At 38.5% G+C, this 288,358-nt stretch overlaps 1 protein-coding gene across 4 annotated transcripts; it reads left to right on the forward strand.

Annotated features, from left to right (window-relative positions):
- The first annotated feature begins 28,460 nt into the window (after positions 1-28,460).
- CA10 (carbonic anhydrase 10) lies at positions 28,461-238,772 on the forward strand. Of its 4 annotated transcripts, none has more exons than XM_037406672.1 (11): positions 28,461-28,758; positions 29,427-29,567; positions 29,826-29,913; positions 67,359-67,433; positions 110,959-111,101; positions 189,494-189,679; positions 224,127-224,222; positions 226,498-226,570; positions 234,061-234,215; positions 236,554-236,728; positions 237,575-237,849. In XM_037406672.1, exons 3-11 carry the CDS (start codon positions 29,853-29,855, stop codon positions 237,595-237,597), a joined length of 987 nt encoding a protein of 328 aa, XP_037262569.1. In that variant the 5' UTR covers positions 28,461-28,758; positions 29,427-29,567; positions 29,826-29,852; the 3' UTR covers positions 237,598-237,849. The 4 variants fall into 4 exon arrangements, with proteins under 4 accessions (XP_037262569.1, XP_037262560.1, XP_037262581.1 ...); XM_037406684.1 differs by lacking the exon at positions 28,461-28,758 and adding an exon at positions 29,253-29,345; XM_037406663.1 differs by having other exon boundaries at positions 28,462-28,758; positions 29,427-29,913; positions 237,575-238,772.
- Positions 238,773-288,358: the final 49,586 nt, after the last annotated feature.

Consider the following 288,358-nt stretch of genomic DNA (forward strand, 5'->3'; position numbering starts at 1 on the left):
GTAGATCAGCAAGCTGTAATGGGCAAGATCAACATTGCATGTTCTTCTGAGCCAGCACCTCACACTGCAGTTGACAGCTTTAACTACATTATCCAAGGTGGAACAGCTCCACTTGGAAGCACATAGATATTTTATGAATGGCTCATTCGAAAGAGCAAAGTCCAAATTACTACTCCCAATCAGGCAGAAAAGGAATTTAAACTGGGGACCCGTAAGCCACTGAGTTATAGGGCAGTGAGGAAGAGCTTTGGAAAGATGCTTTGCCAAAGTGTTTTCCCACCTGGCTTTGAAAGATGAGAGACATCGCCCTAGGGCTCGTCCACATTCTTATGTCTTCTTTCCAAATGCCACCTTCCCCTCACAAAACCAAGAGACATCACTGCACAAGAGCTGAGATTTAATTAAGAAAATAAACAAGCTTTAAGAACTGAAATATATTGAACTTTGTCAAAGTTTTCTGCATGAATGGAACATCAGAATTTTTTAGACTTTCCTTGCAATAAATACAAACAGAAAAAAAAAAAACCCCAAAAAACCAAATTGAAGATGCACACACAGGGAATTACTGATCTGATGGATTTTGTTTTACATGAAAAGTTTGTGTTTTACCTGCAAAGTTTTCAAAGTCATTGCTGAGCATCTTAAAGAAAATTATTCAGAAATTTTTTGTAACCACATGCTTGCCCTCAATCTGCCTCATCTTAGTTTGTAATTCCTCGGGGAGAACAACACTTTTTTTCTTAAAAAAAAAAAAAAAACACAACAAAAAAAACCACAAAAAAGCAGAAAACAATGGCTTGGAATCTTGCCACTTTCTTATTAAAAATGAGTATCTACACCCAACTAGTTGTGTGCAGACAAAAATCTGTGAATACATAATTTGAAGCACAATAGCATGCAAATATATTCAACAATTCATCTTGCTTAAGAAGCCTAAGGAAAAAGGCACACTAAACAAAAAGTGTGTGAAGCATTCCAATTGCATCCTGCTATATTTACAGTGATCACTTAAAAAAGTATAAAGGATGACAATTAGATTACCCATTTTGTTATGACTTCGTAAAACAGTGATCCAAAGAGAATGAGACCACAGTTAGATGTTCACCACCAGTGCTGTTTACAAGAGCTCGAGCAGCAGCTACCCTACCCACCCACTGCTCCAAGGCCCTGTACGTTAATCCATACAGCCCCACCACGGAGGGTAGGAATGAACACCTAGGGGAAGGAAGAAAAATGCGGGAACTCTTTGGCCTAGCAAAAAATTCACATGTAACTATAGCCTAACAAGCTACAGATAAAATACTAAATTATTCAAATGTCATTTAGGGGTTTAAGTCATCCAGTTCTTCAAGTTAATTTACTTCCATATAAGTTTAACAAGATTAACTGGTAGATTTTCATCATCGCTTAATGAGTTTTAAAAAAACATCATGAAGTTTTATCTTCTTTGCTAAATCAAGTTTTTAGTCTATGTTTCAACAGACATATAGTGAAATATGTAGAATTATAAACTTTCCATGTTAAGCAACTAACAGTTTTACAAATTAGCCTTCTTTGTGCTAGAAGCACGCAGGCATAGCCCAGTGTCTTTAGTGTAACACACACTTATTCAGACAAAAACACCAAACACATACACATTTCCAAATTACTAGGTGCCAAGAACTAGTATGTATCCAAGCTCAATCAGAAAGCCAGGCTTTGGATCCAGCCTTAACAGAAGTTGTTTATATGCTGTTCAAGCTTTTTACTTGTTCTTAAGAATCCAAATGTTGCAAAACATTTACATACCTGTTACCAGGTAAGTCCTCAGAGTGCTGAACAGCAACATTCAAATGTGTGCCACATCTGTGCTCTGAAAACTGAGAAGGAAACCCAAAAGTGCCCAAACTAAAAAAAAAAAATTACCAACTCAGGTAACTCCTATCACTTTCTACTGTGGCTTATCATATGGTAATGAAATGTGCCCCAAACTCCACAGGAACTGTTCTTATTTAATCAAAATACATTACAGTTCCCAAGACTTGAGCATTCAGTGTAGGTTTTCAAGAAATCTTTCTCATTTAAGGCAGATGTTTCACATGTAACTTTTTCATTTGGATAAAGGTCACTAGCTACAGTTGGACAGGTCATTCTGTGCCATACAGCAAATTGTTTCTTTGACTCCACACAAGATTTAATATCCTGTGAATCAAAGCATTACATGCTTTTTGTTTGCTTACAAAGAGCTTTATCACAAGCACACGCCAGCAATTACTAGTAGAACAGACCGTAACCACAGTGAGACAGATAAACCTTTTTGTCCCAAGAGCTCCAGGCAGTGGGCAGCATCTACTAAGTAGTCATAGCGTAGGAAAGGAAAGGGATGACATTGACCGTAACAGTAGCATGTCCTTTCTCTGTTGCTCATAACATCACGTCTGCTTTTGGCTCTCCAGGTCTTTTTCCACTTCCCTGTCTCGGTAACCAGAAATGACAGTAGTACACGGAAGTACCCAACCGCCAGGGTACATGTTTTAACCAACATTTCCCCTTCCTTCACCATTCAATGGCTTTGTCCTAAAATCACCATTCACAATCTCAGTGGGGTTGGGATAGCTGGGTCTGTACATGACACAGGTGAGATAGCCAGGCATGACAGCTTTCTTGCTTGCTTTATGACCTTAATGTATGCGTTTAGTCAGGCCTATAAGCCATAGAAGCATAGTAAGTCAGGTCCATAAAATGTAAACAGATTTCACGTGTGCCTAGGTATTTTCCCATCTGAATTTAGGGTAAAAGATTTATTTAATGTTCCACAAGGAACTGTCTGCTCTGGCTTTTACTGTTGGGATTGCACTGGAAGAGTGGCTGTGAACAATGGAGAGTTTGAGCTGCTCTCCTACAATACCTCAACACTATCATCTGTTTCCATTTATCTTAACTTTTCTTATCTTTATTGGATGGTTACATGGAGGGTAAGACATTTCTCTCCCATATCCTCTACCTGACCAGTTTGAAATGTATTCACCTGAACAGCATCAAATGAATGACTAAAACCCACAGCAGTGGTATTTGTGGTGTCAGAGGAAGCACAGAGACATCAGAACTTGATCTAACATCTCCTGACAGTTGTGGCTGATTAAATGCTTCACTTTTTTTTTTTTTTTGCAGTTGATGCAAACTGAACTTGAGAACCTTTGCTGAAAAGGCAAAAGACACAGCTCATCCCCAAGTATTGCAGATCAAGTAAAAATATTTAAGATTCCATGATCATTTACTACCATTTTTATCCTGCCTCAGTCTCCCACGCCAACCAAGAAGCCCTGTGTTGCTAGCACACCTCGTGAAAATTCCAGGGAATATAGACCAATAGAGGAGGCTGAGTCTTTCCATGCAGAAAGGCCACAACCCTAGATACAGTCTGAGGTGTCATCAAGCCCCTTATTGAAATGCATTAGCATTTGGGTTAGATATTAGAAGGAAGTGAACTATAACTGCAAGAGAAGGCTTTCTAAAAATTGCCAGATAAATGCAACAGGACCTGTTTGTCAGCGGCTGCAAATCCCACACATAGCTGCATCTCCCACTGCACTTAATTTTAGAGCTCATAACAGTGAACGCCAAGTGCCTGTTGTGAAGTGGAAGGCAGAGGTCTTCACAAGCAGAAAGCTGAAAGACACCTCCTTGGACTACTACTAAGTGCAACAGAGCTGAAAACCACCCCAGTACACAAACAAGGAAATGGTTTATAGCAGGATGGCATGCAAAGTCTTAGTAGCTAATTGACCATAAATCATTTAATCACAGAAAATACCTGGACAGCAGAATAGAGCCTTAGTTTGGAACAGTTTTGCAAAAAGTAGTAATAGTAATCCTATTATTTAATTAGCAGTGTTCTTTAATGAACTTTGAATACAAGTTCAATGTCTTGCATTCACAAAGTATTCTAGAAGCCTCAGCTGCACTCAATCTTGAGACATTTCATCTCAGACATTTTACAAGCAATCACTGATCTAAATTCCACTTGAGTTATTCTTTACAGCATAACGTACTTAAAAGGTATCAAGGTATTAAATATAGTACAACAAACACTGCTATTTAATTCCATTATATAAAATATTTTCATCTCCATTCAAAAGATAATGCAGATAGCAATTATGATAATAGTGCAGATTATACACTACAGTACCCATAATTTACCTGCTACAGTTTTACCAAGGCAAGCATTCTATAAGTATCCATATTGCATGTCTACTTGTAAATTCATTGTTCGACCTGCTCTGTCTGATGCTAAGTGTATTCATACATATTTAAATGAAAACTGAGAAAAATACGTATATGACCATGACTGCCTATTAGAATGCATGTCTCTCAGCAAATACATTAACAGTGAGCTTTTGGTTATTAGTATTACCAGGGCACTATTGAAAAGAGGAATGTTGTTAGCCTCACTGTTCTGGACAGGTTCCAAGGCTGGTAATTGCTTTCTGCATACTAGAATCATCTCTGCATTTAGAGTCAAGACCTCAAGTTTCCAAACACCGTAAGCTAAAGAAGACTTTCCACCACCTCGCTGGAGGGACTATCATGTGTTAAATGACTTACAATAGAAAGCAGTGTCAGAAGCCACTGTAGGGTATATTGCAGAGATCAGAAGCCTCTAAGCATGATTTAAAGGTGGCAGACTGCAACAGAATTCTAAAAGAAAAAAAAAAAAAGGTGAAAAAAAAAAAGGTGCCTTCAGTTCTCACAAACAGCCATCCTTAAAATGTGTACTATTAAAACAAAAGTATACTCACAGAGAAAAGGGCTCGAGGAAAACATATTATCCTTAATGACTTGGTGGACATTCATCATATTCATCTTGTCGATTCATGCTCTTGATTAGTTTAGCTTCAGCATGGAGGAAGAAAACTCAAGGGCAAGAGAAAGACAAAGATTTCACACTCCTCTTTCAAGATCTCTTGTTAATCTCAGAGCTTCCCCCGCCCCCAGTTTTAAAAAAAAACTACCTAAGAACAAAGAAAATGTCCTTACTCCACATCATTGTGTAGGCACCAGATTCTGTCAAACTGATGTGCCTCTAGGATTTGTTACAGAGGTTGACACTTCAACAGGTCTTTAAATAAATTTTAAATAAAATAAGCTGGAAAAGGAAGAACGAGACTGCAAGGAACAGTCCTCAGATAGATGAATGAGGGCAGAAACACTGAAGATCCCAGAAGAAATAAGTTTCACTTGAGCTGAATATCCTACATATTATTTCTTTAAGGGAAGAAACATTCACTACTCAAAAGAAAAGATTTGTAAGACTATTTACAGCAGCTCAGCCAAGCCACCTCCATCTACTTGTCAATGCAGGATGGTTCAACGCAGTACATCTTGTCCAGGCTAATCCTAGAAGTCAGGACACCTCTTCTAGAAGGCAAAAGCAATGGTATAGCTTAATATACCTAATGCAATTATTAAGCCTCTCTTGGATTCCTGTGTATTTAAAAAAAACTTTTTCTTCCCTGGTATTTGTCAGGATATTGTTATTAATTATACTATCTCTTTGTAAAGCTTTTAGAATTCCTAAGTTCATTTGTGTTGACCCACCAGCTTCAAATATCAGACATCTCCTGCAGGTATACAGCATTAGTTCAGCAGAAAACCATGCTGACCTCTCGGTTTATCTTAGTCAGCCTCAGAAGCAGCAAATCAAAACATTAAGGGAACTCAAGTTCCCTTGTCCGTGGGAGAAAGGGAACGACACAGAAGGTTAACATTTTCTATGATTTTTTTTTCCTTCAGAAGGATCCTCTCCTGCTCCTTCCCATAGGATCTTGACTATAACCCAATTTATGTGTGAATCAGTCTAAGTCATGACCCTCACCTTTTAATGCCTAGCATTTCCAAAATGAACGTAGAGGTGTGCAAACCATGCCATTCCAAGTAGCACTACTTTTAGAAAAAGTAAAGCCTCTTTTAGATCAACTCTCCAAACATCTGCAGCCAGTTAAAAAAATGCAGCAGTAGCTATTTTGGGGAGCTCTAGCATAGCAAGGAAAAATAAACTGTTTTCTAGGCACACCTCTTAGCTACCTGGAACTACATCTCTGAGTAAGAATAGAAAGAATTTATGGAATATTTGGTCACGTATAAGATGATGACTCAGTACATGCATCAACAAGAACTATGCTACATACACATCCCTTCCATTATAGGGAGACTTATTGATTTTTCCCTGGTTTGTTTCATCTTCTTCCAGCTTTATCAAACAAAGTAAGCTATTATCCATCCCAGGCAGCTGCTGCTCAGAGAAGCAACAAGAAAAGAAGTATCTAATTTGGTACTAAGTATTCAGGATGATAACAATCACTGTACTTCCAGCACATCTCATAAAAAAAAAAAAAAAAGAAAAAAAAATGTGCGCGTTGTGGGAGAGGAGAAAATGCACGTACTCACTGACTGCCAAAATGTAACATTAGAGCAAGAACCCCTAATCACAAAAGCAAAAAACACATGTAAAGTAGCAGTGCAACTATTGTTAAGCTCTTCTTATCCTCATGAGACTGGAAGACACAACAGCCTTTTTATGTATGTGCATGTATATATGCACAGAAATATTAAAGCTTGCTTACTCTTTTACATGCATGTTTGCGGCCCTCATAATCTAACCTCTCTCCTGTCCCCTCCCAAAGATACGCTTTTTATTTCACTATTTCAATTATGACAAGCTCCCTATAGAACAAGCATATAGCATCACAGTGAATTGCACACTTAGCAAAGCCTCCACAAGAACCACCAAAGACTTTCCCACAGAACTGACCGTACGGCAGTACACAGTTGTACGCAAGGAAAACAGTTCTTTGACACGCTGAACCAGAATTAAGAGCTCTCCACCCAAACCATGCCCGCTCAGATTTTGCTTACCATTTTTAAAACGTAAAAATATACATTTACAGAGGAAACCGCGTTTAATGGACACTACAACTACTAAGACAGATTTCTTATAAAACAGCATATAAAAAACCCACTACACACCTGAATAGGAGTTTTTTGAAATATATGTAACAATTAACTGTTAAGAAGACTATGGATTAGATAGCACTGCTCCCCCCTGCCCCAGTGAAAACATTCTGCTTAACAGCTTGCATTCTTCAACCATTAATTCACTTATTATTTCTGGTTACTCACTGAGCAATTCAAAAGCAGAGCAGTAGAAATTCATGCCAGGACACTGAGAGACAGAAATTTCAAAAGAAATATCATATATGCAGCATAGAAAGTTTTTTTCAATAGTTTTAATAAAAGCCATACAGACCAAACAATCTCTCGGTTTCTACTTTCTGCTTTCCCCGCAGATCTAGTGTAGCACTCAGGACCCACCTGAGTCCAATCAAAGCTTTTAGGCAGCTACCCAATGCCTTTTCTTTGAGTACTCTCTGATGTGTTTGCACCTGGGGAAATACTGGCCCAGAAAATTAACTCTGTAACTGCCACGCTGCTTAGAAATGACTGTGGCACCAGCTTTTGTCAAAACCTTCTTTCTATTAAAAAGCGCTGCATTTCCCACAGTGCAGAAGGCCATGCAGGATTGACAGTTCCACCTCTTTGGCCTGTTTTGGAAGGAGTTTTACATTTCACAGGCTGTGACATTAGCCGTATTTTTTCCTTATGATGTTGCTGGGCAGAAAAAAATAGATCTCAGTGCAATTTAGACACTATTTTTTTTTCCAAATACAAAAGTAATTGTCAAACTATTGCCTTAAAATTTAAAATATCCAAAAAAATCTAAATTTCCTTCCTGCACATCCAAAGGAGGCACCTACTTATTTAATGAAGAATAAAGCAAAGATCTATCTATTCTTCTGAAATACAGAGATTGAGCTATTCTGACTCATTCTTGGAGTGTTTTTCACACTAGTAATGAGACAATGACAAACTGAATGGCCATGTCTCTGTCCTTATGCCTCATAAGATAGCCAAAAATTCAATTTTCCAAGACAAAACTTCAGCTGAGGGATATGCAGTGCGAAGAACGGTTACAGAGCTTACAATAGGTCTGTAACTTTGAAGTACACAGAAAAACAAATCTGAATTGATAGCTTTTGATTTGGGCCTCTTCTGTAAGACCTGTATATGCACCAATGAAGAGTTGAGCTGGCAGGACCTGTTTTAGACACACATCTAAAATGAAAGCTTCCAACAGCATATGCTAAGTCCCAGCCTAGCATCACCCAACTACTCCCTCTACCATGCCAGGGTTTCCAACTTTGTTACAGGCATCAGACCAGCTGCAATGGGGCAAATCCCATCCATGAGGAATAACTATTTCTAAATCTTTCCATGGAATCCAGGAGCTCTCCAACCTGCTCTGCATTCATAACACTGAAAGAATCTACATCTGAGGAGCCAGTTAAGGCATTCTCCTTTCATAGTAACTCAGTTCAGAAATTAAATAGGACTAATATGCAGAAAGTAATAAGGGCAGCATTTTAATAATTACTCACCCCTCACCCCAGAATTTCATATCACAAAACATTTCAAAAACCTTACATTTCTGGGAGGGCTATATTGTAAAATGGCTTTACAATGTTTAAAAAAAAAAATAAATTAAGCATTGCAAATAGTGAATAGCTAAGACTGCCAGAGAAAATTAGCCTCCTAAGGATGTAGGTGGGAATTCCCTTGGGATTGATGAAGCCACCCAAGCATGTTAGGAGCCTGACTCAACTGGGAGCAGATTCCCAGACTATTTATGCAAATTGCATAAGGTGCCTGTCTGCATCTTTTCATGTTTTATAAACACCTCTGTGATTTTAGCCTTGGGTACAGTACAGAAGAAAAGCCAACAAAGCCAATTAAAATGAGGCTTCCAAGTGGTATTTCAGTTTTCCTTCCTTTCACATAAAAATGGAAGATATAATGCTTTACCTTCCTCAAATGTATTCTAGAAGGGCAAAGCATTGTATCCTATACTTTTATTGGATTGGATCTCAGAACACTCTCCAACAATAATTAATGAACATTGCCTCACTGCTCTTCTTTAATCTAGATAAGCATCAGCAATATTTTACACAGCAGGGAATAGGGGAACACAGGTGTTAAGTGGCTTGCCCAAGGTCACGCAGCAAGGCTATACTGGAGTTAGGAATGAAATCAGTTCTCCTTCGCAAGACACCAATCCACAACTTTTAAAAATACTGCCAAAGGAATGCTGCTCCTCTTAAATTACTAAGCCATGTAAGTGCTTACTTGCAGTCTGTGAATGTCTTAAAAATCATTCTGAAGAGAAGACCCTCCATTTAAATGTCATGCTCCCCTGAGGTGGGGTGCAGAGCTAAGGAGAAGGGCTCGGGCTCAGCAGTTGTCCAACAGTGCTGTTACCATCCCTTTCTTGCACCTAACTAAGCATTTGCCCTGGCCCAGAAGCTATGCATGGAAAGAAGGGTGGGCCAGAGGAAAATGAGTGTGCTAAAATACAATATATCACACCACCAAGTAATCTTTTAAAAAATAAGAATTCTGAACTGTATTAATTTTCTATCACACCATTCTGCTAGTGAGACTTCTTTCTTAAATGTGATATTAACGGGCACAGAGCAGTGAAGGGTCACTGGAAGTTATGAGGAAATAGCAGACTTGGGAGCTTCATTCTTTTGTGTCTATTTCTTGGAAATGGGAGAACAACCTACACCAAAAGAAAAAAAAAAAACCACACCAACCCACCTGTCTGTTATATTTCCTCTCTGCTAGACAGCTTCATGATCTATAGTGTTAATATAATGACACAGCTTGTTCCATTCTTCAATTGCTTGTCACCTGAACTTGGCAGACTTCAGAAGGCCAAAACCAGAGAGAAGGCAGCCAGTAATTACCAGAACCAAACCCACAATCTTACTAGTAGGAGAGGTAGAAAACACAAATTATCAAATATCTACCTATCTATCTATCTATTTATCTATCTATCCATCTTTCTATATATTTAGTTAAAGAAAAGGGATACAGACTAATGACAATATGCTTCTGTTATTATGTCACATCAAAAGCTACCAGTTTTAATCAATATTTTTCAAACAACAATAAGGAATATGTGTACTCCTTATGATCTTCCAGTCACATTCTTTGATAACTGCACTGTCTGCTGTTATCCGCGTAGTGCTATATTGATGTTGGGTGTGCAGTGCAAACAGGATGAAAGCATTTTGTTGTACAAAGGTAAAGCAGGGAGGTTTTGTTTTATCTGCTTCCCAGCTACCAGGTAGTTTCTGATATCCAGGTTTATCCTCCTTTAACAGTTCCATGATATCTTTTCAAAGTTCCTTAACAAATAACAAAACTAATTAAGCATCACTTTGAAAATTCATAATCTGCTAGTGGAAGAAATGTTTCCAAATATCATGGAATTATTTAGTTTTCCACATCAGAAAACTAACAGTGTCTGACAGAGGGCTGTTTTCAGCTCATGAGAGGTGGTTTAGCTGGAGCAAGACTGTAGCTGTTGGCATTACTTACCATTGTTTACCACAAGCTAAAACTTTATTCACAAGAGTAGTTCTTCATACATACAAGTAGAGATGCCAAAAATTAGATTTAAGGCCCTATTGCCTGTAACTGAGCTCTTTATGAATAAGGATTACCCACAAGAGCAGAAGGTGCCCAAGGAGACCACTAAATCAAAACACAGACTCAAAACCAAAAAGGAATATTTTATGATAAGAAGAACAGGAGAAAAGTAAACAAGACAGACATTTGGAGCTGGAGAAGAGTGGTAACAGAGAGTAAACTGCACCTCCCACATTCTCAGCTGTCTGCAAGGAATCAGCTTTACCTGTTGCTGGTAAGAAAGTCAAATTATTGTTCTATTGGGACTATCCTATGCTTGCACACCTTGTCCCCTGCGGAAGTCCTCCAGGCGTAAGCTATCTCCTCACATGCATATTAGAAGTACGTGAAAGAGTGGGTGCAGCTACTTTCAACAGCTTTCTGATGTCAGAGATTTTCTCTTAAATAGAAGAATTCCCCAGTACACTTCTTAGATTTCTTTAAACAGACTTTGCACTGTGTGATTGCACTTGCATGACATAAACTTACCTACTAAATTTAAGAATTTGGTGTTGTATTATCAAAAGATGTGAATCATCAAAATGGAATGATATAGGTATATACGCTTTATAGGTATAGAATACAATAAGCTTGACAAATCAAACAGGTCCATAGGTGTTAGATTAGTCTATGTGACATGGCAAAATTCACAGAAAATAAGTCTTGCAGATGTTGGAAATGTGACCTCTAAGGAGATATTCTTTGGCAGTGGTAGGGGGATTAGAGTAAGAAAAATGAGGGTAGCATAGCTGCATTGCAACCCTTCATAGTTTTGTTGGAAGTAAAAGTCTGCAAACTGACCTTGTAGTTGGATTACTGGGACAGGTACTGAGTCAAAGATATAATTGATCACAAAATGTTTTTTACAGATTTGTACTTATTACCAAGCTCCCTTAAATTTGAGCATCAACTAGTTAAGAAACTACAGGAAAGCAAACTGAGAGATGACTATGTAGAGAAAGTGGCACGCTGTGCTGTAGGTCTGTCATCCTGGCTGATAATATGTCACATTCATACTCTAGGGACCATATCTTCATGATAGAAGAGGCACACTTCATGACAAGAGTCTTTCCATAGCCAAACTGGAAAACTTCTGAAAGAAGTCATGGCTCTTGCTCTATTTGTGTGTCTGGGTTTTCCCCCTATGAAAACAACATCATGGAGTGGAAAACAAATAAGAGAGTGTGGAAGCACACCTGGACCTTCAAGATATGAGATATTCCCAGGCCCTTCAGTTTAGGTGCAGCTAATGACAATGCATCACAGGTCACAAGCATTAAAAGAATGCATGTATAATTATGTCTGATAAAATATTTAATATGACGGTACTAGAAACCCTAATTATGTGTGGAGAGTTTAAAGTGAACCATCCAGATTGTACAGTGACAATTAAGCAGCTGTGACTAGGAACAAAGGGAAAATAGCCTGTACAAAGGAAGAAACAGCAATGGTATTTACATAATTTACATACATTCTGATTATTTGTAAATCAGGATTGGGAAACAGCAAAGCTATTAGCTCCCCATAGGGTCACTGGACTTTTGTGTTTATATCCAAAGCTTAATTTTGAAGCAATATGCATAGGCTTAGGTGGGAATGAAAGTCATCCAGAACTTAAGGAACAAGATAAATGTCATAAAAATAAAAGAAAGCAACCCTGTATTTACTACATTAAAAGTTACCCTTCAAGCTGTAACCACACTGACACAATTGTTTGTTTTGGTTATATTTGAAAAGATTGTATATTGATACTGAGCATTTCCTGAGAAGATTTTTAAACGAATGATGTCTCAGCCTCTTGATTACTTCTCATTGAGTTAATTCAGAGAATCGTGGTTAGTAAGGGTGTACCAAACTTTGTCTGAAAAGGTATACAGAGTGGAACCATTTACCCATTCTGTATAAAGAATGTTTCCTACCTCTCAGCAACTGTCCAATGTTTGATTTAGAGCAGAAATTTTTCCTCGATTTGACTTGCAAAATACAACTGGCAAGATCAAGAAAGACATTTTATTCCTTCTTATTCCTATGGAAAATTCCAGCCTTCGTACCACCTTCAAATACAGTATCATATTCCTTTTATGAATCCATAATTCAAGTAAGACACCCTTTCTTCTCTATAGGCTTACACTACGACATTACACATTAGTTAGAGATGTCAATGTATGTTTTATTACAAAAGTCAAACTAGGCTTTATCCATAATTTTCTAAATCTCATTAAAGGTTCTTTCATATTGCAGATAGGATAAAGTAGCACTTTAAACTTTATAAATCTATTTCCTCTAGCGCAGGGAATCTGTTGCCATCTGTAGTTACAGTATATGACAAAGGAATGCCTTGGGGGTGAGTCTGTTCAAATGCAGATAAGGTGGCCTGCAATGAATCAGTGTCCTCTGGAAGTGACTAGCTTGTTAATAAAAGTTCAGAGATCATAGCATCACTATTTCTCCTATTTCTCCAGCAGAAACAGAAGCAGTGACTGGATTTTCTTTATCACTTTATATTATTTTTTTTTTCTCCTTACTGAGGTACTCATACGTATCTGTTCTTGTTCCTACTGTCTCTGTTTTGCAGATGAGCACTGCCTTTTCAGATATCACAATTGCATAATAAATTTCTACCTAGGTAGGACTGCTATAGAATTGGACAGTACAGATTTCAGACTTTTTTGCAGGACGTGATTCATTTTCACTTGTTGTTAAGAACATACATTTCTCTGCAGCACAAACCCTCCTTTTAAAAAATTAGGCTAATACCAACAGATGTGCCTCGGAGGACATTTGTAATCAGGGATTATCCTCTAGGCCTGTCGATGATGGCAGGTTTATTTCTCTTGACTAATTCTACAGAATTTTCTGAATGAAAATATAATAATGAAAGTTTCTCTATATAACTTATCAATTTATATGTGGCAGTTGAGGTTACGTTTCCATTTAAAATTTGTCTAGCCTCAGGCTCCAATTCAGTAAAAACCTTAAGATCATGACTAAGTGCTTTGCAGAACCAGCATTTTAGTTGGTGCATCTTGGCTCAGCAGTCGTTTCACAAGCTAAAATTCCATAAACCCTAATCAGGGCTAGTTAACTCCTCTCATAATAGTCTGTATTTGGCCAGAAGTCTGGGGATACCCCAAATTCCCAGATATATTTTTATCATGATAATTTACCTATTGAAGTTTGCAGTTAAAGACTCCAGGGCAGCCATTCACATATTGAGACTGAAAATACATTAAGGCTATAAAAGCGAGCTCTAGCTAGCCATATTTCCCCATGACATAGTATATAATTGGTATAACCCTGTTTAAATTTATCAAATAGACTCTAGGGAGCCTGCTCCCAGAATAAAACAATCCAAAACAAATAGACAATCAGGTCCCACAGATATTCCTTATTATTGCATTTTACAGCTAGTCTTTTTCAAAGCGATCCAAAAGCAGTAGGGCTGCAGAAGTCAAGGTGATAAATGGAAAACCTTCCCTGAGAAATCTTGTTGACTGACAGATGGGAGTGAAGGGGAGATACAGCAGAGCTGGGATTCCAAATCGAGCACCTGGTCACTGCTTAATGGATTTTATCAAGAGTAGAGAATTAGATTTCATTAACCTATACAGACACAGTAGGTACAATTCACCTGAACAGAGCGGAACATTTTATACTGTAGCAGACTTAGGAGATTGTCAAAGTGTTGTATGGGTCTTATCCTGATATGAATTTCACTGAAGAAAGGGAAATAATAAAGGAGAATCTTGAAAGGCAGTTTCTCTCACCTGCTTTTCAATTTCCTTGTTACAAACTTATATTACATCCCCAGCTCCTCTGACCTCATCCTACCCCTAGAGAAATCTTATGATTTTAAAAGCATCTTTCTAGGCTGTCCGTCTATTTATTATGTAAGTAGAGAACATACTCCACACAGTATTTGATGCTTCTGATACCTAAGAATTGCTGCCACAGAAGGCCAGCCTTTCAGTCTAGAAAGGAATTGCAGAGAGAATCACTCATTAAAGTATCCTTCAGTCTCAGTACAACTGTTGGATGAATCAATTGGAATGGCAGCCATAGACCCTTTGCAAGACAAAAAGGGTTAACCCTGTTCTGGGGCTGTGTTTCTCCTTTCTTTGCTCAGTTTCTTCTCGCATCTTGGGACACTCCTCTGAATTGATCTACACCATGTAAGATATGAAAGTCTGAGTCTCTCTTGCAGTCATAGCTGAACAAATTTGGTGCAAAAATTTAACAGTACGATTTTGCAGCATTTTCACCACCTTTGCATAGATGACCATACTTGTATGAGAGGTAAAGATGTACAGTGAAGCCAATGAAATCCTCCTACACACAAAATGGTGACTCCGAAATATGCATATTTTTCAGAGGGAGAGATCCCTGCCATTTTTCTTTCTTAAAATTTTAAAATGCATTCAGAATTCAGAGAAACATGCAATTTACTCCACACTGAATTCAATTCTCATTTATACAATGCTCCATTTATATCAGTCTGTCAGGTTAAAGGACCTTTGGAGCAGGAGTAATTGCAGTTATGCACACTTCATGGCCCCATTATTCTGACAAAGTGGTATAAGTAAGCTCCGATGCAGAAGAAAATCAGGTCTACTTATTTTTTAATACAGTGACTTTAATATGGTTGTGGTTTAACTTCAGTTCTGTCTATATATCTCAGCCCTCTCCTATGCTTTGGTGTGTTATTTCTATTGCTTGATACTATACACAGTCTTCTTGGAGAATTGCATCTTCAATAAAATATGAGAATGTTAGGGGTGAAGAGTAAGCTTTTAATTCAGGTCACATACTGCGTGACAGGGGAATGAAAGCCTATCTGTTTTGAACTTAGGCCATTTTCATCCTTTCAGATGTGCTTGTGGATCTGCTGTCACTACAGGTCTCTTCTCAGAACTTTATTTATCAACAGCAACTCCATAGTCACTGCATGGTGGAGATGTTCTTAATTCAGGTCCTGTGACTTCTCATTGTTTCTAGCAATATTCCTTGCTTTTGTCCTCCCCAGTTTTAGTAACTAGTAAACTAAAGAAAAAAGTTAATTGCTCTCTTTTCATAATCTTTCTCCCATAAACTAGTTAACAGGGATCATCCTTGTACTTGATAGCAAATCTTCTGGACCTTTTTTTAGCATTCATTCCACCATATTGCATTTTGGAAAGTTCCCTAAGACTGAAAGACAAAATGCTGGTGTGCTGGGACACGCTGTAGGTAATCATACCAAGGGATCTAGATATCAAGGGACAGGTTCTAGGTAGCCATCTCAGTAGAGCTCTATGTCTCCTTGGGGTTTTAGGTAATATAACAGGGGTTCTAGGTAAAAATGACTGCCAAGTCTGTCATTTGCATCATTTCTGTCATGTCTAGTTCTTGCTAAGTATCAGTCTAAGTGCTGTGGAACTACTATGCTTCATAATTTATAAAAAACTATAGTAGTCTTGGGAATGCTGTGGCCAGAAAGAGACTTTTTTTTTTTTTTTTTTGAGGAAGATCTGTGCTGATGAAAGAAACCTGACTGTTGTGAATTCAAAGGTGAGGAAGAGCCCTACTTGATGAATCCGAGTTGGCAGCATAAACTATTTTAAAAAGAAAAACATGTGAGAGAAAAGCATCTTGGAGAAAGGATCAAGAGGGAGTCAGGAGAATCAGAAGTTTTGACTAGCCTTCACTTGTGGCAGTCCATGTCTCCATACAGGCTTTAAAGTTTCAAGAGGCTGACTGCTAATGAGTTGGCTCCTCTGCATGACATGGCCCAACGATTTATGTAATGACAAGGAGTATAACTCCCGATGTATGACAGAGGTCAATTTGAGGGTAAGCATCTCCACAAGGGAATAAATATCCCCTAACTGGGGGCCAGCAAACCTCTACCAGGTGGTAGACAGATAATTCATGACCTAGAGTGTGCCATTATCGCACCCTTCAGCATACACCAGTCTATCTCACACACCGTCCTGGAGGTCCATACGAACACAGCTGATCTCTGTTTTCATAGGAAAATTCCATGAGTAAGAGCTAATGCTGCTAGAAGACAGAACGTACACCAACTGTTTGTTAGTGAAATACAGGTCAGAGGAACAGAACTTCCAATTTCAGCAGTGGAAAGTATATTTCTTAAAGTAGTGTCAAGTGGCAGTGGGGCTCAACTGTCTTAGACTTTGTACATCAGAGCCTATCACCCAGAGAGACTTCGATGCAGGCAGAAAGAAAGCATAGGTGAAAGGACTGCCTCAAACAAGCAGAGCAAAAATGCCATGGCAGCAAAAGTCAGGTTGGTTCTGCAAAGCTGGATTATTTGATGAAAAAAATAAAGAGTTATTTTCCTTCCTATTTGCCATTCCTTTCTAAAGAATAAGACTCGGTGCTAGAAGCATATTAGTAGCAACTCTGATTTAAATATCTGTAGGAAACAGGATTCAGCTTGAAGAATGAAGGGCATGAATTTTACAAAACATATTTTTGTGATGCAAATATAATGCATGTGAAAGCTTTGTTCCCTGCAGCATCTAAGGGCTCATATCTGACAATTCTGCTAAGGAACAAGGTAATTAATTGTCATGCCAGAAAATATTTTAGTGCTGCTCCCCTTCTGCAGCTTCTGTATGCAGACAGTACCACACCAGTTGTTCCAGTTGTCCCTGTGCAATATTTGACTTTTTGAAAGTGGCCTAATATAAATGAATATTTCAGATTAAAATTAAAACCTGGATGGAAGTGTAATGTTGACAGGCCACTGTTATAAAAGATTTCAGGGTAAAATAGAGTATTAAGGTTAACCTCATACTGTATGAAGAGACAAAAATCTTCCTGTGTCCCAGTTCACTATGAGTTCTCTTTTCCAAAGCTTGCTAGCTTATTCTGGGAACAAATTTCCTCCACATGTGATAGTTGTTTTCTACGATGCAGCTGTCCACATAGCTAGAGTTAAGGGCACAATACTTTTAGAAGGAGATTTCTGATATGAGAGAGAGAGATATAAAATGAGTAAACAGTCAGACCTGGGCTCATGGAACATCACAGAAATGTTTTTCCTGTGTTGGCTGTTTCTTATTCTGATTGGCTTTAGGTCACACAGTACATTAAAGTATGCAAACGCTATATGACTTGATAGGTACACCTTTTAAGAGTATCCTTGAAAACATGTCTATGAAGTAATCTGGCAAGGAACTGGCAATCTAAGAAAAAAAAAAAAATCTGTTCATACTTACCTCCCTTAAAGCGAATATAACTTCTGCACAGAGTATATATATTTTACAGCTATATTTTAGATAGGTAGTAAAAAATACTTTCTTTTCCAGGTGCATAAGACTGCATTTGTATATGCAAAAAATAAAGGATCCATCTATGTACTTCTGCTATAACATTATTAGACCATCCAGTCTAAGGCAGGAAGATGGTACATTTGATTCAGATTTGTATTTCTGGAAATTGGGGGGTTGATGCTAAGGAAAATAATGTGTGCGAGCTTTAGTAGTAACAGTGAGCCAGCTTCATTACCCAGTAAGATTTAAGTGCCTAAATGTCTTCATGGATCTGGTTTGTGGTGTATCCTGAACACTGTTCTCACATCTAAGCTGTTTCTCAGTGCAGAAAAATCAGTAAGAATGGCCTTGATTGTAGACATTTCAACAGGAGTTTGAACTCCCAATCATTCCTTCTTAGGCTAACAGGAATTTTCTAAGGAATTAGCATGTTAATTCTAAATTTTCCTATTCCGTTTAAGAGATCTGTCATCTTGAATGACTTCTAAGCATCAAGGCTCTGGTTTTCCACTGTGCTATACTATTGTCGACATTTATCAGCTAGCAAAAGAGAGAAATTAGTTCAAAAGATTTGCTACACATTTCAACTCTTTAAAACAAATCTAGTAATAAAAATGTTCCCAATTCTCTTTCAGAAGGCCATCTACAAGGATGACTTTGCAGTTTGCTGAACCACACCATGCATGACACATTTAATATGTGGGACAAAAGACAGACTGGAGTGCTGAACAGGAACCAAGGGATGTGGATGCATGAATCACACTGAGAAGTGTTTCCATTATGGTTACTAAATCATCTATTGCCTTCCCCCCTGCCCCCCACCCCCACCCCCTGACTAAATATAGAAATGTTTCACTTACTGTGGCACTATTCATATGCACGGCTAGAATAACAAGCTACCTCCCTGCCTTGGTCTTCCAGTTGTCCCCTCCTTTACCAATTCTTGTCACTACAGCTCAGTTTAATTGTTACAGAGCTTTCCCTGTAATACTGTGATTTCAGAGTAATTCCTGACTACATCCATAAATTACCAACCGGTACACATACTCCCAGATCTCTGGGGGAAACTAACCAGCAAGTTTACGTAACAATCCTTTGCACATGGGAAAATGACTGAAACAAATAGATGCAACTTAAACTTGTTGGTCAATTCTTTTCTGTTTTATGTGTCTGAACTCTTCAGCTCAGATAGGATAGCAGCTGCAGGCAGAATTTTCAAGAACTCTCTGCTTGACATCTTACAGATATCCCCCTCCTAACCTCGATGTTTACTTTTGCATTGACATAGATATTGATAAAGGGACTCGTCTAGTGATCAAGGTTTTAAAATGGATTATTTCTGTAAAATATGCAAGTAATACAGATTATATTCTACGTGGTATTTCATATAGGAATATTGCCATATAAATATACCTGCTGGAGCAGCTTTCTTCATGGTGGCAAGTGGTGTTTCAGGAAGACAGAAAGAAATCCACACAATGACAAGATCATAAACCCAAGGAATTCCTAATGAGCATACAGTAAACAGAAGAAACAGATGAGTAAAACTGGGAAATAAATGGAAAGATAGGTTTACTGCAGTGCTAACAGATTGAATGAAATGTGGTGGAAAACACAGCAAATTGGGAGATAAATATTGAACTTCTCAGCTGCTCAGATAGATATGACTAATATTTATAAACTGGGAATATATGTAATTCAAGTTAATTAGCAGAAGATAAAATTCTAGAAAAGATAAGGCTTTTAGTAACCTCTTTACCAGTTAGCAGGTCACTCTGATCCCTGGAGTTTTTTACTTGATCTGCTAACTCATAGACTGCTTTGACTTAGGATTTTACTTCATTTTACAAATATTCCTTGTGACATTTACATTTTCATAGTGAAGAGGCAAAGTATGATAAGGTGACATCATAAACATTCAAGAAACAGAGTTTAATGTGCTTTCACTATACGAATATAGAAATTTTAATAAACTCATTTATAAATGATTGTCTGTAATGCTACTGTACAATGCATAAAGAAATCTAATTAACCATAGTGAGTCTAACAGCACTTCCACTGTCAGTCAACAGAGCTGCACTATATGATCAAATTATTATGTGTGCTATTTGCTCTATACACAAATTAATTGACATTTTGGATGGTTGTTACCATGATCCTTTTACAGCCTGCACTTGAAATAAAGTAAAACACACACCAAATGGAATTAAATCTAATTGAATAATGTAATACTAGCCTCAGTCCATTTCTCCCCAATCAAAGATGTAATAGGTTTTGTAATACTAATTATTAATGACTTGCAATTTGTAGAACAGATTTTTAACAGTTGAGTTAGGCTACCCACCAGCCTGTAATTTTCAAATTATCTTTTAATTTACTGGGATTACAAATTTTAATATACGATGAAGTTTCTTTCCAGTCACCTAATGCACTTAATAAATTTTGGCAATACATGTTTCCTGTATTCTGCACCTGCAGTTCTACAGAAAAGTTATTATTTTGATTCTGTGTAGTAGCAGGGCACTTAAATACTATAAACATGTCTAAACCCAAATAAAAGTTCAATGGTTGTGCCGAAAACGTGCAAATGTATCTGAGCAAACTACATAAGAACAGCACATTGGTGGCTCTTGGTTTTGGTAAGTGTAGAATAGATGACTGAGATGAAGAAGTGATAGCAAGGTCCATAAATAGTGCAGACAGATAACTTAAAAACAATTTCTTCCTATCCCATGCGACCTATGTAATCATATAGAAACATCAGTAGCATGTTCTCCATATCACACGGTGAGAGACTGCGTGTAGCAGGGATAGGTTGTACCAGAAGATGGCAATCCTCAAGCACTTAAACGTCCAAGACCTCCAGTTCCCCAAAAGGGCCTGACTCTGCAATCATGAATGTCGCTGTTAAAAGCAGCTTCCAGCCTGCTGGCAGACACAAGGAAATATGAGTGAATCACTGGATCAGGGCTTAAGAGGTCAAAATCTATCCTGATGCACCTGATGTTCTTAATGGTGTCATATGTTTGGTTGGGGTTTTTTTTCAGCAAAGTGCTCTACTGCATGCTGAGCTGAACCATGATGCTTACAGTCAAACACTTAATTTTAAGCATATGCGTAAATACTTTGCTGAATGAAGACTTCTACTGGGGCACGTTAGTCCTTACATCTCCAATACTTAGTTTTACTTATCACTTATTACCACTTCTATTATTTTAATGAAAAGGAAAGATTTCACACTATTGCTAATAAAGTGTTTTACAACATTACGCATGTATTTTCCAAACGCTTTCCAAGTATTTTCTTTTTCTTGATGCAGAATATAACTGAAATTCTAGCCTGTATATGTAATGTACTCATATTAAATGAGTTTTTTTGTTTTAGTGATACAAAGCACAAGTACAGAAAGCAAATTGTGGGACACAAAATAACTTGTTCGTGAAGGAGTTAAAGTATTCATCAACAGAAGCACTCTGAAAACACAGGAAATTCTGATCCATCACTTAGCTGTAGGCTTATGTGACATTTACAACAAGCTTGTATATTTTGAGATAGTTGACAATGACATCTTTATGTTTTTGTTATCAAAGCTTCCATCTTACAATCCCCTTTGGTCCTGAGTATTGTTAAAAATGTGCCAGGGTTATGGCTGTTCATACCTTTCCTCTTCTAAGTGGTACAATGATCAGAGAACAGCAAAGTTTTATGATCCCTTCAAGGTATTTGAAAATGACACTAAATGACGTTTATAAAGATTTCTAAAAGTCAGAAGAGCGTTATTTTCTTTTTGAGGGCTTGTTCTCATTCTTTTGAATTGTGGTCGATGCCAATTCTCCACTCTCTTTCTAGAAAAATACAAAGCCTAAGTTTCACAGGTCCCATAAATCTACTGATAGCACTTGCAGATCAGCCATCGTGGACTTTACTGGGCAACAGCTTTTCTTAGGACTTACATGGTATTTATCTTCAGGGCTTACTGCAAGCATTAACTGTTATATGTTTATATCTTCATGAGGAGTACCCCCATTTTACGGAGGAAAAGTGCAAGAGATGAAACCAATTTTGAACCAGGCATCAGTACAAGTAATTCGTCCAGGAACTTGAAGGATTTTAGACAAAAGTGTTGTGAGGGCTATTTTCTTCTGAACTGTTGCAGATGAACACAAACGTTCAGTTCACGCTGTAGGTGAGGAAGTGCCATTCAGACTGCAGCTATTCTAATCTGCTGACTATAAACTGTAGTTGTGCTGCATGAAACACTGTGCCTCTGGAAGCCTCCTATAAAAAAGCCTGAATGCATGGTCTGTTTTAAGCACATGAATAATGCCATTTGCTCAATTACTTTTGTGATGAAAGTTATCCAGCTGGTGAAATGTTGAACTGAGGCTTAATTCCAAAGGAAATGTTAAAAATCAAAGGGGGGAAACTCCCATTCACTTTAATGGGAAGAAGCTCAGGCCCATAATTGATGTTTTACGGATATTTGCAACATGTGAAAAGTTGCAGGGAACAACATCTAATTCTAAAATAAGCATCTTAATCTCTGGTTTCAGAATACTCATATTAATTGAACTTGCCTCAAAAAAAAAAACACCAAAAAACTAGAGAAGTGAAGTATTTTCTTGCAGAATAAAGATCTGTTTAAAGAAAACCTTGATTAGAAAATGTAAAAAAATTAGAGACAAAAATGATACTGCTTACTAAGTGTGCTTCCTCTTCCTCCTCAATTGCTATTCATAACTGCAGAAAAATTCAGCAATGTATTTCCCAGGCAACAATTTAAACAAGATTGTGTCTTATTGTCTATGTGTGCACAAACTTAAACCGTATCCACACATGAAGCAGCCAGGGAACTTGACTTTTTTCCTAGACATATATCCTTCAGCTTCAAGCACAAAGCTTGGGAGAGAACAACTTCTAATGAGTTCATGCACTTCACACTGGGCAGTCATGCAGGAGACAACATACGCTCAGGGTTTACTTCTTCCCTACCAAGTGCCTTGGGGGCAAATTTTAGCATAATGGGAGAAGTCCTCAGCCAGCAGACACCTATTACATCCTAGTGGGAACCTGAGTTCCCAACTCAATCTACTGTGATAGCAACATAGCCTGAAAATTTACAGCGTAGCTGCCTTGACTCACATATGCGTAATATTAATATGATATTGCAATCACCATTACTCTATGTGGCATAAGAAATTATCTTAAACAGACACCAGGTGACAACTAGCTGTCAAAATCTGTAATGAAGAACCAGTAAGATCCATATCAAACTAATTTTCAAGATGTGTGTTCTTTTCTTTTAGATTGAGATGACAAAGATTCCTCAGTATCAAAAAATATATATTGCTTTTGATCTCCTAATTAATTCAAACTTGCAAGAGAGAAGGATGGAGGCAGAAAACCAGAAAGCAGGAAGCTACATTTTCTGCTTTGTAGCTACTGCAGGTGGCTTTAGAAATAGCCAGAAACACAGGGTGGCATGCTGAGGTACATGACAGCAACTTTGTCTCCCTTGTACCGAGCAAAGTTGCCTTGAACGTGTCAGAATTGGTCTTGCATGGATTCTGAATCTGGGGCAAGGTCCAGTTGCAAGCAGTGTGCTATAACCAGCCCATGTGTGTTAGGCTAAAGTGGAAAGGAGACACAGAAGAGGTGTCGATACAGACCAAATACCCCTGTCTGCCAGCATGCAGGTTCCCTGCAGGAACCCCAGGAGTCTGGCACAACTTCATCAGTCCACAGTCTCTGAACTGAACCAAAAGCTGACTTTCAAGAATGTCCTTTCTCATCATCTTGGACTCTTGGACTACACTGCAGTCAGTTATTACAAAAACAATCCCCCTCCAAATCCTGTTCTTTTATCTTTTTAATAATTTTTAACAGGCACGTTCACTAATATACTCCCTGGTGGTGGAAAATAAGAACATTACAAGAACTGCAATCACTACACCACCTGAAGCAAATTTTATATGGTGACTTTGACACTAGGCAAAAAAAATCAGTTTTTCCACCCTATACAGGTACTAAAAAGAATCTAATTCTGTGAGTGCAAAGCAGAAAAGACTCCCAAAGAACCTGCTGAGGTTTATTGAGGAACTGCAAGATAGCATGATGTTTTAAACACTTTTGTGACTAATTTCTCACTTCCAGAAAAACTAAATCACTTCAGTTTACATATGTCTTTTTGAATTAGAAGAATGTTATTTCACAAATACTTGATGTCTTAACACTGTTTGCTGGAGTTCAGACATGAAAAAGGGATTTGAACTGAAAATAAGTCTTTATGATAATGAATAGACTGACTCATGGGAAAACCACATTGACTGACTTAACAGTTAACTGCCAGTCATTTTCCTTGTTCCTTTGTTAGGAGTGTTTTTAACTTCAAATAAATTGCATCATTATCTCTACCGGTAAAATGTAAATTCTAGCTCAGTTTTGATAAAAAACATCAATACAAGAAACGAATTACCTTAATGTCCATTGCACTGATGGATTCTTAGAAGCTGTATTTTTACAATGATATGTTAAATTTTTGATCAGTTTCCTTAGTGTGGTCAGCACTATTTATAAGCACTGAAGATATTCTCAGAAAATACAAGAAAGCATGGCACTAACAATATATGGAACAGGAGCGGTCGAAATGAAGTGGCAGTATTATTGCTCGATATTTATAGTTATATTTTCGGCAACTTGCCTGTTGCTAGTGGCTTTCTAATATTAACTTGCTTAAGCTCTGAACCAAGAGGGTACTTAAGCATCTTTGTAATTTGAGCGGGGCTTCCTGAAAGTTAAAAATGAGACACATGACTATGAGGACTGAATTCAGGCATAAACAAACATTCAATCTTCAAATCCCCATTTGGATTTGGAGACCCTTGAGCTTTCTTCCACCCGAGTGAACTGCAGCATTGGCCCTTTCTTTGAGTTTGATCTAACATTGATTTTGGTTCATGCTTACAACCTGGGCTGTTCCCAGTGGCAATTCAGAAGCTGACTCACAAGTCCTTCCATCATCCCTGCCATGGGGCCAGCAGCCCTTGGGACAGGGGAAAACAAGTAAGAGCAGGAACTGTTCCAGCTCTGCCAGCTTAATTGCTGGAAACATGCCAGAAGCTGCAGACAACTTCAATAGCAGGCCTTTGCTGATCTGACTTATTTTGACAGAAATGAGCTAGGGAGCACACAGGCAAGCTGCTGTACCAGATCAGTAGGAACCTTCAGCAGCACAGTAGTGATGAATGGCAGCAACCTCTTCCACCGACACAGGGTGATCCACAGTTCAACCCATTTTGCTCAGAAGTTGCCCATTCAGAACAGTTTTTACAACTGATCTTTACTGATCCAAGCTAATTTTGAGTCAAATGAGTCAAAATGCTGGCTCCACTGAGAAGGTACAAACCTTAATTCTGCTTTACTGAACTGGAATGTGTTATGTTGTTATAAAAAACTTTAAATGTGTGGATTTTCTAGGTACTTTTTGAACTCTGTTTGCATAGCTAAAACAAAAAGTCTTCCTGTATAAATCTGGCCTGAAGAACCTAGGTGTCCAGGTGCAATTAATATGATAGATACTCTTAAACCACTCTGCAGTCATTTTTACCTCTAGGCACATAAGTAGTCCAATGACTTCAGTACAGCTTAAAGGTTGGCAAGGTTAAATTGAAGAAGTTTAGCCAACTGTATAAATATGAATGGAACTCAAATAAATGCTGCAAATATCAACCTACTTCAATTTAGTGAGTTAAAGAAGGAGTTTTGAATAGAAACTCATATCATAAAAAATTGATGCTGCAGCCAGCATCTTTGTCTGTTTTGAATGTACCACCAATGTACCCAGGAGAGTTATGTTCTGCTTCTACCCCAAATACACCTTACTATATTAAACCATTTCCCTTGAGATCAAATATACTGTGCCAAATTCTACAGTGAAAGCCTGATCCAAAACTTGTCGAAGTCTGCAGAAATATTCCAATTGATTTCAGTGGGCTTTGGAACAAGCTCATATTGACATCCATTCAACTTTATTGAACTAAGCTTTCCTGTGGAGTTGCAGCAGCCAATATGGCCATAATGACTTCCAAACCAAGCTGTAAGGCTACTGCCAGTCAAATAACATCACAGCACATAAATAATAGCAGAATAAACTCATTACTATTTGTCTATTTTTTTAAAAAAATAAATAATGTGTGTTTCTGAGCTCACTACTGTATTTTCCAGGTAAAAAAACTTTCGGTTTGCCTTTGATCCTTCATAGATTTTTCAGTCTAGGTCACTGAAAGGAGTATAAGGTTTGCATGAGGACAATAAACATACCACACTAAAAAGATGCACAAAAATTGATATATTTGGGTGTCTTGGCTATCTGCTAGCAGCCAACACCAACTACCTATTTTTCTCCTGCCATTAAACTCATGCTGAAGTTACACTGACATAAATAGGAATTAAACATGAGCTTGCCGCTTGGGATTTGGCGTTCTCTCTTGTCACCAGTTCAATTCTTTGATGACTTAATGGACAACACACCCTTTTATGGCAGGTCATCTCACTTGCTTGAGACATTTATTTTCCCACATGTAATGACATAATTACAAGGAGACTTGTTTAGGAACAAGGATGCCTGTGTAAATATAAAAGATAAGGTCTCTTTCTGGTTTTTTTATGTTCCCAATTGAGATGTTGTTTTAAGAAATTAGTTGGGAAAGCCCAAAAGAGAGTTTACAGACAAACCTATTGAAAGTGTTCATCTATTTGAGGAGAGCAGTTTAGTAACTATCAATGGAAACATTTACTAAACATTTCCTAAAGCGTGCTTACACACATCTAGACTACAGGTAGAAGATGCCACTCATGCTTTCTATACTACCAGAGTAGGAGATATTAAGTTGGATTTTAAAAAAGGCGTAAAGAAGAGAATTGCATATGTTATTTTGCATGACACTGAAAACAGAACACTCAACAACCAAGGTCTCGGGTTCTTGTGGTAATCTGAGCCTTCATTTGATGACGTGATCTTAAAGGAATGACTCAGGACAACTCCCTGCAGTCCTTATTTCATTAACTTTTCAAGAATCAGATGCAAATCATATTTCAGCCTTGTTAAAAATCTGTACTAGCCTGGTGCTTCTGGACAATTCATTCAGTGACCAAAGGTGTATCTATATAATGTCGTACTTGATAAATGCCTACTCACCCACAGGCTGCCTTAGTTCCCTAAATCCTATGCATTTCATTTTGCCCAAGAGGGATAATTCTCAATTGCCTAAACTTAAGCATTCAAATGACGCTCAGCATTCCGCAATCCTATCAAGGAAAAAAATCCCTCTTGCTGCACAGCCCCACTGTTTAATGAAAATCCATTAAAAAATATGGGAATTAAGTCATTTGTCCCTAAAGCCTTGCACGACTGTGCCTCATCTCCAGCCTTGCTGTTCTCGCTGGGCAGATGATGGCAATTATCTGTTTGTTAAAATCCTGAGTCTATAACCCATGAGAAGAGATGGAGGAAACATCAGCAGAGACTGCTGCAGTGCAAAGAGCGCTTACAGTACCCGGAAAACTAGCAAAATGAATACAAGAATCACATTGACTACTAAGTGCCTGCAGTCCAGTTCTTCCTTTCAAATAGTGATGATTTTTGTCCCATCCAGTTGCTTTGAAGCACTCTAGAAATCTGATCTACCACAATTAAATACCATCAGGATGACTTGAAACCTATGACACCTACACATTTCTCAGAGCTGATGAAAATAACAACCTAGCCTGTGGTTTCTTCTCTTAAAGATCCTCTCCTTCCCCATTTAGAGATCCAGGCATCCTCATTTTGCTGGAATCTAGACAAAGGTGCATTTTACAAGTATGCCCTGGGCTGGAGAGCTGTTTATAAACCAAACTATGTTAGATCTATTATGCATGCATCCCCCGCTGGAGTATTTGTAATATGACCTCTGCATACTTGCCAAGAGCTGGGATACCAGTTTGAAACCCAGAGCATCTCTCTCCCTCCCCCTTCCCTCTGCCTTACAGTGATCAATGAAAGCATCCGCAGTCGAAGCAGTTGCAGGATCACCTTTTCACACCTGCCCTGAGCCAGGATTCTCGTTTGCAGCCCAAAACCCCAGCCCCCTCCCTTCTGTCATGACAGACCGAGCCACCTCGCAGGGCGCCACGGCCCGGGGCAACCCCTGCCCACCTCCCCGCGCCGCGCCGCTCCCCAGCCCGCAGCCCCTGCACTCTGCCAACGCTGCCTTCCTGCGCCCAGCTTCCCTTTCCGCAGAACGGGAAACCCAACCTCCCCCCGCGCCAGGTGCACCTCCTTTTTATTCTTTTGCGTTTGTTTTTTTTTCTTTTGGGGGGTGGTGGTGGTGGTGGTGGTGGCGGGGGGGCGGTTAAAATCGGACCCATATTTTAAACAAAGTGAGCAGCACCTTCTGGAATGTGCCTGAGAAGACAGAGAGCCGAGGCGGCCGCGCGGGAGGCAGGTTGTTGGGTTGTTTTTTTTAACGCTTTCCTCCTGCCCGCTGCCGGCGGCCCGGTCCCAGCCGCAGCCCCCTCTGCCGCGGTGCGGCCCCGCCGCCGCCCGCTCAGGCACCGCCTCCGCGGCGGAGCGCTCCCCCGCCGGCCCGCGCCGTGCGCGCCGCCGCGCCGAGTCCCCGCTGTGCCCGGCGCTGCCGCCCGCGGCCCGCGGCCCCCCGCAACACAGCCCCCGGCTCGGGGAAATGGCAAAATAGTGGGGCTTAGGGGAGGAGCGGGGGGAAGCCAGCGAGCTATGGTACCTCCTGGCAGCTGAGGTGGTGGTAGGTGGCTGCAGCAGGCGGCTGGGAGCTTGGCCTCGATTTGTTTTTGGGACTGCAGGCAGGAGTGGCAAATCCGATGAGCTGAAAAAAATAAAAAGCAGGAGGATTTGGGGGTAAGTAAGAGATTGCCCCAAAACTGATACTGGTTGCTTTTTTTTTTTTTTTAGTTGGGGTGGGGGGAATGTACGCAGAAGTATTGTGGATGGGGGGGTGCAATTAGACACACACTGCAGCGCAGGTACTTGGCTAACTCTTGGCTGTAGCCTCTCGTCCTTCCTACCATCAAACCCGCGAGAAGTTTGGGCTTGTTTGTCTTTTCTTTCTTGTTGAAATAAGTTTTAAAATGTTGGCATCTTCAGCGAAACCGGCTGGCGATGCACGCAATCCGCGGCTGCTTGCAGACTGTACTTGTGCAGTTCAGATGGGGAGGGGGTGGACGGACGGACGGACCCAGACCCCCAGTGTAACACTGACACACACGCATCCCTCGCCCAGGGCGTTTCCGCGCTGCGGGGCCGCCGGTGCGGAGGTGGCCGCGGGGGGCGGCGGCGCCGGGGCCATCCCGGCCGGGGAAGGGCAGCTCCGTGCGCGGGGCAAGAACGACCCCTGCAGTCGCCTGGCGGAAAGCCGCCGCGCCGGCCATTGCAGAACCCCGGCAGGGCTGGGGGGAGCCGGCTGCTACGTGCTCCGCGCCGGGGAGGTGCGGTAGCATGCGGGGGGGTGTGGGGGGGTGTGGGGATGCGTTGCAGCGGGTGTTAATCTCTTTCCGCTCATTTTGTAGCAGCAGGAGAGGAACCCCCCTCCCTCCGCCGCCTCCCTCCCCCCGGCATGCTGGCACTGCCCCGCTGAGACGTGCAGAGTTTGGGGGGAACTTGCATCTGGCTACCCTGGAATAGAGACTCTCCGGACCGGATCAGTTGGGGTTTGTTGTCTATGTCTTGTTGGGAAATCTGGTGGATTTTTTTCTCAGTCGTGGAGGAAGAGCCCGGTGCTGGCAGTTGTCTTCGTGGTGTTTTTTGGAGGGCGAAGGAAGGGAAGGGATCTCGCTTGAGCCGTGCAGAGAGAGAGCTCGGACATGTGTTGTCAGCACATCTGGGGAATACAGTCTGCAAGTCCGAAAGGAAATTTGCTGGGATCGTTCAAACTGCGATATTGATCTTTGTTATTTTTTTTCGCCGAGGGATGCACTTGGCATGAGAATCGGAGGATGGAAATTGTTTGGGAGGTGCTTTTTCTTCTGCAAGCGAATTTCATCGTCTGCATTTCAGGTACACAGCTAGCACAGAAAGGGGGGGGGGGGGGGGAGGGGTGTGTGAGAAATACCCTAGAGGGTTCCCAGGCTTCCCCTTAATAAGGGACAAGAAGTACTGTCAAACCCCAACCAAAACAGTAGTTGAAAAATATGTGAACGATGTATTGCGAGTGGGTCGTGACAGAAATAAAACATCATCCCCCCCCCCCTTCCGATACCTGTGTAGTAATTATGATTATTTGCAATAAATAACAACAGTGTACTGATTAAGGAGATGCTTATAATTCCTAATGTACCTGATTGTGATAATTAATTGCAAAATTGCAGTAATCCTGGAATTTCATAGCTCCTGAAGTTCTTAAACTTGGCTCATCTACAGATCTTAAAAGGTTTGCGGTTCATTGGCAGAGTTGTCATGTTCTGGTGCCATGGTTCAGGGTCTGCAAAGGGAGAAATAACAGTGAATAATGTGCCTCTGCTTTTAAAAGGACCTTTACTATGGCCGTGCTCTGAATTAAAAAAAAAAAATAATCGTTCCATTCAAAGAACTCCTTGGTGGCTGGGATTCCAGCCTTAGCCGCCTTATTTTAAGCTTGCAAAGATCTCTCTCCCCTCCAGTATGTTGAAGTCTGGTAATTTCAGTTGTCACCAGAGCTTGTCCAATTAATGAATAGGCACAGCCAGGTGTCTAGCATAAAGGATTGAAACAATTTATTCTTGGGGAAAACACTCCCTTCTACTGCAAAAGCCCTGTCTGCCTTGTTAATTTGTCATGTCAGTCATGCTGGAATAATTATGTTGCAGGAGGCAGGAGTGGGGAGGTGGCCAGTTTTCTAGTTTGGGACACTTCAGGGAGCCCCATGGGGATCCAGGCTGCCTGCATCTCCTGCTGTTCCACTTCTCTGCAGGCAGCTTCTGCCCTCAAGTCATTGCGTAAGTCCGGAAATGGGAACGCAAGCAGCACAGGCAAGGCATGGCACTGCTGGGGGGAGGCAGGGTGTCCTGGTGGGCATCTCAGTGTCCAGCCTGGAGGTGCTTAGGAAGAGGGAGCTCTAAAGCTCCCTTGGGACCATGCAGAGGTTGGCCTGGACTGTCTCCCAGCCACAGCCCCCAGCCAGCAGCACCTGCAGCATCTCACCCTGGCAGTGCCTGCCCCCACTGCGCCTTCTGCAGCGCTTCCCGACAGATCCACCCTTACAGCCCTCGGACTGGCGACACTTACCCTAACATTTGGGGTGGCAGCATCTATGTTAATTTCATTTGTCTGCACTTGCCCGCAGATTTTTTATTCCTGAAAAAATGGTGTTGCTGTCAGCCCATGGGGTACGTCAGTCCTTCTTTTATCCCCACAGACTGGCACCATCTGCTACCAGGCACCCGGGTGATACTGGCAGCTCCCCAGGCTGACCTTCCACTTGTGCCCATTGGTACCATCAGAATAATTCACTCTCTCAGTCTTTAGAACAGCAAAACCTGCTGTCTCTTGTCATTTAAATCTCACACTTATCAATTTAGCTCAGCGTGATATGCCACCTGTCCAGTTCTCTTCAAATTAGGCACTTCTTAAAGTACCACAGTGAGAATGGAAAAATGAAGCTCATCGCTTTCTTGGCCATTCTGACAGTAATATCCTGAGACAGAAAGAAGCTGTCCCATTCTGTGCAGGTCCTTATGCCACACATTTAGCTGCCAGTGTTTCCTTATCTTCCACCCCCGCCTTTCCTCATCTTCAGACATAGGAACCCAGGCTTTGGAAACCGATACTAGGATCAGTCCTGCAGGGGCTCTCCTCGCTCTCCATCTCCCTCTAGCACTAAGAACAGACTGATATCCGTCTCTGTTTTCTCTTTTTTGTGCCTTTTTGGGGGGGAATAAAGTGAATAAGTGAATGGTGGGATGCCTTTGCTGCATGGTTAAAGCTGTCGTTTCAAATAATTTTAACCACTTAGAGAATGTCTGCATTCTTTAGTCTTTCTTCTCTTTTTTTCTTCCAAGGGATTTTTATTTTTTTCAGGAAGCCTTAGTATTTGTCATCTTGGTAAAAAGGATTAAGATCTGTAGATATTTTACTGTCACTAATACTTTGTATCTTTCCTCTGTCAACCTTTTTACACTATGTTCTGTAGCATATTATCTAGCTGGGATGTCTGGATAAGTAAGAGAAGGTGTATTGAAGCCTGTTAAGTTTTGCCTCAACACTGGATTCCAGAAACTGTATTTTTAGCGCCAGCACTGGTCATTCATTCAACATGTTACTGGAAAACCCCATTAGCTGAGCACACTGCTGCAATTGACAGAATTGTGAATTAAGGAGTGTGGTAGTATTGTTTTGTTTTGGTTTGTTTTTTTTCCCCTTTCTTATTAAATCAGTTGTTTCAGCAACAAAGATACAAGATTGGTTTTCTGTGCATGGATCTTTCCTGAACATTAGCAAACACTCGATTCAGTGTCTTATTTAAACCTGTAATGGCCCTCCTACTAATTCCACTGGTTATTTGGATTAGGGCCTGTTAAGGGCTCCTATTCAAAGGGATGATGTCAGTCACTGAAATGAATAAACTATGAAGTTAGTTTATCATTATTAGTAAACTTATTAAACATAGGTTCAATATTATATGTCACATTTTCTTTTGCTATGTGTTTTTATGTAAATTATGACAAATACAGCACTTAGGCTGTGTTCTTATTTAAAATAAATAAAGTTATACAGTTGGCTTTTTAGTGTCTCTCATGCATGTATTTTTGTGAGACTTTTTATATGGAAAGTAATTTTATCTATTAGAAAGAGGTATATCTATTTTCAAAATATTTAATAGCTAGTATTTTTTATCAGTCAATTACCTGTATGTATGATCGATTGCTTGGTTTGGAAGAAATGATACTAAGATTTAGGAATAGATTTATTTTTTTTTTAATTACTGGCCCTTGTGTTTGGGAAATAATTTATCTGTGGAACTTCATAGTCTGAATATTTTTGTTTTCTTGGCATACTGAATTAAGGCTTTTTCTACTTGAAATTGCTTGTTTAAAGGGAGAATCTAGTTTCTTTGTGCAAATGGAAATGTGAAGTAAGAACAGATTGAAGGACCACAAAACAGTTTCTGTTCTTTAGAAAGAAATTAAAGGCCTCTCTTTCTTTCAAAGTCATGATGCATATTTATTCCTTTGAATTGTAGTCTCTGAGGAAAAACAGTTGTGATTTGTATTATGACTTTTGAGGGTTTGTTCTTTTTAATGATACTACAGCACTGAAGGAACACAGGGTAGTGGAAGTGAAGGTGTCCTGTAGATAGGATGCTGGAATAAGACCTCTCTGGTGGTTGTTACTTTAAAGACAGAGATAATCATGGTATGGGGATTATGCTGTTTATATAGAAAGAGTATAATAGTTGGTATGATGTCTAGAATTTCCTTCCTGGCTAATAATAATACCACCAAAGATTTAATTAGCATCAGTGTTCTCAGATAGGATGTTGTTGATCCCATAATGGCTGCCACCTTTGCTTGCATAGTCATTTGTATAAACCATGAGCAATTTTTTTGCGATTCTAGGTATTAACAATCAATTTCAAGAAAAAAAAACCAACCCAGGATGCTGTTTTCAAACCTTTGCAGGATACTTCATTTAAAGAAGAAAATGCTACTGTCATGGGCATCGATTAAGAAGGTTTCTATGTACATTTTCTGTTAATCCATCAACAAAATGATGTATAAAACCTGCATATTCAACATCTTTGTGGCTTCCTATGAATTGATATATTACCTCTTATTGTTTGGCTTGCAGGAATTAATATGGATGAAATTCATGCAATCCCTACAGCACTCTCATTATTTGGAAGTATTTTCATCCTTTGCTGTCATCCTCGAGTCACGTAGGGGCAGATCCCTTTTATGATGTAACTTCTTTGGCCTTTTTGGCAGCACTCAGGGATCATAAATCATGTATCATGAACAACTAAGATGGTATAAAAAAAATCCTTTCTATCAGGGAATTCCACTGTGTATTGAGCATCTAATGTAGCATCTCTTGGCATTGAGGACTAAGGGTGTATTTGGAGTGCAGTTGCACTTCATTTTCTGTCTTGCTGCTTCTGTGGTCTCTGAGCTCTTATTACTTGGCATAACACAGAGTTATCCTACAGGAACTCTAAATTATGCCAGGGCTTGAATTACCTGTTGAATGATGGTCTGTAAGGTCTGATAACTCTTCTTGTCTTAGCATTGTACAACCTGAGATAATTCAAGCTACAGTAGTTTTGCAGAAGAGAAGAGCATCTAGACTCTAATGTCCATTAGCAACTAACAACGAATAGTTCATTGCTATGTTTGGACAATAATGTTGAAACCAAGTTAATTATTCTAAAATAGTGTCACAGAAGTAGCTTTTTCTGGCACTTTTAAGTAAGAAATGTGATATCCTAGGGAAAGAAATTATTCATAGCACAGATAAATATATATGAGAGAAAGTAATCACTGGGCATATAAGAAGGTATGACATGCGGCCTAGTGCATCTGGTAGCTAAGAGCTTTTGGCATCCAATCCATTGTAGTATTCTTTCCTGCTTTGTCCCATCTCCACAGCTTCATGTGTGTGGGCCAACCTTCATGCCTGCACGGGGTTTGTTGATGTTACTGAAAATCCACGTGAATTCAATCCTCCTGTTCACATTCATACAAAGGATGGAGGCCATATGTTGGATCTAAAGACTCTCAGTTCCTTAGCACTTGAATGGTTTCTCACCTTGGAGATGTTGCTGCCTTTGCAAAAGGTGTGAAGATGTTTATGCTTTGAAATTCTATGGAAATAGCCTTGTAGTCTCCTATAAATGTCTGCTTTACTCTTTTTTTTTTTTTAATGTGTGTGTGTCCTGTATTTTTCATCATTCTATTTTTATTGTTAGTTTTACAGCTACAGCGTGACCAGTTATGCGCTAAAGTGCCAAAACAACACACATATTTTTAGTTTATGTAAAGGTAGTAGAAGGGAACGTTTATGAATAGTTTTGCACATATTGTGCCGAGCTATTTTCCATCCAATAAACTGATGGAAAGAAACCAGTAATTGCTGCTTTTTTTTTTCCAAATCTCGCTTATGAAGATACCCAGTTTTCAAAGGGACCTCTTCACCTTGTTGAGTTGCCTCATTGTTAATGCGATTGAACTAGATACCAAGGGTCCAAGAAGAAATTAAAAATAGGAATAAAACCCCAACTCAAATAATTGCTCTCAATTTAAGTCTAATTTAGGGTATTTAATGTATTCTTATTTAAGATAGGAATTTAAGGTATTCTGTAAATCTTTGAGATACAACTGATGTTATAGAGAGGTTTTGCCCTTGATATTCTCAGAAAGGTTTTAGTTCTTAAATCTGCAACAGCTAGATTTCAATCTACAACAGCTAGATTTTTAATTCAGCAAGGACTGAAATGGCTTTCATTTGCATTATGAATATTCCTTGTATACCAATGAACAAGGGATTCCTGCTTACGCTAAAAGGTTGTTTTGCTTATTAGTTGCTATTGGTCAAAGTATCACCTGCTTTCTTGGTTGAAAGGTTGTAATTTAGCTGAGGAGGGAACTGCTGTTTTCATCTTTCCTGATTGTTTATGGCTAAACTTAACATGGCAAAGACTGAAGTGGATGATTGGCCCATCTGGACTGTTAATAGAAGACTATATAAAACTGTTTTATCATTATCTCATTACCAGCTCAAGCAGCAGACAAAACTAGATGACAGTTAGTTATGGACAACACTGACATACTGAGATAAGTGTTATTTTGCTCCTATCTTCTTTTTATCTTTAGTAACATCATATAGGAAGGAACAGAAAATAGAAATGCCATCAGAAAGTGCAAAAATGCCTGCCCATACAGTGGGGAATATCAGTTAGCAAAAAATTCCTCTGTGATATATAAAATGAAACATTAAGGGTAAATAAATAGGAAATAAATTTTTGAAAAGGGTGATAATCTGGAATTTAGGAGAATTTGCAGCCTAACCTGTTTACAGTTGAATTCAAAGTAGTAGAATATTTTATTGCTGTTTAACCACTGATGGTTAAAAAGCTGTCAAGGGTCTTTTAATGGAATTTTTTGAAGATAAAATAGCAAGTTATTACTGTCATAAAAATTGAGGACTGAAACATTTTAGACCTATATTCTGTGTAGTATAGTAGCCTTCCTGGTGATGTAGACAAGTATTTGGGGGCCTTATAGGCACATGGGTGCTTATAAATGTAAATTTCTTATTTGTCAGTATGGGAAACATTTTCATGCAGTGCTTAGCAGTTGACAGTTGAGGTAAGAAGGCATAAGGAAAGCTATATTTACACCCACCTTAAAAGACCTTGGAGCTCTGAAAATGTTATAAATGGCTTTAGTGTTAATGAGATTTGGGCCTTAAAAATTGCAAAAACTTAAAGCTTGACAATGAGAACAGCTTTAGATGGCAGGTCTCTGTGCTCCTGTGGAGTGCTAGGTACAGCCTATCCAGGATTATAGCCCTAAAGTATTTAATTTTCTTTTCTTCATCTGGAGGAATGGAAGGTGATCAGTTCCCACGTACATAGTGTACTGAAAGCAATGGTCAGAACTAAAGAATATAAACACTTTTATTCCTTGATGTATTTTTCCACATGAAAACATTTCTGGTGTAAATTTATGTATCTGTAACATTTGAATTTCTGTAGTAAAATTAATATTAAACCTAAATGCCTGACAGTTTTATCTTTTGTAATATTATTGCCAGGAAAATATCACAGTACCTGTAATTCACAAATAACTAATTAGAATGTACTTTTTTAACAAGATACTAAGATAAGTATAGACATAATATCTCTCATTTTGACATTCTTTCTTTGTCCCTTTATCATTAGTGCTTAACTTCGTCAAGCTCAGAATACTGTATGTTTGTTATCTGGCTTTTAAGTATGAAACAGCTAAGAGTTGTGCACTGACTGGTCCAAAGTTGCTTCTAAGCACAGGCATGGAGGAGGAAGCTAAGCAACGTTATCCTTTTTTTCCCCTCTAAATGTGTTGACATCTCCAGCTTTTGGAAGTAGCATTTGAGTAGATGGATTTAGAGGGAAACATGGTTTTTGAAAAAACATCATCTTGTCAGTTTTGTGGGTTGTTTCCAATTTAAGTTCTTTCCTACTGTTAACTACTTTAATCCCTGTTCTGCTTCAAGAAGAGTCATCAGAATAGAGGTTTTCTGTTCTGCCATGGGTAGAAAGACTAGCACAGCAGGACTCTGACAGAATTTGCCTTATTAATGTTAAAAGAAAAAGATAACGAGTAACAGAGAAAGGTTTTTTCATATGTGACTACAGAAAATGGCACCATTTGAAGTGATGTTGGAATGACCATGTCCTCCCCCTGACTGATAGCTGTGCTCCTGGTACGATGGCAGTCGGATAGCTGAAGAAGCAGGTCAGGAAGGATTGCTACTGACACAGTTACATTTTATTTGGCAAGGTGACATACTTGGGCTTCTAGAAAGAGCATTAGTTTGCATTTGGCGTTGTGGCAGAGAAAAGAAACTCTTTAGGAAAAAAGTAGTGCTGAAGATTCATGCTTGCTGGCAGAAAAGGATAACAATAGTAGTGTTCCCTAAAAATGAAGTTGTATGGAGAATGAGCTATTTCTTCATGTATAGGTGGAATGTCATATAATTTGCAGCTGAGGTGCGTTATTTGCCATGTGGAAAGCTGCAGTTATGCAAGGGAAGGGCTGCTGCTGCTGTAGAGAAAACACGTTTGATCCTGTGCTGCTCCTAATCCTGCTGCTTGGGAGTGTGTGAACAGCTACTGACAGGAGATTTCTCTGAATGGGAATGTGCAGTCTAGATTTTTCTAAGAATGAATGGTTTGAATGAGAAGAGCTCTGCATTATATTGCAGTCAAAAAGAAGAAAAAACGAATGTTGGTGGCAGACCTTGGAATAGTTTGCAGGGATTATATAGTGTTGGCCACAGTTTCACAGAGAAACTGAGGTAAAATATGTGAAAGGTCACACAGCAGCAATTTAAGTAATTACAGTCCATTTTCACCCTCACTTCTGCCTTGCAACACTAGGATTATCCTTACACCTTGTTTCTGGTCAGGGTATGACACTGAATCACCTCGCGGACAGCAACTCACCAGCATGAGGGAGCGCGAGGCCTCCATGGCGCCAGGCTGAGGAGGGAAGGCAGTGATGGGCCCTGGGATGACCCCGCAGGCTCTGCAGCCTCATCCCCCACCTTGGGCTCCAGCTGCTTCAACCTTGTCAACGCGGGTCCTGCACAGCCACGTAGCTTAGGGTCAGGCTGTGGAGAGAACGGTGAGAAGCCATGTCAGCAGCTCTGAGGTGCCTTCGACCTCAACCCCTGTCAGCCGGCCTCAGCCCTGTGCCCTGCTGCTCCTCACTCGCTGACGGGACTAACCAGCGTGGCTGCAGAGCTGCCTCCTTGCCTTCCTCATGTTGGTGGGCAGAGAGGCTGTGCCCTGCAGGAAGGTGACCGTCCTTGCAAACTTCTAGAAATATCTGAGAATGGTTTCAGTGAGCTACATGCTACCGCTGCCTTTTGGTTTCTGACTGGAGAGGGGGCGGCTACAGCTGGGCATGCTCAGCAAATTCAGTGGATGATGGAACCTGGCAGCCAGGCCCCAAGAAACTTAAAAATGACCTTGTAAAAACTCTCAAACTTGAAGCCCAGATGAGCAGCGAGTGTGCGGTCATATCTGCCCCCTTGCCTCCTGACTTTGTGCGGATGGCTTCAGCTAGATTTATCCTCAGTGTTTAAACTTGCGCGGCTTCCCCAGAAGTGAAGGGTCTCCTGGTGGGGCCTGGTGTGTCTTCTCAGGGGCTGGCCCCCTCCTCTCACTGCCTGTGTATTATGAGGTATTTTTTCTCTTCATGGTAATAGCAGTGAAATTATCATGAGGTATAATTATGGTATATTTAAGAATTTTACCTGAAATTGGTTTCCAGGAGTTGGTGTTATACTAAGGTAAAATTCTGACCCACACAAGGTTCCTCCATAAACATGTGTTACGTAAATTCTGCTTAAATTATGAACACTCATTCACTTGGCCTCTTTATGGTTTTATTGTGACTAACAAATTTGTTTTTAACAAATAGGTTCCTCGAAGTGCAGCACTTTGCCTGCCTCATGTTTCTCATCCACTTGGTGCAGATGTAGGCAACAAGAGGAAATTAAGGGCACCAGAGGTTTTGGCCCTAAATTTTCTCTTTGAAATTTGCTCTCTCAACAGACCAACAGGTCCCTTTACATACTGATGCAGTTGGATATGCTGTGTACATATATGCAAATTTATTTGGGGGGTGAAATCCTCACCCCAGGACATTTTACCCATGATGTCTGTAGCTCCTACTTTTTATTTTCCAATATATTCACCTGGCTTCACCATTTGTGGTTTTATTTTCTTCGCATTCGTATTTATAAGCGATATCTTATTGTTACAGTATTTTTTTGTGCCTGTTGGAAAACAAAGTAATCTACAAGGACTCCACATCTCCTCTCGTTTGCCCAGATAATCCTGAGGGTACTATGTGGCAGTTAGTAATTGCAAGTGGGATTTAAAGTTATCTGCAGATGCATAATTTTTATCTTCAGTAGCCCCCCGGCACTCTCTGTAAGTTGTTAACAATTCATCTTTGCCAGTCTGTAGTTGTGCCTTTGCTCTAGAGTCACAGGTATTTAACTCACTATGGAACAGGATGCAAAACAGAGTAATAAATAACATGATTTATTTTTATTAGCTAGCATAAGTATGTTTTCATACTTGCAAGCTAAAAACAGTCATCCTCTTTAAGATTTTATTGTGATATATTAATACACAGATTCAGATAAATGCAAAACTTAAAAGGCATGCTTAAGTGTTCTTCTGTATCTGAGTCTTAATACGTAATTGTATAAAACAACTTAGATTAAGGATGTGCTGAAGTGCTTTGCTGAAGCAAGGAGTAGCAGTGGTATAATAGATGAATAATACAAAATCTTTGGAAAAGCCCAGCTAAGATGAGCAGAAATTTTCATAATCTCTGATGAAATTATACAGTTGTGTAGAAAACAGATTTTTATCCAGGTAAAATCATATCAGTTCTTTGTGTAGTAAAATGAAGATACAGACTTTTCTAGTATGACTAACATAGCAAGAGAAACTGTGCAATGAGACTTAAAATAACCTGGATTGTAATTTGTTAATTCTCACATTATGGATGCCCAGAATGAAATGGACACCATTTTTCACTATAGTAAACAGATTTGCCCTGGACAAACCTAAACAAACCCCAAAACCTAAAAAGTGAAATAGCAAGAGATAAGTGGTAATCACAATGATTTTCCCTTGTGAACATCTGTTCCATTTTTTTTTTTCAGCACAAATTTTAATTTTATTTTGATCAGACCTCAAACTGTGCTATAGAGAGGACATGCTGTATACAGACGGGCTGTGGGGCTGCATGGCATGGCTGGTGGAGGGACAGTGGCACAGCTGTGCTGTGTCATGAGGGAAGACCCACTCTGCCAGGCGGTGCTGGCACAGTCTAGATTGCATAAGCAGAGTTTATTCAGACTGATATAGGAAACGTCTTGTGGGGGGTATAAAAACACTTGAGCTTCTATCTGTCCCTCTGTCTGGGACCAAAATAAGCCAAACATGTCCTCCCTACTGCTGAGAGAAGGGGGTAGCATATTCAGTATGTATCAGTGGAAAAATTCCCCACATTTTAAATGAGGTAAGAGTTCATATATGATACTATGAATAAATTTCTACCATGAGCCAGAAAGTGTACATAAGTATTGCACTATTTATAAAAATGACCAGACAAAGCTCTACAATACATTTGCATTGTATTTACGTATTTGGGCTATATCTACCAAAGGCCACAGAGGCTGTAAACCTTCTTCCTTTCCTCCAGCCATTGTCCTGCTTTGACTCTGCTTGATGCTTCACAAAGAGGAGCAAGTAACTCTCATAATTCATGCTTATAGCTCTCCCATTTTTAGTTCCTTACTCTGTGTAATTGGGACTTTCTGTGTCTACCGTGGTTTTATTTTTTTAAATACTTAGCAGATCTCCCTTTCAATGTCTTCCTTACTGATAACCCGATTGCTGTTGTGAGGGACCAAATGATGAAGTGTGTCTGGATCACATAATATCATCACATTACTGGACACCTAAGAATTGATTCTAGTCACAGAATACTCCAGCTCTTAAAATCTTTGAAATAGAGCATTTTTTATATAGAAACAAAAGTATATGACATAATACTATTGCATTATTTTTAAAACTCTGAAATGTTTTGGATATAATTTTCACTGATATTATATAAACTGTACAGAAATAATCTCCTGGCATTTGCTTGGAATGACACTCATCAATTCCTACACATTTATTTAAAATAATGTAGAAACAAAAAAGTACTTGTTTTACACAACTTTGTTTTGGATGTTTTGCCAGGGAAAAAAGTAAGCTTTGCTAATACAGACTGAAATAAAGTCTAAAATAAAATCTTCACATCAGCTCTAGTTCACAGAGGTAGTGTGCAGTGGAATTACTCCGCCAAAAATGTTGGCATTGAGTGTAGTTAAGTATTTAAGCAGAGGTCTCTTGGTAAATAGAAACATTAGAAACATACTTTGACCTCTGCTGCTGGGATTCAGGTATGTGAGAGAACCGTGCTTAGGAGCTTTACTAGTCATGTGGTCAGAATGATTTTCAATCACTTTGGTTATTGCTGGATTAAAATTGAGGCTGCAGAGATTAATGGTCTGGTGTTACTAATCCACTAAACCCCTGTTCCTAGATCTTTTAAATTGACTGAACCTATAGATTGTTAAATTACTGAGAGATATGGATTTGTAATGGTTTTAACTACCTTTCTTGACATTTGGTGTTAGCAGTATCCTATTATTTATTGCTCTTTCAGACAGTGATCTTGGCTGTTCTTGAATGGAAGTGAACTTTATACTTTTTTATTTATACTATTCTATAGCACAGTAAAAGTGTGTATAATTTTAAATGACTGTGGATAAAGAAACCTTTACTATGTTTAGATATGTCCTGGCATTACTGGAAGATCAAATGCAAACAACGGAAGTTAAATCTTATTTTTATTTCATTGTTACAAATGGTGGCCACTGTCCCTAACTGTCACAACAGCCACGATCTCCTTTCATTCTGTCTGCCATTAACAGTGGTGGTTGTCCCCTTAGGTGGGTTTTACTGACATTTGAAGATGTGACCAAAAGCAAAATGGCTGCTCAAGCTTTTGAGAAATTTTATGTTCTAAACTAGTGCAGTATTTGGAGTATCAGGGCTCAGGACTCTTCCCAGAGATCTAGAAATTAGGCACAATTTCTGTACTTTATTTATGTACAAGTGTAAGAAGTTTTCCCCAGGTGAAAAACAAGGTACAAAAAAAAAAAAAAAAAAAAAAAAGAGGAAAGAAATGAGGAAACAGTTCCTCTCTGAGACATGAGGAAACTTTGGGCACAACAGTGTAGAGGTTTGGGTTTCAGTAGGGATCTGTAAACAAGGTGCATGAAGAGAATTGACAGGTTCCATCAATACAGTGTGGGAGAAGCAGGAGTTAGGGGAGAGGGCGTAGCATGTGGAAGAAATCAGACTGTAATTGTGGCTGGGACAGTTCTGGGGGTATTTAATCTGAGTGGATAGCTTTACATTAGACAAGGAGAGGGATGGAGCCTCTCACGTATGTGTTTTGGGCCCTGTTTACCATGCCTGTGCTTAAGGTTGCAAATTGGAATTGTTTTGGCTTTCAGGTGTTTGTAATTTTGTGTAATACTCCGTTCCAAAAGGTAATTTTAAAAAAGGACTTGATTTTTAATTCTAGAAGGATGTAAAATACAGTCTTTTAATTTTTTTTTCCTTTGATGAAAGGAGTCGAGCACCTGGTGCCTGCCAGATTGGTGTGGACATACGCAATGTCTACATGACATACAGAAGAAGTTTGTTTTGATTGAATAAATAATGACAACAGTTTAGCTGTAGACAGCTAGGTTTTGGTGTTTGTTGAAACTGCAGTGTGATTACCTTTTTAATAGGAAGCACGCTTGAATTATCATCTAATTATGTCTTGCTTTGGTTGTGGTTTTGATTCCTGTCATATCCTGAAAATAAGCAGAAATTTTTTGCTTTTGTTTTCACTGCAGAAGATGCAGAAGAGTCATTGGAAAGTACGCTTTTGCATTTTAACTGCACTTGCATTAATCTGCTTGGGAAAGGGGAGTAAGCTGTATTTGTAATTTTATAAATTAATAACCTACTAAAATCATTGAAAAATAATGCATTTCCAATTTAAAGGTTCAGTATGTCACAAAATGTTGTGATTACTATATTACTATAAATGTATTTGACATGTTTATACTAACGTACAGCAAGGTAACATAAGTCAATTATAAAGTCAGACTCTGCCAGGGAATTCTAGTGATCAAAATAAACCCTTTATTTCATGCAACCATCTCTTTTTCCTAACCCTGGTATCTTGGCTTATTCTTTTGCCTTCTGGTTTTCTCAGTAATAGTATGTCTTGATTAAGGTCTGCAAGGAGCTTTTACATCTGTTCTTGTTGCAAAGCTATGTAGGATAAAGTAGGCCAAAGATAACTCATGCAAACTATGGACCTCCACTTACTTCTTTCCCTCCAGATGTAATATTGTGTTCAAATAAAACTGGGACTGTGGAAGTTAACCCAAAGCATTTAAATGGATTTTTGGCAATTTCTAAAAGCTTTCTTGAAGAAGAAGAAACTATTAATGTAAACTGAAACATATATGTCTGGATGAAAAAGATGAAGTTACTGTGCTGCCAGCTATTAGGAAATACAGTCCTTATCTAAAAGATAGTTGGAGTTCACCATCTAAGTGAAAACAAGTCACCCTTACTAAGGTGAACAGATCAATGAGAATAGTTATTGTGAGACTGAAAGAAAAAGTGACCTCTTTCTTATTTAGAAAACTTGAGACCAGCTCAACACAAGTCCTGTCCTCAGGATATGTTCTATGGGAGACTAATTTGTGAGAAGTAGACACTAATTGAACTCACAACATAAGGGAGTAAATGTTTGCACCTTCATAGACGGGCTTTGAAGCTTCAACCACATTGCAAGTGATTTAGATCTGGGTCTAAATTATAGGCCCACGATAGGGTGGAAAACAGTACCCTGATCTTTAGCTAGCACTTAGGCCCACCATGGAGCATTTCTTCCTAACTGATTGGGCCCACGCTGCAAACAAATGAAGCATTTGTTGAGTGGAGAGACACCAGGTAGTTCCTCTGTATCCCTGTAATGCATTTGTGACTGCCTACTAAATGGCAATAGAGAGTTCAGTTGAATTGCCCTGGCTAGTAGCTGCAAATGTATTATGCTGGCAGGCTTAGGTTTCTCTGTTTAGGCACTTTTGGGACAAAGGGCTTGACTGTCCACTGTCTAGCATCCAAAGTAGTTATTTCTAACCCCACTGATGTAAGTGAGAAATACTACTCTATTAGAATGATAGCAGTTTTTATCCACTTGGCTTGAGTGTAAACTAATAAGCAGTCAGATCCTGTATTTATGTAAATCAGCGTAACTCAAAAGATCTGTTCTAGTTTGTTAGAGAAAGGAACTGACCCAGAGCATGGGTACTGCAGGATCAGGTCCTAGGATGCATCATTTCGGTGAGTTTGGCTTTTGATCAGAATATACCCACTGGCTCTGTTAACCTGTATGTTTATTGCATGGTTCTAATCCAGGTTTGAGAGAGACTTAAGTATTTTAACAGTTGCAAAAATAAACATGTGGTCTGCTTATTTGGGGGGATTTGTGTTTATGGCAGTCGTACACAGAGAACCCTATTATTGATGGTCCGTTTTTTTAAAGCTCCTGCCATCTCTTGCACTCTTGGTATTGCTGTTTTTTTCTCAGTTGCTCTTAAAGGCAATATTAACAGATGGTAGGCATTGCTCATTAAATCTGCATCTACACCTCTCCAAGGACTGCAAAGATGTTGGGAAACAGACCATGTTACTGCAGTAAGCGCTTAAAAGCTTGGAACTTACTGTGGTATTCATGAGCAGTTTTCACTATCAGTGTATTTTACGTGCTACAGTAGTGGAGTTACAAATACATTGGTGAAATATTTCTAATTTAGCCAAGTCCAGGTGTCTGTTTCTTTCATACTTGCCATATTTGTGCTTTGATAGTGTCATAGTCAACAGCTCTTTCCTTTTATATAAATGTCTTAATGCTGGACATTAAACCTATATATCTGTAACACTTAATTTCTCACCTCCGTTTACGTGTGTCACCTGAGGTGCCTTTGCTTTTCCTTAAGACCACTTTCTCTATAATACTTAGCTCTTCTTTTTGTCCTGTCTGCAGTGATGACACTTTTAAAATAGATTAGATGTATAGATGTTACTTTTAGGCTTTCACAACTTGAATGTATCTTTGTCTGAAGAGGCAGCGCTTCAATGTGTGAGTCAAAAGGGCGTTGTGCCAGTGTGGAATTCAATTTCCATATGTTTCAAAGTGGTGGTGAGAGATGCAGAAATCCAAGTAGCAGATAAGAATTCTCATTTCTGTCTCTTTATTGCTCTGATTTGGAACTGATGGGATCGGACTAGCAATCCCAAACACATCAATATAGCCAGAAATAGGGTGCTCCCATCTTGTTTCTCTTAAGCTTTTCTTTTCTTTAGTAAAATGCTGGATCAGAAAGGTTAAGTTGTTGATTCCATGGTTCGTGGAAGGTTAGAATTTAGTTCACATTTCTTTCACAGTTGGCCTGTGTTAGGGATAAGGAAGCTAAAAATGTGGATAGTACATTAAGTGGAAATGAGATCTACCCCTACCATTTTTACAGAAAGAAACACTTCAACTCTTCTGTGTTTGAGCTGGTCTAAATCAGCACTGTGAGGAGTGGAAATTCAGTAATCTCTCCTAGTATTTTGTATTTGTGATTCTGGTTTTCTCTTGGCTAGGGATATTTCAAGTTCTAAAGATGAAGTCTAAATAAAAAGTGATTTTAAATAAATTAGTTTCTACAGAAAGCTGTGTAGACACTCCCAAGAGAAAATCAACCTGATTTGTATTAATTTAGTTTGTTTATTTGGAAGAGGCTAAAGTGAACCTAGTAAACCCAGTTTAAATTTATCCGGTACAATTTCTGAGCATAGACAAGAAGACTGCCTACCTTACATGCACATCTTTTCCTTGTGATTTACAAGAGGCAAAGTTATACTCATGTCAATTTGCAGAAGGAAGGGGCCATTTAAAGTAGCATCAAGAAAATAAAGAGATTTTTTAAGTTCCCAACTTAAGAAAATGAAGAGTGGGACAGTCAAGAGTGGGACAAAATGCTCTTTCATGTACGATTATAAGAGTGGTGTCCCTAAGCATGAAAATTTGTCACTGTGATAATTATCAACATGCCAGCAATGCTACTATATTTGTCAGTAGCACAGTAGGGACTGATCCTGATCCATAACGACACAAGATATAGTACATTTATCTGTGCTCTGTAATTTAAAGAGGTACAAATGAGAACCGAGGCTGCTTCACTGAGTAACTGGAAGAGTTAAGCTGTGCTTAATTCTCCTACAAGTCTTGCTTCTGATCCCATTAAAACTGCTGAAGGTATCCCCACGAAGTTTCACTCTAGCAAAACCAGACTGCAGGGACAGCAAGTGACCCATCTAAGGTATTTCAAAGCTTAGGCAGTTTGAGGTCATTCATTCTTTTTCCTGAGGATAATTTTCTTCTTCTCTTTGCCCTCTGTCATTGCTTGCACACATTCCTTTAGTTTGGAGTTAGGAGAAAAAAAGGACAGGAGTAGACCAGTAAGGGGGATTAAGAGTATTTAGTTTTGAGGGATGGAGTAAAAGAAGAGTGGAGGAATAGGTAAAAGAATGAGGATACAGACTAACAGGGAAGGTGCTAGCAGAGGAAGACAGCACTGAGACTGGGTGTTTCATAGCACACTTTGCCAGAAACAAATGAGAAAGAGAACTGATGACAGTCCACTTTCTGAATTGTTTTTGGTTCTAGTCCTAAATAGATAGGAATTGGGTTAGTAGCATCCACAGGAATAATACAGTCTTCTTGTCTGAAGAATCACAGAATAGAAATAGAGAGAGCTTGACTTTCAGTCATCAAGTCTTGATATTATTTTTTTTAGGCCCTTAACAGAGCACAGAAACTGTCAGAATGCTTGAAGACAAAATTGTTAATAACTTAAATGCTGAAGTTCTTCACTACGTAGCTGTTGACCTTTGAGGACTCTGACTGCTTACTGAGATTATTTCATTAGTATTTGCACATTGACTTCCTGCCAAAAAGTCAATCTGCTTTTCCTGTGCATGGTTTTGTTATTTTGAAGGTCTTCAGCTATGGAATAAAATCCACTATGTAACAAAGAGCTGGCAGAGTTGGAAGCTTTCCAGTAAAAGCCTTCCCAGGTTAAACTCTGGTGATGCTGAAATATTGTAAGTCTTTCATGTGTCCTCCTTTCCCTTGTGCATTACCTAAACATAGCTGTTCCTGCAGAAGGGCAACAGTTAGTTTTAGTTCCCACTACTCCCAAAGGAATGCTATACTTGTTATTTACAGGATGGAATTTATACATCATTTGAACTTGGGACTTGGACTTTGCTTTTGTTCTTTTATCAGCCTCAAAACCTTTTTTTAAAGATGTTTATGATCAGCTTAATGATCCCTCTTAGAGAGTTGATTAGTTACAACATAAATGACAGTATGGATCTCGTATCATGTTTAGGTGCTTAGCATTTCTGCGTTGTTGAAGACGCTTATACAAGCTGTTTAGAATAACATGTAAATATCACAATGAAAAAAGCATAAGGAAAGGCTATATCAGAAAGGGCTGACTCAAGAGCAGATTAACTACCAGTGGCCACCAGCAAAATGTCAATTTCTTTCTGATGCAGGAGAAAAAGGAAGATGGAGATACACCATCTCTTCTTTTTTCTCCCCCTAATTTCCTCCCCAAAAGAAGAGGAAGGTCAAAATTTCACCTGAAAAAGCTGGATGGTTCTAGCAACTTTCTATAGGCAGTGAAAGATGTCTGAACTATGAATGTCCTATTTATTGAGCCTACAGGGCTGAGATCAGGTTTTTTTATGACAGACAGAAATTGATGAGCCTCTCAAATACTTAGAGCCTGGAGGATAGAGGTATGTTTTATACCTTATCATTAGACTTGGAGTTCTATACTTTGGTATATTGGCAAGGCCTGCATTTCACAAGGGATAGGCTAAAGTAATTCTCATGTTCCAGTTCAGCAGAGTAAACAAACAGCTACATTCTGCAGATGTTGCAGATTCAGGATCAGTTTCAAGGAGAGCCCAATTAGAACCATATGAAGGCAGTCTGGCCTGTCTCCCTGGGATAGGGCATGCATGACTGTAGGTATTTATCTAGTGCCTGTCAGGATGGAGCTGTCCTCCTAATTGGAGCTTTTGGATGCTGCTCCAACCTAGTGATGTTGTGCACAGTAAGTCAGCACAGCTCCACTGATCTTGCTAAATATACATCTGACTTGCACTAGCTGTAGGCTGTCTTCCTAGAGATGAGAACTGTGGGCCCTATTTTGCTCTGCAGGTAGTAAGGAAACTTGAAGCAAGTATGAGAAGGCTTTATTATTATTCTTATTCCCAGGCTAATACAGTGGAACCTCTGGCTCAGGAGATTCTTAAACCTCTAGCTGTAATGGCTGGAAGGTTTTAGATGAAGGATCTGTCTGTGCTGCCTGTTTTTGTATTCTTTTTTCCAACACTTTTGTTGCTGACTATTGCTGCAGATCAGTAGTTCACAGACTTGTTTCCCTCGCATCCAGGGTATGGGACAATGGGGAATGGAGCAGCTCTGAGAATCCTTGCTGGAGAAAGGTGAAGAGTGTGAAAGATCTGGAACAAGAAGTGTCTATGGGTGTGAGAAGCTCAGAGCTTAACCATTGCTTCACAGTCTTCCCCCACTGGAATTACTTTCTTTTGGGAACATTGCTAAAAAGTAGGGGCTCAGCTCAATACCTGCAGCCTTCGTTCTGTCCTTGCTGAGTGGAGTGCTTGCCCCTTTTCTCAAGTTTCTTTTTACTGCTGCAACTGCTGCTCCAGGTACTCACTTCCCCAGTTATATCCTCTAAACCTACTCCCAGAAGCTTTTCAGTAGCCTGCTTTTAAAGGAGGCACTGATGTTTCATCTACCAGGTTCTTCCCAGATTGTTTGATCTGATTTGCTGTTGTTCTTTCATACAAATTACATTCACATTTATTATGGTTGCAAATATTATGCACATTTGTACACAGATGTATACCACATCACACACATACATATATTTGCATATATAAGTGTGATAAAAATGGACTCAGCTTCTGAGAGAAACAGCTTCCCTTGATAAGCTTGAAATACGTTACAAAGCCTACATCTTTATCAAATGAAGTGCTTTGGGCTGGATTTTGGTATCTGCTATAACTGGAACTGGCTGGCTGGGTGAAGACAGCTGTGCTAGGTGCTGGGGTGGGAGGAAGAGCGGACAGTTGGTGCGGAGGAGATTGTGTCCAAATGAGGTGCTATGGAATGGTGGCGGCAGAGAAAGAAAAGAGAAAATAAGGTCTGAGAGCCAGTTAGGTATGGGGGAAAAAGGGGAGAAAAACCCTAACCTTGTTATCACTTTGGTAGGTACAAGAATGATGCCATTTGTCAGAATTTTTTTGTTTTATTAAAAAATAAAGAGTGTGGGAGAGGTAAGCGAGGAATTCATACACACTCACAATATAAAGTTATCTTAACACTTTAGAAATAACAGAAATTTGATTGCCTGTGCAAGGGTTGTGTGGGAAAAGACACTAATTTAGCACATTCTTATTTTATTACAGAGGTTATGGGACACAGTGAGTAAAGGAGGGAATTGCAGCAAGAGGAAAAGATAGTCACGAAGGAATTTAAGGCTTCTCTAGAGATCAGAATTTTATCACTGTCTCTGCCAGAATTTGTGTTGCTTGGCAACACATTTTAATCAAACTTTTCAAGGGTGGTCACTAATTGTATGTTTCTTCTTTCCCCCAAGGCCTGATTTGCAGAAGTGCTGAGCAGTTACAGCTAAAAACAGGTCAATGGGAGAAATGTTTTGTATGTATCAAATGCTTGGCAAGTTTAAGTGCTCTAAAAATTGTACACTGGGGCTAGAAACTGACAAATAAAAGGTAGAGAATATCTTTCTCTGACTCTGGCATTAATGTGCACATTTATAGAAGAGGGACACTGCCTCTTCAGGAACCAAACTTTTGGGGAGTTTGAATCATGTGCTAAAAATCTGTGATACTTTTACCTTCGAAGTGCTAGGAAGACTGGCTGAAGTGGTCATGGCGCTGTCTGGTTGTCTTAAATTAATGTCTGAGGGTTTTCTTCTGCACTGAGGGTCTAAGCAGCAGCCTGTTCTCTTTATCGCAGTCCTGAGTGTTAGGTTGAGGGGAAAAAAACCACTTAAATAGTCATCTTAAGGAAAGCATAAAGCAAAACCAGTCCCCTCCTTTTACTCCAGTTTCTACTGCCAAGTGTTGGCCTCACCTGAATTTCTATAGCTTATCTAACCTAAGAACCATTAGGATCTTACATAACTGTTAGGTGCAGCTCTGGGTTCCTTCCTAAAGTCCAGACAGATCTTTTGATATCTTTCTGAAGGGAAAGAGCAAGCATTAAAATTAATCTTACTTTGTTGTGTTACTACAGGATGATGCTAATGTGACTGTGGGCCATATGTAATGAGGTGGCTGGCTTCATCCAGCCCCTAAAGTGCTTCTTAATCTGTGTATTGATGATCATAGACCATCTAACTCTTCTAATGCATGGAAGACTATTAAAGAATTTCTATGTTAGCCTTTTATAAAAGCATACAAGCATGTGTAGGAGGTAAGTAAAATATGTCATGTTGTAATCCATTAGGAGTGACTGTGGTTCTTAATTCAAAGCCTAGAGAAATGTCATTTATTTAAACAGTACTTTCTATTTCTATAGTACTTTTTACTCAGCTATCTCAAAATGTTTTCCATTGTTAAACAGAAATAAAGAGATGCTGCCGCTCAGTGTGTAGAACCCTCTTTGGGTAGGTCAAAGACGGCTGACTCATAGCTCACTGCCAAATCAGAATATCAGGGCTTTGCACTGCATTTCACAGAGATAATTGCCCAGACAAACTATTAAGCAATGAAAAAGCTGCCTTGAGGGTCTTGAGGCTTCCAGGTCCAAATCTCGTCTTGTTTGTAATGCAGATTTATATGAAGCAGGGCAGCTTACAGCTAGTTGATACTCAAAGTTGAAATAGTGTAAATTATGCCAGTTTTTTATTGCATTACTTAAACCCAATGCAAATGTCTGCGTTAACATTTTAAGTGGATACTGACCTCACTTAAATTGATTTATGGCTGAAGTTGTTTACAGTTGTGACGGTAACCTGACTAGTACTGTACTAGTTTCTACTGACTGACTTCACATGAATTGATGGAGCCTCTAGGTTTGCAGACAGGACTCTGACTTCTTTAGGAAGCAGTGCCACGGAGAAGGGTAGAGGGTGTTAGATGATGAAGCATGAACTTTAATACAAAATGCCTGTTCAGGGTGATAATTGTCCTAAGGAAATAGGCCAGTGTATGACCCTCATGTCACTTAGTACTGTCAACTCCATTTCATCACAGCATCTGTGCACATGATGCCACACTAAATTCAAGAATGTGGCTGAATGCAGATGGAAGGAATGTGATGCTATTGTTTAAGCAGGCATTTGGAGTTTAGGGTTCAGTATTTTCCTTAGTCTGTCTTTAGCATTTCTTTGTAATTTTTTTGAAACTTGGAATGAAAGAAAAGTTGTTCAGGGGAGAAGAGAAAGACTGGCACTTGAGATCAGGGGTGACATGATTTCAGAATTGTGCTTCTTGAGACAGTTAAAATTTGCTAAGCTTCTGGATCACCTTGGCACTCAAATTACAAGTGTTATGTGTGGACTACCACTGTGTTTAATAGCAACAGAATGGTTAATGCCTAACATTTTAATGTGTACTTAGCCTCTGATCTGTGGCAAGTCTATAACTGTGTATTGAAAATTCTTTAAAGGTGTATGATGGAAAGTGATTAGTGAGCACTTTCAGATTATTTCCAAATTCCAAATTTCCAAAATGGAATGCCTTGCCTTTTGAGTTTTTGTATGTTTTAATATGTAGTAATGTAGCTTGGTGGCCCACAAAACCTTACATGATTTTTTTGTTTTACTCTTTGATGTAGAATAGCTGCAAAAAGAGTTAAAGGACAGAAAGTTTTGATGTCTTTATATGGTAAAGATAAAGTTTGCTAAATGCCAGTCATACCAAAGTGTCATTTTACTTACGCTAAATTCACAAAAAAGTTTTCCAATTGAATTAATTAAATACCACACAAAGGAGAGAAAATTTCTTCTTTTACTATCAGCTGTTTCTCTGGTGGGGGAGAGGGAATGGTGTAGAACTCCTTTCAACTCATATCTACTGTTATCCCTACAAAGACTGTTAGAATAAATGTTGTGCTACGACTGCTAGGATAAACATTGAGAATTATTGCATTGTCTTTGAAGAGAAGCATATAAGCATATTTTAAGAAAGTGTGAACCCAAAATTGATTATTTTTGCTTGAGTAGTCTTCTGGTTCTGGGGGAGTAAACAGACCTTTCTTACTTCTTTAATATTGGAAGTGGTTTTTTTGTTTAATGTCCTGGCATGTCCCACACACTCAGGCTGCTTTCTAATGGCAGAAAATGATGAGAACAAATGGCGAGTGTTTTTAAAGTAATTATTATCACCATTGGGTGAACCTGGTGGTGGCATAGCCCCATATTGAACCAGCTGAGCTGTGTAACAATAGTACAAGTCCAGTACCACATGCTTCATATCTGCCTTGGGTTGCAGTTGCGAAGATCACAGTTAAAGAAATTCTTACTCAAAAAGAAAGACTATGATACAGACGGGTCACAAAAGACTCGTGTTTGTTCTGGAACCATATTCAGTGTGTGTTTGAAATCATCGGAATAATTTCTGTCAGTTCAAATGTTTTAGAATGTGCCCAGTGTAAGCTGCTATGAGAGCATCATTTATCAAAATGTTGTGTTCTGCAGAATGCTGCATCAGTCTTGTTAAATCTTACTAATACTGTCTTGTACAAGAAAACTCCTGAGTTACATGAAATGCTTGCATTACTTAGAGTTAAAGACTCAAGCTCCTTATGTATGGTGGCATACCAGTAAGAAGACAATAAACATGCATGAATTAGAGAACCAGGAGGTGAATGCAGGACATGGTCAAACACAGCAAAAGAGAAACACATACAGAAAAGATTTGGCCTAAAGTCTGAAGATCAGTACAATAGTTTGAAGCAGGTGCAGCCATGGTTAAACTGTTTGTTCTCCAGCTAAATAATAGAGTCTCTCAAGTTCTTGAATAGAGATTATCATCTGTATTTTGTATTTTTTCTGGCATATGACCTCTACAACTTTTTGCTGCTGCAAAAAGTACAAAAAAAAAATAAACAAAGAGCAGTCTTACCAACATATTGCTGCACAAAGTTGTGTTGAGGAAAAAACAAGCAGATGCCACATACACAGTACCATAAGGATTTAAGAAAACACATGATTCCTTTTAGGTATGTGGCTGAATCAAGTCCAAGCATGTGTGGCAGGGTGGGGATCAGCCTGACTAACGTAAACTAAGTTGGCATTTTCTGGTACTGAGCTTAGTTCCCTGTGTAGCTGAGTGAGAACCTGGCATTGTAGCATGCCAGTCACAGAAAACCTGGCCTGGTGTGAAGTTGAAATCTGGATAGAGGACCGTGGTCTAAGATCCTTTCCATGCATCCAGTTTCCATCATCCAGTTTTGACCCTAAGCATCTAACGGGTTTCAAAATCAAGTTTACAGAGTCAGTAGGATTGCTTATTGCATAATTGGATGGTCACCAAGCCGGAGATAGTGGACTTTGATTTGTGTGCATTATTCATCAGACCTCACTGGGTTTCCCTGGTGGTTAGTGTAGACTTTCATGGAGAGCTAGGCAGGCATTTATGCGAAGGGGAGAACTAAAATATGCAGAATTCAATCAGTTTCTCCTGGCTACTACTGTGACAATTCTAGCATCTATGAGACTAATGTCCAACTTTCTTAATATTTTTTGGACACAAACAAAGGTTTGTTGGCTTTAGGTTAATTTCAGTATTCCCCATTTTAAAAAAAAACAAAATACTACTGAATCTCCTAACTAGTTTGTCTAGCACTCAGGCGGTTATTTCAAATGTAGAGTTTATGGAATAGCTGAGATGTTATGCATAAAATTCAGTGTGTTCCAGTGGGAAGATCAAAGGACTGGAAGTAACTGACTTCCTACAGAGCTGGACTCCTCCCATCAGTGTGGTCACTGACTTCTGCATGCCTTTCCACCCATTACTTACCTACTTGTGTTCCTCACCACCCAGACACAAACCAGGTCTGATCCTGCAGCCGTAGAGCCAAGTTAGTCTGGTGCTGTGTACTGTAGCTAGTATGGCTGAGGAGCAGATATATATCTGCTTGGATATATATGCCATGTATGGCAAACCATAGTAAAGGACATGACAAGTCAGTTGTCAGCAGGATGTGGCTGATAGTTTCCTTTCAGGGCTGCAGATGCTTTGAAGGGGGCAGTCTGGTTGGCCATGCCTTTTCCATCTGTACCTGCAATCCTTTCTGCATACATAAATCAAAGGCTTAAGTGGCAAAGGCTGAAATACAGAGGAGGAGGCAGGTACAGGAGAGGAGGATGTGATTTTTGTTAGATGCTGTATTTATGGAATAGATCTATAGGTCTGCATATCCCACTGTTCTCTGTTCCCATCTGCAGTGCTCAGCATGTGTGGGAGACTCAGCAGGCTTTTATTTGTGGATAATCAGGTATGGGATGTCTGTGTCTCCAGGGTGTGTAGTGTGTTCTTCAGACAGCTGCACAGCAATGAATTTGCCAGAGTTACCCTGAATTGTTCTTTGAAGCATTCACTGATCAAAATTGAATGCAATAAGAATCTTAACTGAAAGAAACAAAGCTTCCCAGAATTGGCCTGAATTCAAGGACATTTCCCTCTATTTCTGTTATTTTGAAAGCTAGCATACTGGGGCTCTTGGACTTACTGCTGCTGGAGTATGTTACTTTGTAGTATTGCACTGTGGTTCTGTTCTTAAGTTGAGTATCTATACATACCAAGAGATGGACAACAGTTTAGCCTTTTTATAAATTAAATGAGGTAGGCAATGAGTATTACTGATGGACAGGTTTGTCTGTACTGCTGTCCCGTTCAGGGGTTCACACGGCAGTGGCAGGCAGCTAGTCTTTATGGCTAAGCTGCTGGAGCGAGCCTGTCTGCAGCTTGTCTCCACAAGTTCTGCCCCATAGAGGGTGCAGGAGGCAGGCCTGTCACAGCTCCTACAATTTCTTTTAATTCTTCCAGTCAATGTCTTGGCCAAAGATGGAACATTGAACAATAAAAAGATTTAGAAGAGAAGTAGGCCTTTAGAAGACTTTAGAATAGAGGTAAATATGAATAAAATACGGAAGAAATGTGAGTAACAGGTGCAATGCTGTCTGGTTTTCAAACTATCAGATATCTCTGCTTTAGATAGGCCAGACTGATAAAGGGGAACATACACATTTAAAATCTACAACTTAGATTTCCAGTCCTGAGTTGGTTTTACCCTTACTAAAAAAAAAAAATAATATTCTTCCCTCTTGCTTCCAGCAAGAATAAAAGACTGTCTGAAACTTCTGTGGATTTTGACTTGGAAGAAACAGGACCACACAGATGAAAAGAAGGAAAGCTAGGAAATCCCTGATGAAATCTTTGCAATGGCATATTTCTCCATACGGTTTCCTTGAACTAAATACATTTTTTAAATTCTTACCTTTGGTGGTTTTTAAATTTTTCTTTTATCTGTGTCCAAAGTCTCATCTCTGAGAAGACAGGGGGAGCAAGCTATGAATAACAGATACCCAAGTGAAGGTGTTTTTTTATTTCTACCTGGGATTTCTGCATCAATAATTTAAAAAGTGATTAAAATTCTAGAACAGCAAAATGAAGCAAGTACATGCATCACAGCCAGTGTGAAATATCTTCCATCTTAACTTGAAAACTAAATGAGAGAGAGGAAAGAAGCATATCTATATCACTGCTTTTGACTAATGGCTACAGAAGTGGCTGAGGAGGACGGATAGGGGACACCTTTGCAAGGACCAAGAAGCCAAGAAATTTAGTAGGGTGCAGAAGGATAAACTGGTCTCTGCAGTCACCCAAGGAAGACAGAGCTGCATCAGTTCTAGCCAAGAATATTGTTGGTTGGGATAGGAATCACAGAATAGCAGCAGAGTGCCAGAACAGCACTGCTGTCTCAGGAATCAGTCCAAAGAGGGGGAAGGGTATGACTTCTTCCAGGATCAGTAGATAAACACAACTATGGACAGATGGATGATAGAAGTAATCTCTGAGGGATATTCCACAGAACTGCAGGGAAGCAGAAATGGTGGGGGGAGGTATGGAGAGTGATTTGTCTCTTGTCAACATTGGAAGCATGATAAAGGGAGGGTGTGCGGTGGGGTGGAGAAATTCTTCCCCATCTTCACCTGGCAAGTGGGATGAACAAAAAACGCTTCCGAACTAATAAAATTTTTAGGGATGTCTATTGAAAATAGTCCAGAAAAAATCAGTAGAAGGTCTATGTTCAGGTATTTACACACCTGTCATCACTGTAATATTTAAGCAGTAATTAATGAACTGGAACATCGATATCATACAACATGGCTGGCAACTGAGATGAATAAGTACATTCTTTTCTTATCTGACTTGTCTTACCCTGACAGCTGATCTGACTAGAATGATTTTTCTCTCTTGCTGTTCCTCAGTTCCTCCACTGCAGTTCAACTTTTCTACAATTATTTCCCATCTGTGATTTTAAAAGCCTGAAAAAAAAGCTGCTTTTCTTCACATTTCCCAGGTTTGGATAACCTTTCACCTTGACATTGATTGTTACTTAGGGTAAACAGGTAGTAGTGAAATATATGTACTCCATTTTTATCATAGGGATTGACTCTTCATCATTTGGGTTATGGGGACATAAATGGATTGAGGTGTCAATAAGACTGCTGTATTTTCTTTTCTACTTTCCTAATCTGCCTAATTTATTTTAATATAAATTTAATTAATATTTAATTTAATATAAATTTAATTAAATTTATGCAAATTAAGTTAATGCTGGTGATAAACAATGATCATGTTTAATAGTAATAGGATTCTGAGCTGTGCACTTCATTTTATTAAATTATTTGGGGCTCATTAATGACATAGTGGGTAAGTATAATGACAGTTTGCAACCTTAGATAGCTTCTTATGATGCAGGGCCAGAGTCTCTGCTTGGATATGGGGACTCTTAATCATTTTTTGTTGGGAGTTGCTCTAACTTGCCCCAACTATCTCAGAGGCAGATATCCTTCTTTAGTCCTTTTTCTTGCCTCCAGTAATACACTCTATTTTCCACAGTTTTCCCAACAATGTGAGTGAAGGAAAACCCCTGTACTGTTTATGGAATAGATCAAAGTCTGGGCTCTTTTGAAAATCCACATGATGTAGAAACATTATTTTGGGCAAGTCAAGATCTGATTTAGTCAGAAACAATGCTTTCTGTTGAAAAATACATCACAATCTTGTTAACATGACTGAAAATACTGCTACTTACTGGAAGAAAAGCTGTCACTTATCAGTTCAGAAAAATTAGCTACAAAGTTGGTTTTTCCCCCCCATTCTCTTAAGAAATGTCTAGTAACCAAGAAACAACTATTGCTAAGAAACTGATAAACTGCAGTGGCAATGGTAAAGAGCAATTGCAATAAAGCCACATTGTGATGGGTTCAATTTTCTGTCATGATGCCACTGCCTGGAATGGATCCATATCTTGGCTTATCCACTGACATTAGATTTCTTCTTGATGGTAGCAATGTTGTTATTATATGGCCAGAAAAACATTTTTTGTACTTTGTCATCTCAGAAAGCACCAGGACGTAAGGTTTAAGTGCCGAGGATTTAGGTAGTCCAGTGAGCTGTGACATGATCTGGATTAGTGCCCTGACTGCCAACCCCAGGAGACTAGAAATCTAGGTCTCTGAATCCAATTGAGTATAATTAAAATAATTTTGTCTTCTCTCTGCCATTAGCTTTTGAATGACTTCATGTTGCTTGTTGCAATTGTTTTTATTTATATGTAAGTATGTTAGGCAGGAGAAAATGACTCTTCCTACCTCAGGAACATGCATCATTTAGTGTTGGCTGAAGTTGGAGTAACATATGTACGAGACGTACAGATTGCTGTTGGTAGTTCTGCTGAGTTTTCAAGGGAGATTGAAGGCAGTCTTCTTCCCTCTTTTTCAGGTATGCCCCTTTATTAAGACCGTGGAAAGTGCTCATGATAGTATCACTTAAGCATTATGAATTCTCTGCATATGATGTAGCTCTTCAGAATATTTCCATATCACGTTGTGGACTGCAAGTTTTTGTCGGCTGTAGAACTCTGTGGGATTTGAGGCTGCTGTGTATTTTGTAGGATCAAGCACCTAATATTGATGCCATGCCATTAGTCTTGAGGTTAATTGGAAGACCTTTATTTTTTCCCCTTGAGTTTGCCTAAGCAGTGATGAATACTTAAATTCTGGGCACAGCTCCCTCATGGGAAGACTGCTGGAGAAATAATTTCTGTTTCCTGGAGCCAAAGATTTGGGAAAAGAAAAGAAAGGTCTGTCTGTGGCAGCTAACAGGACAGTCCCCAACTGTCTGTAGTATTACTGACTGTAACTTTCTGTTTAGAGAGTACAGAGAGCAGCCAGGGTCAGAAACCCGATGAGATGTCAATATCATATGTGCTTCTGAGGAAGGAACTTAGTGGTTTCCTTTTAAAGGAAGCCCTATTAATTTAACATTAATAATGTATTGAACTTTAAAGGCTCAAGGGTATTGAGGCCATTTCTTTGAGTTACTGAGTGTCCCCAAACCACATTGAAATTAATGGGAGTGGAGGGCATGCAGTGCGAGAGCTATTCTGAAGTTTATCACAAGATATCTTACTTCTTACTGCGTTATTTTATAAAACATTTCAGACTTTGTATCTAGACATGATTAAACAACTTGCTGGAGAGGAACTACCCCATCTAACACAACACAGAGTAGGCTCTTGTGTGTGCTGACACTGCTGTCAGAGACTCTGGAAAACATTGAGACAGCCAAATTGTGTTAACGTGGTTTAGGATACGTGAAACCCTAAGCATGCCATCAGTGACTGAGGTGAAAGGTTACCCTCTGAATTTCCCACACTGCTTGCAATCAGTGTTATGTTCTCATTGCTCCAATACAGCTATGTATTTTTCTCCTCCAGTAATTAATTGTTTTGATATTTTGCAGTACTTCAGCTTTGATGCAATTTTGACTCTTGTGCCAGAGGAGGAAAAGAACTGTACCACCTTCAAAAGTAATTTGAATCCCATAGATTTGTATGGGGTCTGGGGAAACAGAGGCTCACGTCCCTAGTTGATAGTAATTTGTAGGTAGAACCTTAAGCATTCTTTCATATCAAGGAAAGCTGCTCAGCTCCCTAGTTGATAGTAATTTGTAGGTAGAACCTTAAGCATTCTTTCATATCAAGGAAAGCTGCTCATCTTTCCCAGACAACACAGAGAGCTATATAGAGGTTCCCTGTCTCTCAGTTGTTTCAGAAATAAAATTTGCTGAAGAAAAATTACCAAAAAATATTACTTTAAAAATTGAAGCAAGTAACATTAAATGTAACACTGCCTTAGCATTCCAGCCACCTTAGGCAAAAAATACTTGGAGAGGGCAAACATGCTATGTGGTCTAACTCTTGTACATATGTGTTGGTCACATTAAAAGGACAGCCGCTTTACGGGGATGTTTGATATTCTACAAATTGAGTTAGGAACAGTATGCAGAGTTCCATGTTAAATTGAGTGCGATGACATAAAGTAATTAATCCTGCAGTGCAATCCATCATTTACATCGGCGTGCTTAGGTGCTCAGAGAAAAGTGAGTAAAAATGGTTTTAACTTTTTCTGACTAAAAGCTTTAGATACAACCTGTGGTTTTGTTCATTTATGTTAGAACTTAAATAATAGTTGCATGATCGGGCATATGTGCTTTAGGGAAAATAGCTTATTGCAAGTTCAGACACAGCACCCAAACCCTTGTATTTATACAGCTTCCTTTAACAGCATGACATAGCATGCCATTACCTAGCATGTTCATCTCACGTTCTTCATAAACACTATTGGGAATGGTTCCTGTGTACACATAAGCATATTTAAACTGTTTTGATAGTATTCAGAGGTCAGAAAGCAAGGAAGTTGTTAACAAATTATATTTCTACCCTTTCTTGAACAATGGGATGATAACTGGTATTACAAGCCTGTTTTTGCAGGTAGATAATGAAAGTGCCCAGTCAGCTGCAAGATTGACAGCAGAAGAAGAACTGATGTTCTGCAGTCCTTCCTGCCAGTTCTGTGTAGTGGTCTCTAGAATGGCTGTCCCTTGGCTTTTAAGATTTGAAATTCCTATTGAAAAGGTTCACAAATACGTGTGACTGAAAGGGATGAGAATAAAATCTGCAAAAGATCCTTCTCGCTGCTGAACAGAGCTGAGCCTTATACGCACTTTTTACTTCCTGCAAACTGAGCTATTGTTAGATACTCCTGAAGTCTTGCAGAGTTCTCGTGTGAGAGTGCTGTGAGCAGGCTGTGCATCCTAATATGGGCTTAAATACTGGTAAACGTTTTAGTTTATGGTTCTTCAAGCAGCATTTAGTGACTGTGGACACTTGGTGGCTCTCCTCAAAAGCCAGCTACACAGGGACAGTAGATGCAGTGGTTAGCTGTGTTGTAATGTTACGCTACATTGTTTGTCACTACTAGCTGCATACATATGCATCTGCTTGTATGAAATATCATCCTTTGGCCTAGGTTTTTAATTGGAATCTTACCAGAAGAAAAAATTACATTAAATAGAAAATACAGAGTAGTCAAGTGTCTGTGCTGTAGCAGAGTTCCCATGACAGTGCCTTACTTTTGCCCTCAGATGTGATAAAAACAGGTCACGTCAGTTTTGCTTCTGTTGAATACTGTTTGGAATTCACAGCAGCAGTGAGAGCTTTTACACATGGGGATGATGGAAGAAGGATTTATGGAATTGGAAAGTATCAACTTAATGAAAGAGCATTTGCATGTTTTCTGAGCAAAACATTATATAAAAAAAAATCTGGTATAGCCGATGAAAGCATTTATTGATCCCTTTATAATCCTTTGTTTTCTTTTTCCTCCCTCATTGTATGGTGACGTATATATACAATGTAGGCTGCAATATTCATAAGCAGACTAACCTTTGTTGTCCTGTAACTCTTCACTTAAAAATGACGCTTTATATAATGCCTGAAGTGTGTGGTGTTAGGTTATGCAGACTTTTTATATTAAAAGAAAACCATCTTAAATAATAGCTGCAATTATGTACAGACTTGTTTTAAGCAAACTGAGCATTAATTATAGAGGGCTGAATCTTTAGCTAATTGCATCTGCTTAGTTCCCGTGCTGTCAGATTTGCTTTATACATGTGTATTCCGTTTGCTTTGAGGCATTTGTTGGTGTGAGCCCAAAGCTGGTACTTGTATGACTGAAGATCTTGAAGCTGATTTTTTAGATTAAGTCAGTGTTCCCTCCAAAGTTCAGGCATCCTTGGGTTTAACAGTGTGCAAAATACCCATATAAAATGTAGTAATTAGGGATATTTAAAATAAATACAAAGTATGTACATTCCCTAAGATTCTGGAAATGGAGTTCAGCAAAAAAAGAATAAACTTTTTTTTACAGCTTTTTTTTTTTTAAAAAAAAAAAACAAACCACAACACCCTGCACTGTTCTCTGTAGGGCTAATTTTCTTCTGAAACACTACAAGAAGATTCCTCTAATTTTAATTTCTGCCATAAGGCACAGCCATCTTGGATTACTTGTCCATGACTGAAGAAGGTACCTTAAGAGTGATGAAGCTACTCAGAGTGAACTATGGAACTCTGAATGGAAAATCAAATAGTATTACATAGCTAAGCAATAGCTCATGCTAGCTGGGAGAGAACCAGGATAAGGCCTATAAAGACAACAGACTGTGGAACACAAAGGGTGGATGTAAGTGAAGATCACACCAGCATCTAATGCCTTATAAATATATCCTTTAATTTTCAGTGTTCACCATTGTAATAGCAGATCTGAGGATTTATTTCTCTTGTACTAGACACCATGCCATTTTTTTATGTGAGTTTCATATCAAAGTATTAGCAATGAATTAATGCCGTGCACTAAGTTTAGTATGAAACTAATGGCTCGTAGTTGCAGCTGGTTTTCTTTCTAATCTCGTAACTATGCAGAAGGGGTAACAGTGATAAAAACATTGTCATGTATTTAATGCCAAGGCAATACTAGCCAGGTTATCACAAGTAAGACTTAGAACATTAGTTAAATAGGGATAAGCATGCAGAGTGATTAATATAGCAATCAGAAGAGCTCAGATCAATAAAATTCAGATGAAAAAAGATTTTTTTCTTAACTTCTGTGAGCCTGATTGTCCATGCCTAGTATTTCTTATCTGTGTGAAATGGCAGTAAAGTGAATGGAGAATTCTGATCTGGCAGGGTTCTACTCTTGGCTTGTGCTTCGATGTGAATGACGTAAACCACGACATCAGATACAAGCCTTTATATCTTTTGTTTAAGTATAGAAAGTAAATAAGTAGTTGTAGAATGACTTGTCTATATCTTGCAAATAAGCCTATTCACTGAGGGGTATTTTGTATTAATTACAGTATTTTATATTATGTTAGCATTAGCATTCCAACAAGATGAAGACCTCTTTGTGCTGAAGATTGTATATAAATAAGTCAGCATCTGCATGGTGGTACCTGCTATCTGATACAGTGTTATCTAATGATTTTAAAATAGTTCTACTGACTGAGCAGCAGCTTCCCTTTGAAACATAAGGTTACTCGTTTTAACCTCTAAGCTAGATATAGTTAACTGCTGACTTTATGGGGCATTGGCACCTTTTGCTGTTTGCATTCGCTCTACATTTTAATGATCCTCTGCAGTGCTGTTTCTCTATACGTGAAGAGTCACTAGGAAACAAAAATGCGCAACTGTGCAGAACTTGGCCTGTAATTTTATGCTACACAATGAGACATACGTACAATAATCTGACAAAATGAAAGCAACACATGTCATATCAGCTCCAAATAAATATCCTGTCTCCTCTACAGCAGCTGCATTGAAAGAGATCTGACATAATGGTGTTATATCAGCAGAGCTACTAATCTCAGATACTAGTGATTTCAGTACCGAGGGGAAGAACCCTGTAGCAAATAGAGGTCATTCAATATCCTCTAGCACTTTGGACAAGTGTGGCATTTTGGACTGTCCCTACTAATGACAGAATACAGTGCTGATGCTAAAAATTGCTGTTGCAGAGCTAATTGTGCAGGTTACCTGCTCCTAACAGCAAAGTGTCTGTTCAGATGGGCCTGCTTTATTTTGATGCCTTGCAGAAGCAACAATGTTTCTTGGAAGAAAAAGGCATTACTCCTAGGTTGTTTTTAGCAGTGAAAGAGAAGGCTCTGAGGTATCAGAAATTATTTTTTACATATTTATTTTAAAGATATTTAACCCTCTTTAGGAATACAGAATTGCTTTCTAGACCTTTTGTCTCCTCAGTATCTTATGTGTCATGTCATGCCAAAAAAAGGAGCTGCAGTGTTCTGGTGGGAATATAGGAGTATCCAAATCCACACAGCAAGCACACATTTCTTTTTGTGATCCTCAAGCGGCAGAATTTCAATTAGAGGTACAGTAGTTTAACCGAAATAAGAAGGATGCTGAGAGAATTTTGCTATTTTCAGTGTGATGAGGTGGCACATATGAAGAGTCCTTTTCCTTGGCAACAATTCCTGGCCATAAGGTTGAACCTGTTTACCCAGGCACAGTGCCATTCTGTCAGATGGGCATTGATAAACCAATTGTAGAGACCCTGTGTTGCATGTGCATCAGGTGTAAGTGTCCCAGATAGGATTCCCAGCAAGGATTGTCCGTATGTCTGTTCTTTCTAATTTTATACTTCCTTCTTCCGTTACTAATCCAGGTACAGGTCTGATTATGGTTCAAAAATAGAGAAATCCTTTTTCTCCTTTAGTAAGACCTCTTGCCCACGTCATAACATAGATTGGAATAATAGTTCAGGAGAAGTTTTTGGAAGACAAATTTTCCTCCCTGGCCTTACCAGACCTCTTCCTTCTGCATTCATAGAAATGAGAGCTTTATAATTCTTTTTCCTTTCTAAGCAAAGTCCCTGTAGGATCCATCAGAGTAAATCTTTGGCACAAAGCTAGATTTCATATGTACAACAGAGTGGAAATCTGTGTTCAGTCACTCTGTGTGCACTATTTTGCAGGATGTTCTGCCTGTACTGGTAAAACCCACTAAGGTTTCAGGGTTCAAGAAAGAGTGTGGCACTGGGGCCTGTCTCCCTAGCTGCTCTCTCACAACAACCACCTGCCTTTCCTCTTCATTTCCTCAGTGGCCTCAGTTTTCTGTAAATCAGCAGTACTCCCAGAATTGCTCTTGCCCTATCTTAGATATTTTATATGGCCATAGTACATCTTATTTTGCTTATTGTATTCCTTTTTATGTGTTTCATTTTCATGTGTATTGAAGAGATAAGAATCTGATATCTGTGGAATGTGCAAAATAATGCCAGGTCATGCTCTTCTCTGACAGCTGAAGCAATTGCACAGGCATCCAATTATTAAGTACAAAGCTTTGATAATCTAATTTCTTGCTCATCTCATGCAGTCTGTTCCATACGAATGCAGCAGATTTGAAAAAATATGACAAAATCTTAGTTTTCCTGATATTCCTTTTGGAATTAGCTTTACTAAGTGTTGAGGCAACACACTGAAGCAGAGCTTGCAGAGCCAGCATATTTTGATTTTGGTTTAATTTAGACTCTGAATAATAGATTACATTTTTCTTCTGGACCTGGCATGTGTCATTTAGATTGGCCACAGAGTGGGCAAAAGCAAAACATGTTTTGATTGTATATGTTTCTATGAATGCTGACAGTAAGCAGTTGCATTTAATAATAGCCATACTCCCTGAAATCTTCTTAACTTGTCTCTATCTACATACAATATTTTTTCACCCACTTACAAAATGCAGCCTACCGCTGGTTGGCTGAACAACCTTTAGCTGTGTACGTTACTACAAGATGCACTTTAATGCAATGTAATTTTCTGGGAAATTTGAAGTAGAAGAATGATTGCTGTGCTTTTGGGGGATTCACTTACTGGTATCCTCTCCTATTGCTGAAGCATCCTGAAATCTTTAAGAACTTCTGTTGCAAAGCAGGGAGGCATAAAAGCAACCTGCGTAAACCAGTGCTGAGATCCAAAAAACTGCAGTTCAGACTTGATTTGAATATTTTGCTACTCAGATATTTTGATTGTGGGTTGGGATTTGCCATTTTCCAAATGTTTGTATAGTGCAGTCCAGCACAACAAAGCCATACACAGTTTGAGTGCTCTAGGCAATGATAAAAAAGCTAAACAAATGAAGATAATGTCATCTGCAAACTGTAAAGAGTGCACAGTGGACTAGTCCTTTCAGTTAAACCTGAAAATGAAGTCACCATTCAATTAATGGAATGAGCATCAATACTGCAAAGAGAAATCTGCATCCGCACATACACCGTTCCACTAGTGTGTCTGGATTTCTGGTAAAGCAGAGTGTTGGTCCTTCTGTCAGTCCATTTAATTAACTATAGCTTTACTTTTGTTTCTGAAATTTACAGTCAGTTAAATCATAAATATTGTTTTGCAGCTGATAGAACAGTATGTAATGGTCCTCATCTTGTATCTTTTTTAGTCTGAATGTCGCATCCTCTTTGTAATTTTTAATGACAACAATTTTTATTATATTGCTGGAACTTTTCCCAGGGTAATTGTGTCTTTTGTATATATGTGATCTAGCAATGAAACGGCAACAGAAAGCTGCTAAATCCAGCATCTTCTGTAGCTGCATATTTATGTTAAAATATTCTTGGACCTACTGGAAGAGACTGAAAGTATCTTAAAAAACAAAACCAACCCAGAATTTAAGTTAAATGATACACAAGGTAGCTGAGCCTTCTGTAGCTCAGTGAGAGTTGTTCTAAATATGAAAACATCAAGCAAAATACAAGTGAAGGCAGAACATATTTGCATATCAGCTATCTTATGGAGCACATTTGTCTTGCTGTGTGTCTGTATGCCCTTTGAAAGTATTTCAGATTAACAGAGATTTTACATTTTGACCACAAAATTTGCTCCAGTTCTGATTTCCTCCAAGACAAAGAAAAGTAACGACCCTATGAGTAGCAAACTGACTGATCAAGACCTTTCTGCTCTTGGCTTTTCAGGAATGTAAAGTCATTTAAGCAACATCACGGGCAAATCTCATCAGGGCCAAACCTTACCCAAAGCAAAGACTTATTGTTGCAGCCTTCAGAATACTGGCCAAAGAAACCTTGCATTGTTTAACTGCACTTTGGTATCAAATGCAACTCTATGGGAGCTGCATGTCACTTACGTGTAACAGAAGCAAGTATCTTGCCTGGCTACCAGGATGACTGTGGTGAGGCATAAGTAGTGAGTGCTACGCTGCAGACAGAGAAGATACCAGAAAAAAACTTATATTTCTGCCTTAGTATTCTAGCATAATAGAATATCTGTGAAGCTATGGGCTGTGCCTTTCTGTTATGGTTTTGGAACTCAGAGCATATGGGATGAGAGGAGAAGCAGTTAAAGACACAGCTATTGCCTGTGGATCACTCTGTCACTTCTTTCCATTGAAAATGAGAGATTATTGGAGAGCTTTGGAAGAGAAGGGGAGGAACTACTTTTCAGTCCACCAACTTGGACTCAGTTATTGGCTACTGTATATGAGCATGCTCTTTTTCTCCGCATTTTTATCCTGTACTGAATTTGTGGGTGGCACAGAAACCATCAGTAGTGCTGTAGATCCTCATTTTCCACCTGAATTTTTAAGTTCAGTGATCAGTTCTTCAGAAGGCAAACATGTTTAACTGTATGAGAAACAGGGACAACGTCCTCTAGGATAGATGTGTAGCATAATTCAATAAATTGAACAAACATTACTTGGGAACTTGAGGAATAGCTCTTCTGTAGGACTTGATACCCTGTTTAGAGTTTCCAAAGTTTATATAATTAAATATTTCCTGTGCCTTGCCTTAATTTTATGGTTTCTTTTATTATTTCTTTCTAGCTCAACAAAATTCACCAAAAATCCATGAAGGCTGGTGGGCTTATAAGGAGGTGGTCCAGGGAAGCTTTGTTCCAGGTAAGCGTAATTTTAAAAACTTAGTTTTATTAAATATTTTTTCACTGAAATTAAATCTAGTTGGGTTTGGGGGAGATTTTGGGGGTTTATGGTTTTTTATCCATTGCAAAGATTTGAAGTGCACAAGTACTCAACATCATATTCTAGTGAAGTGTATAAAGGTTTTTGTCAATACATCATCCAGAGACCATGGCTGTTTTCCAGGAAAGAAATCGCTTTGATGACATTCCTGGTTTCTGTCAGTAAAACTAATATGATGCTACTTTGTGAATATATGTTCTGTGTATAGGAAAGATAAAGGGAGGACTCAAAAGCAGGATTGTTAACTGGATTAATTTACTTCTCTGATGCAGCACTTCTAGATAATCCCATTTCTGCAAAGAGTATATTAGGAAAGGAACCTAATTGAAACGTGAACCTAACATGCCAGTTTCACTAATTTTTGTTTTAGAAACAAGAAATAGAGAGTGAAAAAAGATTAAATCCTAACTTGGCTTTAGTAAGATTTAGTAAATGGTAAATAATCAATAGGCAGCTAAAAGGATCTAAATAAGCAACACCAGCTGAATTTGATAGGCAAAAGTGAAATTCAGGCTAGCAGTAGCATGGCATTGGTCAGTATTGCAGAACTCCTCCAAAATATGTGTATTGGTTCCCCTAATGCTGTATAGTCCTTTAGTATCAAGTGCTCTGAGCAGGCCTTAGATTGTTTTTAGCTCTGGATCTCTCTTAACACATTTCAGGATTTAAGCTGCCTGACACGCTAGTAGTTCTTTGACTGACATTTTTGTATTTTGTTTTTGACTTACATTTGACACCTGATCTTTTGTGCTCCCTTTCTGTATATTATATTATTCTTTCTTTCAAACAAACTTACTTTCTGTCTGGAGCAGGGTCTTCGCTGCTCCATTTGACTAGGTGTTTCCACTTAGGAGTCAGGAAACTTCAGCAACCTCCATTTTCTGTTCAGTTGTAGAGCTGATTTGACAGTGCATTCTTCATTCAATATACACAGAAACATTCAGTGATAATTTTGTTCAGTATGTTTTCAGTGCAATTGAGATGAATATGCATTAATTTATGTATACTAGCTATATGTTATAAGCTAAAATAGTGCCTCAAGTTCTATCATGAATGCACCATGAAAATTGCTACATGATCTTTATTTCTTTGATGTACTAGAAAATACTGCTTGGCCATTGTACAAACTATTCCCACGAATCTTAAATTTGATCGATCATCAGATATTTTTCATTGTTGTGACAGCATTTACCATCTGACAGTTATTCGAAATATCCAAAATGCTGATTATCTTGATAGGAATACAAGCGCAAATGAGATTAAATATTTCAACCCACAAGTTTCTGGCACTAAAATTCTTGTGAAAAGCACATATGAAAATCAACATCTACAAGCCTAGAACTTAATTACATATTGATGTAGAATAAAGTAGCTTTTCAGATTTGCTTGAGATCGGTTTGGGCTGTTAAAGACAGTGCAGTGTATTGTTACGCATATTTAGTTCCTAATGTTGATAGTGGAGGAAAAAACTGGAGAACATAATCACCTGCTTTCAAGAAATTTCAGCCTTCCTGATCTGCATAACCCAGGTAGATGCCCAGTAGAAGGTATTTGTTTAACAGGCTTTCTGATTATTTCCGCATAAAGTTATTGAGAAAAATAATTTGTCAGCATGTAAAGAAACATATGTGATCAGGTAATGCTTGTGGTATTCTGGTTTTAATACAGTGAGAAATTTGCTTTGGGAACATCCTTAGAAGATTAAGGAGAAAACATTCATGACTCAGCTTTCAAGAAGGAAGGCTTTTAGCTTAGTGTGGAGGGACACCTCCTTTGTGAGAGAACCCTGAATTACTCATGCTTGTTGAATGTCCTGCTAACCTACCACAACATCCTCAAGAATTGGTCCAGAAGGACAGTTATGAACAGCTCACTGAAGCAGCCATGAAGAAAGCAAGGGTAATTTGGGGGCACCTTTCTTGCAGGTTGTCATGTTTCTTTCAGATTCAGCTCTGCAGCCTGTAAAACTTAGCAGAAGAGAGAAATCCCATGAATTTTTACAGAACAAACAACTAATTTTTTTTCATCAGCACCTAGATTTTGGAGTCTTTGAAAACCATATTTAAAGCATTTCAAGGATGCATTTTATGGTTATCATCTCAGGCTAACACATCACAAAGGATATATTAGTGCATAATAAGTTTATCCATAGTGTAAGCAGTCACATATCAGATCTTGCACGAGATGCTAATTAGCACCTTGGAGGCGATAGCTGTGAGGGCAGTCTGAGGAGCTATAGCTGAAGTTGCTGACTGAGGTGCACTGAAGCAAAGAGCTGTGGCCATCTGCCAAGATGTTTCCTTTCCACAGCTGTTTGTCCTGTCCCTGGGCTGGAAGTTACCACCCCCAAAGATATTAGAAAGGAATATTTGTCCAAGACTTTGTCACTGCAGTTCAAAACTGGCATCTAAGCTATATCACAGACATCAATACAGCTCATTAGCTGCTTGGGGGAGCAATGGCCAGCACAGAGGTGACTAATTGGGGGTAATAGCATTGTAAAACACTCCAGGATGAGTTGCTAGAGTTCATCTGTCACGGCTTTAACTGTGTGGATACTTTTAGCCTACTTCAACACAAAGTCATTGTCTTTCTTCGAACCATCACTTCTTTCATGTATAGTTGCTTAAGAATGCATTTGGGAGCAATCACAATATGCCTAGGTTAGAATATGTCATTCATAAGTTTTTCTGCTTAATACCCTGTTTTGGATGCGTTTAAGTCAAGTTCTAACAAATGCTCTGGATCCTGTGCAAATTTGTCTTTGAGCAGTTCTTAAAATCAAACCATACTTCACCACATTCCACAAATCCTAAACTCCCTATTCTCAGGGATAGATTTTAGAAGAATTATTTAAATCCCTTTCTAATATAATCTGGACAGGTTTTTTCCACTGTAAACCAGTGGCCTGCAATTGCTAATGTGTATCTCACAGGTAGGAGGGGATATAGGCAGAGATGAGGTGCAAGAACCATCACACTGTCTTCCCCACCTTCCTTTGCACTGTGCAACAGAGGAGAGAGCAGTGGTGACTGACAGGTTCTCAACCTACAGTAACTGTGGCTCAGGTCTGTCTTAATGCCAAGCCTTGCAAGCGAGGGTGCAGAGCTGTGAAGTGCAGGAAGGTTCATCATCAGTCGCTGGGTCTGTGTATGTACTGCTGATGCACAAAACACTCTCTCATCTCTCACCTTTTCTAAAAGCAAAGAATTGCTCTTACGATTTAAATCATGTAGGCAAACAAAGTAGAAAGTAAGTAGTGCTTTAAAATGTTAATTGAATGCAAATTAGGTTCCAAATTAAACTTCAGGGAATGTTCAAGGATGAAGAATGAATACTTTTCTTTATGCATAGTGATTTGCATAATAATCAAATAATCTATATTGTTACATACTTCACTACATAGACTTTTTTCTGGTATGCAATATCAAAGTAGTTCATGATGAGTTAAAATACATTTCAATAGCCTTTTTCATCTTTTGTTTGACTGAGTTGTGCTGTGACCGAATATGTTGTGTCATTAAAGTAGCGCAAGCATTTTTCAGGGTGGCAAAGGCAATAATGTTTCAAACTATTCTGTACCATTTCTTTTACTTCAAATAGATGTGTATAACCTTTGATACTCTTGTGTGTGTGATTGTATTGATTCTCTTCATAATGCTCCTGTTTTTTTCATAGCGTCATAAAGTGGGCTTTGGTAAGCATAAAATTTAAAGGTGGTTAAATCTAATTTGTGATCACAGAATTCACTTGTCAAAACTCCATGCTGTTACTGAAACTTTGGACTGCATATTAATACGATGGTGTAAGTATCTTGCCTGGGGGAGACACTGTCTTCATGACTCTAACAAGTCTAAAGTTACTTTACAAGGTGATAGTGCTAATCTTCACTAAGAGGAGGAAATCCATCTCTACCAAATAATGAGTGAACTTTGCTGAAGGAGCAGATAATGTTCTTCTCCTTCCTTATATAAAGGTTGTAAAATTTAATTCCAGATAAAGATCTACATCCACTATGATTCATTATTGGCCTACAGATTACCAAATCAAAGGCTCTGTTTCCCTGAGATTCTGAGATGAGAAATCCCCTGTTCATCATTCCTTTCACAACTCATTTTACTGTAAAAGGGAAAAGACTGCTAGAAATTGATAATGCTGCTCCTGCCTTTTGCAAGGATCATGCTGATAGGATTATGCCCTAACATAGACCAGCTGGCAAAGCTACACTGACAAAAGCAACATGAGCAGTGTCTGTGAAGCACTGAGAAACTTCCTCCAAGGAGGAAATGCATGAATTTGGTAATGGTTTGCAAGGAAAAAGAAACTTGATTGACGGTCTTGGTCACGAGTGCCAAAATCTGATTTTAAACTTCCTGCTGTCACCATGTGCTTTTCTTATGGCCCACACAGGCAGTTCAAGTGTCCCTATTTTCTCCTGTGTACACTTCAAGATTTCCTTTAAACTACACATTTCTTTATATTCATGTTCAAAAATGACCTCTGATGGGCAGGTTTCTGTAAGAACCGTGAATTTTTTGTCCATGGCCTGAAACTGAGAGATACGAAACTTCAAACCCAAACGCGTCTTACACTTTCCGCAAAGCTCTTGTATTATGCCATTCTCCAAGCACACAGGGGTCTATTTCATGCATTGAGACGGGTGATCACTTAGTTTGGCTGCCTGAATAATACAAACCATAAACCTGCTGATTACTTCTCCTGCCTTGCTTACTTTTGTACTAACTATAATATTTCTTCTAGTCTTATTTTGGGACTTCAGGAGGCTGCTGCATCACTCACTGTCTGGTGCATTTTTCTTGTCAGTGAAAACAGTGGTGCTGTCTGAGCTATAGCAGGGTTTTAAACAGTCTCCACACACTCTTCAAAATCATTCAGTCTGGTGAAGAATTAACCAGCCATATGTAATTATTTGTTGGAACAATAATAGCAGTTTTTCTTTTAGAAAGCAATATATCGGAACACTTCATTTCTTCAGGGTGATAGAGCATAGATTCTGGAAATCATTCACTTATTGATTTGACCTTAGATTAGAATTTATAATATTTCAGCTTTGGTTGTCAGTTAAAGATAGCTTGAAGGAAATATATTTTGTACCAGATCTTTTGTTGGTTTCTTACTTTCTTTGGCAATGCTGCAAAAAGTGACTGTTTACAAATCATGTAACTAAAAAGGCAACTAGATCTTTTCATATTTTTGCATGGGCATTAAATATAATTAAAATGTAAAATCATTGTCTCACTTTCAATAATAGTTGATATAATTCATTATTTTAAAATAGCAAGAAACAGATGAGTTGACTGGTGTTAATTTGGAAGAAAGGAACGCTATTAAGGGGAGACATTTGATTGCCTCAGTTCTAATACAAGTATGGCAACACTTGCTCATCTTTATCTGAATTGTAACCAAATTACCAAGTTTGAGACACTCTCACAGTAGTAGTAGTGCTGTACTTAATGAGACTATCGGAATGAGTCTGTAATTTTGAATCTTCCATAAAAATGTAGAGAGGCTGGTTAGAGGGTGAGTCACACCTCAAAGGTTGATTTGTCCCTGAATTTAAATATGAAAAAAAGTAGAATTTAGCATATGAGGATATTTTTGCGGTTCTACATAATATTGTACCTTCACAAGGAAGTACAGTTCCATGTGATACAATTTGGGTCTCCAGGTTTAGTCAACAATTGGTCTTATTAAAAGAGTTTTATGGGTACAATGAATGAAAGCTGAGTTTTCCAGATTAATGATTTCATGGATTATATTTTCCTCACAAAGCCTCTGATGTTCCTCTGATGTGGATTTCAGTGGGAGATGAATGTCCGTTGGGAAGTCAGTGATAAAACCAAACCACCATGCCATACTTATTCATAGCAAGTGTATTTAAAATCTCAGTCTGTGTCTCTGAAGTTCAGATCATGCAAATCTTTGAGCAAATTTAAACACTATTAGTTGTTTTATGAATTTATCTGATTTAAATACAAATGTGAATCTGCTCGCTTTCACAAATAGGTGGAAAAATAATGCAAGATAACTGTGTTTCAGTGCTGATCTGTAATGTTCTCTTTCAACAGCAATCATAGTGGGGGCAGAAGAATCAAAGTTGACATTGACTGTGAAGATCTCTGTGTGAGAATTGGGATTAATTTATTCATTTAAGAAAATGCTACAAGTGGGTACTGAATAAAAGTGTCAATTTAATGACACTAGGTTTCTAGGATGTACACTAGAGGCATCTTGCTTGTGTAATGGGCACATTCTTAGCAAGTTCAGGTGAGAATATACAAGGTGGTCATTCATCTGGCTGTGGTCCAGTGGTCTTTCATCTGTCCAGCAGCTCTTAGTAATTAAGCAGGTTTAAGGGCTTTGTCTTAAATGCTTTGGTAGCAGTCCTTCTCTGAGGTTGCCAATCAAGCTAAATCCTGAACTCTCATCTATCTATAAGTGCAAAATGAGCTTCAAAGGCGTAAACCAGTTCAACCGATAGGACAGCCCGGTTTGCTGTAATTTCAGTTGGGCCATTTCTTTTGCCAGTGACTAGCCTTTAGAAAAAGGTACGAACAAGGATGGCTGCGTTAACTAGCAATTTGCTGATTTTTTTTTTTATTTTTTTTTAAGCTACACCCCACTTCTGCAATGGATTCCCAATATGCACAGGAAAATTTCTTCTAATTGGTTCCTAGTTTCTACCTAGCTTTTAATTACTTGGAGATCTCCCTGGAAGCTTTCTGTGAGACTGTTTCCTGAATTACTAACTATGGTGAGTTGTCAAGCCAGGAAGAAAAACTGCCGCTACACCTTTCTGAATGGTGTCTTATCCAGAGATGCAAAGGTGATGGGCAGTGAGAGGTTTATCAAAACTCCCTTTCGAAAGGGAATAAAAGGGAGGAACAAAAAGGAGGAAGGGCAGTAAAACAGGAGTTCATGGGGTCAGCAGGTAGTTGCATTATCTTGTCCACATTGCATTGTAAAAGCTGTGATAGAGACTGTTAAGCCTAGTTGTATCAGTGTCCTTCCTCTGGTTATCACCTGTGTATCTTTAATGTTCCAGTGGTGAGTAATCTAAGCTCACACTTAACAGACAGTCAGGGAGAACCAACTGTCTGTAGATGCTCTATACTAGATAGCAATAGGTAGAATACGTCTTAACCAGAAGGAAATAGCTCCAGCTTTTTATCACTTTCTCCATTAGTTCTGTTTAGCAGTGAAAGAAGACTGTAACAAAACTTTGAGTCAGTGCAGAGGAAGGTGTACGGGACCATGGGACACTATGCAGTGTGGTTCTCCAGGCAGTCTGACCAGAGGAGGTGTCCTGGCAGAAGGCCTCCAGGGAATACACTCAGAAGCCAGCAGCTCTGCTTCCTGCCTGCAGTATGGACCTTGTCCCCTTCATAACACCTGGTAGCACTGTGATTTGGTTCCACAGCCCCCTTCTCACTTGACTAAGGAGCCCAGGACTGGGGATCATCCTTTACAGCTGCTTTGTCACCATTTGAGCATAGAACTCAAAAAGTTACCATCTAGTCCTTCCCACCCCTTCAAATACCTACCCATGCAGTCAGTTTTACAAGGGCCTTTCAAACAAAGTTACTGTGTTACATACGGCCTGTAGCTGCAACCATTTTGGAAAGAGATCTCAGAATACTTTTTTCTCCCTTAAGCTTCCTTCACTCCTTCAACAAAGCAGAACAATTTTAGAGGGCAAGCAAGGTGAGCTAACCACAGTAGAGAATTCTGAAAATCTGAAATTTTAAACCTTGCCAGACTTGTGGTTGGACCACAGTTCTTTGTTAAAGTGGTCTCAGATCCCTTTTCCCTTAACAGCCTAATTATCTTTCTTGGGTCTGTTTTTTCCTCCTAAGTTATGATTAATATCCACAGAAGACAAACTGCATGTAACAGATGTATCTTGGACTTTGCTTCGTTATACTGACAGGACCAAATGATTCAGGTTGTCTTCCTGTCTATTTCTAGCCCCAGTCAGGCACTGCAAAGGTCAAGCCTTCCGCCAGTAACAAATCCTGCATTGGATGGCACGTTGGATCTTGCTGTGTTACCAGCTGTCTAGTACCTCTCCTGCTGAACCCACAGGTTCCCCCTGCTAGGACACAAGCAGTATCCCTCCACTACTTTTGGAATGGGCTAATACAGAAGACCTTTAAGGCAGTAATCTTCAGATCCTTGTCCATTACTGTACCTCACACTTTGCTGTTAGGTTAGATGCCAATTTTAGGGATAGCAGTGGTCCAGTTTTTGATGAAGCTGAAAATCCTCTTTCCCACTGTCCTGAAGTGTTTGCTATGTACCTTGCAGTGATACTAGTATGGGTTATAAGAAGGAAGAACAATTAAATACCACTAATTCTTTGACACAGCTGTAGCTGGTAGGGCTACCACAACCTGCATGGTGATGGCTTCTGGCTGGGAGGAAGTTTAAGAGATGGTGGTTACTATTCGGGCATTTTTATCCTCGAACAGAACAGGAAGCAGTATTCAAAACATCTGCTGTCCTACACACTGTGGAGTCTACAATCATTACAGAATCTTGAAGACCTGGAGTTAACTGTTGGTTAAGTAACTGCTCTTTCTGAACATTTAATGCAATTTATTTTTTTAAAATATTTACCCAGCCCACTTTGAACTTGTTAAAAGTGAAAAACCAGCAAGCCCACCTCTGTGATCATTCAAGGGTTCATCATTCCATGATAAACACATCCTCTTAAGCTTTTGTTTAAAAAAAGAAGGATCAGTCCTGTGCAGGACCTTAGATGTATCAACAGAAATTTGGGGTTTGCAATAAAAACGTAAGGCTAGTATTAGGAAGCTTTCTTTTCTTATGATATCCACTGTGACCTAAAAGAAAAGGAATGAATTCCACATATAGGTACTGGTATATACAGGAAAGAGTTTATCACAGTCTTGACAAGCTAAGTATAAGAGCAGTTGAGTGGTCTGTGACTAAGTCATTAATAACTGAAAGCTTGTAAATCCTTATTTTGAAGGATTATTCAGAATAGTTCTACATGCCAGACAGCAAGGCTCCTGTGTATTGGTGCAGCTGAGTGTATGTAATGGTATATTTAGGAAGTTGTATCTTATCTTATGCCTTGACAGGCTAATCTTCATATAGTATCTTAGTAGTTCTTGTCACCCTTTGGCAGTAGACATTTTGATGGCATCCATATCTTAGAGGAGTAGAACTGAAGCACAAGGAAATCTGATAAAAGAATTAGTGGCTGCTCAGACACCCAAGGAACTTTTCTAAGCTAATAATCCAAACTGAAAGTGAGTAATGGCATCTGCCATGGTTGATTGTGTAAGGAGGGGACTTGGAGCTTTGGCTATTAATTACCATGTAGTAGTAGTAGTAGTACTTTGTGTGTATGCATGTGTTTTTGTACAAGAAGGATAGTAGCAGTTATCATTCCCTACGTTAAAAAAAACAAAATAACCCACCACCTTTCTTTATAGATTTTCATTGTATAGTGTAAAATAAGTGTCCTGTGGTGAAAGAAGTCACTGAGAATAACAAGGAATGGTATTTTTCTGTGCTAATAACGTTCTTCATTAGTGGCATGTAATTTGACTTTATCAGAGAAGGATTACAATGCTTTGGTCTATGTTTGCTTAGGTACTTTTCCCATAAATCTGTATGAGATGAGATAGAACTGCAAGGGATTGCAGTATAGCGTGGAAATTGAGATAATTGACACTAAAAGGTTGCCTCACCACTCCTCCTGTCATTATCCCACTTACGAAAAAATACTCTTGTAAAATGCTTTGATGAAGAGAATTGTATTTTAAGAGTACTACAATTACAGTTTGCAATTATCAGTTAGGAATCCACCTCTTATTTCACTGAGACTATTTACATCGGGATATTATAGTCACTTAAGGGAGATTATACCTGTTACATTGGTGATGAACCCAGCACCACAGAGGACTTTTTATAAATAAAGCATGCGGTTTTCAATTCGTACATCTCATTAGTACAATTTAGTGTCATTAGGGTAGAATTTGCCACTTCATGCAGAGGAGGATATGGTCACTGCAGCTACACCTTTATCTGTGGTTAAGATAAACTCCTGTGAAGTAAGATTACACCACTGTTCTGTGTATGGTTACACAGAGTAACTCTGCTTATTGTTTGTCAAGGAAATTTTAACTTACTCACAAGGAGCTTCCCTGTCAAATCCTGTGCCCTGCCTAATGGAGAAAAAAGTCAAAAAGAAAAGGAAAAAGGGCCGTTACCTAAAGGTAAACACATCATATAATATACAAGTACTTTCCTCATAGACTGCTATGATTTAAATTGTAAACACAAAATCGAAGGATTGTTTTATCATAGTATTTATTCAGTAGCCTGCAAGAACTTTATTTCTGAAAGTGCCATGTGTGTTTGTGTACAGGATTACTTAGGCTCTTCAGTTAGGGGATTGCTAGTGACTAGATAGTTTGAAACCGCTCATTTGTACTCAGTAAAAATTTCCTCCTCTTTTAACACCAATTTAACGTGGTTCAGTGAATTCACAACTGAACCTTTATCCATTGAACACACTCAGGAGCAAAATCCATGCTCATCTTATGCTGTGTCTGCCTGGCTACAAGTACATGGAATTATTGTTTGGAGAAGTTTTACTGGTGTTACATACACACATTAAAATACAACTATCATATCAACCCACCGTGGTATTTCAGGGCACATACTATTTGTGGTCACTGAAAGGTTTGCTATCTCTTACAAAGGAGCTCACCATAAAATACAGTCACCTGCTTAATGCATTTCCAGCTACCTGCTGACCCTGCTCAGAGCATTATAGTTAATGACTCCAGTCAAAGAAGGGAGCTTCCTGAATGTTATTGATTGTTTTTTTCTGCTACTGAAAATATTACTTAAAATTGTCACTTTTCCCTTTCTGAATAGAGTGGTTTTATATTAGGGCACTTTTTCATTTTGTATTTATAAAATATACAAAAATGCATTAGTGTTTCCAGACCAAGCAGTCACCAACTTTATAGTCAGGACATAAACCCTGAAAATAACAGCATAACATCATAATGGGAAACCTGACAGGTCGTTAACTACAGCTGTGCAAATGGCACTGCTATAATTCACAAGTGCATGTAGACAACATCACAGCCTACAGCCTTTCATTATCCGGTCAAAAGAGAAAAATACTGAAGTATGTGGCACAAAATAACCACGTTGCACTGGAAGTTGGTCACTTGATGCCAGAGCACACAGCATGATAGGTGTTCCACCCCCAAACAGAGGTGGTTCTCTAGGACCTTTTTATGACCTCCCCCTAACGTATTTTTTTTCTGTGTTGAATATCTAGGAGCTTCAGTTATGGAGGCTTAGGTGAGGAAGGTCTTTACACAGAGAGGGCATTCTAATAATATTAAATAAAATACAGGGCAAAGAAAGATGGATAAGGTGAGTTCAAGGCAACAGCAGAGAGGCTGGGAGAGAATTAAACAACCAGTTTAGACACCTGCGTCATCAAGCTGTCGTGCCTAGTGTCCCTATGCTGTTGATTAAAAAAGGAAAAAGATGTTCTGCAGATCCTTTGGAGAAACCCATGTCTTTTGGCAGACTAAAATGAAGTGGTACAGCTGCCCCAACAGAGAAGCAACAGTAGGCAACAGGATGGGCACTGTGCACTTGGCGTACCTGCTTCATGTGCATTACCAGATTTTCCATTTCAAAGGCTCATTTTAACAGAGCTGAAGCATGTTACATGATTATTTGTAGTAAAATTTTGGCATTATCTCATACTATGTTATAACTTCAGAAGTGGGAAGGAAGAAGGGTGGATATATGCCGGCCAAGTAATGGACAATTGCACAGCCACTGCGTGTCGGTTTAAAAAACAAACCCAAGGGCTGAGATGCTCTATCATTTAAGCACTGACATTTCAATCTGATTGTGAGGAGATGAAATTTTTCTTCCTTGCTTACAAGAAATACTTCGGTCACATCAGGTTTAGTAATGTCTCTGAAATCCAGGTGTTTCTTTGTTTCTACACTAGAATAATTAGAAAGCAAGTCTGGCTGAAGTAGTCCCTACAAAAGCCAGCCACTGCCAGTTTTGAAAATCCTAGGTTATTACTTTTGTCTGAAAATAGGTCCCACTGAAAACAGTGGGATTTGCTTGCTGAGACAAGTGCTACATCCCTTGAATAAGGGAATCAGAAACTGATTCTTTTTAAAAAAAGTAATCAATATTTACAAGACTGTATTCCTTTTACGATGGTTTTAACACCATCTCTTTCCAACTTCCTTAACTGGAGTGAAATTACTTATTTACACAGCTGTGCAGCGTAGCCTCCATCTCTTAGAGTGTTTACACTGCAATCGCATTAATAAGGTGCTTTTTGAGGATATCATGCTGTAATACTGTATCCTTTGTTTCTCATGGAGGCGAGGGGCTGAGTGGAAGGAGGGATAAACGTTGGTACCTGGGATTGTGCTAGTGTTACCACAGCACTAACAGGTATGGAATGCATACGATGTTCAGTTCTGAGAGGAGCTGCTGCTTCAAATCTCAGTCAGATGCAGTTCAAGCCACATCATGGGCCAGCTGCCCTTCTCCAACATGCCGATAGGAATGATAGCTAATTCCCAGCTTTAGTCCTCATTTAGAACTGCAGGTTTTATCTGTTCCATATCACTCAGGGAATACAGCACATGACATAGGAGAAAACGTCTCAGATAATGTAGTCAACCTTTCTGTATTTTCAAACTAGGCTACATAGACCATGGCTACAGAATACCCATTCACTAGTGCATGTCAGGCTATTTCCCAGGAGTTCTGATTCCATTTTGCTTTTGCTATCCAGCAGTTGGGCATCTTTAAATGGCTTTTCTTCCTAGGCTTACATTAGGCTTTCTTTAAATAAGGGAGAAATAAATGACTGAAGTCTAATAGGATATGGCTGAAACACTTACATTGCATCACCTTGGCAGGCCCTGTTATCCACATACTGACATCTTTAGAATTACCCTGTATTTTAATGTGCATTTAAAATTGGTTAACAGGAGTATAAATTAAAGTAATAGAGAAACTAGTCTCTCAAGATGTTATTGCTCATTGTAATTTCATGTTTATGGGCTTATTGCATTGTGGCAGGACTTGTGGCTTTTTAGTTCTAGATAGCATAGTAGTAAGAAGATGATGCCTCACTTGGAGCCTGGTGAAATCCATGGAAACCCTTCCACTTGACTTGAACGGGCTCTGTCTCAGGACTATAGTCACATTATTCTCACTATCGACTGCTTGGATTTAATTTCCTGTTTAAGAAGGCTGTCCAGTGCAAATTCATTTTAAGATAGAATTTTAAATACTGCATCCCAACTTATTTTACATTATTTTTCTCACAATTTCTATGCATAGTCTAAGTTAAAAAAAAAAATAAGAGGGAAAAAAGATGAAAAATTGCATATTTGTTGAGATGTGAAATGAGATAGAGTTGTGCGCAGAGATATGATTCTCTTCCTATACCTTTAACTCAGTGTAACCACAATGGAACTCTGGAAAAGACCAAAGGAAAAGTACTAATTAAAGTGGCAAAAGTACACAATCAAAAGATGTGAAGCTTCTGTATTAATGATGTTCAGGTTTCTGTCTGTCTTACCGGGGTTTCTCCTTTGTTGCCAATTCTGTAACTACTCTTTTCACAACCACAGTACACTTGGACAGGCACAAATACACACTTAAGGAAGGATGCAGAGCTGAAAGTAGTATTTGTAGAAGATAGCATAGAAATTCTCCCAGCTTGCTACATCAAGTCATGAGTATTTATTTGTATCTGTTATTTAAAACAAGCACTTTACATTTGCATTGTTTTTGCATCAAGACGCTACCTAAAACACCGCGAAGATTGTAAAGACAGAGACATGAAGGAGCTCCAGAATATGAATAGTATAAATACTGAATGAAAAAAAAAAAGTTACTCAGTTTCATAAACAATACTACTCTTTTTTCCTAACCATTTTCACTTTCAGAACTGGTTTAGCAGTCTAAGTCCCAGTGGCTTTTGAAGATTGATGGCCAGATCTACAAACTCTACTTAAGTGCTTTAAAATGCAAACGACTGGCCAAGGAAAAGGAGCTAAGTACATAATAAGATACACAGTTTCTTCCAAAAGGCTCTGGGAATTGGGCATCCAACTTGCTTAGGCAAGAAGATGAGAAGATCCCAAGAGGCACGTGCTGTATCACTTAGTGCCTGAAGACCATCATAACTCTGACTGTGAAGTTGCAAAGTATCTAAATCATCTTTAAATATGAACTTTAGTCCCTGCAAGAGTGTTCTCTGTCCTCTTAGGGGTTGAAAGCGGGATAAATAACTGATGTATTAGCTAACCCACCATCTCCCAAACCCTAGCACATATTGTACAGAAATCCAGAGAAAGTTAAAATGGCATTAGAGCAGTATAGGCAGAAGAAGCGGGTTCAAATAAAAGATGTGCTTGTATCTTGCTTGCTTCTGGGAAGATTTCTGGTAAACTGTTTCTAATGTGCCCTTCAGGAAGCTGTTACTGAGATACAAGCATTTAATTTTCAATTTCCTGCTTGACCTTGTTCTGCAACATGAGTTTGCATTGGTTTTCATGCATAATGTACATAAAAACACCTTCAACTGCTTAGTACATAATACTGTTGCTGGGCCATATATTTACAGTGAGAATTTTGTGGAGTGTGCTGTTCGTAATTGGAGAAGAGGGGATTCTTCATTGCAGGCTCTTAAATACAAAGCTGTTGGAATGATGATAGCTGGCTTTAATAAGAAAATATTTTCACAAGTGTTATAAAGATGTATTTTTGCTTACCAATCACACACCTACAGTCACATTCCCAAACTGTATTAAACTACAGAATATAATCATCTGTCTAACATCTGCTACTGTAGAGAAACAGTGCTCTAAATCTTGTAATGTGACTTGTCTGTAAACATTATGTTTCTGGGATTGGGCTGTAGAAGGGGGGTACTGGGTTCTTTGTATTCTATATGATTTTATATGCTTTTATAGGCAGAATGGTTGTCAAAAGCCCTGCCATTTACTATCCCTAGATAGAGAGAGTAAATGAACATTTTTGTCGTGCTTTTCTGTACTAAAGGCAAAAGGACTGGCACAAGAACTTCCATCTTGTTTTGAGTCAGTAAAGGAAAGCTCCACTTTGCCTCCAAACGGCCTGTGCTGTAGCTTGATATATTTGCTTTTATAGCCAGAATCTGCTGTCAGAAACAGTGCATTGGGCAGTCTAGCACCATACATATTTTTCTATAACTATGAGATAATGTTTTTACTGATGTGACTTTTAAAAATGTCTTACACTTCACAGGGGTCCTCAGCATTGCAGTGCTAAAAATACAGGGAAATTCATATTTTAGTGAAGTACTTTCCTTTTACAGCAGAAGCTTAACAAATAGAACCACATTCAAGTGTCCTTATTCAGAGAATCTCTAAATTTGATAGCTGTTTTCACTCCCTAACTTGCCTCTTCACCTAGCGATAGATAGTTTCAGTGACCCCAAGATGATACTGTGCCTCACCTCTGAATGGCTATGGGTAATGTTCTCACAGAACAAGTTTATTTTATATTCTCTCCCTGCCATACTTCGCATGAAAGTATGGTAAATATATAGATAATTTCATATTATGAATAGACTTAATCCCAAATATATTTACATCTCCTCATTGGCTGTCTGAGCTAATGCTCAAATTTGTTCTTTGTTGGAGTCTGAATTCACTATAAGCTTAACAGAAATGATGAAACTTTAGCCTTTTCATGAGCTTAGTTAGATTTCTCATGCTGGGAGTCCCACTGCTTCAGCAGAGGCATTCAGCCACCTGGTAGAGCTCCACAAACCTGCCTGGTCCAAAGAATAAGCAGAAATAGCTGGATCTTTAGGCATTGCACTAGTAAGTGATCAAATTCTGCTTCTTGTTCTTCCTCCCTCTAACACAACCAAAACCTCTAAATAGACCCAGCTCCTGTGTACTGCAAACCAAAATACCAAAGACCGGAGAAGAACATCACAATATTACATTTCACTAGCCTCTAACATTTTTCTATTCACGATGATACTAGGTTCCTGATTTTGGGTTGGGTGGTGTTTGATTGTTTGGTGTTTTGTTTTTTTTTTTTCAAGCAGGGTTTTCAGAACCATCTTCTTTATTATGCAGCACTCTATTTGGGGTGCAGACAGACACATGCATGTGTGTATCTACACCTATATCTATAGAGAGTTTTAACATTTTTAACATTTAACACTCAAATGTTTGATATACAAAATGTTTATCTACAGCTTTCCTTACGTGAGCTGTGTAACAATAGCAGGAAATAATACATCTATGGTAGAAATCAATCTAGCAGTTGAAGAACAGCGGATGAAAATTATACTACAAGACAAAGCATAATTCAGTGGGTTTTTATGGTGTGTGGAGATGGAGAAGGTGCTCCTTGAATGCTGAGATCTTTGCATGAAGATGCACAAATAATTTCAGGTTTGTTTTTGTTTGTTTTGGGGGTTTTTTTATGTATTGCTTTTAGGAATTGAGACAACCATTGGATCACACAACCTTTTTTTCTAGCACTGTCTTGTCAAGAGGCAGTCACTTTATGCGTTCTTTTATGGTTTTTAACATTTTACATTTTATGTGAATATTTTGCTGAAAGGATTTGGGCTTTGGAAAATTGTATTTCTAGAAATAAGCCACAGGAAATCAGGATCATAATATATAGTTTTACATTATTATCTGCCAACCAATATTGGAAAAAGCCTATTGTCTTATTTTTAGATGCAAAAAGATGGGTTGTATTGGAAACTGCTAACATCTCTTTGGCACTTTTACCCTGTTTCTCATTATTTCTAAAGAATTGTTACTCTGTTCCTTTTTGTAGTTTCATTGTGCTTGAATACCTGGCTGTAAGTGATGCACAGATCTAGTTATCTTCACGTACCTTCAGAATACTCATTATTATTTTAATAGCTTGTACATTGCCATTTGCAAATGATCTAGAGTATTGTATCCAAACCAGTGTTCTCAGTGATTTCAGTGATTCAGAAAATCAGTTTCAGCTGAACTGGGGATCTGAGCTGATTTTAAGTTTCAAACACAGCATGAATATGTGAACCCTCAAACAACAAACCAGCCAAATTCTACTTTCACCTACAAAAATACATCCCAACTACGAGAAATTTTGTATGCCTTTCTAGTATTGAATCTACTGCAAGTAATTAATTTGATAGAAGATCATAGGAGTTTGGTGGTTCGATTCTTTCATTTCTAACCTAACAAGCATTGCAGTGTTCCTGTGCAGTCACAATAGAGAGCTGCTAGGGCTAATCAGCAAAGGAAGAATAGGATGTTTTGGATAGAGGAACAGCATATCTGTGTCGTGCAAAGGGTGGCAATGGAAAGGAGGAGAGTTACCATTTTCAGTCTGATTTAGCAATGCGAGTTAGCATGCGCTTAATCCAACATCCTTTCCAGCTGCTCTATCTAAAGTTAGGAAGGTACTTGTAGGAGGACCAGCAACCCACAATGAAATGTAAGAATGTCAACAGCAGACTTAACTCTGATTGCTAGGTCCGTGAGCAATAGTTTCATGCAAAATTGGTTTTTGCTTTGACTGAAATAAATGGAAAATTTTATTTAGGAAAAACAGTAAGCTCAGAATTTTTTAACTTTCACAAAACTGGCAGCTAAATCCAAGAACATATGTCCAATTTACTGTGTGGGCAAGGCATTTCTACAGAACTCTAAAAATAAGTTGTTGTGTATGTTTTCTGAAGGTGGGAGTGACCTTCTGGAGATACTTGAGCTTTTAGGAATCATCTTCAACAGGAAATGAATCACCTACTGAGTTCACAGTGTTCTGTAGGTATTTCTCATTCTAAATTTAGGCTCTGTGGAACCGTCTCTTCTCACAATTATTACTTCAGATTTACCCTAGTATAAAGGGTGTGGGGAATAATCTGGGTGTGGGGAATTGCTTTTGGATTCTTCCACAACCAAAATGATAGTAATACGAGTTATAAAAATAAAACTGATCAGTAAAAATGACTACCCTTTTGTCTGTAGGTGCACATTATGTATAATTACATAACACTGGTATGTAGCTTCCATTTTAATCTCCATTATCAAGCTGATTAGAAATGTCTAAATGAAATGAAATAAAAATTCCTAGTTTTAAAAGCATCCCAAAGCATCTCTGTCCAAAACCAGTAACTAGCTTCCTGCATGTTTGAGGTTTTCAGATACCTTTTTCTTTCTCAGCTCTGCATGGCATTGCCATTCAGTGCACATAATAACGAGATACAGTATTGGAAGTACTTAAGGATTGTTGAGGTATTTAAGGAACCAGCAATGGAAGCCTGTATGTATTACATGTCACTGGAATCATATTCTCAGTAGTATTTTTGCGCTGTCATGGCCTCATCACAAGATACTACAGCTCCTCGTGTCTGGTTTCTTGCCACTTGGTTTTGTTGAAACTGATTTGTGGATGTTGCACCTAATCAACTAATTAAAGCCTAGCTGCCTACACCAGGGCCCTCTGCTGGTTTACATTAATAAGTCTTTTCCAGTAACTTTCTTCAAAGGAGAAAAAGGGGGGGGGGGGGGGCGGGGAATCACATTCAGCTGAGTTATGAGCTAGTTCATATCTGGTTAGTTCAGTGAGAATCAGCAGTACTAAATGTGACTAAAAGATTAAACAACAGATAGTGAGGCTCAAGGTTCAGGTCTCTCTTCAAGGAGGAAGAAAGAACTGGAGAAGCTCTTTCTCTACTGGAGAAGCATTCCTATTTGATTGAGAGAACAGAAGGGTAGCAGTTAACATGAGAAACCATCACCTGTCCTCACAATACTAAAGAAATTCTAGGATCTGGAAAATATAAATCTAGTAGATATTCTTCAGCCATAGTCTTTGGGATGGGTCATGTGGAAGTGTGCACGGAAGCAAGCCAAAAAAATGGAGAAAAGGCACCAAGCCCTAAGTAAAGACTTGTAGTACAACTGTCAGCAGCTCTCCTGAGACTCACCCTGCCATGCCTGAACACAACTAGTCAAGAGAAGCCCCAGAAGTCTGAGCTTTGGAAAGAAAATCTGCTGCTTATCAGCTTTCAGAGTGAAGAAATATCAAGTGGTACTTGTTTGGGGATATATGCTATGATGTCATGGGCAGGCTTCCCAGATTGTTTGATGGAACAGAGAAGCCTCAGCAGGCCAGCTGGCATCCTCAACAGCACTTCATGATCTTTGGAACCCATGAGAAACAGGCAAAGCTTCCTCCACAGGTGGCTATCATCCTCCTCCTCATCCATTCCTCAGTCTGTGACTCTGAAGTCAGTATTTTCATAGCCAGTTCAAAATTCCAGCTGGACCTTCTATGGACGTGCACTCTTCCAGCCTTTCTTGGTAACCATTTCTTCCATTTTCACATGGGCTTAGCCAATGGTTCTTGGTGTTGAAAGTCTTCATCCCCAAGCAACAGCAATTGGGCTTTCCAAGGTGAATTTATTGCATTATCCAGTCTCTTCTGTCTTCAGGGAACCCTGCTCTCCTCAAAATATCTACCAAAGCAAAAGAAATCAACTTTGCAATGGCAAAGTGACTCAGATTCTAACTTGAAAGACTAATAGTTTTCTAGCTCTAGTTTCTGTATATTTGCCTTTGGTCTTTGCTCTGGGTTCCTTGAACCCATCCTTCAAAATACAGAAAGAACCAGTGTTTTCAGAGTGGGACCTCCTATTGTCTGTTCACTAAGGAACTTTGTCTTTCACAGTGCTGTGAAAGATGAATTTTCATTTTAGGCTGGCTATGGCACCATCATATTTGAGTAGAAGAAAACTCAAGATTAATTTCGTCTTGTAACTAGCTAATATGATGGACACCCCTCCGGTTTTTTGAAAGACTTGCATCTGGACATTGTTATCTGCATTTCACTGTGAGTTAAGAGAAACATACCCCTAGCTCAGATCGGATTCAACTGGTTTTACCTGCCTCCCCTAAGTCTTTCCAGCAGTCCTAACACAAGGCTAAGTCTTATCCCCACATGAGAGAAGACTCTCTTCAAACTAATATATCAGTTCTGTGCAGGTATGATACAAATCATGCAAGACTTCTTAGGTAAATAAGATGGAATTAAAACTTTCTGGTTCTGGGAGTTCAGTGCTCCATCCACAAACCGTTTCCATTATTCATAACTGTACATGCAGATCACTGATATCATTATAGTTCTTTTGGAAAAGACATCTCAATATCAAAATGTAAACTTGTGTCATGAAACAGGATTCCAAACACAGTATTTGCATTCTTGAAATTGTTTTACAACATCATAATTAAAAGAATGCCAAGGGAAAAATCATGTCAAAGCAGTGAACGACCTTAACTGAAGGCCTTGCTGTACCCTCTGGATCCTAACTGATGGTATTCTTGCAGTTTGAATTAAGAAATATCTGATTCATTTTCATTAAACAGTGTTTTATAAACATTTCCTTCACTGTTTCCAGTTATAATATCACCTTAATTATAAGAAACTGACACACAAGTGCAAGTAATGGAAATAAAAGAAGTATCGTAATAGATCTGTACAAAGGTACTTGCTCTGGGCTTTCTGTTCTCTGAAGACACTGGAAAAAGACTGTTCCTCCATTGTCTTTATGAAACAAATGGATTGCAAAGCAATATGGAATAGTTAAAATGTTGCATTTCTGTGTTTTGATATGTATTAAAACTCATCCTTGATCTCTGCTACTGTTCAAATATATTTTCTGTGTTGTGTCAATGTCACTTGTGCACTACAGGGCTTCATTTCACCAAAAACTTTTTACATACGACCAGGAGCAGGAGCATCACTGGAAAGCTTATTCTTAGAATATTTCAAGGCTGGTCATGGAAGGGCTGTGTGTCCTCTGCACTGAAAATGAAACTGTAGTTCTTTGTCAGACCTCCAGCATTACATACTTTAAAAATATTTATTATTTGTAAATATAGAAGCTTGCAACTTGATACATTTTGCATACTGTATTCCATGTTAATATGTACGTTAGTACCAAACTTCAGTGAACATCATTTCAATATCTTTTGACAACTCATAGTGTTCTTTAGCAAAGCATGAAAGACTGCTGAGATCCGGCCTCACGACATCATGGTCCAGGAGTAACCTTTGTGTCTTGACAGTGTAGAGGCTGTTGGTGTTCTTGTTAAACCATTGCCACTATCCTAATTAGCTTTTGCCATGTTGCCTTTGAACAGCTAAATAACAGAGATCTCTTTCAGGTGTCTGAGATTAATTGTAAACACCTGCCAACTGGTGAGGACAGTAGTCCTTGTAGTTGTTCAGCAGAGTTCCTGAAAGGATAATAGTTTATTTTCTAAAGCCTGGCTTTACATTTTCTTTGTAACCTGAGATTCTGTGTCTGGATTTTTTTCCTTTCTCTCCTTCATTAACAGTGTGTCCCTGTTTTATGTACAATACTTAGAATAGCAGAAAAAAAGTAGGAAGTTGAAATCAGAAACAAAGTAAAATGAAAATAGTCAGTTAATGTTATATTTCATCTCAGGATGGCATCAGTCAAAAGTATGCTTTTGTGTAATCTGCAGAATCTTTTTCTATTGTCAATGAGAAAAATTGAGAAGTTTCATTGAAGCCTTTCTTATAAGGGAATAGAAGTTTTTCAGTATCACACCAACTTTTAGGAAAAGCAAAAGTATTTCTTTCAAAGGCCAGTACAAGTAGGAATAGATGGGTACATACATAAGCAACCTTAACAGATGGTTAAAAAAAAGTGGAAGTGGATGACTGAGAAAAGGTCCCTCTGACATTCAGTATTAGAGACAACGGTGACTGTTAATAAAGCAGAGTTAATTCTATAGCAAGGAGTGAAATATTTAATCAGCAGTACTTCATACATAATTCAATTAACTGCTTTCACTCATCTGTATTAACGAGAGCTGGAGCTTGGATTAATGTGCTTGAGCTTCATAACAGCACTCCCAGTCTACTTAAACGCTGCCAAAACTTAATAAAGCACTGCCAATCAAATTACAGTATCTGAGCCCAGTGCATCAATGTGCTGATATTACAAATCATCCTATGCTCGCATCATTATTTGCTAATTCCTTATTTTTGCTGATCTCTACACTAAACAGTTTAATTAGCATATCATGGTAGGACAAGTTAAGTTCCTTATCGCTTTCTTGATGACATCTTCAGGATCATTCAAGTTGTTGAGCAATAACAATAAATGGTATATCCATGTGCTTTCAAACACATGGTATTTTTTTTTAATATTCATTTTAAGCAGATGCATAGATTGCCACAGAGGAATTTCCATTAGTCAGAGAATAAGGATGCTAAATTAATTTCTGCTTTGGTTCTGAAGAACATTTCTATTGTGGTCTGTGCTTTTCTAGGTGTAACAAGGATCTTGCCCTCAGTTACAGTGAGCAACCCTGACTGTGCCATTTGCTGCTGCTGCTAGTACTCCAGGTGTTTTCTCTCACTCCAGGAAGAGAGAAGGGATAGTGATGGTTTCCAAAATACTTTTCTCTCTGCCTTTGAGGGATTTGATTCTCAGAAGCTGATGAGGCTGCCTCAGCAGAAGCTGAGAAAACGATGCTTTGGTATTATATCACATTCAGTGCAACCTGTGGCCAGCCTCATCTAAAAAACTTCAGAAGAGCTAAGCCCAACATTACAGAACTGCTGAAGGGGAAGGCAGCCTGATGCTGCTTATTCCGCCTTTAACTCTTCGGAAATAAATCTCTGCTGCTCCTCAAAACACTTGGCCATGTTTCAGCTGGGTGAATTGAGGCCAGACTGTGGCACCCAAAAAGAGATTGAACTGCTGAAAAGTTCTTTGAAACATAAGCTCTAGAAGCACTACAAGCTGTCAGAAGAATCAGAATAAATGACATGATAGAGAAAACATAAAGAGGATGCTTTTTTATGTATTTCTTTTTAATCTTAACAGAAAAAAAAGAAATGAAGATGTCAGAGGAATACAGTTTTTATATACAGCAAGGCCTGAGTTTCAGGAGCCCACAACATGAGTTTGAGGGAAATTTTGTTTAAAAGGAATTTAGAACTGTAGAACATTCTGAAGTATGTATTGGGGGACAGAAAGGCAGTAGGAAGTCATACTCGACTGGATTCTACCTGAATAGTTTCTACCCTTTACTTTGCCTTTTGGAAATTATTCCTGTCATCTGGAGTATGTGAAATCCAAGGAAATAAAAGATGTCTTAACCATTCAGTTTCTCGATTCATGAAGCGAAACCAGCAGAGGCTGAATTTGAAGTGGTGTCATTCTGTTGGGAGCGCTAGTACTGAATCTGGCATCAAGTCTCTTGAGGACAAGTGAGGATTATAAAGTGCAGCACAATACATAAAAACAAGAGACAGCAACCAGAATTTCTCAGAACAGTCTATTAAGTACTGTGTAAGGAGGAACAATATTTCTGCAATATGTTTGCCAAGTAGTGCCATTTGAGGATTTAGACAGTTCTGCAAAAAATATATTAGAATTTAAGGCTAAGTTGGATACATTTAAAAAACTTAAAATAGTGAAGAACCAAACCCTAACTTTTTTATCTTTTTTATAAAGTCACTGCCTCACCAGTTTGGAAACTTTTTCTTACAGTTAGTATTCCTCCTTTACCATGTTTTTGATAGGCATTTTAACAGCAGAAAATGGAATGCTGAGTTGATACTGCATCAGGAAATACTTGCTGTCATTATCAGAACCTCTGTAAGGTTGGCAGATTTTCAGGGGTTCAGCACTGTGCAAATACTTTGTAGGTGTACAAAGTTAATCTCTTGAAGGAGCATAAAATGAGCTATGTCCACATTGAAAAAAAATAGTTTGAATCTGCTGATAAAAGTTTAAATCATTCTTCATCCTTTTGCCTTCCATTTGAAATATAAAAAATAAAGATCTGAAGGAAAAAATACAGTGTCTGTACTTTGTTTTAGAGTAACAAAGAGGCACGCAGGCTTTCAGCCGTTTTAAGCACTAAAATCAACAGAGAAAGAACCAGTTTCTAATTCAAACTCTAAAGTTTCATACACTGTTGGTGACATTCAAAATAAAAGATGGGTCAGAAAAATTAGCAGACAATACATGATGTGAGAAGCAGTAGTACAAGTAGTACTTCAAAATGGAAACAAAAAGACTCAGTTATGAATGGACTGCACCAGGATGTTTTTCAGCAGTGGCTATGTTTGTCAACGATGTAAAAAGCTGCAGCAAATACTTCATTCTTGGCTTACGAATGATCTTGGTACACTTAGTGTGAAAAGGTAAGAGTAAGTAGCTCACGCATTTCACTGTAACAAAAGAAAATAGGGTGCTTGTAGTGAGGGGACATGTAGAAAACTATCTCATTTCCCCATCTGTACTCCTAACAGTAACATTGTCAATACCCCACCCCGGTGTGTCAGAAGTTTTAAGTTATAAAAAGAGGAATAGATCCTTCTGCCAATCTTTTCTACTTGTGAGTTTTATGCCCCGCACAGGGGGAGTTGACATAGACTCCATGCTGAATGTCACTGTCGGCCATAGCTCCAAAGTCAGCTGTAAATTCACAGATCTCGAGGCTAGAAGATTCTGCTAGATAATGGATATGGATTTTCTGGACATCATGACTGTGTGTCATCCACCTACCACCTGTTCTGAACCTAATAATTTGTCTGAATAAAGCAGTACTCCATAAACTTTACTGCTGAGCAAACAGCATGCTGTTGGCAACATCATACTTTTCTCTCCCTTTCAGTTCATCAGAAGATGACTCAATTACTGTTTAAAAGTTTATTCTGGCTATGAAGTCAAGGGCTGTAGAATTAGGAGTCAGATTGAATGTCTTTTGAAAAAAGTAAATGTATCTTTAATGTGAAGAACTGATAGTTTGCATGGAAGTGTTAAAGGACAAGGTGCAAGCCAGCATTGGTGGTTTTTAACTAGCATTATTTATACACTGAACAATGGGCAGGTGAAAATGACACATTCTGTCAACATTTCCCAAATTCAGATACACCCAGATTCAGAGATTCAAAGCAGAGGAATTTGAAATCACAATTTCTTTTCCTTCTGGAACAGTCCTGGCAAACTGTAAAACTGGTAATTCAAAACATGCTTGTGAAGGTTCGTATAATTAGCTTTCTTAAAAGCTGTGGCAGGTATTTGGCTCTAGGGTGCTTTTATCTTACAGCAATATTTCAGGGAAGCTGCCTTAATTTTATGTCTTGTTTTATATTAAGCCTAAGTCCAAAATGTTGACATCACCTGGTTCAGACTGAAAAGAAGCTTACTTAATTTTAAATCTATTCATTGTTCCCAGTTCCACCTGCTCCTGTACAGTGTCCTGAACAGTCATTGCCAAGTGCAGGATCTGTGGAATTTGTTTTCTAATGCACAATTTATTAGGATTTCTTTAAAATTTAGAGCTGGTAATGTAAAAGGGATAACGAGAACTAGGAAAAAAAGAATTTAAAAACTTTTGAGAAACTCTGGCATTTCAATTTAATTAAAATTAATTCAAGACAAAATACAGGGATGTGCATGCAGATTGAGAAGCTAAATGTATTTATGAGTTTCTACGCTTCCTTCTTGAGAATTTTCCCTGTGAGAGTGTTACTAAATGTTAGCCTCAGAGCATCCTGTCAGATACTGCTTAAATGTAAAGAATAACATTCAAATATCTTTTTAAGGGTATTTAGATAGCACAGCTGAGTTAGGAAACAGGTGAGTATGTAAGTATGAGAGCAGACAGAATTAGACAAGGTATCTGCATTCATCTATCCTCCAGGTAACACACCAAATCTTGCCTAACAGGCTGTTTGTTACAATCAAATTTTTATGAATCTTAAAGTACTACAAAAAGAATATTCAGCTTAAAAAATGAGTATCCTGCATATCTCAAGTTAAGTTGGATTTTTTTTATATACAGGCTAGCAAGTTGCAGGAATCATCCTAAATCTTGTATGTTACTTAAAAGCACATTGTGACACAAATCTAGTAGAAGTTCTTATCAGATCTCTGAAATGAAAATTATTTTCTCCTAGGTTTGGGTGTCCTCATTAGGTGATTTTCTCATTCGTTGAGTGTCCATTTGCTTTGCAATACCCAAGTGAATTTTCCCAGGGTCTAGGATTTAATGTCCAGCTGGTTTTGTGAGAGTGCAAATAAAATTTCTAGGAGCAGATTTGAGGAAAAGCACCTTCTACTCCATTATAGGGGGACCAACATGATTTTACCAGGAAGTGCAAATCATGAGTAGTTAGAAGTAGTAGATAGGTAATGCATGTGTTAAAGAGCCACCTCCAACAAACACATAATGAATAGTTCCCAGGAGGAAGATTGAGTCCATCAGAATGTGTTGGGTTTTTAATACTGTTGACACCTGTTTTAAATGTGAGCTTAGTGCATCTTCAGCCTATGGAGAGTAGCAGTTGCCTTAGAAGCAGTATGTTTGTTTTGACTGCAGAAAATGAGGTTCATCTGCTTAACAAATTAGAGAGTGTTTTCAGACTTCTAAGGAGTTACAAGAAGTGTTACCTGAGGGGAAACGATCTTAAAGAAACCTCACCAGGCTGCAAAAACTGTGCTTCCTACTTTTTCCAAGAAATTTATAGCACTGAAACCCTATAATCATTGGCAAGTTTGGAGATAGCCAGGCAGGTCCGTGATGACTGCTGTGGATTTGTACATTAGGTAGTCCATCTGAACTACTTCATCCAGACAACATTTCGTAAGAACTTTTGATTTAAAATTTATCACAAAAATCCTTCCACCAATGATGGCAGCAAGAACCGTCAGATGGTATCAGAGAAGAAATTCCCCAGAGGTTACAGTTTTTGGAGTTTTTTTGTCCTGCAAATTGTATATTTTTGATTGGTGTATTTTTTTTGAAGGAAAAGAAACTGAAAATAGGCACACAGCTGTATGAACAAAAATAGAGAGTCTTCCTCAGCCGCGTGTAAATATCCCCTCTTCCTAAAAGGATGTGTCCATTTCGATTTTAGATGCTACATAGCAAAAACAGGACATACATGAAACATGCCAACAAGTAGAAGTTAAAGGGGAAATTTCAGGGATTGTAAAAGACATCAATCATAAATCTGAAGACAGACATGGATTATTTAGTATCTTTTGGCAAGTGATGTGCATTCAGAATGTATCTGTAATTCATGGAAGCACTTAACTGTAAGCATGAATTGTACTTGAATAAAAATGTTTCAGCCAGAAAAGAAAATAACTTGATAACTATGACTTCTCTGAGGAAACGAAAGGTGAAAGGTACACACACACACAAACAGGAGGGAACCTCAAATAATCTAAACCTGGATATTTTCACACCCAAAAAAATTTAAAAGGCACCCATTTTGAATCACCAAGATTCAAACTGTTTTCTGCAAGACCAGATAATTTACTGTTGTTAGCTGCTACTTTCTTGTTAGGGAATATTCAGTGCTCAAATTGTTTCCTTTTGAAGCTGTTAAGATTTTCAAACTTAGGATGTGTTGCCACTGAAAACATCACACTGAGGTTTCAAAAGAGTGATTACTGCTAAAAATCACAATCATAGCAAATTGATGGAATAAAAAGAACACCAGGCATTGTTATGGTTCTGAAATACCTCATATGCAAAAATAGCATAACGTATTACTTCACATCCTAAAACTGAGTAGCAAATCACTGGGCCAGGTCCCAAGAAATGATGTATAGAGACCATTTTCTTATTAAATTGGCCACAGTTAATGGTACAGAAAATAAATTAATACTTCTCTTGTACATTAGGTAGTAGGCTGGTTATAAGTGGTCCAGGAATTGTCATTATATTGCTCTGCTGGTTTCCTTTGGCAGCATAATAGATATATCCGTTACCCTAGCTGACAACAGCTAATAGCGCAGAACAAAGAAAAAGCATCACTATTGATGGAGGTGAAGCTTCCAGTGACAATTGCCTAACTGGGAGACTCAGACTCTGCCCTGTTTCTCTTGCACCACTACTAAATAAGCAAGGTAATTCTGGGTAGTACAGTTAAGACTTTAGGACAGTGTTGCTAACACTAGCCATGAGAATTTTTTTTGTTGTTTTGCTAACGTCTTTTGATTCATGTTCAACTCTTTACTTAGAAAATATTTCTGAAATAAGCACTTTCCATTTTCCTTCAATATATTCAGTCTTTTCTGTTAAAGAAGAAAGGCACGCAGACTGTAGTAAGTTTAGCCACTGCATATAGCTTATAGTTGGTAAACCACTGTAGCTCTCCTGCTAAAAGAATTTTTATTTTAACATGTACCGCTACAGTTCAGCAAAATTTCTACAGCTGTTTTAAAAGCACAGTAGAATGATTTTTTGTTTATTCTTGAAATACTTTTATTAAAGCTCAGATAGAAAAATCATTACATTATTGCTGTGAGATCAAGACAGAAAGCTTTTCTTAAAAGAAAAAAAAGGAAGCAACAACTCTTATTTGTCCCATCAAGGCTCAAGAAATCACTCCATTTCCTGTCTCCCTAAGACAGTGCAGAAACCTGGTGATGCAAACCAGGAAAAAATACAGTTTTGAAGTTTTGATTATCAGCCTGGTGTTACTTTTCTTTATTTGGTCAGGTCATACTGGAAAAACGAGAGTAAACTTCATCCGTAGCAAGTGGGTATTTGTACAGGGCAGTTGTAATTTGGCTTATGATTACTGACTAACTTCGGTAGCTTTGCATTAAAGGAAGTTTAAACAGAAGCAAGAACACTAAAGATAGCTAATCTGTACTTACTAAGCCTTCTGGGTACTACTACTACTAGAAGTGGGTAAGTAATACTAAAGCACATTGCCATATACCTAAAACACATGAGGCCATTATAGGAAAATAAGCATGATGGTCATGAATAACACAGTTTGTGTTCACTTTTTCACTGAGAGTGCAAACTGAGATCATGTCAACTAACACTAAACTTATTCAGATCAGCTACTACAATTTGTGTTTAACAAGGAGTACTTTATTTTTTTGATGGTGTTAAGCACAGACTGGTGCACCGATGGAAGATACTGACCAATGTATGGAACCAGCCTGGTACAGTTCTAAATGACCTTTTGACAGGTACAGTTGCTATGTTGGGTCAGAGAGTATTTACTTTAGTATGTTCATTCAACTAATTAAATTAAAACTGAAAAATCAAGTGGGAACTTAAGTGAGAAGATTTTTTTTCTTTGTAAAACAATTAGCTAGGAAAGGTTAAGAGCTGGTAGTTCCAAAGCCTAAGGAATTACGATTAACTAGCTGAGTTAATCCTGTTTCCAGGATTGCTCTGTTAGTATTTTGATTTCTGAAAATACGAGGAAGCCTGTGACGCAGAGGTCAACTTAAACTACTATTTTCAGTGATTGTGAGACTACAGATTTTGCCTCTAGGCAATGTTTTTTTGGATTGCCTGGTGTATTTGATAATTATATTCGTAATAAATTTGAGAGTTGATTTAGAGCTTGGATCCATAGGAAGGTACCTTTTAGTCATCTTTGCAGCCTTTTCCATGTGCATGGCCGTAAATTTTCTACTCTGTCTGGATGTAACCATTCAACGCTTTTCTTCCTAAGCCTCTTTTTCTCAAGCAAGGTGTGATTTTATTCTGCTGCTGCTAGAAAGACCATCAAATGCCGTACCCACAGGCTGAAATTATTCAGAAAATAAGACTTATTCGGTTCTGTGTGAAGGTCACAAGTAATAAAGCCTCCAAGGCACTATCTTCCAGTGAATCTTTGCTGCCAAAAAGGCAACATACATTATCTTTTACACAACTCCCTTGGAAGCAATTGATGCTCATTCCTTCTGAGCTGTTACAATCTCTGGCAGAGAGAAACAGGCTGTCAGGGGTGTTCTAGAGCTATGGGCCCTCTGTTCTCCCCATGATACGCTGGGAAGTAGATGATGGTCTTTGTGCCTGTGCAAGGTTTTACAGTTCTGCGTTCTGTGCACTGCACCTCTGAGTAGTCCCTGCACTGCTTTTCTAAATGTATTGGGTGTTGCTATGATGCTCTTCAAGGTGTAACAGTTACTTTGCAGATTGGATGGCACTCATGCACTGCTGTATTTCTCCCATAGTGTGCTTGCTGCTGACATTTTTCACAAGCTGAATTAAGTCATTATGAGCCACAGAAAGAAAACGTCACATGGTTATTGCCTTACAGACTTATGCCACCTGTCAGCACTGGTCAGATAAGCAGCATTTTTTGTAGTGCCCTGTGATTGACATGAGCATGGGAGATGCATACGCACCCATACCATAAGAAAACAGCTAAGAAAGGGTTCTGGAAAGATTACTGCTATGCTAAACTGCTTTTCAGTCATTGCTTGTGGTTGCTAGTTGGAAAGAATAGAGGGTTCTCCTTGCACTGGCTATTTGATCTGACCATGAGCACACACCTGACATTCAGAACTCAGTTACTGCTGTTGGCTTTCTACGTCAAGGCACTGCTCTTCCATTTCCATGCACTGATGACAGCAGAGCAGCACATCTCCAAATCCTATCTTGCATCAAGAGGGAGCATCCGCTCCTTGCCCATTACTTGGGCCTATCCTTGTTGATGCATTCAGAGCAAATTTGATCCTACAATTCAATTGTTAGACTGAATTGAGTGTTTGCCTGCAGTCAGAAGCTTCCGGAGCAGTTTGGAGGGGGTTCTCTCTGTGTCTTTACATGTATGTGTTAACAGTGAGATCAGGCATGATCAGATTAGGAACAGCAACAGCAGTATATCAGTCACACAAGAGTATGACAGTGTCACCCTACAACACCGAGAGAAGACAGTTCCTTTCCCTGCCCTTTTCAGAGTATCCATACTGCTCTGGCACTTTGGCTTATGCTAACAGTCTCCTTGAGCTGTTTTCAAGTAATCACTGAACAGCCTGTCCTGCAGGTCTGCTTTCTGACCTGATGCTCAGTTCTGTAACTACTGGTCTCCTGACAGCACAGCCTCCATCCTCATCCCTCACCGGCTCCTTGTTTGTGTAATCCCAGGCCTGTTCTCCCCATCCATCCAAAGAGCCACTTACAAGGAGATCGAAGACACTGAGCTCAGGGGAGGCACTGATCAGGTACTGCCCGTTTCAGATCCCTGGCACCGCATGCCAACCCTTTAAGAACAAATGATCGGCCCTCTGGTGGCTAATTTGAAATGGAATAATTATGACAATACCTTGACAGGGTTTAACTTGCCACTCTACTAATATATTGTGGCACTTGACAAGGCCTTTTCTTAAATAAATTCAAGCATTAAGAAAACTCATGCATGTCTTGGTCTCCCATGCTTTGATTTCTTGGCTCCAAAGACCTAGTAGCTGTAATGTAACTAAATAAGAAACATACAGGTTTAGCTATTTTTTGCAGAGAGTAGATTTAAAATTTAGACAGTGAAAGGAAAGGAGTAGAGCTCACAATCTGTATTCTGTGTTAAGTTCAACATAAATTTCAGCCCCTACAGGCTGAATCTGTAGCTGCTGAACTTTGCAGGCTATCTTATTTCATAAAGTATGTAGAAGGGCAGTGGATCGATCAGTGTGCACCCTGCCTCTGCCCCACGCTGCCTCCACACTCCCTGCTGCCCCTCTCTGCCCTGCTTCGTCGAGTCCTCTCCATATGTATTCCCCAGCCCAGCATCCAGTCTCCTCCCTTTCTCCATTCCCAGGCAATGCCCAAGAATTTGCTTCCTTTATTCCCTCTCTTCTGTTTTTGGGGGGAATTGGAAGGGTTTGGGTTTTGTTTGTTTGTTTACGTAAAAACCAGCTTGAGAACCTTCCCAGCCAGCCTGTCTGTTGGGAGTGCTGCAGAGCATTTATCTGTATTTGACTGCAAATACAGATACCTCAGCAAATGAGAAAACACTTACCGGTACCATTAAATACACGTTTAGGTGAGTATTTAAGGACCTTCACAACCTTCTGAAAACCAACAGATTTGCAAAATGTTTCCTTACTGACAGCAGAACTCAACAGTTTCATGTGCTCTATCACTGTCCAAAAGCAGCCTCAGCCAGACCAGCAAGGTTGATTGGAAGTTCAGATTCACAGCAGAATTCAAAACTGAAAGCATTAATGGACTGAGAGGTTTGAAATAAGACCTTGCCATTAAAAAAATTGCAGCATATTTGAGCAACACATGGCAATTAAGCCAGTGGTAGAGGAGTTCCTAATAATGGCAGTTTCATAAAGGATATTAAAACATAAAACTTGGAGTAATAGGTATGCAAACACTTCAGGAAGCATGTAGTTTGCCTTGCATTTGCTACAAAAGCTCGTAGGACCATGGACAAAGCCACTTGAGAAGCTCTAACAAGCAGAAGCAGGTTGGAAAGGGATGAGGTGTATAACAAATGGCAGGAGAGCCATCTCCTGTTATGTTTTAGCCACTTGAAGAGGAATAATTTTGTTTCTTCTCTAGTTTGCTGGAGATTTACAGATAGTCTTGCACCAGTGCAGTTTGTTTCCTCTTTAACAAGCTATTCAGTATATGTTGTTTGTACAAGATTTTTCTGGACTAGACACCACACTGATAGAATTTTCAGATTTTAAGTGGCCCAGTTTTTCAAGAAAAAGTGAATCCTTTCTTCTCTTATTTTCACCCAGCTCCACAGAATTCAGAGAATGCATTCAGCATTTCTGAAAATTAGGCCAATAATGATCAGCCTTACACTGATTATACTAGTTACCACCTGACATTCAGCTGGTTGTTGATGCAGGAATTTGTTGGGTAGAAATCTGTTGTTCCTATGCAGTGTATTTGTTCCACAGTGTGCACACAGAATACAGAAATCTGATAATGTGGCATGAACTAAAAGAATACCCTCACACTCAGCTATCCCCTTACATCTCAGGCAGCAATTACTGTGTAAAGAGTTTGTCAAACATTGTAGAGGCCAGTGAGATAAACACTTATTTAGGAGAAAGGGAAAAGACAGCAAGTGAGACTCCACTAGAAGATCCTTCGTTATTGGGACTCTCACGCAACCAAGTTCATCCTGAGCCAGAGGGCCTGCTAAGCCTTTTCTGCTTCTGCCTGTTGCACACACAGGGTAGCAGAAACATCCCAGGAGTATTTCAAATCAATCATGCTGTACAAGAAAGCTAGATTCTCCCTAAACATGCAGGTTTTCCTACATAGTGAAGAAGCTGGCTTCTGTGCCCAGCTGCAGCCTATCTGCAGAGTCTGTGCCACGTGCCATGTGTACATCATGTTATCGCAGAAGCAGTTAGGATCTTCCTCAACAGAAATACCAGATATTCAGAGTGTAACTGCTGTTAGAAAAAGCAGTAGATCACTCCATGAAAGATCAGTCACTGGACAGCAATTAGCTGAATAGTTTGACGTAGCAGCTGAGGAGAGGCCATCGTTTCTTTCCATTCCAAAATGTTTTGTAGTAACGCATCAGTTCAGAGTTGTGGTTTGGCAGCACCGTGTTTGACTTCTGAGAGATCAGTATTGCCCAGACAGCTTTTCTTCTAGCCTGTAAGTGCATCTAGTCAGCTGTCCTAAGGACTTCTAGCCTTTCCAAGAACAATCAAACTTACAGGGGTTTGGTTATCTTTCTGTGGAAGCAGCATCCCTGGGCAAGGCCAGAGCCCTGTGGAATGGGGTCAGAGAAATCTGATTACTCTAGAAAATACCAGAGCACAGAACAGAAGTGTTTCTGTCTTGAACTGTCACTGCAGATATGAACTGCAGCACTCAGTAGTGAACTCCGCGCTTGCTCCTCACTTGTCTTTGCAAGTCAGCAGGGCCAGGACATTTCTGCATTACTTGCTGTCATTAGCTGTAAGAGTCTTGTGGGAAACCAAAGCAGTACATAGCTTCAAGTAATTCTCAAGAGGCACCTGTCACAGCAGACACAAATGTTTTGGAGAATGGGACTGGTTAACCCTTACTGGATACTCCTTACACATAGCCCTTATGCCTCAGTGCCTGCCTTCTCCAAACTGAATCCCTTAGTGCCCCGTACCTTCAGACTGTGATGTTCATTATATTCCACCTAATGAAGGAAGTGCTAACAGACAGAGACACCAAATTTGGCAAGAAATAGTTAGATTCCAACTTACTGCCTGAGGGTTATGTTTGGTTTAGTAACAGTATGCTGTGAGGCACTGGAATATCCAGAAAGAGCTCTTTTGGTAGAAAAAAATATGCTGTCTTCTGTAATTTTTTAATATTCCTTCTTTCATTTATGTTTCTCAGCAAAAGGATGACATTAAAATAAAGCTGAATCTAGAGAACAGACCTCAAGTTATCTTCTAGATAAGCAGTCTTTCCCCTTTCCCTAAACCAATACATTCCAAATTACTTTTCTCTGAACAACTTTCTCCTCTGTTCCAATTCCATCTGTGTGAAGCTTTCTTCGCTTTTCTTCTGGATCTTCTTTAAAACCGTAGATCTCACTCATCCTGCCTCAGAACAGTCCCTCATTTAAATAGTAACAGCCAAAGTCCCCAGTTTTACAGCGTGAACCACAGCACAAACAGAAAAAGGAAAGATTAAGAAACATGAAGAGGAAGGGTTACTTTTAGAGATCATACAATAGCTCAAAACCTGGGTTTCCTGCATTTCAGTGTGAAGCCCTATTTAAAGGGCAGAAAGACCATTGCAGCTTTTTTGCATTTAATCTTTTTCCCTTTCAGCCTACATTTAAATCCAGGGAAGTTCTCCCTTTTTTCCACCCCCCAAATTACAATGAGTGTCAAGCAAACTTGCTCAGCTGCGATTGCCACCTTGTTCTGTGCCTGCTTCAAGGAGAATCTGTTGAACCCTGGCAGTGATTGATGACTGAAGGACTGACCAGACTTGATTAGAAACTGCCAGCTGAGTGGCAAGTAATTGATGCAGCTAGTTAGTCATACAAGCATCCCAGGCACTGGCAGACATAATAAGGGAGCCCAATGCTTGACTGAACAGCAAACACTGGCACCGATCCAGTCCACATGTATGCTCAGTGCCTTGTGTTGAGAACAGAGGGAAAGGGTGTTGCCTTCCTCCCGTCTTTCATTTTTTGCTCTTTTACCAAGGATTCCTTTTACCCAAGACTGACATTCTAATGAGCAACTTGTGCCAACTCCGCTAAGCATCCTGGTTTCTTTTTAATCTTTAAACCAAACTGTCCTTGAATCCGTTTGCATTTCTATTTCTTGATGTAGTTATACTAAACCTTTCAGCAGCGGGAACTTCACTAACATTACACAGTTTTCCCCAAGACTGTACATCCTTTTGATTGGAGAGAAGGAGAAGTACGTTGTATTTTCAGAATAGTAGTAACAGTGGTCCTAGAAGTTTGTTACTGAGGTTGCTTAGTTTTGGTCCTGGATATACCTCTGCCTATAGATACACACCACTTACTACTCCCACCATATAAATAATGCAAAAAGAAGAGATAATACAAAAAGCATCTTTAAGTGCCTTTTAAGCAGCTGGTGTATATTTTTGGGAAACCTCAAAGTAGTATTTGATTGGATAGTTTTAACATATGTGTTGACTCACCATAGTGTGGCAGAGAAAACAATCTGGTCCCATAGTGTTGTAACTGCCCTTTACCATAAGATTCACATAATTTATAAAAGTGGATTAGTCTGGTTTAATCAATGTAATGAAAGAAGCGGTAGTGTTTTCTACACTGGTATCCCAAACATGCAGATGGAAATAAGTAAAAGCTTTGCAAGGTTAGAAGTCACTAATGGTGATTACTAAATACTTTTTTTGCAGGTAATACTCTTAATCGAAGAAAACATTTAGTTAGGCAGAAATAGGCAGCTATAATTTAAAAGGCAACTTGAAGAGGCTATTGCAGGATGTCTCTATTAAAAGCACAGCAGAAAATTAACCCCTTTTAAAAGCAAGTATCTTCCCAGAATCTTAAATCCTCATTTCCCCCTTCCAGTTTTCTGTTCTCTCTCATTTAGCCAGTGCGGTTGTTGAACCTTTCCTGTCATTGAGACTCCTTCATGCAGAGGTAAGAAGACATTTGAACAGACCGGCATGAAATATGATGCTGTTCGAGTGCTTCAAAATTTTCATTTTTTGGATATGTTTCAAGATTTATTGATGAAAAAATTTAATATTTTTTTACCATCTTTTGAATAATGGTAATGCTGTCTTACTCTTGAGGATATATTTCAGCTATCAACTTTCGGGTTCTTAAAAAGAAAACAGAATACTCTCAGTTCGCAAATTTGAAACCATTGTGGTACTGTCTAATGTTACTGCAGTCTGGAGATTTCTGTGACCAATTACTTACATGAATGCCATTCTATACTCTGTCATTTCTTTGGTGTCCCTGATTTATCTCTCAAAGCCTTTATGACTTTACGTTTGGCTTTTATGTAGAAGCAGAGCAGGTCATGTGGTTATCCAGAGGCATTAGTATGGTAATTTTCTTCGAGTAGGTGGAAATAATTAATGGACTGCTTTATTGATGTACATAGATAGCTGATTCTCTCTGTGGTTTCAATTCCCAGCTTCAATAAAGTAGCTTGAGATTTTATCTGAGGGACCAGTAATTACACAGGGCAAGAATAATTGCTGCACAAATACACTCTGTATTTTATGCTATTGCCAGGGCTGATGTTAAAGCTTAAATATATAAACAACGATCTGCTGCATAAATAAATTGACTCCTTTTATTTAAACTCATGAACTCTAACTTAAATTAAGAAAATCTGTGCTTTTGAAAGTTGAGCGAACTTCAAAGAGGAAGTTGCAGTCTTAGAGCAGTGCAACACAAATAACTTTACTTGGCTAGACTCCATCCCCTGTTACTGACAGTGACCAGCAGCAGATACCTTGGGAAAAATAAGCACCTATTAAAATAAGCACCATAAAAACTGGATCAGATTTGATACTGTTTTATCTCTCCGAGACTGATGCCGATTTTAAGTAAGGATTCTGGCAATTCAAGTCACTGTGTATTCATCCTAGAGTTCTGACTGACACCAATGAATTTTTTCATTTTATCAATTTATACTGAAAGTAATTTTTCTGATGCTTGCTTTTGAGACAGTTTCTCAGATTCATTCCCCAAAAGAAGCTCCTGTGTGGGAACATCCCTAGGCACCTTTGTAAGCAATAAGGAAAAGAACTTGCTGCTACATAATCTTTCATGTGCTCCTTTTACAACTTGATCATCAGCTGGCCCTACAGACTCAGGCAGGATCCTTGCCTCTCATACACTTGAAAGAAGTTATTAGTGGCTTTTATGCCTTCAGAAAATCGGTCTTCAGCATCTTCTTTTGGCTTGACTTAATTTTATATTTTACTTGTCAGAGTTTATAATCTTTTTCAGTTTTCTTATTTGGACAGCATTTTTTGAGGGATGCTCTCTTACTTATAGCCACCCCCTTTATTTTTCTGTTGAAGCTTGCTGGCTTCTTAGCCCTATTTAAGCAAAGGCTCAGAATAAACATGTAACACCTTAAACACTAAGTATTATAAACTTTGTTTATAATCTGGCAGTTCCAGTGTCCATTTCACCATTCAGGAGTTGAACAAAAATCAACTGTGAATGCTTTTCATATAAAAGATGCTTAACTCAGTGTAGCATGATACCCATTATACAAAGCGTTGCTTCCATAGTTACTCCTAAACCAGAGTCCCTGCATTGCTCAGACCTAAAACAGAGGTTGTTACCAGAGCGAAAGGTTTGTATAGCTAACACTATTTTAATGTCCTACTTACTCCGAGTGCCCAGTGTAAGCAGCATGATCATCAGATCAGCAAGACACAAGATAGACAGGAAGACAGTCTCCATTTGTACCTAGTTCTGAGGATGACAGCTTTTATAACATGCTTTTCTCCCAAACACCTTACTCTTTGATTTGCTGCTATACTATCTCATCTACTTACATGAGACAACACAAGGAACATAACAGAAATTCTGCTGTGATTTTCCCTGAACTTGGAAGCCATACTGAGAAATATGGGGATATTTCCTGGATATTACCAAACTTCCCAGTGACAGAAATCATTTGCCTACCATGCATGAAACCTGCCTGCCTTTTGCTTTTGTTCCCAAAGCAGTAATAAATCATGCGTGTTGCTAAGGTTAAACACTTCATAAAAGTTAGCTTAACAGAAGTAAGCTGTGAGTTGAGGATGAGAGAACCTAAGAAGGTATTGCAAAAGTATGAGCAGGAGGATAGAACAGGGAGAGGGGGAAACTTAGGATTCTTTGAAAACGTGAAAACCACCTAAGAATGTCTCCTGCAGTGATTCATCATTGCAAAAAGCAGAAATTGGAGCCTTAAATAAAGAGAAAAGCAGGGAGAGGGACAGGATTTTTTTTAAAATAAATTCTCATGTTTTATGGCTTAGAAAAAAATTATTTTGGTGTAGAAGCCTTGCAAAGCCACTCTGCAATTACAGGCACATTTCCAAGTGAATGCAAGTATCTTTAAGTCGTCCCTAGACTGGCAAGTTGATCACTAAGGGGGTTACCCTTCACCAGGTGGGGCACTGCCTTCTGGTCTTTCTCAGTCATTTTGGAATGGAGAACACAGCCCTGAACGTAGCAGCCAGGCACAGCCCAGGGCAGCTTTGCTACAGGACCAGCCCCAGGAGCGCTCTGCACGCAGAGCCAGATGTGCTGGGAAGCACAGAGCCACCCCACCCCACGTAATGCAGCTGTTCTCAAATAGACCAAACTGTTTCGGTCACTGCATCACAGGGACTCACAAGGATTCAGAAAATGCCTTGGAGAAATTCTAGCAACAAACTTTTTATGACTTTGCCAAGAACAAGACGCAGAAACAGAGCATGGGGTAGAACCCTGAGAACCATTTTTATAAATCAGCCCTTGACAACCAGACAGGTGATTAGGAGACACCGCTTAACTGTCCGCAACCCTTCCATGACCTAAACCTTTGAGTCCAGCATATTTTTTCTCCCTAAGATCAAGTAATGAAGATGTTATAACTTTATGTATATATTTATATATAGCCTAAGAAAAGCCCTAATTTTATCTAATTTTATAGAAAATAACTACTGCCTCCTCTCACAACATGGATGCAGACTGTTACACGTCCATCAACACCCACTGTAGACAGCACCATTATGCTTATCTGCGAGTTTGCTGTACCTACAGAAGGGCATCTTACGGGACAGTGTTCACTCATTGCTTTTCTCTGGAGAGGGGAGGCTTGTATTTTTTACACAAATCCTGGGTACTTATCGCTAGGACAATAGCATTCAATCCTTGCTTTATTGTTCTAGCTGCTATTATTTCACTGTTGTTATGCATAGGTTTGGTAAAAGCCATCAGAATCCCTCATTCTATTGTGTCATGCTGATACTAGAGCACCTTCATATACCTCAATATAAATTCTTCCCAGTAAATTGAAAGAAAGAACAGCTGCAATAAGATACAGGCTGAATAAGGATGTCAGAGGTGTTTGCGTAGGTATAAAATATAAGTAATCCCCCTCACCACATAACACAAATGCAAAAAAAAAATCTGTTGTCCATAGCATGCCAACATACAGAGGAAAAACTCTGAATTTATTCAATTGTATTTCTGAGAATGTTGAAGGCATAACACTGATGAGACAAAAACTTATCACCTTATGTCTATGTAACATATTTGCAAGAAATCAGCTCTCAGGTGGTATAAATTTAGGGAAATGAAGGCAGAGGTGACATGATCAGTATACAGAAACTTTTGGCAGAATAGCCAGTAGCTAGAGAACCTTGTTAAATGAGATTGTAAACTAGTATGTGGGCTGCATGCGAACTAGCTTGTAAGAGTAGCTCCTGTAGCGGGCAGGAGCCAGGCTGCCATCTAAAATGCTTCAGGGGTCCGCACACAGAGGTACAGCGTGTTCCCACTCATTCATGACTAGATTTTTATGGAAAGACAACATAATGGTGAAGGAGATACTGTTTCGTTAATGACTTAACCCCTAATAGAAGCTTGTCTGTTAGCTAAGCTGGAATAATAGAACAGTGAACATTTCCGTATGTTTTCCTAGACTCATACACTAATTTCTTTAGACTCAACAGTTAATTCAGTTTTTAATTTAAGCTTTGGTTTCCTACATGAAGCCTCCTTGGACTTTTTCCATTACAGTTCTGAATACTTCCGTATTACTTTGAGCACCTAAGCAGTACTAATTACTTTAATTAGATGTAATCAGACATTAATATTGCATAATAACCCCATCCACTAGTTAACTTAGGTGTGCAGTTTTAGGTCAGTCATCCTTAACCAACCTTCAGCTGAAGCATAAGCAAAGTAATTCTGATCACTGGGGTGAGTTTACAATTCCTGCAGTTTCTTTTTGCCGAATCCTACCTAACAGCTAGCAGCAAGCACTTATTAGAGATTCTCAAGCAGAAGCTTCCTAAGCGTTTAGAAAGGAAATGATTGCATCAGACTTACATGTTTGGGTGACAAGTGTAACCTTTGCAGCTCAGCATCACCATACTGGAGCTCCACCTTCCTGACTTTTCAGCGATAGGCTGGTGTGACGGGTATTGCATAGAATGGACTGTTTCCTTGTCAAAAACAGAAATAACATTATAAAACATTGTCTCATAGCAGTTCTTTTCCACTTCAGCTTTTCTGGAACAATCCCAGTTACAGCATAAATTCTTTAAGTAATGTGAAGTCAAAAATAATGGACTGACCTGTTTAGCTTGCCATTTTATTGCACTTACTGTGTCTAGTTTCTTTACTTATTTTTCTAAAAGCTTGCTGAGGAAGACCAAGAGTATTTCTGCCCAGAAGACTTTTTTAGTAATACTAGTAGCCATTCAAGCAACAGATTTCCCTTCTAATATTTTCCCTCTTGAACTTACAGCTCTACAGTTTCATCACTAATTTATTTTTTAAGAACAACAACACAGGGGGATTTATCAAGAGAACCAGGCTATCTCAATTAACTTAAACTATTTCAGGTCTCTGCATAAATAGGAATTCCCTTTCTGACAAAAACTGAAGTGAAATCCTGTGGTATTTCTCTTGTGGAAAGAGCACAAATAATTAAGTGTGCTCCATTTTATTTTGGATTGCAGTACATATGTTTTATTCAATTTCAAAGCATTAATGCTATCATTTAGCAGACTCTGGGAACTTCTGTAGTCTTGTTAGTCTCCAGTGGAAGCAGGAATTGACTGGTAGGGTAAACAGAGGAGCCAAATAAATTTTTAAGGCTACTGCCTACTCATTTTCTGATCACACAAAGCTTTGCTTATTTTAGAGGCTTTCCATCTGACCTTCTGTGGAGTGGTTGCACACAGGGTTTATTACACAAAGGAAAGCTTAATGACATAATTTGATGGGGGCGTCTGCAATTCTAGCTATTTTGGGTGCTGTTCCCTGGTCTTTGCTTTCCCAGAGCCATAGAGTAGAGCATTACACCATCATCCCTCCTTAAGTATTTCATGCAGGACATACTAAGAGCAGTTTTGGACTTTGCATGTGATCTGATTTGATTGTCTGTCAGGTGCTAAGAAAGATACGTCATTAGTGAAATTAAGGTATTAGTAATGCATGTTCACTTCAAAACTATATGCAAGGAAACTTTAAACTTTGCTAGCTGTAACATGCCAGCTATGGCTGAACCACTTGAATCCCTTCAGAGCTGTTTGAGTTCACCTGCACATGCACAGACAGGCTGGCACAAAGAAAGAAGCTTCAGCTGAAAACTGAGTTTTCAGATATTTTGTAATAAAGGTAACTTCTGTGGAGAATAGCTGAGGAATTACTGGAATAGACAGATATTCAACAACCGCAAATCATTTTCCATCACTTCTGTGTAGACACTCATACAGAAGTTTTGCTGTACAAGCAATAGCTTAAGAAAAGCCCTAGTTTTATACAAAAGTTACAGGAAGCTATATGTTAACTCAACCAAAGTTTTACACCTAAGCATACTCAAACTTTGAGGGCAAAAAGAACTGAGCTGTTCTGCAGAACATGATAGGAAAACACTTACCAAGACGAGCCATTTTCCTAAGACTGCCCTACTCAAAAGATACTTTCTGTCTGTCTGTCTCCCCTCCAAGGAATATCTTCCCAGCAGGTTAAGTCTACTACAAACATGAGGTTCAAACTCTGCCAAACCTCTGTGTAGCTCCCACTAGAGTAGCCAAAACAAAAAAAAAAAACCACCCAAAAAAACCAAACCAACAAACAGAAGTAAGCATGCAAAATCCTGCACACAACTAGCTAACAGCAACCAAAAAGCTTTTTATAAGCAGCTGGGGAGTTGTTTTAACTCCACCCTCTGGGCAAATCACCTGTGCTCCTGCCACAAGAGCTCAGCCACGTGTTCCTTCCCCCAGTCTGGCTGTGTGGAATTTGCTCCACACAGTTTGTAGTTTAGAAGAATGGTTTGAGGCTCCAAAGTTATGAAAACTTTTAACAACATGTAAAAAGAAAAAAAATAAAGCCAAAAAAGGCATCAATATTAGCATCTGTGAAATTTCCACCTGCTACGTAAAACTGCAGAATAATTCTGATAAAGTCAAAGTTGCCTTATGTACTTTAGACAGGGACAAAGTATGCACAAGAAATCTAAATGTGTCTTTCCCGTATCTTGTTAGTTGCTCTTTACTAATTTAGTCAGAAATTTTTTCAGCACCCACAGAGAAGTTCAGGTTGATCTTGTCTATAAATTGCAGATGGGATGCATTATGACCATCAGCCTGCAGTTATCTGATAAGGAGCAGTATATAGTCACCGCATTTTTTTTTCCAATTAGGGGTGCAGAAAGTAACTGAGCCTGTCAAAAATCAGGGGGTCCTCCATGTTCCAAGCCATTGCGTGTAGAGGGAAGGAATTATCCTTCTTCACCACCAGTATGGCTTTTCCAATGAGATTTATTTTTTAGATCAAAACATTGACTAAATAAAGGTTTGGGTGAATGTAACAGAAATTAGAAGAAACTGTCTAGAGAGCAGGCCTGTTCTCTGGGATGGTAATGTGTGAGCTTCTTTTATAATAATTCTGTGGGTTTTAATGAATTGTTCTAAATATGAAGACTTAAAAAAACTGAGTAGAATGGAATGGGTTTGGTCTGAGAACATATTGAATGGTTGCATAATTAGTGTAAGGGCTAATGAGTCACATTCTTAATGCTCAGTAAATATTCTATAATACTAACAGCAAAGGAACTATTTATAATTGCATCGGGGTACTTTAAAAAGAGAAAAAAACCACAACCTTCTTTCCTGATACAAAACTACATGAAACAATTAAGTTTTGGTCTCCGTACGTGAAGTTTTAAATTTCAAGTGCTGGTTGAATTTGCCTGATTTCAGTTTTGGCTTGTGTGTGCAGACAATACGACAAGTTTAATTATCTGGCTATCTGCCTTACATGTATTTCTTTATAGTCTTTCCAGACTTTTCTTAAACTTGCCCTTTTTTATATTTTGCAGTTCCCTCCTTTTGGGGTTTGGTGAACTCAGCTTGGAATCTTTGCTCTGTTGGGAAAAGACAGTCACCTGTCAATATTGAAACCAGCCATATGATTTTTGATCCCTTCTTAACTCCTCTTCGCATAAACACAGGGGGAAGAAAGGTATGTGTTCTATCATGTTCTCCTATTAAAAAAAAAAAAAAAAAAGATGTTATTAGACTTACAAACATTTGCTATAATTTATATTTCTAAAGCATTTACATTTTTATCTCCCTAAACTCTGAGGCTGAATAACAACCTAGTGCTTTGCGTATCACGCAATTCCATCACTGCTGGAGAGATAACAACTGTACATTTTTAGGTGTCTTCTAACTTGTATTTATATTTTCATATTAACTGTTACTTGAAACTCTGCTGTCTGGAAGATTAGCATCTCACTTGGAAACTCCACATTTATAATTAAATTAGGTGTTCATCCTGAGTGGCATTTTAAAGGTGCTATTTTGTTTAAGATTGGCCGAGACCTTCATTTAGTCATCTAAATCAGGATAACATTGCAGTGCCATCACATTAAGGGGTAGGAAGGGATGAATGAGCTTCTTTATGTTATGAAATAAAAGGAACTGTGAGATACATATCTAAGCATGGGAGAGGCAGACAGATGTGTTCAAAAAGTAATCTAGTTTCTGTGTTATCTAGAGCATATTGGCACTCATTGTAGGATTTTTCTTATTGGATATGTCCTCACATATATTAACTAGAAAATGGAATGGCAACATTTATTTTAGTAGATCATAAGTAAATCTCCAAGGATATTGTATCAGATGAAAATGAGAGGTTAGCAAAGACTATCTTACTCATCTAAAATCACCATAATTTCTTGTTGGAAAGTGACTGCCACAGCTGACTAGTTTATTAACAACCATTTCTGACCAACAATATTTTTTAAATTATGTATATAGAAAACTTTTCTTGTTTACTCAGATTTTGAAAGTATATCTTAATAAGACGAGGTATAAGTCATTCTGAGCTAGATAACCTCAGCTTCTAGGGTAGTCCGTGTAGATTAAAGGTGGAAGCAGGAAATAATCTTGACAAAATGGTGCTTTGCAAAGAGGTGGAGATTGTTCTCTAAAGTGTGTGTACATATAGAAATACTGCTGATAGGTGGTAATCAGTGATTATATTCTCACTTTTCTGTACTATATCTGAGTTAGGAGCTAAAATTTGGACAAGGATATTATTTTATTGTAGTAAAAACCTTGAGTTCAGTAATGTTCCTATGAGGTTTTGCATCTCAGATGCGGAAGCATTGTAAGTCAACATAATTCACAAGAAATAATTTATGACTATGGATTTGAAAAACACCCAAGTATGTGCATTTGTGCTTGCTGACCTAGCACTTAGAAGCAGAACTGAAAATGTTATGCATGTATACAGTGGAAAAATGTAGAAAGTTAACAAATACAAATAATGAAAGCAGATTTGGATCCCAAACATTTCACTTTTAATAATCTCATGCCCATATCATTAGATTAGTTAGGGACATTTTACATACCTGGTTCTTAAAAGTAGTTTCTGCATTGCCAAGGTTAGGTGCTAACTCGTTCTTCCCATTTATGTTTACTAAAATAATTATACTTACTAAAAATCAGGAGTTCCGACAAATTTTTGAGTGCAGCACCAAAAGAAATTTCAAATTTGAAATTTGAAAAGAAATTCAAAGAGAGATAGTAATTTCAAAGCTTTGCAAATACCAAACTGATGCTAATGATTAAGCTTTATGATTTTTCTTTCACTAAGGAATGTATTCACAGTATGGAAGCTTAAGGAAAATCCTCAGATAGCTAAGTTATCAGTTCAGTTTATCCTACTAAAGGGCTGATACTTTTCAGTTCTAAAATTATTTTATAAATATAGCACCTTGGACCTGTTGGCACTCTTGGAATTAGTCATTAGTTCATGATGGATTTGTGTTGCTTCCCTTATGTGAGGGTGCTTAAAAGGGTATTTTAAAGATTTTGTTGCTTATTCCATGCAGGCAGTTCTCTTTAGTTCAATCTGTAATGCAGAACAATGCAGATGAAAAGGCATTGTGATTTACAGTATCAGAACAAGCACAGACTCTTAACAAAAGATGATTCCAAAATGACTTACCTTCTCCGGTTGTCTTGACAAATGAGATTTCTGCTGGAAACAGCATGAGATGTTAGGAGTTTGCTCTGTACTTCCTGCTGAGGTTCTGGTGGTACATGTGCACATACATCAGAATCGATGTAAGCTTTATCACAGAAATGATAAAATGGTGATATTGTTACTGGAGGACAGTAATGCTTCCAACTATGGCCCAGATTTCAGGGTAATACATACATTTTGCTTTTTAAGCAGAAATGCATTGAGGTTTTTCATTATGATACAAAAAAGAAGGGGTTTGACTCTGCTATTTGTGTAAAGGCTGACATATTTCAGATTATTTATAAATTACAGTATGACGTGATACGAAAGTCAGGAATAAAATCACATGTAAGATGTCAGGGAGTCGAAGCCAGGAGTTTCAGAATATTTAACTTGTTTAGCAATTCTGAGAATTCAACTTTTTTTTTGAACCCACTCAGGGTGAAGCAAATGTATGATTATTAATAAAATATCGTAGGCACCGATACCGTGGGAGATGCTGTGTCAGTAATGAGTTGGTCTTACCACACTCACAAATATTATCCTGCTGCTGTCAAACAGCGATGGCTGCCTGTCATGTTGCAAGAACAGGATTTGTTCTAGTTGTGATACAGTCTGTTTTAAAGAGGTTTCTAAAATAGTTGAATCAAAATTCTCCTTTGAGGAAAAGATTGCAATTTTAATGCCTTAAAAAAAAAATAATCTTTGCTGGTAGTTATGGCTTCAGTGAGGATTTGAGTTGGCAGGTGGTATATTTGTGTTACTTTTTTGGTAATGTTATTTATATGTTAAAAATGGAGGTGTGTTTCATGTGGACCAAAGCACCTCCGTTTTCAGGGCAATGAACCAATTGATGTAACAGCCTGGGAATTTTTTAGGCAAGACTTAACCGTGATTATGCTGTACACAAAAGGATTTTATGCAACTGATCCTAAGAAAAATGATGAATAAATAAAAAAGGGATTTGATGTGGATTCAAATAAAAGTTATAATAAGCTAGCTTACATGCAGGTGAACAAGAGAGACAGCTAGTTGCACAGTCAAAATTACACACCTTTTGAAAAGGGAGCTGGGAGGAGAATCAAGGCTTAAGAGAGAGCTAGGTGAAAGGAAATGTTTAGTACAGTTAGCCTTGGAACAGTAACTTCAAATTTTTAATGAATTATTTTGCTATTAAAGTCAGTTTTATTTGCATTTGAAAACGCAAATATTTATTTTTAAAAAAAAAACATTTCTACTTTTTGTGCTTCGCTTTTGAAATTCACTTAAGAAGGAACAGAAGGGGTTCACCACAGGACCAGTATCCAAGACCAGTCTAGAGGAATGCACATAACGCATACCTGGGTGATATGATCACTGATTTAATATATGCTCTTAACTCTTTCATTCCCTACCAACTCGTTTCTCTTGGGCCTGCCTTTTTGGAGGTGGAGAGCATTGCTGAATTTCTGTAAACCAGTTACCTGTTTAGTTCTCAACATCCACCTCAGTAGACCAAAACTGTTCTAAACCACTCCATTACAGAATTTATGTCTAAAGAGTCCATCTTAAGTAGATACCTTTCTAGCCAATTCCATTAGAGAGAATGGTTTATTTCATTATTAGTAATGGCAGGCATTTTAGTAAACCAGATTGAGTCTTTCCTACAATTTTTAGACCACATGGGAATAACATAATAATTTTCTTGTTCCTGAAGAAAAGTAATGGTCTGAAGTGAGAGTATGAAGGACATCGCTGTCTTCCTACCCCACCTGCAAGGGGCAAGAAGTACAGTCTGTGGCTTGTTACATGGCAGGTGACTTAAGAGTTACTTCTGATCCGAGGTTGAGAAGAAAATTCTTCCCCTTCCATTCAGGAGCAAATGGGATGGCAATGCAATTTGCCAAATATTTATATCTCTCTGATCCAATTTTTCACAATAAAAGTTCCAGTGAGCAATAATATATCGCTTTATGTGCTGTCCAATGATTGCAGTGCAGCGTCGGTCATGAGATTTAAAATTCAAGCATCATCAGATGTTATTCTGAATCGTGCTGTGTTATTTGGTATGTGTGCCTCTCCGTTTCCTGAGAAAGTGGCTTTTCAGGTCCCGAAGACTGAATATCATTGAATCAGATAATTGGATTTCAAGATCCAGAATCTCAGCACAAAATACTTAATGAATTTACATGCAGATAAATTCCCCAGAAGAAATGCTGCTTTCGAGGAAACTCCCCAAGTTTCAGTTCTCTCTCAGGCCCAGCTTTGTCTCTTGATTATCCATCTTAGTGAATTTAACATGCAGCCCATTTCAGATAAACAGCCCTTTTTAATAAACAATACAAACCCTTATTAATATGCTAATCATGCCTCTCCACTCTGTCACAAACACCGCTTTACTTTCTCTGCTTTTTTTCTTTGGATTCACATAAGCACCCAGGCAATCAGCAACAGGACAACAGAATAATATTTTTCAACAACCCAGTGTAGTCTAGTGACGATTGGGCAGCAAGCACTATGGGTTTCAGTCTCCAAAGCAGGTTTTACAGACTGCCATGGAGCACAGCAGTGCAAGAACAAACCACCTCACTTCCCACGGAGCTAGTCCCCTGCTGGATTTCATCCTGCTTTCGCCAGTGCTGGCTGTCTCCTCCAAGAGCTCTTCCCTTTGGTCCCCCAGAATTTGTCCCCTGACTTACCTGTAGCCCATCTGCCTTTGATCTCCTGATTCTCTGTAGACTTAATTTCACAAGCCCTATTTCTGAGATTCTTTAAGACTGAATTACAGTTCTTGGCCATACTTAGTTGGGTTTTTTTCTCCTAGAAACATGTTAAGTAACAGCATGTTACTTAACAGTAGCAGTGGTTTAGACACTAAGTGCATCCCTGCCAATTAATTAAACTTTGTCACATAAGCAATGCTATGTCTTACTAATCATCTTAGGTCATGTTCAGGGACTTAAATTGTGGTTTAAAGTAGGTAAAGTTCTGTTTAAAATCACTTTATTTTGAAGACAAGGAAGGACATGGTGCCTGATGCTGACCTCTGGGGAAATAAATCGATCTGTGCCAGCCAGGACTGTTACAAACATTCCCTAGCTCAGTCTGCATAAAGGAAAGTTACTCAGTAAGATCCATAAGTCTGCCTTCTCATATGGGGCATTAATGAATGCGATCACATATTATTTAAATTAGTATCTTTATAAATAATTGGCTCACTCTGTGCATCATGAGATAATGGCAATATTTAGCAGTTTCTAAACTAAAATGGGATAGGAGAAAAGAGATTTATGAATTGAAATCAGTTAAATGGTTTCTCTGCCAGCTAGTTCTGATTCCATGCTGTTCAATCAATTCAGAGTATTACTAGCATTTTTCTCAAGAGTGCAATATATGACAACTGCCAAGCTTTGCTTTGGTGATTACTAAAAGGACAGATACTGGTGTGAACCATATTTCAGCACTGCAGGAATGTAAAAAATGAATTGTTAGAAATGGTCCAGGAGGAATAGATAGCAGTAAGACATCAATGTCATCTGTAAACTGACTTGAGATGAATTTTTAGAGGGCTTAATAATATGTTTTGATTTAGAGTGGCTTTAGAAAGTCAAAAGTCTGATGCAAATATCAAAAACTTTAATGAAGAAAAACTGAAATATAGTGCTGTTGCTTAAATAATTGTTCAGCATTTCTAACACTTCAACAGTATTGCATGTTCTCAGATGTGTTAGTAAATGAACATAAAATGAAACCAGCAGGTTAAGGTAACCTGTTTATTCATCCTTGTCATTGATTTCAGAACAGGAAAAATTGCTAAGTATTATTGCAGAGGTACTTGCAAACCTTGCTGTTAATGGGTGATATATGGGGAAAAACATACATTCGGGGTCTTGGTCTGTCTCTATACTGAGACATCTGTTTCCTTATCACTGCAATGATCCTTTCTTGAGACTGAACCACTTGGGAATATGTGGGGACTCAGATGTGCAACTTGTGGTTTGAATTTCTGATTATCTGTGATAGTAGAACACCCATGAAGTCATGAAGGAGTCCCGAGCAGGCACAGTAATGCGTTTCTACAGCTTCTGCATAGTATCAAGGGGGTTTTGCTCCAGTATAACTACTCTGCTTGACGTTTAACCTTGTCTAGTGTCATAAAACAAGCTCACTTGTCTGCCATGGGAAACTTCCTAGGAGATCCTAGATCTGGCAAGAAGTGATTCAGCGGGCTTACCACACAAGCTCTATTGTACCCTGGTTTAGAGTTCAGGATATGCTCTCATTTTGGCAGCAATACCTTTCTAATTCTATGTTAAACTATATCTCAGCTGCAGTTGTGTAGTAATTAAAAGCAACTCGTGGTATCCTTGCAAAGGCAGGTGTGCTAACCCTGGGAACGCATTCAAAGGGATGTGACTTGAAACATCCAGCGGATCTGCTGTTACAGACGTTGGGCAGCAGATCCGTTAGAATGTTAAAAGAGTCTGTGGTATCATTGAAGCTGGGCTAGCTGACCCTAGCCAAAGGTCTTGTCCATTGCTTGCTTTTTTCCTTACTCAGTTGCTTATTTCAATAGTGTTTTCCTCTTTTCGGTTCCTAATAATGTACATTTAAAAACAATTAGAGTAGCAGCTGGCCTCCAACTACTAAATAGTTTGATATATTCAAAGGAATTTTCAAAAATACCAACTTTGTTCTTAATGCACTTTTTCTATCTTCTAATATACATTGTTCATGGTTTTTGTAGTATCTTATTTGGGTTTATTTCATCCTGCACTTAGGTCTATTTATAAACCTAAATGTTTATTTCAAGCCTTGCAGAAGTAAAAGTAACATATATCTTGTCTTTGTACTTGATTCTGTACTTGAGGCTATAACCACTGATGTGAAAAGACTGAAGATACTCTGTCTTCTCTCGCACTCATCCTGCTGTCGTAGTAAAGGTGTGCAAGTCTTCTAACACCATATGCTTTAAATGGAATATAATTTTCTGTTTTAGCATTATTAAAACACATTTCCTGGTCTCAGATGATTCATTCTTTGGTTCTTTTTTTTTTTTTTTTTTTTTTTTTCTGGTGTGTGGTTTTTTGGTGTTTTTTGTGACAAAAATAAAATAAGTATGATATACTGAAACTTAGTAAAATACGATAACATTTTCTTGAAATGGGGTAATTTTGGCACAATATCAAAGAAACATTTTTAAGTGAGACCCTGCTTTGATGGATGGGGATGTTCCATGTTATTTTGTACATGGAAGTTGAATCATACTATCAAAGCCAAGCTATCTGGGGAAGAAGGTAGCACATATAATGCTATTGTTCAGCTGCCACCAGTTCATCTGGGGCAAAAGATTTGCCATGCTGACCAGAACTAATGAGAATTCACACTCTTCTCTTCCTGGTAAATCCTGGCCTCAACATTTTACAGTTGCGTGCTCTCAGTTCAATGGCAAAAGGCTGCAATTTGTAAAGCAGTTTTTATGATCGCTGGTTGTGCATATTGGAGACTTTTTTTCTTTTCAGAAAGCAGATGTTAGGTACCTGTTATGTTCAGTTACCAGTCCTTTAGGAAGGTGACATAGTCAGAACCCTAAATAGCTACGTAGCTATAGTAGCTAACATTACCTGTGTTTAAAAACAGCATTGCAACAGTTTCTTTCAGCATTTAAGAATAATTTACACAGCATCCAAGACATTTGCTTTTTTCTTTTTGTAATCAATATAAGTCCATCTTGAAATTATTTTGAAATGGTAAGTAAATAATTACTTATCAACAATTCAAAAAGTTCAGGTCTTTTTATTTCAATATTAGTTTATTCTCCTATGTGAGAGTAAACATTTGAGCTTTACAGCTTCCTAGCTGGCAGGTGTATCTTGCATAGTAAATAGGGCTTCTAACACTAACCGTGTGTCGGCTGTGGTTTGGTTCTTCATCAATTAAGTCGGTGGCAAGACTGTTAACCGATCAGCCTTTATGTCCTGCATCCATCAAGTATGTATTTATAGCCAAGATATTTTTCCTGAAGATGACTTAAAAATTGCTCTGGAATGCTGTAACATAGTGTAGAGTAGGAGACCAGTTTATACGTGAAGAGAGGAGATTTTATAATGTACACTAGGTGTCTGCTGCCCATCTAGGCAGGAGACGCATTTTGGCTGAAGATGTGTTAGTGGAAGAAAGGTAAGCTTTCTTCCAGAAAGTTCTCTGCGTAGTTGTACAGACGGCAGGCATCCGGATTGCACGTGGCCTGCTGGTGGCAGCTGTGAAGTTTGAGTGCTGAGACCCAGGGCCTGAGCAACAGGCACCTGATGCAGCCGTTCAGGAACCTGGGGAAAAGTTTCTCTTCATTTTTTTACGCAACTCTCAGTTTCGTCCAAAATGATTAAAGCTATGGCCTGGAGACTGATTTGTCATGGGGTTGCAGCAACCCCAAGTAAGTGAAAACATTCAGGAAATAAATGAAAATCCACCCTGACTTATCATCAGTTCATTCACATAACAATTAAGAAAGTTAAGGTTAAGTAAACCTGCCTTGTGGCTGGAGTGTTAAGCCCAAAGTAATTGGAAATCTGGTGCTTGTGAAACTTTTGTTTTGGCTTTGTGTCTCCAGCATGACAGATAACATTTCTCTTAATCACATGTCCCTGTATTGTTTTACACTGAATGTAATCAAGAAATCACAATATATTTGGCACAGATTTCTGCCTGTCTTGCTGCTGAAGTAGGTGCTTTATAATAGATAGACACATGTCAATCCTGCTGTAAGCTAGAAAAGATGAGGATAAACAACGCTGCTGCCAGGGTGAAATACAAATTGCTGTGGCAGTCAAATGTGCCATTCAGAATTCTGAGTAGCAGTATGGTGTTAGAGAGAAGTGCAAGTTCATTGTTTTCCCTCCTGGTCCTGTTAATCTCTGATTGTTGAAGATTGAAGCAGGCACGGCTTGCTTATAGACAGGAGAAATAATCTACGTCTTTTAGGATTAGATGCTAGAAAGGAGCTTACAGGAAAAAAACTGAAGCAGTGGTCAATGAACTGTATCTAATAATCAAAAACAAATCTGTGGATCAGCAGCTCCTCATCAAACTGGGATCTGGATGGTAAAGCAGCGGGGGTATTTAAGATGTGTATCACTCAACAGGCTGAGGAAAACCATCAGTAGGTGGTTCTGGAGCAGAGGAGGAAAATGTACATAAACTGGGGGTAAGAAACTGTTCTTAATGTAAGGGACGGCATATATTACATGGGATTGCAGGCCTTGCAAGGAAATTGGAAAGAGAAAATAATCCTTTTGCATGTACCCTTTTTTTATTTGGGATATGTTGTTCCTGTACACAAAGTGACAGAAAATCATAGGTCATAGTAGTATTGCTTGGCTGGGTGGTAGCCCTCTGTGTCACTTAGGTACCTGTTTGAACCTGTAACTATTGTTTGTTTTATGTAACTTTCCACCAAAAGCAATTACAACTGAACGGTTTTACCTCCAGCTTCTTTATTGAGTTATTGCTTGTGTCCCTGACAAGAAACAGACCCAAACTATCAATGTAGGTCTGACAATGGAAATTTTAGCTTTTAAACAGAAATAAGAGAGGGAAATTAAACCTGACTACCAAAAATACCAGTGTTTCCTCTTGTCCTGTAACTTGTAACTTGGGAGAAGAGACCAACACCTGCCTACACCTGCCTCACTGCTCATTTCAGGCAGTTGCAGAGAGCAATAAGGTCTCTCCTGAGCCTCCCTTTCTCTTGGCTAAACACCACCCGTTCTCTCAGCCGCTCCTTGTAAGACTTGCTCTCCAGACCCTTCACCAGCCCCGTTGCCCTTCTCTGGACACGCTCCAGCCTCTCTACATCCCTCTTGTAGCGAGGGTCCCAAAACTGCACACAGGGTTTGGGTTGCGGCCACACCAGTGTGCAGGGGACAATCACTGCCCTTGTGTGCCACGCTGTTTCGGATACAAGCCAGGATGCTGCTGGCCTTCTTGGCCACCTGGGCACACCGCTGGCTCATGTTCAGCCGTCAGTCAACACCCCCAGGTCCGTTCCTGCCAGGCAGCTTTCCAGGCTCTTCCCCGGGCCTGTGGCCTGTGTGGGGCTGTTGTGCCCCAAGGGCAGGACACGCACCGAGCCCCGTTGAACCCCAGTGGCCTCAGCCCATCGGTCCAGCCTGCCCAGCCCCCCCTGCAGATCAACATTCCCCCCGGCTTGGTGTCACCTGCAAACTGACTGCGGGTGCCCAATCCCCTCGTGAGTAACAGAAAGGCATTTGATTAAAGCATCAGTTTGAAGAAACAGCATCATTTGTAAGGAAAGTCAAACTGTTGATTTTTTGAATTTATGTTTTGTCTCTGTTGCATCAGCTCCAGCTCTGAATAATACTGTGAATAGGGAAAGGGGTGGCTTCTGTAAAGTTATCTTGAGCTTAAATCTGTATAACTTGCATCGTAACTTGAAACCATCTGAAGGAAGTGCCTACGGGTGCTGATACATCCTGAAGAGATTGTTTCACAAGGCAGTTGGAGCACCTGAAGTGAGTATTAAGAGATAATTCTGCTCAAGAAAGATGACTTTATTTCAGTGTTATGAATGCACAAAGTCTATCTCAAAGCCACTTCTGGATCAAGGTGAAAACTTACATCATATAAATACAAGTAGTGCTAATCTCTAACCTGTGACATACTGCTCAGAAAAAAAATGTACTGCATACTGCACTCCTATTTATTTTAACAACTCAGTGCCACCTGTCTCAGGGAAGCTGTACAGCAGAAGAGGGCGTTGCATTGAATACATAACTTGCATGGCATGTTGCCACATGGATATATTTGAGGTATATATCAAGGGGGAGTGGGAAGGGGAAGGAGTGGGCAAGGGTTAATAAGGACAAATTGTGTTTCTTTACTTCCCTTGGATGTGCAGTAAAAAGGAATGGGTATACCCCTTACTCCCATATCCTTTCTTCTGTGCCCTAGCCAGCAGCTGGAAGCAGCATATCAACATCATAATTTGCTACTGATAGTATTAAATCCCTGTACTCACATTCTGCAGTCCTCCATTCCCTGCCACACAACAGTGCAAAGGATATCACAGATATGACTTTAAATCACAGCATCTTCCAGGGCTATGCCAAGGGCAGCACAGCTGTGCTGAGGTGGCACTGAAAAGCTCCTTTGAAGATACTTTCCTTAACTAAGTATTTAAACTTAACTAAGTATTTAGTCTAGTCCTATTTCATCTAGGACTATTTAAGACCTCTACCGAAAATAGCATGCAAATGTACTCAGCAAAGAAGCCTTTGGAAAAAAAAAAGGATTAAAATGTGAATTATTTTCAATCACACAAATGTACTTTTAATTTCATCACAGCCTTTCCAAATAAATGTATTTTTGTGTTTAGTTTTGTAAAGCATATTATTTATATGATGGACGTTAATAGCTACTTTTGAGTGACTTAAGCTTTTGATGCAAAATATAAATTCATGATCTTTTCTTTCAGTGTGTTACTAAAAATGACATGCTGCCATGGTTTGAATAGCCTGAAGATGGGTTAGGATGTAAATCCCTGTTTGGCACATACAAGGCTATTTACTAGGTATTGCTCAGTTAGAAGCACAGACACACCGTGAAACAGGTCTCTGGGTTTGATGTTGCCCAAGGACAGATTTGAATGCTGGAGAGAGAAATTCTGCACCCAGAACCTCACTACCAAGATGGATTTGGCGTGGACAGAAGGCAGTGATACTGGAGAGATTCTTGGACTCATCAGCCACCCAACAGTAAATCCATGCCTCTAAATCTCAACTTTAGGCCTACAACTTTGGCACTTTATCTTGTCTATTTGAAATCTTCACGATGCAAGTAAGTTATTAGGTACCCAAGACTAGATGGATGGAGGCTTTTTATAGTGCTTACACCACATTCCTTTTATATAGATGTATATATATATATGTATATTTACAGAAGGATATTGTTTTGAAGCACAGGGATGTATGCCAGCATCTATGATCAGATTTCAGATGGAATGGTCCTCTATTATCATGCAAAGTTTTGTGCCGTCTACTTACCCATTTACCGTAACCCAAAGGTCCTCGGACTTTGGGGTGTCTACATATTGGTTATAAATTATTTTTGTATCTTGTTTGACCTTTTGGGAGGCCTCTTTGTGACAAGTCTTCTGTTAACATGAAGAAATAGTGCAGCCTGGTTTCCTGCAGAGTCTCATTTTAACTTCTGTACAGCCTCTGTCCCCCATTATCACTTCTCCACTGCTCCACAGAGCCCCTCCGTTAGAAGGCAAATGCAGAAAACGCTGTGGTTATTTCCAAGTTCCTTTGTGCCAGCTTGCCTGCAAATGCACCTCCTCATTGCCCAGTTGATTGATGATAACAACAGTCTATAATATCTGAGTTTTACCAGCCTGTTCCTCAGTACAAAATTGGTTTGGGCCTTTCTTCTACCCATTTTTCACAAAACACTGAGATTTCTTCTTCATCAAAGTTGGGTGAAACTGGCCAGCAGATACTGGAGTTAGTGCAGGGAAAGTAGGAAACAGGTCAACAACCAGTTTTTTACTATTATAATAAACTATTTGCAGTATCTTTTGTCATAGGCATCTTATTGCAAGCAGTGTGTGCCTGTGCAGCGAGGAGCTATCAAAGCTAAGTACTTATGTACCAAACAAGGAACTTCACAAGTAGATGTATATTAAAGAAAGAAACTGTATATCCTGTAGATTGCCACTTTTAGCATCACTGTGTTGCACATCAGTTTTTGGCTGCTGTTTTCTCCCGCAGAAATGTATCATTTTCAGTATCTTTCAGGGAGTACAGCGGTAAGAACTGAACATTATAAGCAAAACAATGTTAATAAATTAATGGGAATGTAACATCACTTGGATAAAAATCTTAACAATGTACCCAAAGGAGTGTCTCACCCAAGGAGTTTTCATTCTTTTAGAACTCTCTTTAGAAGATCCAGCAGCTTTTGAATAGAAATAGAATGCTGTTTTGTTCCTATCGTGATAAACTCCAGTTAGGGAGCTAAGCATCAGAAAGCGCTCTGGGAACCATTGCCAGCTGCAGTGCAAGGACACGTGTAAGGACTACGGTACCTGTACCGAGCAAGGTCACAGCTCACATCCTCCTACAGCTATGTGGCAAGTCTCACAGGCCAGAGGTGCGCTACAAGAGAATCTGCTCAAAAGTACCAAAGCCAGCTCAGAGAACAAGCAGAGGGGTTCAGCTTAAAGTATGAGCACAAGGTATCTGACTTGGTCCTGCACAGCTGGTTTGGAGCTCAGCCAGCCATGGTGGGCATCTCTGCACTCACCTCCAGGGTTGGGGGAAGCTTCTGCCTAAACAGCTCAGGATATTTGAGTGGACTGATATTCCAAATGTCATGTTCTTTAAATACTGTTTGAAGTTGAAGGTTTACTCAGTTCCCATTAGAGTATCACTGCAAATATCACCAAGATATTTATATGTGTCCAGCTGCTTTATCACCTCCTGTTCTACTCTCCCAAAACAGTTCAAGGGAAGGGGAGAAATTATTTAGCAGGAAGAAGTCTTAGACCAGTTTCATGCTGAATGCTCACCGCTGCAAGTGAAGGCATAATCTCCTCATGAAAGGCCAAATCCTTCATTCTCGATGACTCTCCTGTATGTGTTGATGCCTGGACTGATAACAATTGCCGCTCGTCCCCTGCAAACTAAGCAAAAAATATAAAATCAGAAACACAGTTGTGAATATAGTCTTCAGCAGGGACCCAAAAATATATTTGTTCATTGAAGGCCGTGCTAATGAAAACCTCTACAAGGCATTAGGTAAGAACCCAGAAAGCATCACAAGTCAGGGAGTATTTCACTTGCATCTCCATCATTCTTTGGATAAAAACCTCTTTCATTTTCAGACCTCTGATAATGCCGTTAACAATGAGGTATTCTCAATCCAGTCTCTTTCCTCAGTTCTGGGCTCTCTGATTATCTCATTGAAAGGATTAAGTATCATTTTGGCCAATGGATTTTGCTCATATCCTCTCTTTCACTTACGCTTCTCTTTTCCTGAAAGCCCTTTAGCTGTAAAACCACATATCCATTTCAACATCTAAAATCCTTTGTCTAGTACTGATGGTCCTTTTTTAGTGCACCGTTGTGCCCTGCATAACTAAGCATACGAGTAAAGGGCTGTGCAGTGAGCTATATGTTAAAGAGATTCCTAAAAAGAGGAACTACTGGGAGGAACAAAATGCACGCCAGCACTTTAACTTTTCTTCCTGCCTCTGCCAGATACCATCTGTTACCTTTAGAAGGTTTGGGACTGCCGTTTTCCTGTGAGCAGCATAGAGGTGATTACTGGGGAGAGCGAGCTGTGCTGTGGAGCTGTAAGCTGGTGCTGCACAGTGCAGAAGTATGCAGCAGCCTTTAACTGAACACTGCATGCATAAATTAGGCACAATATTAGAGCATCTGGTGTATGTAATGGGAGAATAAACCAGCTGTGCTAGATGAAATATTGAGTATGTCGAATTATTACAACAAACTTTATAAATATTACTGTTAGTCTGACCGCAATTGGTTTTTAATAGCATGAGATGACAGCAAGAGAGAGGAGTTCTGCGCATCACATGTTATGAAAAAGAATGATACTATTGCAGAGAGCACAGGGACCAGCACCCAACTAGAGCAGGCAGAAACTGCCTGCAGACAACAGGGAAACTGCAACAGCAATTCCGAAATGAGAAGGATAGTTCTCATCTCAAGATTTGCCATGGTAGCAAGAGTCCACAAAGCATTAAGGAGATATATTTTGCAATTTTTTGCAAAATGAAAGTTACATTTCATTAGCTTTTTATGGTATTTTGAGCCCAATCAATAAGCTTTACGACCTGCATCCTCTGTTGGCTCATTGAAGCTAACTGGGCTATCAGCTTTCTGTCTTGATACACTATAGATGGGCAATCACACTTTATTTAATGACTGAAATGGACACCTTTGGTGATACTGGATTCTTCAATGAGATATGTAATTGTTCCCAGCTTATGCAGCTTTTATTGAATTATTATTGAAAACATAATTTCATGCTTGGTTAAGTGGTAAATTTAATTCATTTGCTAGCAAGATACAGTAACAAATATGACGTTACCAGTATGACTTCTAAGAAAGGAGAGGAAGTTCAGTATAGCTAGCCAACAAGTATAAACTAGCTAAGCACTTGTTGGTTAGCTTTTCAAGATGTGCTGCTCATGGATTTTTTAAAAGCGCAGGAAAAAACTTTTCCATCTAAAGTAGGTCAGCTGTGACTGAAAGTTGACAGTTGTAATACGTAAGTTGAGTCTTGTGGGTACATTACAATCCCAGTTAGTTTTGCTCAAATGAACTGCCACTGGTCCTGCTTTTTGGTGACTTCAGGACAGGTGAGTCACTGAGGGCAAAGGACTTGTGGCTGCTTATGGAATTTCCTTAACAACAAAAATACAGCACCTTCCTTCATGTAGTTGTGTGTGCATCTACGCGTACTTTCACAAATGCATGCAGAGGGCATGGGAAAAAGGTTAAGAACCGTCCTTTGTTAAACTGAAGTTAGTGAGACATGTCTGAACACGGACTATGTGCGAGGTACACCCGCTTTTTCCTTTTCAACACAAAATCCATGAGAAAGACTCGAAGCCATGGCTTGCTTTATGCAGGACTGACAGTAGTGCTGTGTAGAGCAGGAGACTGGACTAGAAAACTCCAGAAAGCTGTCAACCAACATTGCGCTGAATCTATCTTTTGAACAGATTCTGGCTGCTTTAATCCTAACTTCTCTCTGCTTTAACAAAGGCACCTAAGAATAGCCTGAGGAAATGCCGGCTTTTTTGGGTAAGGAAAAAGTAGCTTTTAGATGCCTGCAGTTTAATGAAACAAATTTCCCCCCTTATTTCTTGAATATAAAGCAGTTCAGACTGTCTTTCGCACCTCAGAGGAAATGCATTGTAAATTAAAGGTAGCTAGATAAATTTTCAATGGATTTGATGAGATGAAAGGGTAAAGCATTTACTAGAAATTTTTTTTTCATAATAGATTGGAATTTATGGAAACCCTTACTGACTTTGCAGTTACATCAGTTATTTAGCATCTACAACACTACTTCCTTCAACGTTACCAGTTTTAGTTTACTAATTCAACTGATCATCTTCTAAGCGCAGTGAAATTGCATTGAATATACTCAAAATAATCTTTTTCTTAAAAAAACAGGATTATTTAACTATTTTTGCAACTTCACACAACATAAACATGAATTAAGGGTTCATGGCTTTGGCTGTTACTTGCTGAGCATCCCTAAAAGTTAAGAACACATTGAAATTATGTTTTTTATGACACGATTGTCCAAATAAAGTTTTCTCAAGGAGCCCTACCTACCTACAAAATGTTTCACCGTTTTTCTACAAAGAATCTGTGGTGATATTTTACTTGAAATAGCAAGATTTAGTCCTTTTGCTTTCTCTCTGCCTGAATTTCTGAAGCAGCACTGACTTTATAGAGGCCAGTAGGATTTTTATTCTGGCCTGTTCATGATTGCAAGCAAGTTTTAATTCAGAACGCATGAGGTCTCTTTTGTATGGGTTTGAGTTTCATCATGACCTTTTGAAGTTGAGGATCCAACAGAGCTCATTGGCCTAAGTGTTAATACTTTTTCATTAACCAAATTTTGCTTAATTTAACATAGAATCTCATTGCATTCAATGGAGTTGCTTTTGGCAATCAAAGGAAACTATTGGGAAGGGGGTAACAAGCAATATTTGGTGCTAGCTGAGGAATCGGTAGATATGTTAAGTAGTATAAATACTTCTAGGGTGTAGAAAACCTGATTTTGCTAAACACATTTGAGATTGAAGATAGCTTAATGCATAATAAAGAGTGCAACATAGTGAAGTTGTAGCCTTAACTGTTGAATATATGTTTCTACAGTAGAACTCATTGAGTGTGGGCTTGAAAAATCACTGTAAATTAAAAAATTATTACAGAAATGATTTTGGAGGGGGGGGGGAGGGAATAGAAATACACAAAATACAACAAAAGCCTCATTAAAAAAATAAGATAGAAGTTAAGGTTTTCCTGGCATTGAAAAGTCACTTAACAGCCAAAGTTCTAAACAAAAGGAAAATAAAATTTTTAAAAACCACACAAGGGAGTAGTAAATTCGTAATTTCTACTGAGTAAGAATTGGCAAACTGCTTGTCAATAGCTGTAAAATGCCTTCTGCTTGGAAATATTTCAGGACATTAAAGAGAAGAAAAGGTATTTGGCCCAAAGCTTTTGCCTCCAATGTACAATTTATGTCAGATTTATCTTTCCATTTTTTAATACACCAGGGCTTTTTCTGTCTTCTCTGTAAAAAATGGCCACAGAGGAGTCAGGAATTCTAGTGAGACGAGACTTTTTTTGAAATAGAGCCATGTGTCGCTGTCATTGCTTTGTTTGAGGTTATGCTGGCCACCATTTTCTATCTGTGTTACCAAACTCAGTAGCAACACAGTTGCTGCATGTCTTGCTATTATTATGTTCTTAACCAAAGCAAAAATACCTGCAAAAAAACCCTTTAAAGATCTCTGAATTTAATTTAACCGTCTTTCTATCTCTGCCTGTCGCAGGAGGAAAAAATACTCTTTTATATTAAAAAGCCTTTGATTAATTTTTCCTGGTCTTGATATCCTTTTAGAAAAGGTTCTTTACAAGTCTGCGTAGCCCTCCTCTATTGATAAAGGAAGTTCTCTATGTAATACCACATTTTCTCATTTAAATACTCTCTCAATGTTCTTTTTTTTAATTATGTTTGCAGCTGTTTTAAAGCACCTTAGCTGAAACCTTCAGAAGTAAAGTACACAAAAATGCCCTTTGTTAGCTTTTCTGGCTTTGTCTATCATGAGCCCTCATAGCTCTCTTTGAATGCATACATCTTTGTTTGATAGTTGCATATGAGATCACCAGCGTGGCTCTCAACAAACAAGGGTGCATTTTAAAGGATAAGCTGAGTGCCTGTGAAATCATTGCACTGCATTACTATAGCTTATCTTTCTACTTTCATGGTCTGTAGTCCTCATATGGATTTATTTCATCAGTGCTTGCACACAGCTTTTATAGCGCCTTGTACCCTTGCATCATTTGGCCTGCTTAGACTCACCATAAAGCCTTATACTTAAAGGATAATGTTCATGATGGGGGAAGTATACAAGGCAATAAACAGCTTTTGCAGGTGATTAAACACACTGAAGCAAAGCTGAAGTATTTGAAAACCCCAAAAGCTGTTTATTGTAAGCACAGTAACACGTCACAAAGAGAAGCTGTGCTCAACAAGCCACAACATTAAATAAAAGCTTTTCTTTGCCTTGTCTGGCAAGGACTGGGAAGTTTTGTAGCGCTGCCTTCATTTCACCAAATAGATCCTTCCTTCTCGTTTTTAATGGCGTGGGTGGCTTTCATTGTTCACATAGGGTGTAACGGGAGATAGTTCCAGTGTAATTGCTTGGGATAAAAGCAGCAAAATGTCCTTCTTCAAATCACTACGGAGGTTCTTGATGATAGTCCTTCCCTCCTCTGCCCACCCCACAAGAGGCCCCCTTCATTCCCAGCTGGTTTTTTTGTTCTTGCTGCTACTGCATTTGTCTATGTTTCGTGACTTTTTTGTGTGTGTGTGTTTTTTTTTTTTCTTTTCAACAATATCATCACCTCTACTTTCACCAGCACTTCAGAGTTTTCTTAACAAGCATGCTTGAGGCTGAAACGTTTAGCCACTTTACGGAGGTTAGAAGCGGAAGTATTATTAGTTACAACATTTTTAATGCTAGGGAATCTCTGTTACACAAATAGCACTGCTTTTCTAATGATGAGTTATCTAAAACTGAACAGCCTTTTTTAGCAATTATAATTTACTAAACCACATGATTGTCAAGAGTCTTTTCTTTAAAATGTGATGAGACTCTTTATTATTCCAACAGAGGGCTGTTTGATAAACTCTCGCAGATTTCTGTGGGGCTTCCTATCAAATGCAGTGTATAAAACTGCATTTGCAATTTTTCAGCCTCAGCTTACTGGCACACATAATAGTAGTTAGATAACACACCGTAGCTATTTGTGCAAGTTAGACACTTAAGTGATACTATAGTTAACTGCTGACACAAACTACATGACAGAAAAATAAGTCATAGGTCAATAACCCTCACGGAAGACTGTAATTTTCTATGAATATGGATGCAAGGAAACTTACAGTCTAAGGAAAGAATATTTAATATTTTGCAGTGGTTCACAAAGACAACATTTTTGCTGTTTATTGCTGAGAATTACAGCACAGACTTTTTCATTTATAAATGAGACCTTGAAGCTGTATCTTCTATGAAAAGAAAATATGAAAGGAATAATACAAGTTCGTAACTAGCTTAGATGGAAGCCATATGCTGTAAAAACAGAATTCATCAGATAAAGCAACAGTCAGGAAAAAATCTGGTTAGCAATTCCAAGTAGTAGTTGACTGAGGGTTGGGGGTTTTTTTCATGTTGTCCTTTAATAATTTCTAAAAGAACGATGTGTTTTAGGGAAACTAATATTTACTCATTTATGCATACAAAACCATTCCAATAGTGTTGTAAAAAAAATCCCTGTGTACATTACATTCTTGTCTCAGATAAATATAAATCCAGTATAAATCTGGATTTGCACCAGTATTACTGAAACACAAATCTATCCTTGAATATCTTTATCCATTGTGACCTGTTACATTTATCCAGGCCAAATCGCAAATCACTTGGCTAAACAGGGAGAGGTGACATTCCTTAGCCTCACTGAGAGCCAGCAGGAGCGTTCATGGCAGCCCCTGGAGAATCTGTAATACTGCATGCAGAGGAGTACAGTGTTTTCTGATGACTCCTTGAGAAGGCAAACTCAGAGCAGACAGTGGTATCATAAGGAAAGACACACATAGGAAAAATGTGTTTCATCTACAGTCGCTGGAATACATTCAAAGGTAACTGCTCATCCACAGATTGTGCTGTACCATTTGGGGAAAACATGCACATGTTGTGTCTGCGCAGGGCAGAAAAGATGAAGTGCAGAAAGAGACGTCAGTCCCTGAATGTGGAAAAATATAACTGACAGTATTTCTGTGGATTTCCTGGGAAGACAGGTGTCATTTGAAGATGTGCTGAGGATTTCGACTGTCACATTTGGAACAGGAATTAAGGCTAATGATAGTAAACATACTGACTTTCTTTTAGAACTCTCATCTCCTAAAAGGAATACGAGTTGTTTGTTCCCATTTCAAGTTAGGGAAGAAGCTCTCACAGACTGGTTTGGATTGTTTCTCACAAAGGTTAATCCTCATACTCCGTTCTCCATTTACTGCTGTCTTGTCAGTCTCCATAATGAATATGAAGTAAACATACTCAGGTAGCTTTTTGTGTTTATTGCATACTTCCAAATATACTCAGAATAATACGGAGAACTGGTTTGAGGGAAATAGAATAGGATACTTACATTTTGTAATTTGAAAATTGTTTTGAGTTTAATAAGACCATTTTGTAAATGGATTTTCTCCATTTTTGCCAAAGCTGTAACATTTTTCATGCACGAATTTGACTCGTAGATTACGTATAACTGAAAGAATGCTTTCCTGATGAGTAGTCAGAAAAGCCAGATGCTTTCAGTGGGAGTTTTTTGGTTGAAATAGATTTGGAAGGGCTTTTTCCCCCTATTGCACCTCCCATCAAAATGTTTGTTGCTCATTTTAATTAAAAAGATGAATTCTGTTATTTTCTGCACTATAGGGATGAATACCATGCTAAAGAATGTTTCAAGAGAAATAAAGCTATTCCATTAAAACTTTTTTTCTGAAACATAAAGCCATTTCCAGTACAGAATCTTCAGAGGAAACTTTGTAAGAGTTCTGGGACCATATTTTTAATGTAGTTACATACTTAATGAAGATTTACAGATGTTCTGACCCATTTTCATCAACAGAACTTAGTACCAGCATGAGTCTGTGTCTTTCAAACTCACTTCAAGTGTTTATTTGCATCTTAAGGACTGAATTAGTTTTAAAACGCTGAGCCCTAGACGTCTGTGAAGTGAATGATCACTTAAGGCAGTGTTGTCCTCCACTAGATTAAATAGACTTCTAATATTGTATCTTCATCTGAATATATTTTCACTTCAGCCACAGTTAATATGAAATATACTGCATTTTGTATTTGCTGCATGAAAGGAAGATTGATTTATTTCAGGTAGTTTATAGACTATTTTATTATTCACATCAAGATCCCATCTATTCCCTCTGCATTCATATTTTATAGCACTTTAACTGATTGATTTGACCCAGCACTTTGATGGCACCTTTGCCATGGAGGCTGCACACATATAACACAAATCATTTACTTGATTTATTTCAAAACTATTTACTTTACCCTTAGGTTATTTTGTGAACTTCTGGCCTTTTGGTTCTGACCAGATTAACCAGGCAAACGCAGGTAAAACACAAGTCCCTAGTCTCCAGGGATAAATGCCTTATTTACTAACTTACATCATCGTATTTACCATGCTGTACAATATGATTGTATTCATACTAATGCAGCAAAGAGTTCAGAGTTTAGGCCTGAATTTGTCTAATTCCCAAACCACCTCACGGTGCCTGTTCATCTCTGTCTGGACTGCTAGGAACAAATGAGGTCTGGCATAAATGGTTTCATCCCCACTGAAGTCAAATGAGCAATACTGGCTCTCGCCCGTGTCTGAATTTACCCATTTTGTGACACAGAAAGGCAAGATAAGGTTTTATTCCCACAAGCTCAGTGGTTTAGCTGCAATATCTGAGGTAACTGTGATGGTGAGGCAGGAGCAGAGCCTGGATCTCTGCTCCCACAAGCAGACGTTCCACATTACCCTTCCTCGATATGAAACAATTTAGAACTCTGTTCTACTTCAAGCATGCACCAATAGTTTAGAAGCCCTAAATAAATGACCAGAAATGGAGCCTAGGTATAAATTCTTAAAAAAAAAAAAAAAAAAGGCATTTAAATTATTTTTAGAAAAAAATAAGAAGTAAATTTTATTTGAAAATAAATTAAAATATTAAAAAATAATAAGCAAAGTATGTCTGGGTATGGTTTATGATTTCTTTCTCTTTATCTGTCTTTTCTTCTTTCTCCATGCTCCTGCATCTCACAAATGAAGAAAGTTTTGTCTTACCTGGGTGTTATCAGAGGATTTTATCTTATTGGAATTATGGCTCATTCAGAACGTTTGCAAACTAAATTTACACAAGAATAATCTGGCATTTGTGGTTGCTTTTATATGTACATTTTGTGTGTTCTATTTGCAATCCAGATGCAAACCTCTGTCTTAACTATATTACCTATTCCTACAGTAGGCTGTAGCACTGCAGTCCCTGCAGGGAAACTTGCTTAGTGGGGAAGCTGTGGTGAAATACACACATCAGACAGGCAAATTCATAAGCTTTCATTGTAGAGACCCAACACCTGTCCTGCACACATGCGTAAAATCCTCTTCACTTCGGTGAATCTGATTAATTGCACTGTAAAGCTAGTATATTATAAAAATAAGTACTAGAGGAATTCTTTAATAGAGCTTACTGCTATTCTCCAAGGTGTTATAAGCTTATAAAGAAATCACAATTAACCTTAATTTCAAGGTAAAATTCATCTCTCTATGTTACTACAACTTTCAAACTGTTAATTCATATACTTGGTTCTAGGTTTAGGTTGATTTAGTTAGTATTGATTAGGATTGCTACTCCAAACCATTACTTTATAATTCTCTTTGGAAATCAGGCCTTTTTTTTTTCTTTTGCCTTTTTTTTTTTTTTTTCCCTGTCCAGACTGTGCTGGAGTACATTCTTAAGCCAAAATCTTTACATCACAAGGAGGAAAAACTGGTATTGACTATGTGCTTTCTCGCTGTCGTCTTTCTTTACGAATCTTATTTTATGTTTAATCTCTGGCTTCACTTTAGTTTGCAAACATGCTGAAGGTATTTTAAATCTCAGAGAAAGGTAAAATAAAGTTTCCAAATAAGAGGTTATAATTTCTCAGCCTTTCCGTAGTAGATGTGCTGAAGGTGGATGACTTATTTCTCTTTGACTAAAATGCTTTCAGCATCTGGCTTTTGCAAACAACAAAGGCTGTTCTGAAATGATTGTGTTTGGGCTATGACCGAATCTATGCGGCTGTTATATTTACAGTACAGTAGATGTCAAATAACAGTCAAAGTAATTTGGGCAGCACGGGAAATAATAGGAGTGATTCTAGTGCTTTCTGTGAAAACCTTCAAATTCCCATTTCATTAAAAATTCCACTCTGCAGCTGGTAGCAGAGATTACTAGGTTTCACCATCTGTGCAGCTTAATGTTTCCTAAAGGAGAATGAATGCAACAGATGAGATGGCTGGCTTTTCAGATAAAACAAAAACCCAAAGTAGAATCTCTTCCCTGACTCTTGCATCTTACACCTGTTTCCTTTTCATCACATGACTGACTTGTTTAGGACAAACAATTCCAGCTTTCCTTAAAGCTGATTAATTTTAAGACTGCATATCACCAAGATGTTTGTGGGCTTTGTCACTGTGTAGAATTAGTGATGGGAAGAGATAGATTTTATTACAAATCGGTTGAACACCTTCTTTAGATGTTATTCGGATCATATCCATGTAAAATGTCTTCACCCAAACATGCACAGTGATTTAAAGGCTTCACAGTATGTGCTACAGGCTGGATTAGCAGTGACAAGCCAATGTGGGGAAGCTCAGTTGCTTCAAACCCACGCCCCTGCTGTTTCCAGTCTCATCTCTTTCTTTTCTACTGGCCATAACTAATCTTTCCAGCGGAGCAAGCATGTGATTCATTTAAATTGCGTTTTTAATCAATCCTGTGTCACTACATATCTTACAATGTTATAATTTTCAAATTACATTAGCTTCACCGCACACCAAACACTGAAATAAATTCTTGGCAGTGATCACTGTATTAGGATGAATCAGTAAAATTAATAGAGTTTCTAAGTTTGCCAGGAAATGGGATCGTTAATTTGATTATTTCTTGAGGGCAAAAAAAGGGAAGCACAATAGGCAGGTAGTGACCTTGAAACAGCCACCCTGCTTACCCAGCCAGGTATCGGTCCTGGCGTGGCTTTCCTGGTGTACAGGAATGCCTTCTCTCAAGTAAAGATGCTCTGCTTCCCTCCTACCTGTGCTGGCCAGTAGATGGATGGAGCTGGGACCTGAGACAAGGCAACTGACAGCCCGGTGGGGTGGGCAGCCCCCCACAGAGGCAGCGCGCAGCGGCGTGGCGAGGGGGCCGGTATTGCCAAAACCTCCCTCGGTGGCTGCGAAGTTCCATGTTTGTTCTGAAAAAAAAGACGCTCAGCCATGCATAAGGCACAACAGTAGCACAGGGCATTACCATTCATATGGATTAAACATTAAAAAAACACGGCACCCCAGAAAGCAATTACTAATACAAACATGAAAGTGGATAATTAAACTCACTGGCAACATTGGTCTTTGCTCTTGCTTGCATTTTCCTTTTATTGAAACCCAGCTGTTCTTTGGCTGTTGCCAGGGGTAACCAGCAGTGACATTCAAGGTCATCGATGAAAAGCAAGCCTTTTTCCCATGAATATTTTCTACTTTCTCAGAAACTTGCATCTTAGAATAAATTCCTTCAAAACAACATATTTTGGTCGGTATAGCACTTGGGGTTTGGGGTTTTTTCCCCGTTATTTCCATTCATTGCACTTTGGCCAGACCATTAACTGCTCTTCCATGTTAATTATAATGAGCGATATCCCCAGTAGCTCATTGTTCATCTCTCTCAGAAGTGTGTTAGTGTCACCAAAGCTGCTCTGCCCACCTTTCCAGCAGACTGGTGACACCGTAGGAACATACTTGTAAAGCTTCCCAGAGCCGTCTGAGGTGGCGCGGTACCAGCAACCCTTGTCCCATTTGTGTATGTGCTACTGGAGCAGCAAGTGTGTTCATTTTGTTATTTTGCATATGTTACGATATTCTTTTCCCTTTTCTATACCGTTGGTGATTCATTTTTATATAGTTTTCTGCCAAGCAAATAGTTTATAGAGTTCATTAAAGCACTTTCAGAGGAATAAAGTCAGTTTCATGGGAAGATAGGAAAAAAATCCATTCTTTTAAATGGGAATCTTGTGGTGATTCATCACACAGTTCTACTTTATATGATTTTGAAGTGGTTAGGAATATGCTGTATGGTTTAAATTGTTTTTTATTCTCTATTTTATTTAACCTGTATTTGTCCATTGCTCATTTTACACTTTTTATGTAAATAAGCTGCCTGATTGTGAACTAGAGAGAAATGAATATTTCCAAATATGTTTGATATTGACTGTGAGTTTCCCATGCATTTTTATTATTTTGTCAGCTTTCCAAACCAGTATTTTTCTCTGAAAAGATGCTGCTTAAGAGATTAATACCTGGGAATGGAGGGACCAAATTACGGGTTTGCTTAGGTGAACGTAACTTCTTTTGATGCAAGTGGGAGTTTCACTTGTTTTTGTGGTGTGTAATTTGGAAAAGTGCATTTTACATTTAGTTTGACCCAGATTTTCCTATACATGTTGGAGAACAGAGGGAGCAAGCACAGCAGACTGCATTCGGTACCTACCCTGACCCAAGAGCATAAATTTCAAAGCATTTTGCAGCCAGCAACTTAAAGGTGAAAAGAAACCTGTCTGCTTCCCTAGGAAGGAATTCTCTCTCCCAGACTCAGCACGGCTTTTTCAGAGCTGCTTAGTTGGCATCTAAAAGCACTGGAAGTGGTTTAGGCTGGATTATGGGAAGTGCAAATGACAGTACTTACCTATTTTACAAGCAGATTATGTTGATTAAGTATTAATTGCTTGCGGTGTAGGTAGATAGATTTTAAAACTCACCAAGGGCTTTACAGCTTTCTCGTGAAGCCTCCTCGACGGATAAATGTCAGAGCCCATCTTAGCGGAATTGTCACCGTCAAAATGTTGCCAAATGCTGGTGTGACAGCTGACATCGCAGGCAGCGTGCCTGGACCGGAGCTGGGGACTTGAACTAAAAGAGACGTAGCTGTAGGGTTATCAGCGTTGATGTGTCTCTGCACCGGGACGTGTCAGCAGAGGGATGAAACCTGCACCACAGATGGAGCAGGAGGTAAGAAGGGGCTTACGCACACAGCCCAGCATCCCACCGCAAGCCTTTCAGTGGATGGGATTGTCGTACTTTATACTGGCATTACTTCATTCGTTGTACGTGAGTCTTCATAGCGTTCTCTAGGTGCTAGGGACCGAAAGGTGCCTGTGAAACACACAGCCTGGCTTTTGAGAGGTGGCACAATTTTTTTTCTGAAGCCCAGAGCAGCTTGATGAATTGTTAGAGGAAATGCAGTGTATAGCTTAATTGGAGGAGCGTTTGTGCTTCACTGCAGGAGTCAAGGCTGTTCTTCTCCTTTGTTTTATCTTCCCTCCTTTCTTCACTTCACAGGCTAAGTGCAGTGGATTTTGAGTTAATTTGCATCCCGCAGAAGGTAAATGGCAGAAACTGTTTCTTACGTTACTGCATTAGAACCGACTTGGAACTTTTGCAAGGAAATCTTGTCACCCCTTATTCTATCAGGAGAAAGCCATATCCCTTTCAAATACAGGAATTGTGTGTTACCTTTTCTCTGATGGGCCTCATCTTCCACTCCCACCTGGATGAGGTGGATGTTTATACCTATCAAAATGTGCTTTTTTCATGCTATGAAAAATAATAAGTTGGGCAATAGAGAAGAGGCTTGTTGCTTCAGATTTGCAAGTGTGATAAATCATCCCACGAGCCTTTCTCCCTGCCTGAATGTTTCTAGGATTGGGCCCTGTGTTTGGAAAATGACTGATAAATACTCTTTTTAAACACCTACGATTTCAGAACAATGAAGGTCACTGAAACATAAGCAGTTCTCAAAACGGTAACTTGTTTACATGTCTAGGAAGTTAAAGAAGCTAGCAGTTGTTCATGGTCAGGGCAACAATTTCTGTGTGCTCTTGAAATTTCTGGAAAATGTATGGATTTTCTGTTTTGTTTTTCCTATGGTTCCCACACACACACTTGGCATCACTGGTAATATGTGTTAGGAGAACTACTCCTCTGAGTAGATTTTGAAAGGGTGGGTCCAACATTAATTTAAACTCAATTAACTCTAGCATATTTAGATTTGCAGAAGACATATATAAGGCCCAAACCACATTTTCTTCCTTATACAGATTATTGCATTCATTTCAATGAATTTTTCAAGTGAATAATGAAATACCAGGACATGACCCAAAACCATCTTATAGTTAGCTATGAATACAATTTAATCAGATGCTTTGCTCAGTATTGCAGATGTTCAGAAAAAATGAAATTTTCCTGCAGTATATCCACAGATAATTTGACACAAACTAAGCATCTTTGCTGACTTGTGAAACAACATGTTTCCACATATCATGCCTTTTGTGCCACTACCCTCTTTTTAACAGGATTAAGAAATCAATAGTTGTGCTGTCCAGAGAGCGTAAATATTTCAGAAGAAACAGTGGGATATTTCTGGCCGATGCTTCATTCCAAAATGAAAGTATGCTGACTGTACTTCAGGTTCATAATGAGTTGGAACCATTTCACATCTCTTAAATTCAGGGGAAAACTGTTTAAAATCCAAGCCTTACATGACTAATTAGAAAAAAAACCAACAAAACCCATAATATGAGTTAAGCCTATTTGAAATCCCTGAAGTATAGACATTTACTGATGTAAATCCAGGGATACATAACTACAGTTTGACACTGTAAGTTTACATTGTTCACTGAATTAATAAAATGCTAAAAAATTCCCAGTGCAGATATGTTGAGAAGTGCTCGGGCTAAACATGTCATATTGCCGAGCTGACAGACCTCAGCTTTGTTGAACACTCACAAACCAAACCTATATTCTCACAGCTGTCTTGAATGCCAGGAATCTATGGGTTTAGAGTATTCCCACAAGAACCTGTTCCACTTCTCTGTTCATCCTACCACCGTCTGGGTTGCTTTATGCTCGGCTTCTTTTTGGTAGGCAATTGACTGATTTGCTAATCAGAGGGATACTTACAGATGTGCCTTCGTGGAACTACAGGTGTTTCCAGAACAGCATAGTCTGTCCTTTTTATACTTTTCTCTAATATTCCAGTTTAAAATCAGTGAACCTGATGCACATTCCCACATATCCACTTTATCCCATTTAAAAATAGCTGTGTTGTTACTGTGATCTCATAACAAGACAGATTCAGAGTTTTCTGTATCAAATACGGTGAAAACTATGTCAATAATAAATATGTTGTTCAAGAAGAGACATGTTCCAGACTAGAGAACGTGGAACCATAAAAGAAAGAGAAGAATGGCGAGGAAGTGTTTACATTTCATACGAGAAGGTTATGAAGAAATACAGAGAACAGATACAGTGCAGGGAAACGCAGACAAACAGGGAAGACAGGATGGGTTTTCAGATAACTACAGAGAAAGCTATTGTAAGTGGCCACGCACGCCGACAAAAGAGCAAGGGCTTACTGGAAGTGGCTGCTGGCTGTATGGAGAGCTGCGCTGGCAGCTGTCGCCCAAGGCAGAAGCCTGACTAGCAGAGCAGCCCTTTATACAACTTTTATATACGTATCATGCTCCACCTGCACCTGCGTGGAGCCTTTGCAGAAAGTTGTCGTTATGCAATCCAAAAGCACTCCAGCACTTAAAAGTGTAGACCGTATGCCAGGTGCAGTGACATGCACTTTAAAAATTCACTGCAGGGGCTGTTTTTGCTGTCTTCACCTTGGGTCGAGGCTAAAGACACAAGACAAACCTGGAAAAGGCAAACTATTGCCTAATCAGCAATTCAGTTTTTAGAATCCTGGCCTTGAAAGCAGGAAAATGTGAAGGAGATTATATGAAAAATAGAGGGGAAATTACGGAAAAGCAGCAGTAGAAATAGATTTGGGAAAACAGGACTGTTACCCACCCCTTACATTCAGGCTGCATTGGGACCGCATCTTTCGCTGTGTGAAGAAACATTAGGTGAAGCTCAAGTGAAAACCCATCTGCAGGACAATTGTTCTTTTTTCCTTCATTTCATCTGTTTTCAGTGAAGCTTACAGACCCAGCACCAACACTTTACAAGAGACTGACCCTTGTCTCCGTTCCTTTTGAGAACTGGAAGACAGCTGCTGCTCTGTAATCATGTTCAGCCACCTCAGGGGACTGGAACTTCCTGCTGCCAGAGCAGACCAGCACAGGTACTGGTAAATAAGTTAGCGAGTATGACCCACTTGTAAACCTTACATCCAGTTCTCAGTCCGTGTCCACACAGGAAATTACCAGGTCTCACATCTGAGAATGTAACACAATACAAAAGAATCTAGTGCTAATAGTACATCTCCCACCTGAATAGATGGACATTCAAGGTACATTTCGTACTACCACCGTGTTCTGAAGCACTTCTTCAGACATCTTGCCATAGCAGCTGAGCCCATCGTAATCAGCTGTAAGAACTGTCCTGATGAAGGGATCCCTTTTTACCTGCATGAACAGCTCCTTATAATCCAACCAAGCCAATACTGTTTCTCATATTTATATAGGAAAAGGGAGGCACCACTGTAACAACTCAAAAGCCAGGGGCTGAGACAGTAGTGGCAAATCCCTGTCTTCTTGAGCAGTTTGTCATGACAGTCCTGTACAAAACCCGAGAAGTAAAACCATGACTTTGCACACTACGCAGCTACCACATTACAAGTGGTAATGGCAGAGGGGGGAACACAATGGACAACAAAAAAGAAAGGGGAGAAATCAAGATTACCGGGAACTTTTCAGAGCTAGTTGGAAAAATAAGAAATACCACTATATACGTTTGGCACCATAAAACTTGCCAGGTAGTTATGGAAAATCTTAGAATAATGAAACAGCAGCTGCCTTTGTCTGGAGGGGTACTGATGGGCTGAAGCCATGGGTGTGTCATCCTTGGGTTTGCCACGCACCTGACAGGCATCAGCTAAATATTCTTTCTTTTGTCAATTTTAAAAACAAGTATTTCCTCCATGAAGACCAGAATTAATTGGAATTCTGCACACAAAAATGTCAATGGTCTGATTCATCCGGTGGCCTACTATGCAAATAATTCTCAGTGGAGATGGATGTGTGTTGCCTATGTGAACTCTCATTCCCTTGTAGCCCTTCCAGTTTCATCTAAATTTGTATCAGACTTTTTGTGATATGTTCTTCAAATGTCCAAGCAGGTGTTTACAAAGAAAGCCTGCATTTCTAATAACTGGTTTGAAAAAGCTACTTACACTTACCTATCCGATCTGCCCATAGAATCATTTATATGTATTTTCTTTATCACTACTTCCTCAGAAAGCTAGCCCATTCTGGTATTTTTCAGTATATATTAGGATGCTCTCCTATGCATTTGTATAGGTGTAGCTTCTGTATATATTCACAGAGTACCTGAAATAATTAAAAAGAAGGGAACTTAATCATGATCTCAGTTTTTGCAGTGCTGTGAAGTCACGATACTCTCATCAGCAGTGTTGCTGATATCAGAATCTGGTCTGATGTGTTCAAGAAGGAAAGGGGAGTACAGCTGAGTACCAAAAGCACTAGAGAGTCCAATGTTACACACATTAGTGCATCCCGTAAAGGCAATAAGATTACTCCAGTTTTATACGGCTAGAAGTAAAAATACAATTTTCATTCCTGTGACCTTTGCCCGCTGTTCTTCGTGCTCATCTGTACGCTGCGAGCATTCCTTAAAGCAGTCTCAAGCATCACTTCAAGAAATGCATTTCCAGAGTGAGCTGAGATGGCAGACAGCTACAGGAAGGATTTTAACAGTTGTTTTAAAAAAAAACAGGATAATGGAAGCAGTCTCCTTGGGAAACAGCTTTGCATATTTCATAGCACCTGGCTCAGTAGTGGTGGTGCCCAATCTATGTTAGCAGTCCCTAGACAGACAGAAACACAAATAGTGAGCAGCTGCTTTGTGGAGACCACAAACACATCATCAAAAATTAAAAAAAAAAAAAAAAAAAAAAGGTTCAAGGATTGTATAATTAAGATTTACAGAAGTAATATTTGGGCAGTTTTTGCAAATACTCATGCAGTCAGGCTCCTTAGACATGCTGCTTCTTGTCCTAATTTGATTCCCATAACTTCTCTTAAGACAGAGTGTAAAACCAGAAGTTTCAGCTTGATATTTTGGGAGGGTTCTCACCAGGAAACAACCCGGACATATCTTGGTAAGGCTGAATAAAATCTAAGGGTCACATTGTCTCTTGGAGTCACGGCTAAAAAAGGGAAACACATGAGAAAAAGCCATCCAAAACTGTTTTCATGTGATTTTTCCCAATTCCCACTCACAAGTAACAAACACTGGGCCTGTCCTTCAGTTTCTTCTGAGCCTGAAACGTTATGAACAGTTGGGCTTTTTGATGGGAGGACCTTTTGAGATACTCATCTTGGATCCGTATCAGAAATTCCCAAACTAGGATAATCTACTTTCTTAGGAGGGTTAAAATAGAGTCAAATATTTCTCAGCTCTGCCTGCTCCTTCTGTTTCATCCTGCATCTCTGAAGCAAATTAGTTGAGATAACAAAACTAAAAGCCAGCAAGCGCTCTAACTTCCCGAGATAAAGCAGCATTGTTTCCAGGTTGCACCTGCTCCACCGAGTTGTAAAACGTAAGCATCAAAGCAGCAATACTGTTTATTGCCCTGACGAGCATTGATGCCTGATGCTGGTGCTTTTCTGTGGGGCGAACGGGAAAGGGAAGGAGATGCATTGGTAGGAGCATGCGCAGGCTGGGAGGGGAGCCCTGCTTGGGGCTCCGGCTCGATGGGCTGGCAGCCGCAAACCTGGCCATAAAGTTTTACAGTGGAGAATAACTGCAGTGTTGAGAAGATCCAGTAGGAAATAAACTGCTGATGAAGCACACAGGTTAGGAGCTTGGAAAACAGAGTGACAATATTTTGTCTGGATGAATGTGTAGATTTTTCTCTTTCAGGCTTCCATTGTGACTTAAAAATTGGCCCCAACCCAAATGGTCTGAATCAAACAGGCCAAAGTCTAAATGGGTTACAGTGCAGCTCTGTCTGGCTTTAATAAGCAAAAAGTATAGCTCATCTTCACTGACATTTTCCTTTGCTCTTAGTTTAACAAGAACTGGATTTTTATGGGACTTTTTTTTTAACTTAGCTGTCTTACTTGCTTTTTAGTATGCCTGAGTAAAGAATGCTTGAAACATGCACTGGAACCATATTAAACTTTAATGAATAAAGTGCTGGAGTACCACAGGTTTAGTGTTAGGCTAAAAACATTAGGTCTGAAAAGAGGAGACCAGATTTCCATTTTTATTTACTAATATAAATGCTAGCATTAATAATTAATTTAGGTTTCTATTAAGGAATACTTTGTTGTTCAAGGAAAGGATAAGGATGGGAGCGGCGCACAAAGGGTCAGTGAGACAGACGTGACATGGCGTAGGCTTGCTTAGTCCCCAGCAAAACCAGCTAGTGTAAGTGTATTCCTGATAATGCAGAACTTCAGGAAAACATACTGGTTTTGCAAAAGAATCTTTACAGCTCTGTTCATTTTTAATGCCTGACTTGTATACCTTGCCAGCAGAATGAATAATTACTACCATTCTGCTTTTGTTTGTATTTCCTTATAGTCCTACATATTCTACACCATCAAGATGAGATTGAAACACCAGTAATAAATTAAACTAGCTGCCATGGCACCTTTATTGTTTCTGTGGATTGCATCTGCTGGCACTAGATGGATAGTACAAGATAAAGAAAAATGCCCATGTTAAAAGCTGTGAGGGGGGATTTAAAACTTTCTGAGCACCCGAGTTTGATTCAAATGCTGATTCGGGTTTATGTCAAATTAAGTGTTACTTGTCTGCTCAGAGCCATCTCAGTGGCTCCAAGTACTGCTGATTAGTGGCTTGGTTTCTACAATGTTCACCCATGGCTCTGAAAAGGGGAACCAGAGCCCAATGTAGCCCTAGATGTGTATTACAACAAAAAAATCATGCTACCCATGGGCAGAGTTATAAAAGTGGGATGGCAGCTCCTGTGCCTGTCAGCGTACCCTTACTCAAAGGGTAATATCTAACAGGTTATTGCCTCGGGTAACAATCCCAAGGCACTGAAATGTCTTGTCTTTTCTGATAGGCAACTTGAGTATCTCCTTAGAGAATTTTGCAGGTTGCTAATTATAAGAAGTCAGTAAAATTATAAAAGGAAAGACTTTAAGACTGTCATCCTGGATTACACTGCTGAGCCATAAGTACCATATAACTAGAGTTACAGGCAGAAATCAATAGAAGATTGAAGTTGAGTATCAGGAAAATCTTTCCAATAGTGCAAGCTTCTAGACTATGAAGAAGTCCCCCATATGAAACAGGAGGTGCTCTTCTTAGTTGAGAGTCTCAAAACTGAGCTGGACAAAGCGTTCTATGAGGAACTATCCCAAAGAAGCCTCGCAAACCGATCTTTTTTCCTGGTGTACCCAGAGCACTCAGAGGGAATATGAAAGTCAATATAGCCTTGGCAGGAAGCCCCTGTTCCTTTGCTTTCTTATCAGTGATGCTCCTTAACTTTGTTATTACATGAGGTTAGAAATACTCAGTCAAAATAATTAGTTGCTGTCTCATTGTACCAATCAATGGTTGCTGCAAGCTGAGAAGTCTTTATAAACACACTGGTACACGCCAGTGTCCATTAGACACAACAGAATGCATTTAATTTTCCATTAGAAATTTCTCTCAACCCCACTTTATTCATTCTTCCTAGCAACATAGGTCTTGTAACGTTCATCTTGAACGTTTTAACCTAAAATGTTTAAGTGGGCTCTATAGCATTTTTCAGAGCAATTTTTGTTTTTATTAATGACATTTCAAAAGCAGTTCATAACCATCTATATGCATTTCTTTCAAGTCTGTTTTTTGCAGGTCTAGCCTACATAGCACGGGCTGTGACACTTTCTATCTGCTTTTATTTTTATTGCTGAATACAAATGTAGAGTTTGTCTGTGAATATTACTGCTGCCCTGCAGCTCTGGTGGTTTTTTATGCTCTGTCTTTTTAATGATTATGTGTAGTTTTTCTTCTAAATGCCTTTTCTGCTGTTTACTGGAGTTGTAAAGAATTCACTGTCTTCATGAGATGTGACCGATACATAAGGAGGAAAGGGGATTTGATTATTTAAATTGCATGGAAAAATATGCATATTGTCAAAACAAAGAAGACCGTAGGACTGTATTCTCACTTACACTTGTACAAATCAGGAGTAACTGCATTGAAACTAGTGGCCTGAGATCACTGCAAACGCATTTTAAATGTCGGTAAAATCAGGTCTACCAATTCAATAGACAAGAATACTGTGGGTTTAGAGATCACGTTTTAATGTGAAAATTGTTTACCTTTTTCTTACCTTGCTGTCAGCAAAGCTAAAAGTAATTAAAACTGGCATGGAATATTTTCCAAATCCTAGTTACTCTTTTTCGTTTAACAACACTTCTTACACCCAGTTTCCCTCATTTTATATGGATTTTTTTCACGGACATGATAGCAATTTACTGTTATTGCCTTTTTTATTCATTATTGTGAATATGAAACTGCACAAATTGGCAAGCACCTCAAGAAATGTTTTCAAATAAAAGCTGGTTTTAAACTTTTCTTATTAAGTTGTATATTTCAAGTTGATGGAAGCGTTCTAAGGTTTGAATTGGCGTGGGTCACACAGCATAAACTGAGCAATGCAGTTCAAAGTACTCTAGATTTATTCTAGTGCAACTGAGTAAATGATCTGATTCATCAAGTGGGATTAATCTCCTGTAACTGTAACCATCAAGTTTCACTTAGGCTACATCAATGCAGAGATGGGCATTTCCAGAATTACGATTCATCCTACTCTATCATCGTAAAAGATAGGTGAACAAATTATACTTCGTAGGCACCTGTCGCTGTCCTCCAAATACAGTGGTAGACCAGACTATTAGTCTAAAGCAAGATAATTTGGTATTAAATAGCAAAAATAAGGCAAGATGACTCTGAGCCCTAACATCTGAATAAACTGAAAAAACCAAACAAGTCAAACCCTCTTCTGAGAAAAACGATCTTTCAGCCTTCATCTGGCTGATACTTGTAGAAGTGCAGGAGCATGTAGGCTGCATGCAAGGTAATTGTTGCAGCCGGTTATCTTCGCTGTACCACCTTCCAGCCTTGGGGCCAGCTGCGTGCACACCAGTGCTGTGCGGCGCAGCAGCAATGCAGCCGGGGACGCTGCAGCCGAAATGGCTCCCTGGGTGGCACACGTGTACTGGTCGGTGCTGGTGTTACTGTACAGCTTGGTTTAAAGCCTAACATAGAAACAACTCTGAAATACTATGTAACTGGGAAAAAGGACTTATGTTGATTTAGTTTGTTGTTAAAAGTGATCCAGGTTTTGTTTATTAATAATTTTGTGTCACTGCTGATGTACAGTGCTGCTTATAAGAGGACAAACCACTTATGTTTTCTTACAGTTATCTCAAGCAAAGAAAAGATAGCACTGAGGCTCATCCGATTATATTATACTTCTGTAGTTTAAAAGATTTTCCAATTTTATCTATTTATAAAATTACTTGAAGCTAAGGATTAAAGAGAAAGGTTTAAAGCAGAAAAGCTGATTTAAGACTGAAGATCTTTCTTAGCAGCATCCATTTAAAGTTAATCTTTGATCATCTGTGAAGCTGATTACCTAACATATAAGACCTATAAAAATTATCCTCTCTTTTATTATGCAATACAAATATTGTATTCTTTCAAATTCAGTTGGTCATGAATAATATTCAGAAAATCTGTTAACAAAACAGTAGTCAGAAGTGTTACAGAGAGATACAAAGAGGCCACGATGATGGAAGGAGGCAGAAGGATAGTGGGAAGCTTTGTCATTGTCACTTGCAGCAGCAAAATAGAATCATAGAATCACAGGGAGGGCTTGTGCGGCAGAGATACAGTTCTCCCAAGATAGTGACGGGTTTAATATTTAAACATACTTGACAGAGAACATACAAGAGGTCCATGATATACTCTTACAATCTATCTATTGATTTCACATGCTCTTCTTCCTGGATATTAAATACTGTAGATACTCCTCCATGCATCATTGCCAAAGTGAAAATAAAAATGTATGTTCAGCTTGCCAGATTTTCTTGTTGGGTCTCCTGAATATTTTCTTCTTGTATTCACCTCAGTGACCCTGTCATGCCGGCTAACTCAGTTTCTCTAATCCAGCTATCAACACTAGTACCAACAGTACTGACATCCACCAAAGGCAAGGACCATCCATACAATCTCCTAATAGCAGAGTTCCAAAACTGCTATACTGCCGTGTCTGTGCTGACCGTGTCTGCCTCTTGGAAATTCACTTAATCTGAGGAGGCTTACACAGCAAGCAGGAGATCTCAGAAGTTTTCACATCCTCAGACATACTGTAAATGGAGGGATTTTCATATAATCTTTTACTTTATTCCCACAAACCAAGAGAGGAGTTGGAAAGAAGATGAGAACCAAGGACAACACTACTGATTATCAGAATCCAGGCAAAAATTAAGCAATTTAAGAGTAATTTCTCAGTTTATAAATCACTTCATATCCATCTCCGCACTTTTATTTTACACATATTTGGGTTTAAATGTTGCAAGAGCTTTAAGTCTTCTCTGCTCCCATCCCATTTGTATTCCAAAGGTTCAGTTAACAGCACACTGTGCCAAATACGTGTAAGTCCAGAACAGTTAGGAAAGCTGCTGGGGATCCTTTTTTCTGTACCTTCAGAGGGCTTATCCATTGTTTTCATCTACAAAATGAAAGTAAGTGCATAAAACCTAGGCTTATCATTGCTTTAGCTAGAAAACAAGATCTTGCTTGCCGCAGATCAAGATTTTGCATTATCTAGATACAAAAGCTTTCCATTTGATTTTTGTATTAAACTGTAGTAAGGTGTTTGTTATGCCCTCTATCACACAAACTCATCACACACGGGGTTTGTTTTTCATGTCTGTTATGTGACCCCTTGCTTGAGATTAAGGGCAGGCTTAGTTAGTTTTATATTTAGGCAAGTTCTGGATATCCATTTTGAAGGGGGAAAAAATATCTATTTTCAACATCTAATTCGAACAAAAAAGATTAAGTGTAGGGAATTTTGGGGGCAAAATGTGTCACTGGCAGATCAGTAATGTCCTTTTCAGAGTGTTTTCGTGTTGTCTGAAATTGCAGCTGTTGAGATGATTCTAGATAAAACCACTTTGCTCATTGAATGTGCCTTTGCTGGCATAAAAATCTGTCCTGTGGAGTGCATTTGCTGAACTCAGATAAAATTAAAGAGGTTGCACTGGTGCAAAGATCCAGCCAAGAGAATCTAACCAGAGGACTTGGTGGCAGTGTGCTGCTGACAGTTCTTAATCCACTGGAAACATAGAAGAGGGATGGCTCCCAGGCAGTACTTACCGTTGTAAGAACTTTATTTTTCATGAGTAGGTCACTTTCGCTGTTTGTTCATGCTGGATCTTTGTTTCTTTACCATTTTAGGAGGCTTGTTATTGATGAGCATTAAAATTCAATTTCATGGGGTTTGTAAGACCAATTTTCTCAGAAAAATGCTACTCAATGCATAAAGTGACTGGCACATCAAGAACAATGACGTACTTTTGTTGATATATCTGTTTTCTAAATGACTTGGACTATTGAAAGAGTTTGTGTTTTAAATAGCCCAAATAATACTGTTTGATTGCTTAGAGAAATGAAATCTAATTTATAGTAATTGAAGCACATTAACCTGATTAAAAATTATCTCCATCATCCTGTATTTAATACCTAGCAGCTTTGTTGCCGTGACTGTATTGGTTTACGCTGAGAAGGGATTGCTCTGTCAAACAGGCGTGTTCAGCAGCGAATGAAATAGGGGGAATTGGAGAAGTTGAAAGCGAAAAAGGAGTTGGTAATTTCAGAAGCAGTTATTTAATTTCCTGTGTGTTTGTCTGACTAGCACTAATAGTTTAATGGGAGGAAAGGAAGAATATCCTTTAGAAATTAATTGATCTGCTGGAGGGCTTTTCCTCTGAGATGACAACTCAAGGAAGATTCTTGAGCATGACACATAATTGGAACAAACTACTGGAGGCTCAGAAAGCTCTGTCTTGTCCTGGTACACGTGTTTTACAGTGACGTATAGGAGCAATGCATTTGGTTCCCACTGCCATGTCTACGCTGACACCCAATAAAAAATTAAAAAAAAATAGTGAACTAGAGTAGTGACAACATTTTCAGGGTGGGTTAACCTCTGAACTTCAAAAGAAATTTAAACACATTAAAATCTGTTATTGCTGGTTTAGCACATCTTATTTTTGGAAATGGAACAGACAAGCGGAAGATGTGAAATACAGCCCTAGAAGATAACTGATTTATATATGAACAGTACTAAAGTTTCCTTCTGGAAGAAAGTATATATAAACCCCTGTGTTATTTAGTAGGGCCTGTAGCAATAGGACAAGGGGTACTGGTTTTAAACTGGAGGAGGATAGGTTTAGATTAGATATTGGGAAGAAATCCTTCCCTGTGAGGGTGCTGAGGCGCTGGCACGGGCTGCCCAGAGCAGCTGTGGGTGCCCCATCCCTGGCAGGGCTCAAGGCCAGGCTGGACGGGGCTGGGGGCACCCTGGGCTGGTGGGAGGGGGCCCTGCCCGTGGTGGGGGGTGCAACTGGGTGATCTTTAAGGTCTCTTCCAACACAAACCATTCCATGATTCTATGATATGTTATGGCCTATTATTGTAAAAAGTTTTATGATCATTTTGGGAAGAGGAGTATTAATCTTTGTTCTTTCAGTAGGGGAAAAAGCCTTTTAACCTTTTACATTTACATTCTAACTTCCCATATTCCTTTAGGAATTTAGAAGTTAGGCATTTTTCTCCTGAACACCAAGAGAGTTGTTGGAGCAGAATCACTACTACACTGCACCGCAGTGTGGCATGCAACCCCGTAGTATTCTTTCCAGAGGACCAAATTCTTCAGATTACAGACTTGCAGTAACTTTACAAAATCAGAGGCATTGCAAATATCTGAATGGAATTCAATCTACCATCTGATTAAGTTGTTAACAAAATCTTTTTCGAGGAGAGACAGTTAATAAGTTGAAGATATTTTTACCATCTACAGCTATCTACTGACTGTAACTCATGGCTTTTGTTTCAAAGGAGTGTAAATTATGTGTTTGGAGTGAATTGGGAGTTCATTAGTTAAGAAACAACATGCTGTTTCCCAAAGTCATAGATCCTACGTAATATAGAATATATAAGGGAATACCTAACCTTACAGGTACCTACTTTTTCTAAATTTCAGTTTGCAGTGAGTAAAAAAGAAAGGGCAGTGTACCATTATACCTTATAAACTTGAAGTACATTAAATATAAATCATTCTCATGCATCATATGCTACTTTTTAAAGGAAAAATATGCATTAAAAAGATTTGTTCCATCTTAGGCCTGCCTTCTAGCATCAAAGATCAATGTGCAGTCTGATTAAGTTGTGCTCTATAGATTTCTGCAGTCAAGTTCATCAAAGAACCCATTTCTCTTCCTCTAATGATGCTTGAACCTATAGTTCTTCTCTGAAGTACTTTAATTTTCACTTGGTCATTACAAGAAGACAGTGACTTAATGAACTGCAAATGGGAGAAGAATGTAACATAAATCATTTTTGCATCCTTTTTTGTGATATTAGCATAACTCTTCTTTCATCAGTTTAATGCCTCCAGTGGTTTCTCCACATATGATGGTAAAAATTAAATTATACTGCATTTTTTGCAATCCAGTGTACCAATAAAAATATAAAATCATTAGAATAATCAAGATAAATTAATGTCAGCAAACTGTAATATTATTTTACATTGTGCCACAGTAACTGGTAGAGTGAATTTGCTGCTGAGATAAAAGTCACTAAACATTTATCATAAATAATCAGTAAAAAATTTGTAAATTATTCTTCTGTGAAGACCTTCTCCAAGACACTTATTTGAAAAATAGAAGCCACTGGTTCCTTGCCTTAGTGCTTCTGACTGAAGGTAATACTCAGGACTCAAAAGTGAGATAGTAATTTCAGATGTTTGCTTTCTGGCCTCATGTTTCTGGCTTGTCACTGTGCGTAGTTTTCTATAACCTTAAGAATCATGTTGCCATTATATTTTTCTAAAATAGAAGACTAAATCAGTCATGAAAAAGAATATACCTCAAGATGTAAAAACAAAATAGAAACATGAATCACATTAAAAGGTAGTAAAAAGCAGACTGAAAGGACAGACATAATTGCTGGTGTAATTTTTCTGAGTTTAGTGCAGCTATGCTGGTCTTGACTATGTTCCACTGTATGTGCAGTCTGGAGCCAGCAGAAGGTGAGGATGCGGGAGGATTTGCCTGACAACAGTCTGATGTGCTTTATCGAAGCGATACATAAGCGATAAAAAACACGAGCAGGTACTTGGCTGGTTTGGGTGAATCCATCAGCCCTAGCTGCATGTACCTCGCAGGTATTTTTGAGAATGAAGCTATGTTTCAAAGGCACTAAAACATTTCCAAAATTTTACACTCCAGTTTTTGGGTGAAAATCTGTAATAATGTCACTGGAGACAAAGAAATGGCCACGTGGTAGGAGAACACTGCAGAACTGTTAATACCGTTTCAAAATAATTATAAGGAGGGTAAAGCAACCGCTGTTCATGCAAAGGGAGATCTTCACTGTTCTACCTTGTTAATTACTGCTTCCAGAGAGAGGAGGAAGGTATCAAGAAGTGACAGAATTTTTGAATTTGCACCAGATCTGGACTTGTCCAGAATTACAAAGTTTGTTCAGCGAACCACTGAGCTGGGCAGCACTTCCGGTCCTCAGCTGTGCAGACAGCAGTCACGTAGGGAATGGATGGACCTTCTTGGCCCAGACAGAGAAGCTTCGGCTAACTCATACAGGTGAAAGCAGGACGGAGTTTGAATATACCAGCCACAGCACAGGCCATTTGAAGATCTAGTGCTGACTGGAGAGTTCACAATTGTTTGGCACGTATATCAAGAGTACAGCAAGGAATTGCTCCCAAGGTGCTCAACAATGACTGGAGCAAGCAGAGAGGAGCGCAGAGCAGTCCCGTCACACAGCCCAGGACTTTGTCTTCACTACAAGAAGTACTGCACATACTGAAGGAAGCTGCAACAAACCCCAAACATCTGAAAGGTGAAAAAGAGGCCCGAGTATACAAAACACACCAAGCAGCTGTTTACAGCAAGTAACGGGTACGGGGTGGCCATAGGCAGCGTGGAGCCGTCCACGGGTGGCTGGAATTGTGACTCAGGTCACCCTGCTTCCACTCTGTCCTTTTTCACCCTCTTCATCCCCTTTCTCTGTCCTTTTTACAGTAATTTTTAATTTTGCATCCATATTTTTGTTTCTACAATCTGTCTTTCTATTAATGAAAAAATACTTTAAAAAGATTAAATTATTAGTACATTCTCAGGACCACTTTTTTATTCTTGAGTGTTGATTATAGGTGATGAGGTCCTTACACTTGCCATGTTTTGGAAAGGCTCAGATATGTATGTAAAAAATCGAATTAATATTTATGGTCACTGGAGACCAGTAACCTTTTAAAAAACTGAAATTAAAAGCTTGAATTAATTGCAGATGAATGATTCAAAATTATCATTTACACTTTTGCAAAGTAATGGTTCGAAAACGGTAAATATTTTCAGCGTAAAAGCTCAGTGAAAATGGAAATCACTGGCTAAATAGGGATTATATGTACCTGTTGGAAAATAAGAGTTTTCTGAACTTGGCACTCCTGCACTTCAGTCTATCTGAACAGCATGTGCTTGCAACACTGAAATTCCTTGTAAAACCAGGATGGGGTAAAAATCACTGCGGTAGCTGTGCAAATAGGTCCCCCAGTGGCTTTAGGCGTTCGTTATTAAACACACAGTAACACTTAAGGTACTGAGCAACTTCAAAATGAAGGCATAAATCTTTAACTGCTTGGGCAATCAGCTATACAGGTAATACTCCAACAACGGAAACGGTTTAGCTTCATATGCTTTAATGGTTTTTATGCATTTTTTCTTCATTTATTTTAGAAAATGGTCTTTTTTCAATAGTAGCTCCAGTGGGAGCTATTGTGCAGCATTAGGCAACAGGAGCAGCTTAGTCCTAGTAACACACCTTTAAATATCATGTGGTATTTTTGAACAAACATAAAGCTACTAGAGCTTTCAGTTCAGCTTTATGAAACTCTGTAGTAAATACAAGATAAAGCAGTTCTTTATTAGACTTCACAGTTACAAAGTGCCAAATGCTGTTATTCTTGCTACCACCTGGGATTTTCTCTAACAGCTATCAGTGAAAGTGAAGATCTTTTTCCTTTTAATTACACGCAGTCCCAAATCACTGGTATTATCTACTGCATTTAAGACTGGAATTTAATCTTAAAATTTCCATCATTTAAAAGTTATCATAATTCTTTTGTGTATTTTGTGCAAGGGAAGATTTTGCTCCAGCTATAAAATGTCATGTTCCAAAATATACGCACATATCTGACTTTGTACGGCGATTGCCATTATTTTCTTCAGCGGTCATTGTTACCCTTAACACCAAAACTTTAAGAAATTGTAGTCCTCTGTGTCATTCTATCCTTATTATTAAGTGTTTCACCTCTAAAATGAAGTTTTAAGTGGTAAGGGTTTAGTCCTGATTTAAGTGTATCTTCCTGATTCTGTATTAACTTTAATTACAGCATCAATGATTTAGTTTTCCTGAACAGCACTTGTGGAGAGCTGGCCAAGCCTGTGTGCCCGTGACTGTCAGACCGGTGCCCCAACTTCTTCTCTGTCACGGTGCATAAACACTGCCATGGGCTGCGTGCACATGACTCCTCCGCCACCTTACACTGAGGAGGACTAATATTTTCTGACAGTAATTCAGAATATAATCTAAAGAATATAGGCTTGCTTATGTGTAATTGAAGACATAGCTTGTCTGGCCACATCCATAGCATTTGTAGTCAGATGAAAGAGGAAAAATTCATTTAGGGACCTGGATCCCATCCAATATTCTTGGCTCGTTCTTATTAAAATATTGTTTTGCTGATAAACTGAGATGACAGCAGTGAAATGCGAGACGGTAGAATCCCAAAATGTCTAATGCACTTACTGTGCTATGCTATCTGTGTTGTAAAAAAAACCCTAAAATAAATTAAATAATGTCAATTTTATGTCATATTTCAATACTGCAGTATACAGCCTTACTTTCAGACCCTCTTAAGTCATCCTGGGAAATACTGAAATTCCTCATTAGAAAATTCCTATCTAGGATCTACAAGGCAGGGAACCGATTTCTGCTCATTCTCTTATGTCTCTCTTGCACCCTCGTCAGGTAAGCGAACAGAACTTTTAAGCAGATGCAAGCCTCCCATACTTCCCATTCATCCTCCCTGAGAAAAAAAATCCCAACCTCTTCTTTCTGGGGAATAGAGCTTGCATTAATTGCTGCTTCAAACAGAATATACTTAAACATGGAAATTCAGTCTGAGATGAGACAGTAATGGAAATCTTGCCCCAAAAAAGACAACAACTTTTCTCATAAGGATTCCAGTGCAAAAGAAAAGAGACAGAGAAAATATGCTACAGGGCACATAAAGAATCAATTCCAACCAAAATGTGTTTCAGAGATTTCCCACAAGGCATCAGCAGCCTCTTAATGCAGTTCATTCACAAATTCCTTCAGGGAGCTCAGTAAATACAGGCAGCTGATTCTGCCTCTGCACAGGTCCACACGAAGGAGTACATTGAAATGTACTTGAGAACTCCGAGAGGTGCTTAGAGCTTTCCAGAGCAGCTGATGCGCAGTTGACCACTCATTGGCATTGGTCTGAACAATTTAGGCTGAGTTAGGGTCAAAAGTCCCTGGGGGAGCTGGGTACCATTTTCTAATTGAAATTCAATGGCAGCTGAGGAGCTTGCTCCTTTCAGTGTCCAAATCTTGAGTCAATGATGGCTAAATGAACAGAAACAATTCTCCTGGCACAGCACTCTATTTGTAGCTCCGCAGCCACCTATCACTGTAGTGTCTAAACTCATCTAAACTGTCTAAACTCAGTAATGGTTGCAGAAATCCTGATGGATTTCAAGGACTCTCCAGCAGCACCTCATGTATTTGGCAGCCAAAGCTAGGCTGTAAGCAGTAACTTCAGATTTTGACAAGGTGCTTTTCTGTTTCCTTTTCTTTATGCTTATTAATTCAGGTCTATACAGGTCTACAGAGAAATTGTAGGCAAAAGAGTGAATGAGAAGGGAAAGGGCCAGAGCAGCACTGAATCCAACTACATTAAACATTATATTCTTTCTACAATAAATGGTTATTTCTTTTGCAAAGTATGGAGTAGAAAATATGTGATTCGGCAAGGTCATCCACAATAACTTACCAAACAAAATGGATATAAAGAAAAAATTTATTTTGATAAACTTCCTAACATGAAAACTCAAGAGATCTTTCCAAATCCTGTTTTCTGAGAGTTTTCCAAAAAATACAAAACCTGTCCTAACTTAATTAAAGGAAAACACTTCGCAGTGTGAAAAAGCTTCTGAACTTGAGAGGTAGCAACAAAAAATCCATTGATTCAAAGCCCACAGTCATTCCAGACTCTTGCGTTGGTAGCTTGATCCCACACACACATTTTCTTACATCTCTTTTAAGGTTTTGGGCTACAGACTATTGGAACTATTTTTATTCCTCGTAGTATTCTATACAGGGAAATAACAGGGTGAACATTCTAGCAAATAGTATCTGTGCACGCATGAATAGCCTGAATGTACTTTTTGTTGCAGAACAATAGGACAGTGGTTTTAATGACCAGCAATGATGATAAAGGGAATTAAACTACTGAACGTCTGTAAAGTGATTGGAAAGGTTTAGTGTTAGTCACTGCACACAGGTCAGGGTGGGGTTTTTTCTCATGCGAAGAAGGATAAGATATCAGTACGAAAAAAAGGTTTGTGAATGAGATGTAAAGAAGTCCAAAAAGAGAAAATACTGCAGGAGAAACAATGTGTTGGAAATATTCCTTATAGTTTGTGGAACATCTACTGAAGTTATCGGATCTGTCCTGATGCTTCATAATTTTGTGCATCTAGGATATCATTATATTCTTAGGATAAAAGAGATGCCTCTATTTCACAAGACTTCCAAGTCACAAAAATTCATGTGTTTTAGCTAGATTTTTTTTTAAATTTGGATGCCAAATCCCTCCTGAAGTTCAATGATATCTAACTTCCTTGGGATCATGTGAAAAACTCAGTTTTAGTATCTGTAAAAATGGTTAATAGTTCCAACACCTTAAAGAACTAAAAGCAACAGAAGGCTTACTGACTTTTTTGGGTTAACACTAACCACTTCTCTTCCTGAAAAAGATAACAAAAAATCACTTGGTGATTGTAGAAATGTTCCACATAAACCCTGCGGTAATCTCCTACCATGTTCACAGAAAACATTCTTTCTTTTATGCCTGGGGTCAGTAAATAATAAGAGTTGTGAGCAGTTGTGTTTACCTTTACTATTATTTAAATAACAAAGCGGTGGTTCCTTAGAGGAGCTGTGCATCACACAGATGCTGTGTTCATCAACAGAACGAGCTGCCGCTGGACTGGGACTCCAGGCACAAACAGCCATAACTACAGATTGGTAAAGCACATGAACCTGGAAAGGTCCTCTTCTGGACGGGCAGTTTCTCCGTGCTGGCAGACTGCAGCCTGATTCTGTGTGATACCAGCTCTGCCGTGATGAAATTCACTGGCCAAAGTAGCAGGCAGACGCTGGGTATTCCAGTAGCATCCAACTGCCAAAAAACATTCTGTGGTGCTTCTAGACCTGGGCAACCAGCTGTGAGACATGGATTCAAATGACCTGGAAAGAAAATTTGGCTGCAATGACATCGATGGCAGAAGTCTCTTTTTTCTTCAGTGAAGCCAGGATTTCATTCCTGGTGGTTACAAAGCTTCTGTTTGTACTGAATTATTTTCCTACTGTCAAGTGTTAGATTCAGGGGGGGAGGAGGCTGTTTCTCCTGGAATTGTTTCTGTAGCCAAGCCAAGATCTAGAGAATGTATCTCAAGCAAACCACTTCTGCTTTTCATTTTCAAAGGAAACTTGCAAAGTTTTCTGGCCTAGTGCTGAGAAAATGAGACTCCTTTTTTAGCAGGAAACCTAAACATGGATACAAGTTTACATGTCAAAATAAGATGTTAGTAATGACGGCTTCAGAAGAGGGAGAGTTAATAAAGTTGTATAAAAATGTATAAAGAGCCATAGGTAGGCCCTATGGAAGGGGTTTGCATCCCAATCAAAGTTCATGGTCAGTTAGCTGATATTCTTACTAACCCAAATACTACTTACTGACCGAGTAATTGATGCAACATTGGAATTTGAGAGCTCATAGTGTGCAGCTTTACGTGCTGGTCATTAAATGGCTTCGCTGTTGCTGGAGGCCACGGTGTGCGTGGTATTTACACCTCCTGGTTTGTGCTCGGCTCAACTGCTGCCGTATACTGACATGCACTTTGGTGAGCGGCTTGGTTGCACAAATGAAATTCTGACTGTCTCTATCCCTCCTCCAGCCAATCTACGATGCAAAGCTAAGCAGACCTCAAACACGAAGAGTCAGGTAGGTATATTTTGCAGCTACATAGAAACCAGATAAATATTAAGAATAAAAACCTGTTTTCTGTGCTACTGAGAAGAGAAAGCAAAGGAGCCTCTTGTCCCCCCCAGTAGCAGATGGCAGTCTTGCACCTGGCTCCCCAGGCACTGGGAGCAGCTGCAGCTCCAACCACGTTGCAGCAGAGAGATTCCAAAGCCACAAGGAAGAATGACATTCCTAAGGACCCTTTGAAATTATTTGGCATCAATACCTCTTTTCCTGGCTGAAAAAGCCCATTTTACATGTTGAAGTGGAGTTGGCATGCCAACTCGGTGACCAAGAACTGCTTTTGTACCAGCAATGTTAACTAACACAGTTGGTAATCCAGCTGTAATAATCTTTCTTGTCCCTTGCTCAGTGGTATTAAGGGGTTCTCCATCATGACAGAATAGTTACGCAAGTTTAAACTCCAAGTGGTTTTCTGTAATTCCATTTTTTTATTGTTTCAGTTGAACACAGAATAATCTGTATTCTGTGCTATCAGAAGAGGTTAAAAGAATAATAAATATTTTGATACCTATTCTTGAATTCTTCACAATGATGTGGCATAAATTAATTCTGTCAAAGTAGCACCTGATGTACAGTAACGTCACAAAGGAATTTTGGTGTAAACCCTGTAGCACCGGGCACATGTTTGCACCAGCATGTTTTTGAAACACGTTCTTTATTTGGAAAAACATATTACAGTTGTTTTGGTACTATCAGTACAGCTAGTGCAATCTGTGAAGTCAAGTGATGAAACTAGAAGCAAGATTCTTTACCTGGACAATATACACAATCACTCCTACAGTTGAAAGAAAGATGAAAGCTCAACATATGTAAAGCAGAATTGCAAGGATTTCCCGCCCTAGAATGCCCAAAGCAGCCTCAATTTGCATGTCCATATTAAAAGTATTAAACTTATCTTTCAATAATAAATTACACCATTTCACAGAAGTTTGTCATATGTTTTATGCCTAAAATTTGGGCTGGACAATGTACATGAGATCTGAGTAGTAACCCAAACACAAGATCTTTGGAGGCATCAGAAGAACTGATCTTCCCAGACTAGTTTTCCTGTACTGATTTGGTCCTTGTATCTCAATGTTTAGTGACTGAAATTATTCACTATTAGAAAGCATTTTATCTGCTTAAGTCATAAGTAATATTTAATATCCCTGGGGACTAAGCCTGCATCCCTGTGCACTGGAAACTTTTAGATACACTGAGTGGCTGGAGGGTGCATGACAGGGAACCAAAGTTAATGTATGCTTTATGCCTGCTTAGTGAATATTAGGTTTTCTCCAGTGCTAAAGACTGAAGGTCATAATTCCAGAATGCAGCAGGCTAAAATGAAGTTTCCTGAACAATGAACAGATAATGCTTAAAAATTATTTCCTTTAATTTTGTAGACTGACATTTTATTGTATGTAGGCTTCTTTTCCACATTTGGAGTGCGTGAATGGTTATGAATATGAAGGTTATTTAAACAGACAGGAATTTTCCTTCTTTAGGTTCCTTGTTTGTCTTTCATAGGGCAGTTTCATGTTTGTATATAACAAGTCACAAGGACACTGCTACAAATACTCGTTATTCCAACAAATAGGGTATTTATTTCTGGATAGAGTTACACAGACCTAATAGACAATGTATCAGACCAAATCACTGGGGTTGACTTTGCTTTTATTAGTGTATTAACCTCTGAGCTTTCCATATACCGTGTCATTCTTGCTTACAATAAAAAGGGAGAGTTTCAGCCTTTACCTTTATTTAGTTGCACCTACAGTGTATTTTACAATAATGTATTTGCTACTGAATGCAGTAACAAATCTTCAAATTTATTGAACGACTTAGGGCAGCAACCGCTCTGTGAGGAAAATAACCCTCTATGGAAAAATGAAGCAGAAGTTTAGAACGCACGAGCAAACCAGTTGATTGCAGTGCTCTAAGTTGTCATTGGAATAGTAATTATAATTCTAACAGAAAGGACAGACCACTTTAGGGGCATTTGAAAATTATTGTAAAAGCCTTTAAAAATTATTAAACTGGTGGAGCATACCCTGCCAGTGACTTCTGTGGTCATATTGCTTTGACATACTATATGTGAGTGGAGTATAGCAGTGTTCACTTTGTTGGCCTTTATTTCCCTTACTCATGTGGGTATTTGCATAAGGGTTGCAAACTATCTGCAGTGCTGCTCATTTGGAACTGGAATTTATTGTTCACTTAGCTCCTAAAAAATAATCTAATTTTTCAGGCCAATAGAAAATTGTGTGAATTATTCACCTTGGTTCATTATTATAAGATATTTTATGGTGACACCGCAGAAGTCATTATTTATAACGTATGGGATCATCTTTTACCAAATGTTTTCTCCTTTATCTTCTTGTAAATGTCTTGAAACTATGAACTAAATCTTGAATCATCCAGTCAGAAGTGCCCAACAATGATAAATAGTCACATTAGGTGCACAGGATTGCAACTGTAATGTTTTTCCCAAAACTGCGTATTAGCTTTTACTTCTGAGAAACAAGACTTTTGATATGAATTTTTCCTTAAGTGCTTCACTTTATCATAACACTGAATATCTACCTTGCAGTTTAGATGCAGATGGAACAAAAATTAGGGTTACGGAGAATGCAGGCTTCTGGTTTTGAAGAGAGTGAACTAAAATTAAAACACAGATTTAGGTGTGAAGGAAGATCTATTACTTTCCAGAAATAAGCCAGCTGGAGTAGTGTGTGTGACAGAGAGAGAGAGACTCTGTGTGTTTGTGTGCATGTGTGAGATAAATTGTGGGAGTGAGTTTAACTGCAGCAGTTGGACTTTGGCAGATTAATGTAACAGAGAGAAGGTGACTTTTGAAATAACCAAACCAGAATTTTTCTTCTGGAATTACAGTTGCAGTACAACCAAGGATAGTATGACACCGAGTTGCAAAGCTCATTTTGTTTGAAGAGGAAATGCTCAACTGATGCGTTACTAGATGTGGTCAAACCAAAAGAAAGATGGTTAAAACTTGGTAAAATCTTCTCGTTCAATTGTATTTGTAATCCTGATTCAGAAAAGATCAGAAGTAACTTTCCTACTTTCTGCAAAATATATTTTTAATGAAATATCTGCTTTGAATCATCATTACATGATGTTTCAGAAACACCACATCCCTCACACTAGGGGCTTTGTCTGAAAACTGACCTGCTGGTCCAGTCAAGCCATCTCTTAACTTTTAAGCATCTGTCCCATTCTTCCATGGAGCCTAAACTACAACCTGTTTCTGGTTCAAGTCTTGAAAAAGATGCACTGGCCCAGACTAAGTCCTCTTTCATGTTGTGCTTTATCATTACATCTTTCTAGCTTTTAAATCCCAGAATGAAATCAATAGGGATTTTGTGTTTATTTTGAGACTAGGATTCCATTCTTTGAACTTTGTGCCTTTACACATGTCCTTAGACACGGGGAAAGCCAGAACACCGCTGTTCAAATCAATCTTGCTGCTCTGTTACCAGGAGCAGGCTCAGGTACAGCAACAATGTTCCTGTTGTATGTATATGAAACGTTCTGGAAACAAAACCAACAGGGCATAAACAAGAGCACATTTTAGATAATACCAGATAAGGTATTATTGTTACGGTAAATTATGAGGTGATGTCTTGCTGATTTCAGTTGCTGAGGAGCACCAAAATTGTAACGTTATGTACTATATTGACAGGTTCATGTAAAATTCAGTAGAGCCTGCTACCCCGTGGCAGCCGTTCCCTGCAAGAAAGGATGTGTCAGCACTCAGCGGCGGCGGCAGTGGCCAGCACAAGCCGTGCCTCAGTGCTCCTGGAATTTCCCCTCCGCCAGGCTGCTGTGCGGGTGCTGGAACATCCTTGTCAAACAGACAGGTGGCTGGTCGGGGTGGAAAGGCCTTCCCACCGGTACTAGCGCTGGCAGATGTTTTCAGTGTTCCTTGCAAAATAGTGACAGTTTAACTGAAAAGAAAAGACGGAGCGATGAAGAGCGAAACGCACTCCCGCATGCCTCCGTAGGTGACCTGGCAAGCCTGCAGAGCTCCCTTCGATCAGTGTAGCACTATAGTAGTGGGAAGGTGGGTGGGGGTGTAAAGTCAATATTCCTGATGGATCAGAAGGAAAAGTCCAAAGCACAGACCAGCCCATTTTTAGAGCTGTTAACTATTCCGACTTACTGATGAAACTCCACAGTATGAGTAGAGCATGCAGCAAAACAAGACATTTAAATGTTGTTTAGATTTTCTCTCTGAGCACTGAAAAAGCTTCACTTACAAACTATTTTTTTTTAAGATGGACTAAAAATACCTGCCTCTTTCAGTTACATTCCAGAAATCAATAGGCACGAAAGCAAATTAATGCTCCTTCTCTTACGTCTCTGCTATTATGGTCTCAGTGGAGTGAAATTACTTTACAGTTAATTAGATTTTTAGAAAATATGGGATGGCTTCTGTATAATTCCCTTGGGTGTTTCTGTACCTCCCCAGCTTTTTTAATCCATTTCCGGGAGATGAGGCATTGATTTCAAGGAGATTAATAACCCATTGGTAACGGTATAATCACCTGTAGCTGCCATGCTAGCATCGGCTAGACTTTCTAATACCTATAAGCAGCAGGTCAATACTTTCAGCAAAAAAAATATGTGTTTTCACAGCCCAGTCCTATAAAAATCAGCTGGAGTTTTTAAATGTACATCTACTTCAGAGTTTCAGTTTATTTCCAGAGTGTGCTTTCAAAGCAAGTCTTCTCCTCATCTCTATTTACTGAGATGTAGTTTGCATCTGGGGAACCACCCAACATGATAGCAGAAATTAAAAAATCTAACATTACTGCACGTGTGTAGGCAAAAGTAAGGATGAGGATATGTGCAGTTGTGCAGGGGGTTTCAGAGACATCTGAAAACACCTCTCACAGTAAGATCCTCCCTCCAGCAATCCAAAACTACTGATATTTGGGACAGCACGTCTTCTCACTCAAGGTCTTTCAGTTAGGAGAAGCTACTCTATAGCTAGACATATGTTTCAGACACATTCTGAGAAAGAGAGCAGAATAACTTCTGAAGTATTTCAATTTCTCATTCTTAGCCATCATAAATCTATTGCTGACATTTTATCTGGGTTGTGTAGATTGGTGCCTTGCCTTGGATTTTAACTTTATCCCATAGATAAAATATGAATTGAAACAACATTTAAAAATAACCTTCACATAGATAGTTCAGGAAGAAAACAACTACAGTTAAACTATGGAGTTCAATTAGTAATTACTATCCAAGGTTTATAAACATCATGCTGTCTTGGAAATGCATAGATACTTCATAGATACTTGCTGCTGTGGCTGGGCAGTTTTCACTACCCCCCCTCAGTGATGTCTGAGCACGATGCTACAGTTTGTAGTATAGATGTGCCCTCGGTTTCAAGCTCCTGTTATTTCAACCACTTTCCTTTTGAGCTTGATGTAAGCTCTCCAGCAGGCAGCGTGCAGCAGCACAAAGAAATGGTGTGCGGTTAGCACATCTATTGGAAACATTCCTCCAAATACTATTATTATACTTAGGTGTTGTGCAATTTGAAACAAATAGGTGGAAAACTATGACTTTCCTGGGCGAGAGACCACCCTGGGAAGTGCCTTCGAAATGCCTGCCATCTTGTGCAATTTGTGAAGTTTGTAGCAAAATATTTGTTCTTTAGAAATTCCTTTACATGTAGTAAAGAAAAGTCTTTAGCTGCTTAGCAGAGCAGCATCTGGAGCATCAGGAATTCCATCAGCACTGGGGAAATCATCCTGATTTTCTTTTTGTTTGCACTGACATTTTTATAGGGCTCTCCTCTTAGCACATCATTGATTAAGCTTGAAATAGCACAATCAACTCAGTGGGAATTACCAGTAATAGATTACAGCCAAATTCTACTTTCAGTTATGCCTGCCTGAGTCCATGTAATTTTGCTGCAGTTACTGTGTATTTACCTTAAGGTAACAGGGATCAGAATCCATGAATCTGCATTTCCAAGACAGCATGATGTTTATAAACCTTGGATAGTAATTACTAATTGAACTCCATTGTTTAACTGTAGTTGTTTTCTTCCTGAAGAGAGCCACCCATTACCATTAATTAACACAATTTAATCAAGATTCTACTTTCCTTCTGATCTCTTTAAGAGACATTCACATTTACACTGAATACATTCAAACCAAAATTTTGTTTCCTCACATTTGACTTTAAGTAGATGTTACAGTTTATGACTACTTTTTCCTCCAATCTTGATATTCCTTTCTTTTCTCATGTGTAGTTAATTTAGTTTTGCTGAGCTTGGTTCTTTACAGGGGAAAAGAGAGCTACGCTTGGGTTTAAATGTTTTTGCCTCACTTTACTGCTTATTGAAGTTGTGCTTTGAATGTTAGAGGTTATTAGTCACATCCTTGATCACATTTTTATTTTAAAGTTGTGTTCTATTTTATGGAGAAACTTTCCTAGTAATAGCTGGAGTACAGACTGGAATTTTGGGGGTTTTTTTGTTCCCTGCCTCAGTGCACGAGCCTGCTATAACAGGGCTTCCCAATTCCATGTAATTGCTGCACGTCCTGCAGTTTGGTCTGTATACAAAATGTAGCCTTCAGTATTTTAAGAGAAGTGCTTATTCTCAATAGATATATGGGAAAAAATGAAATATGATATGAAAACAGTAAAAGTCATATGTTAAAAGAAGCATCAATCCATGTATTTCTTAAACCACTCTCATTATTGTTTCTTGGGAGTTTTGAATACTTTAGAGTAGCCAAAAAATCAACAGAATAAGTGATAGCTGCTTAAATGTGTCTTATTTTTTCTTAGGTTAATATGTAGGTGAGCCCTTTGAATTTCCGAGTGTTATCTTTAGCAGTCTTACTGTAACAGATAATAACATGTATTTTGGGTGCATTGGTTTTTTGATTGGATTTTCAAAGTAGCTCCATTCCCAATTAACAAATACAGGAACCATCACACTTTTTGAACCCCCGGTAGCTTCTGTTGCTCTCAGTTTGAGTTCCTGCGTTCAAAACCCTTCTGAAAATGCAGCCCTCATTGGCTATCTCTCAAAACTGATCAGAGCACAGGTAATGTCCGCATACTGGAAAAGGCATAAACATTAACTGGGACCTGCCGTGCTGTCAGCGAGACAGGGAAGTGGACACTAAGGCTAAGTTACAGTTCCAGCATCTGAACTCTGTCACATGAAAGAGTTTGAGTGGTACACTCAAATCTGGTCACTTGTCCTGACTATTTTAATAGTTACAGGCTGCTACTGCTTGCAATAAATAACAAAGTGCATGCAAAAACTGACAGTGTCTGTCAGGCTTGCGACTAGAAGGATGTCTAGGTCTGAGCTTTTTGAGAAGCAGATGGAGCCCAGCAGGTAGATAAATGCAAACCTCACCTTCAATGAGCACTTGACAAAGAAAAGTCAGAAATGAGACTGTGCGAAAAGAAGTCACAAGTAACATGGAGCGTGTGCCTAATGAGGCTGGGGAGGAGGAAGCTGTCTTTTCTCCACAGAAACACTGTTTCCATATAATAATTTAGTTATCAACGTCTATTCAGTTTTTAAACCACTTTAATACTGACTGACATTTTCTTTAAATTGTAACTTGTGCAATTTAATGATAACCTTTAATTATCTTCTACCCTTATAATGTAATGGGAAGCAACAAAAATAATAAGAACTGCAGGCATTAAGAAATACTTTTTATCAGAAGAATGTAAAAAGTGCATTCATGCACTATAATGTGTGAGAATTTTAATGCATGATTGTCAACATTTTGTTTTCCTACAGTAACCACTCCAGTTTGTGTGTGATTAATATTTTTGTTATTGTATGGAGTAAGATCTCTTCTACTGTAGATTGATGACCTAGTTTTTAGAAACGTTAAGAATTTTTATGTCCCACTGACCGGTGGGAACTGAAGTTTCTGAGCTTTCTTTTAGAAGACCGAACTGTTTCTGAATAGCCCGTTTACTCATCTGCCTGTCCACATACAAAAAAGGTTCTCTGTGTAGTAGTTTTTTATGGCACAGAAAAGAAGCCATTTCAATCAATATGTTTGATCACCTGAGACTTTTGGGTCCCTTTGTTTAACAGTACAGTGCAGAAAATATTCTGTAGGATTGATCCAATATCTGCTTGAAATATTAGTATAAATAAGTGCTTTAGATTCCATTTTTATGAAATTGTTTGCACCTTGGAAAAACAAATAATTCTTAAATGGGGCCCCCGTACTTGCCATATCTTGCATTTTTTCCCCTTGGTCTGATTTTTATGTGTGGTTTGAGCATGACTGCTCTAAAAGCAGAGAGTCTCAGGAACCTTTGGCTTTGGAAATAAATTCAAGCACTGGCTTAGAGTAACTAAATATCGCTACTTTCCAAATCATGCTGCTGGTCCTGTCTCCCATTCTAAGTTACGTCTCATGAATAGCCTGCAGATAGGAAGGACCTGGCAGTCATGTGCAATTGCACTGCTGCATTACTGTGCACATTCAGTGAAGTTCACTGTGAGGAAGGTTTGGGATTTTAGGTCTAATGCTGCGTGTTGGCTGAACAAACTCGCTCTCTGTCGAAGGAGGTAATTTTTACCATGGGTGCATTGCCAAGGCTAATACCAGCCCATTCATGTATTTAAGCTTGGTTCATTTTGTGCAGTCAAATTGTACTCCAACTTTCTGAATTATAACTTACTGGAGAACTGTTCAGGAAGCATCAGAAAGCATTTTTGTAACTGGCAATGGAAGGACTATTATCCCTTACCATGAGTGAAATTCCACTGCACCGGATTTGGTAAAACGACATAGGAAGGTACAAAAGTGTGTAACTTTTTGATTTACTGTTACACAGACTAAGAGTCAGCCCAGGCTGAAATTTTAACAATTCAAATGCAAAATTCTTAAGACCTTTTTCACAGATGACGTTAGCTGCAGAGCTGTCCTGACCACTGTAAGTACAGTGATGCTGACATGCAGATTTAGGTCAGCTGATGTCTACCTGATTACGCCAATGTCACAGCATACCAAGCTCACATGTACCATTCTGTCCTTTTAGCTAAACTGCTGAATTATGAAGTCTGTATATATAAATAGCACTGTGGTTCGACTTTGTTCACAGAATCAATCAGTTAATGTAAGTTCGTCTTTCATTTCCAAGACTGTTTCTGACCACCTATGTACGTGGACACGAGTGCTTTTGTGGGTGACTTAGAGGTTAGAAAATAAGCCAGGGATACAAAGATACTTCATATGAGTTGATCTATATTTCTTCAGACCCAAATAGTTTTCCTTTATCGAGAACTTTAATGCCATCTGAACACCTACGTGGCCTTATATGAGTCTGCAGGATGCAACATGTTTAAGGGTCCAACATACTCAGGAGATTCTACCCCCTCATGACCCACCCCTCCTCCCATTTACTGGGCCATCAGCTCTGTGGAACTGAGACCCTTGGCTGTGGCTGTAGCAGTATGTGTGAGGGCTGCACTTCATAAAGATCGTGACTCTTCTCTTTGTGGTCTCAGTGGCATGTCTAATTGAAAAATGGGTAAATCAGTGGCCCAGAGTGAACTGACAGCAGAACCGGAGCCTCTGTTCATTCATCTATATTAAACAATAAAACAACTTCGACCTGAAACAAAGCAGGCGAGGTGCCCGCTTCCCAGCCTGCCTGCACCCACAGTCACGTGCGCCCCCGCTTCCCTCACCCACATCTCATGTGGATAAAACTATTGTGCAAACACACTTAGATACTTATAGCCTGCTGTAATGTTATTGCTTATTTTCTTGTGCACACAAGCCTAATTAACAGCTATCACTCAATTTATTCTTGATTTAAACATAATTAACAATATGCTTAAGTAATGATTTTGCTTATGTCTACTAACTGAAGCCAAACTTGTCAAACTATTGCTCCATTAATTTAATTCTTCCTCTTGATTTAGGGAAATTTGATTATTCTAATGCAGTTAGTTGTATAGTAAATGTTTTCAAGTTCTCTTCTGTTGCTTAGACACTTCCAGAGTATTTTCTAGATTATTATAAGTTGCTGCCTAGGGAGTGCATAAGCAAAAACCGGTATCTTTGTAAATTGTCAGATGTACCTGACTATTCTATACAAGTTCTGTAGCATAAAAGAAATTAGCCTCATTTCAATTTTAAATTAACTACCAAAGGTCTTTTCTTCTGCAGTGTCATTTTACTATTGGGGAAAAAATTGATCCAAATAATTGTTATGGTCGATGGTCCTATCTGTCACTGTCAGCCCAGCACACATTAGGAGGATATTCTACAGACACTGGAGATGGGCAGGAAGTGAAGCATTCCTCCAGAAACAGGAGAGGGACCACCTTCCAGTTTTTTTTCCCTGCTGGGATTGGGGGGGGGGGGGGGGGGGGGGGGAAGCTGGGCTGGACTTCAGCAGCTGAGACTCCAGTGGACAAGTGCCCCGAAAGCTACGTGTTGGTGCACAGGGTGATCTTAGAGGCTTCCCCTCTGCACCGTGCAAAACAGCAGTGTTTCCTTAAAATCCTTTAGTTCTGCCCCACACCACTGCTATTACATGCATTCCTACGTGGCTGTTTTAAGCATATATTTAAGTTTTTAGCCATATGAACCTTATTAAAATCATGACATTGCAACTGCTCAGATCATTAGTGAATTCTTCCCTCACATTAGCTGGAGGGGAGTCTTTCAAACACAGAGCATGTCACCTTAACTTATTAATATGCTTGAAGGTGCAATAGCTTGTTAGGTATTCTGGTTACTGACATCACACGAGTGTTTAGGAACAGAGGTAGTACCCTTAAGGTCTCTGAGAATGCATACCATGCTACACGGGGTGACTAAAGCCATTCACTGGGTAGTAAAATTCTGATTCTTTGACTGTTTTTTCCGCTATATTCCTCTATTCAGCTGCCTGGAACAAGGCAAGACAGAGATGCTGTTATGATGTCTCCCAGGACTTGAAAAGCTAGCCCAGTAGCACTGTCTCTATTGTTGGAGAGATAGCTGTCTTGTGAATATTGCTGGCAGTTCCAAATATACCCTGAATAAGAGAACGGGTAGGGAAGGACCATCTGGGAATCCAAACACAAATGTTCTGCCTTAGAGAGCAGCGTGTTGTGAGCTGCCAGCTTTTGAAAGGTTTGTGGTCATTTGGGGGGAATCTCCAGCCATCTATACTATGATGCTCCAGCTCAGTGAAGGCTCATTTTATTCAGTACAGCTGAGGACAAGGGCCTGCATTTTCTGAGTGATCAGGCCTCTTAAAATCTCCCTTGATAAATAAAATAAATTATATGTGCCTCTGCTGTCATCATTTGAGTGAAAAAGACCTGGCTTGAAACTTCCCCAGCTCCCACTGATGCTGGCAGAACTCCACATCTGAAGGTCCAGTCTATACTGCAGTTTGTACTGGTTTATTTAACAGTAAATCAGTTTTGTTACATAGAAATGGCCTCTCTTAACCCACAATCTATCTGCCTTGTATTTTGTTTCTCTATCAATTAAAAATAAATCCATGTAAACTACTACATAGTTTCCAGATAAAAACTCGTAGCAATTTAATTAAATTGTTTTAAAAATAACCAAGTCTTTCTCAGATACACACACACACATATATGTATGTTATATTTTAGGAATACAAAAATGGTGGGAGCCCACAAGAAACAAAATGGAAAGAGAAAAGTGTTTTTTAAGAGCTCTAAATTTGCCAGGGCACAGAAGGCAGAGGAGTATTAGGCAAAGGGAAATCAAACTGTGAACAAGATTGCCGTGCCAAGAGTTTTCATTAAATGATGCCTGGCTGAGTTGTTTCCCATGCATACCTTACCCCACCTGGTGCACCCTTCCCACTCGTTACAGATTTCTCCCCATATGAAGCTAACTTAACTGTATCGTGCTGTTCATACACATGGTTATGTAAAATTACACATCTTAAGCTATGAACAATAGCTGTGCTACATCTTCACTGACATATACATTTATTCGCATGTATAGCACTTTCTGAAACTCTAAATACAAAGGTCTAGCATTCAAATGTAACTCAGATCAGGACCCCGTCACCCAGGCAACAGATCAAGACTTGTCATCTCCTCGGCTCACAAAGGGGTACATTCAGGGCATTAAGTTGTGCATTTTGTGATGTCCTACAAAGAGCACTCTATCGGGAACTTTGCTGATGTTCCTGTTGCCCACAGACAGGGTACCTCCAGTCACTGCTAGCTGCTGGACGTGGCCTTTTGTTACTGAGATGGCATGATGGCATTTCAGCCTAACTGAAGAAGTCTTTCTGTCAAAACCAAATAAGAACTTAAGCCTTACTGAGAGCCAAAAAATTCACAAGAATTTGGGATAGGGTGGTGCCTCTTTCCCAGTAGAAATAGCCTAAATCGAGCTGATCTTGCTATGGTTTTGAGTCTAAAACCTGGAATTTTATTACAGGATAACCTGCATGTTACTTCGCTTGTTGCGAATTTGTAAACAGTGCATAGATCTGCAAAACTCTTCATTTGCCAATAATCCTGCAATCTGCTATACTGCTAGGAGACAGTTTGTCATTTCATCTAAAATTAAAAAAAAAAATTACCAAGGAATTTTGAATCTTAAAAGAAAAGCAAAACATTTGGATGCAATGAAATATTTTTTCACACAAAACTCTAGGTATGTGGACCAAATCACCAGGTGCCCTCCACAGTTTTTAGGCAAAAATTCATATCTTGTGTGCACATGTACTAAAAAGGAGTGAGTAGCCACTTGACTTGGACAAGTAAATATACCCACCATTTTTCAGCTATGTTAGTTAGGGCAAGTTGAAAATTTACCGTAAACCTGATTTAATAGCTCATAAGCCTGATTTATATGTACTCTGCTGTAAATGATCATTGACTGGATATTCAAAGCAGAAAACCAAGTGAACTATACATAAAGAATGACTACTTATCTTCGCAAGGCATCCTTCCCTGTGCATATCAAATATTTTATCTTTTCAATGGTCACTTACAAATTCTCAGCTATAAACTCTAGATCTGATTCTCTTCTCACAGCAGCGTAAATCAGGAGTAGCTATACTGAAGCCAGTAGATTTATACTACAATAAGTCCAACATGAGAGAAGAATCACTCAGTTTCCATTGACATCGATAAAAAGAACACCAGGCTCCATGTAAATAAATGGCAAGAAGCCTCCTTGAGTCCATTCCAGTTGGCAAAAGTTATTTGATAAATACATTTTAATGAGGCCCTTTTAAGCTGTGATATATTTCACCTGATGTTTATATGGTAATTCTTAGAATCTGGTTTACTGCATGAAATACAAGATAATTTGATGCAGTTATCTATATGTATATGTGAGAACAGGAGGCTGGGTGTGCCACGTATGGAGAAAACATACAGTTTAGAGTTCCCAAATGGCATCTTTATGTAATTGTTAGAAGACTTAGTGAGGCTGAATAGCTGTGGCGGTAAGAAAAAAGAAAGATAATCATAAAGCTAATGATAAATAAATATTTGCACACACATGCCACACAATTATTACTAATTTACTGTCAGAAGACAAAGAAGAACAGCTGCTAACTGTATTTTCCATAGTAAGAAGTTCACTGGAATTTCAATGTGATACCGATACCAGATTTGAGTCCCTTCCTGTATTTTTCAGGCACTGTTAGATATTCCCTGAAGTTACCCTTTCCCGTATATTTTTAGTAGCAAGCAAAGGTTTGTCTTTTTGGAAGTCTGTGGATTCTGTGAAATGACAGCTTTTGCTGAAAATAGGATTTTGCTTTAAAACAATAAAGAGGAAATTCACTAGTTATCAGTGCAGCATATTGCACAGATTGTGAATACCTCATATATTGGGGCGCTCAGCGAAAATAACGTAACTTGACAGTAGTTTGAAAACAGACCTCTTGCATGTCAGAGACGGTATGAATCCATGGCTGCACAGGTTTCAACAAAGACAGTTTTTAAACAGCTTTCTAGTATTAGCTCACTAGGGCCAATTAGCTGCCAGTGGGATCATATTGTTTCTGGCTGTAGGACTGCCTCTTGTCAGCAGCAGCTCCAGGTTCTGCAGCTGAGGACATAAGGCAGCGCAGACATCTCACCACTGATCGAATTTTGTTTCACTGCAACGCTGCAGTTTAAGTGGAAGCAGAGTAAGTCTGGGGCTGATAGCTTGTGAAAACCCAGCCTGAAGGCTTCAGTGTTGAGGTTCGGCTGGAGACGGTGGTCTGCACCTATTAGTCACAGTGAGTTAAGCAGAGGGAAGAGAGAATGAAGGGCTTGTGGGATCTGCTGAGAGTGTCAGTGTGGATGCAAAGAAGCGTCCTGCTTTATCCCCCAGACTCTGTGACAGAGAAGTTAGAACAGAAGAAATTCTCAGCTCTGTTAAACCAGCCCATAGCAATATGGAAATGTGGTAACCTGCAGCTGCAAATGGATATTGAAGCAACTCCTAAGATGTATGCAAGAGAGAATAGGCTCCTCCTGCTGTGAATTTGTGCTGGAAAAAAGGAATGTACTAAATACCGCAGAGCTGAGCATGACAGCTGTATGGAATTACTCATATATTAAAATTTTGTAACAAGAAATGAATGCTTTGATTTTGTCTCAATTCATGTTGAATCATGTCGCATCACATAATAATAACAGTAATTTTCAGATACCATTAACGTTTTTAGAAGCAACCATTTAATATTCAAGGCTTCATTTTTGTCTAATTTGACAATGTCATGAGTTTAGGGGGGCTTCAGGAGAGTGGTGTTTGTGCTAGAATACACACAATCGGTAAAAATCTTTCTGCTTGACAAGCCAGCTTTTCCATGCTCAATTCTAGAGTTTTAATTTGAAACCAAACTGTCTAATCTTTCTCTAAAAGTTGTTTACTGCTCTTTTATCGCCACTTGCTTTCATAAATGCTGTCAGTGCATATGATACTCTCTACGTCAGAACCTGCTTATAGCTGTATATTCACAAAAGAGATGAGGCTCCTGTTTATAGAATATCTCATACAGTCATGCCATATTAATTCCATTTGTGTGGAAATTAAGATGTGAATTCCAAACAAAATAATAATTGTTCTCCCTTGCTGGGGTGAAGGTTGAATTTTAGAGTATAATCAAGGTCCAGAAAATGGAAACACCCCATATCATAAGTGAGAAACGGTCTGCATAGTGAATACTGTAATTAATTTCAAAATGATTAATAGTAACTCGAATTAATTAGTATCAATCAGAATTAATTCTTCCCTGCTGCATACTCTTAATCTGTAAGTGGAGCACTTAGGTTTAAAACTTTCAGTGAGCACACTGCAAAGCTTGAATGCAACTTCCCAAGATGTAATGTTTTTCACGTTAGCATCTAACTTGTTGCTGTTGTATGGTGTATCTATGCCGTAGGCTGCCAAACCATCCCATCGCTGTCCTGCTGGCAAAGCTGAGCCCTGGATCAATTTTGCTTAACTCTGGGAAACGGAAGAGCTTGATCAGAGAGGAGCTGGTATCTCCCCATTGTTCCATTAGCCAGTTCACGGTTCTGATCCCTTTCCCACATCTGCCCGCCATCAAAGGGCGGCTTGCTCCTAGTAGTGAGCCCTGGAAGTTGAGCTTCTAGTCTGTGGTTCTCCCACTGATCCTTGCAATAGATCTGAAAGTGTGGAACTGGGAAATAAACCCCATGCCACCAAGCTACAGCTCTTCCTAAAGCGTAATGATAATCCTTTGTAGTGTTTGTGATTCGAACTATCGCTAACAACTGCATCAGTAGCAGAAACCCTGAAGATAGGCAGGTCACAGATCAGAAGGATATCAGGAAACATGAAGAAGCTCCTTAATTAATTTCTAATCCTTTTTCAGCCTTAATCTTCTTTTTCATAGGAAGATCTGGCATTACACATTTTCTGCACACATGCTTTCTAGATGATGTAGATTAAGCCTTAGGTCTCTGATTTGCTAGAAACAGCATGTTGGTAGGTTAGCTATTACTGCAGCCTTGTGCTGGGATACCACAGGATTATTCCGTCTGGGCTGATATATTCAGCTAAAATATTCATTAAAAGTATGTGAAGTTGGTCCAGTCATCCAGGATTTTAGTCCATGCTTTGTTCTGTGCTTTACAAGGGTTTGCTCAATCTCTTTGCCATAGCTGGTGCTGTTTTGTATGTGCATTTATCCCAGAGTTAGACTTTGCATATAGCATTGCTGGGGCAGGGGCAGAAGGACTTCCGAGTACCTGGTGACTAGGGTAGGGAGCACATTTTGGGAATAAGAACAAAAATACTGCAGGTAGATATTTTATATTTGTAACATATCGGTTATCCAATTATAATCAAAAGGTGGGGGTTTTTTCCTTACTAGTTAATGGCTTAGCGTCTTGTAATTGATGATGTGAGTACAGAAAATAAATGGATAGGCCTCTTCTACTAACATAAATACAGATGTAAGACAGTCAGTCAGCAGTGCATGCTGAATGGTGAAACTCTATATGCTTAATAAGACAAATATTAATCTTTTCTACTGACCTTTTTTAATGCCCTCCTTCATACAGATATCCTGTAGCAGAAACTGAGGTCTCTCAGTTTGGGACATTTGAAACAGTATGTTAGAGAATTCTGTCCCTATAAACTTCTGTAGCAAAACAGTTTCGGGATCCTATACAAGGACCATAATGTGCTTTTTTCAGTGCTTTCTAGAGAAGCTTCTAGATTTCCCTACGGGCAAATAGGAATTTTCCACAGAGATAGGGAGGTTTTTTAATAAGGAGTTAGTAAAATTTACAACTATCTGGACAACTATCACCTGATTTTGCTTCTGCTGATTCCTATAGGATAATAATCAGGCTGTAACAACAGTAGAGATGCAGAATGGTATGTTCATCCTTTCAGACTCAGAAGTGAAGGTAGGTCAGTGCTGACGATGTGTTTTGAATTGTTCCTGTGTCATATGCTCTTACAGCACTACCAGATGCACATTTAGATAAGAATTTCTAAACTGTCCCACAGCCTTGATCAGGAGAAAAATATGTTCCCTAGCTTGGATGAAGCACTGCACTGTGGAAATGAAAAGCTGAACATTTACTGAGCATTTTCAGTCGGGAAGAACACACGCATTCTTGTGCTACATGCTTTTTTCAGGATTTAGGTATCTTTCAGACAGCAAATTGCAGAAAGCGTTCAGAAGTTGTTCTGCAAACATCAGGAAGAATAGAGATGCAGAGCAGACAATGGTTTTACTCAGAAGAGCAGAAGCCCCTAGGAACCTTCCCACTTGTATTTAACTGCAGAGGTACACAGAAGCAGGTACTATAGGAAAAGCAGACTTACAACTATAACTGTGCTGACTGCCCATATATAGAGGACAGTAAAAAAGAGACCAAACTAATCAAATCACTGAAAGATGAAGGGAAAAAAATCAGTTTACACAATTGCACATGAAAACATTAGGATTAACATTTTCCTGATAGCCTAAGGGATGTATTTAGGAGTTAACTAGGATTATTAAAAGCAACCCTCTTCGTTGAAATGTAATGACTTACAGAATTCTGTTTATTCAGCACTTCTGAGAACGAGGTCATGTCTGCTAAGGTGCCTAGATGTGGAAAAAGTTGACCTAGATCAGTATTTCTCAGACTTTAAGCGTGTGTAGACCACTTCTGGTTCATCAGTCTTCGTGTGTCTGCAGGTCATTACAATGGACTCCACTGCCTCAAAGGGGCTCAGCTGCTGCCAGCTAGTGAAGGTCATTGGCAGTCTCACATCTAGGGGGAATTAAATTACTGGCATTTGTCACTTTGTGCCTCCTCATTTCAGTGGGATGGCATCAGGGCCCAGAGTTTGAGGAACACCAGCCTAGAGTGTAGAATTTTTATCTTGGCAGCTGTTGGTGTGATTTTGGTTTGCTTTTGTGTGACAAGACATACAAGGAATGAAAGACAGGGATTTAGGAGTATTAATTTTTTTTTTTTTTAGTATATAAATGAAAAAGACAACAAGCCACAGTATTTAAACTGGAAACCTAAAAACCCTTAAAGATGATTTGGCCATAATATTTTTATTCAGGTTTTTACTCAATATCTATTACTACTTTGTCAATTGTCAGCTTGTATATATCACATTTTGTTCAGTAATCCCTGGGTGGTTCTGTTATGCTTTATTCTCTAAATTTATGTTGCAAGTCTTTTTTTGTGCTAGGAAAGCATAAGTTGGTAGGAAAAGTGAAAAAAAAAGGAATGCTTTTGTATAAAGAGCTGGCATTGCAGCACATCACTAATAAGACATGCAAATAGGCATCTACGTATTTGGATAATTATGTACATGCTTTTAGTCCCAGAATGGATTTTCATATATACAAAAACACAATTTCAATACACAAGCTACAGTCACTGCTGAGGTGGAAGCTGGAATATCAAAAATAGTTTTTCAGTTTCAGATGGAAATATTTTAGGATATTTGCCCCTACATGTATTTTGTTAGTCTAATGTGTGCACAAATTGTGTGTTGTTTCCATTGTATTTGCGTGCTTTAGTACCAGACATGCTATCATCATATAAACCTTCTGCCCATTTAACCAAAGGGGAATCTAAGTAGTCATTCAGGTACATAAGCCTTTTTCAGTAGGTAGACTTTTGCAGTTACAGGCATCTTTTAAAATGTTACATACCCTAGCCACTGGGTTTCTGTCACCTTTCCTCTCTGAGTAATGTAATTAGCCGCAATGTTATCTGGAAGCATTGTGTGTACCGTATCTCCTTAGCAAAATGATTTAGACCAGAGGTAGGAACATCTCTGCCTGTTAAATGGTGAAGGCACTTAAGTTATTCTGCTATACGTGAAGAAACCAGTTGTTGGAAACGCTGCAATTAAGAAAAGTATCATCCTTCTTCCCTTGCCCTGGTGGGTCAACTCCGGCTTATGAAAGAAAGCATTGCCTTTCTGCAGCCTTGCTATCCTAGCTTGCCTCTAGAAACTCCTGCACATTCACTGCTGGTGCTCACCCAAGCTCCCATTAAACAGCTCCAGCCCTTCACTCAGCAACATGCCCGTACTTAGCGATGGAAGTTGTCATTAAGGCTGTATGCATAATTCAGTTTGGTGACTGAAATCACCTCTGAAAAGAGGAAATCTACCACAGAAAATTTTAGGAAGTCATGCCTGTCTGGTTTTTATATGCAGCAGATTTGGCCCAGTGTCCTTATTGCAAATGAATGTCAACAATAGAAGGATAACGGATTAAAGTTCTAGCAAAAACTTCCCTTATAAATTCAGCTATTTGCCAAGTCAGTTGATGCCCTACTTTCAAGACTGTCATAGCAAGCAATTCTGAACGGTCTCTGCTTATTAAAAATGGAGTACTAAAATCAATATAGCAATATCTTGTTGGAGAAAATTCAATTTATCAACAGGTTTGTCATTTTAAAGATGATTAAAGGACTTGTTTATTAGGCATCATCGAGACTTCAGAAGTAGTTGGTAGGAAAATAATAAGGCATAAGCCACAATAGACTTACAAATCTTTCAATTACATCAGGGAGTGGGTATTTTTCGGTAAGTGAAGGCCTGAAAGCATTTCCTATCTTTACTTTAGACTGTGTCAGCCACAAATAACATATTAAAAGCCGGTACTTCTCACAGATTTCAGTAGCTCAGGGGCAGAACCATTTTTCAGAATCTGTGCATTTAAAATTGTTAAAAATACTAAGCGTGCTGAAATTTTCATGAACGTCATGTAGGAAATACATATTCTGATCTGCAAGAGTTAATTTTTGAAAGCTCCTGTTCAACCTCTGCCTAAGTTCTATCTAGTTAGTAAGAACATAAGCACATTTAAAGTATTTTCCTCTACTGCAGGCAAGAGCAGCAAATCTGAGTGTGAGAATGAACGCTAAAACTCATCTTCCTCCAGGATAAAGAGCGCAAGGCTGTCTTTACACTGTAAATAAAATGCTCAGTACCTTTCAACTTCCCAGCTATAATTCATCACAAATGGGAATGTGAACACTCAAGTGCGTGTGCAAACACCTAGAGTTGGGAAAGGTACCACATCACAGGCATTTGGGAGCATTCAGCCTCCAGCTGGCATGCCACGGAGAAGGAAAAGGGTATAAAAAATAGGAGGAAAAGCAATTACTAATAAATGGGAGTGCTGATCCATAACCGAATATCAACTACTATTTTTAAAGATTCTTCCTGGGAAGATAATAAAGGTGGACTTGTCAACATTATTGTTTCAACAACTTAAACATCCTTGAAACTCTTTAGAATATATATGATAAAACACTTGTTAAAAATGAACTTGTCTTTTATGCCTGGAAAGCTAAGATCCTATCAAGTCTAAATTGTATCCCTATTGGAAAAGCACTTCGTCATATGCTGATCCTGAGCTAACTTTATCCCTTAACATCTTTCTCTTTTCCTTATGGACTTTTCTGCAAAGCCAGATACATCCATATTTTGGTAAGCACGGTGACCAAGCAAAACAGAAGGGAACTGGTGGTAAATTGGCATGATAGAAAATCAGTTTTTCTAATAGCCTTTTTCAGAATAGTTTCTCACCATTTCTTCCTGATTTGAGCTAGTGGAAAAGTGTCTTTTCACTCTGTATGGAATAAACATGCTTGGGAATGATGCAAGAGGAAAATAGTGCTTCTTGGTATTCAGAGCTTTGTGTCATTTTGATTACTTGTAAAAATTCTCATTTACACAACTCCAGTATACATGGAGCTGTACAGATTAGAATACCAAAAAAAGAAACAGCTCTTCCCACATAGCCATGCAATCTATAAACACAGCAGGTAGCATGGAGTGGGGGAAAAAAACAACCAACCAGCAAAAAACCCCAACAGAATACACACAACATCTCTTGACCAAGTTTTAGCAGAAGAGCGCTCATAAGTGAAGTTTTAGGAAGCTTTCTGGTTGAGAGGGTTCAGTGTGCACATCCACTGGACTGATGATGTGCACACTTAACAGCAAGTCTGGAAACATCAGGAGGGGCAAGGTCTGTCTTTATGCTGTCATTTAGCCTGGAGCTCAAGTTCATGCTGCAGCCCAAGTTTCCCAGTCTTCCATTCAACGTGCACATTGGCTCTCAGGCACATTTGAATTAGAGGCATATTGGGACACAGAGAAGATTCCTCTACTTAAGCTAGAACTGATGCTTTTAGAGAGCTTTTATTTAAAAAAAAAAAAAAAAAAAAAAAAAAAAAAAGTGGGTTTGTGGATTTTTAAAGTGTATTATCAGGGGAAAAAAAAGAGTTTTGGAAGAGAGTGAAATGTCAGGAAAAGCAAAGATAAGTTCAGGATAGGGCTTGTTTGTTTGTTTTTCTTTTATTTCTACCTCTACTGCAGTTCCACTGTTTTCTCAACATAAAAAGGTATACAAATCCTTTTGAGGCAGATAAAACGAAAAAAGTAAAACAATCCCCTGTTAAACAGGAGCAGGCATATTTGTAACTGGAAAGGCTAATTTATTCACCTTCTTTAAAGAACTAGAAAAAGCAGGCCAGGACACAACAGCTCTCTTCTGCTGCTCAAAAAAGCACCAGTGAAATATGCTACTAGGCAGAATAGCTCATGATTTTTGCATGCCACAAAGGATTTGCCTTGACACATAATGAATTTTATTGAGGTCAAATTTCAAGTTATCTAAATACTAGTTTACCTCCAGAGATACAGGGCTCAGGAAATTATTTTGCAATAACGATGCATTTTTTTCCTTGGCAGTGATTTGGGAAGCAGCTTGATATTGTGAAATATACTACTTTCAAAAACTTGTTACAGTTCTGCTAAAAAAGCTGATAAAACTTTTGTCCCTTTCATGGCTAAAAAGCTGAGCTTTATAGATTCTCCACATTTCCACTGACTTACTATTACCATGCTTCTCCAGCTACACCACAACGCAGACACTACAGTTTCCCTCGAGCAGTGTTCAGTACGTTGCTCCTTCTTGGAACTCCATGGCTAGAGTGGCCAGAGGATTTCAAAAAGCAGCAGTTCATTATTTTAGAGGGTTTATGAAAACTTAATAGGTGTAGAAATTTAGAACTTCCTGGAAGCAAAAGAACTAGAGAAATAAAGATCTACAACAAATGGGGTTTTCTGGCTCCTGTAAAATTGTATCGTTAACCTTAATAACAGTGTGTTTTATTGCTGTGCAAAACAGATGAACTTTGAACAGGCGTCCTTCACCCTGCTCAGAAAGCTGTATGCTCCTCTGTCCTTCAGGCAGCAACCTGATGTTCTGGATGCACAACAGCAAGAAGGTTTTGCTGACTTACTAATTTAGGCTTGTGTGTGAGGACATTTTCCTTCCAATTTCTATTCACAGCCGTTAGTAAAAAAGAAAAGATTTTATTTCTGTGTATGTATATATGTACGCACATATATAGATACATGTATATACATCTAAAGATATATAGATGGAGGTAAATAAAGTTGTGAGTATATTAATAATCTACACAACACCACACTGTTACTTGAGTACTTAGCTTGAAAGATACTTCCCAGTATCCCAGGAAGATACTGTATCTCATCTGTTCAGCAGGGAAGTTTCTTTTAAAAGCTGCATTGGGAACAAAAATATTGAAGAAAATGTACAAGCAAAATAAAGATATTAGAAAGTTTGAATACATCTATTAGTATGCAACTGATCATATGAGATATTGAGCAACTAATGCCTAAAGTCTCTCTTGCTATATGGAAAAACATAAGGAAAGTGAAACATGCTGATTTCAATATACGTCCTATAAATTCCATCTGATCTGGATTCCATTGTAAAAAACTCTGGCATTTCAACCAAAGAGCTCTCTGAAAGAAGAGCTCTGAAATCCAGGCAGCTACCAAAGGTCAGTGCATCTCAGTATCACTCACTAAAAAATGACTCAATTAGACCCTCAGGATTTTAATATATTCAATTTTACATTTTAAACCCACATAAAAAATTGAAAGAGTAATTTTTCATTTATCTGGATTTCTCACAAGTTTGTAGGCTTCTGTACCATTTACAACCTTTTGAAAATTTATGTAAGCCTTTAGATTTTAAAAAGGCAGCTCCTTTGACATGCCTTTATCAGAGACAAAAATTATCCCTAACACAGTTTTTAGTGCAGATTCTTCAAACTAAAATCTTGGTACAGATTGCTAGACTAAATTAGGGTAATGAGTTCTCCAAGCCTCAGTTATTCTCTCAATTACTTATTGACTTAGCCTAATTCTAAATAAGGTTAATAAACTAAAAGGAGCACGCAAATGTAAGTTTTCCCTCTTTCATACATTGCTTGCAACTGTGTCACAGCACAGTGCGAGACTTGCCATCAGTGGTAAAAGGTGGCTGTAGACACACAGGATTGCGAATTGCTGAGTCTAGTTCTGCAACTGGACGGTGCAAGTCTCGTGTAGAACACCCTGAAAGATCCTTTTTAAACACTAACACGGCACAGGCTCCTCACAATGAACTTGAGTTCTCTGCTAACAAACCAAAGTCACCCCAGAATCTACCACAGTGCAGACACATCCATGTCTGCTGTTTAAGCCTTAATACTATTTATTTAAAAAAAAACCAAAAGCTGACAATGATCTCAGTATGGAGTCTCTGCCCCATTCTACATACAATCACAAATAACTTAGAATGTCTCATAATCCCTTCACCATTTAACTGGGCTGAAGGTGACTGTGATTATTGTTGCCTTATCTGCTGGGTAACTGCGTGCTGCATGGTTCTTGCTGTATGGGAAGTCCCTTGAGGTCACATTGCCACATAACTTCTTTTCACACATTCCTTTTCCATACTTCAGTTTGCCTGCAAATATTTAGCCTGTAGGTTTCACGATACTACTACATAACAGAAGCGGTGAACATGGAGATCCAGGCTGCTTTCCCTTCTTCAGTTCTTCAGTATTTCTTTTTTCCAACCCAAACAGCACGTAATGGATCCCTCCATGCAGGAAGCTCTTGGCAGCAAGACATATCCCCCTCTTCAAATCCTTGTGGTCCCTCCAGCCTTCAGCCAGCATTGGTGCAAGCCGATCCCTTATCCAGTCGCAGAAGCCAATTTTTCTGCTTGTCTATTTCAATAATTTGATTTTAATTTAAAAAATCCAATGAAAGCTCTGGGATGAAGTTCACCTACTTTGTATGATTTACCTGTGGTTGAGCATGAATTTACTGTAAAGCTAGAGTCAGCGTGCCCAGCAATTATTAACGCTGTCAACACCATAAATTTGGCTGCATCTGCTTTAGGCTCCATAGTTACTAACAAGCAAAAATCACTGCATTAACAGAGTAGTGGAAATACAATAAAGCACTTTATTATCCCTTAAAAGGCAGCATGTGGTATATAGACTCTGTGGGCTATTACCGATGTCCTAGGAGCAGTTTCATTCGTTCACATCCTGTGGCATATAATTATCTCAGACTAACCATGACCCTGCGGGTCCTCTATTAAAATTATATTTTTGTTACAGAATGGTGTATACATTATTGAAGCACATTATTTTGATCACTGAAAATTGACATATTGTGCTCATTAGCCAGTAAGCCTGAATATTTAATTTATGAGGTTTGCTCCAAGTTTTTTACAGATCAGTCACTTAAAGGAAGTAAACAGGCAAAACTGCGCAGCAGTGAATGGGAAAGATGCTTACTGAAAATGGTGCTCTAAAAAGCAAAAAAAAGTGTGTCGTGCCATATGCTGATACATAACACATTACATTAGGCAGGTAAATGGGTTAATTGGACTCATTAACATCATATCCTTTTTAAAACTTTTCAACTAAGAAGATGAAAAGATTATTTTAGTCTTTACACTTCTCTCTTATATTTTACATTTTTCACGCAGGCCTTTTTTAATCAAATATTGATGATGATGCCTGTTGTTCTTCAAAAGCTCAGCAATTATATTGCAGTTCCCTCCCAGTGAGTGGCACTGTATCAAAACTCTGGTATTTCCTTATCTTTATTTCCCTCCCTTCCATTTTTTTTTTTAATAAACATAACATAAGATCTATTGGATTCTTGCCAGAAAGGCAGTCAGGATATTTTGCTTATCCGATGGCCTCCAAGCAACCTGCTGAGCCTGCATCCCGCCAGCACTCTGTCGTAGACAAGAAACCTGCTTATTGCAACAGAGCCCACAATTCTGAGAGTCCTACAGCTGACACCACCACTTCTGAAACTAAAGCCACGGATTACAGTCGTGTCACACAAAAAAGATTAGTTTTTATTTTCTTCCTGGCTGTGGAAGTCCCCATGGAATAAAGGTGGAAGCTGCCTGGAATGGGTCAGCAGTGCTCTCTGCTGGCAGCAAGGAAAGCTTGCAGGACGCACAGCTGGAATCTGCCTTAACATTGCCTTCAAAAATAAAACATGAAATATTTTGAATGTGTGTCTGTGCCTAAGGCCCCGAGACGCTTATAGGCAAATCTATAGAAGACCATAACTTACAAGGTTAAGAAGCATGCCATTTATTGGAAGCATGATTTTGAAAATTATGTTGTACTAGCAGCATTCCCATAATTTCTTTACATACTGTTGCATAAAATGATTAAGCATCAAGGTAAAGGCAAGCAAAAATTATTATGAAAACTAACTATGCAAATGTACAAGTATTCATCAAAAGCACTTAAATAAAACTGAATGATCTGCAGATAGCAGTTGTTTAAAAACAATTTAAAAAATTCTTAGGTCTGTGCATGCGTCTGTGTATATACACACAGAAAACTTCAGGACAAGGACAGAGCTCTCAAAAGTTTGGAAAATCTATAGAACAATTGTCTTCTATTTGATTATATCACTCTCCTCTTTAAGAGAAGACTTTAAAGAACAAGAATAACCTTTTTAAATAACTGTTGAGTAACTAAGAAGAAAACTAAAATCCTTCTATGTTCCAGCTTGGGTCCACTCTAACAGCAGCCAGAAAATCGAGCCAGCAGCATAAAAGTACTTGTAAAACTAACTGGATGCCATAAGCACAATATTAAGAAAATAAATGTTTTTCTATAGCCACTGCTTTGAATTAAGGGAATGTAATTCTGCTGTAGAAAGCAAAGCAGCGTGCCTTAGTAGGTTACATTTGAAATTCTAGTTTGGTGCAATGCTTTGTCACTGTCCCTAAAGTCAGATTTCAAATCACAGACTTGCCCTGAGGTCTGTGTAAACTCTGTGTTCAAACTGTGAAGTCGTTGCTTTGCACATGAGAGGTACAAGGTACTTACTACAGTACAATCCGTTTAAATCAATGAGAACGGTACTTCGTATCACATAATATGGTCTGGTCAAGATTCTATGAACAACTACCAAAAAGAACATTAAATGAAAGGAACTTGCTTGAAGGACTCAGAAAAACATGATTGAGTTTATCACTGCACTTAGGAACTCAGGTTCAGGTGACCTGAGCTACAGAGTGGAATTTTGCGTAGGACAAACCTGTCCCAAGTGTCAAGAAGAAAACAAAACCACCTGGTATTAATGTTGACTTACCCTAGTGAGACAAAAAACAATTGCAGACTTATTTTAGCATTTAAAAAAAAACTCTTGAGACCCACAGATGGCAGATGCTCAGTTTAGTATTAGTGTCCATGTTTTAGTGTTTCCACGGAGCACTAGGTGCTTCCATGAAGCTGCTAAGGAGAAGAGCTGAGCAGAAGCCCTGCGGCGCATTACAGGATCCGTGCTGTGCTCCCTAGGCCAGCCACTGCCTGCTGCTGCATTGATACTGAATGGCAGAAAGCAAAGGTAATGACAAAGTATGTGGCATGAGCAGTTCAGGCGCTGCTAACGGGGGAGGAAAGCCCACCGCTCGCTGAGCCAGCAGAGCTGCTTTCCTGCTCTGCTGCAACATCGGGCTCCAGGAGGGAAATACGGAAGCCAGGTGGCAGATAATCGAAACTTGGTTATTGCAGGACATAAAACTGGGGCACTACGACACCTTCAAAACACTTTTCAGCCCTTGGTGATTTGCTTCCCTACACAGTACTAGGCCTTCTTCCGACTGTATCTATTTTCATCCTAAAGAAAGGAACATCTAATATTGCAGATAAGATCCAAGGACACCACAGCAGGCAGCCATACACAATTGATTTTCTTGCTTCCTTACATTCAGTGCTGCTCTACTGGTAGAGACCGATACAAATTTAAAAATGATCTTGGAACTAATCTTCAGACCACTCTTACCTGAATAAATCCACAATGCACTATTTCATTACGTTGTGAAGGCCCTCAGAAAGCAGAGGGCCTGTGCTACCCTTTGAAGAAAGATGCAAGTGAACTGCTAACGTAAGCGTGGGATTGAAAGGCAAAGAAGCCACCTCAGCTCCCTCTCCTTTCCTTTTGCATCCCCTGCGCACATTTCTAGCATGGCTTTGCCCTGAAACAGGCTTCTTTTTCCGTCACTTCTCCTGCTTAGGGTTTTGAAGGCTATTTTAACACACACTGTAATGTGAAGATGTAGGCCACAAAGTTCTGAAAAATATTTAGTTCAGGACTAGTTGTGGAAGAAAAGATGAAGGGAACAATACGTACAGTTAACTAGGACACAACAAAAATACTTCCACAGCTGCAGGGTTAAAGAACATCATTAGGCAAAAAAATGTGTTGGGATTCTTTTTCCTAATGGTCATGAAAGTCTGCAGAGTTTCAAGATAAACATGCATCAAAGAGTTTGTGTTTATTAGGGATGCATTTGTATTGACATTGCTTGTGTTCCACCTTTCAAAGCGCAGAATTGGGGCTTTTTTGTGATCACAGGGCCAGCAAGTTATACACGGATACCACATGAGTATTCAGATCTTACTTAGAAACGTAGTATAGAATATATTAGCAGCGTGCGCCTGTGTGGCTGTCTTGCATCAAGATAAAGAGAGAATAATGCTGCTGGGGAATTATGTGCACAAAGCTCTGTGAAGCAAGAATTAGAAGTAGTGAGATTAAATAGAAAATAACTACATCAGGAATATGTTAATAATTTAATTAAAGTCTACCAAAGTTGAACTGTTCTGCAATTAAGGTTGAAGCCCATCAGCATGCTCTGTTCTATGTGGGGATTTTGCCACAGGTAAAATAACCTGTTTGGAAATGTTTCTTAGTGCATGAGGAAAACGGGATCAACTGAGAGTGTGATATGATCATTAACTTTGACAATGTTGGTCTTCGCTGTTTTCTCAGACAGGGTCTTACTGACATTACATATATATATATATATACATATACATATATGTACATATACATATATATATATTTTCTTTACTGCAGTCTCATTTCTAGTGCATAAGATAAATGTGAATATTGATCCTTCTGAAAAATAGGATCTAGTGCTCTTTTTTCCCCAAGTTTGTTTGCTGTGTTTACATCTTTATATAACTTACAGAACCAAAGGGTTACTAGATAGCAGAGCAAGAAGCAACACAAAGGCCATCACTATGAAGGACTTAGCACCAAAGATTAGTCTGACATATTAGGAAAATAGTTATATAGATATTAACAGATCTTTTCTATTATCCTTTTAAACTACCCTATAACATTTTATCCAGTCCACAGAATGCTATAAAAAATAAATGCAATGCTTTCTGGAGTAGTAGATATTGCTGACAGTACCAGGCAGAGTCAATGTCTTTCCCAGACGGTACCCCAGTCTTCATACTGCTGTAGGAGAACGTACAAAATACAGGAAATACCTCCTTGTTCACTTCTGTGCCTGCAGCCTTTTACAAGACCACATGCAACTGCTTTCAACAAAACTGACTCAGTTTGATCTTCTAAAATGAGGGTGCACCATTACTTTAAAGGCTCAGTACCGTAAAATATGGAAAATCTTTCTTTTATCGGTAGGTTCACATAGTGAATAAGATTGGAACCTTCTTTTTCTCCAGTAGCAGTTGAAACTGCATAGTGAAAAGACAATGTGTTGTTTTCTGCTGAAAACAATGGAAGACAAACTTCTTTTTTTCTTGCATTGTTTTTTGCATGACACTTTCCTACTGAATATAATGCATTTGTGCACTTTGAGCTCACAAAGAGAAAGGAATTGTGTTTATGTGACTGTGTCCTAACAACTGTAAATGGTTATATTTGAAATGCACGCTTTTAAAGGTGATAAAATTTGGGGGTTGTATATAAAACAGACAGTATCCTGAACTGCAATAAACAATTTTACATAGCATTATGGTGGTACTTCCCACAATTAAGCACAGCCTACCATACAAGTCAGAAAGTCTCCAGAAATATATTTTTAAAAAATGTTCCTAAATATTTTGATTTTTCATTCAGATATAATCTGAGTACCTGGCAAATATAAGACACTTCTGTTCTTCTTGTAGTAAGCAAATGCCCATGAAAGAAGTGCCCATTAAAAGCTGCCAGTAATGGTGGTGTCTGTTGACACTCGAGAAAAGAAATGGGCTTGGGCATGTTCTGAGGGTGCAGTTTGGTCCTGCATCTGGACTAGTATATGCAGCTACTCTTCCCCTGGGCACACACTGACAACAAGAATAGTAGTGCTTCATTTAAACCTAAGAAGGCAGATGAAAGGGCAAGGTCTTGCATTTTTTATATGGAAATTCTTGGATTTTGTCCTACATGGTGACAAGTCTGTGTGTCCATGGAGGAGATTTTTAGAGTCTCCCTTGAAGTGTTCCTCCCTCCCTGCAGGTCAGAAATGAGGCATGTCAGATCCTTCCTTGCACTACTTGTATTCTTCGTCTGCAGTTATGTGGGGAAATTCTGTTTTAGAACAGTCGATGCAGCCTCATTACAAGCACTGCATTTTTATGAGGGGAGAAATGAGAAAGACAAATGTTACTCCTGTTCATAAATTTGCCTCTTATAATTTCCCCTCTCTGCTCTGCAGAGAGTTATTTGATTCATATTAGGGGTTATTTGGGTCACTTTTACCTTGAGAGAGAAAATAATGGTAACCTAATTTGAGATTTGTACCAATTTAAGTCAGAAAATGGATTCTGAATATTTTGCATAGTTGCTAAATTTAACTGTGTTCAGTGAAGCATGAGTTTCCAAATGTAAGAGGCATTAAACCATTTTCCCCTATTTGTTTTTAATCTACATTTGTTACTTATGATTAGCAATTTTATGTCATTCACATGCAGTGTACTGAAACCGAATTCAATAAACTGACCTTCCACCTATTAAACTGAACTTGGTATTTAATTATGATGCATGCAAAGTCAAGCAGAAAAACTAAGCAGCATTTATAAATAAGATCATTGTGTTTTATTTGCAATGAATAAGATTATTTGTGTTTATTACTTTTCATAAGAAATTTATTACTGCTTATTTTGAATTGGAATAAACACAAAAAATGGAACATCTGTATCAAAGTTTTTTTAAAAAGCAACAATCAAAGGCTGTTTAATCTCATCCATTTAGTTCTATTGCACAGTCTGTTCAGTGTAACTTTTTACAACATACTGTGCAAGAAAACAGGTCATTTAAACTCAGTAATTAGTATTACAGATAAAATGACACTGCAGCAATGTTAATTACTATAGCACTGATGTAGTATAGGATATAATACATAATAGTCATGTCTTTAATTTTAAATTGAAGTGCAACAAAGCATATTATTGCTACGCTTCCTCTTCTTAAAGGAAATGAATATTATTCAAGTGTACCATTTGTATCCATGCAGAATGTTTTTAAATAAATCACAGTTCTGCTTTAATTCAAACTGGCATATTTCACTTTCTAATGGCATAAATTAGGGAATCTCTTGCTCTTGGAACTTTTCCTGTGACAGTGGAAATCATGACAGAATTATATTCCATATGAAAAATTTCCACAATTATTTTCTTTTTCCTTACAGCAGCTGTAAATCAGTTTGCAAATGAAGCACAACATCCAGTCTTTTTAAAAATAAAGATGAATCTTTAAGAGCATTATAGCTATGTGAGGTGTAGTAGGAACTAGAGAGATATACATGATCGAATTGTAATTAATTCTGTACTACTATGGCTAAAATATCCGGCAGTTGTAAACATAAAATATTCATAAGAAAACAAAGAGACTTCCAGAGGACAACAATGAATTTCTTTACCTGCGGCTCCAGTAGGAGTAGGGCTCCCTATTTATGAATAATTATATCTCTGCTTTTTGCAGCACCTTTAGTTTTGGATAACTTTGTTGTAAATATTAAAAGAAGGAAAAAAGACTTAAATTTCAGATTTGTTCAAGTGTATTTAAATAATTTATGTCAGCTGAAATGTTCCCATTTTCAGTGCAGAAATTGTGTAATGAAGCCATTATTCAGACCTTGCATAAAAAAATATTTAAAAGCCTGCTTAGAAGTGTAATATTACTATTCACTGTATTAACCATGTGCCCCTGGCTAAAATATGTACATATGGATTTAGCAAAATATTTGAATATAGTGTAAAAGATTCAAAGCAGAAGTTGAAGCATAACCTCAGGTTGTGTATATCATCTCACAACAATAAGATGTCTTGCTACATTTAAATGAAGATGTGTAAAGAGCAAAATCTTGAAGTATGTATAACTACTTTCCAGGATTTACAGATTATTTTGAAAAAAATGCTTTTTTCCCCCCCCCCCCATTTTGTTTAGGTCAGTGGGACAATGTATAATACAGGGAGACATGTATCTCTACGATTAGACAAAGAGCATTTGGTCAACATCTCTGGAGGACCGATGACGTATAGTCACCGCTTAGAGGAAATCCGGTTACATTTTGGAAGTGAAGACAGCCAGGGATCAGAGCACCTACTCAATGGACAGGCTTTCTCTGGGGAGGTATGTCAACATACTTGGAGTTACAAATGAACCAGTATGAATTACTTGCTTTCCGTTCCTGCCTGAGTACTTTTTTAGTATTACAAATTACAAACTAATTTGCACTCATAAAAATTGTTTCCCTTTATCGATTCTGAAAATTGGGGACTTGCTTTTTTTTTTTTTTTTTTTCCCTTATGCACTGAAAATTGTGTGACATATCTAAAAATGAAACTGTTGTATTTATTGTATGCATATGCAAGCCTATATTCTCATATGCGCTACTTACAAAGTAATGGAGTATCTTTTGATAGGTCTTTTATATCTCTAGTAAATGCAAATACAAGATTAACCACAAAGTAATACTGAAAGTGCTTCAAATTCTTGTGAAAGTGCTACTTTTGCTACTTACTGGTGTGTAACACTTTACATTGAGTATCATTCTGTCTTTGAATCATGTGAAAATAAGGTGATACTTAATTTTAGAGATGGTTCTACAGAAGTCTGTTGGTCTCCTCAAGAAATAAAGTTAAATCCACAAGTGAACCATGGCAGAATTGGTACTCGCTTTGTATTTTAAATACATGTCTGTAATAGTCCCAGGAAAGACCATCATTTCATGATCCTGCTAGCTATTGCAGGATGGCCCATTACTCTTGCTGCATAAATATTTTAGTCTTGTATATGGAGTAGTTTTTCAAGATGTATAGTAAATTTTTCAGACTTTCTAGTAGACAAAGCAGAGCCTTTCCATTTTTCATACGTAGGAACTTTTTTACATAGAAAAGATGCGTGGGTTCTGTAGACTTTCTTCAGCTTTGTGACATGTCTGTGAACTATCTAGCACGCAACTCTACTCCACAAACCTTAACAAATGAAATAATGCTTCAGAATAACTGTATATTCCTGTAGGGATTATTTTTAAAGACACTCTAGTTATCCCTGTCATCATTCTTTCAGAAGACCTAAATGAATAGGTTTTCATAATAAAGCATTTATTTTCTTGGAGATGAATAATCAAATTACCATCTGTACTATCTATCACAGACTCTGGTGATGAGTCAGTTAATGCATGGCATTTTCTTTGGCACTGTGCAACAGCAGTTATTTAAGAGTAGGAAATTAATTGCAGAGTTGTCAAATGATGGTATTATAATTGATGGTAATAATTTGCTTTGTTTTATAAGATACATAGATGTATAATAATGCCAGCTTTTTTATGAAATTATTCATGTCTTACACATTTGACTGCTGGTTGCCTTCGTTAAATTCTGTGATAAGTGAACATATGATGTATTACTCCTTTACAAGCTGAAAGTTAAGAATGCTGTAGTAAATAAGGTCCTTGCTTTGCTATTCCAATTTACAGAAGAGCAATATTCAAACAAAAGCAAGTTGACTGAAGAACAAAGCAAAAATCTGGTTGAAGCATACCGTTGCACTTGATATGATGTATCAGCATCATTTTTAAGAGGTTTTAAGCTATAAATTCATCAGTCATAGACTGCAACAAAAGGTAAAAACATAGAGCATTGTTCTGCAATACTAACTAACTAAGCTCCCTGGTTTTGAAAGTGGTATTGAAGTACTGGTAATGTCTGGTATTTGCTAACAGAGACCTTCAGTTTTTCCTCAATAAAAGCAGCAAACCTAGCTAAGTGGAAACTGCTGTCAGTCAGTCATGCACATATGCAGGATTCATCTAGTTATCTGAATGCCTCCTACAGTGAATAGAAAGAGATTAGCATCTTCAGAGGATGATCATTCCTGAGGGCCAGAGATGCATCTTGTAGGACAGGACAAATCACTCTGTGGAGATGCATCTCCCTTGACGACAGAGCAGAGACAAACAACAGGCCAAATACCTTAGACTAGACCCCTCCTTTTCAGGTGGTGGGATGAATTCTGGCCTTTGAGAATGTGTTTTTCAAAGTTTCAGATAGTTGTTTTGGACAGGTAAGTTCCAATAAGATCAAGTATTAATTACTAATCTGAACCTGCATCTGCACCATTAAGTCTTATTTACAGAACACATACTGTTTCCAAATTACAAGCACAGATTCAAATCAATCGTGCTGAATAGCATGGCTGCACATTTTCAGTGAAGGATGGCAGCTGACGGTGTTCTTGGAATATATATCCACCTGTACAAGTGCTGTCTGTATAAGTAAGTGATTCTCGATAAGCTCTCAGCTCTGGAAAATGTAATGTCTACAGCTCCCAGCAACTATAGTAAGAAAACTGTAAACAAGCTAGCTGACTTTATGATAGAGTGCATGTCTTTATAATGTAACGTATGCTTTCAAGACTGTTGCTGCTAATTACTGTTCACTTCTGCTTTGGCTAATGCTGTCAGAGGAGATGGGATAAAGAAAAATAACTGTATAAGTGCATTAGTTTAATTTAGCTAGTGCAGGTAAGAATAGCAACGAATATTTGCTGGCTTAGGCTTTAGCCATTGTAGGCAACTAGAGAAAAATCATTGCAGGATTACACTGTTTGACTGCTAATTGCACACTAACTCCCATGACACTGCCTTGTTACTGCTGTTCTTATTTGTGTCGGACAAAATCACTACAGGTTTTACATTGAAACCTCTTTTTTCCTATGGAAACAATACCCAAGGATGAAGTCACCCAAGAAGTGCAAACTATTCCAGTAGATCACAATTGGATAATTCCTGCTCCTTCTTCCCTCCACTCCCACCCAGATCTGACCCTTCATTTTCACTGAGGTCTCCAAGGCATGTTCAAGTCAGCACATTGCAGAGGGACAAGGAGAACCTGGGGAGGAGTCAGGGGAAGGAGCAATGCCTCTCCCTCACAGCACTGGGAAACTATCAGATTGGCTCAAACAAATCTAAATTAAATCCAAGTGCGGACAAGGCAGAAGCTTTTAAACAGCCCCAATGTATCTTGAATCAGCTGCAATGTTCTTTACGCATCTGGAAATCCCACCTAACAGCCTTACTAAGCAAGCAGTTTGTTCTTAGCGACTTATTTTTGCCTAGTGAAGATGTTATGCAAGTGGGCAGGCACACAGAGCAGGCTAGACAGCATGGGAGTGGCACCATGGCATGAAAACCAATCTAGAAACAGCAAATTATTTCAAAATATACTGTGGTCTGAATGATACTAAGAGGCTTGTAATTTACAGACTTTAACATTTAACTAGGTGTTAAAGGCTGTCAAGAGAGATCTCTACAATAATCTGGTTACCTTTCAGCCCCTAATTATCACTTTAGTAGGCAGAATAACTGAACTCATGCTTAAGTAGTTTGAGTGTAAGGGCTTTAAAACTGTGTATCAGATTATCATCAATATGTTTGGCACTGCTAACATAGCAAGAAAGGCAGGCATTGGAATACTTAAATAAATACATCAAGCATTTACTTGTCCCTCCGATACATACTTAAGTGTGTTTAATTCCCTGCTCTTTGCATAAGCATCCTACTGTATTACAATGATTAAAAGAAAATCTTGGGTCAAGCAAAGTCCCCAACTAAGACACCAATCAATTGTGTCTGCTGCCTAATGTCACTATGCAAAACAGGTTTTAATGCTTCAGAGTCCATATAATTTAATAAGAAAGACGATCTTCCTTTCAGACAGCAGCAGTACAAACTACAGCAGAATTTACCAGAGTGCTGCTGTTCTAGCTCTGTCTACCTTGTTAAAATAAAAAGGTAACAACTTCCAAAAAGTCCATGGTGGAAATGGGACCTGTTAACTTTACCATGTGACAAAGTCATAAAAACCCATACCTTTTTTTTTTTTTTTTTCCCCCCAAGCAGAATAATGAAAAATGTGCTGCCAAGACCTCCAACGACTTTATGGCTGTGCACTATAGTAGCCTTATCAATGTAAAGGCAGAAAGTCAAGGAGCTTAATTATTTGGGGTTATGCACTTTTCACAAACTCAGCAACTGGAGACTTTCAAACAACAGACCATAGCCCACAACACATAAAAAACCATGTTTCTTCTTCTGACAGAGATTATAAACACACAATTACTTCATCCACTACATAAGAAGTAAAATAAAAGGCAGAAGAGTATCTAGATAAATGAATACATATTGCAAGCTATACACATAGCTTGGAACTGACATTTATTTTTGCTGCTGCTAAAAGCCACTAAGAAAACCAAATAAAATTCAAGAAAATGGGAATCAAAGGGGGAAGATGGAAATTCTGAAACATCAGCCTTCTCCTACTACTGCAATTTCTCTTAACTGCAGTCATATTCAATGTGAGTGGGTAACTTCTGGTGATAGTAAAGGATTACTTATCACAGGGATCAGTGTTGCAAATCCAACTTCTGATATTTTTAGAAGCAGGACTGTCGGACAGACAGCCTATGAGAAGCATCCAGCCAGCTGGAATAATTTAATCCAGCCTGCTGCAGAATTAGTCTGAATTGTTAAATCAGAAATGCAGCTCTGTCACTGAGACCTTCTGTGCACCTTTGACTTACCTGTGTGGTTCCAAACAGCCTCCCCAAAAACCCTAATGTTGGTATTCTCTATATAAAAAAAAACAAAACCAAAAAAAACCAAACAAACCAAAACCGCAACAACTCAAAAAACAAACAACCAAAAAAACCCAAAGCAAACAAACAAACAACAACAAAAAAAACCCAAAAAAACCCAAACAAAAAAACCCTTTATTGGAATAAAGTATTGTAGTACGGTATATGTGCTATGACTTCAGTTACGTTGGCAAAGCAGAACAAGTCGTGGCCAATTAACATGTCACAACAAACAGCAAGTACAGGCCAACACTATATCGCATTGCTTGTTACAAGCCATTTACATCTCCTTTTATTTGATAAGGCCCCTGTCTTCTTCCACGGAATTTCATCCCCTAGAAGGTGACCATTCAGTTGCGCCTCCCACGTGCCATTTGGCTCGAGGCTTTGCCTACCTTTCTAACCTATGGGTCAGTTCTGCACAAACCCTCCTGTTTTCTCCACACAGTTCCCTACACTTACCCAATATTTAGATTCCTCTCCCAGGTCTGATTTCTGGTTTGTTCTCTATAGGAAGCCTCATTGCTGTGAGGATTTGTGAGTCCAGCATGGCTTCACATCAGATTTTGCTAGCACATAGTCCTTCCTGAGGAAGGGAGCATTAAATCAGCTAGTGATGCCACTGAGCAGGGAGGACAGGACACTCGTGCTCCTTCGTAACCGCGTCCTTACAGGTGGTTGCAACACCAAAGCAGACCTAGCTCTAAGCAGCCCCTACTATGCCTCAGAACACTGGCACTCCTGCCAACGGCTTGCAGAAGGAAGTTTGAAATTCAGATCTGTCAGTTGCCACAGGCCATCTGTATTACATTTTGGAGACTTTATTGGAAATGATGCCGGTCATTTTTAAGTATTTCAGCCAGAAGATAAGTTTACTGTACTCCGGTGCTTATTAATGTTGAAAAATAAGCCTCTGAGGAAAGTACCAGATGAGAGAACACATGTCTAATGGAAGGGTGGTTTAGTAAAATCTCTATAACCTTCAGATTAATGTTCAGCTTCAGAGGAGAAAGTCAATGGGATAATGAATTAAATTGCTATAGGAACAGAATATAAATCAGGAAGAGGTGGTGGTATTGTCATCACTACAGGATAAGGAGACTGTTCACATGAGTAATTCAAAATCAGTGGGAAATGAACATGTGCATTAGTTACAAGAATGCACCTCTGTCCATCCTAAAGATTACAAGTGGTGTCACCCGAAATTTTGTAAAATATTCATATCCACAAAAAGCAGAGTTAGAATCCAAAAGACACTTACTCATCATCACACGCTTATTGTGTTTTTCTAAACCAAAATCAATTTTATATTTACAGTTAAATGGGGTTTTATTGCTGGTTAATATAACACAAAATAGGATTGAACAATATATTAACGCAGATTGAGGGATACTCACACCTGACTGTCCTCTGCTAATTTAAGAGCTCTGAATCATCCAATGGAAATTCCTTTCCACTCTCTAGTGACTTTATAAAGAAATTAGGCTCTTCAGCAGAGATGTGTTTTAGTAGCAGGCTGTCTGGTCTGTCTCCCCTGTAAAACTTTGTGGATATGAAATGGGTGTCCCTCCGGTCAGCAGAGCCCTTTGGATTTAAAAGCATGGTCCATAGGAAAAAAAGAAAAAGTATGATCCGAGGAAGAACACTGCAGAGGTAATCTAGACAGCAAAGCTTGCAGGGAGGCATGCTTGGAAACCCATGCTATTTTTTAAAGCGAAACTTATCAAAAACATTTGTAAATATTCCCAAAATACTTCCCAAAGAAAAATGAAATTATAAGTGCAGATTCTAAGCAAAAGTTTTATTGACTAAAGAGTCATTAAGGTGCTAAGGCTAATACAACACTTACTGTACCTGAAACCAGCAATAAAACAGAGGTAACAATAAGACACTATAAATGGAGTGGGAAAATAAAAGGTAATGCTTGAATTTATGGTATATTTTTCTGTCAGGTATGGATCATACTGTTCCAGAACCACTGCATGAAGTAATACACAATAATTAACCATAGTCTGTGCAAACGTATAATTTAGATTACGCAGCCTGTTAAACTGCCGGACTGTGGCCTCCCTTCCAGGACTGTAGCTGAGAGCAGGCAGAAGCTAGAGGGGGAGATCAAAATGCTCTGAGTCTCCCGAGCAAAGCAGAAAACCTGAACATCCCTCATGCTCCCCGTCAAAGTGCAACATTTAAACAAGCCTTTGACACATGTACCGGTACATCATCTGTGGCTGCTCTCTGCTCTCAGAGGAAGAGGCACACGATGCCTCTCAGCTCTGTGGAGTGCAAGTACCTTGCAATGCAGTTACGTTCCTGCACTTCTGCAAGCCAGCTCAGCACCAGCTTTCCACCTGAACCTGAATAGTTTCAATGGGAATAAGGACAGAAAAGTTTGGGGCACATAGCAACTGAAGAAATAAACTTATCCCCCAGCTGCTACACAGGACTATATAAAGGAACAAGCTACAAAATATAAAAAATTCTGCAGGTTTCATGAGCTACTGCAAATAATTTTTCAAAATCTAATACTGAAAAACTGAATGCTACGTTTTAATTCCCAGATGTCTCATGTTATTTTGTTCTGACCCTTCTGTACTTACATTTCTTAAAGAATTCAAAGCATCTGAGCTATACATATTTAACTGTTACTTTGTCGATGGATAAGAAACAAGGTCTGAAGATAATATGCAAACTAATTGCTGTGCCAAATTCCATTTACTTGCTTTCATGTTCCATTAGATTTTTGTAGGGGGTTTTTGGTGTGAGATTTTCAGCATTATGTACACTTATATGAATTACAGACAGGAGATGACAACGAGTGATTCCTTGAAAGCAAAAGCTGAAAATGGGTGGAAAGCCAGGCAGGAATGGAACCGTCTAAACATCCCTGGCTACAACAGCAGTAATAACAATTTTAAAGTACCAGTCAGAATAACATGTTGGCATCCAGGTATTTTGAAAGCAGCAAATGGGCAATATTTAAAATGCAGTCAGTGTTTTGTAGCAAGGAAGTCTCTCCTTTTGAACTACTCAACTGGAAACCACACGAAAGATGGCTTTCCAGGAATATGGAACAGAAATTTTAGTGGTGTATTTTACATCAAAATGCAGTAAACTTCCTACATTAGCTATGTGCTAAAAATGTATCTTAATCCTTAGTAACCTTCAAGAGAAGTTTCATCTTTAACACTTTTGAAGTGGAATAGTTGACGTTTAACTTATGTTCCTTCCTGTGTTTTTTTGCTAGACAGTCATCTTGAAGTCATGGGCAATACATGCTTGTTAAACAACAAAACCCAAAATTCAATAGCCAGGAGAAGTTATAGAATCAAGTGAAGGTGTAGCAGCTATAAATCACTGATCATAAATATATAAATAGAAAAAATACACAGCAAGTAAAATTCATTTTTCTATGAATGGCTGCATTGCTAGGCAGTGCCAGTGTACTCTTGCAGTCATAGTCTTACATTTAGTGCTGTTGTAGTCATACTGCCATTTTTAAAGGAAAATTGCATTCTAGAAATAGCCTGTTTTATCCTTCCCCTAGGAAAAAACGTTAATTACACAAATCAAGTTATATAATGTCTGAACTTTGTATCAGCAATAAAGAATTTTACTTCATGTATAATCAGCTTCTCATATCATAAATATCATTCATGTTATTTTTTCACCTTTCTAAAACCTGATTACCAGTGGAAATACAAATGAGGTTTTTTACTTGTTTTTTTGCAAGGGGAAGAATTTACACTTCACACTGTAGACCTAAGTGTGCGTTTTATGATAGCAGAGATAAAACTGCACAAGTTTAATGGTTTTATTTGAAGCAAACAGTAATAGGATGTTTCTCTTGGTGTATAAACAACAGAGGTTTAGTTATTGCACCAACAGGGAGTCAGGATTGGACCTGGATACAGCTATGGCTCTTCGTAGAATACAAACTAAGAAAAAGATATGGGGGGAAAATTACATATTTACTTTTAGCAGAAAGACTAACAATAACATATAATTGAAAGGAACAGTCATCTAATTTTATAATCCCAAACATTCATTAGATACCATCTGGAGTTTGAATGATGCTTTAGAACAAGTGTTTAACCACTTACAAAACTTGAGACTAAATTTCAGGTACCCAAGCAGGATTTTGATCTTTGTTTTAGGCTTGCAGTTTGTCACTTTATCAGATTACTGAGTTTTTTTTGTAGTCATTGCAGGTGAAAAATTACAGTTCACTGTCACATCAGATAAATGAAGGACCTTTACAGAAATATTTTAGTATGCCATCATTTTGATTATTTTGACATGGTAAAATTGTCTGAAACAAATCACATTAAGTCTTTCTGGAATAATTAAATACATTAACATTTCAGACAACGAACTATACAGAAATCACCTGATTTCTGTAGATTCTTAATTGGTTTCTAGAAAGCATTATTAAAAATTTAAGTATTTGAAAATTTTATATATAAGGTTTAAGGGAGTCATTCTTAAAGCAATGAGTGAAAGGCTGTTAAGTTAGGTACCAGCTGCTACATGGCACTGACGTTTTCTTCATTATTTCCACTGATGTGCAATAGGACTTCTACTCTCAAGTCAGTTATAGCAAGAATCAAAAATGTTTTTGCAAATATTTGCTTATCTATCACCTAAGTCTGAAAGCATCCAGATTCCCTAGATTTCTCAATGCTTTACCAAAGCACATTATTCTTCCTGGATTCTGTATAGGAAATTCTGGATGCTTGATACAAGGAGTTCCATTTCTGGGGCCCAGGGTTTTTTGCTTCTATGTATTACCTCCTGGAGATTTTGTGACACAAGCTCCATAGATACTGTCTGCTATATACTGAAATTTAAGAAACTGTACAGGCAAATATTTCAAGGCAAATATTCAAAAATACTGGGTTTTTTTCCCCTCTTCCTTTTCATTATCTATATACGTGGGTGTTCCTTATCAGAAAACTTTCCTTCTTTGGAAACTACTTTGCTCAATCTTATAAACGATCCATCCATTAGCAGAATTGTAGGACCTGTCCAAACAAATCGCAACCTTATATTAATGCAGCATGTGACACGGCAAAATATCTACTGCGTGAAATAATAAATACTGAATTTCTTTGAAACTGAGTGAAACAGATCCCTTTAATAATAAATACATTTTTGCACGTGTTTATTTTTCAGTTACCAACTGTTCTCTTTTTGGGGGGGAGGGAGAAGTGGAAAAGAGTGTCAATGTACTGAGAGCACAGTCTGTCACTGACTATAATCTAAATCCCTTTGGTGCCTCAATTTTAAAATCCAGCATCATAAAGCAATAAGGTGGAGTTTTTCTGCTTAGAGTAGCAGCTGTAGGATTTGCTCTTTTAAACCACTGGGACATTAAAACATTCAGCACTCTAAACCTCCAGTGTCACTTTGGAAGTATTCGCTCTGCCTCATTCCAAATTATTATCATTTGCTTGGGTTGCCTTTACTTGCTACGGGATGATTCTTCCTTAATTAAAGAGTAATTTACCTCTGCAGATGAAAAACTATGGTCACTTTGAATTATTTTTTTTCACTTGGTAGTGATTTTTCCATTACACTTCTTGAGAATTTTAACTTTTCCCAAAAATGTATTTAATGTAACATTACAGAGAAAGGAGGACTCAGACTAACTTCTTATATAAAAGCTTTTGCAGCCATTATGGACAACCACAAAAGAAAAGAAAAAGCAAGCATATGTGAATTTTTATTATCTGTGCAATTTACCAAAACAATAAAAAAACAGTGAATAATTACTGCAGACATCACCCTGGAAAAAAACTCTCATGAAGGCAATGGACTTTAGTCTGAGGTAAAATTGTATGATTTGGTATTTATCAATATCTGATCAATATCTGATGCACAGACATCAGAGTGCAAAAAACCATAGTAACCTTTTAGCCCAGTCTCTCTTCAGTGATGCTGCCTGTGCACTGGAGGATGAGTGCTGGCAATCAATCATAAACGGGAGAATCCAGAGTTAATAACAGGTGAGATGCTACACTTTCAAAATACTGATCAGTCACCAGCGAACACAGCGAAGTTCCTCAGGCACTTTCGTGTTTGGTGCTGAGCATTCACACAGCCACGCGTGTCTTGACTGCAGCAATCTGTTTAAAGCCTAAATGGAGTCAAAGCCAACTAAGTTCTGAGAGCAAGCATGGCCCTTGTAGCCCAGAGAGTGAGGATTCACTTTGGAAGCTATCATCCACGTACAAACGGAAGAGCTTCAGACAGCAAATGTGACCCTGATTTTGAACAGTCTATACTTGTTGGTAGATCTCTCTTGCAAGAGGCAGGAGTGCCTGGCTTGTACCCGTGTCCAAATCAGGCAAAGGAGGCAGCCAAGACAGCGTAAAAGCTCTTCCATGTCCTACATGGATGCCCTGGTGGCTGGGACCTGGGACCTGAACGGTGGGAGGGACCACATCCTCCTAGGACTGAATTAGCCCAGGAGGAGCTCCAGCTCAGAAGTCTCCCTCCTCCCTGATAATAATTACCTTTTCTAATACATGGTGACAGCTGTGAGCCCTTACTGTTAGCTGTCTAACCTTCAGTTTATTTCTGTAGCTTCAGCTACTCCTTTGGTTGGTCTTTGTCCCTTACCTTATGTCTAATAGTTGCTTATGAGACATTTTAGCATCTTAGTAAAAAGCCAACTAAATCATGTCAATTCTAGCTGCCTTTTTATTACATTTTCAGGGAACACTGTGGGGTTGCAGAGTTACAGTTTTCATTTAGCATACTGACTTGACCTTCCACCATCACTGTAGACCTTTCCTTAATTAAAAGGACACAGGCACACACTGCCTCCCAGAAGTCAAAACAAAATACCTCCAATTTAAAGTATTTTAACCATCTAGGTAATTGATATTTTCAATAGAGACTGAGAAGAAAATACTTCTAAATCTTGTTCACGGTAGACAAAACTGTGATAGATAATAGATGAGGATATTTTAGAAACAATAAAGGGAGGCAAACAAGTTTTTGTTATCATGTCATAAGCATATATTTCTAAAATTATTACAATTAGATCAGTTTCTTAGGCTTACCTAGCTTTAAAATAGCATGTGAGTGACAGCTGGCATAACAGCGTCAGTGTTAACACTGCGGAGAATCAGAATCAACAAGGTTAAACCACATTCCTTCGAAGTCCACTTCCTTTCCATTTATCTTTTAATATCTCACCACCACTATCTGTCTGCACTCTTATCTCTGTATAAACTAACTGGACATTACTGCACACACCTGCCAAGATTTGCTGATTTAAAACTCAGTAGAAATTAATTCAACGTGTTCAGTTACTTTTCAGTAGGTAGGTTGGGTTTTTTTAATCTAACAGCCATGAAAACATTTTCTAACTGGCTATTTGCCATAGGCACACTAGAAAAGGACCATATACAAGTTATTACTCTGAAAGTTCTATCAAAAGCAAAGAGAGTTCTGGATTTTAGCTAGAAGGGGCAAGTCCATTACTGCCCATCTCTTTCCACCATCTCAAATTTTATTTACTCTTTCTTATCAAAATATGAACATGCTACTGCCATCTAGTCTCTGGAAATTCTGCTAATAACAGAACCAGTTGGCAACATAGTCTTAATCTGCTTAACCTTGAGTATAGAACTGGTCAGAAACAGCTGTCACAGTGTCTCAGTTGCATAATTCCTATCAATAAAAAAGTGGGGGTTTTTATTCTTCAAGGCATATTCAATGTGAACAGTATACATTTGGCATATTTTTTTATGTGAATTTTTGCTTTTTTCACCTTTAGCAATATCTTTCCCATTTCTTCCAGCAATCTAAGCACAAAGCGATCAAAGACTGAGCTATCAATCCTACACAGTATCCCCAGTCCAGCCTGATACTTTGAGGTCTGTGTCCAAAGCACAGCATGTAGGTATGGTCCCAAGAGGCCCATCATTTTTTGTGTTTATACAGGACTTAATCTTACAACATCCATGGCTACAGGAGCTCAGCCACCCAATTCTCATTGCCTGCTGCTTTTTTGCTTCATACCACGTAAGTCTGAAATACCCTGGCGAGGTTGTTCATTTGCAATACCCTGTCTGAGGCAGACAGAAGTTTCTTCCAGCTGCTCCAATCCAACAAACTATCAATGCAGTATGTTGCACTGCACTAAAATTCATTTATATAAAGCAGTAGCGAAGCATGGCTTTCAAATTGTGGGTTCTGCTAAAATTCTCCAGAAGCAGCAAGAAAGAAACCTTTACTCTTTTTTTAATTTTTTGAGAGACCAAAAAACTTTTGGTAACATGCATAAATGATGAATTAGCATACTCATCTGAAATAAGGAATTCTGATTCAGAAAAGGTTAAAAGACTTCACAGTACTAAATGTAGTACAGTCAAGTGCTTTGAGAGAAGACAGGTAGTATTCATTACTTTATTCATTACTTGCTTTCTTCACATAAAAACAACAAGGAAGGGTCAATAAAATATCATAAAAATATGCTACCAATAAAAGCCTAATTAAAAATACATAAAGTATTTGCAGAAAAATCCATCATGGGTGAAACCTAAAGCCCTGTTTACCACACATTCCTTTAGCAGGACATGCCTATACTTCAAAGACAGAAACTAATAATCAAAGAGTCAGAGCTCTGGTCCCAATTCTGCAGGTTGTGAAATTACTTTGTGGCTTTGGGGTTTGTGGATTGTTTCTAAAGAGTATTGTGGCATTGACCTGTGGAGCCAGTTTTACGCAAAATAGAAATTACTACACCAAGATTGCTCCAGCTAAGGTAGATTTGGGCATATTTTGTTCCATTTTTACTTTCAGAACGGCGGTCACTGAGCTATTTTCAGTGAGGTGGCTAATGGACAAGCTTGGGAGAATGGTACTGCTGTGGTTTTAAGCAGAATGGTCCAGTCCTGACCATTCCTGCTTTAGGCATGATTAGTGCCATAAGAGAGGTATCAGACAGGAATACTTCCACGCACATCCAAGGCTGCAAATTAAAGCCTAACTCTAGGAGTTGTGGTTTCAGGCATAGTTCTCTATGGAAGTTTTAAAGTTCCCGTGCTCTAGATTGTCCCTTTGACCATCTGCCTGTACCCACAAACAAAACTTTATACACACTTACAGCCCTGCTGAGGGCAGGGACATCACAGGAAAACCCACAAATTACTGTAAGATAAACTAGAGTGATGAAGACATCAGGTCTCCAGGCTCTTGGCTAAATCACAAGACAAACTGGAAGGAAATCAGGCAGATTTCTGATAGCCTCTGCTTGTATTTCAGCAAAATTTCTTTGAAATCAATTTCCCTCCATGAGGTACTTTGGTTTTGACATGTAAGCATTTTCCAGCAAAACCCTGTTTCAGCAAAAAAAAATCCCAACTAGTTCTGCTTATGATTAGTGCAAGGCCTGATTCTGTGTGAAGCCCAAGGGTGTGTTGAGTTAAGAGGATTTTCACTGTTTGATTTGTAGCTTAAAACCTCCCCGTCTACTGTTTCTAAGTCACAAAAGGCACAATAGCGGGACTGTTCTTCCTCCTAACTGGTAGAGCTATTCCTTGAGGCAGTTAATTGGGGGGGGGGGGGGGGGCAATAAAAAAATTACCTTTATTTTTCCAGATTCTAATATTCTAATGAACGTCTGTCTGTTCCATTCTCATAGGATTTTCTTTTAGAAACCCAGGAAAATGCTGAAAGAAAAAATGACAGGGTAAAAAAAAAATAAAATAAAATCAGTATCAGAAGCTCCAAAAGCCTTTTTTCCTGTGGCCTATTTGAAAATACATACATTCTTTTTAGATAGACTCAGTACTGGAAATAAATACTTCAAAGAAAGTTGGAAATCTTTTGTTAGAATTCTGAGCTTTCAGGCAGCACGTTCAGGCCTGTCCCCACAAATCTTTGTATACATTAACGGCCCCATTGAAATAAATGAAACCATGGGCCTGCCAATAAATGTAAAGTAAGGTAGGATGTGTGTTTACATTGCAGTTGTTTCTGTCGGGAGCACAATACATTGGGCCACAATACAAGGAGAGCAGGATGCAATGTCTAGGATGTAAAGTATTTAAATCCATCCACATTTAAAATGTTTTGGCTCCACTGTGATCTCATATATGAACTTCACATTCATTTTTTCTTATTTGATGTACCAAATAATAAAGTATCTAGAAATGGCTAATACTGCAGAAATCACCAAGTGATTAGAATGAAAACAGAATTTTTAAAAAGACACAGACTTCTTTACCAGCACAGAACACATCAGTTTTGTGATGCCATCCATCTTTCGAATGATCTTGTAAACTCATCAATATTTTGGTTGTGATCATCAAACAACCTTTGGGCAGCTTGAAGTAGATCGATTTTACCTGTGTACTGCGAGATGGTATTCCTTATTTTGTGCTCCGAAAGTGGCAGCTTATAACTCAAAGTGAATGACCATTATTAAATCTAAAGATGTACATGGTTTAAAATAAAATTTAAAAAATGGGGAATTCTAGAAAGCCATCAGAATTACTTAGCTGTAGCATCTTATATCAGCTGAAAATCTGTCCTTTAATGTTTGTGAAGAGGAAAATAAAAGTGCAATGAAGAGCTGGAAGAGACCATCTGTCTCCTTTTAGTTTGTTGTTTTGCTTAGGGCTGGGCCTGAACCAAAACCCTAATTCAGACATGTCCAGCGTTTGAAAGCAGTCACATCGCGGCCCCCTTGGATATTCAGAACTGCTGATAGCTGCTCACAACAGACACTAATGATACCCCTTGTAATGCTTTTTGTGAAATGCTTTACGGTCATTAACACATTTGCCATTAACTATCAATTACCTTGCAGTGTAATTATTTTGCCAGTTTTACAAAAGGGTAGACCGAGACAGCGACTGAGTCAACTGCAGTCATGACAACAGACCATGGCATAGTGAGGACCAGAACGTGAGATTTCATGGTGTTTTCAAAGTCCCAGAAATTCTGCCTGCCTGATTTCTCAAAAATCACTCATAGTGATAGATGGATATCTTAAATAGGCAAGTCTTGTCATTGTTACCTCTACAGCGAAAGTTAATCACCCTGCACTGTGCAGAGTACAACTTCCAGCTGTATTAAAGGACCATCATGAATTTTCCATTGTATATGCACAATATTCTGCCACCCAGAAAATCTTTTATCATCAATACCTGAACCTCTTTCTTTACCAGCTACTTTTTAAACTTCCAAATTTGTAATGTAAATATAGCAAAAGAGGCTGTAGAGGATTTGCATGACAAGGTTTTGGAGGGGGGGGGGCGGGGAGGGCTACAGGGGGGGCTTCTATGAGAAGATGCCAAAAGCCTCCCCCATGTCTGACAGAGCCAATGCCGCCCAGCTCCAAGATGGACCCACCGCTGGCCCAGGCTGAGCCCATCAGTGACTGTGGTAGCACCTCTGGGAGAGCATATTAAGAATGGAAATAAAAATATCTGTGCCAGCAGAAGAGAGGAGTGAGACTATGTGAGAGCAGCAGCTCCGCAGACACCTGGTCAGTGCAGGAGGGGGCAGGGGGGCTCCAGGCACCAGGGCAGAGTCCCCTGCAGCCTGTGTGAAGCCCATGGCAAGGCAGGCCATCTCCCTTGGCCCTTGGAGGTCCATGGTGAAGCAAATATCCATCTGCAGCCCATGGAGGACTCCACACCAGAGCAGGGGGTGACCAAAGGGGGCTGTGACCCGTGGGAAGCCCATGGTGGAGCAGCTTTGCTGGCAGGACTTGTGGACCCATGGGGGGACCCACAGTGGAGCATTCTGTTCCTGAAGGACAGCACCCCATGGGAGGGACCCACGCTGGAGCAGTGTGTGAAGAACTGCAGCCCATGGGAAGGACTCATGTTGGAGAAGTTCATGGAGAACTGTCTCCTGTGGGAGGGACCCCACGTTGGAGCAGGGGATGAGTGTGAGAAGGAAGGAGCAGTAGAAACAACATATGATGAACGTGTAACCCCCATTCCCCATCTCCCTGCACCACTTGGGGGGAGGAGGTAGAGAAATTAGGAATTAAGTTAAGCCTGGGAAGAAGGGAGGGGTGGGGGGAAGGAATTTTTCTGATTGGAATGGTAATAAATGGAACTAATTTCCCCAAGTTGAGTCTGTTTTGCCCATGACAGTAACTGCTGAGTGATCTCCCCATCCTTATCTCAACCCACGAGCCTTTCATGATATTTTCTCTCCCCTGTGTGGTTAGAAGGGGAGTGATAGAGTGGCTTTGTTGGGCACCTGGTGTCCAGCCGTGGTCAAACCACCACAGAGGCAGATAAAAAACAATGCCAAAAACAGAAGGCTGTTGTACAATAAATATGCCAAGCTAAGTAGGTCTCAAAATACTTTCTCCTGAGTTGCAGTAGGGCTGTAAGCATTGACAATATTAAAAGTCAATGAAGCAGTGAAAATAATTTACAAGATATATCCTCAAAGTTCACAGAATGCTAGTACGGTAAGTATCTTTCAAAATGTCTCTAAATATATTTAGTATTTTTTCTTTGGATATATAGTCTCAAATTTGTTGAACCATTTAATTATTTTGACATCTTCAAACTTTGAGATGTTGATTGATTCTAATCAGTAGATCTGTAACTGAATAACTGCTTATCAAATTGCTGTTAATGAAGCAAATAGAGCAATTTATCCTTAACATGCACACATTTCATTTGTATACGTTACTTACACCATTCATCTGTGTGGAAAGTCGAGCCTTACTAGTTTCTACAAAACAAACTGCACTGTGGTAACAACAGCAAAACGACAGGCTTCCCTTTTAATTTTAATTCATATTGGAAATCTAATTTACAGCACTGCTGCTATGTGTAAAAGTAAAAAAGCCATGTATGGCTGTGTGAACAACTCCAGCTGCAAGAAAGTAAAACTATTGCCAATAACGTGAGAAAGAACAGCATAGCCTTTGTAATCAGAAGTCTGTGACATGCTGTGATGCGTCAGCTTTCAAGTTTTTGGTCTGAGTAGTCAGCCCAGCAAGAGCTACAGACTAACTACATGCATACAGATATGTATATATATATATATGAGATCAAACGAGCAGCAATTGAATGCTGAGCTGTTTTGTATGAACAATCTGCTATAAATAGTTGGCCAGGTGAAAATATTTTCCTTCGTTGCTTGAGAAGCTGTCTTCGGTGTTTTGATTCATGGAAAATTTTCCTCCTCCTCCTATTCTGAAGCAATGTGAACAGCTTCTCTTTAGGTAGATTGTACTGTGGAATTGCTAGTCTTTTATTGCTGCTAGTAGTTTTACCCTTCTCCCCGTTCAATATTAACCATGGAGGAACCAGAAGGAAACGAGTGTGTCTGAGGAGCTGACAGAACCCTAGCTGCTGGTTGCCCCCGTCTTCGATCCGTTTGGCTCATTGACTGCAGATGAGTTTGTCGTGGCAGCAGCAGCCTCATTCATTCTTTGCTTTGCTCTCAAGTTTTGTCTGCATTGACATTAGAGCTTGGGTTTGTAATGCGGATGGATCTGTATGGTCAAAGGTACTTCACTGAAATGCAGTTTCTGGGAAATACAGGCAGATGACTGCAGAAGTCAGTGGCAGTGGAGCTATTCAATAGCATCACTCACGTGACATTGTCTCATCTACTCTGCAACAGTGACCTGTAACTGAACCTCAGCCAAAGGGACCAGAGTGTTTTATCTGGGTATTTTTAAGTAGTAGGAATTACATTGTCAAAGTAGATCAATTCTCATCCATTGTGAAACTGTTTATTCACCAGACTCAGTTGGCTGAGAACAGCATATGTATGGTGGGGGAATAAAGCTGCACAGGAATGGGACCAGCTACTGCTGGTCTTGTAGGCCTGCATAATAACTTGTCCCTGTTCCACCCATGAAATTGCCCTTGATATCAGGAGAATTTGTGATGGTTGCCAGATGCTAAGCCCCAACTCCAAGGTGTTCCTCTACTTCTGAGTGTTAAATACTTCACTTGTAAAGTACAGCAGAGGCATGAAAGATGCTAAAAAATAAGTTCTGTTCTATTGTTCCTTGCTAAAAACTTAGAAGTTCTATCAAAGATAGTAAGGACATCAGATCATTAATCTGAAGTATAAATACTTTAACATCACAACTCAGAGTATGAGCAGATTAGCCTATAGCAGTTCATCCAGCTATGTTCTAAGTTAAAGGCAGTTCTTGTGTCATCTTTTTTTTTCTTTATTCAAACAGCATAGGTACTTTGTAGTGCTTCAGATAACACAGAATAAACTTAACTAAAAAATTACAGAATGTAAAAGTTTAGGGCTCCAAAATTGGGAAATGAGAACAGAAAAGCTGGTTTTGCTTGCATTAGTTTGCTTGTCCATGCAGTCTTTTTTTTGCCTCCCTCTTCACTATCTCATTTGATCTGCCACAACGAAAGATCAAACAGGGTGAATCAAACAAGTCAAAACAACTCATAACATTGGGGATTTTTCAGCCACAGCCATCGATTCTTCTGAATTGCAGCATCACTCTGTACATTTAGGTCGTACTTAACGTTGCCCTCCTCATATGATAACAAGCTGTAGTACAATATTTTTAAAACACAGTTAAGTTAATGAAACATTTGAGATCTTTTGAATTTTTGAAATTTAGTGATTCTAATTATGGAACATCAAAGCTAAAACACGGAATGCAGACACAGTTTGACAGTACAAAGAAAAGGTGCAATACTCTAACCCACCAGAGCATCTGAACTTATTTTTCTGTGCTTTCAGAAACACTTGCAAGAGCAACCTGTGACATCCTTGGAATGATGTAGACAGCAGAGCAGCAGTGCTGCCCTTTCCCACAGTGATGGCCCCTTGAAAAAGCAGCAGTCTGATTTCAAACATATATTCACTAACCTCTGAACACCACTGTGAAAGGAAACTAGGGTATATTTAAGGACCATTTTGCTTCTCTAGGAAATGCATAGTGAGGAATGGCACGGCTGGATAGCAGTGCTAACATTAGAAGAATGACAGATTGTGACAGGAAGAAACAGGACAGAGAAGGGCAGGGGAGAGGTTTTCATAAAAGAAGTGGAATATATGGGTCTGAATATGGGCAAGGAAAACGTCATAGATATGGCACAGGCATCATTATAGAAAAGCATAATAATGAGCATGGCTCGAAAGGAATCCAGTCTGTGCTGGGCACATTTATCCACTAGCATGTTTTTGATTTCATCTCTTCATCTGCTGGCAGTAACCAAAGTTGACAGGGGCTATTGCAGCAAAATTCAAGTCTATTAAATGAAGGTGGGCATCCTCAGTTCTGCACAAAATATAGACTGACTTGATAAAACAGCTGAGTGTTATTGAAATTACAGGGGGAAAGTAGACAAATTGAAATTTGGACTGGAGCACAAGAGCCAACAGCAACTTTATATTATGTGTTTGAGAGATGTAATGCCCTGAAGTACTAACAAATGCATTTTTACATCTCATCCTGAGAATCTTACAGATTTTTTTCTGGAAATGTCCTAAAAATCTCAACCTTGATGTTCAAACTCACAATTATTTTGAGCAAACCTATTTCCCTGGTGAGTTGCCCTCTTTTCTTCTGCAGCAAATTTCTTCTACTTGACTCCCAGTTCTGCACAAAGTGATTTATTAGAGAGATCGCATTTTTTTTTCCCCTTCTGGAAAGTGTCATTTTCTGAACAAGATCAAATAATCTCCTGCGCTTCAGTATTGACTAATTTTAATTATTAAAGCTTTTCTCCTAGGAAAACCTCTTCATGCTGTTTGCTGAGAAACCAGCAATTTTTAATAGAATTCAGAAACTTCTTTTCTTGAGATCAGGGAACACTGGGGACTGAATTCTGACTTTAAACTGAGCTCACAGTTCAATGATTTTTTTTTTTATTATTAAGTAGGAAGAACTAGCTTTTTCCTTAACTTTTTTCTATCTGTCTGTCTCAATTTAAACTTGTAGTAATGGGCTTTACAAAGGCTAGAGTAATAGTAGCACATAATTTTCAGTAAAACATAATCATGTATATTTAAACGAATTATAAAGCTAAACACATACTTTGTGTATATACTAGTTACTAAAAATCAGAAATCAATCTTTTATTAGATATCATTTTAGATATGCAGTCCCCATTACCATAATTTTATATGGGATCCATTCCTCACAACAGCCTAGCAAACTGATATTGTTAAAATGTCAACGAAAAAAAGAATAGCTACATTTCTATTATAATTTCTCAATTTAAGTTCTCAGGTTTTCACATCATTGACAAATAATTAGATGTTTTAGCAAGGTAGCAGGATAATTACACTATTGCTCCATAAAGACGGCACTATCTGCATTTAAAGTTTAATGCAGCTTTACCTACAGACATTACAAACCAGCATATCTGACTACAACAACTGTTTACTGCAGTATAATGAAATCAAATACATGTTTAATGATGTAAGGTTGACAAAGTAATAAAGTAGTATTTAGAGTCAACATCTTCAATTAGGTGTCTACTTTGGTTGAAGAGTTCTTAACATTACAGTTCAAAGAGCTGGATTTTTATCCACTGTAATTTTCAGCTCCATTTCATCTGTGCACTAGGAGAAGGTTTCTCTTTTGCTGTACAAGAGCCATACCACAGGGTAACGTACATAACAAAGAAATTAAACAAAGGAAGAAGTGGCAGGCACAACGTTAGGACTAACAAGAAACTACAGCTGGTCAAATTTGTGAATAGTAATTTCATGGGGGAAAAACAAGACAAAACCCACAGGAGACATTGCTTGTATTACAAGAACTTTTCTTGCACATCTAACAAAGCAATACCATTCCAGTCACTGTGCACCAACACTGGTAAATATTGGCATGATTTTACGAGACTAGCATGAATTCATAGCTAACCACAGTATTTGCCACAGCCCAGCTTTACAGCCACGCTGTGAGCACACAGCTCCCTAACTGTGTGGGGATAGCAGCACCCACAATTCGCTCTTTAAAGCAACCATCCTCCCAAGGGTGTTTCGGCAGGTGGAGGTGGCCGCTGTCAGGGATGGGAGGGCAGGCACCATCACTGTTCTCTGCCTCCCCTCCTCCCTGATGATCAGCAATGCCACTCAAGGAAATAGTGCTGTGATGAGGCAAGTTGAAAGCAGGTTGTTGCAAGGCTGCAGCTGTACCTTTCACAATCCCTCACTTCATTCAGACATTAATTCCCCATGGAAGTGCCACTGCAGACCCCCATTCAGTTACTATTTTTAGGGATCTACAGCTCTTCCAGTGGGAACTGGGAGCAGCAAGAAATAAATAGTGTGTAGAATCTGCGTGGCAGTCAGAAACATTCTGAAGCCCAGGCCCTTTGCCAGCAAGAATAAGGAGCTGCTTTCACAGGCTGACTGAGGCCAGGCTTTCTGCCAACAAAAAATAGTTTAGTATGTGGACAAAAGTAATTTCAAAGACTTTTAATTAGATCAGCACCCAAATTCACCTCTTCTAATTGCAGAAAGTCTGATTGACTAAAGATTTCTTCGGGAGTTCAGCATTTTGGAGCATGGCATGTTCCCTGGCTTGCTTTCATTAAGGGAAAATATCTGTTTGGCATTTCAGGTGTTTCCATGCCAGTATTTTCACCATTTCAGCTACATAAATTAACATGCAAATGAATACAGACTGCATTTTATAATGGAAAAAAAAGCTTTAACTTCTGTTGTCTGATGCAGATAGCCTGCTGATACAAATTGCAAGTGTGACTGTACTACTGCCCCTTTCACCACCATCATGTCCAAGAGGTATAATTTCAGTACTAAAAGGACTCTGGACTCATCTATGTTTTAAAACACTTGCGGTATTGATCTGAAGTGCCGTTGCCGCACTCACCACCCCATCCAGTGAAGAGCTGAATTACCAGTTAAAAGATTCCAGATTCATAACGAGCCGGATTACATTTTGAACCCTGACATACAGGATCCCCAAAGCACTCTGTGCTCAGGAACCTCCCTTCCACAAACCTCAAATCACATTAGGCAGATCTACTTTTAAGGGTAGAGATGGTGACCATGGCTTCACCCTCTGTTCATTCTTCCCTCCGTCTAATTCCTAACTGAAGCACTATTCGCTTTTTTTACAATTGTGCTGTCTGCGTAACTCATTTTCTTTGCCCTTTTGTCTATTTAATATTTACATCTCTCTGCTCAGACAGCCCACAGAGACATGGCAGGTACCATATTTCTCTTGGAGATGCAATTGGTTTTCATTATTTTTCAATGACCTTAACTTACAAACTTTAAAAACTTGTGAATAAAAGTGTAATTCTGAGGTGTATTCACAAAGGTAACTCTCGGCTTTACTTCCTAATGTTCAGATGGGATTTTCAGAGGGTTTCTTGTTTCTAAGCATTCGTGTTCTATAGACAAGACAAACTGAAACAGAGGTCGTTGGTGCTTAGCTAGTCTGGGCAACAGTCACCAATAAGTTAGAAAAAGGTTGCTACTGTGCTGAAATATGTAATGAGAAAGTTTCTGAAGCAAATGGAAAAGGACAGGTTCCTTTCCTGTCTACATGAAGCCAAGACATTTATTTGTTGTGGGTGTAATGAAGCAGCCTTGAGGGATGATACAGAACAGGAAATTGCAAAAAATACCCTTAAGAAAGAAAACCACTGTTAGGTCTGTGAACTTCAACCAACTGCATTATAATTAAGGCTACTGGAAAGGCTTCTGTGATTATCATCATCATCTTCTCCTGCTTGTTTGTAAATGGCACTGATCTGCAGGTGTGTGGCTCTACTGAACTGCTCTTACCACGTGGCAATTTCCAGTGCCCTTTGCAAGGTACCCAGAAGAATGTGTTCTTATGATAAACAAATGCTGCTGTGTGCAATTTCGTGCCCTTTTAATTTATGCTGTACTGCACTTGTTCAGTAGTGTTTGCCAATATCCTACTTGCTTTCACCAAATCTGCAGATAGAGCTAAAAGGCTTACTTTAGATAACCGGCTTAGTTATTTCTAAGTGTTAGTTATCTTTCCTATTGAGTGTAATGCCAGTCAACTCATTTAGAAACAAGATAATTTAATAGTTGTCTGCCTTAAGCTGTACTATGTCATACTCTTAGATAATTCATGTCGCCTTGTTTCGTCTGTGCTCATTATTTCTCAGCTTCAAACTTACCTTTTAAACTACAAATGTGAAACTCTTATGCAATTTACATAAACAACTAAAGGCAGTTGTACTTCCCTTAGCTTTAAAAAAAGCTTCCAGTATATTCTTAAACAAACAAAAAAAAACCCCACCCTTATTTTCTGCCTACAGGGTAGATCTGTTCCTTCTTTCCTCTCAGTCTTTGACTCTGCACCTTAAATAGGAAATCCTGGTGTGAATTCTTCAAATGATTTCTAAAAATTTGACTCTGTATTATATCATCTCACCTACTGCAGCATTAATATCCTAAAGGATCTTCAATAATTCAATAAAACATTCATTCCAGAAATGCTTTTAGCTATTTTGAGTCAAGCTGGGCTTCCTCAAACTTTTCTCTGTTTGAGCCATCAACTTACATTCAAAGATTTAATGCTACAATCACTAGCAATTACATTTATTTCAGGTTCTTCTCCTCTTTTATCACGCTTTAAATGTTTTCCTGTTATCACTCTTTAAGGTGCTGGAAACCAGTGTCCCACAGTCTCCTGCCAAAACTATTCTGAGCTTCTTTTTGTGCTTTTAATGGGTGATGTGTCACTGATTGTCATGGATCAATAACATAAATTGAACTTCATAACATGACATACATTATCTAGATGCTTTCTCCAACACTGTTAATGTTAGATCTGAGCATCTCACAGCATTGTGAATGGAGAATTGCAGCTATTCCCATATCAGAGATGGCAAGCTGGGTAGAAAGGGTAGGAAGATTTGCTTAAGGGCAGAGAAGGAGCTGAACATAATTTTCTTAAGTCATAGATGAGCAACCCAATCACTAAAGGGGAAGGACACTCCTGAAAGAAAAGCATGTGTCAAGGAATCATAGAATTGTTTCATTTGGAAAAGACCTTTAAGATCATCAAGTCCAACTGTTAACCCAGCACTGCCAAGTCCAACACTAAACCATGTCCCTAAGCATCACATCTACACAACTTTTAAATACCTCCAGGGATGGTAGCTCCACCACTTCCCTGATCAGCCTGTCCCAATGCTTGACCATCCTTTCCGTGAAGTTTTCCTAATTTCCAACCTAAATATTCCCAGCATGCTGCTGGCTCATGTTCAGCCGGCTGTCAACCAGCACCTCCAGGTCCTTTTCCACCGAGCAGCTTTCCAGGCACTTTCCCCTCAGCCTGCAGCGTTGTGTGGGGTTGTTGTGACCTAAGTCCAGGACCCAGCACTCAGCCTTGTTGAACCACCTCGGCCCATCAGTCCAGCCTGTCCAGACCCCCCTGCAGAGCCTCCTGCCCTCCAGCACGTGAACATTCTCCCCCAGCTTGATGTCACCTGCAAACTTCCTGAGGGTGCACTCGATCCCCTCCTCCAGATCACTGATAATGACATTGCACAGGGCTGGCCCCAGCACTGGGCCCTGGGGAACACCACTTGTGACTGGCCACCAGCTGAGTGTGACTCCATCCACCACCACTCCTCAGGCTCGGCCGCCCAGCCACTTTTTTATCCAGTGAAGAGCACAACCATCCAAGCCATGAGCAGCCAGTTTCTCCAGGAGAATGCTGTGGCAAATGGTGTCAGCAGCTTTACTAAAGTCTAGGTAGACACCATCCACAGTCTTTCTCTCAGCCACTAAGCAGGTCACGTTGTCATAGGAGGAGATCAGGTTAGTCAGCCAGGACCTGCCTTTCATAAACCCACACTGGCTGGGCCTGATCCCCCGGTTATTCTGCAGTTGCCATGGATATACTACTAATATTTTACAATTCCACTGGTTTAAAACAGAAAGTCTCATCTCACCAAGTGCCTATGGCCATCCTCCATATTCACACACCGCTTTCCCTTCCCAAAGGGCAAGCAGACCACCTCCCTTTTCCCCGCCTCCCTCAATAGCAGCCAATTTCCATACATCGGGTGCCAAGTTCTTCTCCCACGCTACACCTGCCAGCAGGGAGCAGGGAAGGAGAGGTCACCAGGCCATGCGCTGTGGCAGGAGCGGTAATGACAGACTGGATGCCTGTACTAGGCTGAGATCAGGCAACAAAAGAGAGCCTTCGGGTAGCTAGGCAGGAGTTGCTGCCCAAATGGGATGGACAAGGACTTCCACAAACCTCAGATGGGCCACACCAAGAGCTTCTTGAAATACACCCTCAATGATACTCTGTGCTTTCCTCGTATATACACCTTATTGTGCTTTTAAGAACCTAAAATCCCATGCTTCATTTTTACCACAAAAAAATTATATTCTTAAGAGTACACTTCCATATCCAAGAGAGCAGGTAAAACTGATAATTGCCTTATTTCTGCTTCTGGTTTGTAATCCTAACACTAACCTTTTCTTTGCTTGTTAGTTAATATCAAGTATATTAAGCTTGACAATTCCTTTTCCTACTAGATTGTCAAATGAGGACAAAAGGGATAAGGGCTACATCAACAACTAGATTTTCACTAGCTCGAATTCTATTCACTTTTTTTGCTTGTTCTTTTATTCATCAGTCTGTGATATTTCACTGTCTGCTGTTGCCCATCATGCCCACCCTTTGAACAGAGATGTAGCTACAGATGGTACTTTGGCAAGGTAGACTGAGAGCTGTAGTGGCATCACATGTTGTTAGAGAAGGCTCGAAATGTTAATGCATCTCTGTCGCACCGTTCAGTGACCTTGCACGTGTGTCCTTTTGACTCGATGTCTCAGGGTAACACAGTGAACAACCAAAATAGCATCAATCGTCTACTTCATCACATTTCTGACTTGCAGGAACCATTTTCTGCTGTTTTCTGGACTGATTGCTAAAGAAATACAGAATTCCCCCAGAAATTCAGAGCACCGTTATATAACTGAATCTCACAAATGGAGCGTTTATACTGAATTCATCATCATGGTGCCTGAGCATCTGTTGTATTTAAAATGAGAAAACAATTTAAATGTAGTGTTTAGTCAGAAAATCCTGCACGAATCCAGAAATGATGATAGGCTCATCTAATAGCCTTTTTTCCTACATTACCCCTATTCTCTCTAAGATGTAACTTTTGTAGATGATGGATTGGGTCGGTGCCAAATTACAGCTTGCAATGAAATTTTGCATTAGCCAAGACATAATCAACATTAAACATTTGAGTCTAAGACTTCATTTTGATCCTCACACAAAGTGAATTGCAGAAGAGTGTCATTTATTTATGTTTATCCAGCTCTTGCTCATCTGCTAACAATGAATGACAAGAGTGGTTGACTAGCAGGTCAGCCAAAAACACCCCATGTTTAGAGTGATCGGTGGTGGAAGGCTTCAGCAAACGACTGCCTTGTCAAAAATTTTCCTAAGTCACACAGCAACCAGCATCACACACATCTCTGTACCTCTGGGGCTCAATTTGGATTTTTCCTTCATTGTGTTTTCTACTATCTGGAAGACAGTACAAATGATTGTGACACTTGCAACACTTGCAGCAGCATTTGGATGGCAGGAGTCCATCACCTTTCACATCTACTTCTTCAGCCTATCATTTACTTAATTTTTTGGTGTTAGCAGAAAGGTGAAAAATCCTAATAGCAAATTCCAAGACCTGCACATGCAATCTGATCTCATAAGCTGGTAATTTGTACTTTTTACTGTAGTCCTGTGGATTTTTAAAAGAAACATTAAGTTTTAAATATTGTCTAAAATACCGTTTTTTCACATGCAAGTGAATTAAAGACTTACAAAAGAAATAAGAACATAATAATATTAAAGAGAAGTACCTTGAAATCATTTACACTTTATTCATGTCGTATTTTTCATATTTTCTAGCTGCTATGGTTGCATATAAACAAGTAATAAGTATGTTTTGCTCTGTTATTAGCCTTATCAGTGTAAGATACCAAGTGAGCAGCCAAAATGACTGTCCTGCTTCATATCGGATTCTCACCAATCTCTTTTCAAATTGCTACTAAACAGCCAGTGAGAGTACCTTAGAACAGATGCCCCAGAAAGCTTGACTCTCACTCGCCTTTCATTTGTACGCCTGCATCTAGAGATAACAACTATAAACCTCAGGCAGATTATGCTACTTTTTTTTTTTTTTTTTAAGAGTCATAATATATGGAAAATAAAACACAGTGTTAACTGCTTACCATGCTAAGTAATGCTTAACTGGATAAAGCTTGCCATTGAACACCATTTGTTGAACAGAAGTATTGCAAGTTATTTCTTGTTACCAACTGGTCTAATGAAGAGTTAGACACCACTTGCAGTTTAAATGCTAATTCCTAGCGTACCATTATTTCTGGTAAAGTAGATTTGGAAGCCAAGTATAGTTAACTCCTGACTGCATTTCCACTATACAGCATGATGCATTATTGCATTTCTCTGTTGCTTTTATACAGCTGTCTGCTCAGAAGCAGGAGAAAACACAAGTTCTTTCCTTGCATTCTTTTAAGTAAAAAAGAATTATAATCTCTTTTATTTTTCAGGGGTACAATTACTGGCATATTGCTATAAATGTGGATGATGAGCCTTTCTATTAAACCAGCATTTTATAGGCATTTCTTTAAAATCACAAAATAACTGTCAAAAGCATTAAAAAAAAACCAAAAACACAAACCACATATGTCAGCAACAGCCTAAAGGACCTCAGTTTAATAGAGAGAACGTCAAAGAGAGTCAGAGATTTAAAATTATTTCAAAGAAACATTTTTTGCATTTCTCCTTTGTTATATTAAACTAAGTTAATCCTTATAGCTGATCTTCTTAAAACCACAATAGGTTGCTAAAATATTAAGTAAACTGCTGGAAATACAGGTGGCCATGTGAAATTTATTTTACCAATTTACCGACAACGTAAGAGTACCTCACTGCTGTGGTAGCGCTGCTGAGGTAGATCTATGGATTAATTAATAAGTATGAGGGTAATACTACCTTGGCAGATCCTAACATTTCGTCGTAGAGTGCCCTGTGCATGAGAAAACTAATAACTTGTGCCTTGAGCAGCTCAGGAGTATCCACCAAGATACTTACAATCTTCTCCTTGAGCATGTGTGTTGACAAAGTTTGGTCAGTATAAGAACTCAGGAAAAGACAAGCAACTGAAAAAAAATAAGTCTGGGGTTTTTTCTTCCTTGAATACCCCATGTGGTATTTAGGCCTATTATTAAGCAACACATCATAAAAAGTCATTCATCGCTTGCCAAAGACAGGAAAATTTCCACTGCATCACTGCCGGATATTGGTCCAGTTGGGACCACGGGTTCTAAGGAGCCTGGTGCATGTTTGCACAGATGGTGCTATACCTCTCCATGAAGCAAGAGGTTCATTTAATTTAATTTAAGAGAAATCGGACAAATTTGTCAGCCATACAAATTACACATCCTAGAACCAGGTGACATTTAACAAAACAGCGAACATCTCAATTCTCATACTTATTCAGATACACAAAATTAATACCATAAAGAACTCTCAGGTGATATGACATTACTGCTCTTTCCAAAGGGTTTTACAAAACCTGTAAGAGCAACTATATTTTAACACTGGAATATCAAGTGTTGATATCAGTAGGTTTTAACTCATTAAAATTATTTTCCTGCCAAGCAGAAATTACATTTCTGTTGCTGTTTTTATTAAACTTTGGATCAACAAAAAAGTGCAATTTTTTTCCTTAAAAAAATCTTAGTCACTTTTTACAAGGACTTTGAAGCAAAACAAACCTTTAACTTGTCTTCTTCGGCTATTTCATTTACTTTTATTCCCTGCTGTGCTAGAAACATGCTTTCTGCTTGCTGTCAGTCAGGTATCCCAACGGTTTATCAAGTAGCACCCCATAATATAAATATTATAGTTGCAGATTAGCTGTTCCTAGCTGCCATTCACTTCATGGTTTAGATCCTCTGTCAAATCAAAATGTTTATTCACTCAATTAAAACAGTTAGAAATAAGAATAAAGGGTATTCCATCATTCCCAAGAGGACTCTGTAAACATGTGTATGTAAAGTACTGTGATACTCTAAATTCCCTGTTTCATATTTCTCCATGTCTCACCATGGTAGAACATCTCACAGTGATGTGACATTTGTAAAAGCGTTATGCATGCACATTAGCTCTTTGTCTAAGTTAAAAAATTGCTAAAAAATTGCTGAAAGGAGTCCCTGGAATTTTTGGCACCCACAACCATCAACACAGCAAACTGCGTCCTTTTGCTTAGCCAAAGAACCTTGGTCAAATGCCACACAGAAAATATCTTGCTACTAGCTCTGCCCGAAGACGCACATTTCACCTGGGTGAAGGAGCAAGAAAAACAGCCAAACCCATTGCAGAGGAAAAACAGCACAAGCAATATGAGTACTATGAGTAGAGGGCTGAACTTTAACAAACTACAGGCAACGAACAGGTTATTACCGTTATAAACATACATGCATATGTGTTGGGAAAGGGAATCAGGTGTTCTCCCTGCAGTGGCCTGAACACGAGCCATCATATCAGCCTATCTATATTATTTTGCCCCAAGGACACAGCCTACCAGTCTGAGGAGATTACTCCTAACTTACTGGTGTCAGCTCTTGCTGACATTCCCACCAACAACCACCTCAGGCATCTAAAAAGTGCTGTGTCTGCTCCTGGTCCAAGGCACATACTTGGGTGATGGAACAAGGGCACATTCTGTTTTTTCATCAGCTAAAAGAGAGTAATTAATCTTAATTCTCTTCTTCTTCCTGAAAAATACAACTTTCATAGCTTGAGGAAAACAAAGAGCTATCAGTTGTTCGGTGGCAAATTAATCTTAAAGGGGGAAATCTTCCAAAGAAAATCAATAGCTTATAACAAGATTCTGGATAGTGTTTGAGCCCTGAAACCCTAACTAGAATCAGAGGGTACTTTCAGCACCACAAGTTTGCTCTTGTTGTGCTTTGGTTTTAATGCCATGTCATCATTTGGAAAACTGAGATTTTCACATACGAGCAATTTTAGTTATGTGTGGCTTTACCTTCATGGGAGACTCTAGTAATATTAATACAGACTATAAGATTACAGGTATCTCAAGCAACTTTAAAGAAATTATTCTCAAAAGAAGGAATTTAATAGGGTATTACATTTTTTTATCCTGCATGTAATATTCTACATCTAAGACATCTTTATTCATTTGTAGCTTTCTAAATTAGTCTGTTCCATGTGAGAAACTCTGAAAATGATGTCTTCTTACATTAAAAAAAAAAAAAAAAGAAAAACCTAATGAGTTTGACCATGGTGCCATGGAAACAGCTTTAAAATTAATTTGGGTGCAGGGAAGAAGGATACAACTCTAACACAGAGAAACTGACAGGTTTTAAAAGAAAAAAGGTCTGTCTTCATTCGGCTCTGGGATCTTTGAGAAACAATAATGCAGAAGGCAAGGAGATCTTTTCAAACTATATCAAAGGAAAATCTCTCAAGCACACTCTCCAAGATGGTTCGTTACCAAACAGAGATGGGTTAAGGAGAGGAGGAATGGGGCAGAGACATACAAACCTGCAGGAATGGGAAACTTGAAGCCAAACCCACTTGAAAGCACAGTAAAGAATGCCAGTTCCCAGACAAGTACTTTTATTGTTAAGATTGTGCAATACAGTGTGGAGAGATCATTTCTATATCACCAAAGGAAATAACTGTTCTAATTTCTAATCAGTTCAAGTCTGTTAACTCATTCCCACGAATACCTATTGACTGCCTGCAGTCTGGGTGTGAGTTTTGCGCAGAGTGAATTGTGTTTCTCTCTGACATGAAGAGAGGTCTCCAATAAAGACAGCATTACGTGCTGAGGCCCATATCTCTTATTGCAGTACAGTGCGTTATGCAAGACTAGAGCTGCACTGAACAGTGGGCTCCTTCCAGAGAGGCTGGGACAAATATCCTATATATGGTCATATATACTTTCCTATATGTGGTCATATATACTTTAGGAGGTTTATTTCCGTAAGTCCCATCAGTGAAAATGAGTTTGACACTGACTCAGGGCTTCTATGTGTGCAAGAACTTGGTCTTTACTTTTACCCATTCCTGTAGTAGACATTTTGGTTTATTAGATAAACTAAGTTAATCTAAGTGTCTTGGTTTCAGCTGGAATAATTTTCTTCTCAGTAGCTGATACAGTGCTGTGTTTTGGAGTCAGTACGAGAATAACATTGATAGCAACAACTAAAACATCAGTGTGTTAAGTAATGCTTACTCTAAATCAAGGACTTTTCAAGCTTCCCATGTTCTGCCAGTTAGCAAGTGCACAAGAAGCTGGGAGGGAAGCAGAGCCGGGACAGCTGACCCAAACTAGCCAAGGGGATATTCCATGCCACAGAAAGTCATGGTCAGGATATAAACTGGGGGGAGCTGGCCAGGGACTCCGATCGCTGCTTGGGGACTGGCTGGGCATCTGTCAGCAGGTGGAGAACAATTGTATCGAGCATCACTTGCTTGGGGTTGGAGGTTTTTTCCATTTGGGTTTTATTCCTCTCTTTCTCTCCTCTTTTCATTACAAATATTATTGTAATTATTATTATACTTTATTTCAATTATTAAAATGTTCTTATATCAACCCATGAGTTTTACCATTTTCCCCAATACTTTTCCCCATCCTGCTGGGTGTAGAGGGGAGTGAGTGAGTGGCTGCGTGGTACTTAGTCGCCAGCTGGGGTTAAACCATGATACCAAGTCATTGTTATTCTGGGACTTTGTACAGAGGGAATTTTAGTCTAAAGCACATTTCATCACTTATTTTCTTGATAATTCACAAGTTAGTTTGTCTGCCAGACTGAATTGTTGTACATAAAAAGAAAAATACGTTACTAAGCCTAAAAATTTCAGTGAGAGCACAGTACCCAGAACCATGATGTTATCAAAGTTCAGTAGTACCACAAAGTGATGACTAATGAGCCTATAACCTCTGTGTGCTGTGGAGTAAATGCTCTCATTAATTCTTTACAAGACCTTTAGGAAACATACTGCATTCATCCTCTTCCTAGCTGTCAGAATTTAGTAGATGACTTTGCCTACTTTGACATTTTTACTTTTTCGTTCCAGTTTGGTTTGTTTGCTTGCCTTAAAAAATGCTTACTGTGTGAACTGCAAAAAGGACAACCAATAGTTCCCAATCCAGACAGGACAAAACTAACTGAAATTAACACATAGCAGTAATTTTGACCCGTACCGTATTCTTTGGTCTGTGAACTGTTAGGTGTAAATAGTAAAGCTATGTGCCAAAGATCTTTTAACCTTATCAATGCAAATATTCTCTTTCTTTTCAGAATTTCCACTACTGCTTTTTACACCAATGTCTAAGCACTAAAACAGCACCACTAAGGGATTTTGGGGGTGAAGAGGGACAGTGCTTGGTGGATTTTTGTATTAGGAAAGCTCATAAGATCTGATTCTGAGTAATTTACTTATAGGAAGGATAAATTATGCAGTCAGAGCAGAGTGTAGGAAATAGAACTGTCTGAACACTCCCAGAGTTCAGGTGCATCACTTATTTCTCACTTATCATAGATTGAGATAATAATGGTGTATAGGTTACACATGAATTGGGGTGCTGTTATAATTCAGATCACTACTGGTACACGTGTTGGTGGACATACATATTTGGATGGCAAAGCAAGGCTTTGTCTTTGTCACTTGATTGTGTACTGCAGATCATATAAGGAGGTCACTCTTGCAAAAAATCTTTGCAGTTTTATTTCACTACTGAAGCGCCAGACTTTGCATTCATCCAAAAGACAAAGTCACCAATGCTGGCACTAAACCCCATCTCAGTGGTTTTTTTGGGGTGGGTTTTTTTTCCTAATAATAAACATGGAACACACACTATGATGAAATTTCTTTACTGGAAGTATTAGTCCTTGGCTATTTGTACAGTCAAAAAGACTACCAGACATAGATCAAGTTAATACTGATGTTGTTCATAGTATGTAAGTCCAGAAATTTCAGTGGACAGCCTTTAGATTTATGCCAGCACATGGAAAACACACCTAATTTTTAAATACAAATATCAAGCTGCTATAATTCTGAAAATGCCAGAACAACCACCTTATTTTTCTAATTGACATCTGAAAACTAAAAGAGAGATCTTTAGTCTTTCAAATTCTTAGAAGTACTTAACTGCCTCACAAGTTCATTGAAGTCATTCATCTTTTAAATAAATTGAGGCTACAAATCGCAATGCAAATAGTAACAGTGTCCAGTGATCCCAGACAAATCAAATACCATTGCTTTGGGTAAGACATGTATATATGCAGGGAGAAAGGTGAACTGTTTCTTCATAATTTAAAAGTTCCAGCAAATCATAAAACTAAAAAGCAGAAGGAAAGCTGTAGGAGCTAAGGAGAACCTGGTTAACAATAATACAGTAAGTGCCTAACTGTAGGAGCTTTTGTAACCGAGTTTGTAAAATCTGAATATTAATATTTTGAATTCTGTGAGTGCTGGTTTAAACAGCTTCAAACCCATAGCCCATATGTTTCTTCAAATATTTCAACCCTTGACTCCTCTGTGTTTGGCTTGAGGCTGAAAAGTACAGATTACTTGATGCCCATGGCAAGTGCTGTTGCAACAGGGAAATTATGTCAACCCCTGCAGTGCAATTCATAACTTGATGTGGGTAAATTCACTTACTGGCAATTTAGAAGAAAACATGCTGGTGCTGTGCCAGTTGGAGCCAGATGGTGACTGAAATTATTAAAATCATGCATGTTGCAAACCTCTGAAAAATTGCACTGTTACAAAATATCCTAAGCATAGATGGGATCCTAATACAAACCAATTAGTGTATAAACAGTATTTGCAAACAGTGTACGGTATGAGTTGCTACTGTTTAATTGTAATCTTTCCCTTCTTGTTTTCTAGGTTCAACTAATCCACTATAACCACGAGCTGTACACAAATGTCACAGAAGCTGCAAAAAGTCCTAATGGGCTGGTGGTAGTTTCCATATTTATGAAAGTAAGTATTCAGTATCATCAACACAACATATAGACAATGGACTTTTCCCATGAACTGTAAATCTAGGAATTACACTCCTCATTATACTATAGCAATGCCTAGAGGCTCTGATCTGAAATCCAGAGGCAGCATCATCCTAGGAACTGAACACACAATCTCTACTCCAAAGCTTTTACAGTTTAACGTAAGGAAAATGGAAAGCAGGGGAGAAATCCTTACATCATAAACATCACTCGTAACACTTTAGTAGCTATGACAAAAGCTACTAATTTTGCAGATTTGGTGTTTCTTCATGAAATGTTATTCATTCAATTAAAAGTGAATCTCTCCTAATAGGTTGAGGCCCTGGGAAAGAGGGCACATTTGCTCTTTGTAGACATGCTGATGTTTCAAAGGCAGCAACATAAGTCTTTCTCACAATGTTATTTAAAACATCTTCAACTATCAGAACTGAAAGAACATTAAAAGCATGACACTTAATATCTTCCAGACATGTGAATATTTTGTCATATTGAAGGCCCCGTTCTGTTGCATTCAAGATGCATAGTTAGGTTCATGAATTACAGTAATCTAGCATTGAACTCGAGACTTAATAGTTTACTCAAACCTTCCTGCTTACGTTGGAGAGACCTTTGCTCTCATTTTATATGAAGAATGCATTTCCTCCCAAAATGTTGTTCATATTCTGCCATTATGTGATCTCTGTGTCATCAGTCTAAACAAGCATATATTTCTGAGTAAGTGCTTTATGCTGGAATAAATCGCTTTAATCATCAGACTTTATGTATTGGATATGTATCGGTTCCCTTTAGTACTCTCTAATCCCATTTCATAAATTTCCTGATAAAGTGTTAACCTTAGAATTAAAACATGCATTTCACATAGCCTATTGACTAATTTTATGTAAAAGGGCAATTTTCATACAGGTCTAATACTTAAGAAAGATATTTAGGTTACTTTTTTCATCCAAAATGTATTCTATTATAAGCAAATGATCTGACTTGAATTGGTGCAAAAGGATAAAATTGAAACAAGCCTTCAAAATGCCCAGCATGCCAATTTTGTCTAAATAGTGCATCGCTCATGGACTTGCTGAGTGAGTTGCTCAACTCTTGTAACAAGCAATAAAATTTAGTATCTGCCTCACCATATATTTCTCTAGGCCTCTCTCACTGGCATGAAAAGATGCATTCTACTTTAAATGTCCAAAGTAGTTAGAAAATTTTCTGAGTGGAGATATAACTATCTGATCTTCCACAAAAAAGAACCTGAACTGAACTTTCTTGAAGGCTACCTGCCAAACAAAGCTGGATTACAGTTTGACTAATAGTCCATTTATTTTCCTAAATCTTAATTAAACTTTTTATGACGTTTTCCATTTTCAAAATACCTTGATTTCATTCTGGATCAATGCTAGATGTGTAACAGCAGCATCCAGTGTCTGATAAAAAAAAAAGTGTCACAGAATAATTGGAAGTTAAGTAAGATATTAGAAGGCTAGCTACAAAGTTACTAAAATATCTCCATTAAAAGTGACTCTAATTATGTTGCTAACCAATAATAATTTTGCCATTTGCAGCGCAATAAAATCTCTCATTAAATTATCATTGGTAATAAACAATTATGTTGCTGATAAAGTACATCCACTGCCCTACCCTCCCACCCCCAGAAAAACCCAACACAACAACAACGCCTCCAAGCCCACAATTAAATCTCTTTCAGGTATGCTTATGTTAATGTAGACTGAACATTTTATGTGTATGTATACATGTATGCATACATATTTTTGAGTGCATGTGGGTGAAATTTTGGCATTTCATACCTGTATATAAAACAAAGGGAAGACAGATTTTATTTGCAATCTAAATAGTCTGCTGCAAGGAAACTGTATTTCCCAATAAACAGAAAAATAATAGACTACTATATGAAAATCCTCCCTAATTACATGAACCACCTGCAAATTGCATCAGAGCTGTGGGCGAAGAAACCTGTACTCACACTTGCATTCAGGCATTCATTTCTGTTCATCATATTCTGCCATCCTTGGTTTTTTAGATTTATTTTTAGATACCAACTTTTAACAAGTTTTGTTAGAAAAATATCTCAACAATTATGTCGTCTTCCCGCAACACTGAAAAAAAGGCAGAAACAGTTTGGAGAGGTGGCAGGAGAGAGAGAATGAGTATGCATGTGCATGCACACACAGAACAGCTACACTTCCAGAAAGGAAATGTTTTTGAGAAGATTTTGACATTGTACATTTTCTCTTTCGTAGGTATCTGAATCATCAAATCCATTTCTAAATCGTATGCTTAACAGAGACACCATAACAAGAATAACGTATAAAAGTAAGTTTCTTTTAATTTACTATGGCTAACATCTGTATGCTTTTAGCATCAGATAATGTGTTTAGCAATCACAGAATGATAGAATGGTTTGGGTTTGAAGGGACCTTAAAGATCATCTAGTTCTGACCACCTTGTCATGAACAGGGCCCCCTCCCACCAGCCCAGGGTGCCCCCAGCCCCGTCCAGCCTGACCTTGAGCCCTGCCAGGGATGGGGCACCCACAGCTGCTCCGGGCACTGAAGCAAGAGGCACTTATGGACAAAAATTATAGTTTGTATTGCCAGCCACTCTGCATGATAAACTTTGGCAACCCGAAAAAAATCTAGTAAGGTCATCAGTTCATCAAACGAATTTTGAACTTCAAAGTCTATTTTATGTTTGAACAAGCAATAAATTAATGAAATTATGTTTGATAAATATATATACTGTATTCACACAGAATACTCAGGAGAAACTGCCTACTGTTAGCAATAAAAGTAACATGTGGAGCAGCCTGGATTATACCAAATCAAGTTATGTCAAGATGCTGCATCATTAACTGTAGATTTAGTATTCACTAATGCTTTTTTTCTGTACAGAAAAGTTATGACATTTCTATTCAACTATTGCTGCATTTAGTGGATATTTATAGAGGTCATTAACATAGCATGTATATTTGTTGTATTCACATTTGGAAAGCCTTTAACTGATAATTCCATGCTAGTATATTGAACTTGTGGAAAACTGGAGCTTAAGTGTCAGTGAAAATTAGGCTAATTTAGAGAAAGTCATAAAAAATACATGCATCTCAATGGAACAAATTAAACCTCTTCTCCTGGAAACCTTATTCACTTTGTCAAATACTCACTGAATTCCAAGCAGCCATTAAGTTAATAAAGTAAGTTAAACAATAACAGAACTTAAACTTGCAGAAAGTATACAGCAAACAGAAAAAATAAGTATTGTAAAACTCAGCCTTCGTTTGTTACTCTGTAGACAATGACTTGACATTTTTTATAAGCTTCATTAATCTTGCTTTTGTTTACAGAAGCTGGGAGAGAATGGTTCATGATAACTGAAATGAGACTGGTTGTCAGGACCCCAGGATTTGGTTCACAATTCTGCTAGGGTTTGCCTCAGTTTACCTCTCTGTAAATTAAGTATATTGTACTATATATTCTACAACAATTTTGGAAAACTTTGCATCTGAAACTCCAGAGATCTGAAATATCCATTTAAATTCAACAAAAAGTCACTGAACTTCAGGTTTATGATGGAAAAGTTTGGAGACATTTCTAACATGTCCCTAAATTATACGGTCTTATTTCTTTCCAAAGATTCCATCTTTTCCCCATCCCTGCAAAGCCAGGATTGTAAAAACAAAGAGTGTAGATTTGAGGCTAATGTGAAGTGAAAGCACTGAATTTTACCCACTAATTCCTGAACAAGGGAACATTAGAAAGATTTTGAGCCTTGCAGACTTTGAATAACGGAGCCAATCCAACCCCATTCTGAAGTAGATGGTTCCTTGTCCTCTCCTATAGCACACACCTTTCTTCCCCCTGATGTTTCTCTAATTTGACCTTACAGATAACAAATCTTGTTACATCTTTGATCCAAATAAGAGGCTTCTATTACGATAAAACTCTGTTCTCCACAATACCTATAGAAAGGAAGGTGACAGAGTGTTCCCTTCAGAATATTTTTTTCCAGATCGTCCTGTCAGTATGAAATGTCGTATTCTCTGCAAGGAAGAAGCAGGAGATTAACCCAGTTTTTAAACTGCTTGTCTTGATTTCTTGCAAAAACACAGCAATGCTGTTCTGTAAGAGCTTCTTGCCTACCAGTGTTGCTGGAGCGTCCTGGGAACGGGAAATTATCATTACGGCTGTATGTGCTTTTTCAGGCTCCCAGATTACATATTCCTGGCTTCTGTCTGGGGACCAGCCAGGAGATCTCTGTACCACTGAAAAGCGGCTTTTCACCACATACACACAATGAGCCCTGTTGGGTCTCACACACTGAGCAAGTAAAGACCCCTGCCTCATTTTTCCCATCACAGCAGCTTTATCTCATGCATTTCCATGAGTGTCACAGCCTTTTTTGTAGTCCTTGGCCCCACATGCTACAATGGCTGGCCAGCAGGGTCAAAGATCGGGCATCTTTGGTGGCTCTGAGAAGAGGAGAGGCCATGATTAGGGATATACAGCTCCACAGGGTGGGAAGGCACCAGCAGCATCTCTCCCTTGGTGCGTGAGTAAGCATGCAACTGCCACCCACACCAGCAAGCAAGCATAGCCTCCCAATACAAAATATTTCATTTGTGTGCTGTGTTTACAAGCGGGCACTCCTCCTGTCTGGAGCTGACAGCATCCTACAACCTTTCATTGGTTGTTTTGCCTCTTTAGAAGGAAAATGCAATTACAATCACACCTAATTTGGGTTTATTAAATGAACTTTCACATGAAGATGAGCCCATAACATAAGCTGCAAAATCAATGATTAACGGAACTCTTTTAATTTTTAGCCATTGTTTATCACTAACAAGTTTATTTGTTAAAATGAAATCTTTGGTAGCTACGATGCACACAATATTCTGCAGGGCATTGGGTTACTTACTGTAGTAACAAGTATTGACTGGGAATTTTTCGTGTAAATTGGGAATGTGAACGTGTTATTGAAAGTAATTTTGCAGTTGTCTTACGTGATGGATTATAGCATCATTGCTGAAAACTAATTTTACCTCTTAGATTGTGAGGATTTCTATTCTGCCTTCAGCAGCTGGAGTTTTTTAGCTTGTGCTTTAGGGGTCCACTCCTGAAGTCAATACTCAGCAGGCTACCAACAAAATGACCAGTCCCAGTGTGCTCAAAAGGAGTGTGGAGCGAATGATTAAGCTGAGGTTCAGGGTCAGGACAGTTAGTAACATAACTAAAGTACTTTTTTTTGCAGAACAGCAACAAAATTCAGAGCTAACTGCTGCTGCATGAAATTTCCATGGGCAAAATGCATTAAAAGGGGAATTTCTACTCTTCGATATTAATGGCTACAGTGTAGTGAAGTGGACCCCAAGGAATTTTTAAGCAGATTTTAAAGGCTTACTTTATTCTGTTATCACAGCACAAAAATCTACTGTGAACTATTGAAACAAGTGTTTTTTCAAACAGGCTTTAGTCAGAGGCCATGTGAATATCTCTAAAGAAAAACTGCCTTAATATTCCTCTGAGTATGACATTTGAGTGGATAAGTTAGCTTTCTTTCAGAACAGGTACGCTACATTAGCTTTCACCCAGTATTTGCATAACATTGGAAAGAAGTAACATTTTAGATTCCCAAAATTCCATATGAAAATTTGGGCTCGCCATTCTCCACCAAAATACTGCCACATGTTCAGCTAGGCAGAAAAGCTGTAAAATTCTGAATTTCCTCAAATTCAGTCTTTAGCTATGTTATACATAACACACAAGTGAATAAAACTATTCTGATTTTAAGAGATCATCTCGAAAAAGCTGAAGATTCAGAATTCTGGAAATAAGACTATTAATTTCTCAAGGTTCATGTTTCAGTGCATTCTCTGAAGGACTGAGCTCTTGCACCTTCTGTCATAAGCAGTAAAAGCTCAGCAGTCTCAAACAGGCCCCAAGGGATAACCCTGGTATTCAAAATGAGTCTCTTGTCAGCCTGGGTCTAAGTGACTTGTGAAGGCTGGGAAATGGAGAAACTGTTTTAGGATTAAAAAGCTGAGAATCTCTACATTCCTTACCCTGTAAATCTAGTTAAAGATGTACTTTCCCTTTTTGGATTATCACTGTATGAACTTCAAAACCAAATGGACATTCCTTCATTCAGTAAATAGTATCTTCCCTACAAATACTATTGTTTTAAAGAGAATGTACATAGAATTTGCTGTGAAAGCAGACTCCACATGCCTGTTACAAATCTAGGGATAAAATAAGAGTATTTCCATCATTTGCTAAGAAAATCGTCAGTCAAGGCCTTTCTATAAATATATATGAAATCTAATGAAATCTGATTTCTATAGATACGAGTTCATGAGTTCAGAAATCACCCTAAGGCACAAGCAGTCAAGACAACCAGAATGTGGGCTGTAGATAGGAATGATGCTGAGAATCTAGTAAAGACTGAATGGGTTTATTAAAGGAAGTTTATTACTGGCAAGAGATCACACATGGTGATTTTGACCATTTTGAACTACATACTTGCAAAAAACATAAGACAAGACATTAAAGTGTTGCAGTCGAGTATTAGTGCAAACCCACCAGTTCTGTTTCAGTTCCAGAATGAGAAACTTTATCAAGATGTGGGGAAAGGAAAACAGCAGAGCTGTTCGTGAGAAAAATATGCTTATAACTAAATGCTTATTCTGTAGTCTTTTCTCAGGGAGTCATGTGACTTCCCGTGGGAGTATATTTCATATACAAGCAAGAATAAATACTGCTTTTACTTGACCAAACTCTTGTATTTCATTCTTTCATTCACCCCTGTCTTCCCCTTTTCCTGAAGTGATATTTTCCTTCAGTTTCCCATTAATGACCCCTGATGAATTTTGACACTTGGCATAATGCGCTGTCTCTCCTTAAACATATTCCAAGGGAAGAGGCAAAGAACCAGGTTTGGAGCCACTTCACTGCTGGGTGCTGGTGGGGGAGATGGCCACACATTTTTTAGGTCTTCAGTATGCAAACAAGGTAACCTAAGAGTTAATTTGAAGATCAGTAGGGCTAAGAAGAGCATCTCTCCTGATCTTGAGAGCACAGGCATACATCAGGCTTGCCTGAATGAGTAGGAGGACTGTGCCCCACACTGCTCCCACACAGTTACATGCCATATTCCATCCCTGGAGTGTTACTATGTTCTGAGAATAACTAAACACTGCAAATCCACAGATAAAAGTTAGAAATCCATGTCAAAATAGTGAATTGCATTCTCTATTAAAGCAATGTGAGGCAACTCCCAAACCCCCATGACTACCTGCACTAATGCCGGCCGTAAATATGTTTCTGTATCTTCTTTTTGATAAGTAGTCCTATAGTTAATAATCTGTGCACTGTTCTAAATACAAATTAGTCAACTAGAATGTGGCATGCACACAATATATATCATCAAGATCCCTTATCTGTATTAATCTTTAGTTAGCTTTCCATCTCCTAGTAAACATTTCAGGGCAAATCCTACCTTGCTTAAATCATTTTAGCCCAACCAAAGTCAGCATGGAAGCGAGAAAGCAGGTTTGGTCCTTAGAGTTTGAAAGTATCTATTCTGACTGACTCTGTGCCATTTGGAGCTAACACACCACTCTCCATGGTTCATAAATAATGAACAGGATGTTCATGTGGGAAAGGGAAAAATGTGTGATGACTCATTGAAAAGAGGCACTGGCTTGAAAAAATGCATTCATTCTCTTCTCACGTAATTCTAGCAAAATTACCACTGCACTGCAAATAATGTTTTTAATGAATAGGACACAGGTGTATTCAGTCATCTCTAGCTGTTAAAATTTAGCAGCATTTTGACTCTAATACTATAGCAATGGTTTCGCACTTTTGTCTGGAAAATTTTAGGTTTAGAAAGAATCTGTGTCCCAGGCCATAGGCCAATGAAGGCTGAGCATGTTAAAAAAAGGTGACAGTCAGCCACCTACAAGACACTAATAGTACTTTCCCCCCTACTTGAGAATCCAGCTGTATGCCATGGCAGTTACCCAGGCTCGATGTGCAAAAATATGGCAGATGGCTGTATTTCTGACAAACTTGAAAGGACATGCCAAGATTATATTTTTTAAAATAACACACACACTTAAAATGTGAAATAATTGTAAGACACTGGTCAATGTGGTACAAATGTTACACTCTGACTTGACATACACCTGATGCTATAGCCACTAATATTGCTACCCCAGAAGCCTGTAGCGTGTTGACTGTACTATGTCAAAATTTAAAAAAAGTCACATTTATTTTGCCTGTATTCTTTGATTTTCTGTTACCCAAGACAGTAGTCTGCAGTCCTTTTCTTTTTCCATTAGGTAGTATGAGACAAGCATTTTGCTCATCTAAGTTTTGTCCTTCAGCTATATGTTAAATTCAAGTTAAATTACTCTTTTCTTTTTTTAGTCCTCATACACTTCCTTGATCGTTCATATTTCTTTCCTTCGTTCCATTTACAATCTTTTCCTGATGGCTAAGAAACCATTTATCAGCTTAAAAAAAACAAAAACAAAAACAAAAGCCACCACCACACAAAACCAAAAACTGTTTAAACTTAGAGTGAATGGTACATGAAAAACTTCAGAGAATCCAACAGAAATGCCTAAATTATTTATATTGATTTAAAAGATGCACTTCAACATTCGTCTTTAGTCTGAGCACTATCTTCTTGTTTATTTTTTCTATCTTCCTTGCCTTCCATTAAAATCAGTGCTAGTTCATCTTGTGTATTGAAAGGGGAAACATGCCTAAATACACAGCTTTCCTCACCTGCATTTTAGTGCTTGCTCTGCAAACAAACAGTATTGAACACACTACATGCAAGTGAAAGCACACAAAAAGATTTCACAATCTTACAGCTCATAACCAGCCCAGCTTTCTCTGAAATACACGATAGCAGTTTCATGTAAGAAGTAGAGTGTCTATGTCCCTGAGTATTTCCTGTTAAGGAACTCCACAACCTAAGATTTGTCAGGAATATCTGAGCTCACGTTTTGACAGCACTTCCAAAAATATTGTAGGGCCAGCATTACCCAAGGGAAATAGTGCACACAGTATAGGAAAGGCTGAGGAATGTTGATGAATTTTGAGATATAACCATATCTCATTATACTTTGATACATGTCCACAGAGTGAATTCTGTTGCAGAGGGATACCTCATTAATTCCCCGGGAGACTTATGATAAAAGCAGGGACCCCTAGTAAGCTGCTTACTGGCATGCTTTTCGACCCAGATTTTAGCATTCTGAGTGAGCTTGCACTGCATCCACCCCCACTGTGTACATGAAAGGCCAGCAGGCTTCATTGAGCAGCTTTATTATCATGCATTAACCTTAACTTCCTCCTGTGGTAGAAGGGCAATTAAAGTTTTAACAATCTTGGCCTTCCCAAAGTTTTGTTGAGCAAAAATAGTTAATCACTCAAAAATATGGTAAGTTGACATTCTCCAAAGACTTCTGCATCTAAAGCAATAACTGCAACTTCAAGAAGCTTTGAACTCCAGTTCTTAAACATGATTCAGTTTCACTGTGAATGCTTGTGCTAAACTCACAGAAGGTACTCACGGGCATCTAAGAGTAGAACTCAACCCAAGCAGGGTTAGTGAACTCATGTTACTTGTTCTTGTCCAAACCACTGGACCATTCAGAAAAGTGAAGTCATTACACTTCGTATTTCTGTGAAACTGATTATGATGTTCTGGAATAAGAATTATATATTAAAAAAGTGGGATATTTTTTTTGTGAAGCTACTGTTTTGTATCAGTTGTTTTCCTTCTTTATTCTCCAGATGACGCATACTTACTACAGGGGCTAAATATTGAGGAACTTTATCCAGAGACATCTAGTTTCATTACCTATGATGGGTCAATGACAATTCCACCCTGCTATGAAACAGCAAGCTGGATAATAATGAACAAACCTGTCTACATAACAAGGATGCAGGTAAGAATAATAAAAGAATTACTTGATCTAGTATAGGTACAAAAGAATATTTTAAACATACGCATTTGTAGTTTTACATACAAAATTAGATTCAATGTTTTGCTGTAGGGATCTCTGCCTGCAATTTATACAGTTTGAAAAAGCATTGAAGAGTTTTTTGCTAAAATAAAAATATTAACTATTTAGAGCTCCCAACGTATCTATACACACATGTATGTACTTTGAGGTGAGCCCTACTTTCAGTGAGGGTTTGAACCAAACAGTTTCCAGTAGCCTTTTCCAAACTAAATTATTCTATGATTCTGTGAATAGACCCATATAGCAGTGTTGTACAAAAATAACTGAGGTTATTATGTATAACAGAGATGATTCTCAGATCGGAAAGAAATAGAGAATTTGTGAGTGGCACTTGTGGCCATTTAAATACATGTAGGCAGCCCATTAATGTGACAGAGATCCAATACACAGGGCCTTGGAAGAAAAATAATCAGCTAGTGCTTTCTGGCACAGAATTAAGATGACAGGATAGACACTGCAAATATCTTCAGAAAAATCAGATTGACAAATTGAAGCCCCTGTTAGAAAGGGGCAGGATAAATTATCCAAAAGCAAACACAATTAATTTCATAGTCAAAATTATGCTGTTGGGGAAACACACCAGCGGAAAAATCATAAAGACTACATTCTATACAGCTTGCTTACAATCCAAGGCCTAACATCAGAAAACAAAAAATTTAACACCAACTGCAGTCTTCTCCAGAGCTTCTGTCAGCTCTACAGAGCTGCGAGCTGAGCTAAAACTATTCTCTTGTGTACTAGAATCCCAAAGGAATACTTGAACCACCATCTGCCCATCCCAAGCATACAGCAGAAGCAATCTGGCCTGAAAAATTAAATGAGGAACCATAAAACAACTCTAAATATTATTTTGGGATTTAAAATCATATTAACATTGTAAATAAGATGACTTTAAAAAGCCTGAGAGATGTTTTATCTTTGTGATATTCCTTCTGTCCAATTTTGTCTAGATGCAGAGAGAGCACTTTGTTTCTTTTCTAAAATGGGTAATTTGGGAGAATGACACAGCTGAACACAGGCAAACATGCTGTACATTCTGAACTTTTCAAGGAGGGGACCTGAACGTTTTCCTACAAGCAAAATTTTTAGTTGCAACATTAATGTATAAAACAAGGAATGAAATACTTCTGGAGTCTGTGGGTCATAACCTCACGATACTTACTCCCTGTCATGCTTTACCGGTTAGTTACATCCTCCATTATTAGTGCTGCAAATTGATTTCATGGAATACTTACTAATTACATTGTGTACTCAGACAGAAAAAGTAATGCACAGCTCAAATTTTCCCTGGAAGCTATTAAAGATTTTCAGTACACAAACCCCAGCTACTGGATTTCCCCATTTAAGCATTAAATACCACAACCAAACCTCTTAAATTGTACACCGCCATGGAAAATACCATCTTTTAAAATTTATAAGCCAAAATATTTTGAGTGCTTCTGATTTACAAGTGGCAGATATTTTTTTTCCCTCTGTCTCTCCAGTTTCCTGTACAAAGTTTGAAAGGTTTTGGTTGACTTGAACCAATTAACATGCTTTTAGCACAGTTGTATAGTCATCATAAGAACAATTGCTGCCTGCTTGTAGTTTGCATCCAACCACTTCTGGGTACACTGAAAATCCTGGATGATTCAGTAATTCCCTCTCTGCTGATCTGTAAAATCACCTCAAAAGAAGGCCAGAGTCTACCATAAGACCACTATAGACGGCACAGACAGTATCAAGACAGACCTGTCAATGGAAAGAGACTTTCACTTTTTAACATCATTAATTTCATGACTTCAGCAGCATGACTGTCAGTTATCCTTTGCATCCTGACTGGCTGTACCTGATTCTTGAGTACAGTCATCCAAAACTGTGTCTTTTCAACTGGAAGCTACACTAACAGCTACAAAACTTAGGAAATAAGCTCCTGTTATTCATCAAGTTCATTTTCTCTGCACCAGCTGCTGCCACCCAGTACTGTGGATTCCATTTGTTTCCTGATCGGCCAAGGACACCTCATACCATTTTCATTTACTCCGCACAAAACTAATTACTTTTGTTTAAAATGGGGCTCAGAAACAGAGGACCACAGAAGGAACAGTTTTATCTCAAGTTACCTCTGACTACAACTTTCAACTCACCTCTGACTACAAATCACTGAAATTCTGTTTTACTTTCATTTATTAAGTAGTATATTTAATAGTGTTGTATGCTGTTTACTTACAGGAACGACCAGCACTGAAAATCTTTGTTTCGTGTTTTGTATTTTCTATAGATGCATTCTTTACGACTGCTAAGCCAGAATCAGCCATCACAGATATTTCTGAGCATGAGCGACAATTTCAGACCAGTCCAGCCTCTCAACAATCGATGTATCCGAACTAATATCAACTTTAGTTTACAGGGAAAAGATTGTCCAAACAATAGAGCACAGAAACTACAGTATAGAGGTACGTTCTACCTCCAGGATAATCCTTTCTATGCTTACACCGAGCTCTTTTCTTTGAGAAACCCAAGTGCATGGCAAAGCATACAAACAAAAGCAGATGAAACTCCAGATCTGGGGGTCTAATGGTAAGAGTCAATTTTTGAAATGGGTGAGGAAACTTGCCCAGAAACATGTAGGAAAGGCATGACAAAAAAAACCAGTCTGGGACATCTGGTATTTTCCTAAAAGCAGATAGGAGAGGCCTTCAGTTTTCTAGCCTCATTTTAAAGTCTTCTCACCTTACGAAGTGCATTTTGCTCTGTTTTACCCACCTCAGAAAGAAAAAGGGGGATGAGTGAGTCTTGATTTCAAACAAAAGAATAAATTTCACTTTGGCAGTGCACCACCATAACACCCAGATTGGAAAGGGTTGTATTACACAATGGATGTTAAACAAAGGAACCAACCCAGTCACCAGCTGTTACACCAGAGCGTTACACTGCCACAGCGGGGGGCTTGCAACTGAGCTGTAGTGTGTCTTATGTGTCTTTTAGCCTATGCACATACAGCTATATTACCTGAAATAATGGTGTAAAAGTGCCTTCTTACCAATAATATGGTTATGAAGGACTACAAACGAAGGGTGGAAAAGAAAGCACATTTTCAGCAACAAGACTGATGCCTGGGTTGCAATATTTCAAAGAAACAGTCAGTCAGAGTTAATTCTTTTCCAGAAAGAGGAGGAAACTGAACCTCCTGGTTTTTTCAAGACATTTTAAATGCCTAATACAGTGTTAAATCCAGACAGTTTCGTATTTGGAGTTTATTAAAGCATAACTGTTTTTGTTCTGTTTCTCTTTCCTTTCAGTAAATGAATGGCTCCTCAAGTAAGACAGAGCAGGCAGAACCCATAACCTCGGTGGAATGCTACTACTGTGAGTTGACATAATCTAGAATGCACCCAACCTCACTTTCTTTGGGTTCACGACAGCACATGCAAACGTGCTGTAGGAAAAGAGCTGCCATGTTGGAGACTCAACTAAAAATTCATTCATATGATCGGTGGTAATTAAAAAAAAAGTAAAAAGACAATATTACAGTAAATGTGATTACAATTTTCCTGAACTAATTTAGCTTCACAAAGAAAGACTTTTCAGCCTTTGTACATATGAAATTCTTCCTCTTTCCCCCCCTCCCTCAAATTAAAAAAAAATAAAAAAAATAAAAAAAAAAAAGGAACGAAAAAAGGTGGCTCGGTTCAGCATCAAAGTGGAGTTGTGTTCTGTGTGCCAAGTAATCCTTGGAAAGCTCTCATTATTTCACTATCATTAATGGATACTGACAAGACAGAACAAGACGACTGTAGAGGAAACTTATTTCTAGGTTATGATCTTTCTGTTAATTTAATTTAAAAAGGGACAGACTTTGAGAGATAAGTATTGTAAATATATCACTGCAGAATATAAAGGAAATTGAAATATTTCCCTCTGTCACATATCTGTAGTAGGATTTGCCAAAATCAGAATTGATCCATTTTCTGTTTCTTGTTTTACAACAGGTCATACGTTGTGTTGGTTACTATTAACAGCTCAATAAATGTGTTTAACAAATTAATTTAGTAAATTTGCTTTGATTTACTTTTTCCTTTCTGAAATAATAAGCCTCTACTACTTGTGGCTGCATTATTTGTGGTTTTCTTTTTTTATTTTTATTTTTTTTATTTCATTTATTTGTTTACAGCCTATTTGAGTCAATGGCAATTGGGAATGTACTTAAAGCTAGTATAACTTAACTCCACTTATGGTCTATCATTAATAGGAGCTGGGCTCAAAAGCAAAAAGCAGTTGAACCTTATCTCAGTTTAAAATTGCCATTTTCCCTGCTGAATCCATTATTGAGACAAACAGATTCAATCCCGTAAATTGGTGGTGGAAAGGGATATCTTTTCTTTACAGGTAAAGCAGGAGCTGACCAAGTAAAAGCGAATGCCTTTTTTCTTGTTTATAATGGTCATTCACTGTGTTTGGTTACTGTCAAGAACTCAATAAATGTGTTTAACAAGTTCACATAGTGCATGTTTGACCTTCTTGCACATTAAGGGGTTATTGTTCTTTGTTTTTACATGGTGAGGGGGAAGATCTATGCTATTCTGTTCCTAACCCTCACTTTCTAACACATAACATGTTGAGGTTCACAGAAAATAAGACAAAGCTGAAAAGTACCATGCTTGACTAATGAATTGTTTATACCAAGCAAAAATAGGCACTACAAGAAGTGTGAGGGAACTGAACCACTGTAAAGAAGTTACAGATGTTCAAGCCAATTAGCTTTAACATGACAAACGCGTTGTTTTGGCTTTGGCTGAAAAGAACAATGCAGGCAGCATCAGACAGGAAATTCTTGAGTCTATGTTGCTGTCAGGGGTTTGGATAGATCATAACTTCTGTGACACAAAAGGGAAATTTATCAGGAAAGTGATAACATGCATGAGCTGGCATTCATGGACTCTCAAAGTAGGTACATGAATGTAAATGGAAACCTTAAGGAACCCAAATTTGTCAAGAAATCGCTCAGGGAAAGGTGCAGAGAAACCACTGGTGAAAGAGTGGAGGTTGGCCTAGATGGGTTGTGGTACAGCAATGCCGTATTTGAAGCAGGATTCTGCACTGATGACCCTGGCTCAGGATCCTATTAGCACATATATAGTCCCTGATCCTTGAGTTATTTCATTTTGAGCATTTCAAATGACTTCCATATAACAGCTTAACACTGTGCAGTGATCTGAAAAATCCTCAACACAACCAAAGAAATGTTACACAGTATTGCACGGTAGATTAATATTGTCAAATTCTGCAGCTGAAATAAAGCAAAATTATCACCTTTAGTTTTACCTAGCTAATAAAAAAACAACACAAGTCACACACATTTAGTATTTTTTGTGTTGCCATAGGTGATCTACAACTTAAACTTGTGCCATTGGGATTTTTTTCCACTACTTGTTTGGGTGGTTTGGGTTTTTTGAAGCTTCTCCTAGGATTGTTAAGGTTGTAAAGTTACTGATAGCACAAAGTCCACAATGCTTCAATCTATATTTTTGGACGAATAGCTGACAGTTGTTGATCCAAGTTTGTCAGTGACAGAAGGTAGGGAAGATAAGCCAGGCCTCCATTATAAAACTTTTAATAAGTAATAAAACCCATTTTCTATTTTACTGAAGGCTGATTGAAGGGATTTAAGAGAAGGAAGAGATACGATAGAAGGGACTAGTCTTGGGAAGGAGTCATGCTGTGCTTTGGATTAGGTGAGGCTGCAATATAGAAGCCCTGCAAATAGGGAAATGGAACAATCATACCGGGACACCACAAATGTACTTGTCCACATTTCCAACTCTATCTTCTGAGCTAATGAACTCCATCCTGCCATGACTTGTGGAGTTTTTTGTTTTAATAATAGATTGCAATAGAAATAGATCAAACTAAACCTTAGTATCAAATACCTTGCACATCCCTCACATTTCAGTAGTGCTCAAATCTATACATCTAGTTCCAGTTTTTCAGATCAGACGCGTATCTCTGTGTCAAGAGATGCTGAGCATCCAAAGAAAGCCACACTTTATCACAAAGCCTTTAAGCAAAAAGATAATGTTTCAGTATCAAACAGCTGGCACAGACAATCTTCCAGTGTTCAGAGTCTACGCTGCACAGTAACGTGTGCACATAGTAATCCCTCCAACTTCAGTGCTTTCTGTCCACAATACTCACCAGAAGCCTGGCTGCACATGGAGCTTGGTACTCAGGACTTTGTAGTAAAGAGTTGAATTTGTGGCCTCAATACCATCCCTGCCGGAGCCATTCAGATTATGAGATTCTTTGCTTGTGATAAGGCTCAGTACAGGCATGAGTTACCTGGCAGGGAATATAAACCCGGCAACAGTCCTCAATGAACAATCAACACCACAGGCAGGAGCAGGTTGCCATACCATGATGATAATTGACATTAAGAACCTAATAGTGGGAGGAAATGCTCAGATATGATCTTCTGCTAGCATGGTTAAGAATATCAAACTAGGTATCAAACTTATCAAGCTCAGTTGATGATCAAAAGCATGAGAAACATCAAATTTACAGTACTGCAAAAGCATCTATTTCAAGTAGTATTCAAGAAAGTGTAATAGCCAAGCTTTATAAGCTCAGTTTTTCCTTTAATCAAAGGGAAAAATTATTTCTATACAGAAAATAAGAACTAAATAGGATCTGTGGGATGAAAGCAGAAAGCAAAGACCTTCAGCATAATTGTACCTATAGATACCACACATTTCTGTCCTTCCACCATTCTACTCTAGCCTTGAAAGCTGAACCAGCAAACAAACATCTCAAGGATCTGCCAAGAGGCTTGGATATTTTATTATAAATGAAACTCCTATCAATCAAAAAACTTCCTTTCTCACCATTTAAAACCTCTCACTTTTCTGTAAGGTATATACTCTGAAAGAAGAGGGGGCAAGGGAAAAGGTGCTGAGAAACTGATGCTGGAGGTCAAGGCACTGGCAACCTCCAGCAAGGCTGGGGAAAGTTACGCCTTAAGGTGTGTAAGGCTACGCTCCCCTATACTGATCCAGAAACTCCAACTCAGACAAGCATCTCAATCAAAAAGGTAAGTTGGCCAGCAAAGGTCAGAAGAGCTTGAAAATCATCCAAATCGAATGAATAGCACTGCTTGCTCTGAGCATCCCTAAACTGTTCCACATCTTGGCCCTAAGAAATGTCAACAATAACTGCTGTTGATATAACATTAGTGTGTCAGGCACCTGAGGCACTGGGGGCTTGGTGGAAGTGGGCTGCCAACAGCCAACATCATTTGCATCCAATGGTGTTTCAATCCATAGGACCTTTCAAAAAATTTGTTATAAAACAAAGGATAATTAGGATAATACTTCAGATTGCTTCCTGCTTCAGACAGACCCTGCCTTTACTCCCCTCATTATGGTTTTCTGGGGGTTTCACACCTTGCTACTTACAGCACTAGCCTTCACTTTCAAAATTATAAGTAGCTCTGAGCAATGCAGTAAGAGCCTACCTCACAGAAGCACAATACTGCCATAAAAATACAAGAGTGGGTAAGTCTCTTGACATTAACTGTTGCTGGAATCAAAATATTTCAGCTGCCATTAAAAAAAAAAACTGAAATAATAATATAAAGAGAGCTGCTACATCTATTAGTTGGTGAAGACAACCTGGAATGCAGGATACAATTGCACCCAAATGGCCAAGACCAAAAAGCAAATAAACCCCCTCCAACATTTAAGGTATTCCTCATAATCTTTAATATTAAGGAGGAGGGGTGTTTAATTTTTTTATTTTTTTTAAAGTGCTCAGGACTAGCAATATTAAAATTCCATCACAATTTGAAAATAAAGCTAAAACTTTCCTTAGCCACTGATTTCAGGAGCTGAACCTTCCCCAGAAGTCAAGAACCAAAAGGAAAACTGTAACTGGTCAGTATGTTTTTATTGTAAATACCAGAAATGCAGCTAAAAGGCAGATGTCTTGCATATTCTACTGTACATCTCAAAGCTTTAGTGCTGTACATTACCCAAAAAATCCCAGATGTTTGGTTCCTATACTCAAAACAGTATAAATTTTTCAGGGAGATCAGCCATAACTGCTCCATGTTTGATGGTGTGAGGGTTTTTTTATTATTATTAGATTTTATTCCCTAGATGTAGTGGCTGACAAAGCATAGAGAGTTTGCTGTAAGAAATACTGATTTACTAGCAAATGGCTTACCGCAGTTCTCAACAGCATACCATAAAATTATTCAAGGAGCCTGTTTGCATGGTAAAGAACAAGAACCATTTATAATGTGAAACGTAAAGCAGGCAAACATTTTCTGTTTCCCTGCAGTGTCAGGCTTCTATTCTAATAACTGAAGATGTGTCAAACACATACTCAGAACAGAAAATGAAAAACAGGATAATAAATCTTCTAAGGATGGGAAAATAACCCTTAGTATTTAAATAGAGCAAAAAATCCTTGGAAGTACTAGAAAAAATAGAAAGAAAAATAAAACAAACACAGTTTATTAATTTAGGCAGATGTACCCACCCTGTAAGTGAAGAGAGAGCTAGAGTCAAAAGTAAATCCAAGTGTAACAAAGTTACAGCTGCAAAATGCTATAGCTGCCCAAGAACAAAGGTTAGGGCTATGAACTTCAGGCTTGGGTGGCTATTCCCAGCACAAGACAACAACCAACAGCCAGCAAAGGGATCTCAATTTTCTGAGACATTCTGATGTTTGCATCCATGGCATATCAGATGCGCAGCCGTAGTGGTTTTGCCTGATCAAGGGAAAGCAATGCTGAGTCACATTCAGAATGTCCTTCCTGATTCCTTGACTACCATTATGGACATGCCTTCTCAATGCTGTATCGAGGGATTTTGTGAACCTGTCTCTAGGGCTTTGCAAAGAAATCACAGTCTGCCAGAAATACCTCAGTGCTTTGCTTCGCTTGCTGTCCTGCTGCACACCTACACTTTAGTTGAGACTACCTGGAACCTAATCTATGCAAAGCTGGTGTCTGAAAGGCAAAGCAGACCTCATTTCAGTTACAATGATGTAGGATTAGCTGAAGAAAAGAGAGGGCAATCAAAATATGAATCATGAAGAAGAACCTAATTACAAGCCACTGCAAATATGATTGTTGCACCCTGACTCACCTGCATTGCAGTTACGTCTTACAAGGGCACATAGAATGGGTTGCTGACAGCGCCTCACCTCCAAACTTCTCCCAAGTGCCAGCATTCAGAGCACTCCACATTTGCAGATGGTTCAAGGTTTATTCCTGCTATTTTTCTTCCACCTTAGTGGTGTTTCTCCAGGGAAAATAAAAATGTAAAGATTCCCTGAGAAATGCAGCTCTGTATGCAAGTTTGAGGCAAACATAAAGGTTTGTTTAAACACCCCGCTTTGGCTGAGGGTCCTTTGGCTGCAGTCACACAGTTGAACAAAATTTTAACACTAAAATCTGTTGGCATGCTAAAAACTATGAAACAGTGGAAAAAGAAGGAAAAGGAAATGACAGGAAGGACTATCAAAAAGTCACAGGAAATTTGTGACACCTGGTTGTGCAATGATTGAGTCCCTGGGAAGACACACAAAAAAAATAGTACTGGGAAAACTATAAAAAAAGCCGTTGGATTTTTTCCCCCCCAAAGTGTAAATAATGAAAAGGAACAATAGGTAGGATGAAGTTCTACCAACAGCACTAGTAAATTCATCATGAGCAAGTTGATGAAAAGACCAAAAGTAAAAGATTAAGGCAGTACCATTTATACATCTATGCAAGATAGTTCTCAATTACTTTTTTTTAAGTAGTTGACCATTTGATGGGGAAAGCTAATTCCTCTTTAACACTAGCGCATCAGACTTATAGCCTAAAACGCTCTTGGATAACAGCCAGATTTAACTTGCAAGATGAGTGAGTGATTGTAAACCACACGTGATCGTAAAGAGGTGGGAATATGTCAACATGATGAGGAAACACCATATTAATATTCAAATATGTGATTAAAATCTTATGAAGGTACGTTAAGACAACACACAAAGTCATAAGCGTAACAGCAGAAAACAGAATTCAGGAGAATCACAAGTGGAAAAGATCAATCTTTCCCCTCTGTCCTGAATTTTTCCCTTAATGATGCAGCAATACAGCAGCAAGCTGATTTCAACTTTTTGCCTTCTTTCAGGCATAATTTAAAATTTGACAGCAATACAAATAATAGTGACATTTTCAGACATTCATGCCAAAGTTTTGCCATACTGGAGGCCTCATTCATTAAACATTTATTTATAGCTGTGTTCTATGAGCTGCAGAAAAATTTACAGAAATGGGTCTCCTTTGACAAACATTTCACCCGAATGCTGTCTGCATTCCTCCAACACAGATGGCCAGCTGAAATGCTTGTGTTAGAAACTCAATCACTGAAACTCTGCCATACCATAAGCAGTTACAAGATGGATTGTCCCACGTGGTGTCTCCTTAAAGCTTGTGAACTAACCAAAGCAAGCATCTCCTTTTGAGATCTTAAATCATCAGTCCCAAGTTACAGACCAATAGGACTTTGGCTCTTAAAAGTCTAGATGAATCCCAGCATAATTCAGAATACAAATGATGAAGCAGGTACAGAATAATTCCAGCTTTCAACTTTTGGGACTGACTCTTCCCCCACCTCCTTACATGTCACTTCTCTTACAAACAGAACTTCTTCATAGGGAACATACTTCCTGTAAGCGTGGGAAATGCCAGAAGACATAGTCGTTACCCTTGGTAAGATTTACTGTAGGGTCTCTAAATGATTGAACTGAAATGTTAATGCAACTCTACCTTTTGGTGGACTGATACAGCCAAGAAAAAAAAAATATAAAGCAGGTGAAATTCACTCAGTCTTCTAATAAACGGGTTTTTTCTGCTGAAGATTTATCATTCAACTCTGGTTTTGCATCACACTGTTCCAGGGAGGCAATGTATAACATTTTCAGTACAGCTTCACTGTGGATGTACAGGCCTGCTGCTGGCGTTCAGCTCAGAGCCCGCCTGCCTCCTTCCTCCCCCCCATCATTCATGTGCTGGCAGCTCAGCCAGCTCTTTAGTTTATTAACCTGTCTTTCAGATTCTTCTACTCCCATGTACTTACCATGCACAGCAAAATAATTATTCCCAGGGCTGAAATATATTTTCCCACTAGTTCTTTAGAGCCCTGTTTTCTCATCCACTGTGTAAAGAGTAATTAGCCCTATCTTTTAAAAATAAAAATTCCAAACTAGATAAAAGAAGTTGGCTCATAAAGCAGTTACAGCACTGTCTGGATTTTCACTGCACATGCGAACAATGGCTACCTTCAGGCTAAGGGCAAATTGTAAGCTCAATTCTCTGAGCAAGGATTGATACCATTACATGGCAAGCTACCAGGCGACCCTTGTGGCTGGCATTCGGGATTGTTATGCTTTTGTATGAGTTACATTTCACAGGAGGCTCATCTGCACAGACCAGTGCCTGAGGCTGCAAGCCAGAAAGCAAGCGAGTCTCCAGCAGCCTGACTGCATAGCCCACAGAAACACATCAAAAAGCTGATATATGGATATGCGGTTGTGATTCACCATGTTGCTACACTACAAATCAAGCAAAAGAACGGAGATCACACCGACTGCTGTTAACGGGGCACAGCGCTAGGAATATGTAGCATGCTTTTTGCTTCCATGCCTCTATACATCCATGCTAGTTTTTAATCACAAAAATTTCAGTATCAGCTAGATCAGAGAGAAAAATACCTAAGCTAGTTACCACTGGCCTGTCCTACTGCCCACACCTAAAACAGGTACTGGGGACAAGCAAAGTAACTATTAGGAGCAAGCAAATTAGCTTGGCCTTCTTTACCTCTTACCATAGTGCTTATACACACATATGAATTTTGGTTTCCAACACAGAAATGTTTCTGCAAAAGTACAGCCTACACGTTCTATTTTGATGCATGATTTTCATTCACAAGCAGTGCACGCAACCCTGTAAACAGAAAACATGGGAAATCTGGGTCCTAGTTCAAGTTTAAAGAAACTGTACTCGGTACTAACAAAACTGTGCTCTATTTACACCTACTTGATGCTGCACTGTGATTTGGAAAGGTCTGTGATCTTGCTACCCACAAGTGGATGAAAAAGAAAGCGACTGTCTTAAAGTCAGGAATGAGGTTAGATTATTTAGACTACAACAGCTTGCTTTTTTCTAATTTGTTGCGTGGCTGCTGTGAAATTTTTTTACGTTTTATTACCTCTTCAGTTTTAACATCTCAGAATAACTGTATCAAGTTCTTTTTCCTCATATTTGTTATTTACTTGCAGTTTTATAATAAGTTTTCACAAGTTAATGAGAAAGTTGCCTGTTTGGGGCATTTAGGGGAAGATGTCCTATGAAAACTCTACTAAGGTTCCTTACATAAAGGATTCTTCAAAGTTCGACTCTACAGGAAGCAGGTAGCATATTTCATATGACCTTCATGCTTCTCAAAGCCAAAACCACAGAAAACAGGCAAACATAAAACAAAGAAACTTCCCCAAACTTTACAACCTTAAAATACATATTTTCTTTTAATAGAATTTACCTTTATTTGATTTACAAAAAAGAGCACAGGAATAATGTTCTCTGCAAGCAGCTCCATAAATATTGTGAAATGACTAACAAGAGACATGCAGCAATGGAATCTAGTTGCTTTATAGTCTAGGATTTGTCACTGTGAATCAGAAGGTATTGTGAAAAGGTAGTAAAGTCTGGTGAGTGATTGTGACAGGATGGAGCTTAGCAAGGTAAGCAAAACCTCTGCATTTCAGGAGTGGGCATCTTATCATGATGAGGGGAAGAAAAAAAAAGAGGAAAAAAATCAGACAAGATTGACTTCAAGGTGTCTCTCTTAATGGAAGTTTTCATGTCAACAGTCATTCCAATGCTAATGTCAACATTTCTTTGGAAGAAGTAGTACCCTGTAACATTCATTAGGGATGTCATAAGCATCCCACAACATATGGTGTCTCAAATCCAATTACTTTTCTATTCAAACCATGACCTTGAATAGGTTTTTAAAAGAACACAGACACAAAGGTCCTTTTGTTTGTTTTATGGTTTAGTGACATACTACTGAAATTCAGAATTATGTCAAATTGGCTTTTTCTTTGTTTTGCTTTCTGGCTATTTTCCATAATTAAAACAAGTTATGGAAGTTTATTTTTAAAAAAGTAGTGGTGGCAGCATCTACTTTCTGAGTCTATTTGCACATTAAATGCACCGTGTACGTACAAAAGGTATGTATTTTGAAATATTTTGAAATACTTTAACCAGCCACTACCTGGATTTGGTTTCAAGTATCTCTATTCAGAAGGCTAACATTGAAGTCCGCTATATCCTACATAGCCTGAAGCTCAGATTCCTCTACATTGTGATAACCTCATAACCCAGATGTTACGAGAGGCTCAATACTGACCCAATTTTCCTCTGCAGCTGCCCGCTTTGTATCATTTCTGAACATCAGTCTTTTCACTTCAATCCATGCAAAACAGGACAGAAAAATTTAGAAGATTCTGCCTCTAGAGCTATTATCTAGGTCCTACACCTGGCTAATTCAGGAAACAAAACAACCCCTTTTCCTCTATATTTTAGCTTTTGAAAGCACTAACTTCACACAAGGGTTATCTGGCAACACTTGTCAGACAGAGCTTTTCTTCTGTGACAGTTTCCCCTATATGATTTTAACAAAAGGTCTAAGGGTATTTGGCTTATGCGAAGATCTAAAAACCTGATCCATTCTATGGTAACCATGTTATGCCTCCAGAAAATAATTATTTACAAATATCAATGATATTTTATTGGAACTTCTCCACTTGCCACAAGAATAGGGATATCACTGTGCTGCCACACAAATACATATAGAAATAATACTAGTTACAGAAAACTTACAATTACTTGCCATTTTTTGCAAGTTCTTCCTAATATATATTATATTGTTACAATATAAATACCCATGCCTTTAATGGTACAATTAAATATGGAGCAATTAGTGTAGATGGTTACCAAAGTTCTTTACTGAGCTTTGTAGAAATATCCTAAATCGTTCTTGAATTTTAATGCATTAAAAGACATAATTATGTTTAGCATATGTCCGTTTATTATGCACAGTCACTGGAAATCAAGTTCACTTTGAATATATTTCCTAATTGATATTTAGAAACACTGGCAGACAAAATAAGTGCTGGAACTATATTAACACAGAGATAAATACACAAACATAAACCTCTGCTACCCTTTTTAATGGTGAGGAGAACATTAATTCAAAACATTCACTCATGAAAATATTCATAATTTTCCTCTTTAAAGTAACCTAAAAGCTACTGAAAGATCAAATACTATTAATATTTTAGAAAAGGAAATATTGATGGAAGAAAAACCCAGGAAAAAAAAAGAACCCAGAGTATATACTATGCAAAAAAATGAACTGAAAGGGCTGACTTGTCTCAATAGCCATCAGTATTATTCATGGGAATAGAGCTCACCAAGAGAAGCCATCTTTTTAAAACATTCCACATTTGTAGTGTTATTTATAATGCGAACTGAGCAGAATGAGAAGCTGACAGCACTGCAATAGGAAATATGGACATTCAAGAGAAGTAATCAGCTTTCTGGGACTTCCCCACAGCCAGAGGCTTGTGAGATGTTTGTTCCACCCAAGAGGCTGTCCTTGCAATCTGTGACAAATCACTGTCCCCTCTTATGTCTCTGTTCACACCTACAAAAATGCGATAAAACCTCAGCACAATAGGGAAGCGTTGATACAAGAACCACCACATAAACAATTCAGATACTGCAGTAACGGAAGCCCCTGTAAAGTTTTGTATAGATTCACAGCACAGACACAACCAGAACAGTGCAATATTTCCCATCACTTTTTAAAATGATACCTCCAGGGATATGGAGAAATCTAATCCCCATCCAATGCCATGAAGAATTGTTAGATCTGCCTGACCAGCAAGAACTGAGCTATCAAACTACAACCAGTGTTGTTTAGATAACAACATTTAGCATTTGGATAATTCTGTTACTTTTCCAGATGGCTTGAAAATTATATACCACTCTTTCTAGGTGATGTAACAGAGGTAGACTTCAGTGGCTAGTACAGGGCTACTCAAAAAAGTAATTCCACCCAAACACCAAGTTCTATGCGCAGGCTGCACCTCCAAATAGTTGTTTTCTCTTTCCAGCCCATTTCACTGCTTGTATATTTTTCTCTGCATCCTCTCACTCTCCATACTGAGCATAAAGATAAGCATACAGAAAAGCTTGCTGAGCAAGATCAGACAATGTACAAAAAAAAAAAAAAGCAAGCATACCAGTGTGTTTCATCAAAGCTCAAAACAAGCTTTCATAAAATCCACAAACAAGATAAACAAAATATGAAAAAAGGAAAATGGTACTTTAAAAGCAAAAAGGTAAGGTTAAGGATTAAAAAAAGAGGATAGTAAAATGAAACTTAAAACATTAGTAACTATTCTTGTGTCATGTTGGTCAGAATAACTCGAGTAAGATGACAATAAATGCTTCTAATAACATTGAACACTGTCCTTTCAGGATGCTGTTTAATACGGGCAAAATATGGGGAGAACAGAAGAACTAGCAGTGTCTAACAGTGCATAGAAGAAGTATGCAAATTCAGTGTTGAATGAGAAGTATAAGTGATATGATTCAGCTTAATTAGCAGTACTTTTAAGATATATTCCTGTCTACACAATTTTTAAGAAGTGGGAGACACCTTCCTGAAGGGAACTGGAATACAAAACCATGTATGGAATGTCCTATGTTTTATGAAACAAAGAAATCTCTTTTTCAGACCTCTGTATCATCTTTCACTGTGCTGAAGAGCCATTGCCATGAGACAAGTGCTGCCAAATTCTTTTCATGTATTTGAAGGCCCAAGTTCAGCAATGATCAATTTTTGATAGTGACTTTACAGAGACCACACAATATGCAAGTGTGATAACATACAAATGGCAGACTAAAACTTATTGAAGAATGAAAAGTATGAAGTACCATACTTATTAAAATGCCTCACTGTAAACAATTGCTTCATTAATGCTCTACAGCATGTGCATGATGTAATTCTAAAGCGGAGCTATCCTACTATATATAGTAACACCCCTGCAAATCCCTAGACATTATTTGTTTCTCTGGGTTTTATTGCATCCTTTACCTAGACAAGACTGAGAAGGCCTTCTCTCATGAACTGCATTAATTGGTTTTGGTTTTATTTTCTGTCAGCAGCTGCGCAATGACTATTGCTGCTCAAGGCTGAACTTCATGTCCTAACATGTTGCTTCCCCTTCTTATAGCATTAGCTGAAGTACTCCTTTCTCCTAGATGCACTTCACCACCCCAGAAATATCTGCATTTGATTCCACCTGGAAAAATCCTCTCTACTTGGTAAACCATTTTGTGCTTCTTAAGAACGGAAGATGATACAGAAATGCAAGATGTAGGGGCTATAAGAGAACACTCACAGCCCACGTGAATACAGTAATGGGAAAAACTGGCACTAAGACCTCAGATTCTGCACAAAAACATACTCTGTACCTCCAAATGCACAAGAAACAACAAGCTAAAATTAATGCATCTCATCTCATACACTCCTGTCACTCCTGTTAACAAATAAAACAAATAAAAAGTAATCCAGGACTTCATTGCTGGCACTGATATACTGACATATCATGTATCACTGAAACCTTCCCAGTGGATACCTGGGGCATTGCACTGCCCCATCCCTTCCCTCACATCCCTTTGGAAGAAGTCACAGAAACACTGTACTCATCTTCTCCACAGACCAACAGCAAGGGACATGACTCAGGCAAGACTTTCATTCAAGTTCTTTCATTTGACACTTGAAACTGCAGACAAAGCCAGGATATTGCTTATATTCATTTATAAAGTATCATGGATGGACAGATTCATGAAGGAGCTTGATGAGTCTAGGAGTAAAATATAAAAAGTGTGTCAAGCTAGGACTACCCAGTGTTCACAGTGGCCGGGTTACAGACAAGAATGCCTGAAACCTGATGTCGCTTTATTCCCTCAAATTTTCATGGGATATCTGTGGTCTCATCCCTTTAAGACAGTCAAATCCTGGGGCCTGGCCTTTCTTTCAGAAGTGGTCAAAGAGCAAAGACATCGTAACCTAATCAATAGCCTTCACAGAGCACTCTCCAATTCCCACCAAAAGGGTACAGCAGCAATCTTGATTCAACCACAAAGTGTCATGAATCCCAATTCCAAAACTGACAGAAGCAACACTACCTGTTGAAGTAGGGGGACTTGAAACCTGATGAATCAGCATTGTATCCTCAACTCCATATCGCCTGGACACAAAGCAGGGTTTCTTCAGTTTTCTGAAACTGTCACGTGAAGGAGGTAAGCAGAAGTCCTAAAGGCAGAAACCAAAAATTAATAGAGATCAGACAGAAACAGTTTGAGTTAAGTTGCATCACCCACACTTGGATGGCAAACCCCAGGCACCTGCAGACTTTGCAGAATCTGTGTGAAGACTTAGAGCCTTGGTGAAACAGAATGTTTCCATATAAACCCACACAGAGTGTTCACACTACACTACATAAACCCAACAGCAGTCCAGTTTTTAAAACAAACAGCTGAGTCATTTTGTTGTTGTATCCTCTCTTAAAATCCCTCAAAGCCAGCATATCTGAAGTCCAGCTGGGAACCGTAAGCAAAGTTACAACATTCATTTCTTTAACAGCAAATTTTCTTCTCCTTGTATCTTCCAATTAGTTCCTTAAATCCATCACACTAAAGTAAGTTCCTTTCCACAGTTTTGCATACCATTCTAAAGTACAAGATGAACATGCTTGTAAAAAGCTCATTAAATTATTACCTTGTGCTTCACAGCATTATGCAAGTTAAAATTGACTAAAAATTTCTCTTAAATTTGTGAGATATATTTTTTTTTTATTCACCTGTGCGCTCATTTGATAAGGAACCAGTGTGAATAGAGAGATACCAATTCTTCTTTCCCCTGCTGCTCAAAACATTACAACTTTATATATAATTTTTATACACACACACAAAGTGCCATACATGTGGTAGTCACTGATTACTCTATAATGGTTAGGGGGATTCATATATCACAACTCTGGCATACCAATGTTATCATCTTCATCTCATGTTTTCAGAGCCCCGAGGATTTTCATTTTTTAGGTTGATATCCTAATTTCTCATGTTGTCAGTTCCAAACATGTGTATCGACAAGACTGTCAAGAAGTTGCCTTTTGTGCATTTGTTTTCTCTCCCTCAGTTAATTCAAAGTTTTTCAAATTACGAGAAAGATAATTTGTACTTTAAGGTGAAAATAAATTCAACGGAGACAACACATTTAAATGTATTTCTGTTATAGTACAATTAGCTGTTCCTTTCCAATGAAGCTTTGTTTTTATATGGCCCATTGGCATTCAACTAGTACCCAGATTTTCAGCCCAGGATTTAGGAAGATGAGAACTCAATGGATTATTTTAGTAGATACTTTTCTATGGAGATCCATGCTATAGGGAAATCATGATTTTTTATTATAAATACTGTATCTTAGCACTTGGTTTACTACTCCCCATCACAGATATCACCATAATGAAAACTACTATGGGTGAATTTCTAAAGAAAGAAGTATGCATTCCTCCTTCCTTTCACCAGTCAATAAACAGAAGTTTGTGTGATGTTTCCCCAGAACAGCTCTTTAGGCTAAGAATCACTGCAACATATAACCAGAGTCTAAACATCAGATTTACCAGAGTTGAAGAACATCTGTCAGTAGAACACTCAGGTAGCAAAAGGAGGTGCTAGGGTAAGATGATCAGTTGAGAAGGAGGCAGGCTAGTCCTCAAGAACAGCAGCAATAATTCAATAACAAAATAGCTTTTTAGTTGAAACCAAACTGGTCATGACAACCACAAAACACTCATAGTTTGTTAATAATCTTAATGTCTAATCAAGTTGATTATTTAACAGTATTAAAAATCTCACTTGGGATAAGCCTTCAGATGCAATCAAATCTTCCCATTTTCTGTCCATTTATTTACAAAGGGGTGGAACAGAATTTGTTCAGACGCGAAGCAGTTTCCATGGAGTAGGCTTTTGTCAACCCGAGAATAAACCTACTAAAAGAAATCATTCCTTGAAATTTTAATTTTCCATGACTACATGAAAAAATGCCAGCTCTAGAGAGCGTTTACCACTTTCTGGTGACTTCAACAGTCACCATTGTTTTCTGTCAGAAGGAAAATCTGTAGAGTTGCTGTGGAACATTTCTGACCATTTAACAACCAACCACTGTAGGCTTGTACACATATGCAAGGCAGATTCTACCACAGATGGCTGTGTTTGTAATAAACAGCTGCTGATATTTATGAAGAAACTTCCAATCCATCATACCGCTGTGGTGACAATGGTTTGTTGTTTTTTCTTTTTAGAAGAAATGGCAGTGGATACCTTTTTGTGAGTTCCTTTAGAATAAATGTATTAAATTCAACTGGAATTATTCTATTCACACACTGTCCCAGCCCAACATTGAAATGTCATCTCTGGAAAACCCCTAAAGGCCTTGTTTTTCAGCCTGAAAAATGTGTTTCATGCTACTGTTACCTGAAAAAGGACTTCAGGTTGACTGTATTACTATTAATAACCTAGACAGCTTAAGCTAAACAGGATGTAGCAAGAGCTAAAACGGCTAGAGCTCCCCCAAAATATAACAAGCGTGCATTTTGATCAAAACATGTTGAACACATTTCTTAAAACCAAAAATCGCTTCCTCAAGCGACAACAACAAAAAACCCCACATCCTAAAGGCCTCCTCTCTTGCCAGCTGTGTCATACATGGGAGCATGTGGTGGACTCTATTATGGTAAAGCAGCAGAAGTTGATCCCATTATGGAAAGGAAGAGAGGGTCCAGGCTGAGCAGTTTGCTAGGATCAACATATGTCCGAATCTCTTCTTTTTGATTAAAAACCCCTGTAGTCTAAGCTAACCCTGATGTGCCTTTAAAAAGTAAGTTAAAAGGTTCCTTTAAAGTTACAGCTGTTGATGTCTAAATCTCTCCTTTCTTGATGACATTATGCATATCTATGAGAAGGATTTCCATGCTCTCAGTGTAGAGGAAAGAAGTGATGTTTCAATTAAGGCTTTTAAATCTTATGTCTCTGGAAAAGTTCAAATCTCTGCCACTAATATCTTTTTCTTTCCATACTCTGAAAGCATGATCAGCAGCCTGACCTTCAATCTTCTTTGCTTTCTGCACTTAACTCCTTTTTCTCCTTGTGATTCCATATATATTCCCTTTCAGAATAGTTCATGCCCTCAATTTCCCCCACAGATTTGATGCCCATAACCTTTTTTAGTGTTAAGACTTGAGCCCAATGGGATGCAACCTTGATTCCCTGGCAAAAAAATCTAGGGGATCAAGAACAGCATTCCTCAGTTTTTTTCAAGGTAAACATTTACTCAGTTCCATTTGTTTTAGAGTGGGTCATATAATTTCTCTAAGAAGCAAAGGCTATCAATTAATTTTGTATTACTGAACTACAATCACTCTTTCATTATAGGAACAAATACAAACACCACAAAAGCATAAAAGGCATTTAAGCAGTAAATGGGGGAAAGAAAGAATCACTATAGAGTATGATTTATCTTGCCTCTTTTAAACACCCAAACATGCTGTGGGACACACGTTTTTCACTTGCTTTTTCTAAAAAAGGATTAAGTTCTCAAGCATTAAGCAGCAGCTAATTGTCTTGCTTTAATTCAGCAGCTACACAATTCCTGTCACAGACTTATTTTAATGAATGCTAAAGATGAGTGATTTAATCCAGCTAGTTTTGATATTTCAGTAAGGAAAAAAACCAAACATTTCAAATTCTACATTCCTACTCACCAAGCAGATCAGCCTAGTGCAGATGGCATGTTTCACTATTTAATCTGTGGGGTATTTTATAAATTTTAGAAATATTTTTATTATAGGAAAGGTAATAGGAATGTTGTGTCCTAACAAATTGATTCTAATGGTGCTTACACCAGCAAAAAATAATGATTAAGTATTAATACCTGAACAATGTAGGTTATAAATAAGGTATGAGGACTGATTAATAATTTTCACATTCTAAATGTAACGTGTCTTGTGACTAAAGGATCTGAAGCATGCCATAACTTCAATGTATTTTTTATTTGTACAATAAATGTATCCGACTGTATAATACACTGAAGTTACACTTACTGGTATCTCAAGCATACAGGGTAATACTCAATAACACAATTAATACTGCAGCCAACATTTCTTGGTTGCTGAAGGATTCAGTAAATACAGCTGCAAAGTGAATCAAAAGGTGTTGAAGCAAAACTGACACCTTAAAAGCATATTTTGAAACGTGAAGTATTGCTACAAATGATTACTGGAGAAAATAAAACACAGTTTGCAAGGATCTAGTTCTTCTCTTCAAAGGGAAGATGATGAAAGAGAAGAGTTTAGGGTGTCTACGCACCCTTTTAGAATCACTCTTTAAGAAGTAAAATAATGATGTGTCCAAAGAGGTAAGCCAGCAGATGAACCATAAATATCATGTACTGCTAGATAAACCACCTTATTTATCCCACCTATCCTCTCTTTCAAAACAGAACAAAGTGGCAAACACTTTTCAGAAAAAATGTCCATGCTAGAGAAACACAGACCTTCCTGTTCCATCTGAAAGCACGGAGAAATTTAAGCATAGGATCACAAGACCTACTCACCTTTCAATGTCCAGTTTAAAACCTCCACTATATGGTATTAACACACTTAACATAAAATCTATACATATGTATCTCCTTAACTTTAGCGCAATTAACCATAATCTAAAATATAATTAATCGTTGTTCATGCAGAACTCAAGGTGCCATGCCAGTGGGAAACATAAATTGTCTTTCAAATGTCAAAGGTATGTGTGCTGCATTTTTGTTTCATTTTGGATTTAACAATAATTGAAAGATGTTTCCAGCTTTCCCTAAAGTAGTAGCTGCTTCAGCAATTATGAATAGTAAATATAACGCTTCTTTCTAAATCTTCATAAACATTGACCAGATCCCAATTTTACTGAAGTCCTCATTAGCTAAATGGAAAAAAAAAAAAAAACCAACCATGTAAAACATACATTTTGGTCAAAAGTTTACAGTGTATAATCACAGATCTTTATTTCAAGGACAATGGCAGGTCAGATTCACATTTTTGGGTGACTGCTGAATTACAAGCATAGATGATGGACAGTGAAGAGAAAGACAGAAAGACAGACATTCCCAAAAGCCTATATCTTGTCTTTACTTAGAGTATCAACTGTGGCTATCTGCCTGAACTACTAAACTACCGGGGGAAAAAAAATGTCATTCATAGCGTAGCAAAGTCCTTGGAATAAGATTTCAAGTATTCAAGTATTAGTGAGCTGAAGGACTGGACTTTCAGGTAGATGTTAATTTTAAGTCACTGTTCAGCTTGTCTTCTAATTCAGTATTCAAAAGGGCAGTATCACTTCTTATTTGCATTCAGCAAGGATAGCTTTTCAAGTTTAGTATCCAAGTTCACTGCTCAGGTTAAAGCCATGACAAATAATCCCTAACCAAATAACAGACATTAAGTTACATCTTCACCACAGCTGACAGCTTGTTGGTGGTGTTTTCATTTGTTGTTTACTTTTTTACGAAAAAAACATCTAGGTTTGAATGAACCGACTTTGTATTTGTGGTAGAGAAAACCTTTTATTATTCCCTTTCAATTAAAAATAAAACCAGCAGGATTGTGAGGTAAGAGAAAAGCTGGGGAATTCCTGTAGAGCAAGAAGTTCACAAATGTAGCCTTGTTCATTGTTCCCTCCCTGTAGGTACGAGATGATGGTGGTATTTGTAATTATACATCTGTCGGCAGCAGCAGAAAACATTTAATTATATTTCTGACACATTTATTTCCATACCCTCTGCTTCCCTCAAGTGCTAGATATAATCACCCTGCTGGACTCCAACCTGCTATAAATCACTTGCTCAACATGGTTTATCACTTCATTTATATTAGCCAGAAAACCCACAGTAAAATTGGAAGTACCAAGCCCCTCCACCCCCCCCCCAGCAGCTACTTTATGCCCGCCCTGCATACACTCAGGCATGCAGCTGGATGTCATCAAAGCATCAAACAGCCTGCTGGAAACAGTGCTACCCAGAGCTTCCTTAGTGCTCACTCACTCTTCTCTTGGATTACAGCTGCACACCTTTACTCTCCCCATTATAAAACATCGGATTTCCTTTCAAGAGCATAGAAACGTGCTTCTTTTTTTTTTTTTTTTTCTTTTATAAAGTGCTTGGAGCCTATGTGATACCAAGTACATGCAGTTCTTATTTCTCTGAATTAAAATAGGGGAGGTCACCCCCCTCAAAGGTTCCATTGAAGAGAAAATTGTTACTTTGTTGTAACTAAAACATAAATGTTTATCAGTTACTTAAAGGGAGAATGTAAGGGGGGAAATAAACAGCAGTTCTTTCAAATACTTAAAACTCTAGGAAATAATCTGTTACTTTCACATAATGTTTAGTTAAGTAGTGACCTGAAAGAGAGAGAAGCTGGCTGCTGTTCTGGGATCTGTACAAACAGTATCTACTCCATAAACAGCAAGTATAAATATTTTTCTTACTGCAGTCAAAACTGAATGTTACTTGTTCACAGCTTTAACAATTCTGAGTTGAGGGAGAGCCAATAATAACCATAATTGCATTCAGTATGGCAGGGGCTTAAAAAAAGCTCTTTTATTAAAAACATCAAGGTATGCCCTTGAATTAACGTGCCCAATGCCTATGTCATCACACTGTTGCTAACATCGTAGTATTTGACCATATTTATCTGTAAAAAACAAATGAGTCACTGAGCAAGTGTTCTCAGAAATTTAAATTTCACGTGGGGTATCACTTTACATCACACTGATTTTGTAGAACTCATACTGGCCAGCAAGATCAAACCCAAGACTTCCTAAGTGGAAAATACATGTATCTAGTAGTCAAAAGAAGTAATTGTAGGAAATACACTGCGATTCATACTGTGCAATATTACTTAATTAGCTACTTCAGAAGGGAATTCTTCACAGTAACAAACAGCTACTTAAGAATGGAAAACTTCTGGTCCCTAAAAAAAATGTGTCTAAAATTTCACAGACACATCTAGACACTACCACAATAAATTTTACTTTTGAACCCTGCTTCATTTCAGCATTGTAATCCTGTTCCGCTTGACACTCACAGAATGCGTCGTACAGGGCTATTAAACACAAAAATATTGGTGAATTAAGTCTCAAAACTCCATAACATCTTCAATATATATTCTTTACTAAGAGGGGATTTGATATTGCCTTAGAATTTACTAAACATACATAAGTACATTTTATAAATCACTTTAATAATAAATTCAACATATTTTATTAACTAAATAGAAAGCCCCATGCAGTAACTATAGCAATTGGCTATATCAAGTTTTCTCTGGTTTACTGCAAGGTAGTAATGGCTTATTATGTATTAATCTGACGTTCAGCTGTTCCAAAAGCTAATAAAGTACCTTTTGTGCTAACTTTTGTACCATCTTTGTTACACACAGTTATTTATACAAATGTGATTGTACCTAGAATCACAGGAGAATAGAAGAGTGAAAACTCAGGCGTCCCAAGATCTACGTAAAGCTTCTTCCAGTACAAAGCCAGCCTCTGTGCAGCATGTGATAGCAGAGCCCACAGTGCACCTTAAATGAACAGAGAGCACCAAGCAGTGCAACACAACAGTCTGCACACATGACCGCACCGAGGCGGATGGTGTGCTGTACCTACATCTGTCTCAACAGTGCCTCATTAGACTCTCCATACAGGAACACACAACATGTCTCAAACTAAATAAACGTAGATATTTCCCACAACATTTTTCTGTTTTTAAATATATAGCATGATCGTTTTCTAGAAAATAAATCTTGCAGACCGGTAAGTGTTATGGATTGCTAGGATTTTTGATAGCCATCTGGCTTCAAAACAATTGCATTGGTACAGACAATTGCCAAACTATTGTCTGCAATCATCACTTAAGGAACATATGCTGATACACTTGTAGCCTCGTTTTCAGTTCATCTGAAACAGCCGGAGGTTACATTTAGCACATACAGGAAGAAAAAGAGACGTGAGCTGCAAGAGAAATCCACAAACACTGCATGAATTTGATAGCACTGTAGCAATGTATTTAAATGAACTACTGCACTGCTATGATCCAAACAGGTCCCACAGAAACACAGAGCTTCATTCATACTTGATAAGTTATCTGCCACGTTTCTAAATCAGCATACTTAGGGTGGTTTATGAGCAAAACCAGATACAAGAAGACAACAAACTTATATACATCTGCATACTTTAATAAGGCAATTAATTTATAAAGTAGTTTATACAACAAGGGAAGTAGAAATATGTTGAAGCAAAGGAGAATTTAAATGTTTAGGAATAATTCAAAGTCTGGTTTTCTATTGTATGCAATAAGAATTGTCAGAGGTGGTGGTTTAAAACAAACATGCACATTAGATTTCAAGTCAATATGTGTAAGCATTGGCTTGGTAGTTCAAGAAGTTTTCTTACCACAGCAAAAAAAAGCATGAGAAAGGGGAATGGATCATGTTCCAGTGACAGTCATCAAGACACCCTTTTAGAGCTCCTCATAGCTCTATGCACAGAGCACCTTTGGCTTCTTTTTTGATCTCCCTTTTTATCACTCAAATCTTTTTCACTCTGCTCCTGTATGCAAGTATCACTGTAGCTACAGGACAGACCTGGCCCATTTCAGCTCCTCTGGTTTCAAGGCAATGATTTTGGAAACACCTTAAACTGCATAAGCCAATGCTAAAGTTAGAAGCAGCTTTTAACTTTGATCACAGCCTTTTTCCACTTAACCCCTCCTCAAAAATGTTCAATCTTGCCTCAGACCCTTGTATCTGAAGAGGTATGTGTGAGACGTGAGTTAGATCAGAAAACCAAATTAAAATGTGTCCATCAAAAGTATGTACTCAGTTTTAACCTGGCTCCTAAGTAAAGGCCACTGCTGGCACAAAGAATGGGGCAAAATGAGCACAGAAGCAAAGAGTAGAAGTGCTACCTTCAATACCTTATGGCATTAGTGAAACCACAGGTTTAGTAATTTGACAGAAACAGTACATACTCTCATTTGTTCAATTATGGTGGCTGTGTGATGGGATTAAATGGAACAGAGTACTCATTTTGGACTGCTGCTAAGCATTTAGTTCTTCCTCAGGTATGCAGACTGAAATAACAGCAGAGTCTGCATTGACATGGACAGAAAAAGGAAGGATAAGCAATGTGACCTAAATAAAATATAAGATGCTTAAGACCTGTAAGGAATCCCCAATGACAGACAGAATCTTTTAGATCAACAAATGTTAGGAAAAGGCAAAAAATTTCTATTAAGTCCTAATCTATTATATCCTTCAAAGTATCATTACATTTCCTTCAGCAAATACTAAACATTATTCAAGTGCTATTTCAGGGCTATTTTAGTGCTTCCTGGCACCCTGGTACCAGCACTGAAACAAACTGGTAAACAAACAAATGACAGCATATTTTAAATATTACATGATTCTTCCCTGACCCGTTTCCCTGCTAACCAAAGATCACTGGCAAATATCTAGAACATACTGGAGGAGGGTGGAGGGGGTGTGAGGTAAAAATAGATAATAAGAAAAATCAAGAGACTTCTTGGAAAACATCAAAACTTCTGAAGAATTACCCATTTTGCAAGTTTCTCAATACTTCTATGCTCAGAAGCCCACTGCAACAAGTACTTGTATTTGTTACACTGGGGAACTTCCAGCTTTTAGAAGGGAAGAATGCCATACAGCTGTTCACAGCAGGGTCATGGGATTTTACTAATATCTGTCAGGTGCTCTGAGCTTCTCAAACCAAAGACTCCATGTAAGTGCTAAGTCATTTACAGACAGAAAGTCACCTGGTTTTTCTTGACTTTCCTACAAGTTTTTCAGCATTTCAGAGCAGTGCCTAAGACAGAGCCACATCTTTGCCAGCAAAAGTTTAGTCCCTGCTGTGCAGTGAAAGGTCTTTCCCCACAATTACAAATTCTTTTTGCCATTTAAATAGTTTTGTATTTAAGCTTACTTTCCATTTTTTCATTCACCTGTGGCATATGCCTAGTAATAGCATGACCACAGAGAAGTAGGTTCTGAACATGTTTAGGTTACAAACTAGCAAGCTTACTTTGCACCTATATTCAGCGCATTTTAAGAGATAGATAGCTATACCTATAGCTGGGATGCACAACTCGAGAACAGAAAGGCATGAGGAGTTAACAGCAGGGCGGGAAAGACATTAGATATAGGCACAGAAATAGCTACACCACTATTAGACTCCAGTTGCCTACCCCACCACTCTTTCACAAGAACTTCAAAACATTGGAAAGCATGATTTTGTCTAAAATATTAAATGCTATAATGGGTCTTTCTTCCACCATATGTTAGAATCACAGCAGTAGGATTAGTGACCTCTTTGAAAGCCCTTGTAGTACTTAAAATCTAGATGGGGCACTTCAGGAAATGATTGCAGCCTTCATCACGGACTCTGAATTTGTGTTGGGAATTGAACAGTGTTATTTTCTCCATTTTTTTTTTCTCTCTGTGGTTTCATTTGTTTTATGTAATTATATTTAACACACACATAATCGGAACTTTTTAAAACTCCCTGCACACAAGATGTATCAGGTAGTAGTTCTCTATGACTATATGTTATATAAATAGCACTCCAAGCAAGACTTGAAGACAGGTCTCTGAATTGTGCTAAAAATAGTTGATTCCAAAAAAAGAAAAAAACAAACCTGTCTCAAGCCCCCCAAAATACCCAGCTTAAATTTTGCAAGACCACTTCCACAACTTCCCCCCCAAACAGTTCATCTTTTCAACACAGGCCTCACATTCACCCTGTCTTACTCCTCCATATTGCTTCCTTCTCCCCCCAAACCCAGATCCCCTACCCTTGGATGATCCACAAGGCCAGGTCTTGTCTCCATTTCCTCAGCCTACCAATGCCCTCTCCTTATTTCATAATCTGCCTTGGAAAATAGATCCCAGGACTGTTTCTGGGTATTGCAGGGCATGCAGTCAGCTAATCCCCTGCTCACAACCTTCCTGTGCACAGTGCAGATCATCTGAAATGCAATGATCAAGGCTTGATAAATTACAGTTTATCAAGATCATTAGTGCTATGTTTATTACATTATGGTGTTGCAGAAAACAATTTGTTTACAATTTGCTTTAAAAAAATCCATACGGTTATTGCTAGTGTTCAAGCATTTTTTTTTATAAGCTTCCTAGTTCTTTTAGATTTTACATTTGATTAGAATCAAATTTAAGCACCCTATAAAAGAACCTATCCTCCACAGGGAACTACCAAATCATGGACAAGAATTGTAATGCAGAGCATAAAGAAATTACCCTCTTACCATATAAATTGGATTAGATAATCACAAATTTATCATGCAGTCAGAGATGTATCTTAGAATTTTAAAAGACTGAGATTCCTCAAAGTCCACAGAAGAACAAGAGAGAATGGAAATGCACATCATTAGCTGCTTTGTATAATTCTCACTTGATATCTCCACATTGGTTTTCCCTTTAGTACTGAAACAGTGTCTTAGTTTACCAATACAGCCTCTAGTTTCAAGTCTAGTATCATAAAAATCCACCTGTCATATGTATTACTTTTGCCTCAACGACTACACGTAGTTTGTGATTATCTTAGAGATGACTCCTTACTCAATAATAAATCAGCAATGGAGACAATGGCCTTTGATAAAATTCCATGTAAATGCAAAAATGTACTTAATGAACAAAAAGCTGTTTAGTTTTTAAATTTGGTTTCTCCCTTGACCATACAATAGCACTTTTTTCCTCAGAAGTTTTCTACTCCCTTCACTAATTAAAAACACAAAAACCCTGAAAAAAACCCAAATCAAACCAACCAACCAAAAAAACTCGCCCTCCAAAATCCACACAAAGTTACTTACAAATTAAAATTATCTCACTGAAGAATTTTGCAGAGTATTGTTCTGGGTAAAGCTGTGAGTGGAAGAGCTCAGGTAGAACCCAGGTCCTGCTGCCAATTTATACATTACACCTTGCAATGCTGCTATACAGCACAATACCTCTGCCAGTGTTATGTTTGCTTCTCAACGTGAATTGTTTCTCTTCTTATTGAAAATCATCACCAAAATATCACATAGCAGAGGATGTCTAGCTGCATCATCTGTATCCCTGAACACCATTTTGACTGTGTATGAAGAAATAAATGTCTGAATGATGCCCTAGAAACACACTGAAAAAGAGTAGGGTTAATATGCATTGATTTACAAAAGAGCTGGGGTAAAATGTCTGTTACGTTTTTATTAAGAACTTTGGTTTTTTAATTCTGTTCATAAAGTGGTTTTAATTACTCTAGTGTATATTTCACTTCAATAAATATTTTATTTAAAAAAAAAAAACTTCATCTTTGCTCATGATAGGACTTCTAGGGCACAGGGTGCTTTATTTACCCTTCTCTTGCTGTCCATCACACTCAACCTGTGAAGCATGACTCAGAGTCTCAAACTTGTGTTATCACAGAAATTATATACACACTAAAAAAACTTGAATAATGCATTTTTCATTAAAGATAAAGGAGTTAGATTAGACTACTCCCTGATTTTTTTACAACTGAAAAGCATGGGAATAAAAGTTCATGAAAATACAGACTGAACTAACCAACACACAGCCACAAAGTTAACTGCTAGAGAACTCTAACTCTCACATAATCTTCCTTTGCTGAAAAATTGGTATTATTTATGCATTCAAGTCATCTAAAAGACTAAAGAGCATAAATTATTCCACCACACATTGGCAGTAAATTTACACTTACTCAACTGGCTTTAGATCCGTTTGTTTCAGGTGGCAGAATAAGAAAATCTTTGATGTTTGACTAAATCTTTAAATTTTGCCATCTGTTCACAAGCAATTTGCCAACAGAAATATGACAAAATTCATTTAATAATTGTCAGGAGTTGCTCGCTCTATTATTGATTGTGCATGACCATAAGACAAAAGCAGCTCATGACCTGCCTGGATTACAACTGACAAATAACTAGACTCATACATATGATTTACAGAAGAATTCAAGTGAATAAAACAAATATACAGCAGCAATAATGCCAGCCCTCCCACATATTCAAATAAATAAGCAAAGGTTCTATTCTTGCGGTGGGATGAAGTGAGAATTTACCTCTTCACAAAATAAAGCAAACACACCAGTAATGTTACTGACTTCAGAGGAATCGCTTCTGTGAACAAGGAGCCAGGGCCATGAATAAAAGGTGAACAGTCTGAACCACTGAGCACAATCTGCTTGCCAAGTGCCTCCACTGAGCTGAATGTGACTACCCAGCTTGGCTTCATTTGTGTGATATAAGATTTCTTTCATTCACAAATTCAAGTGAGTCTCGTTCATGCTGGCTCTGCCAGATCTGTCCAACAGAAAAAAACTGAATAGATAACAGCACACCAAACAACTGTGGGGTATATGCAAAGACATCTTCAGAAGGAGAAAAAAAATACAAGGGGAATACAGCCCACTTACTGAAATTTTTCCTCATCTCAAACATTCAGAAGTCAACATGGAAAATAAAAACATTTCCCAATGTAAAAATGTTTCAATTCAAATGGCTTGTGCACTTCATTGTGAAGGAATTAGAATCCTAAGAAACCACCCAAATACAAGAGAGGGACTTGGCTGTTTCCAAGACCAGCCCAACAGATATTCCATTTTTAGATTTTGCCAGCTGGCTTATACACTATGTAATCTTCTAAGCTGCTAGAGTATTTGTAATGGTTCAACATTCTTAAAATCAAATGACACTTAAATTATAATTTAGCTGTAGAACAATATGTTACCAAAAACTAGATGCAGAAAGACACTTTGGATTTCTAGGCTCAGGAAGAAATTCTCACTCATTTTAACTGAAGTTTTGGTCAGCAAGCAACATGAAAACAGCCACAGTTTAAAAAAATAACCTTTCTCTATTCGTAAGGCTTCCAAAATTCATAATATGTTTACTCGTTGAAGAAATCTGAGATTCGCCCCTCCCCTCCCCCCCAAAAAAAAACCCCTACCAGATTTAATTATGTCTTCGAAATTGATTAAGGAACTTGAAAAATAATGAATACTAGTGACAACTGCTTCCAAAGTTCTAGCCAGATGACTTAATGCAAAGTTGTTTGGAGCATCCTTAATTGCAACTAATACTTCCCAAAAAAAGTGGTGAATTTAAATGAACATTTATTCATTCAGATGAGGACTTCTCCTCTCTTTAACATTCTAGTCAGTTATATAACTGTGAATAAAAATACAGATGGGGCAGAGGACAAGTACTGCAACGCCCAAATGAAACTATTTTCTAAGATATTTGTCGGTTTACTTGCAAGTGGTAGCGATACTAGCAATCTTCCACACTGCTGAAGAGTCAGAAAGCATCTGCTTTAAGCTTCTTAACAAAAAAGCTCTTAAGAAGTAGAAGTTTTACTCAGCGCTGACAGTCTTCCCAATAACAGGAGATAAAGAGAGCGTTTTACACAACTTTGGAAGAAGCACTCTTTAGCAGTACCTCTCAAGCCCTTCTGGCTCTGCGCTGATTAACTGAAAACAGGTACAAGTTAAAAATATTTGTTGAATCCTTTGGCTGCTTACAGGCTTTGCTAACCATTCTGAACATGGCAATTTACTCAGCCTTCTGTTTAGCCTATACACACACATAAACAGATAATTATGTTTGCGGTACATACAATATTAATGTACAGTAAAGGTAGATTTTAAGTTAAAATACACTGCCAGCCTAATAAAGACTGCATTAACCACAAAAAAATAAACCAACAAAACAAACAAATTCCACCCCACCCCACCCCCCAAAAAAGCCCCTATCTCATAAAGTACATTTTGAATATATACATTTCAGAAAAAGAAAATTTTTTATGAAGGTACAATGATCCTTTTGGCATTGTTTTAAAGCCTTTCTCATAGTCTTGTCTACATATGGTGACTGCCACATGATTTCAAATGTTTTAGGTATCAAAAGCATCACAGAGTTATTCAAATTAGTTTATTAATCTTTATATGTCATTTTTATTGTATTTTGATTTGCATATTGCAGTGGCTGCAGAGAAGGTGAACTATGTTCATTTCAGCTCCAGCTGATTTTCAAACAGAACCAACAACTCTTTCCATACAGCAGTAGTAGCAATGACAGAAAAAAGGAGGGGGAAGAAAAAAACCCACACAAACAAAAAGAGCAGCTCTATGACAGGTTTTAGGTTAGTCTAGCAATCTGTTTTGCCCTAAAATCTGAATTTTGGGATGCAGAGATGAGGACAGATTTGGACTGAAAAAAAACCTGTACATGACAAAGCTTAATAATGTTACCTCTTTACCAAGTACAACTGCTTGTTCTTATCAATTGCTTAAGGTCCCAGAACACATATTTAAGACTTGATCCTAGTTTTAAGTGTGCTTTAAATCACTGAAGACACTCTTTAGGACTAGGATCTCGTAAGCAGTTCTTCCTTCATCAATCAGATCCTACTGTATTTGACAGTTATTGAACAGCACACATAGTAGTCCACCAAGTATGACAAAAGTAAGATGTGCTGAGGTCAACACTGTGATAACAAAAAAGACTATAGCACATAGAAACAAGCAAACCCTTTGGCACAAAATTATCTATTAGTTTTTGGTAAGTTCAAGAAGAAAATAAAAATAAAAATATACATAAATAAATAAGAACTAACCCTGGGAAATTCTGGAAAGGCTAAAATTTTACCCCTTTGATATTCTTCATTAAATGCTGTCACTGCCACATTGACAGATGATGTATTGGATGGTAAATCATATTGGAAATGGGCTACAAAAACAACTTGTTTGTGCAGTGATGGAAACCATTTATTTTGGAAATGTGTCATTTTACTTCAAGGCATATAGCCAAAATACAATTAGTGTATTTAAAGTTACGTTTTAGCTGTTTATAAAGAGAAATGGCTCAACATTCAGAGCATGAACAGTTTGCAGAAAGTATATGGTGAGCACGTTTTCTCTTCCTTACCTCTACAGAAACAATTCTGATTTGGTAATAAAAAACCCTGAACAAACAACAAAACATTTATGGGGAAGACACAAGCACTCAACCACTTTTTTAGTGGAGGGTGTTGTTATGTGGTGGTGCATTGTGGTGTTTTGGGGTGGTGGTGTTTGTTGTGTTGGCAGTTACATCCAAGATCATGAAATCAACTTTCAGGAAGCTGGATTTTGCTCTAAGTTCAGCACTGAAGCTGGAAATTACTGCATGCATGTGTGTATATACACACATATATATGAGAAGGTCTGTGCATGTGTATAAATCTATGGAATTTTACTACCGAACAATTTAACATACTATGTACAAGTACCAGGGAGACAGAAAAAAAGCCACTACAGTTCCTATATATATCTATGGCATTGATCCACCTTCCCAAAAGTATTCAAGTATTCATTGCCCCCCACCTTTTTTTTAAAAAAAAAAAAAAATCTTTTTCCTCCACGGGCAGCTATTTACATACAGCTTTCAATTTGCTGGAAAATCTTAAGACAAACATATGCACAGCCTACAAATTGAGAACATCATCAGTGAAATGGAACAAGAATACAGTCTGGATGTACAACTTGTTTTTAAAGTAAATGACAAGGTCAGAATCATTTACCAAAACGGTCTGTTTAATCATCCTCTCAAAGCACTTAAGATTTTGTTTAACTTACAGAAGAAAATAAAAATAACCCCAGCAGAGAAAAAATATGTTGTGTATTGGCTTAGAAGAGACTGACTGTGAAGAGGATTACTTGATACTTTCTAAATAGGGAATTCAACATCAAGTCATTGGGCTAGACATACAAACGTAAGCATTAAAAATTCTATCCGTAAGAGTGAATGAAAGAAAACATGAAAGACATATTTAAGTTTTATTTCACTAGTATATGAAAACATCTGTGCCCTGTTAGCCCATTTGGTGCATCTGTAAGATACACATTTCTGGTAAGTCAGCCACTGAATTAGGTGATGCCATATCCTGAGCCTCATAAAACATCGTTTTGTTATTTTAGGTGTAAATAATCCAGAAGTACATAGGAACAACCTGATTCAAAGGATTATTAATCAGTTGCACAGTGACATAAAGCTTAGCAGAATGATTGATTACAGACAATTAATTCTTCCAGCACTTCCAGATTCTCAAAGTTTCACAGTTTCCAGATGGTTCATCAAGAACACAGATATCATGGATCTACTCAGGCTTGCAGACAGACTAAAAGAACAGCAAGAAAAGTAGGGCAGTGCAAGCATAACTGGATAAAGCAAGCCTAGATTTTCAACAGTCTATTACTACTCCAATGCTTTAGAATTTCAAGCAAAAAACAGAAATCACAAGTCACATCTTACAACACAAACTAAGTCAGTTTTACACCCTGTTGTCATTTGTGTCAATAGCTGTTCAGGAAGCAAAGATGATAATTTCTTAGGATAGTTCTAAAAATTTATTTTCATCAACTATACATTTGCCTGTGTAAGAACAGAAGAACCTGTGAGAACATGGATGGCTACAGTGTGAAAATACAGCTTTCCTGTAACTGGTTGGTAGTTTTGATTCACTTTGTGTTATTTCTCCCCACACCCAGAAAACATAAACAGCATGCACCTAAGAGAAAGGCATTGTGTCAGAAGTCAGAATTGATTCTAATATTTATTAAAAAAGAAAAAAAAATATCACAGAAACCACCCAAACACACAGGGGCCAATCCTTTAAAGGTAATGCGAACTCATGGGTACACAGGCAGTCAAAGGCTCTAACCATCTGCATGGCTGAGCTGAGAACAGGCAGACTGAAGGTATCAATGGCCGGGTGTCTGCCTGCGGCACTTTCCTTTTTACAGAACAGTTACAAGCCTGTGAGAAATGGGCTCTGTAATGAAAATGCCAGCACAGCCTAGACTATAGCAGCCCTCAGATGTGGTACTTTAATGCAGGAAATTACAATGTGCAAGAAAACGATACACTGGGGAACTAGTAAAGATGATTAGTGAAGCTTGGCATGAAGAGTAAGCCAGACACCCTTTTGGAGGAACCTACTCATTGCCAGATTTATTGTGACATTGTATCAATATTCAGGTGGCATTAATTATAGCCTTATCAGCCACATATATTGTAATCATACCATGTTTCACCATGGTGACATCCTGACCGTGATGATGCTGTGACGTCTGTTGCATACTATCTGTAATGCCAGTACAATTCAGACCTTTTCACAGCATATATATATATATATTACCTAATTTCATCATTCGTAAGTCAAAGTCTTTACCCATCATTTACTTGATTTGGACAAGATAAACTCGTATTGTAAGAAAGATTTTGACTACAAAGTCATCAGCAAAACATTTAAGTTAATTGCCACTGACTGGATGTGAAAGGCTGTCAGTCTTCATCGATTTTATTTTGCAGCTGAATGACAAAGCAGTGAATCTGGCTGCTTGTTACATTAAGATATACAAATAAGATGCAGATTATACTTTAAAAAGCACAAGATGTTGGCAAAATAACAACACACTATTAGTTAAACTGCGTTGTTTATTTTAGCTACACAATGTGACACAGAATATACTTAATGTTTTAGTGATCTGCGTTTTATGTACACGGTAAATACCTATCAAACTCATAGGGCCAGAGTACCTTTTCTTTGTTTTTGGAAAACTGTGGCCAGTGATACTAAACAAATGCCTTCTCAAAACAAAACATCTATCTTTAGAATCTATGACAAGACAAAGAGAAAAAAATATTTTTAAACAACAGCTATCCCACCTTTTATCTCACTTTCTCTCAAGCTAACTTAATAATGGTTTCCTTTTAATTTACAGGAATGGAACAGACTCAATAACCTAATCATGTATGAGGAGCTCAACTTCTTGTTGGGATATATTTTTCACTGCACAGCTAATTTAGGTAATTGTCATCTGGATTTGCCTACTCCTATACTGAGCAGCCTTATACCAAAGAATGAATAAATATGTTCATTGTTAGCAGTATGGGACCTTCAGTGTCATTACTCTGAACTGTGCAGGATGGTTGTCTGGGGAATGGAGTGGAACATGTTGGGAATGTGATATTCACAGCGTAGCATTAGCTATTAAAAAACACCTTCCTTTCTATATGTAGCTCTGGCATACACCCAGGTACCTCTACAATGCAGGTCAGTACTGCAACTTCTCTGGCATGAAGAGACGGGGAACACACATTACCTGCTCCAAACCATACTTCCACTTTTACTTAAAGACACACTAGAGTTTCTGGTGTGTGTCCAGCACACCCACCCCAACTGTGAGCAGCCAGTGAGCAATTCAGGTAGAGATACAGTAATTAGCATAATTCTTCTTTCATAAATACCGAAGTATATACAGTCATACTCTATAAATGTATACACAGATACTCTGTATTTACATGTTAATGTATGATGGAATGATGTTACCAAGAAATCCAAAGAATACAATGAGTTCTTGAAGTTGTCTTCAGAGATGAAATTCTGATTATTTCTCATCATACTTCAGTCTGGTAGGAGAACAGTTCCTCAGGAATACAACTCACAGGTGAAATTCTTACCCCACAGACAACCCTGCAATCTTTGCTACCAGCTTCAATAAAGGGCATGACTTCACAGTTGGTAAAGTAGGATGTTTTTCTCCAAAACTTCCTTAATCCATTTTCTGATTGTTTAGCTAGTTGCTTATACCCTCCTCGGTAATTTGCTGGCTTCACTCCCCACCATTTGTATTATTCAGCATATAGCTGTGTCAACCACAATTTCTATATTACATATCTTAAGATACATTGTGCTTAAAACCAAAAAGACAGAGGGAAAATTCAAAACAATTAAATCAGAAATTGAAAGGCCACTATATTGTAAGAAGTAATGGAAAGCATGCATGCCATCCAGAATGAGATGTTGAATGTCTGAATAACAAGGAAGCAGGAATATTGTCATGGGTTGTCCTGCTAATAAGAAAAGACTGTCTTCCAGAACATTGCCCAAAAAATGGTTCTATTCTTATAAAAGGGAAAAGCCTGCAAAAAAACAATGTATCGGCTATTCAGGCTACCTGGGTTCAGGAAAATATATTTCCTTTCTTTGAACAAAGCATTTTATAATGCACGCTCTTGATGAAAATTTTCCCCTACGTTTTTCTCCCCTTTTTTAACTTTCATCATATAACTGCTACATATTTATTTCCTTTTACATATTCACACATATTTTTTCCCTTTTACAACTTCATTTGGGGTCAGTTATGCAAGATTGTGTACTGTCCTGTTTGCAATATTTTATTAAAATCCATGTGCAATACCAGCAATCAAGCTAAAGTGTTAACCTACTGTGGCTGGGCATTTAGACCAGTGTGTAGGGTTTAAAAATCAGTGCTTTCACTAACATCTTATTGAATAGCAAGTGGTCGTTAAATACTTCTGAAAAAAAAAAAAAATCACAGTTTCCATTACATGCTAAGCTTTAAAAGGATGGCAGCAGAGAAGTAAAGAAAGTTTATATTGTGACTTTTGATTTATGTGATAATTGCAGTGACTGACAAGAGTCAGAAAGACAAGAAGGAAGCTGTGGAAGTTTATAATACACTGACATTTACAGGTGAGGATGACTGTCGCAGTTGTCAGAACTTTAATAAATATGTTCGTTTTCCGACTGTTGCAATAATGAGATCTTTTCTACCTTCTGGTATTTTGTTATCAAAACTCCATTATCTGTCCTCCCCAGCCCAACATACAATAAAGCATTCACAATGAGTCACCTCTTTAAATGCGGTCAAAAAAATCTGACATTTAAGGTCTGACTCTAAGGTGGGCTGAGCATCAGAAATGCTTATTGAGGTAGAGGGAAACCTCAAAAGCTTCAGAGGTTCAGTTTTGCCTCACTCCTCTCATGGGCATACATCCCATGCCAGAGCAGCAGGAATTATAGGCATAACAAAGCCAAATCTTCTTCTGCAAATCTAGGTTTGAATTTCACCAGTTTGACCTTTTTTTTGTTTTGGTCATCCCTCACTTACAATGTAAATCCAGGAATTAAATAAGAATCTTACAGAATCCCTGAACTAGTTATACTTTTTCAAGAACAAAGCAGACAGAGCAGCGCTCCAGAGGGCACTTTTCATTTATAAACTGCTTTACGTACAGCAAAGATTAGCTTAACTCTTCTCTCTACCTTCACACAAAACTGTGCCCTCTAAAGTTTGATAAATCTAACTGAACACTTGTCAAACAATGCAAGGTTATAAAAGCAGGGAAAAAATTAAACAAGTTTCCACTCATGGCCATGCAGAATAGAGTCTGTAAAGTAGATATAGTGACAGAACACACAAAGAGTCACAAGGAAGCTTTCAATTTAACAGTGAGGGTATCTAATGAAGAAAGAATTGAATTGGGTAGATGTTCCTTTTTAGAGCAAGATACGACTACATCAGGGTCTCAGTTCTTCAAATCTGAAGGAAGAAGTAAACAGTTTAGAGGGCACAATCACTCATCATAGCTCTACACCTTGGTCAGTTTAGTGCAAACTAAAATGATACTACCCAAAGCAAGCTCCCACAACATACTGGCCACAGAGAAAAGAATAAATTTGCAATTAATTAGATAATCTTTAAAACAACAGGAATGTTTTAGCTTTAGAAATCGTGCTACAAAAGAGGATATGTTTTACGCCACCCAAGATTAAGGAGATCACAGTTTGCAAATCTAATGTGAAAAATTGCTTTCATTCAAGACACAACTGCTAATAACACAAAATAACTAAAGGAGCACAGCTGAAGTAGTAAGAAAACATAAAAAAAGTATTTCTATCCATCTCCTGTTTCACAAAGGGTTAACAAAAGACCCTTCCCGCAAGCTATTTCTTCCAATGTGTCAAAAACTACTGGGGCCTGGGACCTTGCTATCTTATCACAATGTGGCACTTAAAAGGCCTTGAGCCATACCACTGAGCTCACTATCTGAATTTCCCCTTTGGTATGGAAAGAAGATCATTTGGAAATCTTTCTTACTAAAGTATCCAGGGAAACAACTTCAGAGAAAGATTACCACCACCACCCCCAAAAAAGGAGGAAAAAAACAGGTTTTAAAATGTACATAAGCAAACAGAAGGGGAAGGATGGAGTCTGAGATGCCATATAGCCTTTCCCCAGCCAAAACACCATCATCACTCTACTTAATATAATAAAGACACAAAATTTCAAACCAGTACTCTACCAGAGCACACAGATAAGATTTCATGTTCAAAAATTCAAGTAAGGGCTCAGGTGGTTGCTGCTTTGAGAATTACTGTATTCATATCTTCAGCGTCTTTCATTGTTTTGCTTTTTTAAATGAAAAAATTACTATCAAATCAATTTGAAATTATGTTTGATTCCCACTTTGGTTTAAAACAACAAAATTAAAAACATAAGCAGCTGATACCTTGTGTTAAGAAGAAAAAGAAAAAACAAAACAGTTTTAACAAACAGTGCCCAGTATTTCAGGTGGGAAACGGGATTTGCATAAGCTCTATTATAATTTTAACATGGCGGGGGGGGCGGGTATTTTTCTTAACAACCTTTGCAGGTATATAAATTAAATTATAGATTTGCTGTATATGTTATTAAACAGAAGTCTGGAGTTGTGCTTGGAACAGAGCTACAGCTTTACCTCATGAGATTAAGGAAAAATGCAGCATAATTCCTAAAACAGTAGGGTATGAGGCAACTATACGAGAAGAAATGACATTCCTGTCTCCTTTCAAGGGGCAATTCCTTCCCACAAGTCCAAAAAAGGTTTGTTTTTCCCAAAGTCCCAGTAAATGCAATGTTGTGCCAAGATATTACGAAAGGCCTTGAGCTTATCATTGTGGGTTTTGTCTTCCAGCATTCAGAGGAAGGAAAACCAAAGGGTTTTTTAGCTTAGTCGGAATTGCTTTTGTGGTTCACATGAGTAGCCAGGTATTCAGACTTGAATGCAAAACATTCACCCAACCTTACTACTCGTACTTCTTGTCTACTTTTTATCATTCCAAAATATCACAGTTTACAACTTTTGTCCCCCAATAATAATTTATATCTAAATAAAAACTATTATTTAAACTATGTTGAGGTCTTATCTATTTAAGAGCAAGTTTCATTAAGCCAATAAGAATATTAATTAGCTTTGAGCATATAGCATCACAACTTGATTATTCAGTCATGTTATACCTATCAATACAACCATACAGATTATCCAGGTTTGTTGTGTTTGAAATTGTGATTTAACATCAATTATTTTCTGTAATTAGGAAACTTGTTTATTTTGCTCACAAAACCTGAAACATAGGGCTTAACATTGTGCTGAAACATCAATAACCCTAAAAATCATATAATAATAATTTATTTATTACTGGTTTGTTGGGTTTTTTCCAATTGTCCTAAGCCATGTTCATTCATTTGTGAAATGCAGTTCCACAGGAGAAGTTTTAGCTAAATCAGATTTATTAGATTTGCCCTTCAACAGACATTTGTATAAAACCAGCATGTGTCTTCAGTATTGCTGTGAATTTGTAAAGCACTAAATTGCCCTAATGCGCAGTATTAGTGATAACTTTTAGATCCCATATACCTATGAATTTATTTTTTTAAAAACCAACATAAAACTTTCAGAATGTTCCACTAGCAAACAGCAGATCTTTCCTTGAAATAACATCTATGGAGTTACCATTTCTGCAAAGCCTTCCTTTCAACAGTTAAAAGGACAGACAAAAATCAGCAAGTTCCTGCAATATTCTCTCATAAACATCACCTAGTGCCAAAGGTCTTTTATGCTTGGCTGCAAAATATTTGATGTCAAGACTGTTATCTTCATTATGGCACAGTGAAAGGTCTTCCAGAAATAGAGATAATTTTTGCAGTTTAAGATGTATTAAAAGATGCATGCAATTATACTTTATCTAACCTAGAATTTAAAAATATGTATTCTTCCTTGCTTAAAATCTTGATCCTTCTGCATCTAGCTCCAAGTGTCTCTAAAGTGTAATAAGTCCCACTGGTCTAATTTCAGGTTACCAGCTCATTGGTTCCTGTTAACAAGACAATTTTCCAAAGCATTTTTCAAGTGTACTCGTTTAATAGCATTATCATTGTCTCCCAACTGTGTTAATGGACTCCACAAAAATAGACCTCTGTAATGAATATGTCTGCTCTCACCTCTAGTTTTTAGACTCTTTAAAGAATTAGTTTCTTAAAGCTGAAAGACCAATTCATGGGTCAGGTTCTGCTCTCACTGAAATCAAGAGTCCTGTTGGCCACAATATTCGTCCAATGTAATCAAGAGTAGGAATCACATTATATAGCCATAATTTGTGCTTCGTACTGCAATACATTTCTCATATAGCGAGCATACAGCCTTCCTTCTGCTCGATGAACATCCTCCACATATTTGTATTCCACCAGCACAATATACACTGAGAGAACTCCCCAACTTACTCATTTACCACCAATTGTCCTTAAAAGTCAAGAGGGAAATATATGCTCACTCTTGCCTGTGTGCTACTTCTGAATCAATCCCTCAGATAGCAATTTATTTATTTGGATATTTCATCAAAGCACAAAAGGAAATAAGTTACCGGCTACTTATGATTTATGATGCATCTTCAGGTAAAACAATCATACTGAATATTTCATCCAATTATAATTCACATACTTCAGTGATTTGTATCAAACGGCAGATGGGGATAGACATTTTCTTTGGATGAAATGTCTGAATAGTTGATACAACAGTATACTGCAACATCAAAACACATAATCAAATAGATATTGTACCGAACAGGCAGACTGAACAGGTTTCATGAAATCAATGTGATAGATCAAAGGAGGATTTAGTGCAGAAGACCCAATCATAAGTTGTTTGTAGTCTGATACTGAAGACATTTCCTTGGAATTATGGAGTGTGAGCTGTGTCCACAGTTTGCTCTATACAGCATCAGGAGTAGCATGTGCATCTCCCACGTAAGAAAAGCAATAGAATTGGCACGCTCAGAAATATCACAAGTATTGTGGAATGCAAAAGCCCATTCCCTCCAAATTACAGGCAGTATGACTTGGTACTTCCAATGACCTCATACAATGCAATGACCTGTTGCATCTCACATTTACCAAATAAAATAAGTTATTAGACTTTGAACCTCCCTGAATCCCACCATCAACAGCTGATGAAAACCTAACAGCAACAAGAAAAATTTGGGGGAAAGCTTAGATTATACCTGTTCATCTTCCAGGTGGTTCTTGTTAAAGAAAAACAAAGAGGTCACTACAGTTGTCACTATACAAGTCAGCCAGCAGAAGGGGATTCTCCACAGTGAGCTCCTATTTCTATTATTGCCTCCCCTAGTGATCTGTCACAGCCAGTCCTGGCTGAACTGGGACATTTCAGTTAAAGCTTCCCCCTACACACACAACCCCCTACAACTTTTCCCAGAGCAAAGATTGTATTTCCACACAAGTTTCTCATGAAGTAGAAAAACCCTACATTTAAGCACCTGAAAATAAGAGCATGCCAAGGAGGGGTGGCTCAGGACAAGAGCGATGTTACTACTAATTATGCATTGTAGGGATGGACAAGGAGAGAAAGTCACACCAGTACAGTGGAGCAGGATGAAAAGACTACTGAAAGTAACTGCTTGGGAGACAGCAGAGGAAATCTCAAATGTTGAATGATCTAGCTGTAGAACTTTTAATGACATAGCAATGATCCTTGTCATGGCAATGTTCTCTGTTGTCTCAAATTTTTCCCTTCTGCTTCAGTAAATGCACCATCCCACCTAGTCTGAAGAGACTGACACACGGTTGGATAGGACACATTAGCTGATAGCACCCAGATACTTGACAGCATTACACAGAGCACTCAATAATGCATATTACTGAATGAGAAAGAGGGATTAAATTTAACAGCAATTCAGACCTTAAAAATAAATAAAATGCTTCTACACGGTTGATGTTTTTCCTTGCTGAATTGTCTCCAAAGATTTTTAGCAAGCTGAGCTGCAGAGGCTGGTGCAAAATGTCAATACAATCTGTAAAGCCAAACCTCCGCATGTCAATGTGCACCCGACAGACGGAGCTGCCCTCCATCGAGGCATGTTTTTGCATAAAGGAAGGGAGATTGCAAAGCAGTATTTTGTTTCCTTTAGAGAAGGGAATAATAAGCACTTTTCTCCAGGACAGTGGGGGCCAGAATATAGACAAAGGTCTTTAATTTACAGTTTTGAAAGCCCCATCTGCAGGCCCTCCAGAGAGGCATTCTCCCAGAGGCCGCAGTGGTCGCAGCAGGCCCAGCATGAGGGGCTGCCATTGCTAGGCAATGCCCCCCCACAGCCCCTCCTCAAGCTCCTCACAGCCTCCACCTGAGCTTCACCAGCTGCCAGGCAACAGCCACATGGGTATTTTCCCCACATAAAAAAAAATTACCAAAATCATTCAGTGTACTCATGTGTATATAAAATTAGATATAGATAGACAACTTCCAGACACAGAGAAGTGGGGAGCTGGGCCAGAGGGGGCAAGAGGAGCCTGCGGACTCAGCCTCTCCTCACAGCCTGGGGGGAAAGCCCTGCAAACCTCTCTCCTCAAAAATAATTTTTGAGTGAAAAAGGGCCACACCACCCTGACAGGCTCCCACACACACATCTAAACAGTTTTTTTGAGCGTGGCTGAAGGTGGATTTGCTCTGCCACGAGGGGACAAACCCTTTTCCCCAGCAGTACTGGAGCTGACAGGACATGGCGTGGCCCCTGCCACAGGTGCTTTAAGGCGGCAAAGACGTTAAGACCAAAGCCCCTACAACTGACATATTCAAATAGAGGTGAACTACGGAAGAAGGATCAGAAAGCATTAAAAACAAAAGAAATCCAAACCCAAAATTCCTACCCTGAACAACTTGAGGTTTAAACTGCTGTTTCAAAGACAAACAGACAGAACCCAGCTACTCACATCTCCTTTCCCTCCTCCTCCAGCCTGAGGGAGCTGGTGAGGGACGGTTTCACCCACGTGCCGCAGGGGACTGAGTTTTATAATTACTTCACAAAAATTGGACTGTAGAGCAATATTAATCTGGAGTTACCACAATTTAGTTGTTGGGTAAACACAAGTGAGTAAACACAGTTCTTTTAGTGACAGGGAGGGGTTACAGACCTGCTTCAAAGCCACGCCATTTCTCCCGCAGTTTCCTCACACCAAGGAAGATGGCGGCACCACAACAAACCTCTGAAAATAAATCTGTGTGAAACCCACAAATTTCTGCTACGGATGAGTCCAGAAGAATGTAAATCCCCAAACCAATATTTTACATTTGAAACAACACGCAGTGTGCTGTGTGGCCTGCAGAGAATTAAAACAAAAAAAAAAAAAAAAAAGCTCCAGAAAAACTCCCACCAGGTGTTTTCTGCTACACCAGGCCGTGACGGAAGGGGTGAGCAGGAGGAACCCATGTCCAGCGGCAGGGAAGGGAGGGAAGCGAGGGTGCCGGGGCTGGGCCTGCCCAAAAGTCTTAGCCTAAAATGTCTTAGGCATAGCATGGGACACAAAAAGAACTTGTGCTTTGCAGGAAGTTTTCTCATAAATACGATTTTATTTCCATCTTAAAAGCACATCTTCAGGAAGCCTAGAAATATTCTATACCTGCTACGTCTTTGTTAATTTTAATTATTCTATCTACAAGACGCTTTCAAATGTGACGTTTAATGACATGTTTTTCTTGTCTCTTTTTTTATTTTTGCTGTCAGAAATTTTTCTTGTTGACTTAAGTGTGCAGGGAACCAGAAAGAGAAAATATCTGAAACTAATGTTACCACAGTCTCTAGATGTTGGTATTGATAAAGAACTGATACGAAATTTTAAAGTCCTTTGAATTTTAGGGGGGTCAGGGGGCCAGCTCCTGCTGTTATTTAGGGACAACGAGTGAACATCGAGAATCTAACAAGAGTCAGGATAGACCTGTATCACAAATTGACAATCCCGGTGGGTTTTTTTGTTTGTTTGGCGATTTATCATTTTAATTTTTATTTTTTATTACTGGTCATCTTTTCTTGAAAGCTAAGAAATTTATTTATTTATTAATCAAAGACCTTATGTTATTGTATCCACTTAATCAGTTATTTTCTTGCAGCAGGAAACCATAAAAAATAAAAACCAGCCTGGACACAAAAACAAATCTGTAAATTGGTACCATTGCTGTTGAAATCCACATGTGTTTCACCTTGTTTAGACACATCTACACCACTTTAGCCTCAAGTAAACCAGAAGCAGAAATACTAAAATATTTCCATAGTGTTTCCAACTCACTCAACAGGAAGGATTACTAGAACTTTCAGAAAGGTGGACCATAAATCTTTCAACTTGTTTATTTTAATATGTTGGGTTTGTTTTTTTTTTAATTTTGCTGGTTAAGAAGCTAAATTTTGACTGGAACCCCTTCCCTGTCACTCCACCCCCTTATAAAATTTAGAAAAGGACAGATTTTGATAAACCAGCCACAGAAATTGGAAACACTAAATAAGAGGGTTTCTAAACTTACCCATTAAAAAATTAAAACAAAGCATTATTCCAACCTCAGCTATCATTTCCAACATTTACATAATAATGCAAATTAAGTTACTATCAACTACCCTTTCAATGCAACAAGAAATAATTTAGCCTGTGTAGACCCATACTGCTAATTTCAGTTTATTCACTCATACCCACCCAGGAATTTTAAGCAAATAACTTGATTTTAAGTGGAGCTTTATAGCCTTGAAAAGTCATTCCAAAAGAAAGCAAAGATGCGAAGCAATCAATAAGGCATTGTTTACCTTCAGTCATACGTAACATTTTAATGAGAAATTCTCTAAAACCATACATCTGTATACCCATAATTATTTTTTTTTTATTTATCAACCTTTTGACAAGCACTATCCTTGACCATTACCATTTGTAACGACAGCAGAAATGAGAGAGGAGAAGCAGACTGCAGATTCTGACCTGTGAAAACAATTAATGGAATGCAAATGTTAAATATTTTTCCCTTCTGGAGGTTTATCCTATTACTCTGTGAAACCTGCCCACAAAGGAGCATGTACAGGGCAGGTCTGAACATCTGTGGGAAGTTCCAGTTCCTGCCTCTATACTGCTTTTGATAAGAAAGACAGCAGAACAGCTCAGGCTCCAAATATTATGTCTTCTGTTGCTCATAAGTTCTGTATATTTGTTGGAGCTGGGAAGTGTCAAGTTAGTAGGGTTAGAAACGTGCATTTTACCATTATGTGCTGAGGAAAGAGTCACCGATGCATGCAATTTGTTTCTAAAGGGCCTTGTTGTGGAAAATTAAAACTACAGCTCTGCAAGTCTCACCAGTCAGAGGTTTCTCCAGTCTATTTTTGGCCTAATTTACTAACGAAATGAGGTTTAAGCAATTACTGTACCTGTGTGTCTATCAGTACTTGTAATAACGACTTAACCTGTTGGTTAGCCTTAATAAAGTCAGCAGAGAGGCAGCAGTCTCAAATGCTCTCGTTTCCCATAGGTTTAATGAAATAATGGATAACTCTATTTCAGTTACAAGCCTGTTCTTCCCTTGCAAATCTTTCAAGGTATTTCAGCAGAAGATAGGACATAGTTTTACTAAGTTATCAGCATTTATCTTCTTGTCTGAATAGTTACTGTTAGTAAAGCTGTATGCAGAGGTCCTTGTCACCGCCTCATAGATACAGCTGACTGTAATGACATATAAATTACAGGTTTTTAACCGTGGCTTTGCCCATGTAATTACCTAACAGTGGAAGGGGTTTTTTTGTGTATGTGTTTAATTTTACTTTTTCACATTTTCTAAGTCTTTAACTTTAATCAGTTGTTTGAACGGATAATAAAATTTTTAAGATGTTTTTAAAGAAAAAAAAAAGGGTAATGTTCTTGGATAGCATTATGGCAAGAAATTAAAGATGAAACTGCTTTTGACTTTGCACCTATGCAATGGTTTTGAAATAGTAAGTGTTCAAGGAACAGTAGCCCCTGTGCCACAATTTTTTTTAGCTAAAAGCAGAATAATCAGATTTTAGAAAACACAGTGTTCCTACATGCATTTTAGCTAGGACTAGATTGAGGGAGGGGAAGGTCAGAAATATTCCCCCCCCTCCACTTCTGTCCTCTGATGTTTGTTACATCACCTATTATGACTTCAAATATTTATCATAGTTACATGCTTCAAATCTGCCTTTATGTAGCTCATGCCACTCAACAACACTATGTGATCTACTCATTTGAAGTGCATACAAGGCTAGTCTAGCTACATAATTTACATGCCAGAATTCTTTAAAAGTAAACATGTCAAGGGCTAGCATGTATTGTTACTCAAAAAAGTAACTGGGAGTAGAGATGAAGTAGTTAAATGCTGCCAAGCAAGGAAACAAAAAGTTGCTGAGCCTGATAAACCATCACTAGCAAAAGCATGCATGTCACATCACTGTCTTTTTGCATATTAGGTCTCCAGAGTCATCTGTAAATGACATCTAAAATTGCTGTGACCCCACAAGGCTGCCAGTCCCAGACCGGAGACATCCTAGCCCTAGCATTTTCCCTTAAATCTGCCTTCCTCTCAGACTCACTGTGCACAGTTTAGCTGACAGTTAATCAGAATTTGGGCAGGGAGCGTTTGGCAGTTTGCTGCTGCAGTGGGAGGCAAAACAAATGAACTCCATTTTCACAAGATCAAAGGTTTATATGTTGAAGGGAGACGTGGGCACCTTGCTAGCATGAAGGAGCAATAAAACATGAATTATTATTGCAACACATTTTGCTCTAGAACATTATATGATAGTTTGGGACTTCGCAAGTTGTAACTCATGAATAGTAAACTGTGATTGATTTGTTTTCCCCACACAGCTTCAAATCATCATCATGATATGAGCTCAAAGACTGCTTTTAATGGGGTGAAGAACTACACAGCAATGTCTCATCAAACTAATGTGGAATAGAAGATCTGGTACACTGCAGATATGCTACTAAGTATGCAATTAACAAAAACATCCTTCTTAAATTATTGTGCTTATAATAGGAAGTGTCTACTAGTTTGGATGTTAAATCTCACTTCCACTCTAATCCTCAAAAAGGGCATTGTCCGCACTTTGCTGTAGACCGTCCATGTCTGCAGTTACAGGTTTTATTTGCTCTTACATAAAGCAAAGCAGTAGAAGGTGACACCTTATCCCAAAGCAGTTAACACTGCCATGCATCGCACAAGAGCCACGACACCCAAGTCGGAGGCAGAGCCCAGGCAGAGGCAGAAGGATGCCTAAACATTGGATATTACTGTGGAACATCCACTTTGCTCTGTGACCTGATCCCAGCAGTTTGCTTAAGGAAATCCAAGAGGTCTGTGGCCCAGCAAAAGTCAAATCCAGGTATTTCAAATCCCACATTAGTGTTTCTCAAACAGTGGGCTCTCTTTCCTTTCCTTTAATACTATGACAGTTGTGAAGAGAAAGGAATATACATACATATATAGTTATAGTTATGAAAGAAAAGAATAAAATCACAACAAAAATCCCTCACTGGAAACAGCAATTTCTTTGTAAATCTCTTTATAAAGAAAATCTCATTCTTGAACAACCCAGAATTGTGAGAAAACACACTAGTCAATGTGAGGTGACAGGTGTCATCCAATCTGCAGGTGACATAGCGATTATAGAGTCTTTTTCCTCATTGACAGGTAGTGAATACCTTGATATTTCTGGGTTATCTCTCTGCTGCATAAGTCCTATATAAGGGTTCTGAACTCTCAAGGAAACTGAATCACTGTTAAACAGTATCTCCTCTTTTTTGTGCACATCCCCCTCCCCACCCTTCTTCTTCCCATCCCAAACAGCTTTAGATTTCTAATAACTCACTCAAAATTGTCATATTCCAAGTCAAGAGGTGTCTTGGTAACATGTTAGTTCATATAAACACCATAGTACCAACCAGATAAATGAGAGACAGTGATGAAGTTAGATCGTCTCACGCTTTCACAACCTTTTTTTAATACTGCTTTATGATCCTTACACCAAGTCTTGCCAGCTCAGGGCAGTGGACCTGCCAGAACTGTTGCAAAACCCAGCACAGCATACAGATGTACACCATTCCGTGTCACACAGCATTTCTCAGAATACCCAACATGGGTGCTTCTGGTTTTAGTATGACTACCTGGACAAACCAGTTCCATACTGGTTTGTTCAAATTCATTTTGACTGTCCGCTTACAAGACCATTCTACCCGAATCTATTTTATGAGGTTTTAACAAAGCATTTATCAGAGTTATATGTGAGCACTTTTTCAGTAGAAATGTTAACACCCGCTATAGGATGTATTTTCTGTCATTGCTGTATGTGCAGGTTATAGGATTATCATCCTGGATAGCTATTTGCAGCAGGACTTGGCAAAATTATCTGCGGTACTAATGCTGCTGCAGCGTAAGTTTTGAGATACCAGTTTTGTACACGGTTGCTTGCACCATAGTTTAGGTCCTGTGTGCCATATGCTGAGGCTACAATTTAACAGTAGCCATTAGTCAGGTCCTTCAACTATACATCCTCTTGCCCTTCAACAGGAGCTGAGCAAGGCTGGAATGAATTTGTGAGGTTTTACAGTAGAACTGGGAGTGCTGGTTTGTCCTTTTGCCTTCGAGGAGGTGACCAGCCATCAAAATATGATCATGTTGTGAACTAGGAAATGATGATGTTCTTGATTTCTACATAAAGTCAGAAAAATTTTCTCTGAGTGTGGAGATGGAAAAACCCTGCCGAGTATGTTGGCAAAATAAAGTTCTACATGCAAAGGAATTTAATCCAGAGAACACGCTTGCACTTGGTGGCTCTATTTCAGCCTCTCTTGGGGAAGTTTTATTAACCTTTGGCCTGTGGAAAAGTTTGACTCCACCAAAACTGCACAAGTTATAAAAATACAGCTTAAAAAATACAAACCAAAGTTTTCAGTTTTTCCAGCCATGAGGTTTGTCATTCAAATGCAAAGCAAACACGTAAGGGCAGTTCAACACAGTCCCCAGTAGAAAAATATCATGGTTTCAGGGCTAGCAGCATGAGCACTGAGCACAGGAATGCTAAAATCCTCAGTTCTCATCTCTTTTACAAAATCTTTCTGCAGCCTTAGTAAACAAGGATAAGGCACACAAAGATTTGCTCAGCATCTGCTGATAGCTCTAAGTATTCAGCACTTAAAAAAAAAAAAAGTGTCTACAAAGAAAGATCTGTTTCAGTGTCATTAATCTGGTGGTTGTTCTAACCTACTCTGTCAGGACTTTAATAATAAACAAAGAAATATCATAAGAAGGGGAAATACATGTTTATATACACTCTTTCCCTCATTTGCAATGTGAAATGATATTGGAAAATCTTCAGTTATCACCCACTGCCCCCAGGATATAAACGGAGAGTTTTAATGGATTCATGCAAGAAATTCATGGAATTCTATCTGCCGTAAACGGCTCTTCTTCCTATTCTATCAAAGGCTATTTCAACATCAAGCAGCACAGCCACCTCCCTTGGTGAATCCAATTTTGTATCTGCAATCACTGCTCCCAGATGGTGGATGTTATCAGTCAAGAATCTGTTTTTAATAACAACTTGTTTGATCTGTATAGCCTATTGCAAGGAGCGGATCCCTCTGGCACAAAGTACTTTTCACTAATATTTTGCAATTATCATAAAAAGGGTTATATAACCCCATCTCAAAAAGATTCTTCACAAGTTTAATTTTAAAAGAGCAGAAAACAAAACCAGATGCTAGAATAGGACCCAAAGAACTGAATGCCTTTAAAATCTTTTTAGCAACAGTTATATTTAAGGAGGGGTAAATAATTTATCTGTAAATATGTGCACACAACCCAGGCCACCAGAATTTTTGCCCTTCAGTTTCCAATTGTACATACATTTTATCTACGTTCAGGAAATGGTAGCTCATTTTACAGTTTCTTGTTCAGAGTCAGAACTTTAAAGTCAGCTAAATTTTTAACATCAAGTAAAAAAAAAAAAAAAATAGCATGAAATGCTGTTAGCCTGAGCATAAAGAAATTCTTGATCCACTCTAGCAGAGTTTTACACACCTCTGCCACAAGAGATGTGGTATGAACTTTTCTCATGCACTGAGAAGTTTAAATACCACAGATTCCTCTGTTCTGGTGAACCCACTCAGGAAGATATATGCGATAAATATAAGTGAATAGAACTTTACTAGTTAAGCCCTCTTGAATTTATGAAAGAAAACTTGTCTTCTTTAATTCTTATTAGCAGCACCTCTTTAAATGCATAATTCCATTAAAGCTTTTTTCCTGCAATATCACTATCCTTGAACACAGTGAAGTTCCAAACAGAAAACAAAAACAGTGAAATTAAAATGCATTAAGACCTAAATATAAATGAAATTAACTGTCAGCTCCCTTCAACCACATTTTCACCAAGATGTGAACCACAATTTTTAAACTGTGTTTATTATGTGTTTAGGATTTATTGAGCAAGCATGGTAACTTTTGCAGCAGCAAGAAACAGAATGAGTATCACCAATGTTATTTCATATTCTCTGATTTGGTCAAGACGTATGGTCTTTTAATCTTTTTTTTTTTTTTTTCAGTATACCATTTATTAGTAGAAACAGATTCAGATTGAATCTCTTCCTGTAACATGTCTGAACACATTTGGAAGAATTTAGTATAGAAAAGTAATAGAAGACTATGTTCAAGGTTTGAAGCTAGTCTGGCTTTTGGATTTACAGGTGGGTGATAACATTACTTTATCAGCACCACTGGCAAGTGTGGAACTCTGAAAGTCTGGATTTCCAGCCAACATATCTCCTGAGCCTGTTTTTACCTGAAATGGGATAGTTTTTTACGTGCCATCAATTCACAGCACATTTGCAGCTATCAGGAGGAGGGCTCCATTACTCATAATCAGTTACACGTACTGAAAGGAATCTGCATATTCTTCATAAACTCTACAACTATAAAGACACTCAAAATTAAAAAATTGGTTGGACGTTGTTTGTTCTCCAGATTTGCAGTTTTGCATCACTGCAAGTCATTCTACTGGGTGCAGTGTAAATGAATAAATACATACTCATAGATGAAACTCTGTTCATGCTCAGGGTTTGCATTTGTATATATACATACATATATATATGCATATGTTTTAAATATATATTTATATATAAATAAAATCTAAGTCAGTTCCCAATTTCATGTTTGAAATCAAACAGCCTGGGATCAGCATGCTTTGAATTTTAATAAATCCCTTCAGGGCAATTGCAGGTTATGAATACAGAAGTCAAGTTCTATGCACACATTTCCAGAGCTATATTCTCATTTAAACATCTTTTATTTCCTGCCCCTTGATTTGAATATAAAAAACACTTTCTAGTTTCATTTCAGATCAAACTCTCGATCAAAAACCAATGACCAGTAAAACAAACCAAAAACATTTCTGCTCCTATGAATCAACTCTCTAGTTTAAAGCATATCATGAGTCAATACACAGTAATGTCTAGTGCAAGACAGTTTGGTAAAAATTGAAGTTTAAATAAATAAGTCATATCAGTAGTGTTCACAGAAGACCAGATGTGTCTGAGCTGTTGATCCCAACATAAAGGAAGGGGGAGGTGTGGACTGTAACAAGAAAGAAATTCAAAGTATCTTCTTAATATCAAGAATTGTCAGCTAAGCACTTTGAAGCACAATTTCAAGTCATCAGCCCTGAAAAACACTGCCCTCGGGGTACACACAACCCCACAGGGCAGTACGGGGTAGGTGGAGGGGCTGACAATACAGAAGAAAAGTCTATTCAAAATGTTATATACCTTCTCCTTGGAGACATACATCAATGGTTTTTATTTGTTAGCCCTGGGTGTACTCTTCAGAACTCTGTCGTGATGGGTTAGGACAGCAAGATGTGTGTGTTACAACATCCGTATTTCTGCCTTGGTATTATAGGGGACTGCTTAGAGCTAAGCTATGTCTGTGCAGTTTCCTCGTGCTCTTGTGCACCCATATTATAGTAAAAATTAAGTACTTGCAAACAACATAGTATGGGTGAATTTTGCACCGGCGCCTATAATTTTGGAACAGGAAAAAAAAAAGAACTGGGGTTTGGGATACACATAGCTTCATTACAGGTTACCTCCCTTAGTTCAAAGGGACATCTTTACCTCCACTTTGCAAAGAGAGGCAGTTTGTGGAACAAATGGGAACCTGTGCAGCTTTCTGTCACACCACCCTGCCGACCACTTCCCTCAGTCACTCCTGCCCTGGGAAACACCATTTAAAGCAAGAACCCCCTTAATTAAGGGCTTCCCAATGGCCATAGCTTTAGATAATCTTAGTGCTCCCATGGTAACATTGCTCATCTTTCCAGGAGCTTACCAATGTATACGAATCCTTGAAATATTTTTTTGTTTCTAGTCCAGATTTCTAATGAAAGGCCTTTAGGTGAAATCCAGCCAACTCATTTCCCAGTATTATAAAAGCTTATGAAATGCTCAATTTCTATTATGTGATGATACCTTTTATAAAAGCTTAGCAAAACAACAGTAACCACTAAAACAGCCCCTTAAGAGAGCCTCAAATCTATGCTCGGTAAAAGGGTTTATAATTACTGCCATATTCATCAAAACCAATCAAGTAAATGAATTACAAACACAGAAGGTTCAGCTCTTACAGAGTTTTTCTTTACAGTTAGCCCAGCACTGGCAGAATTGGGCACATTAGAACTCTTCCAAACTGTGAAGGATAAATTTCTCTCATGAGTGAAGTCATGCAGATGATTCCCAGCTGCATAGTTGTCATTTTTCATATTGATATTTG

Source organism: Falco rusticolus, chromosome 1, assembly GCF_015220075.1.
Source record: "Falco rusticolus isolate bFalRus1 chromosome 1, bFalRus1.pri, whole genome shotgun sequence".
NCBI classification, from domain to species: Eukaryota; Metazoa; Chordata; class Aves; order Falconiformes; family Falconidae; genus Falco; species Falco rusticolus.

Excerpts from the sequence above, each read along its gene's own strand:
- CA10 (XM_037406672.1), top strand. The coding sequence starts at position 29,853 with ATGGAAATTGTTTGGGAGGTGCTTTTTCTTCTGCAAGCGAATTTCATC. Across the intron at positions 67,434-110,958 it reads CCAGGGAAGCTTTGTTCCAG|TTCCCTCCTTTTGGGGTTTG; the intron begins GTAAGCGTAATT and ends TATATTTTGCAG. Across the intron at positions 189,680-224,126 it reads GACAGGCTTTCTCTGGGGAG|GTTCAACTAATCCACTATAA; the intron begins GTATGTCAACAT and ends CTTGTTTTCTAG.